The sequence below is a fragment of the Perognathus longimembris genome, chromosome 24, assembly GCF_023159225.1.
Source record: "Perognathus longimembris pacificus isolate PPM17 chromosome 24, ASM2315922v1, whole genome shotgun sequence".
NCBI classification, from domain to species: domain Eukaryota; kingdom Metazoa; phylum Chordata; class Mammalia; order Rodentia; family Heteromyidae; genus Perognathus; species Perognathus longimembris.
The window spans coordinates 17,467,303-17,755,660 of record NC_063184.1 but is presented as its reverse complement, the minus strand read 5'-3'; the positions used below and the strand labels follow the sequence as shown (position 1 = coordinate 17,755,660).

The following is a 288,358-nucleotide window of genomic DNA, read 5'->3' as shown; positions in this document are numbered from 1 at the left end:
ATAGGATGTGTTCAATAAATAATATACAAAAGATGTGTTATTGAATGATGAGTGTTCCCACTGCACAAATGAGGCCCAAGAAATCTAGTGGTATAATTCAATTCCACATAAACATTCTAAGAAACAGGACAACCAATGCTGCAAACCCTAGTTAAAGTCCGAAAGCTGTAGAACTTAGTGTTAATGCCCAAGAATGGAGAAGATGGATGCCTCAGTAGAGGCAATCTACTATTCTTTCCCATTTGTGTTCCACTTAGGCCGTTGAGAGCTTAAATGATGTCTACCCACATTGGTGAGAGTAATCTCCTTTATCCTATCTCATTTCTTCCAGAAAGACTTTCTTTCACACACATTCAGAAACATTTATCCATTCTATATCTGCTGCAAGTTGACATTCATTAGCCATCACCTTGCCCAAACAATTCTATAGAGTATATACATCTTCTATAAAGAACTGTCTTTGGCAAAAAATATATTCAACTAGAGAATGGAAGCATCTGCCTGTAAATAAAAGATGAAATCATCCATAAGCATTTTATAACCAATCTGTATAGCCTATACATCTATACACATACACTTCTATACACCAGTTTTCTTGTGAACATTGAGACTTCGAATATTTTGTGTGTGAGTGTATGTGATAGGAATGTGTGGTTGTAGTTTTCCAACATTGATTTGAAGGCTTCTCTCTGCACACAAAAGTGAATAAAATACTTATTTCAGTTTGACTTAAAGTTTTTCTCAATTGAGTTGGGGAGAAAGCAGGTATTTACAATGAAGCAAGACAAGCCTTAGACTACTACAGACATGACTCAATCTGAACTATTGGTGAGAGCTTTGTGAAAGCAGCCAAGAATTGAATGGATGGAATAATTTAATATTTCAACACAAATGATGGTTTAGGAGTCTTTTCTATTCAAAAGGGGAAATATAGCCTTCTGTCCAGGCTCATAAATAAATCCACTCAACATTTCCCAGCTTGCCTTATCTTTTCTACATTGCTACAGATATATCCTACAGCCTCAGGAGAACCCATGGAGCTTAGGCCTGACAAAGAACATAATCCCTCCCTAACCATTTGAGCAGAATCTGGCATCTCAAAATTGCACTCCTGTTACTGAAGCATTTTTCAAAACACTACTGAGAGTAAGTGGATATTTTATAAGGAACGTAGAAGATAATACTGAGTGAGATATGAGTCCAGAGGGAGTTTCATGTGCCAGGTAGTCTTGAGACAAATAACCCCCTGGTGAACAGAGTCACATCTTTGAATGTCAGGTTATTGGATTCTTCGTGATTCCTAGAGCCCTTTATAATAAGCTAAATCATTAGGGAACTCTACTGTCTTAATAACCTTTAGAATCTTAATGACTTTTAGAGCTGTACTAGTACTTTACCACCAGCATGAAAAAAATCTTACAACCAAAGGTAGGAGAGTGTTTAAAGACAGGGACTTTGGAGTTAGAAACTGAATTCAAACATGGTTGTACTGCTTGCTTGTGGTAAATTTTTAGGTACTTTTGGTAAGTAGGAAATTGTGTATTCCTAGCTTCTTCATGGATAAGGTTTACAATTATATCATTGGCTGTCTGTGTTGGGTTTTCAGGACTGCTTCAATTAATGGATGCAAAGTTCTCAGCACAAGAGCTGCCTGTGTCTAGAAGCATATATATGTAGTTCTTGGCACCTGCCATCCTACTGGCAGGAGACAGAGACTTGGCACTACACTGTTATCAGGTTGTCAAGGCAGTTTTCTTCTCTAGGTTTCATGTTTCTCATCCACATTGCAAAGGGATTAATTCATGATAGCTCACATGTCAAATAATAATTGACATGTTTAATAATTTGTAATATCTGAACTAACATTTAGGGAGGACTCCTTTAAGCACCCAGAGAACCTCAACTCATGTAATCCTTCCAACTACCTTATGTATCAGGTAAGGACTCTTTTACTACTCATTTTGCAGATAAGGAAATTAAGAACAATTAAGAAACTTATCACATTGTTATTAGTGGCATAGCTTGGATTATATGAAGTAAACATATGTATATAGATATGTACATGTGTATATTTATTTATGAATATACATACATATGCCCATGTAGAAAACAATTCCATTTTTTGAAAGAGAAACTATTTTATGTACAATAGCCATTCCTCAGTAATTACAAAGACTGATTTTAGAACACCTCACAAATACTAAAATCAATGGACATCAAGTCCTCTATGTAAACATCATAGAATTTGCATATTAACAATAACTTTCTCGCAAATACTTCAAATCATTTACACATTAGTTATTATCCAAAGGCTATATATGCTTTCTTTCAGAGAAGAATGTCAAGAATTAGAAGGTATAGGTTTTTTCCCAAATATTTCCTACTCATACTTAGCTGAATCTATAGATATGAAGGGCCAACTATAACACACATACATGGACACATAGACACACAGACACATATACAGAGATATAAACCTGCATAAATGGTTGCAAGGATATGTGTGTGTGTGTGTGTGTGTGTGTTTTCTTTATTGTCAACGTACAGAGGGGTTACAGTTTCATATGTAAGGCAAGTACATTTCTTTTTTTAAATTTTTTTTGTCAAACTGATATACAGAGCGGTTACAGTTTCATACTTTAGGCATTGGATACATTTCTTGTACTGTTTGTTACCTCCTCCCTCATTCCCCCCTCCTCCCTCCCCTTTCCCTTCCCCACCCCCCCATGAGTTGTTCAGTAGATTTACACTAAACAGTTTAAGGTAAGTACATTTCTTATCAAACTTGTTACCTCCTCCCTCATTTTTCCCCCATCTCCCCTTCCCCAGTTCCCTCCATTAGATGTACAGTTGGTTTACATCAATTGTTTTTGTAAGTATAGCTGTTGCAATGGTTTGTCTTTTTATCCTTTGTCTCTCAATTTTGGTATTCCCTTTCTGGTCTTTCAGAAGATAGTCATTGGTGATTCTGCATACCAGATAAGTGACGTGCCACAGTGTTTCTCCACAGAAAGGCAAATCTCCTTCCATCTGTCTCTGGGAGATTTCAGGGATAAACTACCCACGAAGAGTCGCTTGTCTGCACTGCTGGCATCCAAACTGCTGATGTGGACAGACTGTGGCTTGCGACTTCAGGGCAACCTAAGGCTTGTGGCCTCGGTGCTGGCTCCCATTGCAGCTGCTCACTGACTGGGATGGGACAAGGAGCAGTTCCCATGGTGTGCTTAAGACTTATTATCTAGGATACAATTCTTGTCCATATGAATAACCAAATATGCTATCAAAGCTCAAGATGAAGCAGATCTTTTGAAGCATACTTCTAAGAACAAAAGAGGATCTTTAGGTTAGAAGGAAAGAGGCTGGACTCAGTTGTCCTGTGTCCTTCGGGGCTAATTTGTGGCAGCCAGAACACAAAGACCAAGACTTCACAGTCAGCCACCCTCTGAAGGGTGAAAGGAGTACGTGCCAGGTGAGACAGGCTTGTTTCTAACCATCTAGAATTTGGACAACCAAGTGAAGCATTGGATGAATGTGTAAGAATTAATAAAGGTAGAAAGAACATTAGTGAACTTTTACTTCTTTCTACCGGTAAATGGTTTGCATAGGTTTCAGAGGAAGACACCACAGTCAGCACTCCCCAGGACTTGCCTGCATTTTCTCATTTCTCTCTCCTCAAAAAAGCCAATGAAGGTCAAATGGTCTTCACTTGTCAACAGTGTTGGTGACTATTTATTTCACAACAGAACTAGGTCCTGGCGTGGCAATACCTGAACACCCGGTTCTTTCCAATAGGAGCTTTGAAGTCTTACCCACAACACACACACATACACACACACACACACACACACACACACAACTATGCATACACATGCATGCACACACAAACACATATAAAATATTTGAAAGGATATCCCCCAAAACCTTATTTCAAAAGACCTCTAATGGATGAATAAAATTCTACTGTGTATTTATACCACATTTTCTTGATCTGTTTCTTCATTTTGAAAAGTGTGTAGGCTGTTTCTATACCTTGGCTAATGGTAAATATACAGCAATGAACATAGTTATATAAATGGCTTTGTTTTTGTCCCAACTTGTAATGGTTTGCATCTGTGTTCAAGCGTGGTATTGCTACATCATTCTCATCCATAGGAAGAATGATATTACATTATTTGCCAAGAAATGGATGCACCTAGAAACAATCATGTTAAGTAAAGTAAGTCAGGTCTAAAAAGGCAAAGAGCACATTTTTTCTCTCATATATGGAAGTTAGATCTAGTTTATGAATATATAAGAAAATAGATACAAGGTCACACTAGGAAAATAAAAGGAACTGGTCAAGTTAGGAGGGATGGAAGAGAATGATGGAAGGGGTGATATTATTGACCAAGATCCATTGTACTCATAAATTGACATGTTGAATTATAGGCCTTTTGTACAACTACTTCAGGTAATTAAAATATATTACAAAAATAGAGAGCTTGCAAAGAGAAGAAGCCTCTAACTTGGTTGCTAGCAATTCTTTGACTTTTCTTAATTGAAAGCACAACTTCTGAATATTTTTGATGAAATACAAACATACTGTTCAGTCACCTAGTAAATATTTACAGTTGCTATAATATCATTTAATTAGTTTACTCTGATAAAGTATAAGAGAAAAATAAGATTGAATCATCTTCAAATAGGGGATATGCAGTCATTCCTCTCTAATTCTGAGGAACATTTCTGATTAAATTTTGATATTTGCAATTGGTTTTTGCCCAACTATATAGAAAAGATAAGACACTTGCCAGGATTTTGTAACACAGGAATCTCTAAATCTCACATTTTTTAAGCATACATTATTGATTGGATATGATTGTGATTTTCTTCCAGAAACCTCTGGGAAATTCACTGAATAAATGGATGTCCCAGAAACAAGATGTTCCTCAGTTGGTGCACAAAGTAAGATGAATGAAACCCTGTTGTTGGTAACAACAAGGCCATGCTGAGTAGTCGCTGGAGATCAGCTGGTGGCCATCTGTTTTCCATGTGATGTCTTAATAAACACCACCACCTACATGGAAGTGCCATTACCGCCGGCTCTTGGAGGGCTGGAGATCAGGGCACTTGGGCACAAGGAGGGAATCATTTATTCCATAGAGGTACCACATGAAATATTTATGGCCTACATTTAAACAGTGGTAGCATTTAATGGTCTTGGTGTGTGTGTGTGTGTGTGTGTGTGTGTGTGTGTGTGTGTGTGTGTGTGTGTGTGTATTTGCAAGGAAGTTTCAGTGAAATAATGCTAAGCATGGAAAAGGTTAGAATCAAGAAGTTAGAAAGGAGGAATGAGAATTTAGAAAAAATAACAGAAGATCTCTGGGTTTTTTTGGTTGTTATTGTTTGTTGGTTGGTTGTGGGGATTGAACTCGAGGCCTGGGGCTGTTCCTGAGCCTCTTTGTGCTCAAGACTAGCACTCAAACTTTTGAGTCACAGTACCACTTCCAAGTTTTGAGTGGTTAATTGGAGATAAGAGTTTCATGGGACTTTTCTGCCTGGGTTGGCTTTGAACTGAGATTCTAGGATTACAGTGTGAGCCAGTGATGCCTAGCTGATCTCTTTGATTTTTGTTAAGAAGACTTTGAGTAGAAAAATTCCTAGCTATGTTTTACACTTAATGAGTACTGTAATACTACTAATATGAAGGAGTTCCTATGATTATGTTGAATATAGAACTTCCCAAACATGGTAAGCCTGAGTGTATATGTGTGTGTATGTGTGTATATATATAAATGCATATGTATGTATACGTACATATAAATTTATATATACATAAATTACCACAATGTTAACATTCAGTAAAATATGGGGTCCTATCTTACAACAAGTATAATTTTTAATAGGTAAAAGATACTTAATCTATGTAGTAAATACTATCAACTTAGGATAGTCCTAGCAGAGAATCACAATAGCTCAATAGCTATGTTCAGATGACCATTTAAAATGATGCTAATTGAAATGAACTTCAAGATATGGAAGCAGGGGTTTTTCTTTTTTAGTGTACTGTTTGCAGTTATTTCTTTTTGCTTGAATTGTTTTCCTTTGGTTTGTTTCCTGTTGTTACTGTTTTTTATTTTGATACCCTTTCTCTTATATATAAATTTATCTGATTTGGGAAAGGGAAGAGGAATCACAGAAATGTGGGACAAAGGAAGAACCAATGCAACAGTGATACTCATTAGACACTATGTTGGAAATGAACTTTACACCTGGGAGGGGGGATTGGGAGTGTGGCTTCGTGGTAGAGAGCTTGCTTAGCATGCATGAAGCCCTAGGTTTGATTCCTCAGCACCACATAAACAGAAAAAGCCGGAAGTGGCTGTGGCTCAAGAGGTAGAGTGCTAGCCTTGAGCAAAAAGAAGCCAGGTACAGTACTCAGGCCCTGAGTTCCAAGCCCCAGTACTCTCAAAAGAAATAAACAAAAACAACTGGGAGTGGGGAGGGGAGTTGATAAGGAGGGAAAGTGGGAAGAAATATACTCTTTACCTTACTTCTATAACTTATATAACCCCTCTTTACATCACTTTTACAATAAAAATAAGTGAGTACTAAGTAAGTGAGAAGGAAAGATACTTCATCTCCCAGTTTTTAAAAAAAATTGTTTTCATTTTTTTTTTCTCAAATTTTTATTATCAAACTGACGTACAGAGAGGTTACAGTATCATACGTTGGGCATTGGATACATTTCTTGTACTGTTTGTTGCCTTGTCCCTCATGCCCCCCCTCCCTCCCCCTCATTTTTTAAATTCACCATTGCTTCTCTTGACTTCTTCACACCTTTCTAGGGCTAGTTTCTCAATATTAGTGTTTTGCACGATGAGTTGGGTTTTTCTTAAGGAACTATATCATTTGAATTTTTCTCTGAAAATATTATATTTTTATTAATACATTTGTGTACACTTGCATATGACCTTAAAATGTTTACTTCTAAACACTAGCTTCCACATATGAGAGAAAGCATTCATCCTTTGTCTTTCTGGGCCCGGCTCTCTTGATTCACTTAGTATGATTGTTTCCAGGACCATCTATTTCTTTCCAAATGAGGTGATATTATTCTTTTTAATGGACCCATACAATTCCATTGTATATTATATTATATATGTAAAGAAAATGTGGTATAAATATATATAGATCAATAGAGAGTTAGAGAGAGAGATAGGTAGAGAGATAGATAGAGAGATAGATAGATATCACATTTTCTTGATCCATTTGTCTATTGTGGGGCATCTGGGGCGGGGGTGATTCCATCCCTTGGCTATGGGCAATAGTGCTACCATCAACATGGCTGTGTAGGTGTTCTTAATGTATTCTAGTTTGAAACCTTTTGATAAATGCTTAAGAGTCATATTGCTGGATCATAGCACAGTTACATGTTTCATTTTTTTGAGGAACCTCCACACTGCATTCTGGAGTGGTTGAACAAATCTATTTTCACAACAGCAATATATTAGGGTTCCTTTTTCCCCACAATCACACCAGCATCTGTTATCATTTCTATTCTTGATGATGGCCATTCTAACTGGGGTGAGATGGAGTGTCTGTGTTGTTTTGATTCTCATTGCCTTTATGACAAGAGATGTTGAGCATTTATTTATGTGTCTATTGGCCATTTTTACTTCTTCTGGGAAGTCCCTATTTAGATTGCTTGACCATTTACTAATTGGGTTGTTGATTCTTTGAGGTTTTAGTTCCCTGAGCTCTTTGTACATTCTGGATATTAAGCCACTGTTTGATATACAGCTGGTAAAGATCTTCTCTCATTCTGTAGACAGATTTGTCAGTCACTGAAAATGCTTAATTCAATTTTGAAATACTGGTATGGCTAGTTGCAATTCCTAAGCAAAGTTTCTGCATCAAAGCTGAAAGACATCCATCATTTCCAAATTCTGGTTTGTAACATCTTTCTTATAATGTGTTCCTTCAGAAGGGAAGCTACACAAGGACAGAAGAAGGGAGGAGTATTATAGAGAAATGATGACTCATTCCCACAACTCCCCACAGCAGAATAATCCATTCACTTGATTCTGTTTTTCTATGCCATCTTGGTAATGAATCATGGCTGTTTACCATCTGGAGAGTAGGACCTTTCAACACCTGTAAGAAAGAAAGGCTGTTTGAGAGTTGGCTTCTTGGGTAACATGCCAAGGGGTTTTGGTGACATGCTGTAGTTCCGAGGCTTCATAGCAGAAAGGATTGCATTCATAGTTCAGACTCACACAGTCTGTGTCCTCACAGGAGGACTGTGCTTCTACTGGAAAGCTCCCACAGGGGTGATGTCTGGACAGGCTTGTGTCACTGTCACCATCAAGCAAAACAGAAGTAATGGGGACTTTGTCCATACTGATTCAGGTTGAGTTAAAATGGACAGGTATATAGAATAAGATGAGACTTGAAAGTCTTTGCATCTTAAGGATGAATTGTGTCTTCCACATCTCTGGCCACAAAAGAAATGCAAATCGAAGTAATATCTCACTCAGTTAGAATGGACATCATCAATAACAGAAACAGCAATAGATGCTGGTGTGAACATGGGGGGAAAAGGAACCCTAGTACACAGTTTGTAGGAATGTAAATTTGTTCAACCACTTTGGAAAGCAGTTTGGAGATTCCTGAACAAACTAAATACATGATCCAGCACCATCACTCTGGGGGCATTTATCCAAAGGATTACAAATCAAGATATAATAAAGTAAAGGGCACTTGCACACACGTACGCATGCACACACATACACACACACAATGAAATTTTAGTCATCCATTAAGAAGCATAATATTGCATAATTTGCAAAGAAAAATTATGTTAAGTGAAGAAAGTCAGACCCAGAGAGACAAAGATCCCATATTTTCTTTCATGTGAAAGCTAGAACTAACTTATACATACACAAAGAAAGACATACAGGGTTGTATAAGAAGTGTAGACAAATATATTAATGTAAGTATGATATTTACAAAGGAGAATTCAAATGGTATAATTCCTTGGAAAAACTGACTCACTGACCAAAAAATGAGTAACAGGAAACTGGTACTTGAAAAGTGATGGGGAAGGTCAAAGGGAGGGGGGCAGATGAATGAAGAGAAGAGAGGGAAGAGCATGCAGCCATAAAATTCAATGCAGATCCCATGAAATTAAGAAAATTGAAGGCAGAGGTGATATGGGGGGAGGTGTTGGGATCCAGCCTTTAGACTTGGGGGGGGGGGGCTTGACGCCCTTCCCCCAGCCCTGGGGAATGCAGAAGCAGGCTACGGTTCTCTGGGTCGGGAACCAGAAGAACTGGCTTTGCACCCAGCCCCCAATTCTCTTGCCTGCCCAGGCGCCTCCCAGTCTCGCCCTGGCTTGGCGCTTTCGAGTGACCTTAGCTCAAGGGGATCATGTGACAGCTTTCAGCCTATTGGCATCCTGGCCGATTGCTTTCTCTCGCTATCAATTCCCCTTACACCCGCCTTAATAAATCAGTTGGCTCTGGAAGCCCTCTCCGAGACTCGCGTATGCCTGACTTTATTTACCGGTAAGGAGGTGGGCTCGCTTTCTTGTCAAGTTGCTCGCGTGAGGTCGGCCCTGACCCCTCCATCCCATCCTGGCTATCTGCCGGCCGGGTGTCCAGGAGAGAGGATGAGAAAAGGGGGTGGCGAGAAACCTAGCTGAGCCTTAAACCCCAAGCCGGGAGAGGTGACCGAGCCCGACAGGGAGGTATGGGTGAAAATGGTGAAAGGGTACCCCAACCAAGACTCAATGTACTTTTAAACTTCTTTGTATCACTACTTAAGATAATAAATATATAACCTAACAAAAGAGAACTTTGTCTTGAATTCATTCTTTTGCTGATATTTGTGCTTTGAACTTTCCAAGAAGTTTTGGGCCCATATCATTTTTACTTCTCTTTCTAATTTGTCTTGGTATGTAAATGCAGTTCTGAAAGTACTTCTAAAATTAGAAAATCTATAAAATAATATAATTTTATCTCTGGGGATATCACATTAAATTAACCTAGCATTATTTCCTTCAGAAATGTTTGGTTCTATCACTTTTTTCCTTCTTTATTTTTTATTTGGCAGCACTGGGGGTCGACTTCCGGGTGTCATATTTATTAGGTAGGTACTCAGCCACTTAGATATCCCCCCAGAACCACTTTTATTTTGCGTTAGTTAGTTTTCAAATAGGGTCTAATGTTTTCTTCCTGGGGCTAGTCTTGGACTCTAATCTTCCTAACATGTTACTTGTATAGCTGGAATTACAAACATACTGATGGAGATATCACACAGACTTTTTGTCCAGGATAACTTTAAACCATGGTCCTCCCAATCTCCACTTCCGAAGAAGCTGGAAATATAGGTATAAGCCATGCCATCTCTGGATCATTTATTTCATATGATTGTATGAGAAGACCTAAAAAGCTCTGTATGTGGCTGAGTGTGATTATACACATTATAATCCCAACACTCTGGTGGTACAGGTAGGAGAATTGGAAAATTTGAGGCTAGTTTGTGTATGTAGTGAGTTCTAGGACCACATATGCTATGTAGTGAGACCCTCTCTCAAAGCAAACCATCATGTGAAATATGTACTCCATGTCAGGTTCTTTGGAAGCGATGTATAGGGTTTTATGCCTTAGTCTTTCAAAGGTTCATCACTATATGGCACCTTTTTTCATGTTTCCCTAATAATACCATACACTACTGTTGCTCTAGTGGACCTCTCTGGCAAGTAACTGGGTTACCACCAGTTAGATATCTGAATCCTCCATTAGAATGAGTATGAATATTGACTTCTTTCCTCAGAATAGAAGAGTACCTGTGAACCCAGACAATCCCTCTTAGGCTTGATGCATTCCTCTTCGGAAGCAACTCATGAAATATGAAATATGAAACGAGTACAAATGCCATTTCTATGCTAATGCTAGGGCAGCCGGGTAGCACCAGAGTCATGACCTCCCTCATTTCACAATCGTCAGAAGCAATTCCACTGCGAAGAAGCACTATTTCCATTTCAACCTGGAAAATAGTATGCAATACAGTGAAATTGTTAGGGATTAAACGTAAGCTCAAATAATCTCTCTCAATGAGTACATTTGTTTTAGAAACAAATGGAAAATGGGCCTTAGAAATATTATTTTAGCTGCTCTCATGTCTTTACTTACAAACCACTTTCAACCCAGCTTTCATTCCACAAATCACTCAATTCACCACAGAGTTAAAGCTAGATATTTTATATGGGAATATTTACCAAGATATTGTTACATTCTGGAGTTGAAAAATGTCTCTGGAGACCTCTAGAAGACCTGACTATGGTACAGTGATACAAGCTGCTGGCATGATTTCATTACACCTTGATAAAAATCAGATATTATTGAATGACGTGAATATGAAAGGCATCAACCAAACCAACATCTGCTCACCGCACAATCCACACAGATTTGATGGTAACATAATAGAGCTTTCATTCATATTTCTTGGGAGAGCCTCATTCTTTTAGTGAGCATTTAAAAATATTTTTATTGTTATTATAAAGGTGATGTACAAAGGGGTTACAATTACATAAATCAAGTAATGACTACATTTCTTTTTGGACAATGTCACCCTTAGAGAGCATTTGTAGCAATGGTGGCAAAAGATTGAAAATATTGACCCACTTTAGGGAAATAGTACTTTTTCATTTATTGTGTGGACTGATACTTCAGGGTTTATGAAAATACATAGATTTTTATGGGTTTTATTTCCTAAAATCAGTGGTAACACAGTGATATTTCTTAAATTATAATATTTTGTCTAACTCTTCCTTTTATGTCTGCACTGGGCTAATATATCTCTCATTGCTTATGATAATTATTTATCATCCCAAGAGATATTAAAACATCTAATGCATTGCCCGTCTGTGGCCATACCACCCTGAAAGTGCCCGATCTCATTTAATGCATTGCCTTTGTGGATGAATTTCAGGCAACACAGAATATTGCTGTGTAGTGTGGTTCTGACTTCACTGACTTTAATACATATTATTTAGCACTACATACATGGAAGATATTTTCTTAGCAACCCTAGTCTCAGTAGATCGGGTAAACTAAAAGCACAAGAGTTTTGGTATCTTCTTAATAGACGTTTTCATGTGAGTTGCAGAAGCTCAAAATTGCTTAAATATGGGTGTCCAGCTAAGACAACCTGGGCTTTGTAAATCAAATATTGTTCTTTCGTCTCCAGAGCACATGTTTATTTGCAAAATGTGTTTACAAGGCAGGTGCTAGTGATTCATGCCGATAATCTTAGGTACTCAAGAGGCAGAGATCTGAGGGGTGAAACCAGCTTGGACAGGAAAGACCATGAAACTCTTATTTTCAATTAACCACCAAAAAGCTGGATGTGGATCTATGGTTCAAGTGGTAGAGCACTAGTCTTGAGCAAAAAGTTCAGAGACAGCACCCAGGCTCTGAGTTCAAGCTCTAGGACTGGCACTAAAAAACAAACAAAAAACATGTCTATATAGAATATACTCGATGCAAAGAGATCTTCACCGAAAGGTATTTATTTCTGTTATCACGCTGATGTTGTTAAGAATACCACAGTCATCTACAAATCATAGGGCTTTATGGAAAATCATCAATGTTTTGGTTTGCTTGAAGTCAGATTCTGAAAGACACCAGCTCAGATCTTTATAAGAAAGGGAAACGAGCATAGAAAGCCTGTTGCACAGAGAAAATACAAAGAGCTATACCTCTCTTTGGAGGGACTAGTGGTGATATCAAATGACCCAGTACTATTTTTTTACTACTTATTTTTTGTTACTAAGGAATTATTATGCATCACTCTTTCATCCTACAAATATATGTTATGAATGCTACCTAGTAGACATTGTTTTCGGTGCTTAAAGAAAGAAAAAGACAAATGATTTTTTAAAAAAATCCTTCATGGAATTTACATGCTTGGAAGGAGAACAATAGACCTAAGACTGTTTAATAGTTACACAGCAAATAATGCAGGAAGTAGGAGGGAAAATGAGGATTGCAAGTTAGAAGAAGACATCTAGGAATAGAGGAAGGGGTGCCGGAGCTGCAGTATTCAGTGGAGTGATCAGGGTAAGCTTTATTCAGAATGTGTCTCCTTTGAGCTGCTATCTGAAAGACCTGAGAGAACTCAGCCAGGAATGACATCAGAGGAAAAATTGCTCTAGACAAAGGAATTGGTCTTGGGACAAAGACCTTGAGATATGAACCTGAAGGTATGTTCCCCTAACAGGGTTGAAGACAGAGAGCCTATAATAGAGGACACAAAAAAAGGAAGAGGACCAGAGATATGGCAGTGAGCTCTAGTCCATAGGATTCCCTAGAGTTTTGTAAGGTCTGGACTTTTACTGTCAAGCATGTGGAGTGACATTTGTGAGCAGATGGACATCGTGTATTGGTGCTTGTTTAGATCCAGTAGTAAGTATTGCAAGGGAATAAACGTTCACAGGATGCACAAGGAAGTTCAGAGAAAACATAGGAAGATGTCTTAGGAAGAAATCATTTCACCTATAGAAGGTTTTATCTACGGAGATGAGCCAGACTCTCTGCATAGACTATCACAAGTCTGCCTGTTCAATGTCAGTGGACAATCGATGCTGCTTGAGCAACAGGATTACAATTGGATTCCCCAGGGCCATCATGTTCAACAGCTTGTAGGGCCATCCTGAGCAACCATGGTGGTGGTGTGTACAGCCACTGTGTAGCCTCTGAGCTGTGTTTGATGAAGGAACTGTGGGCACGGGAAGAGGAAGTTGCTAGGTCTAGCTGCAGAAGCACAAAGCTTAGAACATTGACTGTGGCCTCGGCTCTGAGAAAGCTCAGATTAACATCATGTCTGGATGTATCCGTAGGGATGGTTTTAGAGAAAATGGGAACAGACATTATGGAAAGATGATATTTTGTAATATTAACAAGTAATTTGGGTATCTAGAATGTGCAGCATCTATTGCCTTAGGGAAAGAATGTTACAGCAGATGCTTGATGGAATTTAAAAATTCTTCTACTCAGGAGCACTGGAGGCAGGGAGAACGCTAGATGAGTCAGAATGAGCTTTCTGACTCCTCCAGGCTTCAGGTGTATGGGGGTGAGGAGAAGTGGCAAAGCAACGAGTGTCTTGGCTGTGGGTGTCTGAGAAAGGGAGGCCTTGCCTTGCTTCATGCTAGCTGGATCCACTAGTGATGGCCAGACCCTCGAAAGGGTGGAGTTATGTGATAGCACAGGAAGTGTGTGCCCCTTTTGAGAGATTGAGCACAGAGACATAGCAAGATACCTTGGGGGAGGTCTTGACTTGAGTGGTTTGTCTGGGCAGCTGAGTGTGGCACCATTGCAGATTTCTGCACTACAGCACAAAGCAGAAGCTGAAAGAAAGTCAGAGAGTCTACAGAGTCTACGAGGATGAGAGGTTAAGGAGAAAGATACAGAGGGAGAAGAGAGAGAAAGAGAGAGTGACAGAGACAGAGACAGAGACAGAGATTCTAGAGACACAGAAACACAGGGAGAATCTGCGAACTGATGATTGCTATGATTAGGGATGAGTGAAAAAGGAAAATCTAATTGCAATACAATGAGATTTGGGGCTGAAAATATGGCCTAGTGGTGGAGTGCTTGCCTCACATATAGAAGCCCTGGGTTCAATTCCTCAGTACCACATATATAGAAAGCCAGAAGTGGCACTGTGGCTCAGGTGGTAGAATGCTAGTGTTGAGCAAAAAGAAGCCAGGGACAGTGCTCAGGCCCTGAGTTCAAGCCCTAGGACTGGCAAAAAACATGAGATTTTATTCATCCACACGGAAGATGGGGTTTACAGGTGTATGTTTTCCCTCATATGTGAAAGTTAAATCTGAAACATAAACATACCTTTGTATGTGTTTGTATGACAACACATATACGACCATATACATATATGCACAAACATACTAACTAAAGTATGGTGTATGTAAAGGAAGATTCCCTTTGAACAATTAACAGGCAGTGTAAGCAATTGAATACAAAGATGATGAACCATGCCTTGTCTGATGAAGGTAGAGAAAAGTAGAAGTGGGTGGGTGAATGGAAAGAGGACTAGTGGGCGAATATAGTCTCAATAATCTATGTACATGTGTGAAAATGAAACTAGGAAACTTGAAGGGGTGGTAGATTTGAGATGATGAGGGGGAATCATGGGAGGGTCACCCAGAGGGAGATGCATTGTACACATAAACGGACAAAACCATTCTGTAAAACCATATAAACATGGGTACCAGTGGTTCATGCTTGTAGTTCTAGCTACTCAGGAGGCTGAGATCTGAGGAATGAGGTATGAATCTGGTTTGGGAGACTCTTACCTCCAATTAATCACTAAGAAAATCCAGAAGTGGACCTGGTGGCTCAAATGGTAGGGACAACTTCCAGACCCTGAGTTTAAGCTCCAGGACAAGAAAGAAAGAAAGAAAGAAAGAAAGAAAGAAAGAAAGAAAGAAGAAGAAAGAGAAAGAAAGAAAGAAAGAAAGAAAGAAAGAAAGAAGAAGAAAGAAAGAAAGAAAGAAAGAAAGAAAGAAAGAAAGAAAGAAAGAAAGAAAGAGAGAGAAAGAAAGAGAGAGAAAGAAAGAGAGAGAGAGAAAGAAAGAAAGAGAGAAAGAAAGAAAGAGAGAGAGAAAGAGAGAGAAAGAGAGAGAAAGAAAGAAAGAGAAAGAGAGAGAGAAAGAGAGAGAGAAAGAAAGAAAGAAAGGAAGGAAGAAAGGAAGGAAGGAGAAGGAAGGAAGGGAGAAAGAAAGAAAGAAAGAAAGAAAGAAGAGAAGAGAAAGAAAGAAAGAAAGAAGGAGAGAGAGATAGGGAGGGAGAGAGAAAGGGAGGGATGGAGGGAGGGAGGGAGGGAGAGAGAGACAGAAGGAGGGAGGGAGGGAGGAAGGAAGAAAAATGAAGAAAGAGAGAAAGAGAAGAAAGAAAAGAAGAAAGGAAGGGAGGAAAGAATATTTGAAGATAATAAAAATTTAATATAAAAATTCTAAGTGCAACCCTGTGAATCAATCACTGTGGTTCACAGGAAATGGCAAACGTCTCAGAAAATGGTAATTGATTCCTTTATCTAGTTACTTACAGAATCATTCCCTCCTCAAAGAAAAAGTAATCACTCTGTGCTGAGATGCAAATTTTTCCCCTCTCTATCCATTCTATGGCAAAGGGCTTGAACTAAACTCAGAGCTTCTTATACAATTCAATATTTGACTTGGATTTCATAATAGACTCCTGGAGCCCTGTTGCATTTTAATCCTTGGGGTTGATAAATATGGAAATAGGAAATTTCTTTTTCCCCAGTGGTTCCTATCAACAACACGGAGATCCAAACTCACCACTTCTAAAAATGAACAAACAAAATTGGGTTGCTGCTTTAGGCAAAGATGTCTTAGATTATCATTTTGGCTTTGATATTTTTCCCCCAGCAGTGGGAGAGTGAGTTTGGGTTGTGGGAAGAAAGTGTGAGTCTATTCCAGGCGAAAAGCACATGATAAGGGAAGAAAGATGGGAGGTTGCACTGAGCAAGAGTAAAAGGAGGGCCACGAGAGTCCCAAACTAGGGAGGAATTTGGGGGAGCAGCAGGAAGGTGAGCACAGGAATGAGGTGGTATTGGGTGCACCTTCCTCCTTGCTGAGGTAGGAATTGAGTCAGCTGATCAGAGTGGGGTGACAGAAGCGGACTGGAGGAGGCGAGGGTGATGGGAGTGAGACTTGAGACATACAGAGGACAGAAAAGCGGAACAGCTGCTCAGGAAAGTGAGTTACAAAACCAGCAAGGAAAGAAAATTTGCCAAGAGGCAGTGAAAGCTCCCTTGAAATTAGATAACATGAATTTATAATTTGCCAAGGTAGATGTTTGTCTTGAATTTAATTTTCACTTGATTCTTATTGCAGTTATTTAATCTGACTTTGCCACGTGAAAAAAAATTATTGCCGATTTTCTTCATTTGAGATATACTCTGTAGATATATCTGTAGAAGCTGCAATACCTAATTATCTATTTTAGTTCATTAAAAGAACATTCAGCTGGTCACTAGTGACTCACTCCTGTAATCCTAGCTATTCAGGAGACTGAGATCTGAGGATCACAGTTGAAAGCCAGCCTTGTCAGGAAAGTCCACGAGACTCTTATCTGTAATTAACTACAAAAAGCTGAAAGTTGAGCTGTGGCTTAAGTGGTAGAGTGCTAGTTTTGAGCAGGGAAGCAGGGACAGTACTCAAGCCCAGAATTCAAGCCCCACAAGCAGCAACAAATTATTTTATAAAATATACAAGAGAGGCCGTAGAAATGCCTTTATAGTTATTCCCTTTTGTGTAATAGATTTGTAAAAGTCAAGGTTATCTCTTAAAAAGTACCGGACATAGAGCTTAGAGAGCCTGAGAGGAAAGAAAGAAGAGTATGGAGAGTAGAGGAAAAAAAGAAAAGAAGGTACCAACATGGCCGGGAATATTGAGAACCTGTTCACACATTTTCTTTTGTAAGAGGAAATATGCCTAAGATAGTTTAGATATCTAAGCGTTGTCTGAACAAAGGAGCTTCTTGGATTTCCCAATGACCTGCCTTGAAAAATAATAGTATATGCCTATAGCCTGTAATAGTCTAAGTGGTTCAAAGCAAAGACAGGGCTTTGGGGCATGGAAAGGCTTGAGGCTAGCATGGAGACCCTCTAGGTGAATGACTGTTGCTAGTATTGTTTAGTGGTTTATCAGGTCCTGCATTTGAAGGTCAGTTCTTGCATAGTATGTGTGGAGGCTAAGAGGAGGGCTGAGAAGCAGAGCTTCTATGCTTACTGCCTGGGACACTGCCTTTCACCTATCAGGAACTGGACTGTTACTAGGGATGGACAAAGATGGAGTGTACTAAGAGCAACATGAAGTAAAATGATGAAGAAAGTTGAAATCATCACCAAGGTCCTTTTGTCACAAGAAAATCCCTGTGCAAGAAAAGGAAAAAAGAGAGGAACTCTTTTAGCCTTATACAACTCTTCTATAACTCTTCTCTTTTTCTGTTAATGCCTTACACTTCTCTCTTTCTCTCTCTCTCTACACACACACACACACACACACACACACACACACACACACACCACATCCCCGTTTGTTTCAATTCTTCGCCTTCTTGCCAAACCTATGAATGATGTTGGGATCATAAAATGATGACAATCATGACGTTCATGCCGTGGCAGTATATTGATGGAGAGCCTTGCTGGTGGGTGGGTTTGACTACTTTGCCCACACTGTGCCCTAGCACAGAGCTTTCTCTTCTTGTTTCTAGGACTGACTTAGGAAAATTTAGCTCATCTTGATCGGCATGCTTAGGAATAAAGGGAGAGAGCTTTAATGCCATTTCTCAGGCTGTCTCCTTGAATTGGCTGTGTTTTTGACAGGTAGCGAGACTGCCTGGGAAGAGAACACTTTTTCCTTACTTTGCTCTGGCCTGGACTCTGCTCACTCCACAGTGTCCCCCCGCCACCCATCCTTGCTTTATGCAGCCCACTGGCATTTGAAGTGGGAAGCATCGCAGCACAGCCTTTTGCAGCTGGTGGCTACACAGAGAAAGCCTCTGGCCTAAGAAATCTATCACTTTCATTAGTTTCTAAAACTTACATGAGCTTCAGCAGGAAGACCGGGAAGCCCCCTAGAGCTTGCCTGGAAACAAAACACAGATTCTTGCTAAAGTCTCTGACAGTTTATGTGAAGCGAGAAAAACACATTGTGAGCACATAGTAATATCTAGCATGTAAAGAAACAGCATTGTAGAACTCCTCAGAGGGTTCTGAGCTTCTCTCCAATGCAATAAAAAAAAGAGCTACCTCCTCTTGCACTGTGTACAAATAATGATGTTCTTTGTCTTTTCCCGGCAACATAGTTTGGAGTTGTGGGAAGAACTCTCCTGGCATCAATGTCTTTCGTCAATTTCTGGTATGAGTTATTTCCTTTACCATGGTTAGTTTAATTTTTTCTGAAAAAAATAAAATGTTGACTCTTACAGATATGTTCTATTGGTTCAACTTTGGCCCCAATGAGTCCAATTACTTGGAGAAATTAATAATAATAATGGGGCTGGGGATATAGCCTAGTGGCAAGAGTGCCTGCCTCGGATACACGAGGCCCTAGGTTCGATTCCCCAGCACCACATATACAGAAAACGGCCAGAAGTGGCGCTGTGGCTCAAGTGGCGGAGTGGTAGCCTTGAGCAGGAAGAAGCCAGGGACAGTGCTCAGGCCCTGAGTCCAAGGCCCAGGACTGGCCAAAAAAAAAAATAATAATAATAATGATTATTATGACTATCATAGTGACAAAAATCATGAAATAACTATAATTATTATATAATGATCTGCACATTAGTGTTGGTAATATTATCTGGCAGACATGTGCATTTGGCTTATACCTATAATCCAAGCGGCACAGGGGGTTAGATCTGAGAGCCAGCCTGGGAAATAAAACTTCAAGACTCTTTTATCTCCAATTAACCAGAAAAAAGCTGGAAATGTCTACAAACGAAGGTGTGGTTCAAATTATAGAGTGCCAATTCTGGGGGGGTGGAGGGAACCAAACAACACTGAGCAAGAGCAAAAAGCCCAAAGTTCAAGCCCCAGTATTTACACAACAGAATTGAGGGAAAAGCAATGAGCAACTCTTGTCATTTTTTGTCCTTTTCTGGATATTGTAAAGAGGAGAGCTGCTAGGTTTTGTGAGAGCAGTAGCCTTTCTTACAGCATTGGAAAGCTAGGTGAACTATTATTCATGGATAGTGAGTTGTATGTTGGTTTTATTATCCATTTTATTTATATGCCATTGAAATACTTCAGTAGTGATTTATTTTCTTTGTTGTGGATGATATTGCTTATAAGGGGACATTAATCCACACTAGCTGAGAACATCATCCATAATGTAAGGTTACTTTGTGTGTAGGGGGCGGGTGGATGTAGGTATGGGTGTAGGAATCTTAGAGTTTGAATTCAGAGCCTGGGTACTGTCCTGAGCTTTTTTGCTCAAGGCTGACACTCTACCACTTGAACCATAGCTCCACTTCTGGGTTTTGGTGGTTAATTGGAGATAAATCTCAGACATTCCTTCTTAGGCTGGCTTCAAAATGTGATCCTCACATCTCAGCCTCCTGAGTAACTGGGATTACAGGTGTGAGCCCCCAGTGCCCCATATAAGGCTACTTTTGATAGAAATGTCCCATAGTGGACCTGAAATATGTAAAACATTCCTCTCACAGGCAAAAGGATACCTTGTATGTTAATATAAGGAGATGTGGAAGTATATCTAACAAGTATATCTATCTTAAAATTAGGGTTTGTGTCTACAAATGTGACATTCAGTGAGTACATTTTGTCATTCATTTCCAAACAAATTGTGTGTGTACATGTGTGAAGAACTGCACAAAAGACTGTACCATCAAAATTACCAGTGTGACAGATACACATTGCTTTAGAAGCAATTGCTAATAGTTGAATTGCTCAGGAGAGACCTCAAAGGGGAGAAGGAACCAGACTGGATTTAAAAGGTAGATTTAAAAGTCCAAGGAAGGGGGGCTGGGGATATGGCCTAGTGGCAAGAGTGCCTGCCTCATATACATGAGGCCCTGGGTTCGATTCCCCAGCACCACATATACAGAAAATGGCCAGAAGTGGCGCTGTGGCTCAAGTGGCAGAGTGCTAGCCTTGAGCAAAAGGAAGCCAGGGACAGTGCTCAGGCCCTGAATCCAAGGCCCAGGACTGGCCAAAAAAAAAAAAAAAAAATCCAAGGAAGGGCTGGGAATATGGCCCAGTGGTAAAGGGCTCGACTCGTATACACGAAGCCCTGGGTTCAATTCCTCAGCACCACATACATAGATAAAGCCGGAAGTGGCATTGTGGCTCAAGTGGTAGAGTGCTAGCCTTGAGCAAAAGAGCTCAGGGATAGTGCCCAGGCCCTGAGTTCAATCCCCACAACTGACACACACAAAAAAAAGTCCAAGGAAGTATGTAAACAGGAGAAAGAGAAATCCAATGGATGTAGTGATTTTTCATTAAGAACAGAGGTAAGAAAGTTTTCTTGGAAGTGGAGAGATAAGGTTAATAATAATGAAAAAAAAAACCCACAAAGATTGATCTTAACTGTGGCTGCCCTTAAGTGTCAAATTAACATCCACCTGTAGGAATCACTTTAAATGCTTGCAGAATAGCCTTTCCTGGGGCACAGAAATTAGATAAAGGGATGATCTAGTCTCAAAAGTATTCCACTTACTTGGCCCTCACTTTGTGTGATTTTTTTCACCTTTGTACTAACTTCTTGCCTTGGCCCTTTCATAAACAACATCTTAACTTCAAAGTGTCTACTTTGTTCTAACCTGTGACTTACATATAGTTCTTTAAATTACCTCTGGGCCCCACAAGTTAGTAATGCCGATTCTCCTCATGGCTCAGGACTGTAGATACATAGATACTGCATGCTGGCCAAAGTTTTGTTTTGTCCCAGCCTGTACTTGTCAAAGGAAAGAGATAAGAAAGTATGTCTGTTATTTTTTTGCTATTGAAACTGTTTACTCCCAACGCTTAGCAACTTGAAACAACAGATGTTTATTACATTGCCAATTTATAAGGGTGGTCAGGAATCTGGAAGAAACCTGGCTGGGTGGTTGTGGCTGAGGTCTCTCAACCTGACCAGGACTGGAAGACCTGATTCTAAGATCATTTGAGTGGTTGTTGGCAATGGTTTCCATCCCTTCTTATGGGAGATTCTCCAATGGGAAACTGACATTCGACTCTCCCCAGAGCAAGTGATGGAAGATCAAGAGGAAAAGCACAAAATAATGTCATAAAGATGGAACCCATAGTACACTTTCTTTTCTTCTGTCATATGCAGTGGATCACACAGACCAACATGGACACAGTACAGGATAGAACTGCACCACAGGATGTCTACCAAGAAGCAAGGCATTGAAGTTATCAGCATTTGATGGTGCTTTTGGGAGGTGGGAGTACCTTCAGGAGGAGGGACTAGTACAAGTAAATTAGGTAAACGAGGACATAATATTGGGGCCCTATCCCCACCCCTCCTCTTCTCAACAGCTATCAAGTCAATACGCCGCCATTGCTACACCTCTGTTTTGTTTTTCCCCACCACAGGCTCAAAGCCACAGGGCGAGGCAATATTATACTAAGACCTCTGAAAGTGTGAACCCAAATAAACCTTTCTTCCTTAAGCTGATTTATTTCAAGTACTTTGTAACAGTGACAGTAAGATAACAAACAAAGATCACAAGAGATGATCAAGTGTGGCATGGCTACCCAAAAAATGAGGCAATTTGATTGGAACATACAATTGTGTGTTTGGTCATTTGTAAAGAAGAATTAGACAAGGGCCTGTATTGTATTTCTGTACTGAATGTGATGACATCTTTAAAAAGAGTTATACATCTGAGTTATTTATCTGATCTACTGTGACATTAGTTACACATGCTCATGGACACATGCTACCTTGACATATGGAATGTTTAGAAGAGTAGCACAGTTCTGTGTACCACCAAGCAAAACCTGTCTCACAATATGCACATGAACAGAGCATTCTGCCCTAAATCCTGAGCTCAGACATATTTTGTGGGAATATGATGCTGGCAAAAGTGTGGTTATAGCTCACCACCCATGAGCGTATACTGCACTGAAAAAGAGCTCTGGGAGGAGAGGTGACTCTTGACTGCTATGTAACACTTAGTCACCTAATAAATAACTTGTGTGGGCTGGAGAACATAAAACACTGAAATTCTGTAGCAACTTGGAATCTCCCCCCTTTCTGCATATCTAACAGCTTTTGTAGCAGAATATTAGCCTCTGCAGTTTTGGAGAAAAAGTAGTTAGTACACTCTCCAGGCTGGCTGATGGGGAAATTAGGTTGCCCTGATTGCTTGTTTATTTATTTATATCTATTTATTTGGCTCATGATGTTCATCATGGAGGTGTAAATTAAGAATTGAAATAAGAAATTGCTTCACAAGAAGCTTCAAATACCATCATGTATGAATTTCAAAATTCTAAAAGAATGCAGAACTAGAAATGCCTTATATTTGTAGACATAAATCTGCTTTATGATAACTAAATTGCATGTGATTCCTAGCAAATTGCTTTGAAAGTTTAGCTGGCACATGTGTAAGTGGTGTTTATTTGTGTAGAGAATATTCATTAGAAATCCTGGCTTCAAAATAATTTCTGCCTCACATATGTAACATGTATGTGACAGAGGCCTGTGACTTGGTTGAATGAAGCAATGTGGGTGTTGATTTATTGATTAATAATTGCAACACATGTGATGTATGGTCTTATTCCATATCTCATCGTGAGGCTGCTATCTTTCCTATGATTTGTGAATGTGTTCATGGATTTGTGCACCTCATTCCAATTCCAGAATTCTACCGTAATTAGACTACCATGACCTTTTGTGCCTTGTGTTGCTTAAGATGGTTCAACTTCTCAATTGTCTTTATATTTAGAGTCCAATGCTTGCTTAGCCCTTTAAACTTCCCACCTAGGTAAATATCAAACATATTGACACACTGTGTTTACAACCTGCCTCAAGAGCCCGAACAGCCTGCTCCAAACCTTTTAAGTTCAGTCAAATTGGCCAATTAGATGGATTATCAAATTTATAACATTGTTATAACTTTCCATGCATCTGTGATTCTCTTTTAGATTCATACCAATTATAATTATAATTTTTTCCAATGATTAATTCTATTATGTGTCAGGCTCTAGTTATGGCATTTATCTAAATGTGCAATGTAAGTTTCTGACTCCATCCAACCTCATTTTTCCTTGTACTTGTCTTCTCCATAATAGAACCCAGTACTGATCCAAATGACAAGTTTACCCTACCTTTAGCCAGAAACCGAAAACATGCAAAAGACTTTGCAGACCTTACATTTTCTAATTGCGTATAGCAGGTGTTTCTTCCATTTTATAAATGTCAATTTTGTTACAACAATCATTAACCTAAACTACCTACCATATGCTATTACCAAACATCCATGTTGGATCTCTATTAATTAGATCTGCATTTTAAAACAATTATCTCTTCCAGGAGCATGTCACTAAGAGCTCTGCTCTTAATACTATAGTCTTCAATCCAGCTACAGGGAAGACAATTAACTTTATATCAACACTTACACTTATTTTTTAACTATCCAGAAGTATATACTCTCATTTTCCCAGACTTGGAATTACTTCACATATTTTAGCTACTATTCTGAAACAGAGAAACCATTTTCATTATATATGACCAACAGGAGCTGTAACAGCAGCTGGCTTTCTTGTATGAATCTGCCAATTATTTTCTTGGTGGTTCTGGGATTTAAACTCGGGGCCTTGTGCTGGCTAATCTGGTGCTCCACCATTTAAGCTATGCTTCTAACCCTGCTCATTGCTGGTTAATTTTTGAAATAGAATCTGGTAAAATTTTCAAAGTTCACTAGCCTTGAAACACAATCCCCCATATCTCAGTATCCTACATAGCTAGGATCTCAGGTACATCTGCCATGATTTCATAATAGGAATAAACACTGTATCACATTTCTACTATGCACTATCAATAGGAGCAGTTTTGTGACTTTGATTTTCACAATTTTCAGGTTACACAGAAAGCTCTTAGCTGAGCTAAAATGCACAAATATATTTGTGGGAGACAGCTTTCTTTCCACAACATTAGTTTGTTTCATCCAGTGTGCTGTGACTACACTCTGACTATTCTAATACACACAAACCATGAAGTATCATCATACCTGTGGACTCATTGATTTCACCATCAATGGAAATGCTGATAACCTATATCATATGCAAATTCTTTCTTTAAGTATGAGAAGTCTCACTAGGAACTTCAACCACAAATCTTAAATGGCTTTACTTTTGCTTATAGTATATCCAAAGAACTGACTTACAAAATAGCTTAAATTTAAAAAAAGGACTTAAAATTCCATGCCTCATTTAAACCAGTACCATAACCATTAGACTTTTTATGAAAAATGAAGTCTTAGAAACAATATTGCACAACTTGGTCAAAATTAATTATATGTTTAAATCCTTTTATCTTTATGGGAACATGCATTCCAATTGGAATTTCAAGATGCATTATCACCATAACAGAAAATTTCTTAGACCTTTATGATTACATATTGAGAATTGCAATTTCATTAACTCTTTAATGCTTGATGTTACATTGTCAATATCAACAAATAAATTATCTATACAAATATTATCAATATCTAGGAGATAGAGATGATATAACCTATTTTATCTATTAATTTAATTATTAATTACTTAATTAATTTAATTCTTAATTCCTCTTTTCAAGTCCTATGTGTGTTGGGTGAAATTAGCAATCCTTTCGTAATTGAAATAACAGCAGACTGTCAATGAATATTGATAATGATAGTTATGAATATATAAACCAAAACCCCACATATTGATTTCTGCAAAATTCCTGTAACAGCCCTTTACCCTGTAGAATTATAACTATTCACAGCTTGTAATTAACTGGTGTGACCCATGGGAACCCTAACTCATATTAATTGCATGCAAAGCTGTATTACCCAGGAACTATTTTATCATTAAGCCTAAAAATACATAAATGCACTGAATTCCAGGATGCTTATATTAAGTAACTCTAGTATTCATGTGTCTAACTCTGGAGTACAGACAGAAATTTATGGGTCCCATCACAGATTTACGCATGTTTGACTTAAATTAGTTCCACTCAGATTGAAAATACATTAGCATCTATCTCTGTTGTACCATTCATTGTAAAGCTTAACCTTTGTCTTTTAAGACAGAGAGTAATGAAATGCCACCCCTAGATATGTCGACATGACTTATTACTCTTAGTTCAACAACCCAGAACACTGCTCACCTTATTTCAGTTTAAACTGTCAAAGCATAGCTATTCTTTTATGTTTTTCAACAATGAAGTATTGAAGTACTGAACAACATAAATAAATACCCTGAAGAATAAAAAGGGACCCGAAACCTCATACACCTCTATTTTTAGTTTTATAACAATGGATTATCTTTATTTCATTCCCAAACATTATATTTCAATCCACCATTAATCAATAATTGGATGACCTTTATTAAAACATTAGTGCAACTCCTACTAAAACAAAACAAATAATAATACTAGAAAAAGTAAGATCAAAGGGCAATGTTACTCCCCAGGATTAATTTATTTTATTTGTTGTGTAAACCAATCCACTGTGACTATTGTCTTACTCATTTACATCAACTTCTCAGTTATCAGCTAACTTATGTGTTGCCATTCCACAATGAATAAAGAACAATAATTGTTGATTTCTACCATTAGGTGACTTCCTGTCACAGGAACAGCCCTCTCACTCCTCCTCCTGCTAAGAACTATCTAGAATATTTGCCTTTTAATTCATCCCAGGACCCTAAATTTAAGCTTAGCTGCTAATATTGTAGTTGCTAATATGGCATCTATTTTATACAATTAATTGGTGGAGTCACTTCAGTTTGTACATCTATTAATGGCCTTAATCACATTTATTATTGTATGTCGGGGTCCTTCGCCCCAGCGCTTTCCTGGCCCCCCTTTCCCCGGAGAGTGTCACCCAAGGTCTTGCTTTATTGGAAGGAGCTTTGCCCTTAAAACGGCAGGAGGGGGAGGGGTGTGCACACCTAGCTAGGGGCTATGAGGGGAGGCCTGAGCTGTCCGTCAAGTGTAGAGGGCCGAGGGACCAATCCTAAGAGCCGGCCTAATTCTAGGTCACAGCCCACAAGACCGCTTCCGGGTTCACCTCCAGGCCATCTTGGCCACAAGTACTCCCAAGGCTGGGAGGTGGGACCAGCTAGAACCGCCTTTCCGGTTCCGCATAATCGCCCCACGTGACACTGAGGCGGGGCCAGGCGGGCGTACCCCACAATTGTAGTCTTACCATTCTTGAATTTGTATCTAATTCAAGTTATGTCTTAACAGGTCAATTACCCTTTAGCTACAAGATAATGCTTAATGATCTTCTGACTCCACATCTCACATATGGTTAATCTTAGTCCCTAGCCACTTATAAGATCATTATGAATCCTGCTTGTAGAATCCAGTTTAATTATATGATTCCAGTTTTATTCAATTATTTTAGTATCATTAGGGACACTAGTACATTAAGGATATATCAATGATGACAAGATGGTCTCTATAAAGGATCATTTTATGACCACTACTTGTCGTTGCTAAACAACATAAAAGGATAACCTTTAAAAAAATCAAGGATGTGGACTAATTGCCATTTGGTTATTATTTTTTCTTTACACTCCTTTATCATGCAAACCCAGGCCCCATTCCAGAACTGGTATCCTGCTAGCCTATAACAGTATTTACCTATATAACCCATCACCTACATGATCTATTGGAACCAGTGACCACTGCTCAGGACAACAAGCCACAGGAATACTTAGTAATTTGCATCCACCATAGAAGGTACAGATAAATTCAAGCCCTTTTTATCATAATCTCACTGGGCATTTATTCTAATTACTGCAAGCCTTGAAATGGTTAGAAATAATGCTTACATTTGCAGTGTTTCTATGACTCAACATCCTTTATACCATAAGGCTTTTGTGGATTACATGTAAGCATTCCTTCCTGCCATTTACTTCTTGTTCTAGTCAAAATTCCACTTCCTATCTAAGCACCACTTCAGTCTGGCAGCCACTGCTTGATGTTGACATTTTGTACACATAGTCTGACTTCTCTTTTGTTTTTCTACTGATGTGAGTCTATTCTTTTAGTATTAGTCAGTACAACTGACTCCCAATTGGCTTTTTAATAACCCCCAAAGAGTACTTAACATTCGTGATGAATATCTTACTGATTCCCAGAACTAAATACTTATGCAGCAAAGTCATGTCCACAAGAGTACGGATTTGATCCTATATGATCCACCTGTCTTCCATTCACCATAAAATTTTCCTAGTAATTGTTACCTTCTTGCAATTCAATCTAGAAATTGTCTGCTAGTATCATGCTGATGAACAACTTGAATAAACAAAACTTTCACTTTAGCACTAAATTTAATCTTTGTGTTGGCTCTAGGCCTATAAAATAAATGAGTCTGAAGAGTTTTAGAAGAAACTGAATATGATTAGTTTAAAATTAAAATAAATGATTTAGAGTCATTACATCACAGCTTTTCATAAGTCTCAATGTGTCTTCAACTTATACTAACATCATTCTAGCTTATATGACATTCTTAATGGAATTATTCATACACAAATCACAATATTTTCCTTGCTCTGTTTCAAAGGCATAACATTATAATTATTTATTGTAGGAACCCTTGTAATTGTAAGCATTCATTTTAGCTGCTCTACTACAGTATCAGTATTGTCACCAATATTTGTGCCTGAAGTCTTTGTTCTACTAGTAATGGTATCTAATGCTTATAGGCTAGACTATATGTAAAACCTTCAGCTCGTATAGTGCTAAAATACTGAATCCCAACACTACTTGTGTTTGTAGTATAATATTCTAAAAATTCAATTGTCTGAAAATATACTCAGCTCAATTTGTATACATTGATCTTCTTTAAACTACTGGAGTGAAACAAACTACTACTGTATTAAAATGCCATCAAAATAACATCACATTCCAGCTCAGATGGCCTCCTGTGTTTAGGGGTCATGAGACATTCATAGTAAAAAAAAATGTCTTCTTCGGGCCTCCAGTCCTGATTGCCATAAAACACATATATGTAAATCTCAGATGCTAAATTCATAGTTCCTACAACTGTACTACCAAAATTAGGAGGTTAAAACATGATAGGAGCTTCTCTAACTTAAAATCATGGGCAGATATATAGCCTAACAATTCATTGTTCACATTATCTCTTTGACATATAATTATTGCAAGGTCTATTTACAGCCAAAAGACAAAAATCATTTATTGAATGTTTATCTGTAAGTCATCTAGACCTCATAATTTTTACCCTTCTTATTCAAATACCAGGCAGTTTTATAGCATTCATAATTACTCAGAGTCTAAGATTATTGTTATTTTGTGCTACAAACTGAAACAATAAATGAATGCATAGCCAAATTATATTACTAATGCTTGAAGATAACAAACAATATTTCATTTAATAACATGATAAATACTGGCTAGCTTAACAGACCTAGCCTTACCACCAACCATCAACACAATTGGAGAACTATTTTAAATTCTAGCTTATTTTTATAATCTAGTTCTATTATTCAAATGAGATTAAATAGAGCTAGCATAGCCTTACATTTCCTATAAATAATAGTGATAGCATAAGGAACAACATTAACAATATCAAACCTTCCTTCATGTGTGAAAATAATACTTAAGTGTTTACCGCTATCACATAGCTGCAAAATGATTCTGGGGCTTATATGGTAAATATAGTTTAAATAGAACATTAATGTTATGATTTGAGTAATGAAAATTGCAACTTCTTACTTATTGAGACAGTATTCCAGAACTGTTAACTCATTGCCGTATTTATATATATACGTATATACCAATCCAGCTTTCTTAATTTTCAAAGAATATAAGTAATCTCTTGGTTTTAAGAGCTAAAACACTGATAAAAATAAAAGTAATAAATTTATTTCCTTCCTGTATTATGTTTTCATGAAACATGTCAAAACTAAATTACCATAGCTATTACTAAAATCGCACAGATATCTCGTGCTCCAAATAGGTCCAAACTTTATCTCCCATGCTTTGTTGATAAGCCTAAACGTAGCCAGAATATTTATTTGCACCCAAAAGAATTATTCCAGCAGGGCTCCAGTGACTCATACCTGTAATCCTAGCTATTCAGGAGGTTGAGATCAGAGGATCACAGTTCCAACCCAGCCTGGGCAGGAAAGTCCATGAAACTCTTATATCCCCAATTAACCACCAAAAAAAACCCCAGAAGTGGAGCTGTGAGCCAAGTGGTGGAGCTCTAGCCTTGAGCAAAAGAGATCAGGGACAGTGCTCAGGCCCTGAGTTCAAGCCCCAGGATCAGTACCCCACACCCATACACACACGCACATACACAAAATTCCCCAAACCTCTAAAAATTTAAACTTAGTGTGAATATCCACATCCTCAAAATTTATTAACTTCAGAATTACAAGTAATTCTGTCAATAAAACACCAAATCAGAATATTAGAAACCCATGGCATTATTCACTATTATTATAACATCTCTTTAGATAAATTAAACATACTACTAATTTGGAAGATGAATAAAAACTTACAAAATTAGTAAGTCATTAATAAAATAAATTACAATTTCCTAGCCAACACTTCTAGTGCTCTTAAGCCACCTTAAAGAGTAAAGGCTGTGAAGAAATATCCTGCAAAACCTATAGCAAAAATACCTATTAAAATTTAATCCATTTTATAATTTTCACATGGATTCTATAACTAATAACATGAAAGCCACTGTTGTGTTTTTAAAGTTTTCCACTCTTAGTCAAAACTGTTAATCATTTGTTCATTGATTTATTAGCCTAATAAGACACTTCAGCATGGTAAGAGTTCAGTTCCGCAGAAAGATTTTGCCTGACTGCATAATCCATTATAATACTTTACCAACCCCATACACCAACTACAATGATTGTAGCCTCCTCTTATGTATATCTCGCAAGGCATACATTATTGCTGCTGCATTATCTGATGCATTTGTGTTAACACAGCATCCATAGTCCTCATGTCAATCCATGAAGACTGAAGCCTCTATTTTGAATAATATTTCTTTCTGGAAACTTGAAATACTAGGATTATCTTACTAGCAACAGCATTCATAGATTACATCTTAACAGGACAATTTAGTAATAGTAGTCACAATAGTAAATAGTAATCACACACTTGCTAGCAAGCCTCCTTTGTGTCATTCCATACATCAGCTCCTATGTGGTGGAATGAAACTGAAGGATGGGGTGAGGGAGGATCTCTGATTAATATAGCCACCCTCACATGTTTTTTTTCCTCTCTCCACTTTATTTTATGATTTTATGATTATTTCAGCCTTATTTCTTACACACCTTCTATTTCTCCATGCAATGGGGTCCAGGATCTATCAGACAAAATTCCATTGCAATTTTACTCTACAGTTACAGACATTCTAGTATGTATGTATTTTACCTATTATTTGTCCATTTACTCCAGTTTTATGACATTTTAGGACATACAATTATACTCTATCAAGTCCTCTTAAACACTTCAATGTCTATCAAATCAGAATGAGATTTATTTGTCTACAGTCTTGTGAAGAATTTCTAAAAATTAGGAGTTGCTGAATGTCCTGTCCTGTGCCTTCCATCTTTTTTTTTTTTTTTTTTTGGCCAGTCCTGGGGCTTGGATTGGAGCCTGGGTGCTGTCCCTGAGCCTCTTTTTCCTCAAGGCTGGAGCTCTACCACTTGATCCACAATACCACTTCCAACTTTCTCTGTTTATGTAGTGATGAAGAATCAAACCCAGGGCTTCATGCATGCTAGGCAAGCACTCTACCACTAAGCCACATTCCCTTCCCTGCCTTCCATCTTAACCATAGTGATTCTGTTATTCCAGGATTTCATTTATCAACAAAACACAATAGTCTGATTAATCAATGGTTTTGCTTAATCCGTTTAGCTGACGTTATACTCAAATGAGTTGAAAGTAATCCTCTTATTAATATTAGATGACTATTTTCTCTCTTTTTTATTTATACAAAGAAGAATACAAAACCAATTTGGTTTTTGGTAAGCAGAAACCAGAGAGTACTTGTCTTCAGGGCAGTCAGTGAAGATATCTTTTGCTTCACCAATGGCACTCAGAGCTGAAATTCTACTTAAGTCATTCTTGAGTTTTTCTAATTGAAACAAATCAATTATGCTTAAATATCACATTAGCATTAGGAAAATAAACTTTAAGCACCAGAAATATATGTTGCATTGTCTCTCTCTCCCCGCTTACAATGCATTAAACATGCTTAATTGTAACTGGAACATAAATATTTAATTGTTTATTAAAATATGATTTTCATGCATAAATGTATAAGTATTAACTAATCTCAAGCACATAGTACAGTGAAGTTACTTATTGTGTTAAATAATAAATTAATTAAGCATACAAATATTATTCCATACATTAAGTCTTTCATCTGACTTAAGATGTATAATTATTAATCATGCATAGCAATTAAGCCACATAATCCTTTGCAACATTTTATTCCTCTCCAATATAATGAAGGTTGTTGATTGTTGATTAGCAAACTCAGAAAAATTAGCAACCTCTTCAGGAAACATCCATTTTTTGTCACTTGGCTCTTAAATTTGGAATATTTCACAGTATAACCGTACTGATTCTTACTTCAGGGCATAGCTTTAAGATAGCTCACTTATTTCCATTAAATAAGACATCTTGATGGACTAATGGCTACTCCATTCACAATCATGTCATTCTATTTTGTAAAATTTATTTTTTATTTATATTTTGGGATGATTCTGGGCTCCAACATGACCATAGAGGCCCATGATATAGCTGAGCTATACAAGGTCAGCACAAACATGAGCTACAAGTCAGACTTGAGTTCCACGAAGCACACAGAAGGCACATTATACAGTATAGACTTTTCTGTACATTGTTCATGGGAAAATAGAATCACTGTTCCCAGAGAGATTTTATAGTGTCACATAGCAGAGGAATTTAAGCAGAGAATTTAAGATTTTTCTTAAAAGATGACACAATTTTCTTCTGTTAAATTCTCTGACTATGGTTTCCTACTATGGTATGTACCCTGGTTTCTTTCTGACTATCCTTGCATCTCTCCCTACTATTGTGTTCATAGGATTCTGTTTTCCCCTTAGGATTCTTTATTCTCGTTCTTCTCCTGTATTCATGGTCTTCTTTGTTCTGTTTTTGTTTGTTTGTGTCTTTGGTCGGGTTGTGGTGCTTGAACTCAGGGACAGACCACTTTTGCCCAAGGATAGCACACTACCTCTTTAGCTACAGTACCACTTCCTGTTTTCCTAAGAGTCTTACAGGGACTTTCCTGTCTGGGCTGTCTTTGAACTGTGATCTTAAGTTCTTGGCTTCCTGAGTAGCTAGGAAAACAAGTATGAGCCACCAACGCCAGGCCTGTCTTCTTTAATTTAGAAAATTTATTAAAATGTTTCTTTCATACCCAAAGCAGCCACCAGGGATCATTTTCTAAACAAAAAGACATTTCTTCAACTACATACCATAGAAGGCCAGAGTAGAGTAAAATGCACTGCAATCAAGTCTTACATTATGTTATGAAGCCATTTTGTTCATTCTCAAATGTAACAGAAAATATGAAACTATAAGTAAAAATATAAGATAGCACCTGATTAGGGCTCTATTATTTCTGACACAAGTATTTATTTTGTTTGATTAGTAAGAATGTTTTTAAAGCACTCAAGCTCATTGTAGATATAACATCTTAAAACATTTTCCTTGGTTTGACAGCATTAAGCTTTCCTAACAATTGATTACTCATATAATTACAGCTACAAATAAGTAATTACTTAAGCAATCATGAATTATTCCTTTAAGTCCACTGTGAACTCATAAGGAAAAAGGTAATTGACAGTGAAAGGCTTTTTGTTATTTGTTACAATCATTCTTTTAAATGTGAAATCACTGGTAATGTGTAGCATTCCATAAATTTCATCTTCTTAATACTTCACTTATATGAATTAGTTCACTCCCCTAAACTTCCTAGTGAATCAGAGGAAAATTATTATCTTCTTTTTCAGGTGGGAGTATAAGTAAAAGATAAACTGACTAACATCATACAAAGAGAGAAATAAGACAAAGTATTAGTAAGACTTGATCGTACTCCTAGCTTATTTTATATATGTGCACATACTCATGCACTCACTGTTTGCTCTGATGATTCATTTTTCACAAACATAATGATCTCTCTCTTTTTTTTTTTACAATATTGCTTATCCTTAACCTTTACTTTCCCTTTATTAAAAGAGTGACAGTTTTATTTCTTTATGTCAAGATATTTGTGAAGGTAAACACATTTGAAAAGCCAAATTCAATCAACTTCCGATTTTCAACCTTCCCTAGCAACTCTTCCTTCATCAAGAAACCTACCAAACAGGAAGGACCAAGCAAGACGCAGGAATTCAGCTTGACCTGAGTGTGTAGTCTTCGTGTGTCATAATCATCATGATGATCTCTGAGGAAGGCTGCTTTGTTTGTGCCTGCATGATTTCCTAGTAAACTATAAATTAGGATGACAAGCAGAACTTTATGACCTGGAGACTGGTGATCAGCACCAAAACTGTACCTAAAATCTTTGATACTAGTACCAGATAAAACAAGTAGATACTGGATTGAATGAGTCACATTTTCATAACTACTTATGAGGTCCCTTCTTCTTACCCAAATTATGGGGATTTCACTTGTCTTCAGATCCACTCTTTCTACTTTGTTTTTTGTTCTCATTGCACCTTGCGGCTGGTCTCACATTCTGGGACCAGGCCGACTGAGAACAGATGATCACAATGTCCTAGTTTTGCTATGCTTCTACAGAATTTGTTATCTGTGATTTTAATCCTCTTTTCATTCAAGTTCCAGGAATTCTTCAGATATCCAAGTTTCATTTTGATTACATAAGTGACTTGAATGAGAGGGAAACTTGAGATCAATTTGCTCAGGGAACTATTAATTGATAACTGTTCGGACCACTGCATATATTTTGTACGTTGTATGCTAGATCAACCTAGTTTACTTGAAAGCCTCTGGTGACTTATCATTCTATCCAGAATAAATTCTGTGCTTTCATTGTAGCCTATGAAACCTTCTGTATTTCTCCCTTTGCCTCCTGTATGCCAGTCACACAGGCTTCCTTGCCCTTTCTCAAAGATCGAAAGTACACTTTTCTTCTCAGCCTCCTTCGGGGCCAGTGTTCTTGTTTTTCTCTCTGCTATTTCTCCAGAGACTGTCTGGCCTTGAGATATTTCCAACTTCCAAAAGCAAGCTTGCAGTCAACACATGTTGGAGCTTATTTTGACAATGATAATCACATCTGGCTGTGTACAAAGCCTGTACCCATAAAATGGCATCTCCATCTAGCTCTGAAGATTTTATCCTCCTGCAAAGTGAAAAAGGCCCTAAAATAATGCTACCTATATTTTCTGTTTTAATCCAACTTAATATTCTAGGTACAGAAAATACCAGAAGGGGTTTTATAGTTCCCCATCGGGTTCCATTAAACATTTTGTTCTGGGCCAAATAGTTAACATTCCCCTAACACTTTGTGGTGTTTGTTGAACAGTGATTTGATGTTCAGGGTGAAGATGCAAAGACCAGCAGATTGGTCTTCCGTCTTTACTTCACTTCAAGTTCCTGTCCATTCAAAGGCACAACATCAAAAGTACATAAAAAGAGATCCAGAAGTAACGATAGGTAATGCCCATATTCTTATTTTGTTTTGTAATGTCCAAATATTATTGTTTATTTTATTTATTTATTTTTACTGGTCCTGGAGCTTGAACTCAGAGCCTGGGCAATATCTCTGAACTGCTTTTGTTCAAGGCTAACTCTCTACCGCTTGAGCCATACCTCCACTTTTGGCTTTTGGGTTTTTTCTTTTTAGTAGTTTACTGGAAATAAAAGTCTCATAGACATTCCTGCCTGGGCCATCTTGAACTGAGATCATTCGATCTCAGCCTCCTGAGTAGCTAGCATTAAAACAAGCACCTGACTGTTCAAATATTTTTAAATGATAAATTAATCTCTGAACACCTATGAAAGATAAAATTTACTTAGACATTTATGGGTTTGGAAATAAAACCTCGGGGACATATTTGAAAGCAATATGCTTAATCTAAATGTTTGGTTTCAGACATTGTACTTGTATTCTATTATTATTTTGTTTACATACATTTACAATGTCCTGAGAATGTAAATTTAATGTGGTAAAAATAGTAATATCCATTGCCACAGTATTCTCATTGCACAGCACATGTTATGTGGGCAAATGGACAGTAGAGGTATTTGTAAACCTCAACTCTGTGATAGCGAAGGCTTCTTTCTCTTCCTACAAGTCCCTAGGGAAGAACACCTTAGCTGAAAACCATTCCACATAATGTAATCCTGTTCTGCCCTTTCCTTGAAATGGCTGCTATTACAGACCCATTAGTGCTACAAGTATTTATACTCTGCTTTACAAAGAAGGTTTAGGAGATGTGTGCCAAAAGTTCCTTGAATGAATTCTATCCAGCAGTGTCTTCCAGCATGTTTGGGAATGGCAGGTGCAGTGTGACAGATTTAATTATTTAGCGGAGTAGAACTGTTTGCTTGGTTGATCAAGCCTCTTTAAAGCTGGGTGAGATTTGATGTGGAGCTTTTCTACTGAAGCAGAAAGACACTCTAATGAACCAATTAGTGGAAGGAGGGTGGCTCAGCTTTAATACCTTCAGAAATTAATCCATTGCAGAATAAATGTTCTCAACTTCTGTTTTTCCCATTGGGACCTTAATTATACAATAGATATATCAGTTAACTGGGCTTAAGAAGATGGGTTTAGACAGCTAGACTCAGTGATGACTCTGTTATGACTGTCCCAGAGGAGCCTAAAAAATGGAAATATTAGGGTTTACTAGGTCATTCAGATACAATGCCAGACATCTTTTCTGTAATTCATAAATTGCAGGAAATATAAAATAGCATCTGGGAGAGTATAGCACAATATTTGTAAGGATGGCAACGATAACCAAACTCTTCGTCTCAGGCTTCTCTTTCATGCCAAAGTTTGTCCTCTCTAGGAAAGTTTTACTCTACAACTAAATGAATGCTACTTTTCCTGATAAGTAGTTTTAGTTGATTTTTTAAATAATAATGCCTAATCTACAAAGACATTTGTTTAATAAATCAAAACAAAATGATTAAAGTATGAATTTAGCCCTGGAGACTGCATCTGGTACCATTTATGATAATTTAAAGTACTGTTTGTGAGATTAATACTGACCCTAGGTTGAGAATATTATAAGACTTGAATCTTGCCAATAGCGCATTATGGTGCTCTCTGAATGTCCGTAGAAAAAGATAGAACCACCACATGCTAAATGCATGGTGCGCCTGAGGGGAGGGCCTTTTGCAGCATGGTTTCATCTTCATGACCCTTAATCCTATTGAATGATCTTCCCAATGTGCTGCTAAATTAGGTTTTATAAGGCTAGTCCTCAGCTTAGTGAGAAAGGCAAGAGTCCCTGTTACACATCTCCAGCTTTACATGACAACAAAGCTGACACAAATTCTATGCTTCAGCACTTCACTCTCTCTCCCGGGTAAGTATAAAGCTCAGGTTTTGCCGTGAGTCCATACACATGAAAAATGTTGGTACTTGGTCTTCATTTCTTTCTTTTCTATTGGAAATTCTGGAATTCATTTTCAATTTACTTTCTTTCACGTATCTACAACATCTTACTTAGGCCTTATATCAACATTCATGGCTTATGTTTTTTAGGGTGCCTTTCATTATGGATTTTCTATCTACACTGATGTATTGGAGTTGTATTAGTGACAGTGGGATTTTTATTTGGTTAGGAACCTCAAACCTTCCTGTCAACTTATTAACTATAACAAATGATTCGGATACAATTCAGCAAACCTGTGATTGACTTGGAGCATGCCTACAGTGATTTCCCAGAGAAGAGTAGATAGCTGGGTTTTCCATGTGGATAGCTAAATCCTTTGCCTCTTGCCCCTATGTTCTAAAGTTCACCCAGGTCCTCTGTGTGCACATTGAAAATTTCATTTTATTTTCTATTTTTGCAGGGACTGCTGAGTAGTAGGATATACAGAAAGAAGATATGCTTTAAAATCCCAATCTAATTCCTTTCCTGTGTTCTTCATTTCATGTGGCCCACTTATTCCTGAGGGCTTGGCTGGGAGGTTATTTCCTCCAGAAAACCTTTCCTGATTCACTGGAGCTCTGAACAACTCATCCCTCTTCTAGGCATCTCCAGTGTTTGTTGAAGCATTGGTCATACCATGTTGTGCTTGCCAAGAAACTGTCTTTCCCATCAGCCTGTGAAGTCCCTTAGTACACAGCTTATGTTTTGCTTATTATTGAATCTCTGGAAGCCTGTGTAGCATCCAGTACCTAGAAAGTACTCCAGAAATATTTCTAACAAAGACGGATGACAATATGGACATACTTGAAGTCTGAATGTCTAATAGAGCACAACCTTAATTCAAATTACATTTTGCTGTAAGCTACTCTTCTCTCAGTTGCTTAATCTGTAAATTGAAAAGACAATATGAATACATATGTGTGCATATATGTATATATATATTCCTTACTATCTTTTAGCTTGAATGTTGTGTTACTTTGTAAAGATCCACACTCAGAAATTCCAGATACCAACATCAAAGAAACCCATTCAATATGTGAAAGTATGGCTTCCTATTGGCTCAGTCAACAAATGTTATTTTCCTAGATCCAGTTATAGAATAGCCATTTAATTCCAGAGTCTAGACCACCATTCTAGCCAAGAATCTAAGAATGTGCTCTAAAATAATCCAGATAATTTTTCTTTCATATGCGTTGTACAACAAATGCTATGGTGCTAAGCCAGTATTACAAGGTTTATGTCTTCAGTAAAAAGCTATAAAGAATATGAAACATAGAAGAAATTTAATAGTCACAAGTGCCCAGATACAAAGCACTATTCCTCAAATTACTTGCTGTTATTTGGGACACATTTCAGTTTTCTCACTTCCAAATGGGACTAATGACAGGAACTAATATGGATGATTTATGTTTAGTCATAAATGAAAAATTATTAAGACATATTGAGTATAAAGCACAAAATCAGTAAATATCAGTTACCATTATCTTATTACTGTTTTAATTACTTGATTGTTAGCTGAATTTCAAACAAGGTTTTCAAAATACCCTGTGATCTCTTACTCTCTACATTCACGGAACAACCCCTTCCTGAACCACTAGAGGTCACTATTTCTGAGTTTCCCACTATTTGTGATGTGCTATCTCAAAGGAAAGAAATCTATGGGGTGCTTAGGAGGAAAAAAAAATGTCTTTTGTTTTATTCTGTAGTTATAAAAGTTCTTCTTTACATAGAATAATCATGTACCTATCTTATAGTGATACGCAAAATAATGTCTTCTTCTTATAAAGGTAGCTATCTTTCTGATCCCTGTGAATATTAGCTTTTATTTATTTAAAAATATATTTTATTGTCCTTAAGTAGTGGTATGAAGACTTGCTACTCAACAAAGCAATTTATAATATTTTAAGCCATATCTGTTTAGAAGGCACTTTTGTATTCTGCTCAAGGAGTTTATATTATGTAAAGCCCCTTCTACAATGGCATGGATGATACAAGAGAATGTCAAGATTAACTTCAGAAATGATCATTTGGGGCTTATTCATTAATTGTGCCACTCTGCCATAATGCTTCCATCACTGGTACTTAATGGGAATGTAAACTCAATGAGACCTGGATATGGCCCCTAGTTGAGACTAATCCCAGAGATACAAGAGTCATAAATACTTTAAATCAGCTTGACAGCAGTAGGTGTTATTTAAATAAGAATTATCATGCTGACAGAACTGCAAAGGAAAAGATATTTCTTGATAGGGGGTTAGGTATGGTAATAATGGAGAACAAGTATTTTAGTTCCATTTTAACTAACATTTACTGTTTGAGATGGAAAAATGGAAAGATTAGTGCTGTAAAAGAATCAAATGTAGGAAAGTAAGAAGAATTTGAGTCAAACAATAACAGGTCTCTTTCCTCTTACAAATAACCAAAAAAAAAAAAAAAGAAGCAAAATAATACAAAAAAGGTAAAAAATGTGCAGTGAGAACAGAGTGTAAAAGGCTTTAAATACACAAAACAACTATTTAACCAACAGAGGTCTGAACATATGGACAGCTGTGCCTGAATCTTGGCTTAGTTTCTTACTGTGTAAGCATTGGCCAAACAAATAAGTAAAACAAACAAACAAAAACAACCCCCTCCCCCCGCCCCAATAAAAACAAGAAGCAAAACTTTCTGGAGCAACTGTCAATTTCCTGATTGATAATTATGGACAGACAGCATGGTTAAAAAATGTTGAAGATGTTGTATTTAAAATATACAAGTTAATGTTGTCATGCAAGCCATAGGTGATAATTGTTCAGTTAACAGAAGTTATGGCTCCCTGTTTACCAGAAAAGACAAAAAAACAGAACTAAAGGTACAGATTTTTCTCATCCTCTGAGAACAGTTAGAGCCCCACTTTGAGATCTCCTATCTATGGTTTAAACAAGTATCAAAAACTAAAAAAAGTTAAATAGAAAATGGAGATTCTCTCTATAGAAGCAAGTGAGCCTGTGTCTCCTAAAACCCTCTTAGAAGCCCATAAAGATTTGTTGCTAGGCGTAACAGGTTACCAGACACAGAACCAGAGCAGTTACAGTTTCATATGTTAGGCATTGGATACATTTCTTGTACTATTTGTTACCTCTTCCCTCATTCCTCCCTCCCCCCTCCTCCTTTTCCTTTCCCCCCATGAGTTGTTCAGTAGATTTACACTAATCAGTTTTGTAAGTATTGCTTTTGTAATCGTTTGTCTTTTTTACCCTGTGTCTCTCGATTTTGGTACTCTCTTTCAGTTTCCTAGTTCTAATACCTGTATACACGGTTTCCAATGTACTCAGACAAGATACAGAGATAGTGTAGGTACAACCATAGGAAGGGGATACAAGAGGATCATCAATAATAGAAGCTACGGTTTCACATTGCATGTTGAAAGTAATTACAACAGTGATCTAACAGTCGTTTCCATAGTATGGAGTTCATTTCACTTAGCATCATCTTTTGTGTTTATAAGGGTATAGCTATTGGGCTCTTGTGATGCTCTGCTGTGACTAGCCTAAACCTGTTCTAATTATTCCCTATGAGGGAGACCATAGAGTCCATGTTTCTTTGGGTCTGGCTCACTTCATTTAGTATAATTTTTCCAAGTCCTTCCATTTCCTTACGAATGGGGCAATGGCATTCTTTCTAATAGAAGCATAAAATTCCATTGTGTATATGTACCACATTTTCCTGATCCATTCGTCTACTGAGGGGCATCTGGGTTGGTTCCAAATTCTAGCTATGACAAATTGTGCTGCAATGAACATTGTTGTGCTGGTGGCAGAACCAATTTATCTAGAGAAACACTTCATTCACAAGATAGACAAGCACGATGGGAAAGCAAAGTCCTAAACTTATCTTCCAAGAAGAAAGTTCAGGGAATTTATGGGATAAAGAAGTAGCATTTCGAGCATGATATGAGGCAAAGTAAAGTGACATGCTCATCGGTTATGAATATGTAATTGAACTTCATGATTCGTCCTAGGACTCGTGTGCAGAAAATGAGAGCCGAAGGTCCCCTCCTTCATAAGACACTTGTGAAGGCCCATGTGACCAGCTCGTGCTTTCTAATGGCTTCAGCTATATTAAAATGTCTTCCAAGTTCCTGCAAATCAACTTAAGCCACCATTCCCACTGTGATCTAAACATCAGAGGTGTCATCTACAGAAAAGCTTGACAGGAGTCGATTGCTTAGCTCTATGACCTCTAGAATGGGTGATTTAAAGAAAAAGCCAACTAAAAACAAATGCACTGCTTTATGTTTGAAAGAGTAGTTCAGATTCCCTCTCCGTTTTTAACCTGTACTGGTCAGCCTTGACCTTGTACTGGTAGCTTTGTACTGGTAGCCTTGTACTGGTAGCTTTTACCCAGTTGTTTGTCACATGACAAGAGGCTCCTCAGACTTAAGAAGGAAACACTCTGACCAACACTCAGGCTTGTTAACCCTCTAATAGCTTGGGACAGAGGCCCTCAGAGCACCCAGGAGCTTTTGTTAAGAAAAAAAAAGACAACTCATCTGTTTATTGTTGGCTCTCTCTTCAAGGTAATTTTAGGGACTGTGTTACAATTGCATTAAAAAAATACCTGTTTCTGTGCAAGTGTTTTATTGTAGATCCATCAGTCATAACAATAGGGGTTAGAAAACTGTTCTCCAAGGATATTTTGGAGTTCTATGGCTTGCTGTAAAATGGCCTCTACTGTTATTATTTCTCCCTTGTTGTAGCCCATGGGCTTTGCCGGCCATCTTCCAAATATTATTGGGAATAGAGGGACCCAACAAGAACTCAGTTCTTACCTCTTGGTAGTATTTCTCCTGACATCAGAATTTTCTTCTCTGAATTTCATATCTCGCCCTGTTCCCTTGGAGGAAGCTAAATAATTCATTTCTTCTTTACTTCAGGCTTTCAATAAAACATAACCTGTTATTCTACTCCCCGTTTATTCCACTTTAACCAAACTGTGCATTTAAGGGTGTGAATCTCCCCCCTTCCCATTTTCTTCATCAATTTACTCTTGATTTTGTTACCTGTGCTGCTGCTATTCCTACAGCTTAAAGTGCACAAAGCACTTTCCAAGCTTGAGCTTACTTTTGTAGCCATTTATTGTGCCCTCACAACCTACTTGGACTGTATTTCAGCTTTACTTAGCATATAGAGTCCATTATAGGGTAGAGTTTAAAGAAGCACAGTTACACTTCTTTCTCTTTTCTTTTTCTGTCATTCAGAAAATGGCCTCAGTTCCAAGGAACAAGTTAAGGAAAATAATACTTCCTGAGCACCAACTGAGACTATTCAGCTAAGAGCACAGGAAAGCTAGGCTAAGAGTCTTGCTGGTAAGATATTTGGAATAGGAAATAGGCAACTCATCTCTGTTATTCAATTACATTCACCATCAAATTCTTGAGTTTAATTTCACAATATAACCCTATCTCACTAAACTATATAGCACAAGGGAAAACCATTTCTCTGGAATGACAGGAAAATATACATTTCCTATAGACTCATGCTTACTGTGTTAGCAGTCTCTAGAAAACATTAGACATGAAAATATGTTAGGAGGAAAATACTATGCAATTGTATATTTGCCTGTTTCTATAATCACATTCATTCATTTAAAACTTGCAATCCATTTAACACGTGCTTGATTTCATTCAATTTCGTGAATTTACCAGATAACAAAATGTTTGCTGTCAAACCTTTAAAACACTGGAGCCATTAATGAAGGTATTTCAAACATCTAAAACAGAGAGATAATTGTTGACTACAGTATATTCTTGAAAAACAAATGACTAATTTTAGCCTTTTGCAGCCCAAGATTTTAATCTATCTATCTCTGCCAGTAGCAGACAGGATAAAGCACCAATGAAATTTGACATGTCATCTAAGCTATCACTTAATAGCTTCTCACCATGTTCAGGTGGCGACTTGTAAGTTAGAATTCGATCCCAAGGTCCTGGGATCCTCACTCCTCTTTCTACCCTATCCTCCTGTTCACAGGCATGTGTGCAAAGCCCAGGAAGTGGGGTAGATTTTCTCATTGCATCTATTTGTTTTTGTTCAGATGAACATTTAGATAAACCAGCCTGTCTTTGTTCAAATTGCAATGGGGTTGATGTTTGTTTGTTTTACTTTTGCTTTGATTCACTTACGAAACATCCCTCCACCCTCTTGGGCCACCCACTGCCGACCTACCTGTCCTCATTAAAACAAAAGCATTTACACTGTGTCGTAAATTCGCACCATACAATTTCCTCCCCAGGAATTTCCCTTTGTTTAAATTTGGCAATTTCAGAAGAATTCTGCTTTACTGGCAATTTTGTTATTGGTTCCCTATGGCATGCTTTCATATAATTAATAAAAATTAAATCATACTAAGTGAAGTGAGCCAAACCCAAAGAAGCAATATTTACAAGACAATATGCTGTAAACTAACTGTACATCTCAGGGAAGGGGACGCAGGAGGGGGAAAGTTGGGAGAAAAACGAGGAGGTAAAAAGTTTGATAAGAAATGTACTCATTGCCTTGTGTATGTAACTATAACCCCCTCTGTACATTACTTTGACAATAAAAAATATTTTTCAGAAGGTTGCAAACTATCAACACACAAATAAATATGATTCCATTTCACCTTCTAGCCTTCCTTCTTTTCTTTCTTTCTGAAATTAGAAGATGGAATGTTTGGGTAATTTTTGGGAGAAGATAGCTTCTATTTACTTTTACTTTGTCACTTTGGGTGTTTTTTAACTGCATTATTTTGTCTTTTCTTTTTATGGTACTAGGGATCAAACCCAGAACACTACATTTTCTAGGCAAGAACTTTGCCACTGAGCTCCATCCCGGCTCACCTTAGTCACTTTGAAGCAATGTAAGGGTGAGCAATGTCCTCAGAGTCTCTCTTGACTCCTGATGTAGAAACTTCTTGCCAGGGAATAATAAACCTTACATGTTTACTTATTGCTCATGTCCTGGTAGCTGATGGCCTCACAGGAATATAACTCAAGATCTGTCTTTTAATGCTTTTAAAAGAATTAATTTATTTTTAAAGCTAGAGCATGTTTATTGTCCACAACACTGAGCTTCATTATGACATTTTTATATGTGTGTGCAATGCGCTTTGATCATATTACCTAGATCTTTAAATGTCTTAACTCTAGGATCTTGCTTTAGGCATTGGGTTGAGAATCGGCAGGCATAAGGACAGAAAAGACAAGTTGGCCTGAGCCAGTGTGAAATTGATAGTACAAGTGGGAATGGATGCAATGCAAGTGATGTTCAATGACAGATAACTTCAAAATGTGATGCCAGCCAACATTAAATGAATCATGGAGAATGAGTCAGTGCTAGCTAGGACAATGTGCAGGAGCAGGGAAAGGTTTCTTAGGGACTTAGGAGCAACCCTTGATAATAGGGCTGTAGGATCAAAGGCCTACTGGTGAGCAAACTAGCAAGAGCTGGAGGTATTTTGCTATGATCATGTTTTAGGCTCTAAGGCCAGCAATTGAAGCTTCTCAAGTAAGTAATCAAAGATGGAAGCAGTTGGGCTGGGGATATAGCCTAGTGGCAAGAGTGCCTGCCTCGGATACACGAGGCCCTAGGTTCGATTCCCCAGCACCACATATACAGAAAACGGCCAGAAGCGGCGCTGTGGCTCAAGTGGCAGAGTGCTAGCTAGCCTTGAGCGGGAAGAAGCCAGGGACAGTGCTCAGGCCCTGAGTCCAAGGCCCAGGACTGGCCAAAAAAAAAAAAAAAAAAAAAAAAAAAAACATGGAAGCAGTTGTTCCTTGAAAGAATGTCAATGCCAACATGAGAATAATAAGGTGGTATATAGACACAAAGGAGAATGAAGTGATGTGATTTACAAGAAAGTGGAGGAGATCATGCTGAGTGAAACAAGTACAACTCAAAAAGACAAACATTGTTTTCTGTCCTACATGGAGTCTAGACCTAATAGTAATAATAGAATGATATGAAAATAGAAAAGGACAGTCTGTGGGAGTGTGGAGGGGGAAAGGAGAGAGTGAGAGAGGATGCATGTGATTGAAGTACATTACATGTATATATGAAAATAGCATGATGAAATCCACTAAAATCTAAGCTGAGGGAGAATGGAGAGGAGGCACAATAAAGAGTAATAGAGAAACCTCGGACCTCGGTGGCTCTTGCCTATAAACCAAACTACTCAGGAGGCTGAGATCTAAGGATTGTGGTTTGAAGCAGGAAAAGCCATGAGACAGTTATCTCCAATTAACCCCTAACACAGCCAGAAGTGGAGCTGTGGCTCAAATGGTAGAGTGCTAGCTATGAACAAAAATAGCTCAGGGACAGCACCCAATCATTGAATTCTAGCCTTATGGCCAGTCCGTGCACACACACACACATGCACACACACACACAAGTAATAGAGGAGTGAATGTGTTCAGATTTATATATAGATGTATAACAAAGCAATACTTTCGTGTAGCTAACATATGCTAATCTGTTAATTAATATGAACATGATAACTAAATGGAAAATAGTGAAATGGTGGTGAAAAGAGAAAGGGAGATTTGATTTGCTCAGTATATGCTATAAACATGTGTAAAAATATCACAGTCCTATTAGTATGTCTAATTAATACAAAAAATAAGAAAATTAATACAAAAATAATATAAGGCAAAGATAAGATATAACGGAGTCAAATTTAAATGTTCCTTATTAACGTAGACATATTATAATTTTAATGTAGTCATAAACTAAACATTTATACTTATTTTCCAGAAATGGTGTTATTTATGGAGCACAATTATGTGTCCACTTTAAATTGCTCCACTGCTTCAGTTGAAGCTTTCACTATTGTGAATTTGCTCAGGCTCCTGTGGCTCCCATTTATAATCCTAGCTACTCATAGAAGCTTGGATCTAAGAATTGAGATTCAGTGGTCAGCCCAGGCAGACAGATCTGAAACACTTATCTCCAGTTAATCAGTAAAAAGCCAGAAGTGGAAGCCTGGCTTTAACGGTAGCAGGCCAGATAAGGGTGAAAATGCTTAGTGAGAGCACCAAACCTTGGGTTCAAGCCCCTATTCAGGTAATAATAACCATAAATTGGCTCTAGAGCATATTATATTTTCTGGTAGTGTTCCTTTTATATTTTGGTACAGAGAACATTCACATAATGCATTTCTGAAATCAGTCCATTGCAATCCTTTGCAATAATCAAAGCCAGTGTTTGAATTAAGCATTATTGTTGGCTGAAGTACTGTACTGCACTTCAAGCAGGGCTCATTCTAATTGAGAACAAGACTAACCATTTATTGAAATTGGATGGATATCCCATAGGGAGAAGAAATGGAAATAAGTAGAAACCTCCAGAGAAACCAAATGTCTCTTACACACCAGCCAGTCCCACAGTTGCATTTTTCTTCTTCACAGTTCCCAATTTCAAATGACAAATTATTTTAAGGTAAAGCCTAACCTTTTTTGTATCTGTGTTTTAGAGACTTGAGCTAAGTATCTTACAGTAGTTTTTGGCATTCAAACAGGTTCAGGAAACTGAGCAGTAGAATTAAACTGACACATTGTAAAATTCCATCATTATATCATTATTTCCTGTATTTTTGCTTTTCTGATTTTAATTTCCCGAATTGAGGAAGCAAGGCAAATACTTCTTAATAGAACCACAGACTGCCATTAGTCAACATAGCATATGTACATTCCCAGAACTCTTTTAATTTTCTGGGTGAAAGTAGACTGGAAATTAAGGGAGAGAGAGAGAGAGAGGGAGAGAGAGAGAGGCTTAGAGAGATAGAGACAGAGAGTCAGAGAGAGATTCTGAGATGTAGGCCCTTATCCTTAACCTTCTACATACCATGCTGTACAGTCCAAAGCTGAAGACTGTTCACACAAGACCCAAATAAACAAAAGTAACATTTAACACTTTAACACTCAATGGGACCTTAACCTAAAGCAATTGACTTTCTCAAGAAACTAGAAAGGACACCCCCGAAGCCTCTTTTGGCTTGGATATTGGATAGAAATGCTTTTAACCTAAAACCAATGTCTGCAAATGGACTATTTTTTATCTATCTTTTCCAGTCTCACTCTGGCTCTTCGATCTTCACATTCTAACTGCGAAGAAAAGATGGCCTAGAAAATAAATAGCAAGAAGATGTCCAAAGAAGTATAAAGGAACTAAGGTAAAGACACTGGGATCTGGGTCAAGTGTTATTTCCTTCCAAGGTTCTGAGACCCCATTTTTCTGGAAGGAAGAACATTCAAAGAACATATTTAACATGCTCCTCCTCTGTGCTTCCTTGTATCTCTAGCCCTTAACTATGATTGTTATAAGTATAGGAAGAGAAGATTTCTTGATCTTTCTCCACTGAAGACCATTAGAATTTAAGATATGATCATCAAAATAGGAATCACTAGTTATCAAAATTGCTTAGCTTCAACTTTGTGTTTTTATCATAAACTAGATTTGCATAAACTAGCCCTGGCTAGCATCTGGTGTGCGGGCCGGGCCTGTGGACCAAGCTTTCCCACCCACGTACTTCTGGAATTAGAAGCATAGGTCCACAGTATGTTGAGTTGGAAGAAACCCTAGGCACTAGTCTAATTTATTAAACACTCCAATCCCTTTCATTTCTGGGTTGCATGTTGGTCTTCTCTCCTTGAATTCCTGTTAAGGAATGCATTGAAGGAAAGATGGAAGGAAGAAAGGCTACTCTGTGGCAGACTCTAATTTGAGACCTCATTATCTTAAGCTTCTATCAGTTCTGTGAGTTTCTGTTTTGATTAAGAATCCACAAATAGGGCTGGGGATATGGCCTAGTGGCAAGAGTGCCTGCCTCATATACATGAGGCCCTGGGTTCAATTCCCCAGCACCACATATATAGAAAACGGCCAGAAGGGGCGCTGTGGCTCAAGTGGCAGAGTGCTAGCCTTGAGCAAAAAGAAGCCAGGTACAGTGCTCAGGCTCTGAGTCCAAGCCCCAGGACTGGCCAAAAAAAAAAAAAGAAATCACAAATAAGTAAACTTCAACTTGCAAAGAGGCTCAAATACAAGTAGATGTGCTGGGGTTTGATAGCCCAGTTTTTCTACACCTCAAATCTCATGCCTTCCCGCCCCCCCACCCCCATGGTAACTTTTTAAAAAAGATTTTTAACAATTATTTATTTATTGTCAAAGTGATGTAGAGAGGGGTTACAGTTTCATATAGTAACTTTTTAATCCCAGAAACAATCATAGGATGTTTATGAATGAGGTCAATGAAGTAATTTCTTTGAAATGTACAAATAGGATAGATATGTTTAGATGTATTTGAAATGTGAGTTGGAGTTTAGGAGATTATTTAGCATATAAATGGTGGTAATGACCATGAGTTTTGTTGAAGGAATCAGCACATGTAGGAAGAAGAATGAAGATCAGATCCTAATGGAAATAAATGTATTAATTTGTTCATATAGAACAATTGTCAAGTACTGTATTCAGAAAGTGTGAAATCAAAGAAAGTCTGCAATTCATGCACCATACATATTTTACATAATACTTTTAGGCACAATAAAATATGTAAAGGAAATAAAATACAAGGGATTTTAATCCTTACTGCCAGTAAATCTTGAGTAAAAGCCTACAAAGATAAAACCTCAATATCCTTAATCCCATTCCATCTACATATGCACATGTGTTCAAAATAATACTCAGATCTATTTAACTCAGCCATGAACAGGAAGTGTGTCTTTAAAAAAAGAATTTCCCATCAACATTAGAGTGAGACCAACCAAAAGAAAGAGGAACTCATCATATATTATTTTTAGTTTTCCATGCAAATCATAAAAGAAAAAACACAAGCGGCCTTGATCCAGTCTAGTTCAATCTCAACCCATTGGCCAGAGAGATTCCTTGAAAACTTTTAGCTTCTCTCATTCCTTAAATCACTTAGTGGCTCTTCTGGCATTTCCCTGTGTAAAACTATAAATCATTCCCCTACCTAAAGGTCCCACTGATTGGCATTTCCTTTCTTTTACTCTGGAACAAAAATACTCCAAGTTGCTCAGTTGCCTTCTGTCCAGAAAATTCTAGGTTGACCTTTACCTTAGGGCTTTTCTTCAGCTCCACTCTCCGGCCAACATTCTCTTCCCTGCTAATGTGCATGGCTACCTCCCTCACATCTCCCGGGCCTCAGGAAAATGTAGCTCCTTAAATTAGTCAGAGCAAGGCCTCCTCATCACACTATGTTTAACACTACGACCTGCCTTTTCCCTGTGCCAAGTTCATAATGACAAAAGTCATTCAAATGACAAAAGTCATTCCCCCTCCCCATTGCTACAGTACAAGTTCTTAGAGCAATACTTAGCAAAAATAAGTTCTTAGGTGTGAGTTAGTGGTACTAGGGATTCAAATTCAGAGCCCTTTGATTTACTGGGTAGGCACTCTGCCACTTGAGCAATCCCCCCAACCTTTTTTTCTTCCATTATTTAAAAAAAATGAGGTCTTTTTATATGATTGGGATAGCCTTGGCTATGATACTTCTATGTAAATGGAGTGACAGTAAGGCACTAGTCCTTATGGCTTTTTATTGGATAAGATGAGTTCCCATAAAATTTTTATGTGGGCTGATCTCCAACAATGATCTTCCAATCAGCTTCCCAAGCAGCTAGGATTACAGGTTTGATCTACTCCCCAGCAAATAACAGATTCTCAATAAAGGTTTGCCTAATGAAATTTTAAGTTTACCACTTGGAGAAAAGTCACCTTAATACTAAGAACAAATCAGAAGAATAGATGTCACCCCGTGATCATAAACTACCAAAGTGACTCAAAGATAACATCAAGATTTGGGACAATCACATCCTAAGGCTGTAGACAAGAACCAGACAGTTGTAGATGACACTGGTGGATTATGTCACCAGTTGTCTGTTGCTACATAGCAAATGGCTTCAAAACATGGCTACTTAAAACAACACACATCTCACAGTTTTTGTGAGTTAGGAGTTTGGACTTAGCTTTTTTGAGTCTCAGAGTCTTTCAGTCTGCAATAAAGATATTGACTAGACTTTACTGATTGCGAAGACCAATTTCCAAGCTCCTATGACCCTTGGAAAGACCCTTTTTAAAAATAATTTGAAATAAGTCCCTATATTGATTTTTTCCCACTTTTTTCTTATTTATTGTCAAAGTGATGTACAGAGAGGTTACAGTTTCATACGTTTATTAGGCCTTGGGTACATTTCTTGTACTGTTTGTTACCTCCTCCCTCATTCCCCCCCTGCCCCCTCCCCCTCCCCCTCTCCCCCCATGAGTTGTTCAAGTTGGTTTACACCAAATGGTTTTGCAAGTATTGCTTTTGGAGTCGTTTGTCTTTTTATCCTTTGTCTCTCGATTTTGATATTCCCTTTCACTTTCCTAGTTCTAATACCAGTATATACAGTATCCAGTGTACTCAGATGAGATACAGTGATAGTGTGGGTACAACCACAGGAAGGGGATACAAGAGGATCATCAACAATAGAAGCTTATGGTTTCACATGGCATGTTGAAAGTAATTACAACAGTGATCTAACAGTTGTTTCCATAACATGGAGTTCATTTCACTTAGCATCATCTTATGCATTCTTAAGGGCATAGCTATTAAGCTCTTGTGATCCTCTGCTGTGACTAGCCTAAACCTGTGCTAATTATTCCCTATGAGGGAGACCATAGAGTCCATGTTTGGAAAGACTCTTTCTTAAGGGCCATTGGACTGAATTCCTTTCTAGCTATAAGCAAGAGGCCACTATCAGTTTCCTTCTACTTGAACCTCTCTAATACGGTAGCATTATTCATGGAAGATGGAAGTCCCAATCTTTTGTAATCTCATCACCGACATATGTGATGACGTCATTTTTCATCGTGGCCTATCTATGAGAAGTCAGAAGGATCAAATTATATTTAAGAAGAAAGACCAAGTAAGAACATGAACATCATGAAGTAGGAATACTAGGGACCAACTTGGTGGCTTTGCTCATGTAGAAGGGATCCTAGGAACTATATACACGGGAATGGTGTATGTTTGTGTACAGAAGATCTGGGAAGGTGCTTTAGTTCATGCATTCTTAGTGTATAGTAAATGATGCTCTGCACGAGTCTCCCTCACTTTCTGTGCATACTGGGTTTCTGATAGTGATACCTCCCTGAGAGTGGCTGATTGGATGAGGCCAATTAAGTTCTGCCCCAAATTATTTGTTGGCTGTGCCGTGGCTGACACTCAGACCTTGATTACAATACACAGTAAATACGTGCTCTACCACTGAGCTAGAACCCAAGCTGCCTCATATTTTTCTTTGAAATTTGAGACAGCAACTTGGAGTTCAGTATGGCCCTGAGAGGCATTGTAATTTTGAGAACTTAACAAAAAAAGATTTTCACTTTCTTTCTAACTAAAGTAAGCATGCAATTGTTTGGTATCTTGTAACTATATTCTTCCTAGTCTTCTCTTTATAAAGACTTTCAATACTTTTTTTGTCACTGTTACCATAAGTGTGACACACTTTGGTGACATTCCTTAGCAGGGACATAGAGAAAACATGAAGAGCAGAAGACCTTGCATCTTCAGTACAAATTACAACACAATTTAAAGTCTCAGCAAAGTTGTTATGGTGTCAATACTTTAAGGTTTATTACTTATTGGGATACACTTGAGAGACTCCCTATAAATTGATAAGGTGATTGGGTGGTGGAGTTATTTGAAGGCACATCTAAGGTAAAATCGACTCTCTCGTCATCTCTTATGCATGCAATAATTTATTTACTCCCTAAACTTAAAGCATAAGAAAATATCAAATGATAGTACAGGGCTCTCAGAGATTGACTTAGCCTAAGAAAACTATATCCATATTAGTATTGCTGTTGAATGTAAAAATCGTATCACCATGATCTTTTAAAAGTTCTTCAGGTTTTAGGCAATGATAGTTATCATTATTAGAAGAACCAGGAAATGCTTGGACTACAAGCGGAAGATTAATAGAAGAAGTGGTGTTTGCATCACTATTTTCAACCTCTAGTCTTTGTGAAACACTAAAATATCTACTTGCCTCCGGAGGCAATAAGGAGCCAAAGGTGAATTGGGAGAGTTTATAATAAAGTAGTAATTTGAATTTTTAAAATATCATTTATATTTATATCCCATAGTTTATGCTCACTTTCTCTAATGTGTGGGTATCTGTCATCATACATAGTCAACTTCCAAGTTGTTAGTGTCTCCTTCAGCAATGACAATGCACAGTATTAAATTTACTTTTTACTATTGGTTCAAAGGAGACCTCCACTAAAAGCTGGGGGCTTATGCTTGGATAAAATGAAATATTAAAAAAGGAATAAAACACAGGAAACTTTGAGAACTATGTGCATTATATTAGAGAGAATTTCCTATTGTGCACATTGTCATTTTAAGATAGCAAGGCTCTCTTTGATTTAAACAAAAAATAAATTAACTAAAAAGGAGCTCTTTGAGCCAAGAGCTGAAGTTTCAATTAAAGATCTTGCACTTACTGTGTGTTCCTGAGCAAGTCACTTCAGGACAAAAGTTTCATAAGAGAATTCCCTGGGCTCGATTCATTGACTGACATAATCACATTGTGGGGAAACTTGGCCATCTGTGAGTGGCAGCCGCTGGGAGGCGTAGGTGTGAGCTGGTTGCCCACGAGCCTCCTGGGTAAGTTTCTGTGAGATGTCCTCAGCTTAGAGGCTAATTAAAGAGCAGAAACTGCTATGTGATACTGAAATGGAGCCATGGCAAGACCAGAAAATATTGCTGGTTTCATCATCAATCAACATTGCTGTGGCACATGGCAATATTACTTTACTGCAATAATAGCTGAAAACCTACAAGTAAAGTCTCCAGATGTATCATTTTCTCTCAACTTCAGTGGCATGCACCATTTTAGTTTGGCGTGTGATCATTTCACGTGTAACCTCACTGCAAAGGTCCTAGTGGCTGTGCCTAACTTCTGTCTGTCTGTCCAGTTTTGTAAGGTTTTCTTCCAGCTTATTCCACATTTCTGAGAGCTCTGTTCTCAATATTTTGAGACCACAGTGTTGCTTCCAATAAACTGTTCACCACACAGCAGGGCTCCTCACCGTATTAAAGTCCCTCTCTCACTGACCTCACTTTATGCATCTTCCATTGCCTTTTGTCTTTTTCCCCTCTTCTCCTCATCTTTCTCCTTTTCTTTCTCTGCTCTTATTTGTCTCATTTCTTGCCTTTTTCTTTTCTTTTAAATAACATGGTCTTTTATTTTCTACACATTCATTCCCTTTCTCAAAAGTCCAAAATGAAGAAACTGAAAAATTATTTTCATGAAATAATCTTGGAGCAAAACTAAACTCATTTTCATTTTTATTTACTTCTGGGTAAGTAGTCTCTGATCTATATCTCCTGGTTGGTCTATGTACTTATATATCCACAGGCAAATTCACCTCTGAGACAGAGGCATCCTATTCCATTTATCAAATAAAAATAACTCTAAAGTACATGTAGGTTTAGAGATGAATGACAGTGTTGGAATTGTATACCTTTCACTATGGTTATTCCTTTATGGTGTCCAGCACTTCCCTTTTCCACAAACATATTATATTCTTATCCAAAGTCCCCCTTCAGAACCTTAAACTTTCTTTACAGGAAGTTTTCGTTTTTAAAAATGAGTAACAACTCTCCACAAACATAACATGGAAACCACCTATCCTCTCTGAACAGTTTAGCAAATTAATAAATAAAAGACCAGATGACAATAATATCAATAAAAATAACAAATAATATTAAGGAAATGTGTATGAGAAAGGGTTTGAAAGTGATAAAAGCAGGTTTATGGTGTCCACCAGGATGGTGAATGTTTTTACAATATAGTATCTCTGAACTTATCAAATCACATACATTAAATACGTGCAAATTTCCATACCAATCATAGCTCAATAAAGTGCTTTTCAAAGAAGTTAAAAACACAAAACCTCTTACTTCCCATATCTAGTGCTGATCAAGCAGAGTAATTAAACCATAGATATTTTTAAGGTAGCTCTCAAGTTTCTCCATCGTTACATGCATATATGTCTGTACAACACAGAGTCTAATGCAGATGTGTTATTTATGAAAATAAAAACCTACATCTTAGTGGTTTACCTTTTTGATTCAATATGTCATCACCTTTCCACTTTAGCACCAACAAGTCTATACAATTTCTTTCATAACTACAGATCATTCTAATATTATAGTTGTAGTGTCATTTATTTATCTTTCTTTCAGAGACAAACAAAATATGCTGTGTAACCAGCATTAAATCTGCATCTCTCTCTAATGAGGATACATTGATAGAGGAAAACTGCTTTGTCAAATATAAATTTTAAAAGTCATGAAAATCCAACTAAAATCTACACAAATGATTCTCACAAGTAGTATATTAAGGTCCTAGCCCTGACAGCACTTGATGTTATGAAGCTTTTTATCCCTTGCCAATCTGATAAGTGGGAAGAGGTAACTCATCCTTATTTACATTTGCAATTTCCTGATGACAGGTCTCACGAACCATACTTTGTTTTCTTTTTTCTTTTTTTTTTTTCCTATTCCTGCACCCATCCTTCCTCTCATTCCATTTCTAGAGAAGCTGATTTTGGGCATTCAGAGAGTCCTCCATTGGAGCAGCTTCATAGGAAGCTTGTAATGGTTTGCACCCATCTTAAAACTCGATTAAGTCTTTCAACCATGCAACCACTTCTTCCTTTCCTTTGACATATACACGCCTTCCAGACTTTATGTTGTTCACATAGGATCCGTGAACAGTAAAGATACAGTTTAAACTATATCTAGACTCCAAAACAATCTTTGAAGATGATTTTAATGTTCATATTTGACATTATTTAAATAAGAAAATATGCAAGATGTGATCATTTGGTGTACAATAATCACAGACGGGAGCCCACCTGCTGTTTGTGTTAAATATGAATCGTGTTCAGCAATGCTAAACTTCCCAATCAGCAGGGTGGGCCTGAGCAGGAGTGGCAAAGCTCCAGCTTCACTCATTAGTGAGTCCATTCTGTGCTCTTACTTTGAACTCTGATAATACAGGTACAATTATATATAAATATATAAATTAGCTTTCTATTGTTACAATTGTTTTTCTTAATTGTAGTCATTATCCTTTGGTATATAGTTGCCAATAAAATAATGCCAGTTTAACTTATTTTAAGACAGGTGAAGAAAACGCAACGAGAATAGATTGAACAGGAAAGGTAAATTGAGTGTGGTTTTAGTCGCGTTGCCTGTCGTTTGAAGGCATGTGAGACACCAAAGGGTGATCCTTCTGCCAAGGGAAAAGATGCACAGCTTCACATAACCCAAATGGTATCCAAAACATATGCAAAGTATTACTGTAAAAAGCCTGATTTTACTATGCATGTGTGAAAAGAACTTGAGTCAATTCCAAGAAGTGATGAGAAGTCGGAGCCTGGTAACTACCTATGAGGTCTTCTCCACAGGCAATTACTCACTTAGTATCTCTGACACCTGATTTCTTCTCCGCAAAAACGTGTGGAATCTAGGTAACAGCATTCATTGAATGGCTGAAGGGAGAGCATATCTTTTCCATGGGTAACCATTCAAATATTTGTTCTAAATAGCGACATTATTAAAATAAGAGAATATTTACTTACCACCAACTTTCACAGAAAAAGATTAGACTTTAAAATAATGCATACAATATGAACACAGAGAGTATACAGCAACCAAATGGAGAATTAGCCAAATAAAACCAAAACCCAAGAATAGATAAAGACAAAGACTACATACAATGAAAAGTTTAAAGGCTTATATGCTCCTGAAAATTAAACTCTTAACTTTCTAAAGTGTACATATAAAAAGAGACCTTGTTAGTTTTATAAAGCAGCATTTACTCAGGAGCAACATTGAATATTTGTTCTTCCATCTCAGAGTAGACAAAGATTTCTCTGGAGCTTCTTCATAAGGAGGACATTGTTAGAAGTCATGAACATGAACCTCGATGGTCCACTTAAAACAGATTCAGGGATAAGAGCTGTACAGAACTATTTTTACACTGGATTCTTGCATACTCCAAGGAGTAGCTTGGTAAACACACTTCTGTGGATGGAGAGGTGAGAGTAGTTAAGTTTTCCTCATTTGTTGGAGGTTTTTGTGAAGTGAAGAAGTAGAAGGAACAGTTGCAGTCTACCTACTTGGGTTAGCACTTTGAGATATCTGAAAGAGGGGAAAGATTGTTCCCCTCATGTGATTCATCCCGTGCTTCTTCCACAACAGTAAAGGGACAAATGGATGGTCCAGCAAGATTGGACATGAATGGCCATTATATAGGAGATGGTTTCTTGTTCTTTCCCTCCATGACATTGTCAAAATACACCCCCACCATTCTAGATTATCTCTTTTATTTAAGCATGAGAATTTCTAGCAAGTGATGTTGTCATAAGCGAGGTTTGTTTTTTGAATGATCCTGTAAAACCTTACTTCACTTAGATGTCCAACTTTATAAGACTGGACAGACAAACTATGTGGGTAACAGTGAATTTTATGAAGACCTGTAATGATGTGTTTTGGCAGCATAGGTTGCATGGGTGAGACATTTTGTCTGTCTTTTTTTTTTTTTTTTTTTTTGGTTCCCAAAGCTGAATTTTTGTGGACTTTGTGTGACACAGGGCTGTTGTCCCACTTTTCACTGTTAAAATACAAGTCTGCCTCTAATCCCTAACAGCTGGGAAATCAATGTCTATTTTTCTGAAAACACATAAAATGGCTGAAGAGGATCTGAAGGAAGACAGAAGTAGTTCTCTTCTGTAAACAGGGATTTGGTACACAGATTCAGACCCATCAGTACTGACTGTGCAAGGAAATTCTGTATTTTCTCACTGGACAAACTCTACAGAGAGATACTGAAGAAGAGACCTTTGGATAGATTGTTTTATTATAGTCACAACAGCAATTTTTTTTTAATTTTTTTTTTTTTGGCCAGTCCTGGGCCTTGGACTCAGGGCCTGAGCACTGTCCCTGGCTTCTTCCCGCTCAAGGCTAGCACTCTGCCACTTGAGCCACAGCGCCGCTTCTGGCCGTTTTCTGTATATGTGGTGCTGGGGAATCGAATCTAGGGCCTCGTGTATATGAGGCAGGCACTCTTGCCACTAGGCTATATCCCCAGCCCACAACAGCAATTTTTTTCTATACAAGTTTGGGATTTGCTACTTATATTGACATGGAGTAAGAACAGAACTAGTTTAACCTTTTAGGGAATAGAAGTTATTAAGGTAATAAAATGTTAGGAATTTGATAATGATAGCTAGTCTATCCCTGGCACATTTTGCTATCAAGATTTCATTCAAATGTCTTTAGAATGTTCTCATTGTTAGTTATACTGAGCATGTAATTCTAAGGCACAGTTACTATATAAAATAGTTTTATCACATGCATACACACAGCTTCATTGTATATCATTATCCATATGAAAGAATGAATATAGAATGGCTTCTTCCATTCAATATAATATTGGGACTCATTAGCCTTGCTACATGTTTCAGCAGTTTTATTTAAATCAATGTTCTACAATAAGATTGTGACACAATTTGTTTCTCTTGACAACAGGCATTTAACTTGCATCTAGGTTCAAGCTTCTATGAATAAAACTCTGAGTGTTCTCATACAAATCTTTTTATGAACATATGCATTCATTTCCCTTCTGTTAATACAGTGGAATTGATAGTTCTAGGATAGACATATGTTTCACAACAAACAGGAACTGTTAAAACTTTTCCCAAAGAGGTTGTTCCATTTAACTCTCCTAGCATCACAAGTGGGTTCCAACCATTATATAGCCTCATTAATATTTGCAGCAGATCCTTAATTTTATCCACTCTAGTAAATGTGTATTGTTGCTTTCTTGGGCTTTATGTTCATTTCTTTCCAAAGTTTGGAGTGCTTCCTGGCCCCTGTATGTCTCACTGACTTTATGATATTGTTTTGTGATGCTTTTGCTCAAATATCTTCATACTTTTTTTTGGGGGGGGGGCAGTCCTGGGCCTTAGATACAGGGCCTGAGCACTGTCCTTGGCTTCTTCCCGCTCAAGGCTAGCACTCTGCCACTTGAGCCACAGCGCCACTTCTGGCCGTTTTCTGTATATGTGGTGCTGGGGAATCGAAACCAGGGCCTCATGTATATGAGGCAAGCACTCTTGCCATTAGGCCATATCCCCAGCCCATCTTCATACTTTTAATTGTGCTCACTGTTTCTTTTTGATTATTGAGATATAGGAGGTTTGTTCATGAATGATGTCTTGATTGACAGAAAATTTAATTTTGATAAAATTCATCTTTTCTTTCATGATTACATTTTATATGTCTATTTCAATATGATTTTGCTTACCGCAGGTTGCTAACGCATTTTCAGATTTTTTGGTCATCTATTAAGTTTATACATTATTTTTTAAGTTTGTATCAGCAATCTATTGCAAATTATTTTTGTGTAGTTGTAAGGTCTATATTAAAGTTCACTTTTTATATTTAGGGATGTCCAGCTGTACCAACACTTATTAAAATGATTTTCTATTCATTTTTTTGATTATTTGTCAATAACAATTAACCCTATACATGTGGGACTACCTTTGAGTTTTCTTATCTTATTAATCTATTTTAATTTTCTTATTTAAATACTACATGACTTAGCTTATTGTACATTTTAATTTATGGCACTTTTTTTTACTAGAAGTAAAAGTAGTACTTTGCTTACCTATAACACAGAATGCCATGCAGCTCTGTCTTTTGGATGATTCTCATATATCTTCCATCTTTGTGTTTTAAATGACACAATTTAAAAGACACAGCTGTGTTTTAAAAAAATTCAAGGCCAAAATTTTTGGGTTTATATATTTGTTAATTTTTGTTTTCATTATCTTTATATATTGTTGCACAAAGGGGGTTCATTTCAGTGGGTTAATTTATGAATATAGTGTTTGTTCATCTACGTCATGTTTCCATCATTCTTCCCCTCATCTCTCCTAACCCTACCCATACCTTGTTAGCTGATTTCAACTTCATATATGTACAGTGTGTATTATAATTGTATTCACTCATTCAATTGTTAATGAACAGTAAACAGAAAACAGCATAATTCTCTAATCTGATACTTTTATCTTCTTCCCTATCAAACAAAATTCCATTTTGTAATACAGTTGTAACTACTTTCAACATCCCATGTGTATCTGTAGCTTCTACTATTGATGATGTTCTTGTATCACCATCCTGTGGTTGTACCTACACTATCTCTGTAATCTTATCTGAGTATATTGGAAACCGTGTATACTGGTATTGGAACTAGGAAATTGAAAGGGAATACCAAAATTGAGAGACACAGGGTAAAAGAAGACAAACAACTACAATAGCAATACTTGCAAAACTGTTTGGTGTAAGTGAACTGAACACCTCAGGGGGGGAAAAGGTAAGGGGGAGGGGGAGGGGGTATTAGGGACAAGGTAACAAACAGTACAAGAAATGTATCCAATGCCTAACGTATGAAACTGTAACCTCTCTGTACATCAGTTTGATAATAAAAATTTGAAAAAAAGAATAATTTTCCTTACATTTTTAAATAAAGAAGATCAAATAGTAGTAAATCTTGCAATTTTTATCTAAAATATTTTTGCCATCATTTTTCTTTTTTCTTTTTTTTTTTTTTTTGGCCAGTCCTGGGCCTTGGACTCAGGGCCCGAGCACCATCCCTGGCTTCTTCCCGCTCAAGGCTAGCACTCTGCCACTTGAGCCACAGCGCCGCTTCTGGCCGTTTTCTGTATATGTGGTGCTGGGGAATCGAACCTAGGGCCTCGTGTATCCGAGGCAGGCACTCTTGCCACTAGGCTATATCCCCAGCCCCTTTTGCCATCATTTTTGAAGGTAGTTTTTAAACTGTATAATAACTTTAAATGATTATTTTTCCTTTGAAATAGTCCACCCTTACTACTGTTCCTACTTACTAAATCATGATTTGCTACATACTGTCAAAATGATTTTTATCTGGTTTTTCAGCAATTTCATTGCAACACTTAATGATAACCTGTTTTATTTATCCATCTTGGAATTCATTTGTTTTTTGGTGTTTAAGGTTCTATTTCTTTTGACCAAATCTGGGGGATTTGAGTCATTGTTTTTCAGTATTCTTTTGTGTCACTCTCTAATCTTTTTTCCTGAAATTCCTGTCAGATACATATCTGTGTGTGCATTTACCTTCCCCTAAGGAACACTGGGATTGCTGAAATTTTGCTCATTTAGGCTTTACTACATTTTCTCTCAGTTCTTTAGATTGTATATTTTCTTCTGGTTATTTTTCTCCTAATGATTTTTTTTTGTCACTTCTAATTTTCCAGAAAGTCACCCACTGTATTTTTTAAATTTCTGTTTGGTACTTCATAGTTCTTGGATTCACATTTATTGTATAGTTGACACCATCTGCTGACATTTCTTCCTTGTTCTTTTGAAGATAATAATATGGTCTTCAACATATAGTGGATGTTAATTCCAAGACCTCGATTTTCCCTGGATTGTTTTATTTCTTATGTATGGAGGTTTTTTTTTTATTTTTATTTTTGTTTGAGACAGCCTTATTGTGCAGTCCAGTCTGGCTGTGAGTTCTGGATTGTTTTTAACCTTCTCAGTCTCAGTCTCCTATTTTATTCACATTCCTCAAAATTGTAAGTTCTGTTTTGGAAATTGGGGAGGATATATTTGAGAGATAGTTGATTTGTAGTCTCCTTCTGAAGAATGTTTTTACCCTTACAATTAGTACCTGAGCTGTTCCTAAGCTGTTTTGCTCAAGGCTAGAGCTCTTCCACTTTGAGTCATAGCGCCACTTCCTGGATTCAAGTTCCAAGGCTTGTTGCTCCCATAGAAGAAAAGTCTTTTCTTACTGCTTTCAGTCTTCAAGATGATTCTTATCTGATAGTACCTGGGTACAATCTGTTCTCTTCAGGTACATTTATGTCAATCAAGGATTCTTTCATTTTTGTTTTTTGGGGTGGCATGGATACAACCCAAGGCATTGGGATTGGCCTACGAGTATTAATGAGTGTATGTAATTATTTATTATATGTTATTTTATTATTTATTATATATTTTTTTTTCTCTTTATAAAATATTCATTTATTCTTTAGTTTCTCACTGTCCCTTAACCTGTGCAACTCTAAACTCAGTCTTTTGTGTGTTTGCCTGTTCTAGGCCTTGAACTCAGAGCCTTGCACACTTGCTTGTTGGTTTCTTGGTGTTGTTTTTTGTTCACTCAGAACTGGTTCTCTGCCACTCATGCCACACCTCTAATACGGGCACTTTTCTTGTTAATTGGAGATAAGAGTCTCACTGGTTTTTCTGAATCATGATTCTCAGAACTCAGACTCCTGAGTAGATAAGATCACAGGTGTGAGGCTGGTTGAACTCTGTCTTCTGACTCTTTGAGATGATAAAAGCTAAGAGTTTCTGATCAACTATTTACCACCTGGACTGCTATGCCAGCATAGCAACAGTATTGTCTGTACAAAACATTGCACATTCTGTATGCTATCACATAGGTATATGCATTTCAGCTTACAACTGTTACCTGTGAGATGGCTAGTTCCAAGTGATATTCATGATGTTTCTAGAAGAAGAAATCCTCCTTTTGACTGTTGCCTCTTCATATATCTATCAATTCTTTGTGTATTAGCAGTATATATTTTTCAAAAGTTCATTTTTATAAAGAAAGACCTTTTTAAAATGTCCAGATCACTTTAAAAAACAAAAGCATTTCTAAAATATTTTTAGTTTGATCATATGGTTAAGGCTTTATTTCAATGTGTTCATCTCATAGAAAAAAAGATTTCTATAAAGGAGCCCTAGAATTAGATTTGAGCAATACTATATCCTGCATTGTGAATCAAGAAAACTGTGAATCAGACCTTGAGATAATTAAATGAAAATCTCAGTTATGGAATTTTTCTATTTCTGTTGCTTACTAACATTTTGACCCTAGGCTATTTAATTTCCCTCTATTCCTCAGCTGTTGATTTGAAAAAATGCAATAATAGTGCCCACCTCAGAAACTTATTGTGAAAGTAAAGTAAGCATGTGGAAATGCATGATTTGTGCAGAGTATGGAAAACCTATACATCCTTTCATCTCTCTAGGGATCTTTTCTATAGATTATAAATACTCAGAAAACATTACTTATTGGATTCTGTATGACAATTCACAGCTAAGGATTATTTGAAATCAATTAAATTTTGGGTCTAGTCAAGTAGATTCGTTCCTAGCAGCACCATAGCACCATATATTAGCATTGAGTATGTTCTTATTTATTTCCTTATTTATGTGGTGGTACTTCACTTTGAACTCAGGGCCTCATGCTTACTAGGAAGGTACTCTATCATGTGAGCCTTGGTTTAAGCCCTGTTTTGATTGAGTCATTCTGACAAATAATGTCTACGTTTTTTCCCCTAGATCCAGCCTTATATCAAGTTCACCCTACCTCTGCTTCCTAAGAAGATGGGAATTCAGGTGTGTACCACTACACCCAACTTTGTCACTTATTAATTTTTATCAGCTGCATAGTAAGTGATTTTAAAGAAAATAGTTGGAAATATATGAAAATGAGGACTTGATTGCTTGCATTTAAGGAGGCTGAGCTATCAGTTCTCATTGATTTCACTTATTAGATCTGTGTTTGTATGCAATGACCCTAAATTGACATTTACCACCTCATTAGCTACACTCATCTCACAACAAAGTTTTCCCTTTTACTGGAAATTGAATTCAGATCTTGTACATACTAAGCAGATGTTCTACCACTTGAGCCACACCTCCAACATCTTTTTTGCATTGGTTATTTTTTAGGTAGATTCCTGCTTTATGGCCAGGCCAGTAATTATCCTACCATAGTTCTCTGTGTCATCGTGGTGACAGAAACCTGTCACGGTGCCAACCATTGGTCTAGATGGATTCTCAAGAACACTTTTGGGTGGGTCTGGGTTGATCGTGAATAGTCATCTCATGATCTCAAACACCCTAACTCAAGAAATAAGATTTACAAGCCTAAGTCACCATGCCTGTTCTGTTTTGCTTTTGCTGTAAATGATTTAGAAATAGTTTAAAACAGTTCTTGAAAAGTAAGACATTTTTTCAGTGACATTTGGAACACAAATGAGATTATTTATATATGTGTGTGTATACATAATATATGTATATATAATCAGAAACTTAAAAGTCTAACTTTAAAAACAAGGTGAAGATACAGTAGTTAATAAAACTTATTTCCTTTCAATCACCTAATGTTAATGTTAATTTTCTTCAAATAGTCCCAACTTGAGAACCTTAAATTCTGGGACCAAACAGAGCAATTCAAGAGCAGGAATCTTAATGGAAAACATCTCCCTGTAAGTCATTTTGTTCACACAAATGGGGAAATTGCCCTTTGCCACTTTTTGCACTGTGGAGAATGTCACCCTTTGCACCTTTGGGGCCCATCTTCCTTTCACAGCAATCCCAGTCTTGTTTGTGTAATGGAACTACATGTTACACCATGGGGGTGGGATATGGACTGCTAGTTGTGGTCTGGATCTGAGTGGGTCTAACAACCACAACAATTTCAGGAGTGCAGCTCTGCCTACTCATAAATAAGGATTTAAGAAGGGTCAGGTGTAGTGACTCATGCTTGCCATTTCATTTACTAAAGAGTCCCATGTGAAAACAAAACAAAACTGCAAACCAAAGGATTGGGAATATGATGAAGGAATAGAGTACTTACTTACCAAGGACAAGGCAGAGTCCAATCCCCAATACTGAATAAATGAAGAGAGAGAGAGAGACAGACACACAAACAGACAGAGGGGGAGAGAAAGAGTAAGAGGAGGAGAAAGAGAAAGAAAAAGGAGGGAGAGAAAAGAAGAACAAAAGAGAAAAGGAGAAGAGAGAAAATTATATGAGAGATAAAAGGATAGAAGAGGAAAGGAGAGGAGAGGAGAGAGAAAAGAGAAAAAGACTAAGGAAAATACTTACTACCTCTGGCCTTGAAGAATTCCTATGGGCTAAACAGATGCCTGAGACTACAGCTGCCGTCTTGCAACCACCAACAACTAGTTCAGTTCATAATGGAGAATAGGGAGGTCAAACAGTGCTACTGTGGAGTCATTATGTTAATGAATCTTGTAATTACCTTTCCCTTTGGACTTCTGGTTATGTTTATGTTATATTATACTGTTAGGGTTTTGTTTTAAAGACAGCTGCATTCTACAAAACAGAAATAACAGAAAAATGTGTCTTGTACTATCAGAGGTAAACATCAAACACAAGGTTTGATAGAGTCCCATAAGTGACTGGTCTTGAAAATTAGCATAAACCATACACAAAGGAATTTTCTAAATCTAGCATACTGATATTGAGGCATATAAAAGGATTCTTTTAATAACTATGTAAGCACTAAGTTCATGAAAGAAATTTTGAACTAAGAAGACAGGAAGATTGCATTGCTTATTACATTTATTTATTTGTTTGTTTGTTTATTTATTTTCCAGTCCTAGGGCTTAGACTCTGGGCCTTAGCTCTGTCCCAGGCTTCCTTTTTGCTCAAGGCTAGCACTCTACCATTTGAGCCACAGCAACTCTTGCGGCTTTTTCTGTTTATGTGGTGCTGAGGAATCGAACCCAGGGCTTCATGCATGCTAGGCAAACACTCTACCGCTCAGCCTGCTTATTACATTTTTAAAAAGTTCTTTTGTTGTTTTCATTTTTTGTGTTTTAGTAGGATATATTTATTATTCAAAGCAAGTTCACTATGGCATTTCCACAGATGCAAATAATGTTCTTTGGTCATATTTAGGTCTGTTGCTATTCTTTCTTATGTTCCATTCTTCCCCTTTCCCTTCCATACTCCCACTAGTCAGCCACTCATTTTCTGTCCCATTTCCTTCCCTAGATCTACACATGAGAGAAAACTTGTGACACATCTCTTTGTGAGACTGGCTTAACACCCTTTAACAGAAATTAACAAAACTTGAGATGAAAAGGATGATATTGCAATAGTTTTACCACCAAAATCTAGAGTCATTAGGAACTATTCTGAAAAATTATATCCCATTATACTGGAAAACATAAAAGAAAAAGATGAAATTCTAGATACACGTGACCTACCAAAATCGAAGCAAGACCTAAACAGATTTATAATGAGTATTGGGATTGGAATCGAAACTTAAAGAAAATCTCAGCGAAGAAAAGTCCAGGACAAATTATCTGCTGAATTCTATCAGACCACTAAGAAAGACCTAATATCAATGCTTTTGAAACTATTCCACAGAATACAATTGAAGGCAACATGACAAAACTCAATCTGTGAAGCCAATATTACCCTGATATCCACACTAAATATGAGCATAGAAAAAAATAAAGGAAGAAAGGGAATTGCAGGCTAATTTCCTTGAAGAAAAGACAGGCAAAATTCAGTCAAATACTGAATACTAAGTTGGGCAGCACACTAAAAAGATCACGCATCAAGAGCAAGCTGCATTTGCTTCAGGAATATAAGTAGTTTCTATTCCACTCATGCCCTCAGTTGCATGATTGGATTTTACATATGTATGTTGAAAAAATGATTGTATTACTGCACTCTTCCTCACTCCATTTATCTTCCCCAATCCTTTCCTTAATCACTTATTAATGATAAATTGTGGACCTGACCAGCTATAGGTTTATAGACCAATTTCGTTTCTACTTGAGAAAGGGTCAGACTTCGTTACTTCTTTCATGATTAAACATATTTAAATCTAAGGGAGTAGAATTAAAATAAGTCCTGCCTAATGTAGCACACTCTAGCTCCTTTTTGGAAGAATTTCTGATCCTTTCCAAATCCTGGGGGAAAGAAAAAAGAATAAAACTTTCTTCACGTGTAGCTAACAGCAGCAATATTTCACTTCTTAAGTTGGTAAATATCACAGGAAATTTAAACATCCTACCACCATTTAGAAATAAGGGGCAAATACAATAATTGTACATATATGTAGAAGAAAAACTTCAACACTGAATTTCAGAAACTTAAAGGGCAACCTTTTATTTTAAAGTAGTTTGTAGGACAAATTTAAGAGACATCCACAGTTAAAAGTTGAAAAGACCAAATCCTTTGAGTGTCCTTTTAATCCTAGATCAAATAAGTCTTTCTGGACCAAAAACTAAAATTGATTCCATTACACATATCAGAGGTAGCCTATATTTCATTCCACACTTTACTGAAAGCAGGTGGTATATGTACAGGATAAATATTGTTTGTAATGGTAACTTCATGAAGCTTTGATTCTATCAATGTTTCCAAGAAATTCGATATTTCCTATTCATGTTTTTAAATACCTGCTATTCCCCAAGGATGGAATCACAAGCAGCATGTTATTTTTGTTTTCATAGCAGCAAAGACCCATAGTTTCATAAGACACCATTTCCTTTGGCAAAATTGCTGTTTGTTTATCAGGATAATAAAAACCTGTCGAAATTGTTTTCAGGAGAGTTGCAGAGCGCTGGTGGCTCCCTTCTGCAATCTTAGCTACTCATAAGACTGAAATTTTTTGATCATGGTTCAAAGCCACCCTGAGCAGAAAAGCCTGTGAAACTCTTATTTCTCCAATTAATCATCATTCCGGAAGAAGCACAGACCGTCCAGTCCCCCTGGACTGTCCATGCCCATCTGACAGCCATCCAGCAGGATAATAGGACATGAGAGGTGACACCCTCCTGATCCTTCTAGATATGGATTCTTCCACTCCGATTGCGAGGATGAAAACAGTAAAGATGAAAAGGCTCCTCACCAGCAAGTGGGGTCAGACTGAGCGAACCCCTGACCCACACTTCTTGTGACTTCCACTCCATGATGAAGCCTAGGACTTCTACATGTAGGCAGAGGTTCATTCTATGAACCTGGCCAGCCTAAGTCAGCTGGTTGTCCTTGTGATACTCAATATGCCTTGACTGGACTTGGTAACCCATGTCTACCCTCTTCAGAGGACCCGGAATCCAGTGAGGAAGAACTCAAGGAGGCCTTGGGTAGATGCCTGATGGCCTGTGAGGAAGGGCGAGGGCTGGGCTCCAGGGGGAGGAGACTCAGGAGCCTGCAAGCTGCTTGACTGTCAATCACGGATGGGACACAAGGTGGGAAGATGATGGTTGTTGGGACAGTGTCTGGGGATTCCTTGTTAGCCTGTTCAGTGGCTGTGGAAAGGCTCGTAAAAGGCACTCCAGTGTGGAGAACCCATCTCCTTCTGAAACTGTAAAGTCACCTCATCTGCTAGAGCAGCCTCTATCAACATTCCTCCTCCTCCTCCTCCTCCTCCTCCTCCTCCTCCTCCTCCTCCTCCTCCTCCTCCTCCTCCTCCTCCTCCTCCTCCTCCCCCTCCTCCCCCTCCTCCTCCTGCTCCTCCTCCTCCTCCTCCTCCTCCTCCTCCTTTTGGTCAATTGTAAGGTTTGAACTCAAGGCCTGGGCACTTTCCTTGAACTTTTTTGCTCAAGGATAACACTCTACCAGTTGGAGCCACAGCGCCACTCCAATTTTCTGGTGGTTAGTTGGAGATAAGAGTCTCACGGACTTTCCTGCCTGGGCTGACTTTGAACGTGATCCTCAGATCTCAGTCTCCTGAGTAGCTAGGGTTACAGGAGTGAGCCACCAGCGCCCAACTGGTGCATGTATCCTAAGATCTGGAACTGTACACAGCAGCTTCTGAGCTCAAGGCAAAGGACTCATCCATGGTCATAGCAATGTTAGAGCTAATACAACCTTATTCTCTGCTCTGCTGGGACACCTAGAGTCTGTGCCAGCTGCGTAGCTACAGCATTGGAAGAAACAGAACACTGTCAAGCGTCTGTGGATCCCCGGCTGGCTATTAGCAGAGGAGCCAGCACATATTCCTGCTGCAGTGGGGATTTGCAGCTGGCCCTGCCCACATCAACTGAAACAGATTAAGTTCCAGCTGTTGGCACCAGTGGGGAAAAAATATCCAACACATCTTCCAGCTGCTGTGACTCTCCAGCTGTGTCTTCTCCTCCTAGCAGGGACAGCGCCACTTCGAGCTGTGGCAGATGCAGAGGAGAAGCATGCTTTTCAGCTGCTGTGGCTCTCCAGCTGGCTCTGCTCAGGTCAACTAAGGTGAAACAAGCTCCAGCTGTGGCAGCAAGTGTGGCAGCAAGTCTCACAGCTGCAGGGCATCTTTACCAGGCTCTGGTCACCTCTGCTGACTCTCCACTCCCCTTAGTGGAGAAACCCACTCTAGCAGATGCAATCCATCCTGACGCACCCATTCCAAGTCTGGCAATGCAGCCTCGAGTTGCTGTGGTGGTAGAGGACCCTTCTCTTAGAATCACTTTCTAAGTCTTTCAAGCACCAGCTCTAGCCAACAGACTTGTTCTTCCCTTGCCCTGGGAAAATATCCATTTTGCTTTTGCTTTTTCTTTTAATTTTCAGTGCTTAGTGTTTTATGCACATGTATTGGTTTTGATCATTGCTTTGTTGCTGTTTTAATCATTTTTCAATTGCTCAATTTGTGGGCACTATGTCCACTCCCCATGCTCAATAACCCTTAGAACTGTCTACCTGCAGACAAGCCCCAAGAGAGCAAATGGGCAGGATCAAGTATCCTGTGGGCAGGATACTTGAGAGCCACTGGTTTTGCAGGAGTTGGGGAAAGGTGAGGAAGTAGTTAGAACTAGTCAGTAGGGGAATGCTCTGTTAGATAGACTGGGTGTCCTAGAAAAGCTTCAGGATCTCATCTGTGGCATGGGTTCACTGTCCCCTTCCGGTGTAGGATGACAGCAATGAAATGTAAGGTGATGGAGGAAGAATTAACTGAAAGCATGCACCTTCCCTCTGGACAGCCAGATCCCAGAACTGTCCTTGCTGCTGACCCACTGAATCACCTCGCCTCCCCTTCCCCCTCACCCAACGCACCCAGAAGTATGGAAAGAGAGCCTGAGACCAAGGCCACATCTGGTGCTAACCCCCTGGTGGACACAGACATACTGATGAAACCTTGAAACCTTCCACTCTAGATAAGATGGCTCTCCCACCCCGCCTCCATCTCACCCGCTTCCATCTGCCTCTCCTGCCTTCACTTTTTCTGTCTGATGAAAAAAGACCTAGTTAGAAGGGGTGGGTGCCATTTCCCCTTCACCCAGGATGAAGGAGGCTTGGTTTCCCTTCCCAGGTTTTCTTCCGGAATAAAGTCTGTCTGACTGTCGAGTTCGCCTTTCTGCTCCTTTTCTTTTCTTACATAGTCATGTAGAACTCCAGGGAGACCTGAGCTCAAGCCTGTGTCCACTCATCTTTTATGCTATGTAGTAAAACACAATGCAGAATTTGAAGAGAAGAGAAGTAAATGTTTATTCTGCCATTAAAAGTTTGCTAAGCCTTCCCTGGGGTTGAGGTGGATGATGATTGGTAACAGTGAGCCCATAGGGCATTGGCGTGTCTTTTTGTTTGTGGAAATGGCCTGGACTCACACTTGCTGCCCCTGGTCACCACCACCAAGTCTATCCTGGCACACACAAGGTAGTGTTCACTTAGCAAACGGGGAGGCAGGATGGAAAGGGTTCTTTCAGGACAGTTGGGCAGCTCAGTGTGGCTGCTGAGGGAGGATGAAGACCCTTCCAGAATTTTGCTAGGAAAATATTCTATATATCGGGGCACCTTCAGGACAAATGTCAACACTCAAGATGATCCAACATCACAACACAAGGAGCTGAGCTATGGATTATGTCCAGTCCCGCAGGCAAGAGTCTGATGGGTGGAAGGGTGAGGCCTCCCAATCAACTATGAGTGGAGTCAGGCTTCCCAGTAGAACATGGAGTCGCACAGTGAGTTAGGCCTAGTGACACAGTATTCTCACGGTGTGGGGAGGAAAGTGGAAAGGGAAAGAAAAGAAGCACCTGGCTATTCCATATATACCTTTGCCTCTCTTTTGACCACAGAATTTGCAGCAATGGGCTTGGCTCTTTCCTGCCAGTTTACTTTGTTGCCTATTTTCCTTGCAATTCCTGATTGGGCTCATTGCCTATTCAATTTTCAATAGGGCATACATCATAGCAAAAAAATCTAATTATAAAATGAAGTTATTTAGATTAAATACAAAATTAATTTTGATAAATGACTCTGAGACGTTGGATGCTGCTGCTGGTGGAAATGATAGGTTTTCTTCCCTAACTGAAATGACCAGATTCCTGACAATATCTCATGGTGGGAAAACATATCATTGAAAGATACAAGAATTGTGGGGAGAGAGGAAAAAGCAAACAAGGGATTAGGAATTATAAATGAAAACATAAATGGCATTTCATTCACACCACAAGGTTGTACACTAAATAAATATAAATGTCAGTGACATATAACAGATGACTAGAAGCAAAAATTGCTTTCTGTGTATTATCCTTTGCCTTTTAGAAAATATGGATTTATTCTGAAGTCAACATGTGCACTTCAAAAAATACATTCCTTTTTTCATCTTGTTTTCTTGGGTGCTGGGATGATCCCTTTATATTTGCTTCTATGATTTTACAAATATTCATTCTTAAAGTCTAATCTTCATTAGTGGGCACTTATGGTTTTTCTTTTTTGTATAATCAATACTCCAGTGATTCTGAATTTAAAAAATTATTATTGTATTAACTTTTTTTTTTGCTAGTCCTAGGGCTTGAACTCAGGGCCTGAGCACTGTCCCTGGCTTCTTTTTGCTCAAGACTAGCACTCTACCACTTGAGCCACAGCACCACTTCCAGCCTTTTCTGTATAAGTGGTGCTGAGGAATTGAACCTAAGACTTCATGTATGCAAGGCAAACACTCTACCACTAGGCCATATTCCCAGCCCCTTCACTGACTTATTTTTGGAAGATAAACAGTCTCACCAGTAGCATTTCTGCCTCAATTCCATAATAACAGCTTCAAACAATTTCCTTTCACTGTGCATTGAGTTTCTGACAGATTCTCCATGATCCCAGATTTAATAAGCCACTTTTGTCTTATTATTTTGAAAATATGGTCCCATTTGCCTTCTCCAGTTACTCTTGGAGTTACGTTTTCTCTGCTGTCAAATGTTCTAGAAGTTATTCCCTCCATTATTGCAGAGCTGGTCATGTAGCATCTTCACCATGGCTCCGGAGACCTGTCTCATCACTGCGATCACTTAGCTTAAGGTAAATTCCTTTCCTCCTCTGATAACGCACAGAGTAGTGCTTTCCTTTGTATCACACGGGAGGTAGATCATAAGAGAACACTACTATGAAAATGTGAAGCCTGCCATAATGGCTCATACCAGTAATCCTAGCTACTCAGCAGACTAGGAGTGGGAAGATCATGGTGCAAGGGTAGTTTGCACAAAAAATATTTGAACCCATACCTGAGTGTGAAGATGGTGTGCACCAGTCCTTCAGCCTATGCTAGAGGCTGAGATGGTGAAGACCATAATTATTTTTAATCTTATTTTATAAGGTACATGTTAACAAGTATCATTTATTACTTACAATTTCAAATATATAGCTAAGTAGATGGCTAGACATTTTAAAAAATTGGATATATTTTTCAGTAGATTTAATGCAACCATCCAATTACAGAATTGTTCAGTTGTGTTGTGCTGTATTTTTGTATGTTGTTTGTTAAAGGGCATAAGAAAATGAGCACTGATTTGGAGTCAGGGGAAGAGAATATTCTCTGGAGAAGTAGGCTTCGCTGTGAATCTGTAATGTGATCAATCCATGCCTTTACAGTGTAGAATAAAGAGGGACACACGTGAAAATTTCATTTAGAAGGGAAATAAGCAAAAAACTAAAAGAAGAAATGAAGGGCAGAGTTGACACTTGAGAGGAAAGACTTAGAGTCAGAAACTATAGAGACAAACGAGTTCCTGAAGGGTACATCCATATCCTGAGATTCCTGGGGAAGGAAAGCCATTGATAAAGTGCCCTTCAGGCTCATGGGTGGAGGAGAAGTGCTGTTGCAAGATCAAGCAGCTTCAAGGGGTCAAGGATAATCCCTTTCTTCAGATAGGCAAATTCTTTCATTCAACAGCAAAGTATGTTCTGACTGCTGCTGCTGTTTTTCAGTCAATTTCATAGGTATTTTGGTTTCATAAAACCAGACCTTGAAAAGAGTAATATTTATTTTCCCTAGAAGAAGCTATAAAGGGCTTGTATGGTGTTCATCCTTTTTATTTCTCTTGTAAAGTTATATTTATCATGATCTTTAAGTAGTGTACAAAGGGGTTACTACTCACTCAACTTATCAATTTATAAGTACAACGCATCATGACAGATATCATCCTTTTGTCATTCTCCCCATTCCTTCCAATCTTACCCTTTTCCTTGATATCCTATAACTTAAATCCTGTGGCTTAATTCAGGTCATATTTATTCCAAGTATGTTACCAGAAAGAGAATGTTCTTGGACCAGTCTTTAAAAAGACACATGTACTACATAAGAAGAGTAATGGAATATTCAAAGGCTTTGAGCTGTAGTGAATGTGATAAAGGCGACTTTATGCCTCATAAAATTTAATCCCCCTTGTGAAGGTACATTGAAACTCAGATGCCATGATGTATTTTTCAATGTAGATCTGATCTTTATTTTTTTAATTAATAATACATGGTAGCAATATCTAAGAGCTAATCTATTATTTATATATCTCTTTCAAAGAGTGATTCATGCATTATATATTCAGACAGAAAAATTCATCTTATTTTATTTGAAGTTAGTTTTCAATGGAAAACACATTAAGATGTTATCGTGTAAAGAAAATACATCTGCTGAAATTCACAATTCTCTGTGTACATGTCTGGCATCCTGATAGGTGACAGCAATTAAATGGCCCAGACCAAACTTTCATGGAAACCTTTTGTTAGTGTTAAAATACTTCTACTTGAAGATAAGAAATATTCAATGTGTGTCACGTTGGAGGTAGAAACAAAAATTAGAACAAGGAAGACAGACTTAAAAAATATTTCCATAGCTTGTGTCCCTTTCCAGTGAAGACTAATAGAATTAGCCTAGCACTGTGCATTGTAAGCAAAGTTTTAATAAGTCTATGAGAATTCAATTCAAATTGTGTTCACTGGAATTTCAAATGTAAGACTTCACCCAATCTTTTAATACAGAAATGAACTTGCCAAACTCTCCAATAACATATATCTTTCTTTTAAACAATAGCCATGTGGAATTGTTATTGTGTTTTTTCTCTTTTGTCTTAATGAAACTCCATAGGTATATAAGAAAGGAGAATTGAAATTTGGAGCAAGTATAAAACTGAAACCTGAGGGGATAAAGTGGGGAGAAATGAAGAGAGACAGGGAACAATTTAAGCAGGTATTAATCTACATAGAACTGAAATTACCTCATCTATTCTCCACATATTTAACCCTGTTTGGTCAAGTTAAACCTGTAGGTATTCCAGGAACATCTTTGAAAAAAGAAAATTTGCCTGTCTCAGCATTTTCTAGTTGCAGTATGGTTGATGATTTTAAGATCTTATTAAAAATAAAAGGAAATTCAAGAAATCTTTAGTTTTAAAGTGAGTAGTAGAAAAACATTGACTGTCATCTGAAATTATTATAATATTTTTACAAACTTTATTGAAACAATGATATTCCAGAAAGTCTTATAGTATACACCTTATATCTCCACTACAAAATTAGGAGGAAGCATTACTTGAATTGAGCCACTCCCAAATGATTAAGGAGTTCTTTCACTCTGGCTGTATAATAATTCCATCACCAAATTCAAGATAGAAGCAGTCACACAGTTGTTCATGTTTCTTACAGACTTACATCAAAATACAGTCATGTGCCTTATAATAATACTTCATTCAACAATGATCGTGTAAACCACCGTTCATTTGCTTTGTTTTTGAGGCTAAAAATAAAAAAGAGTATTTCACTGGATACTGGTAGCTCGCCCAAGCTACTCAGGAGGCTTAGATCTGAGGAGGACAGAGGTTCAAAGCTAGCCCAGGCAGAAAAGTCTGTGAGACTCTTTTCTCCTATTAACCACCAAAAAAAGATGGTAGGGTAGAATGCTAGCATTCAACAAAAAATGTCAAAGACAGAGCCTAGGTGCTGAGTTCAAGCCTCAAGACTTGCACACACACACATATATAAAAGGTGCTGCTTTGAATCTCAAGCTGAGCAAAACACACTATACTTCTCAGACTGGCACAGAATTCATGGTGACCTTGCTCAGCTTCCCAAGTTCTTGGATTGCAGTCACATGCACCAACATTTAGCCTTAAAATACCTTTTTTTTCCACCTTGGAAATACCACTGATGAAATGCAAGGCCTCCTGCATACTAATCAAGCTTACTACTACATCTGTCCTAGATGTAGACATCTTTGAGGAGAGAACATTACAGTTAGAATACTATTACAGAACGCAGATGTGTGTGAGGAAGGATAGATACAGAAACAAAGAAAGATCCCCAGTAATGATAGGAAGTCTTATTTAATAGTTGGGAAATTTCTTCAGACTTTTCTGAAATTTGGCCTAAATTTGACCTAGTCAATCAAAAAATAACATCTTATGGGAAGAATATAATTTCATGTCGAAAAATCTATCATGTTCATCTAGAAGAAAATTCTTCAACTAACAAAGGGTGGAGTTGTATTAACTTTGTAATAGGTTGCTGCTTTAGGAAGAACTCAGCTTTGTTTTAAATATATCCAGAACCCCAAAGTAGAAATAAAGCTTACTACATGAACAAAACATGCACTCTGCCAAGCACATAGGGAACCAACCATAGCAACCACAGCAAGACAGCTCAGAACAACTCTAGCTGTCCAATTATTGGAAGGTAGAGTCAGCTTGAAGCTCTTATAATCTCCGCAGAGTGGGCTAGTAATATTGAGGCCATTGATACACTGCTAGAAAACAGAATGGAAGGGAAAGTGGATGGTTCAAGAGCCTGATATATTAAGAAACAAGAAACCAACAGTGGTAGCATTTTTTTTTGTTATTTCTCCAACATAGAAAAACCAAAGTCTTGCAATTGCACACTGCTGGTGGCTTTCTGACTGTAAAAGTCTCTCACTGTGAGAATTACTGAGTACCTTGTTTGTGAGAATAAATGTGAACCAAGAGAAAACTGAACATTTCACACAGTATTTCCACATCTCCTCAGTAGAGTAGGGGGAAGAGCAATAAACTTTTACTAAAAGTTTCCTTGACACTGAAAAAAATAAAAGTAAAATGAGTGAAACCTTTTTTTTTCCAAATATATTAGCATAAATAAAAGAGCAAAGTTAGAATACAGGTAAAAGTCAGTTTATTATCTTCATCATCATTGTCATCCTATCATGATCATCCTTTTCTCTTGCTCTCAATCTCTCTGTGTGTGTATGTATATGTGTAATTGTCTTCATCCTCAACCAAATAGTGTCAGTTACAATGAATATTAGTGCTTCTCATGCAAATTTTCAACCATACAGATATTTAGTTGCATAAGATTCAAGTTCTGTGGAAAAGTGAGTGAGAAAACAAGGGGGGGGGTTCAACACAATACTTTTTCCTTATCCATGGTTTTAGATACCTATGCCCAGCTACAAGTCCAAAACTATCCAATGGAAAATTCCACAAGAGCCCACGAGCCCAAATGCACACTACATTCACATAACTATTACTACCATCTTTTGTTATAGTTCTAGTTTAGTATTATTTACCATGCCTACTTTATGAAATCTACTTTATCATAGAGGTAGGTATTTGGAAAAAGAGAACATTTAGGGCTTAGCACTTTCTGTGGTTTCCACTGGAAGTGTTAGAACTTATCCTCAATGGCCAAGAGGAAATGACTGTAGGTAGTAAGTATTATAACTGTGCTGCAATGAAATCTTTGGCAGTGACCTTAGGAAACCTTAGAAAAGGAGACAAATTACAAAGAGAAGAGTAGCCTTGGAGCCAGTTTTATGTCTGAATTCCAGTTTTATCACTTCAAACTTCTAAAATCCAGATTTCCCATTTGTGAAATGTGGTTAAAAGTACCTTGTTTTAGGAACCAAATGGCTGTAATATTGTGGAACTCTTACATAGTGATTGGCACATGGACTTAGAAAAAACAATAAAAACAAACCAGACTCCCTATTCATAGCAATAGTAATAAAACTAGGGGTAAGCCAATGGATTACTGATCGTGTTATTCCTTTGAATGGGATTGGTCTTTTCCATGCTCAAAACAAATTAAAGATGGAATAATTTTCAAACTCTAAATGGCAGATTTTTAAAAAAAGATTTTCTAACTCAAACTTTAAAAGTGAATAACTAGTTTAAAAAAATCTGCCCACAGTTTCAACCCCATTTTTGCTTGATTCCCTCCCCTTCCATTAGTGACGATCATATTGTCACAAATAGTGAAATGGTCAGATGAAAATGTATTTTATTTACTATGTATTGTAAATATTTTTAGGTATGTTTTATAGGAGCCAATATCATATAATTAACAGAGACTTGAGTGTAACTCTTCCACTTTTCTCATTTAGGTGAGATATATAAGGCATGGAAATGTAAATAATTGCACCAATAGCTCAAATAACAAGCTGCAGAGTTGGCAGGCACCTGTAGCCCCTGACTACCCTGCATTTAGGAAGATAGTTTCATAAATGTGACAGATAAAATTTGCCTTCTGAAACGTCCTCTCCTCTTCCCTTCCTTCCCCTCTCCTCTCCCTTCCCCCCTTCCCTGACCCCTCCCCTCTCCCCTCCTCCTCCCTTCTTCCTTTTCTTCCCTTTCCTTTTGTGCCAAGATGAACTCCTCCACTCCAGCCTTCTTACTTGTTAATTGGAGATAAGACTCTCAGATTCATCCTCTTTGACTTGTTTCAAACCACAATCCTCAGATCTCAGACTCCTGGGTAGTCAGGATGAATCAAGGGGCCCAGGCTCTGCAGATTTTAAATGACAGATTTTGTATGTGTCCATCAATGCCTTTAAAGATTAGGACATTTAATTGAGGACGATAAACTGAAGTTTTATCTTGGTCAAAGTAGCTATTGCTGAGAATATGTACTCTAGGAAATTATTTCAATGAGACATTATTAATTGATTTGTCATTTAAGAAGACTTCATTTAAGAAGACTTATGCTTTCCCAAGAATTGGATTTCTAAAAATACTTTTCCAAAAGTTAATATCTACCATGTAATCCAAACCCTGCCTCTACTTTGTTGCATTAAAGTCTGAATAATGATCACACACAGACCATAACTGGCTTACTAATCTGATTGTCTTCCAGGAAGTAGGTAAAATCTTTGATCCATTATTTCAGATTAAGAAAACTCATTTAAAATTAAGAATGAGGTTGAAGGAACTATTGGCTAAGAGATAACTACACTTTGATGGTTTTCAAATTGTTCTGACATTGCACGTATTTTTCCAAAGCTCTCCACTTTCGTGGAGAAATCTTACACGTTTTTGATGTTTATATAGTAACCCTAATAGAGGGAAACATTTGCTGAATGAGCCTTTCTAGTTCTTTTACAAAAAAGGAATGAGAAATCATGAAAAACTTACGGGGAAGTTAGCACAGCTATCTACCTTGGATAGATAACTTCCAACAAGAGAGTAGTCTGGATAAAATGGGACCAGGATATTTCAGTTGTTGTATTACAAATTGTTAAGTTTGGAAAGAGGAAAAAAGTGAGAGAAAATAGATAGACTTCAACCCCAGCATAAGTTTATTAGAAAAAAGAAAAACAAACAAAAACATCTGGAAGGGAGAGCCTTCTGACAAAGCTTGAAGGCAGCTTGCTTACAACGGAAAGCATTGATAGTGGGTCTGAAGGAATGCTAGAATTCTCTAGTGGGGGTGGCTTAATAGTGGTATAAATGGTGGCAAACAAGGTCACAGCTGGAGGGAGAAAGGGAGCTGAACCTAGATATCTACTCAAGGTCCAATCTGGGAGTAAATTTTGGTCTTGTGCCTGTTGTGAGTTTATCTGGTCTGGGAGAGGTAAAGGTTGGGTGTTAGAGAGTCAAGGAACTGTTTGGGGGGCCTCAAGATAAGGACACATGGCTATGTGGACCTCAGACCCTTCCTTCCTTTCTTCCTTCCTTCCTTCCTTCCTTCCTTCCTTCCTTCCTTCCTTCCTTCCTTCCTTCCTTCCTTCCTTCCTTCCTTCTTTCTTTTCTTCCTTCTGTCTATACATCGATAGATCTGATCTGTCTCTCTCTCTCTCTACATACATATACATATATATGAAATTTGAGTAAAATGAAACATTAACAAACATTATGTCTTTATTTCTCTGTGTGTCTCTTCTGTTTTCTAGTACTCTCCTTTTCCTGAAAACGCCTATTTATTTCCTACAGGAAGTGGGGGAAGCCTGTGTGACCCAGGTACCCATAGTCCTAACACTACCAGGGTTGAAAGCACAAGAAGAGAAACAGGGCCCCAGAGCTTTATGAGAAACCAAGGCAGCTCTTTGGAAAGCATGCAGGAAGCAGCCCCCGAAGAGTTTCACTTCCTCAGGGCGCCCCATCAAACCTAGGCCTGACCTTGTGCCCTGAGCTTGGGGTTGCATTGTTTCCGCAGATCTTGGCCACCGCCCCCATCCCATCTCCCCACCCTCCCGGATGGAAAGCAGGCTGAGGAGTGGGGCGAATACAGAAGAGCTTGCTGCAACTCTCTTTGACCTGGAGTGAACTAGCAGGTTTGGGGGGGCCTATCCCTAGACTTCAGCCACCTGCAATGCTGCCTGCAGAAGCTGGTGCTAGGGGCAGGAGCCTGGGCCTGTCCCCCGGCGGCCCAGCACCTCCAGGTGGGTGGCCGCGCGTCTGGAGGGGCTGGAAGGAGGAGGGAGGCACCTACGGTGACTATGGGGCCTTGAGGAGACTAAGTGCCATCATTACATAATAATTGTCCTGGAACCTCCAAGGTCAAAGAGGTCAGAGGGGAGGTGGGAGAGGGGGTTCCCTCTGTGCCCAGACTGTGTGAGTCCAATCTCTAGTCCACCAGGCACTCAGCAACTTCTGATTAGGAAGTTTCCAGAACTTGGACTAGGGTCCAGTCCTATCAAAAATCACTTTGCAATGTTTTTTTTTTTGTTGTTGTTGTTGTTGTTTTTGCCACTCCTGCGGCTTGAACTGTCCCTGAGCTCTTTTGCTCAAGGCTAGCACTCTACCACTTTGAGCCTCAGCACCACTTTGGCTTTCTGGTGGTTAATTGGAGATGAGAGTCTCACAGACTTTCCTGGCCAAGATGGCTTCCAGCCGTGTTCCTCAGATCTCAGCCTCCTGGGTAGCTAGGATCACCGGCGTGGACCACGGGAGCCCAGCTCTTTATTCTTAAGTAGTTGTACAAAAGAGTTTCAATTCAACATGTCAGTTTGTGAGTGCAGCACAATGTGTTTTAAAGCTATGTGCCATCTTAAAATTGTGTAGAAAGAGTAAAACCTCCCATTTGGTACTTTGACATTTACCTGTCAAGAATGTCAGAGTGGCTTATATTCTCTTTCTCATTCAACGGCTGTACCTGTCCCCTCCATGGGTTACTCAGAAAAATACTCCATTTCAACGACTCTGTAGATGGATGTACATTCTCATGTGGATGGTTGTACTTTGAGATATTTTCAAAGTGCACTTGTTAATTATATAATGAATATAAAAAGAATTCAGTTTTGAAAAGCAAACGCTTCTTTAGGATGTGCTTTGGCGTGACCGGCAGGAAGAGACCTCCTAATTTACAGCACAGAATTAAATTGCTCATGGCTTACTAGCATTTTTAAAGCAACTTTGTTTGGATTTTTGCTTTTGAGACTTCTTTTGGCTAGTGCTTTAAAAATAATAAAGTGGAAATGGAAAGTATTTTTGTGACAATAGAAAACGACAACAAAGCCCATGTTGTCTGAAAGATATGGCTTTTAAATATGCAACTTCCTATGGCTTTGTTGGCTTCCTAAGTCTTAGATGGGCCATAGTTGGGCCATGACATTGGTAACAGAACCTACCACTTGCTTGAACCCTGAGCTGGTTGGTTGCGGGTTTTGTATGTTCAGTTGGGCAATTTGAGCTACATACACTGGAGTACAATTTATTCGTTTGAGCCATTTAGCCTGGACATGGTTTTTATTAAAGTTAATACTCAAGCAAAACTTTGAGGCAGTTTCTGTTGTAAAAATGATAGAGAAATATGACTTACTGTTTAATTTAATTTATTGTATTATATTATACTGTATTGTACCATATTTTATCATTACATCCAACTCATTACTCTTGCTCCCTTATAGATTTTCTCCTTCTTTGATCTTTTCCAATATGATATTGGAATTGGTTACTCCTTATTGGGCTAAGGGTAATGCAACTTTTCTTGTAATAACTTATCTTTGAACATTAAACCTATTTCTATCACATGGATATGAAAAGTTCATCAAAGAGATCTGGTTCTTATTCTTTTTCTTTTGAAAAAAATAATGGAGAATGTTTTGGGTAAGACTCTCTCTGATCAGATTGAACTTTGGTTTAATTCAACTAATTTTAAAGAAAAGAAAATTGAGTCTCATTTTCTCATTCCCCCATATGCAGTATGTACTTGAAGTTAGCCCATTCGTCAAACCACCAGCAACTTTTTAACTTCTCCTAACACTTGCAGAGTGGCAAATATTAAGTGATAAATATGGTTTCATGTCCAGGAAAATGTTATGTTTTCAGCACTGGTGATTAACTTGCAATGATTATATGTACTTCTCTTTGTAACCTCTTGAGGATCTAATTTGTCCTTTACTGGCCCAGTCCATACCAGATCATCTTTTCAAAGTCAGTTGTTTTAGGTAGTGAAAATTACTTTAGATTATATCTTGTAGATTTTATTTAACTGAATACAGTCTCCCAACATCCAAAAGAATATCTTATTCTCTTTCATGAAAAGAACTAACACTGCTTTAAAATTTTGAGTTTTAGCTGCTAACTTTATTTGGAGTTATTTATTAAAGTCTAGATTATTCCCTATCCTGTACCTTTGTCCAGTTTCAGTTATTATTTGGTGCCTTTGGTGAGAGTTAAGAAAATGATTCACTTAAAAACAGAAAGCATGATGGAGTGGAACAAGCATGTAGTCTATCTTGTCATGTGTTGAATGCCTGTACATAGCTTATGACAATTAAGGATTATCAAAGTTTCTTCTGATTTGAAGTCTTTGAAATTTTTGCTCCACTTCCAATCTTCAACACAGCCAACTTATATTTTCCTACTGAGGAAATACCCTTAGTGCCTGGAAACAGTGGCTTTCCTTAGATGAGCCTGGGAACATTGATGATTAGGTCATTTCCACTGGGATCTTAGTGAAAAGGAGCTTTCAAGAAATTGTTTCACTTTAATATGGACCACTGATGTGTAATCGCTAAAGATTTCAAGCTTAGACATCAGCCTATTTGGTGTCCCTACTTGGGATAGCAGAGAGATATTTTCTGCTGTGGTATGTTATAAAGAATGATCCCTCTATTCATGGTGGCCTTTACATAGCCCGCATCAGAACCAGTCTCAGTGTCATCATTTAGCTACTCTATAACTACAGAGGACTTGCTATATCTTACATTTTCTCAGGTGTTTATTAACAAGCAAAATCTGGGGGATTCATAACTTTTACCTGAAAGTTGTCCTTAGGATGAAAACAGAAAATTGTAACCCACAGGTGCCACAGCAAGCAGCCATTGCTTCACACATGGTAGTTACTATGTTGTTCTTAAGTCATTGTTCAATAATATCATATTTACAGATAAGAGATAAACTTTTTATTGAAAAGATGCCTCACATTGGTTTGGGAAACAATGAAATGGATGAAGCAATAACACTGTCTTGTCAAAGAAAAATTAGGGAATCTGGCTTTCTATATGATAATGTAGTCATATCCTTGAGAAAATTGTGTGGTTTAGTAGTTCTGAGAAGAAAAGGAATCCACAAATGCAATGCAATATCCATACCATATCCTAATGTCATTCTTCACAGACATAGAAAAATTAATCCTTACATTCACATAAAAGTATAAGAGACCCCAAATGCCAAAGCATTTTATAGTAAAAAGAACAGTTCTGGAAGTATTCTAATTCCAGACCAGAGTACAACAGAATCATAGTAACAAAAACCAACATGGTAGTTGGAAACTTGTGGCTCATATCTGTAGTCCTAGCTAATCAGGAAGCTGAGATCTGAGGATCTCAGATAATAATCCATTGAGACGCATATCTCAAATTAACTAGGAAAAAGTTGGAAGTGGACGTTTTGCTCAAATGGTAGAGTGCCAGCCTTGACAGTAAAGTGAATGTGTGATGTCTTAAGTTCAAACTTCACAATCAACATAGAAAAACAAACAACAATAACAACAAAATTCATCACGATGCTTGCACAGAAACATACTCAGAGACTAATGGAACAGATTAAAAGACCCAGAAATGAATCTGCCACCCTACAGCCATCGAATTAAAAAGAATTTATTGTAAAGGTCATGTACAAAGGGGTTACAGTTACATAAGTACATAAGTCAGGTAATGAGTATCTTTCCTTTTGAACAGCATCACCTCTTCCCTTGTTTTCTCACAGTTTTTCCCTCCTAAACCCTGCCCCATCTGATTGTTCTTATTAAAGAGCCCAAAATGTGTGTTGGAGAATAGCCTTTACAATGAATAGTGCTGGAAAAAAACTAGATATCTTCACAAAAAAGGCTGAAAATGAGTCCCTTCTCTCTCACCTTTCACTAATATCAATTCAGAGAGGATCTTTGTACAAGGCCAGACATTTTGAAACTATTGCAAAAAAAGAATACGGACAATACTAGAATTTATTGGCATACACAATAACTTCCTAAATTGAAAGCCAGTAGCTCAGCAAATAGGAATGAGGACTGGCATCCAGCTAAAAACCTGCAAACCAGGCGCTGGTGGGTCACACCTGTAATCCTAGCTACTTAAGAGGTTGAGATTTGAAGATTGTAATTCGAATTCAGCCTGGGCAGGAAAATCTCTGAGACTCTCATCTCCAATTAAATCATAGAAAAAACCAGAAGTGGTGCTGTGATCTAAGTGGTAGAGTGCTAGCCTTGAGCAAAAGGAGCTCAAGGACAGTGCTCAAGCTCAGAGTTCAAGCCTCAGGACTGGAATGTGTGTGTGTGTGTGTGTGTGTGTGTGTGTGTGTGTGTGTGTAATGTATATTATATATAATATATAATGTGTTACATAATATATACATTATAATATATATGTACTTATTTTGCAAAGAGTGTAATCACTAGTCTGTACTGACAGACTAATAAGTTTTGTAAGTTGACAAGGGACTAATAACTAAAATGTATAGGGAATTTGGGGTTTTAATACAATTGATATAAGGGGCTGAGAACAAACTCTAAAGGGTAGCTCATGTGAACAGTTTTCCCAACCAGCCCACACAGGGGATCTAAGTAGCTCTACTAATAACAGGGAGTGAGCAAGCCAGAAAAACTCTTAACCAGCTGTGGACACCACAAACATATTGGGGTCAAGATCAAGAATTTCTGGGTCCCAAGCCATCTCTGGTTATCGCAATTAAAAAAATGAGTCATTCTATTCCACTGGAAATGCATATGTTAGTATATTAATTTGGAGAAAATTAACTTTGACATGATTTTGAATATTTCATTGGTTTAATTGGGGTAGAAGAATCTCTCTATGAAAGGTGCTGGATCACAAAAACAACTTAGCAACTTCATCTGTTTATAGAAGATGACAAAGTTGGAAACTGTATCCCCAAAAAAGTCCAAAAAATGTCTTTCCATGTAAAATTTCATTCTCAAATTAATTCTTAACCACTCATTGGAAATTATGTGTTCTGTATTGAAATTCTGAGAAAGAAAATGTCAGCTTTTATTAGCTAATATTAAATATTAGTTAACATTAGTTAATATTAAACTACAAAAGCTGTTAAATAAAACAAAAATGTCTTTTTGAAGTCTTTAAAATAGGCTTATAAAATGCAGTTTCAAATATATCATGATGATTATTTATATTACAAAATAATGAAATTAATCTAGTCTCTTGTGACTCTTCTAGGTATTAAAATATGACTATATTGGTTTTAAAAGACAACTAAAGCTCTAGTACATGTTTCCATAATGGGGATAATTATACTGATTCCTACATTTATGTTATATATATGCATATATTTATTACTTTATGACTGAGCAAATGACATAGCTATTCTAAAATCTAATTTCTGGTTGTTGTTTTTTTTTGGGGGGGGCGTCGGTCATGGGGCTTGAACCTGGGGTCTGGGTGCTATCCTTGACCTATTTTGCTCAAGGCTAGCACTCTTATCACTTGAGCTACCTCATCATATCCATGGCCTAATTTCCTTATATCTGAAATATCTAATATCCATGTTTTATAGGAACATCATAGCAAGTAAATACAGTTCTTTGTGCAAATTGTCTAGACAATTCATAGTAGCTACTTCACAGATGGAAAATATTGCTGCTTTCACCAGGAGTAATATTCAACTCACTTTTAATAGACAATATGTGTTTACATGGTTCATTTTGGATGCATTTGTGTTAATTGAATATGAATTTTAGGACTCAGAACATGTTATAAAAGCCTTCTCATATTCTGCTGATTAATTTTTCCTGTCACTAGATTGAACACAATGATTTCCCAAGCATATCTATCTCAGTTTTACCACAAATCTTACTGGATAAAACCTATGTCATGCTACAAATCACATTGTATGGCATTAATTGTAAATTTATTTGTTGTCCCTAGGGAAAACACTTAATAAGCAAAGAAAAGTTTCTCATTTCAAAAGTGTAATTTTGTTCAGACAGCATTTTTCAATTGATTAAAATGTTTGTCCCCATCTCTTTGAATTCTTCAAGGAGACATAGTCTACAGCTTTATATTTTCCACCTGCATTCCTGCCTGCCAGCACTTATTTCAGCAGGCAGTCGTAAATATAGCCCCCTAATATGGTGCTTTACCAATTTTAGCCCTTCCCCAAAGGCCAAATTTTGGCTATTCTGCTTGTTTCCTTATTTAAGAAAAAAAATGTGTTTTTTAAACTCTCTTCCCACTTAAATATAATATAGCGTATAGGAGCTTTTGCTGCCATTAACTGAGAAGCCATTCCTGCTTGCTGTAAATGGAAAGGGACCACACAACTATACAGACTGAAAATAAAACGGGGTTAAAAAAATTATGTAATCCCCGTGTACATCAGTCTTACAATAAAGAAATGAAACAAAAAGTTATCACTTAGGACGGGCTCACTCTCTGATTGTATTGGAGTTTGTGAAGTCACCCGAGTTCCAAGCTGTGAAATCATCCTTGTAACAATGAGGGAAACAGTACACTAAAAAGACAGTCTCTTTCCATTACGTACTACAGTGGGCCTCCAGGAGCTTGTCCTCTATTTTCTGGCAAATCCTGTCCTCCCAAAAAAGATTTCACTTCCCAGATGTTGAAATGCATTTTCATTTAGCTCTTGCAGGTGTCAAGCACTAAGATGTATGCTCGAATCCTTTATATTCCTTAGTTCTGACAAGAACTAGATTCACAGGTGGTGCTATCCAGTTGTTGCATTGAGGAATCTAAGAACAGAGAGATTAATGGGGCTTCAGGCTAAAAGACTAGGTCATAGAAGAGGAATATTTTGAACCCAGAAAGACTTGAACTCATGTCCCAGGCCTGGTCACCACTGTAGGTCTCGGAAATAAACTTATTTTATTTTGAATTACATATGTATACACACCCTTCTTGGAAGTTATTCTGCTTTAGTGACACTTCCCATTTTTCTTGCTTTAAAAAAGTATTATTATCTTTAATAAGTAGTTGTACAAAGGGGTTTCAGTTTGTCCTGCTCATTCATGAGTTCAGTACATTTTGATCAATGTTACTTCTCCTATCATCCTCCCTCATCGATACCAACACTTCCGGTTTTCTAATAAGAAAAGTAGTAGCTGTATTAGAAAAATATGTAATATAAAGATACAATTAGTCATTAGTAGATTATCACAGAAATGTTGTAAAAACAAGCACACTTTCTAAGTGGTAATTATTTAAAAAAAACTTAGAAAGTTTCGCTATTTCAAGATCCTTGGAGGAAGTGAAATATGGACAGTGCAAAGCTACAAAAAAGTCTCTGATGGCCATTACCGTATGTAAAGTCATCAGACCTATAATATAGCTGTGGTTAAAATAGATGGCAGAAGTTATCCATAAAAAGTACTTTAAGAATACCTTTGCTTAATGTTTAGCATCCTCAAAGGAATTTTTAAGGTCTGTTAATTGTCTCAATAAATTCTTCTAGTGTATCACTTGTTGTGACTCATTGGAAACAAAGATCACTTAAGCCATTTAATTTGGGTTATCCTGAAAACACTGCAGAAGAAGAGAAGCAGCAAGCATCCTGCACATACATCTGTTATACTCAGAAAAAGGCCTTAGGAAAGGGATAGAAGGAACTAGAATTGAAATAAATGGTCAGATGTTGATTCACATCCAAATATCTCCTAAATGTCTCTATCCTAATCTGAGTTGTGAATGTGTGAGGTTATGTAACAAAGGGGAATTAAGGTTACAGGTGGAATGAAGATTGTTCACCAGGTGAATTTGAGATGGGAAGACCTTCATAGATTGTCTGGATGGATCCGTATAATGACCCTGTCCTCAGAAGGAGGAAGAAGTGGGGGATACAGAGAAATGTTGTCCCAGAAGGACTTGGGCCATGTCTCTGGCTTGAACATGGAAGAATGGGGGCCATGAGCCACCAACTGTGGGTGTCCTAGAAAAGTGTCTAGAAAGTGGAAAATCCAGTGAAATCAGTTCTTCCCTAAGGACTCAGGAAGGAAAGCAGCCCTGCCAAGTCTCTTGATTTTAGTCCAGTGAGACTTACGCCATCAGTCTCCAGACTGTGTGGGAGGGGAAACAACAATGTCATGTATGAGAGAGAAAGGAGTTTGTGAATGTAGGTGAATATGATACATTTAGATATAAAAATAGACTAATGAAACACACTAAAAACTACTTAAAAGAAGAGGAAGAGACAAGAGGGTTAAGAGGAGTAATATAGCCTGGATGAATTTGATGAAAGAATATCATATGTATGCATGTATATACCACAATGAGACTTTTGTTAATTAACTAATTGTACTCTTCTGTTTATTCAGTTTCTTAACAGTAGTAAAGTTTAAGAAATATGTGAAGGCATATAAAAAGAAAATTAATTTGTATTTCTTTAAAGCTCCTACATTGCTGGTAATTTTATTTTGTTTCCTTGTAGTGTAAGGATTTGAACAGGCTTGATCAATGAGCTACAGCCTCAGTCTTATTTTCAAGATTTCACAGCAGTAATAGATAATTAATAGAGATTTCTTAACACGTTGGTACTCAGATGAAGAGTAGTATGAACAGTATGGCAGGATCCTGGCCATCAGACACCCTTATAACCTCAGTCTAGTTAAAACAACATGTGAGAACTTTTGCCATAAGTGCCTAATGGGATGGGACAGGGTTGTTACAAGGTTAAAATACATTCATGGTTGCAAAATATCAAGGCAATCTTTGCTTTGCATTAGGCATGTTCTCTATTTTGGTGGGCTTATTATAATGATTACTATCATGATCAACATCATTATTCCTATTTAGATGTATGACTGTAGGTGACAGATATTCATGAAACACATAGGTTTTATATTTTATCTCTAGGAATTATGGATTAGTGTCTCCATTTGTTCAGATAAAGAAAATGAAGCTCATAGGATAGGAAGACACTAAGTCGAGGCAAAAGAGCTTTTACATGATGAACTCAGACATTGTGTGTTTCTGTTACATAAACCCACATTGTGTCCCATCCCTTCAAAGACAAAAATATTTTGAGACAACTGATTAAAATCTGTAAGTATTGTTCCATATTTTCAAAAGTTCAGTAATATTTTATGATATTACTTTGTTTTAATATCTGAGAATGTGGATGATTTTTAAGCTTGGTAGGAAGTTATTTTGAGACTGTTTTCTCCTAATAATAAAATTTCGACTGGACTAGAGCTGCCTTGCAACATATGGAAACATATGGTATAAATCTTGAAATTATTTTCTTTTTAAAGTAACATATGCTCATTAAAGAACCTTGTAGGAATAAAGAATATTTTAAAAACATGCAACATGTCATATTCCTTTACTCAGAAATAAGTATTAATATTTGTCTGGAATTGTATGAGTTTGTGTGAATACACATAAAGGAACATTTCTCTATGATATACTTCAATGCAAATAAACAGATTTGATAAGCAAAGTGATTACTACAGTTATTTAAGAATATTTATTTATACATATGCTTAGAAAACCTTTTGTAAAGCTTTTTTATGGTGCTAAACAAGTTTTAATAGACAAAATTATAGACATTTTATAGGAAAAATTATGAACAACACTAATATTTCTTTTCTGAGTCTTCAGATTCTAAATTCATTTTTCATGTGAAACTCATATAACATTATGCATCGATCTTATTATATTATATATTTTCAAATACAAAATATTAAAGAAAACAGAACACTCAAGAATTTTGATGTCATTTTTTCATTTCAGAAAAAAAATTGCTTTCAATGTTATATAAAATATCAGCCAAAGGCACAAAGTTGCTAATTTTTTCAACTATACTTTTGGTAACCAGGTTAGCACCTCAGTTCTGTGACAACTGAAATAGGGGAAATTAGAATAGTGAAAAGGCAATCTTTGTACAAGTTAGCAAGACCTATAATACCATTAAATTGCTCTTACTTAATCACACAATGTAGCTTTTGATAAATACAGTATTCACTTCAAAATTACAGTTTTAACTTTCCAGATATGGTATTTTTTGTTTGTAAATAGGTTAATTGACTCTCATTTGACAAAATCACTTTGATGAATTCAGGCAGAGTTTAAATAACTTATTTTAGTAAATTAAATAAAACATGCCACCACTTTATTAATATATAATTCTATAAGTTATTTTGATTCCTTTTGTCTCATTTGAAAAGCTAAATCTTCAGTTCCTTTTTTTCCAATCAGCAAAATTTGAGCAATTAATAACTATCCAAATCTACAGTGATTCTCAAACCTAAATGGAGTTGGGAAGGAGCAATGAGAATATTCAAAAGGGTAACTTTGACCAACATTGTTTTCATAAAATGATTTATTGAATGGCAACTCCTTTGTACAACTAAAGACTTAGAGAAAAAAAGAAAGAATTGCCCAGGTGCTTAGTTGCATGATGATTCTTTTTGTGGGTCTTAATAATTCTGGAAAATTCAAATCTTATCAACTTTCCAAAAATGGATCTACAGCAAGTAAGCCCTTGACGTTTTGAGAAGATAATGGAGGGGCTGGGGATATAGCCTAGTGGCAAGAGTGCCTGCCTCGGATACACGAGGCCCTAGGTTCGATTCCCCAGTACCACATATACAGAAAACATACCACATATACAGAAAACGGCCAGAAGTTGCGCTGTGGCTCAAGTGGCAGAGTGCTAGCCTTGAGCAGGAAGAAGCCAGGGACAGTGCTTAGGCCCAGAGTCCAAGGCCCAGGACTGGCCAAAAAAAAAAAAAAAAAAAAAAAAAGAAGAAGATAATGGAGTTATAATGGTAATCAAGTACTTGTTATTAAGTGCTGCCACAAAATCAAGGATCATTCTAGAATGATCTGGTGCTGTTGGCTTGCTGTTTTGTTTTTTGGGTCCAGGTTTCTTGTTTACCATGAGCCCTGGCACTTGGGGAGGAGACATGCTTTGCTAGGTCTGCTATTTCCCTTGGGTCAAGAATGGCTCAACAGTAAGTTGCTGTTCGCTCCTGGGCTTTGCTTGTGTCAAATGCACAGCTTTTATTCTTATGCTTTGTTTCAGTCCCTGTATGTTTTCCTTTTCTTTTTGTGTTTTTGTAGCAATACTGGGTTTTGAACCCAGGACATTGCACTTGTTAGGCAGATGCTCTACCATTCCAATTTCATCTCTAGCTCGTATTTCTAACTGTACAGCTATTTCCAAGGTATTTTATTTTTTTGTGTGTTGATTCTTTTTTTTTAAGTTTTTATTATCAAACTGATGTACAGAGAGGTCACAGTTTCATACGTTAGACATTGGATACATTTCTTGTACTGTTTGTTACCTTGTCCCTCATACCCCCCTCCCCCTTCCCCCTTACCCTTTCCCCCCCTGAGGTGTTCAGCTCACTTACACCAAACAGTTTTGCAAGTTTTGCTTTTGTAGTCGTTTCTCTTTTTTTTACCCTGTGTCTCTCAATTTTGGTATTCCCTCTCAATTTCCTAGTTCTAATACCAGTATACACGGTTTCCAATATACTCAGATAAGATTACAGAGATAGTGTAGATACAATCACAGGAAGGTGATACAAGAACATCATCAATATTAGAAGCTACAGATACACATGGGAAGTTGAAAGTAGTTACAACTGTGATATAACAATCATTTCCATAACATGGAGTTCATTTCACTTAGCATCATCTTATGTCATCATAAGGGTATAGCTATTGGGTTCTTGTGATCCTCTGCTGTGACTTGCCTAAACCTATGTTAATTATTCCCAATAAGGGAGACCATAGAGTCCATGTTTCTTTGGGTCTGGCTCATTTCACTTAGTATAATTTTTTCCAAGTCCTTCCATTTCCTTACAAATGGGGCAATGTCATTCTTTCTGATAGAGGCATAAAATTCCATTGTGTATATGTACCACATTTTCCTGATCCATTCATCTATGGAGGGGCATCTGGGTTGGTTCCAGATTCTTGCTATGACAAATTGTGCTGCAATGAACATTGTTGTGCTGGTGGCTTTACTGTGATTTTGTTTGTGGTTTTTTGGATAGATACCCAAAAGTGGGGCTGCTGGGTCATAGGGGAGTTCTATATTTAGCCTTCTGAGGAATCTCCATACTGCTTGCCAGAGTGGCTGAACCAGTTTACATTCCCACCAACAATGAAGTAGGGTTCCCTTTTGGCCACATCCCCTCTAACAAATGTTATTGTTAGTTTTCTTGACATATGACATTCTTACTGGGGTGAGATGGAATCTCAATGTTCTTTTGATTTGCATTTCTTTTATGGCCAGTGATGTAGAGCACTTTTTCATATGTCTCTTGGCCATTCTCATTTCCTCATTAGAGAAGTCTCTTTGTAAGTCTTTAGCCCACTTGATGAGGGGGCTATTGGTTTTTTGCGGTTTTGTTTTGGAGGAAGGTAATTTTTTTAGTTCTGCATATATTTTAGATATGAGGCCTTTGTCCATTGAATGGCCGGTAAAGATCTTCTCCCAGTCTCTGGGCTTTCTGTTTATCTTGCGAGCATGTCCTTTGCCGTGCAGAAGCTCTGAAGTTTGATGCAGTCCCATTTGTCCAACCTTTCTTTAATTTGTAGCCTGTCTGGGTCTTTGTTAAGGAAGTTCCGTCCTGCGCCAAGGAGCCTAAGTGTTTCTCCTACTCCTTCCTTTAGTGTTTTCAGGGTGTCTGTTTTGATTTCAAGGTCTTTAATTCCAAGGTATTTTATAAACTCCATACTGGGATTCAAACTTGAGGGCCAAATCAGTTCAGAGGGTAAGTCCAGATATATGTTCTTAACCTAGCTTTTTTTTTTTTTAAAGCTCAAAAGAAATATTAGGGCCTAGTACTGGTGGCTCATGCCTGTAATCCTAGAAATTTAGGGGACCGAGATCTGAGGCCTGAGGTTTAAAGCAAGCCTAGGCAGAAAAGTCCATGAGAGTTTTATCTTCTACTAACCAGCAAAAAGCTGGAAGTGCCATTGTAGCTCAAGTGCTAGAGCACTAGTCATGAGCACAGAAGATCAGAGACTGCCCCGGCATGCACCTTCATGCTCCCCCCGCCCCCAAGAGAAAAAAGAAAACACTTGGGAAACTGATTAGCAGCTAATTCTACTTCCCACTTCCATCTTCCAAGTAGCTGGTATTATAGGCAATTACCATAATGTTTGGCTTGTTTTCTGAGATAGGATTTTAGAACTTTTTCCTTTAAGGCTTATCTCCAACCTCAGTCTTCTACCTTTTCCTCCTGAGTAACTGGAAGTACAAATGTATACCACGAGACTCGGCCTGGGTCCCATGGGCCTTTAAACACACTTCAGCCTTAGTGAAAACATGTCAGCTGTAATTTCCTAAAGAGATGGTTTTGATTTTTAAATGTCTACTAAAACATTTCAGCAAGACTTGCTTATCAGATCAGATCTGTACTAAAATTTATGAGTGGCAGATATAATTCTATATCAAATTCCGACTGCATTTGTAGAGTTGAGTAATGCTTTATTAAACACTAATAAAGTTTAAATGGACATGAGTTTTTTTTCAAATTTTGTGTTATTAATTTTTACAGAATCATTTTATAGTAAACATATTAAGGTTCCTTCTCCATAAATAAAATGTGCCCCATTAGCGTAATTTTTGTCAAAGTAATGTACAGAGGGGTTACGGTTACATACGTAAGGCAGTGAGTATATTTCTTATTAAACTTTTACCTCCTCCTTTCTTTTTTCTTCCCCCTTCTCCCTCCCCGGTTCCCTCCACGCCCTCCCAGGAGTTGTACAGTAGGTTTACAGCATATTGCCTTGTAAGTATCTCTGCTGCATTGGTTCAATTTTTACTCTTTGTCTCTCCATTTTAAATTTTAGAAATCACTACTTCTGACAAATCAATATACTCATGTAAATTTAGTCTACTGGCATAATAAGGATAATATCTGTATCTACCAAATATTTACCATAACTTTTATAATTATATATATTATATATTATATATAATTATATATTTATATATTATATAATAATTATATAATATATTATTATATAATTATTATATAAATATTATATAATTATTATATAATATATTATATAATTATATATAATTATATATATAATTATATATTTTTCTTTGACATTCACATTTGGTTGCAGAATGTACTTTACCATAGGACAAAACATTTCCAAGATAAATTTTCCTACAAGCACATAAAACCTACCTATCTTTGATGCTGGGGCACTTGCAGTTTTAACTCTAGTTAATTTTCAGTGAGCATCTGTTGATCATCAATGTGATCAAACAAGAGACAAACTTGTTGTGCAGGTTCAGTTGCTCACAAAGGGAAATTGGGAAACACACAAGTTCAAATCTGTCTTTATTTAAGCCCCAAAGAACATAAGGAAATCATTATAGGGAGAATGTAAAGGGAATGCTCATATTTCTTAGCATTTTTCATGCTTACTAACTTGTTTGGATAGCTAATTCTGAAATGAAATGTGCATATTATTTCCCCTCTTTTGCCTTCTTTTGATCCATATAGACCCATATATCAGGATACATTTTCTTCAAGTGAAAACAAGAATTTAAGCAAATTGCATAAACTTCTGTTGAGCAGAAGGCTTTCCTTTACTCTCTTTCAGTGACAGCTATGAATGGGTTCATAATTTGGCTGTCAATCACTTTGAACTGGGCTTGGATATTTTCAGACTCATCCCGAAACTAGTCTTCCCTCTTTTTCTGTTAACAGGTTAGGTACTTCACCATAAAATGGTAGCTGTATATGGAGGAAAAAGTAATGGAGCAATATGATTTAATATCACTAGTGTATCAACCACACACTCCCGGTAATTTCTAGCCCCAGCTAGACTAACCTGACCTTTACTAATGGAATCAAATTGTTCATAGCCAAATTAATAACTCAATGGGTTTTTACCATTGGCCAGCTAGATTACATAAACACCAAACATCTAATCAGTGTCCAAAATAACTCAAAAGTGAATTTAAAAAAAAATTTTATATTGTCAAACTGATGTACAGAGAGGTTACAGTTTCATACGTTAGGCATTGAATATATTTCTTGTACTGTTTGTTACCTCCCCCCTCCCCCTTTTTCTCCCCCCCCCCCCGCCATGAGTTGTTCAGTTCATTTGCACCAAACAGTTTTGCAAGTATTGCTTTTGTAGTCATTTGTCTTTTTTACCCTGTGTCTCTCAATTTTGGTATTCCCTTTCAGTTTCCTAGTTCTAATACCAGTATACATAGTTTCCAATGTACTTAGATAACTACTTTCAATGTGCTATGTGTAACCGTAGCTTCTATTATTGATGATCTTCTTGTATCCCCTTCCTGTGGTGTGCCTGTACTATCTCTGTATCTTATCAAAAGTGAATTTTTTGAAAAGAGACATCATTGTAAAAATACAGCATGATCTTTCCCCAAACTCTTAGAAGTATGTGTTTAAGAATTCCTAAATGAGGGGCTGGGGATATGGCCTAGTGGCAAGAGAGCTTGCCTCGTATATATGAGGCCCTGGGTTCAATTCCCCAGCACCACATATACAGAAAACGGCCAGAAGTGGCGCTGTGGCTCAAGTGGCAGAGTGCTAGCCTTGAGCGGGAAGAAGCCAGGGACAGTGCTCAGGCCCTGAGTTCAAGGCCCAGGACTGGCCAAAAAAAAAAAAAAAAAAAGAATTCCTAAATGAGAGCTTTTTAAAAAAAAACCCAAACCTTTCATTAGAATAATTGCAAAGCTACAATGACAGTAAAGCAAAACCCTTCTTATTCCAGGTCTTACCTACCAAACTGTTTATCTGCTTACATGATAAATAAGTCAGCGTACCCTAGTGCACATGCTTCCTAGGAAATAGAGAGCTTCCCCTTAAGTGAGGACATCCAGCAACTCATCTCATAGTATGCCAGGGTGTCTGATGCCACCTTATGCTCCTTGATTTCTGGAATGTTCACCAATAGTGCATGCCCCCAAATTTCAATAGGATCTACCTCTATAGTCAAGTGTAAATGTATCCCACTATGTCATCTAGGATATTTACTCTTTCCTTGTGAGCGAGGATACTTAATTTCATCTTATATACTGTACGCAACTATAGGAAGTGACACATGGTACCATTAGGGTATATCAATGTGGTCAGTATATCTACAGATTTATGGTGAGAGGGAACACAGCATATTAAGTAAGGGATGTGTTACTACTATCTTAGCACACTGCTTCTTATTCTCATTATCCATTGTATTCATAAAAGAAAGTGATTGCTTGAGCAGTGTCTGTGTATAGATTCTTTAGGCTGGTCGGTTTGCTCTGGTAATGATTGTCATGTGTAGAATGGCAGTTAATAGCCCTCCATGAATATGTTTATGAAAACCAACTGTTATTTACCAAGGTCCTATAGCTCTGTACTTGCCAAACATGTGCATTTTAAGCAGAGTTGGAAAGAATGGTGCTGGACATGTAGCTCAGTGGCAGAGCACTTGCATAGCCTGCACAAGGCCTGAGGTTTGATGCCCACCATTGCAAATAAATAGCCACAGCTACATCCTTCATGTCTTTGTTGGTGGCATAAATCAGGAATGTGGGAGTTTTGTTTTATTTGGGGCTAATAGACAGTGATCGAGGAGGTGAGTTCAGTTTAATCTGGATACTTGGCGTGCATGTATGGTAATGCTGTCTCCGGAGTTTGGATGAAGGTTTTCCTCAGCTTGTCAGATTCCATGAAAAATCACAGGTAAGCCACTTAGGAAGTACATTTCAGAGTGTCTCACACACAAAAAAGGAATGTCACAAGATGACAACTTTAGCAAGAATTTATTTTAGTATGAAAGAGTTAAATCAGGGAGACAGAGAAACATTTCCTGCTTCCTGTGCAGGAAATGGGAGTTAAAGGCTCAAAACGGTGGCTCCTGTCTATAGCACTGCTTATACTTTCTGAGCTAGCGGGGCACAGGAGTCTTGCTAGTTTGGCTGCTCCTAATTTCTAGGGGGGTGGAGACAATTAGTGAGACCACCCCCAAACCTAGGCAACCTTATTTATCTTACAAAACTTTTTAATGAATTTTTAGAATTTTAAGGGAATTTTTATTCTACAGCATACCTATTTTTGCTTTTATCAGAAAATAGCCTGCATATTATCAAAAGAATGAAACGAATGCTAAGCACAAGTTAAAATCTTTCCCCTATTCCCTAAGCACAGCTCCAAATAGCAGATGTTCTTTTTTTTTTTTTAATGAGATCTCATCTCAAACCGAAGTTTTGATTGTGCATAATGGCAAAAGATTGCATACGGAAAAAATGGAAAAGTGATGCCTATTTTCAATATTACAGTTTTTTCTAACTGGTAAACAAAGTGTAGAAGAAAAGGAAGTAGGAAATTACAATCAAAAAGTTATAGTCCTAATGAAGACAATAGTGAAAACATAAACATTAATCTAAATAGAATCACACCCACCCAAATCATGACTTCTGTCAATTGGGTTTTATATTCCAACTTGATAATGCTATTCCAGTTACTATAGAGGAAGAACAATGGGAATTTTCTAAACGGGTTGAAATAGTAAAACATTGTAACTTATAGTGGAGAAACTTACCCATAATGGAGCAAAGTAGCAAGTGTTTCTTATATTATCTTCCTATGTATGCTGTTTCTATCTGTGTAGTGGGTGCTGCCATGTGCATCTGCTATCTCCCTGAATCCCCTGCTACAGCCTTGTGGTCAGGTACCTCGCCATGCCATTGCTTCTTTCTTATGCTTTCCTGTCCTAGGGGTTCTATGATGCTGAAGGAACTGTGATGTCCCAACAGCCCAGAGATGCTGGAGATCGTCTTAGTTAACTGTGAGATTAGGGATGACCTAGACAATGAACAATATCTACATTTGCTTCGCCACCCTAAGGTGGATAACATAGAGAATGTCACACAGTTCATTCTGCATAGCAACAAGAGAGCCCTAAGTGATACTGAATTGTCATTGTCCATTGCCTTGTTCTGTGGGTTGATACGCACATCATTAGATTTTCTCTGCTTCTTATCTTATATACTGCATTCTCACACTCGTGGACTAGTTCTGCTCTTTATTGGCTGGCTTTTGTTCTGTTATTTAAATTTTGATTGCCATTATATTTTTTCATAAAGAACAGTGATAAGCCATCTATCTAATACTCAACAGTTTTCTTCTCGCCATGAGAACCTTAAGAACCACAATTCTGAAAGAGACAGCTCAACTGGAAGAGCACCAGACTTGAGCAATAAAAGCAACGAGAGTGCAAAGGCCCTAGGTTCAAGACCTAGTATACACACATACACACACATACACACACACCCTGGGTTCAAGACCCAGTATTGGCATACACACACACACACACACACACACACACACACACACACACACACACACACACACCATGCAGGACCATAGTTCTTCCAAAAGTATCTTTTTTTTGTTCTATTCCATATTAACATTACTATTGATTTTACACTTTTAAATTTAAATGTATTTTAACTGCTAAGCAAAAAGATAAATGCTTTGGTATTTGTATTTATAGTTCTGATATTCTGCCTCTTGTAATGATAAATCAGTACTGTTACTTCTGGATTGACTCATTTAGATGCCCTGGGCTCTGTTTACTTTCTTAGGCAAGACCTAGATTTCTCAGCTCATTTGACATATTATCTTGGCAGTTTAAATAGTCATTTGTCTTTACATTATTATGATTATGTACACATTCATATAGGGAGCCAAATAATGTACCAATCCACTTTCTTAGGTAACTTTTGGTTTCCTTTTGTACTTTTTCTCAAATTAATGTATACTCAAATTTTAAATGTTATGTACAAAATGCTATAATATACTTCTCTTTATTTTAAAATGTAGCCGAACCATCAGACTTTAGTTATTAGCATAATTTTCACTGATTTCTGTATATGTGTGATAATATTTTAATTGTTTTACTTACTTCCTGTTAGCCTCTTTCCAAAAATGCTCCATTCCCCTGCTACACGTTTGTTCCCTTTAAGACTCTTTGTCAGTTGACATTTAGAAACTTCTTTTGCTACGTTCCTTTAATTGAGTTAACTTGCTTCTATAAACCATAATAACTTTACATTTCCATACTATGAACAGAGGAGACACACACAGGTTGAATTTCATTGCATCTTAATAATGACTTTTTATCCATTCTGATTTATAACAGGGATGGAATAGTTGGTCTCTGGTATAAGAAAATTCATATATTGCTTCAAAAGCATGTTAAATTTTTAGAGAAATAATTATACTGCCTGCTGTTTAACATGTCAAATATGAGGAAAATAATATGTTTTTTTCTCTCTCTCTTTTCTAGAAACAATAAAAGACATCCTAGTGATACACGAAGATGATGTGGAGGAATGGGCTTTCTATCTGAGGGAAATATTTCTACATGTGGTAAAAAGAGAAGCAATCCTGTTGTATCCCTTGGAGACATGTTCTCTTAGGCCTCTGGAATTGCTAAACTTAAATTCTTACAAGTGTAAACTTTTGATATTATCAAATCGCCTGCTTAAAGACCTAACTCCAAAGAAATGTCAGCTTCTGGAGAAGGTTCTTCACACACCAGAAACAGTAGTGACTTTGCTTTGTGGGGTACAGAGTTCAGATCAGCTGTACAAATTACTAAATATCTCTCGGAGCAGATGGGAGATGTCAACTGAGCAGGAACCCAAGGATTTCATCTCAGTAATCAAGCAAATCATATTCAGAGGTAGTGTTGTGGCATCTTCCCTGTTTTATTTTTATTTGTTCATATGTTTTAATACTTTGACGTTTTTAAGTTCCTTTTCAACCAATACACAGCTGCTAGGAGGAAAACATGGATGCCACGTGTATTTTCCTTCATGTTGTACTTTCCATGAAGCTTGTTAAGGTTTTTTTCTTTTAAAACTTTATTAGAATCAAGGCTTATCAGTTGTTTGATAATGGTTTATAAATAGTTTTCTTAGGGAGAGCATGGCAGAAAAATGTTAGGCCATGTCAATGGGGTTCTGAAAGCTGGTGTCTTAAATACTTGGTGATGTTTATCTATCTCTGTGCTGTTACCAATCAATAGACATTCAAAGTTTGGAGGTCCTAGTTAGAATTAATTATGGAGTGCTGTTGTGTTGTCGATTGTATAACACCTATTATTGTGGAGTGAAATACTGTTGGTTTTAGTCATTTTAAATAGCAAATTTAATGTTAAACATAGAGTCATTATGTACAAGAACAAACCAGAAGGTCTCTTCATCAATAAATTACCTAGAAACTGACAGTGTCAGCGCCCTTTGGTCCTGCAGCTCTGCTGTTGTTGGTTTTTTTTGGGGGGGGGGAGGGGTATCTGTGGTCAGCTGCTCCATGTCCATTGTAAAATAGACATGGTACCTTGATCCCCCAGCCTTCCAGCTATAGTTTCATCCCCTAGTGGGAAAGGAGGGGGTTATTATATTGTTTTATATTTACATACCAGATATTAAAAGTTGTGGTTTAGCTGGGAATGGTCTAAGAAGATTAAGGCCTATAATCCCAGATAATCAGGAGGTAGGAGAGCTATGGTGTGAAGCTGGTCTGGTACGAAGCACAAGACTCTGTTTAAAAATAACAATAATCTAAAGCTAAAGGGCTGAAGACATAGCCCTCATTATGTAAAACTACAGTTGCTCTAGCTCCTCTGTTTTATAAGGAATACCTTTCAGGACAATATCTTTAAATAATATTCCTTTTTTATAATTAATAGTTGAAAAAATATAGAGACTCTGGGCTTGGAATGTGGCTTAGTGGTACAGTGTTTGCTTAGCATGCATGAAGCCCTAGGTTCGATTCCTCAGTACCACATTAACAGAAAAAAGCTGGAAGTGGTAATGTGGCTCAAATGGTAGAGCACTAGTCTTGACAAAAGAAGCTCAGGGACAGTGCACAGGCCCTGAGTTCAAGCCCCAGGATTGGCAAAAAGTAAAAATAAAGTATTTGTGTGCAGCATAGTGGGCTATGGAAGACACTATTTTCTATCATTTTCTGGCTTTTCTAACATTTTCTAGCTTTCTGGCTTTTTAGAAACACTGTACCCAGTGGGGCAAGTGACCACCATAGGTGAAGGGAAAGGTGGTCAAATATGATGAACGTGTCTGAGGTCCAAGAATACAAGCAGAATGTAAGCCTACAGGCAGCTTCTAGGCCATCCATAACTTTTATAATATAAAAATAATAACATAAATATATAATATAAAATATAATTTAACCCATGTCCCTTGACAAAATGGGTTGTAATTGTTAGAGTTGATTCCACAAAAACTTATTTTAATAAATTGCTTAAGCATAGTGCTGTTATTTTTGTTTCATATTATTACCATTCACTTTAAGAACAAAAGTCTGTTTTTCAAACTGGAGAGTTGTGTAGATGGATAAATGGGACACAAGATACAGAATTCCATTCTTTCCTCTCCCTTTTCCACTTCCTCCATTCCACAGAGAAATTATACAAAGAAGAAAAGTGCCCTCTATGCAGAGACACACCATGATAAAGAGAATCATAAGAAGCCCAGGAACATTGTGCAAATAATTAAATGTTTAATATATTCACAAAGACAAAGACAAATCAGAGGGAATTCTGTACTTAATGAAACCGAAGTTTTATAATTAATCAAAGCTCTAGAGCAAAGTTTTCAATATTAAAAAAGTTAAATAGGAATTTATATTTTATCTGAGTATTTTATGTCCTGTTAAGGAATTAAGAAACCTAAATCCTTTATCTCCTTCATTGGCAAATTGGGAATAATACAAGTCCAATATGAATATCCGGCTCTTTGTGTATTTCATCACCACTTGAACAACATTTTCTTCCTTCTCTTTGAGCTTGTATTAATTTGTTGAGGGTTCTTTATTCTAGTCCTTCTATCTTTTTAGGATTCATACAGAATTGAATGTCTAATATAAATAATCTGGTTGCAGAGTTATAGAAAATCAGCTATGTGGTTGATTCCACTATCGTGGACTTTAGTCCTCCTATTGAGGGAAAGGCTTCTCTCTTTAGCTACAATGTTGGCATGATCCCAGCCTTCTTTCTCCTTGCTCTTGGTGCCCTAATGGCTACCTTTTGTTTCTGGATCAATCAACTTGTTCTTTACTTACCTAGACCTACAGCTCTCTCTGTGGTTGATGTTCTTGGATTTTCTTCGATGTCTAATGATAGGGAAAATGTTATTTTTTAATGGAGAAATTAAATTGTGTTTTTATATTAGTCACACTAAAGATGTTTGTTTACTACTTTATTCAATCTAAAAGAAACAGTTGAAAAATAGCCTTCATATGATAACAGACTGACCCAAACACCAGCACCTCTGCAAGCGCTATAGCTTTTCTTCTTTTCTCTTTCTCTGACCTGCGCTAGGAAGCATTCTGGCTGCCAGGCTCTGATCAGAACAGCTCAGAGATGATGACGTCCATCTGGAACTAATCCTATGTGCTATGTGAGGTTGGATGCTGAATTATTTTTCCACCGTGAATTACCTGTATTGGAATGTTCCAGTTGAGTGTATTTGGACATTTTGGAACCATTCACATATTTTTATTTGACTCAACTTTCCTAACTGCTTTTTTGTAGGAATTTGTTAATATTACTTGTTTTCAAACATCTTGGCATACAGTTATTTATATAATATGTCTTTGAAGAGTGTCTACAATGTATGAAATTCTGTCATTTTTTAATCTGTGAGATATTATTTGTCATCTTTTTCTTGGTGATACTGGGATTTGAACTCAAGGCATTATACTTCCCAGGCAACTACTATATCACTTGAGCCATAACTTCAGCTCTTTTTTTTACCTTTATCTAGTAGTACTAGAACTTGAACTAGGGCCTCGTGTTGGCAAGGTTGGTATTATAACACTGAGGCACATGTATAGCTCTGCTGGTTTTTTGTTTGTTTGTTTTACTGGTTATTTTTTAAATTAGGGACTCTTTTCACACCCAGATACACCTGGACTGAGATTCCTATTCTTGCTGGAATCTTAGGGCGCTTTCCCTCCCCTCAGGAAACTGGGATTCCACTTGGGATCACTTGCAGCTACAGTTTGGCTTCGAATTTGGGGCAGTTAGTTTTGGTAGAATCTACCCAGGCACTACAGATTCATTGATACTCTTAATCAGAAAATTTTAAGAGAGAAATTTTCCTACTTTTCATGCCACCAACAGATACCACTGAGGAAAATACTCTTTTGCAAGTGTGAGTATCTCTGGCTGACAGGCTCCGGTGCAGTGAGGATGGGGCTCCCCGCTTCCCTGAACTTCCAGAATTGCCGTTTATCTGAGAGCAAGTATGGGCTCCAGCAGGCTCTCAGAACAACACGAGTCAGTGCCGAGTTCCTGTTTCGACCTTTAAGAAACTTTCTTTCTTTAAGGTCGTTCTTGCATGATCCACTGTGGTTCTTATCAGTTCTATTATTTGTTGTATTTCAGGTTTGATATCAAAGAGCTAGTGCTGAGTCAGTGTTATATTCCTAAAACAGATTATGAGATACTTTGAAACTGAGAAAGAAATTGTGTCATGGGCTTGCCATTTGAATTTTGGACTAATCAAAGTCTCTATGTCCCACCGAGACAGGTCTTTTGTGAACCTTTAAGCCAAATGACAAAACTGTTTTTACGCTTTGTTTTATCGTCATCGGCTTTATTGTCATGGTCATCATCCACTTCTGAAAGAAAACGTCTAAACAAAAATTTAGTGGGTTGATAGTGTAAAATGTGTAGTCATTCAGTTTGAAAAAGAATTTTTAATAAGATTGTATGCCAGTATCAGGGCTTGAATACAGGGCCTCCCTCAGCATTTTGCTTGCAGGGTTTCCATTGCTTCAGCTGTTCCTCCAGACTAGCTTTTCTGTGGTTAACTAGAGATGGACCTCATGGACTTCAACACTTGGGCTGGCCTCAAGCTGTAATCTTCCAGTTCTCAGTCTCCTGAAATGGAGGCTAGGACTACAGGTGTGAGACACTGTGTTCTCCACTGAAAAAAGTTTTTAGGTGATTCTAAAATGCTGCAAGTAAAAATGAGTTAAAAAACTTCCAATGAAACAAGATGATTTCCTTGTACGTAGGTGAGAAAAGGGATTGCTTAGAAACAGTGAGATTTAATCACTCCATAATGACCATGTTTTACTTTTCCTCAAATTTGAGTTAACAAAGATAATAAGTAGGCTCATTTTATTGGAGAAAAGTTGTAATTTAATTAGTTTTCATATTTTGTTGACAGGCATGGCACTGCCTTAGGTAGCTGAGTTCAGAAACATGTCAAAAATAGATTAATTTTTCAGTAGTAAGGCTTAAAGTGTAAGACGACTTCCTGATTTATGTGTGTAATAACAGCAAGTTCGGAATAATTTCAGCATGGCACATTAATTAAATTGCAACCATAGTATTAGGGTTCCACTGCAAATTACCATCTTGGGTTACCTTTTGGCAGATCTTATTATATGTAACCTTCTATGTCTCTAGTGATAAATACTCAGGGACAGGTTGTGTGCTAACTTTCCTTCCTCTGTGCACTGGCCCTTGATCTGTTGTGTCTGGGAGAGAATTATGGCATAAAATCTACTTTGAAAAGTTAGGCTTACTTTTGGCTTCATGCATGATCTTTCTTCTAATGTTCTGTCTTCTGAGTTATGAAAGGGTTGGAGTAAGAGAGGCCATATTAGAAAATGGAAGTATAACCAAGCTGGTATAGCAGCTACATTTATAAATGCCTAGATTATCAATAGATTAAATAAGTGACAACAATGAGTTCATTCCAGGTTTCATTAAATGTCCAGTCAATGGAAATGAGCACAAGGTAAATATCTTTCAAAAAGCTAACATAAAATACATGATTTTTTTCCAGCCACTTGAAAGAAACATTGGTTTGAACATTTCTAGCCAGCTCAATTATTCCATAACTGTTTACCCAGCCAGAAGGAAAACTTTGAGTAACTATTGTTTAGTCACGCCATTTTCATAAAGATAGGATAAATAAAAATTTCCCTGGAAAGGCTCAGTTGTTCTTATTTACATGCTAAATCACTCAATCTTTGGAGAATGTGACAACAAAACAAATATAATACTAGGCAAAATAATTTATTGTAAAAAAATAGCTTTACCTTTGGGTGCACTTTCTTTGCATAAAATGTTTGGGGCTATTCCACTTGATATGATTATCTGTAGTTCCATCTTTTTTTTTCTGCAAATGACATGATTTCTTCCATCTTTTACTAGTACTGCAAAAATAGATCTGATGTACATTTTCTTTACCCATTCATCCCTCAGTAGGTTCCCAGGCTGATTCCAAGAGGGAAAAAGAGAGACAGTTTGGGATTAGGTAATGGGAGGAGAAGGAAGAAGGACAAGAGGATATCAAGAGAGAATGAACACTCAAAAAACATAGCATGTATGTATAAAATGTCATAAACCTCTTACTGTGTACAAATAAAGAAGGAAGAAAGAATAAAATAAGCTAAAGGGAGGGAGGAGATGACAAAGGGAGAAAGAGAAGAAAGGAGAGAGGGAAGGAAGGAGGGAAGAAGGGAGAGAGAGCTAATGTAGTAAAAAGAATAATGCAGAAATGGTAGTTTGAGTTATATAGGACCTAGTTTTTGTTTTTGTTTTTGTTTTTGGGTTGGTTGGGTTTTTTTGTTTGTTTGTTTGTTTGTTTTTGCTAGTCCTGGGCTTGGACTCGGGGTCTGAGCACTGTCCCTGGCTTCTTTTTGCTCAAGGCTAGCACTCTTCCACTTGAGCCACAGCACCACTTCTGGCTGTGTTCTATATATGTGGTGCTGGGGAATTGAACCCAGGGCTTCATGTATAGGAGGCAAGCACTCTTGCCACTGGGCCATATTCCCAGCCCCTCTAACTAAGTTTTATGGGACCAATTTTACCCCAAATACATCTGACCAAAGGCCAGTCCTAAGGGTGAAGAAAAGCAGCAGATGCACTATCCAAGGGTGCTTATTTCTGGGAATACAGAACCCGAAATGCTTTTCCTTGATTCTAGGGAGGTAGAATTTTAACCACATGGAACTGGTTTCAAAGCTCTTCAGTGAGAATAAGATACAAGTAGACAAATGCTTTAGTTGATCACTCTGGTGTTGGGGCACTGAGGTAATGGCTATGATGGGGATTGGATGAGATGCTGCAGGGCATAGGAGAGACATGGAGAAGGTCTGTCTGAATGAAGAAATTAAAACCAAGATCAATCATGAAGAACAATTTTTTTTATGAAGAACAATTTTTTAAATGCCAGTAGGATAAAACAAATAGATCACAAATACAGATTACATGTGAGGGGTTGAAAGACAAATAGAGAAAGAGGATCTCTTTAATTCCTACCTTTGACTCTCTTGTTCACAACTGGGTGTCACTATTGTAGTCAAGATTGCTTTGGAACTCATTTATTGCCCAGTCTGGACTAGAACTTGTGGCCCTGAGGACATGCAACACTATACACCAATAGATTGATGCAGTGGTACATGCCTGGCACACTAGCTACTTAGGAGGTGAACGTCAAGAGGATCACAGTTTCAGGCCAGCCTGGGAAGATAAGTCTGCAAATCTATTTTCAAGCTAGTGTTGGTGGTCCATGCCTGATATCCTACCTAGAATAGGAAGCCAAAATAGGTGGTTCGCATTCTATGGCATTCCATGCTGAGGTGACACTTTTTTCTCCATTACTTTTGTACCATATAAATCAGCTGTTCTATTTTGCAGTTTTGTTGCAAAAATTGTATTAAAAGCATGCAATTCCACCAATCACTCCCTGATACTCCCTGAGACTTCATTATTTCTACATTCTGATTGACAAAAATCATTATTGTTTCCTCCCACCTTGGCCCCATAGCCCTATTTACCAGTCTGTATTTTCATAAAAGGCATCACTACTCCCACTGGTCCAGGGATAGCACAGAATTCTTCTCCTAATTCAATTAATTTCTCTGCTTTAGAAAGGTCTCTATATTTTCCATCTATTAACCTAGGTCTTTATCTGTTCTTTCAGAGTCTACTCCCAAAATCTCCCAGATAGTGGCCAGTGTCTTTCCTCCCTTCTCTAAAACACACATGATGTTAAAAGATTCTGTCTTCCCCCAGGCTACAATCAAAATACCTAGAGCAGCAGATAAGACCTGTCATAATCAAATCTTATATGAAAGACTTTTTAAATTAGCAGTAGGATTCAAAGCCCTTGCATTGATTGTTCACCAATTTAGACAATAATTAACCAGTTCTAACCATAAAAGTGTGATGATGACTTAGTATATACAGGACAAAGGCCAATAGAGCTGTTTTTGTACTTCTGGAAATTATTAAAGTTTGAAAAATTATTAGCTGCCAACTTTAACATTCAAGGATTAAATATCTGCTTTTCTTTTTCTTTCTCCCAGAAACGAATAGTTCATTATAACTTCAGAATTCCAATTAAAATGATGGATTGTTTGAAAAGTGTAGCACTCAGAAAGTTTGAATTATGAATGTGAGTTCAGGTATGTGATACTTTTCACAAGGGCTTTATTTTGTCCCCCAAGACCTTCTCTGGTTTGCATAATTTAATAAAATAGCTCAAATTAGTTTTGCAACCATAAACACTAAGGCTTCAAGGTCTGACCTTCAATCTTATGACACAAGTTTCCAACTTCTTTTGAATAACTTTTTTTTTCAAATGTAACTGCTGAAATCTATTTTTCTTTATTTTTGTTTTATTTCGTTCCATTTTACACATGTCATGGAGTGGTGAGAGAATTATTCTTATACAACTGAGAATGGAATTCAAACACCAAAATCCTTAGTAGGAATTTATTAGTCCTAGACATAGGGATAGGACTCTGATTTGTTTATTGCGAATAAAGTGAAATGATGGGGTGTGTCCAGGAAGGTTTTGAAGCAGGGCTGGCAATGGTGTTCTCTGCATTACTCTGTATAACTTCTCACTACATTTGAATGGTGAACTCAAGTTTCCACATTCATGGAACTCAGGCTCGTTGTGCTCAGAAGCATTTTCTAGCTTCAAGCTGTCGTCGCAGTTTGAAAATCCTCCCTCCTCTGAGTTGAGTTTCTCCTTCTGCCAAAGGCCTGGTTTTTGTCTTCATGTCTGAATTTCATGTGGAGGAAGGGTGACCCCTGCATTCATCCTGTTCCTTCTGAATGGGAACTCTGGCACGGAAGGGAAGTAATGATGTAGACATCCCTTGGTATTCACCGGAGCCTGTTCCAGGACCCCTAAGGATAAAGAATCTGAAGATGCTCATGTTCTCTATGAAAAAATTCCATAACACTTTGCATATGACTCCAGACATCCTTCTATAGTGTGTGTGTGTGTGTCTGTGTGTGTGTGTGTGTGTGTGTGCGCGCGCGCGCCAGTAGCAGAGCTAGAACTCAGGTCCTGAGTACTGTCCATTAGCTTTTTGCTCAAGGTTGATGCTCTACTACTTTAACCACAGCTCTACTGATGACTTTTTTCTGGTTACTTGGAGATAAAAGTCTTCCAGGCTTGTCTGCCCAGGATGGTGCCAATCCTGGATTCTCACATCTCAGCCTCCTGAGTAGCTATGATTACAGACATGGGCCACTGGCGCCTAGCTGGGACGTATATGTTTAATCTGGAATCATCATGAACTATTTCAGATTACTTTTATTAGGGTCTCAGTACTCCTATATATTGGGAAAGCTGATAATTTTTTTAAAAAAATTCTCATTTACAAAATACATATTACGTTACAATTGCAGAAGAGACATTAAATATTTTCCCAGGAACTGTACTCGCTCATTTTTTAGTGATTATTTTTCTTTCACTATTCCTTGTACACTCTAATAGAAATGTTGAGAGATGAATTTCAATACCAATCCTCCTGATAAACTCATCTGTATTTGTTTGTTTTTCACTTTTAATCGCATCCTAATGTTATAAAATGTGCAAGTAGGGACTCAAGTAGTGTTCATCTGTCTTTTCAATGGCTCCCCATATAAGGAAGCTTAACTTAACATTTCTTTGTTACTCAAGAACTTTACTTTGGCAGGAATTCAACTTGACTAACATTATGGAGAAGGAGAGAATCTATTTTTTCAGTTCTACCTGTATATCAGCTGATTCCCTAACAAATGCTCTATCATTCCTTTCCCTAGTCTAGAAACTTCTTAAGCAAGGAGATTTTTCTCAACCATTGCTCCATCAATCCTAGTGACTAAACCACCATAGACAGTGATTTTTCAACTTTCCAATTTCTTTACAACTTGATGGCAGTTCATATCCAAATCTTTCTAGAAATTAAGAAAAACAAGTCATAGAGTTGCATTTTGTCTACCCTTCCTCTAAGTAGACACAGAGCTATATAATTTCTAATATTTAACTTTTTTGTTTTGTTTTGGTGCTGGTCCAGGGGCTTGAACTCAGTGTCTGGGTGCTGTCCCTGAGTTTTTGTGCTCAAAGCTCATCTTCTACCACTTTGAAACGTAGTTCCATTTCTGGCTTTTTGTTAGTTAATTGGAGGTAAGAGTTTCATGGACTTTTCTTCCCGGGCTTGCTTCCAACTATGATCCTCTGATCTCAGTCTCCTGAGTAGCTGGGATTACAGGTGTGAGCCACTGACACCTGGCTTTAATATTTAACTTTATAGTATATTTATCTCAACAAAGATGACTCCAGGTTTGAGAAATAAACACTTTTAAAGACCCAAATGCAATATATGAAGGCTTTTTATGTCTTTCTAGCCTTTCTAATTATAAAACAAGATGTATGCTTATGCTTTAAGAACTATCTGAATTCAGGAAATAGGAAAGAATCAGGAAAAAATGTCAACTAGAATACCAATAGCTAAGGCAATCACTGTTGATAGTTGGCACATTTCCTTCCACAGAGAAATCCTTATGATGTAGAATATAAGTTCTATGAGAGTTCAGAGCATTTGCCAAATCCGTGCGTAGAGTCATCTCAAAGCAGAATAATCATGAATGTTAGAGGAAAAAGCAGAGATGGCAAATATGATATTATATTTCAACAAAATATGGCAGTGGTTTTTTGGCAACATTTAAAATACATCTGAAATGATAGGCCAAGATGTCAAAATTTGCTTTTGGCTCAGGAATAGCATATCAACAACTGTTCTATGAGAAAGAGAAAATCTCAACCAAATCAACATTGCCTGCTAATAAAAGATTTCAGTTTGGAACACACAGTTCAAAATAATGAAACAAAACATCAACATATGGAAGCAGAGACTCATATGGTAATGTAACCTTAATTATATGGGTCTATGCAACGCACTAATGTAGGGAAATAAAAATTATGTATTTCAGAGATGAGCTACAGACAGATAAATGTTTTTGAAAAACAGAAGTCATAAAGTTATATGAAGATGTTTCTAATACTTCATCTGAAAGAGTTAAAAAAAATCTAATAGACTAAGTAGAGACTGGAGTAAAAAAAAATGTTCTGGAATAACATCTTCTCAAACATCTTTATTTGACAGATGGTAGAAATGAAGCCTCCCCCAAGATGGATTACATTCTTTTTTTTACTAAAAAAAAACAAAAAAACTTCAAATAGTTGTACAAAGGGTTCCAATTCAACATGTCAGTTTATGAGTACAATGTTTCTTGACCATTCTCCCCCATCTCTCTTACACCTGCCCATTCGCTGAAGTTACCTAGTTCCATTTTCACATATGTACATTGAATCTGTTGACTGTATACACTCACAGGCCCCTGGTCCACAAGAAGGAAAGAGTATAGGTAAATCCATTTGATTCTGTTAACTAGCTTCTCCTTTGCCAACTTCAGCTCTCAAATGGCACTGGAACTTACCCAAGAGAGTATGCCACTTGCCCCCATTGTTTGTACGTGATTGAGACATTCTTTTATTCTCACATTTTGAAAAACATATTTTCCAGCACTCGTTCATGAATTTCAATGAGCCAACCACTGTTAGAAGAACTTGAGAAGATCATTTTTACTTATTGATAGTGATTCCATACTTGTTAAGATAAAAAGTCATTTTCTCTAGCAGTAAGAGTCACCCCATCCAACCAAATCCCCCCCTGGGATTCTTTGTAAAATAAAGCATTCTGGTGATATAATTCAGTGCTCAACAAGACCTGATAAACATAGTCACTTGCATATAAACTATCATTTATATGTAAATTAGCAATCTTAACTAGAGCATCCATTTAATGTCAAATAGGATATAATCTTGTGCTATAGCAATAATTGATGCCTTAGACATTTTCTCTGGAGGTTTGGGCCATATGTTGTTTTTAACAGCTCTAAAGTGTTTGTGCCTTTGATTCAATCAGATTATTCTTGAAATAAATGGATTGTTAAATGCCTGGTTACAACTGAGGCTCCAGAACCACGTAGTGTGGTCACCAAATTTCTCTCAAGTCTGCCTAGCTGGGTCTCCTGACTCCAGAGATCACCAGCCATGTGGTCTTACTATTGAGTTAATTTGTTGCTCAGAGATGTACTTTTGTCTTTAAAAACCACAACTTCCTTTGGCCCTTACTACTGAGTAGCTTCCTAGCTTTCATTCTCTTCCTGTGACTACCAGTATCAGCTACGTCCATATTTCACTCATATATGCTTTGCTCCCCACATCTGGTGCTAATCTTTTGAAGGCAGACACTGCAGCCTCCTTAGCATCCTAAATAACACCTGGAACTAAGTCAGATAATGAATATTTGCTCAAAGAACAAATGAATTTATATATATATATATATATATATATATATATATAACACAAGGATGTTATTACCTATTTCATAGAGTTGCTAGAATATTAAGTGCATTAAGCCATAGGAATCAGCAAGAATAGGATTTGTCATATAATAAATGTTCAATAATTGTTAGCTGTTACTAGTCTTCCTGAGGATATTTGTGTATAAACTCATGATTATTGCCTATTTAGAATTCTTTTCCTTTTTAGTTGCTGAATTGGTTATGTATGAGTCAATAATATGATCAATTGACTATGCACTTAATGTACCTACTCTAATATTTTATATTAGTCTATAGTTGGGCCTTATACAGCCTTATTTATAATACTGACATGAATATACATGTATCCAAAACACATTGTTTTTAAGAGATATTGAGTGGTACTGTGACTGACACAGTGGGGAGCTGAGACTTTCTGCCCTGCCCAGCATCATAAAAATATGGCATGAAATATGGCTAGCCCAGGAAAAGCTCAAAATATTCTTTTGACCGAATGTGTATCACAACTGTATTATTTAAAAAACTGAAAAATCTTAAATTGAAAATTCTAAATTAAGAGTCCTCCATAGTCAAAAATGATCCAATGAGGAAGATATTTATCCCCCATAAGATTTAAACTTTTCTCAAAGAGACTTGTTGTTTGTTTGTTTTCTTGCTATGACTGTTGTTCTTGGTTTTAGCAATAGGTATATTTCTTGTAGAATGAAGCACTTCTATCTACCTGAAGCCAATTCTTGAAATCAAAACTTTTATTTTTATGAACGACTATTAGATTTTAAGTTATTGGACAAGAAGAATAGTGTCTCTATTTTTTCATATAATACCACTAAAACAAAATTCATCCAAATAAGATTTTACTTTTTAATATTCATCTACTGGGTCAACAATCAGAAAAAGCGATCCTTATTTTAATGGGGATTTAATCAATCATCAAATAATATATTTAAAATATATATGGGAAAAAGCAGGACATATTAAAAAGGATCTGTTTTCGAAGTAAAAAAGGAAACTTTAAAAATCTCAATGTGTCACAGTTTCTTTTAATTCATAGAGTAAATTTCATTTCCTATTGCTTTGTGATTTAATAATGTTTTGCTGTTTGTACTAGAGTTTATAAGCAGTGCAAAAATGGCACAAATTGTCTTGCTTTAGGATACTTTTTAGATTTTCCTAATATATTCAGTTTAAATTGGACATGCATTTGTTCTTTCCAATATTATCGTTTAGAAATGCTTAGATTACTTTTCTAGACTAGATTTGTGATCGTGTGGTTCATTTCACATGCTACCCATAGACATGCTTCTGAATTGCTTTTGTGTTGTAACCCACAAAGATCAGTATTTGTAATGCAAACTAGATGTGCAGTCAGAGGTCTCCAAACTGAGAAGACCCAGACACTCCCCTCTTCCCTTCATTTCACCCTGAGAACACAAGTAGGGAAGTAACCTGCACATGTGGATTCAGACACTAAGCTAAAGCACCTATCCTTTTCTACCATCTTCTCCTGTGTTATTTTCCTCGTACTTCATCATAATAACCTATTTCTTTTTAGTTAGGATAGCTATTATTCTTTGGACCTGGAATGCCCAACAGAGATTCATGCTTTTATTTTTAAATAATTGTATTATAATGTTTCATTTATAGGTTGTATAGAGGTATTGGTACATGTGTTCAGTCTATAGTCTTTTTTTTTTTGCCAGTCTTGGGCCTTGAACTCAGGGCCTGAGCACTGTCCCTAGCTTCTCTTTGCTCAAGGCCAGCACTCTGCCACTTGAGCCACAACGCCACTTCTGGCCATTTTCTATATATGTGGTGCTGGAGAATCGAACCCAGGGCTTCATGCAGATGAGTCAAGCATTCTTGCCACTAGGCCATATTCCCAGCCCAGTCTATCATCTTAATTGATGCCTTCACTTGAAATAAATATGGATATTTTACTTTGTAAAGTAAGTGAAATTTCACTGTGGAAGAGTCAGAATGCATTTTATCTATTCTATATTATTTGGTATTATTAATATTCTACACATATTTCACAAAATTATCCATAATTCAGAAGCTGAAATAATGTCTTTATAATAATGTCTTTAAAAGCTGATAAATATGTGGTAGCATATTCTTATTCATTCAAGAATGCAGCCTAAATTTTTAGCACAGAGTTGTATGTGTGTGCATATTTATTAAAGCAGAAACTCATTGAATTGACAGTTTTTTAAACTAGAATTTTATCATCTATATTATGAATTAGTTCCTTATTGTTAAATATTCTCTGATGGAACTTTTATTAGCAGATTCTTTATCTATTTCTTTATTGCTAAGATTGCTTCTAGTTTTCTGCGTTATAAATGGTGCCTCTCTAAACATGCATACATTTTTGCACAACCATTATTATGTCCCCAGGGTAAATAAAATAGCTTTTCTAAACCTAATATTACAGAAAAATTAGCAGAAAGTCTTCCATACAGCTATGGTGGAAAGACTTTCTCCTTTTTAAGGAATACCAAATAAAAACAATTTCTTAATTCTTTCATGGGCCTACAAATGATGAAGTCACTTTGGTATGGGCTTTCACCCTGGACTCATTTATGTGAATAAGTGGAAAAGAGAGACGAGAGTCAGAGCCAGACTGAGACATAGACAGAATGAGGCTGCTCACGAAAGAGTTTTAAATTGTTAGAGACACAGAGGATGATTTTCATTTCTTTTCAAATAAGACAAATTCTCGGAGATGTGTGAAACTCCTAAGTCCTTTTTTGCCTTAATTCTTCAACTTTTTTTTTAACATAGAAACTTTTTTCAAAAACAATACCAAAAGATACTGCAGAAAGCTCTATCAAGCACACATCACTTGTTACTCTGTTGTCTGATAGGCTTATCTATGTGGAACTGGAAATTTCCTTGTCTGGATATGATGCACCCGGACCAGTCTGTCTAGCTATATTACTTTTGATTCTTCTCTCTTCCTTTCCTGTCACTGTGGTTGGACAAGGACCACATGAACACATCTACTGTTGAACTATTTGGATTTTTTTGTTTGTTGCTATGAAGATAATTCACACCATCGAGACCCATGGAATGTCTCAGTAAAAGAGTATTTGACCATATTTTAGGATTTAGCCCCGGGGTTATGGGAGTTGAAGGACAGTTCAAGGGAGACAAGGACTCACTATATATTTTGTTTGTTGTTGTCAGGAAATGTCACAAAGACCTGGATGGGGGTTCTTTTACTCCATCTGTACAAAAATTGCACATTCAAGAAGGAAGATATTCCCGTAGCACTGGCGGCCCTCAGTTCCAGATACTCATAAGCTAAGCTTTCAAAGCCAGAAGCTTATAACTCTAAGCCTTAGAACTAGAGGCTTATGGCTCTCAAAAGCTTTCAGGACTGGAGATTGATTGCTGTAGATGCACAAGGCAGCAGAAGTTCATTGAGGCTCTTATATTAATAGTGAAGCACTCTCCTTACCTAGCTATAAGAGGGGACTCTACACCTGCGCTCAAGTTGTAATTCTACCAATCACAGCATGGCTTCCAGTTCCACCAATCATGGGCCTCTCATAAGTACCAATCACAGGTCTTGCACAAACACAGCCTCTTTTCAGTCAATTATAAGCTTTTTGCTGGGTTTCTAGGGGGCATTCTCTTCTGCTGCCTGACCTAATTGCGGTCTACTATTACAAGGTTTGAGCAGCCAGAGATTGGTGTTTGTGAGGCTGCTGCAGACGTCATCTGGAGGCTGTGTATGTGTGTGGTGCAGGCAGGAGCAGTTGTGACCGGAACAAGGCAAAGTTGGCCACTGAAGTTTGACATTGTAATAGTGTTCCTTGCAGCTGGAATGTTAGAATGTGCTTTGTAAAGGTGAAGATGGTTTGTAACGCAGCAACACTTTCTACTTGTAGGTACATGAATAGCTCCTCCTGCCTTTCTTATATCTTAGGAGGCTATTTTCTAATTGTTTTTATCTGTTATTTTTACTATAATTCTGTTAATTGAGGATTTGAGGCCTACTGCTAGGTAGCTTAAGATATTACAAGTGTGATGTTGTTCTTAGGTTTTTGTTGTGTTGGTTTTGGTGGTAGTGGAATTGGAACACAAAGCCTCTCACCCATTAGTTAGGTACTCTACTACTTGAGCTATATCCTCCAGAGTTTTTTTGTTTTTTTTTTTAAGTTACCTTTTGGATAGTGTCTCTTGTTTTTACATGGTACTGGCCCCAATCCAAGATCATCCTACCTATGCATTCCTTGTCACTGAGATTAAAGTTGTGTGCCACCATGCTCAAACTTTCTTTTGAAAAATCCAAATTTCACCCACATTGTTTTTGCTCCCTAGTGAAACACTTCGGGTTTTGAGACGTTGAATAATGAAAAAGTGTCCATTACTTAGTACGTTTTTAACAGAGGAAAATATTTTACTGGATAAATGCTAAATTTCTAAATATCAAACAATGTAACCAGATACTTACTCTTTAGCTATATCCTGCTAATACTATTACAAATGAAGCCAACTTATTTAATATAGAATATGTCTGTAGAATACATTAGCATTTTTATAAACACTATCATTTCACAATTCAAATAGTATTTCTATGACATTTAATGTCAATTCCACAGCTATGTTTTCAAAAATTCGAAGTGTATGCAAAAGGTAATAATTGCTCTGATTTAACTGTTCAGGTTTATATTAAACTAATGTTTCTTTATAATTCCCATGGCTTAGAAAAGACATTGTTTTATGTTACAGATTTATTGTTTTAGAAAACATAAATGATGATTGGAATTATTTGAAAACATTTAAGTTGTCGCTGAATGGTTTTATATAATTTTTGTATTTGAGTTATAAATGTTACAATACTAGTTAAACAGAAACCTTATTTTAATCATTAAACTTTAATTACTAACATATGTTCACTTATTTCAGCTGTCCTAAACTTAGTTCATAGTGTTCCATTTGTACTGGAATCTATTGATTACAATTTATATTTATATAATTGTGAAGGAAATAATGGATTCTAAGCTGTATTTGCATTTCTCTAGATTCTGAAGACTACCTTGAGGTCAACACTCAAACACACCTAAGAGTGAAACATCCTGGGGGAAATGATGAGAAAAAGGAAATTAAAGCTGCAGAGGTTTCAACCGGTACCAGTCCTCTGGCAATGGTGCTTCCTGCTGAAATTCCATGTGAGGTTGGTGTTGACAGCTTGTTGTGTAAGTTGCCCTGCTGTACTGGTGGACACTGTATTGAAATGTGTTCAAACATGCCTGGTACTTGGTGGTTTTTGCTTATGGCTTTGTCTTCAGGATCTAGACCAATACCTGGCAATTAGTAGGCATTTAGTTCATCTTTATTGGCTAATTAAATATTGAAAATGATATAAAAGATTAAGCTTATCAAATATTATTAGGCATTTTTCAAAACATAATATAATAATATTATATTATAAATTATAATATTATATTATAATATTATATTATAAATAATATAATAATAATATAATAATATATAACCCTATCTGTATATTTTATACAGATATTGTATATATCTGTATATATAATAGCTGTTTTGAAAGTTACCACTTGACATTTTGTTATTTGACATTTTACAAAACAGATAGCATATAAATCATATACATGCTGCATAACGCTACCTAAAAGAAAGTTAACTTCATATTAAGTCAATGAAGAACTTTCTTTTCCTAAAGGGAAGCATATCACTGAAGAGAATTTTTTAAATGCTTATTTTCATGTCCACCAATTTTTCAATCATAAACATATATTAAAGATTGACATCATTAGGGTAGAAACATCCTAAGAATGATAGACATTGTCCTACAGGGGATAAGAATAAAATTGGAGAAGGATTTCTTTCTAGTAAAGTGATTTTACAAAAACATATTCTCAATATTTCTTCCTACTAAACTTTCCTTGTAATGAACCAGTAAAATAAGCAGCTGGGAGAGCTTTAACCTGAATCTCTGGCTGGGTAATCTTCTGCCAAACAAAAAGATGATGAGCATTTTTTGTGTGGTCCTTGAGGGGAAACAGCCAAAGATATAGCAGCCTTATGGGAGATGCCTGAATGAGTTCATCTTAGAAGCAGGTGTGCGCACTTGACCTCATAGCAGGAGCGAGCTGATGGCTTTGGTGCTCTGGCCAGGTAATGAACAAAGCTGACATCTGTTCTTTGTAAAACATTTTTATTAGCATTAATTGTACAAAGAGGTTTTATTGTAGTATTTATGACATGCACACAATATACTCTGATAAATTCACCCTACCCATATCAATCCTCTCTTTTTTTTCTTATTCTTTTTTTAAATTGTTTTTGTGTAGTTGATATACAGAGGGGTTGCAGTTACATGAATCAAGTAGCACCAGTATAGTTGTTTTGAATGATTTTTACCCTTCCATTGTTGTCTTACAATCTTTCCCTCCTGTCTCCATCCATAGATGTCCAGTTCATTTTCTATATCGTGTCTTGTGAATATCACTGTTGTATTTGTTCATCCTTGCTTCCACCTTCTATGTGACCTCTGTCACCCTCCCAAATACAAAGTCACAAACAATACAAAAGGACAAGAGATAAGATACAGTGATAGTGCAAGTACAACCACAAGAAGGGGATACAAGAGGATCCACAACAATAGAAGCTACAGTTTCACATGGCATGTTGAAAGTAATTACAACAGTGATATAACTGTTGTTTCCATAACATGGAGTTCATTTCACTTAGCATTATCTTATGTGTTCATAAGGGCATAGCTATTGGGCTCTTGTGATCCTCTGCTGTGACAGCCTAAACCTGTACCTGCACTATCACTGTATCTTATCTGAGTACATTGGAAACCATGTATACTGGTATTAGAACTAGGAAAGTGAAAGGGAATTCCAAAATCGAGAGACACAGGATAAAAAGACAAATGACTACAAAAGCAATACTTGCAAAACTGTTTGGTGTACATTTTGGCAAAGTAGCAGGCTACAAAATCAATCTACAAAAGTCAGCAGCTGTTCTGTACACCAGCAATATACAAGCAGAAAAGGAAATTATGGAAATAATTCCTTTTACAGTAGCCAAAAAAAAAGAATAAAGTACTTAGGGATCAACCTAACCAAAGACGTGATGAACCTATTTAATGAGAACTATAAAAATCTAATAAAGGAAATCAAAGAAGACACAAGGAGATGGAAAGACCTCCCATGCTCATGGGTAGGCTGAATCAATATAGTGAAAATGGCCATATTGCCCAAATTGTTATACAAATTCAATGCAATCTCCATCAAAATCCCAGCTACATTCTTCACTGAAATAGAGAAAGCAATCCATAAATTCATATGGAACAGCAAAAGACCTAGAATAGCCAAAGCAATTCTAGGCAAAAATAAGCAGTGCAGGATGTATCACAATACCAGACTTCAAGCTCTGCTATAGAGCCATCATAACAAAAACAGCCTGGTACTGGTATAAAAACAGACCTGAAGACCAGTGGAATAGAATTGAAGACCCAGAAATAAAACCGCACTCTTACAGTCAGCTGATATTCGACAAAGGAGCTAAAGACATACAATGAAATAAACATAGCCTCTTCAACTACTGGTGCTGGGAGAACTGGGCAGCCATATGCAGAAAACTCAAAGTAGACCCAAGCCTATCACCATGCACCAAGATCAACTCAAAATGGATTAAGGACCTCAATATAAGGCCTGAATCCTTGAAACTACTGAAGGACAGAGTAGGAAAGACGCTAGAACTTATAGGCACAGGAAGGAACTTCCTGAATAGAGTCCCAGGGGCACAACAAATAGGGGAGAGACTCGACAAATGGGACTACTACAAATTAAAAAGTTTCTGCACAGCTAAGGAAATAGCCACCAAACTAGAAAGACAGCCAGCCATATGGGAAAGGATCTTCACCAGCACAGCAACAGACAAAGGCCTAATATCTGTCATCTACAGAGAACTCAAAATACTAAGCCCCTCCAAGTCCAGTAAACCAATTAGGAAATGGGCAAAGGAGCTAAAGAGAGACTTCACAAAAGAAGAGACAAAAATGGCAAAGAAACATGAGGAAATGTTCAACATCCCTGGAAGTAAAGGAAATGCAAATAAAAGCAACCCTGAGATACCACCTCACTCCAGTTAGAATGGCCTATACTCTGAACTCCGGCAACAACAAATGCTGGAGGGGGTGCGGAGAAAGAGGAACCCTCCTCCATTGTTGGCGGGAGTGCAAATTAGTACAACCACTTTGGAGAACAGTATGGAGGTTTCTCAAAAAGCTCAACATAGACCTACCCTATGACCCAGCCATACCACTCCTAGGCATCTATCCTGAACAACAGGTCCCAAGATATCAAAAAGACATTTGTACTTCCATGTTTATCGTGGCACAATTCACAATAGCCAAAATATGGAAACAACCCAGATGCCCCTCCACAGATGAATGGATCCAAAAAATATGGTACCTATACACAATGGAATACTACATAGCGATTAGGAATGGTGAAATATTGGCATTCTCAGGGAAATGGTCAGAACTTGAACAAATAATGTTGAGCGAGACAAGCCTAGAACCCAGAAAACAAAGGGGCATGATCTCCCTGATATATGACTGTTAAGGTGGGGGGAGGGGGAGACAGTAGAGACCAGGTCTGTGAAACCAAAAACTTCTTGTGAAATGGTATTTCCCACAGGTTTGGGTCAGCGACTCTACACTATGTAACTAAAACCAAACAACTACTCAACATATAAAGGTCAAAAATTGGCCTCTTAGTGGATCACAATAGCTCAAAACCTATGTATGTACGTTTATATAAGACTATTGTCGACATATTGTCTATTGTCGACACTACATTTAAAGCCCTAGGCGAAATTTCTTCGGCATAGGCCACATGGCTACTGTATATGTTCTTGGTACATTGTATATTGTATATATGTCTACCAACATAGGGAAGGGAAAGAAAAACAGGATGTAAGAGATCACAAGTAATGTACACACTGCCCTACTATGTAACTGTACCCTTTTTGCACAACACCTTGTCAAAAAAAACTTTTCTTTAATTAGTAAATAAATAACACACACAAAAAAACTGTTTGGTGTAAACCAACTCAACAACTCATGGGTGAGAGGGAAAAGGGGAGGGGGAGGGGGGAATGAGGGAGGAGGTAACAAACAGTACAAGAAATGTATCCAATGCCTAACGTATGAAACTGTAAACTCTCTGTACATCAGTTTGACAAAAAAAATTTAAAACTAAAATATGAGGAATCAACACAAAAAAGGAAAAGAAAACTACAACAGAAAGTATTATTGAAGAATAAAATAGCCTAAATTACAAAAAAAAAAAAAGGACAAGAGAACAAAAACAGGCAACTAAAGAGTGTCTCTTGGTTCCTTTTCCAGGAGTGCATTCATAGAAAATTATTTTATTTGATCATCTTTCCATAGCTATTGAGCCTTTGCCTCCTTTCCCATACTTCCGCCTCCTTTGGCCTCTGTATGTTAGTGACGAGGGTCCTATATAATTTATCATGTCCTGGTTTTATTTATTTGTTTTGGTGTTCAGTGTGTTTACTTGTAGATTTATAGACATATTGTAGTTTGGAATTGGGTAAAATTTAATTCCTTCACCTCCACTGAACCCACATACCAGAACAGAGGAATTTCTGAAGTAAGCAACTTGGGTCCCAGTGCTAAAAGCACAAACACTAATTAAACATATCCTCCGAAACCCCAAGAGCTTGAACTATGCAGTGTGAGGAATGTGACAGATGATCAGGCAAAGAAAAGGCATGACATGCTGAAAAACCCAGGGAACTTAAAGAAGAAGAGGAAGCTAAACCACCAAAGCCAGTCATATCGGTGGAGCCAGAAATAAGGTAAGAAACAGAAAAGAACTCTAATAGAATAAATGGGATCTGCTCTTCAGTAGTTGAAATCAAAGCAGAGGAAAAAGAAGAACTCTGAAACTAAAAATAGCTCATAGGAGTTAGGCAGTAAGTCTAAATAGCTGCTTTTAAAAGAATCCATGACAGTAAATTTTGAGCACTATAAAACCCTTCACACAAAGAAATCAAGGCCCCCAAATGATGACTCTCTGTCCTTTATCTTATGTAGCTGGCTACATAATGATAGGGCTATAATTCTTTCAGGCTTCATAAAGTGAAATGATTTCAATATTAAATCTCACTTGAATTTCACACTTTAAAAAAAATCTTAAAAGTTGAAAGATCTTGCAAGATTTTTTTTTTCAAGCTTTTGAACCCAAAGGCAGAATCTTGTACTCTCAGTAAGTTGACGTATCTGAAGCCCTAGGATTGCCAAACAACACAGAAAAGAACATTTCTTTCCATCTGTGTGAAAACTACCAGGTTTACCTGGATCCGGCCTGTTTAGTGCACCCCACTGACTTTGAACTTGAACTCATTTCTCAGAAGTCTTCCAGCTAGTGGGTGAACAGAGACAACTTAAGACTCCTGAGTCCTCTCTTAGGAAGGAATCATCAAAGCTTCCTAGAACAATACTTGCTTCTGCCAATCAGAAGATCTGATCTGAAGTAGGCATCCTCCAAACCTACTCATTTCCCTGTTTAGTCCTACATTCCCAGCATGCTGACTTGACTGTGAGTTTTTCATAGGGGATAAGGTGTCCTCTTCATTCCTCAGCTGTTCAGGGAATGACTTTAATTCCCTCTGGCTCCCTCTTCCTGCTTTGCAGTTGCTGGGTGTGGGGATCTGCAGTCTACTTCTAGTCCCCTCCAGTACTACCCAAGCAGCTTTGGTACATTACCAAGTGAGATAGTGTGTGTCCTTGTCATAACCCTAGAGCTGGAGATTATTGCTGTCTCTTCCTTATACCCTTTCCCAGTAGGCTTCCCTTCCAACAGAGTTTCCATTTCTTAGATCCTGAAAATCTTGGGCCATGTTAAAAAGAAACATAATTTTTTTTCCCTCTCAATGTTTTTTCCATGCACAGTGAAGAGAGGCTTCCAGTTCTCTATGTAAAGTTATTTTGTGTCTCTTTGAGAAATATCTAGGTGAATTTTAAACTCAAATCTACTTCTTAAGATGGCTTTTCCTGATTAATGTTCTTGGTACACGTGCATCTAGTATTGATCACACAATCTTTGTTTATTAGCCAGGAACCTATTTGTTTTGCTAACATATTTCTTTTGATTTTATACCATAGGGAAATGATGAGTTAAATAAATATATATGTATATATATATATATTTGGAATGAAGATCACAATGGTCAAGACTGCCTCCCCACCAATAAAGAAACTTTCAACGTAGTTGGGCACTATTAGAGACAACAGAGCAATTTAAAAAAAAAAAACAAAACAAAACCATAGTGACTGTTTCTTACCTCCAGAAGTTCAGATATAAAAAGTCTATTGTATCCTGAGCAAAGCTTTCCAAGTGATTCTAAAATTATGAACTGGCAGAAAAAATCTGTATCCAAAATGGCAAACACTTGCTCTGCTGTCATGAGCTAGATCAAAATAAACTGTTGGAACCTGGTTGCTAAGTCCCATGTACCCAGGCTTGTAAAGACACTGCCTGTTAAAGCAGCATCAAACATATGAATAAAAGCAATTGATCCCTGTACAGAAGCGATAAGTAAGTCCATCCACAGGATTGACATCCCCTTCCACCTCTTCTTGCATTTAGGCCTTAAGACACCAATCTTGACAGAACCTAAAACTTCCCACTTTGCATATTATATTACATCCAATTTTAGCCTTTTAGTTTAAATTTCAAGGTCCATGACCAATGTGATATATTTTTAGTGTTCTGAAATGATCATTATCATAGTGCAGTCTTGGTCTGAATTTTCAGACCCAAATATGGGACACAGAGAGAAGTAAAAAAGACTGGGTGAAATAAAATACAGCTTCACAACTAATCTTATGAAATGTATGAGCATCTGAATGGCCTAGTACGTCTGCCTTGAGTTAAATTTAGCCAAATAATTTAAAACGAGTCTTCCCAATAGAGCAAGAGGCTTCACGCAAGGAGATGTAGGGAGTCAGTGAAGCTATGGGAACATTAGAGAGAGAGACACAGCATCTCTCATGGGAATAAACACCTTCAGGATATTAAAAAATCTAGTTGGAAAGGCAAGGCACAGACAAGAAAAACCAACAGAGTAAAGTGAATTAGTAAGAGTTTGATGAAGGGTCTTAATTTAAAGATACATGGAACCAAGGAATTCTGTGTTGGAGTTAGATGAAGAGCCTAAGCATGGACAGGTAGAGAGAGAAAAGAAATGTAATAGAATAGCAATATTATATACAAACAGAATCAGCTACCAACTTGGACGAGCCAAAAAGAATGCAAGGCCTTATGTTTGAATAATTTAGCAATTCTTGGCACTGATCACTGAATATTAAACCAAGGGTAGAGCTTTCTAAATGAGTCTTGTGTGATGGAGGTCATAGGCCATAGAGCCAGCCCTGCATACAAATGGAGATATAAATGTGTCATTTGAGGCAGCCAGTAGACTTATCTTTTGTCTAGAACTTTTCTCTGGAAATGGTTGATAGGTAAAGTCCTGTCCTCTATTAAGGAGGGAATCAGATGCATAAAAAGTAACCCAGGTGAACACTCATGAATGAAAATGAATCGGTTGTGAATAAAACATTTGGAAAGAACACCTGTGCTAGCCGACTTTGGAAAGAGCTAAGTCAAAGTTAAATAATGCATGATGTAAGTGCGGAAAAGAACTCTAAAGAATGTTGAAGGGGAGATTTGGAAGGAATTTAGCCCAAAGAGAAGTGGGAAGTTATAATTTGGCAGCTAATGATTCAAAATGAGATGACAGAGAAACCACAAAACTCAAAAGCTCTGGGCTAGAAGGGAGGTCCTGAGAAAAGGAAGCTGCAGGTGTAAGGCACAGAAGATCCTCATGTCCCCACCTTCTAACATCTATGTGTGGCTGAGGGCTATAACAGAATGCTGGCAGTTCCTTGGAGATAGGATGTTTTCTTGGTGTGTCCTTTGACTGGTTAAGAGAAAGTTCCAAGCCTGTCGACAAATGTTGAGAAATAGAATATTGGTTAGAACATTGGTAGATTTGTGTGTCAGCTAAAAAGATTTAGTAACTTTGACCTATGATTTGTAGAAACAATTTGGTACAAAGCACTAAGAGTTGAGTTTTATTGGTGTGTGACTTATGTTTAGAGAGAGCATTTAAATAGGAGATTTTTGAAATTAATGACTTTGATAAACATGATTTTATGAGAGCGTATAAATCAGGTTACTGTTTATTTAGTGTGAGCCTAAAATTTAGCATGACTGGAAAATGCCTTTGAGAGATAATCTGTCCCAGATCAGAGGCAATCATAAAAATGTCATTCCACTCAAAAAAAACTTGAATAGCATGATGTAAAGAATCGTGTAGATCTGAAGCTAGATAGTTATGAGCACTCTTCGGATTGTATTTCTAAGTGTTGATTATCCTACCCCTAAAAAAATAAAAGTAACAACTTTCTCTATTTTGGTTTAGGGCACTTGAGTGTATGTTGATGTGTGTGGTGTGTGAGTGTGTGTGTGGGGGGGGTGGGGGGTTGAGTGGGTGGGAGTAGAGATAGGGGAGTGGGTGTACCTTTCACCTCAGATGAAAGGAAATACATATATAGAAGTGCTTTACCATAATTCCTATAAAACAGACACTTGATAAATACTTACTCTTCTCTCTTCTCTATATTACTCCAAACTTCTTTGTTTCCCCTATTTTTTTCTGACAGTTTCCTTTTTTGTCCTCCTCAAATGAGGCCTTCAATTAGCCTTTTATGTTAAGTACATAGATTTAACTTTTTCAACTGAACTAAATCTTTTTAAAAAAATTTTATTGTCAAACTGATGTACAGAGAGGTTACAGTTTCATACGTTAGGCATTGGATACATTTCTTGTGCTGTTTGTTACCTTGTCCCTCATTCCCCCCTCCTCCCCCTTCCCCCTGTCCATTCCCCCACCCCATGAGTTGTTCAGTTCATTTACACCAAACAGTTTTGCAAGTATTGCTTTTGTAGTCGTTTGTCTTTTTTTACCCTGTGTCTCTCGATTTTGGTATTCCCTCTCAGTACACATAAGATGATGCTAAGTGAAATGAACTCCATGTTATGGAAATGATTGTTATATCACTGTTGTAACTACTTTCAACGTGCTATGTGTAACCATAGCTTCTATTATTGATGATCTTCTTGTATCCCCTTCCTGTGGTTGTACCTGCACTATCTCTGTATCTTATCTGAGTACATTGGAAACCATGTATACTGGTAATAGAACTAGGAAACTGAATTAAATCTGGAAAGTTTTATATTTATAACCTTTAGTCAGTTCGAAAATCCTTCGCATAGGCACTCATATATAAATGACAAGACAATGTCTATCACATAAAAAAAACTATTTGACATTTTAAAATTTTATTATTTTTGAGCTATAAGAGATCTTAATGTCATTAAGTCTTCTCAAAGAAACCAAAGTCTATAAAAGTGAAAGTTAAGATTTGGGGACTCTAATGGTTTAATTCTGATGTTCTGCCAATCTGGGAGGAAAAAAAAAAATCTTTCACTGTAGGATATCAAGGCCCATAAAGGAAAAGGAAGAGGAGGGGCTACCTTCTCACTGCTTTTTGTTTTGCAAAACATGGTTTTGGAGAAAAAGAAACATTTATGTATAAAATATAGTGAGAATCACATTTAAATATTTCATTTCTGGTTATGGTTGAAATACAAAAAATATTTAGTGCTAGTACATTAGCTTAATCACTAATAGATGGAAAGAGTTCTTCATTTGAGTCATATTTTTTCAGTGCTTGCATTTTCACCTTACAGAATCCTGGTGAGATATTCATTCTGCTGAGAGACGAAGTAATTGGTGAAACTCTGGAAGTTGAATTTGTATCAGCTTATAAGCACATTATAAAACGGCCAACTCTTTGGAATAAAAAAGTTTGGAGTATGAAAGCTTTGGGTAAGGATTTTTATGCCTTAATAAGTACACAACCTCATTCTAGCAGGTTCCTTTCATTAAATTTATGATAAATACTTTCACTTCCTAACAGAAACTAATATTGTTCTGCAGGTGTTTCCTGTGTGAATTTTCACACGCTCAACTTTGTTATTATTAATGCAGGTTTTCAAAACAAAACTAGCTTGTTTAAGTTATATAAAACTAGTTTGTATACTCTGTAGTAAAATGACAATGGATAGCAACAAGCATTTGAAAAATGTCTGTAGAGAGCACTTCAATACACATTAGCTATCAAATATTAAATTAAATTTATTTCGTTCACTTTAACATTAGGATTGGCAAATTTAAACTTGAATTTCTATCAAAGACCTTTCTGTTATCCTTCCCTTTTCCTTCTCAAGCCTCTGAATACATTTTACTTGTTCTGAAAAACATAACTCATTCTGATCATAGTGTCATTTCTACATATGATTTTTCTATCATTTCCTTGTTTCATTTGTGAAACGAATCATTTGATTATTCAATGTGATAAATTGTATTAGATGCTAAATTCCAGATTAAATAGGTACACTTGCTGCAATAATTGTACTAAGATAAAAAAATTCAATGTATCAAATTCTAAAACTGATTTTAATAAAAATTTTGGGCTACTTGTTTTCTTATGCTATCCTTTCATAATCAGAGAAAGATTACCTTATGAAACTTCATAGATGTGAGCTTCCTATAATATTTTGAAATCAAAAGATATTCAACCTTACTATGAATTTGAAAATGAAAACTATTTAAAACTGGAGAGTATATTAGGAACACCCTGAGTTCTCATTTATTATATAAGGTATTATACATTCCCTATTGAAAGAGCCTTTGCAGACCTTTGTTTGTGTTATACAGAGCATGTGTTCTCTCTAGCAATTTCCTTGTATATCTTAGGCTACCATTGGATGTAAGAAGAAAAGACATGCTATTCAAAGATTTAAAAACATTTCAGATACTGCTTTTTGTCATGGACAAGCATATGCAGAAATAAGGTGATAGAAAACACTTTCTCTTTTTTCTTCTCCCTTGCCTGCAGAATCCTGTTCTCATGTCATATTCTTAAATGATTTAAAGAATAATAATTTCCCACTAGTCCCAACTAGTTTAAACTAAATTTAGTTAGAATAATTCGCTACAGAAGAACCAATATAGCAAATTAAGACGTACTTAAAAATAATACTTCTCAAGTAATGGATAAAGATGTCAAATAAAATTATTCACACGACTTAAAATATGTAGCTCAGCATCCCTAATGGGTTAGAGTGATACAAGAATAAAACATGCCAATGTCCGTGCTACCACAAAACTTCTAGAAGAAAAAATTGGAAACAATACTAGACAAAGATTTCCTGAGTAAGATCCCCAAAACACAGGCAACAAGGGCGAAAACCAACCAGTGGGATTACAGTAAGCTATAACACAAAGAGAATATCCAACAGACTGAATAGACACCCTATGAAATGGGAGAAACTGTTTGCAAACTCTGCATCCTAGAGCAGATTAATACAGAGATATGATTCAAAAACTCAACAACAACAACAAAGCCACAAGTGGATTGCAGGTAAGATATTCCTGGGGATGGGAGGGTTAAGAAGCCCCTAGATTTTTTTGGAAGACTTGCTTTTAGGAATCGCACACAGTGGAAATGTGAACAGTCTCAGCACATTCCACATAACAAAGACCTGGGAAAGATACTTATGACAGCTCTACTTCAGGGGGAAGGGCACCCTTTCCCTTAGACTCCCACAGCCTTCCTGACTCACTTGGAGGGGGAGTAGTAGAAGCAATGTCTCAGCAACAATGCTTGTGGTATCACAGCCAGGCGATACTAAACACTGAGAAAGAATTCCAAATCTACAGACTGCTTCCCATCTCCATGCATTACGGTTACCTCATGGTTACACTGGTGTGGCCCTATTCTCCTGTACTAATAGTGGATTGCAGCTAAAATAACTGCAAAATTTGGGTGTGAGAACATTACAAACTTAAGAGCATCAGAAATGGAAAGAAAATCCGATGGGCTCATTAGTATACTAGACATGGGTGAGAAGAGAACTACTGGATTTGAAGATAGGCCAATAAAATTTCCCCAAATTCTGATGCAAAAAGAATACATATTTCAGCTGGGAATGTGGCTTAGTGGTAGAGGGCTTTCCTAGCATGCATGAAAACCTGGGTTGGATTACTCAGTACCACATAAACAGGAAAAGCTGGAAGTGGTGCTGTGGATTAAGTGGTAGAATACTAGTCTTGAGCAAAAGAAGCTCAGGGCAGCGCCCCAGCCCTGAGTTCAAGCCCCAGAACTGGAAAAAAACTAAGTATTTCTTTGTATGAAAGGGACAGAATACTCATAAAATGTTGCACAATTTCCAAAGGCATAACAGCACATGAATACAGGAAGGATGGAAATACAAAGTCCAAGAAATATGCAAATATTAATGATAGACACTAAAGTATAAATTCATTTTTGCTATAGTATAGTGATATAAATATTAAAAAATAACTTCTATCTACTATTTTCAAAGTATAGCATATTAAAATCAAAGAGAAAAACTTATTAGGCAGAGAAAACAGACATTACCTGATGACTTGAATTATCATATATTGTAAAAATTGACTCATTAAGCTAGACTTTTTCATTTAAAAAAAACTCACAATGCTAGATGTTTCCAACTGGAAACAAAGCAAGGAAAATATTTTTTTCAAGTACAGTCAGGCTGACCAGACAGGAAGCCCTACAATGCTCTTTATCCAGGTACCCTCTCTCCCTTCTGCCTTACTTCTATGTCTTCTCCTGTGATTTTTGCTTGAGAAAGTATCCTTTAGTTTGATTATCTCCTCTTTCTTTCAGCTCAGTAACCATATACACTGTAATGACCTCCCTTTCTAGGAACCACACCTCTTAATGACATCCACAGGTTTGTATTTAACAAGGACTTGGGCCTATGGAAATTTCAAGCTACTCTACTTCCCCTTATTGCTAAGCCAATAAATACATATGTGAAGTCTTCATCTAGAAATATTAATCTCTAGGTGGAAAGAAGAGGGTAATTCCTCTGGTACTTGTAGCACAGCCAGAGAACAAACAACCCAGCAGGGGAGCAGCCAATTAAAAGTTGAAAGCAATTCGTAATGAATCAACAGAAACACAGAATCTTTATTAATTAAGAAATCACACTCTTGTTTGATGTAAGTGTAACTTCAGACTTCATGAAAGCAGCATGAAAGATGCTTCCGGATATTCCAGATATTATGCTAAACCTGTTTAGGATAGAAAATGGAGAAACAGATTTCTGTTACCAGTTTGTGATTCTAGGTATCATAATTAAAGTATGTCCTACTGAGATTCATTTTTAGGCATGACTACAAGTTTGAAGCTGCATACCTTTAATTGTGGTGCTGTCATTGAAACAGAATCATTGTTGCTGGGCATAGTGATATATGCCTGTAATCCCAGGTACTGGGAGGCTGAGACAGGATGGAGAGTTTGTCACCCAAAACAGCAGCAACCAAAACAAAAACAGAGAGTCATTCTCAGACTCTACAAATACACATAACAAACAGTCTCTTAAATGAGTGGATTTGTGGATTATCTTCTTTTGTAGACTTAGTTAAATGTCCTTACTTCTTATAAATATTTTTGGATGATATTTTCCACCAATTACTTATGTTTACACATCATCTGGAAGGGCAAAACAATTACTTTATGAGGAAAAGGGGAAACTTGACATAAATAGCACAGATTAGGATGAAAGGACATAATTATCACCTTGACATATTGTCTTATCCATTTGAGATTTGAAATTTAAGCAGGATTTCTGTGCCATTGCTTTTCTTTAAATGTGTACTCATGGTTTCTGATGATGACAAGGCACCATGTTTCTCTCCCTATCCTATGTGTGTCATTCATTGTCTTCATGGCTGACTCTCACTCTGGCTTGTGATATGTATCAATCTACAGGCAAACAGCAGAAGTTGATTTTTCTATTTGTATTTGAGCCTTTAAATTAATTGGCTTCCATTTTTACTGAAAAGATATGACCTACAGTCATAGTGACCCCATGTGAAAATAGAATTACATTACAGAAGTTCAAGGACATCCCGACTCAATGGTTCCTACAACATCTTTCTCTTGTATTCGTGAGAGCAGTAATTAAGCTTTGGTTTAATAACTGCCACTCAACAAATATGAAAATACACAAAGCAAATACTTCAAAGACATCCCTTTGGGAGAATTTCTCTAAAAGCATCAGTGTTAGCTTGGTAAAGATTCAATGCAATTAGTGAGTCAATACTTGGGAAATAAATTAGTTCCTTTTTATATTAAAGCTTAAAGAAATTAAAGTAGTTTTAAGTATTTTATGCCAAGAATTGCCAAACCAATCTTCTCACCAATGTCTCTTAAGATTCACGGCTTGACTCTTTTAGAAGGCTAACTATGGTAAAACTGCTAATATTTTTATAATAAACAACATCACTATTTTCTTTTGAAATCTCTTTTTGATTTACCACAATAAAATTTACATTAAACATCATATTTTCCGGGCACCAGTGGCTCACTCCTGTAGTCCAAGATACCCAGGTGGCTGAGATCTGAGGATCATGGTTCGGAAGTCAGCACAGGGAGAAACATGTGAGACATCTCCAATTTACAAAAAAAAAAAAAAGAAAGAAAAGAAAAGAAAAGAAAAAGGCAGAAGTGGAGGTGTGGCTCAAGTGGTAGAGCTCAAGCCTTGCACAAAAATACCTAAGAGACAGTGCCCAGGCCCTGAGTTCAAGTCCCAGTACTGGTGCACATGCACACATGCGCGCACACACACACACACACACACACACACACACACACACACACACACACACACACACCTTTCTGAATTCAATTATATGGCTGCAATGAATCCAGGTCCTGAATACCATGTGCATATAGATTTAGTTCACAGCTCTGAGTTTTTGTCCAGGTCTCTTATTCTCTATTGGGCAATACTCTTTTGGGAGGATAAACATTTTACTTTTCTACATAGTTCTTTTGTCATAATACAAGACCAGGTATTGGTGGCTCATGCCAATAATCCTACCCACTCAGAATACTGAGGTGTGGAAGATTGTGGTTCAAAGCCAGCTAGGGTAGGAAACTCAATGAGACTACATCTTCAATTAACCACTGAAAGGCTGGCTGGAAGCATGGCTTAAGGAGTTGAGGGCAAGTCAAATCAATGTGAACCCCATGATCAAGCCCTAGTAATTGGCAAAATAATAATAATAATAATAATAATAATAATAATAAATAATTGGGGAGGATGTTATGTTGCCTTTTTGATCTGGTTCAACTTGAGATGGATTTTGTTGTTTTAAAATTTTCATGAGCAAAGTTATTAGGGGTCGATTTACTATTTTGTGAGATAAAGTAAAACTAATGCTTAGACTACATGTAATTTTAAATAGTCAAGACTGCCAGACTCACTCTAAATCTCAGCTGCTTGAGAAACAGTTTTATAGAAGAAATTGGAAATATCTCTGTGACAGAGTTGTTTTGTTTTTGTTTGTTTAATGTTTCCAAGATATTCCTTCAAAGTGTGGTTCAATTTTAGGGCCTCGGCTGGCAATATGGCCTATTGGCAAGAGTGCTTGCTTTGTATACATGAAGCCCTGGGTTCGACTCCCCAGCACCACATATATAGAAAAGGGCCAGAAGTGGCGCTGTGGCTCAGGTGGCAGAGTGCTAGCCTTGAGCAAAAAGAAGCCAGGGACAGTGCTCAGGCCCTGAGTCCAAGGCCCAGGATTGGCCAAAAAAAAAAAAAAAGATTCAATTTTAGGGCCTCTAGATTGGCACTTGAGCCTCACCTTTTTATTGTGGTTTGTTTCAGGTACAGTTCTATGGTTTTTCTTCTTGGGTAGGCCTGGGACGGTGATTTACCTATTTTCACCTTACATAAGATAGGGGTTTGCCCCTATCTTACAGGGGGTTTGCCCATGCTTAGCAGATCAAGATTTTGCAGCAAAAGCTGCTCTACAACATAAATGTTTTATTGAAATGATTATATGTTGTTATTCTTTTTTTTCAAATTTTTATTATCAAACTGATTTACAGAGAGGTTACAGTTTCATACATTAGACATTGGATACATTTCTTGTACTGTTTGTTACCTCGTCCCTCATACCCCCTCCCTCCTCCCCCTTTCCCTTTCCCCCCATGAGTTGTTCAGTTCACTTACACCAAACAGTTTTGCAAGTATTACTTTTGTAGTTATTTGTCTTTTTTTACCCTGTGTCTCTCAATTTTAGTATTCCCTTTCAATTTCCTCAGTTCTAATATCAGTATACATGGTTTCCAATATACTCAGATAAGATACAGAGATAGTGTAGGTACAACTACAGGAAGCGGATACAAGAACATCATCAATAATAGAAGCTTACAGATACACATGGGACGTTGAAAGTAGTTACAACTGTGATATAACAATCATTTCCTTAACATGGAGTTCATTTCACTTAGCATCATCTTATGTGTTCATAAGGGTATAGATATTGGGCTCTTGTGATCCTCTGCTGTGACTTGCCTAAGCCTGTACTAATTATTCCCAATAACTGTTCATATGTTATGGCAGAATTCACAATGTAGTTTTCACTTTGAACAATTTGCTTACAGAAAGGTTTGCTCTAAATGTATATTAAGCCAATGCTCAGTTCCTTGTGCTGGCTTATCATGGTTGGTGCTCTACCACTTGAGCCCCACCTCCAGTTCCAGCTGTTTTGTCCCTTAAGTAGCAATGAGAGTCTCTGATTTTTCTGTCTCAGCTTTGGATGGAAAAACTCAGATCTCAGCCTCCTGAGTAGCTAAGATTTCAGAAGTGACCCAAAGACACTTGGCTTATACAATTCTTAAGATTTAGAGCATTAAATTCTACTTTTCTTCAGATTTCTATTCTAGCCAATTGAATACAAGTTTGAAGATTTCAGGCAGCTCTATTCTTTAAAATTATGATTTTGAGAAAGTTGCCTATAATTAATCAGAATTCATTTCAAAGGATTGAAACAAATACCCAACTTTAATAAATGACTGTACTTTTCTAAATTCTAGAACATGTAAAGATTATTTATAGATCACTACAGAAAAAACATACTCAATGCACAACTAATTTTGTACTTCTATTGTAATTTCAACATGACTTTTATCTTTTAACTTTTTAATTAAGTCTAAATTTTTATATTCCATTTTGTAGTTTCTAAGTATTAAGATCACCAAAACCCAAAACATTTTAAATGCTATGAATTATTAAATATGTTATGAATTCTTAAAAAGGCTTCTTTGCAACTTCTCTGAAGTTATATGTGCATTACATCCTCAGCTTCTAATTTGTGTGTGTGTGTGTGTTTTATAAGATTTCCCAGCTGGTTCAGTCATTGTCAAAGTCTATTGTGATGGGAACATAAAGGCCACGACAGAAATTAAATACTACATAACAGCAAAGGTGAAGGAATGCCCATCGCCAGTGGCCAGTTTAGGGGAGAGCTCGTGCCAGGTAAGTTGATCTTCCCATAACGTTAACCATAATGTAAGCTGAAGTGCTAAAGCTAGATAAGTGAATTTCTCCTTTTGTGTAAAGCTTGAATGCTAATTGAATAAGACAAATTAGTATTAATCAATGGGAAAGGAAAAAGCCAACATTAAGTAAACAAACTGCTTTGCCTAGGTGAAGTCATTGCACATGATATCAGCAGGAAACATCTTGTCCTTACAGCATGACTGTCAGAATAGGCTCATTTTAAAGCTATTACTGAATGCCTAGCAGAAGAGAGAGGAATCAATGAGAGCTGCAGGCAGATGAATTTCATCTTAATTTAGATATGGACAACAACGAAAATCACATCATCAGATTGTCTTTCTGATGCTTTGAGGTTCAGAAGTCAGGCAAACCAAACTCTGATCTAACAGAAGCGTGTGGTATTAGTCTAGCAATTGTCGTTTCCATGGGTATTTTTCCAAGCTCAGTGAATGCTTATTTTTCCTTACTTTCAGTTATCAGAGCTGACAGTGCACAATAGTATTGTTGTGGGTAGCAGTATGTATTAGGAAATCTAGAAAGACTGAAACTTCATGAGAGATATGCAAAGGAGACCATGCCCAACTCTATTTTGTTCCTCTCATGTGACCAAGTCTTGTTCCACAATGATGGCTTTGTGAAGCACTTCTGATCTGAAATCTCCTGTTTGGCACTTTTTTTTAATGAGAATGTCCTGATTTTAGCATGTAATTGTTACATCTTGTGGATTTATAAACTATTATTTCACTTCTGCATTCTGTTTCATTGCTATTGATCCAGTGTTGAGGGAGAAGGTTTGTAAAATGGGAATTTGTCTTTCATTTATTTATTCCATCAATTTTTCAGAATAAAATAAGTATTTTTTCTTTGACTCTGTGCCAATACTGGAGCTTGAACTCAAGGCTTCCTCACTTAAAACTGAAGATCTACCACTTGAACCACAACTGCATGTTTTTGACTCTTGTTAATTATAATTACTCAGTTAGCAAGAGATTAGAAGGGAAAGAAAAAAGGAAGGAAGGTGGAAAGGAAGGAAGACAGAGAATGGGGTGTGAGAAAGGGAGAGAGAGAGGGAAGGAAGGCACTAAGGAAAGAGGGAGGGAGGGGAGAAAGGAAGGAGGGAGGGAGGGGAGAAAGGAAGGAAGGAGGGAGGGGAGGAAGGAAGGAGGGAGGGAGGGGAGAGAGGAAGGAAGAAAGGAAGGAAGGAAGGAAGGAAGGAAGGAAGGAAGGAAGGAAGGAAGGAAGGAAGGAAGGAAGGAAAGAAGGAACTGATTTTTAGATTTACCATAAAATTCTCCACAAGATTTGAAAAAAGTTTATCACAGAGAAATTAGTTTTTCATGAACCTAATATATTTAAACTAGTTTGGAACTGGAGGTTTGTTATTTATTTCTTGTGATATGATCTCTGTCTCCTGAGTAGCTGGGATTATAGTCATCAACCAATGTTCCTGTACTATTGTGATACATTTTTATGTTAACATTCTCTTTTATGAAAATATATTTAAACCAAAAAGAAAACAAAGAAATGGACAGATAACAAAATCCTATTTTTCAAACTGGAGAATTCAGAGGACAGAAAACAAATGTCTACATTGTAAAAGTGAAGCAAATACAAAAGAAATAGCTAAATTACAGATTACTTCATTTTCTTTCAACAACTCTACCATGTCTTCTCTTTTAAAATTCTATTATTGAATGTATTATACTGTATTATAGATTCCATCAGAGCAGAAGTCAAGTATTCCCCAAGCAATTTTTTTCTGTGTTAAACGTTTCTCTTGCGGAGAGCTTTATTTATAATGAAAATTAAATTTAATGCATGAGTCCTGGACAAAGTTTCAGAAGGCAATAAAATGCAAGTCATAATTTCTTCTACAGCTTTTGGTGGATAAAAATTGCCTGCATAGATTTCAGTTAACTAGCACATTTTCATCATCTGAAATGGGAGGTGAAGAGGAGCTGTGGTTGCATTCTAGAAGGGATGTTCATCTTTCCAGTCAGCTCTGGAGGCCTGGGAAGAGATTATTGACAACCCACACTTGACGAGGGTTTTACTATCAGCATAGAGCTATAGGAAGCTTGAGGTCTGAATCTTGAGGGGTAGAATTATTTGAAAATCCAGCACCCAAAGGTGGAAAGGAGAAATGTTAGAGTTTAGATATAATGCATGTAATTTAACATGGATGTAGAGGTTTTATTGTTGTCATTGTGATCCTGGAAATGCGAGGGGTAATTAAAACAAATGGACTCTGATACAGCTCTGAGACTGACCAAGTTCTTCACCATAGACTGGGGAGGACCGCATCAGTCTATCTGCCCAAGTGAACTTATATTATTATCCAAGTTATCATCTAAATCTCCTGGCATCTGGAACTACCACAAGTTAACTGGCAGCTCTGGGGCTTGAACTCAGGCACTGGACACTGTCTTTGAGCTTTTGTGCTCATGGCAGGTGCTCTACCACTTGAACTACAGCTCCACTTCCATATTTTTTCAAAGTTAGTTGGAGATGATTCCACAGATTTTCATGCACAGGCTTTTTTGTTTGTTTGTTGTTGTTGTTGTTTTATTGTGATCTCCAGATCTCAGCCTCTTGAGTAGCTAGGATTATAGATGTGAACCACTAGCACCCAGCTTATCTGTGAATCTTTTTTTTTTATGTTATTTGATTCTGATATTTGCTTTTCACTTTATTTTTGCATCAGTCAAAGTGTGGTGAAAAATTGGTGTGCATTTCCACTTCAGAACACAAAAAGCAAGATTAAGTCTTTCTTCCACAACCTACTCTACCATTAAACTGGAAACATTGGCTATTGTGCAATTGGTCAAACTTTATTCTATACTATCCTGTATTGTCACTTCATTTGCCATATTCTTGTGCGTTTGTAGAAACACATACCCACGTACCTGAAGGTGTGAATGTTTGCATTTTCCTTATTTAGCTGAAATGGTACACTATAAAAATTATATGATAAACTGGTTATTGATGGCTCACACCTACAATTGTAGATATTCAGAATCACGGAGTCCAGCCCAGCAGAAAAGTCTGTGAGATTCTTATCTCCAATTCGCCACCAAAAAGCCAGAAGTGAAGCTGTGGCTCAAGTAGTATATCCCTATCTTTGAGTGAGACAGCTAAAGGAGAGCACCCAAGCCCTGAGATCAAGCTCCAGTAGCACAAAACAAACAAACAAACAAAAAAAGCAAACAAAACCATGCTGTCTTGCAGCAAGTTTTTTTTTTTTTTGGCCAGTCCTGGGCCTTGGACTCAGGGCCTGAGCACTGTCCCTGGCTTCTTCCCGCTCAAGGCTAGCACTCTGCCACTTGAGCCACAGCGCCGCTTCTGGCCGTTTTCTGTATATGTGGTGCTGGGGAATCGAACCTAGGGCCTCGTGTATCCGAGGCAGGCATTCTTGCCACTAGGCTATATCCCCAGCCCTTGCAGCAAGTTTTAATTGTAGATACTAACTCAGCAGTCCCAAATTAGTAATAGAATCACTTTTAGTAATCACTTAAAATTTATTGCACAGGTAATAGCATGAACATAGTACAAATTTGAGGAAAGAATTGATGAGAAATTTATGCGCTTTATTTGCAGTATTCTTAAACCTATCATAAGAGATGTTCTATTATCATTTAAAAGCTATTGAGCATAAAGCAAATGTGGCTGTCCTATAAATTTGAACAAAAAATGATAATGAGAAACTGGATCTTATTTTGTTTTTTAATGATGGCCATTAGATTTTAGAATACTTTACCTCAACTAGCTTAATTATCTAACTACTTTCTACATCATTTCATGCTTCTGGATAAATATGAAATTCCCCAAACACAGCTTTATGAAGGTACAATTTTTAAAGCATCACTTAAAGTAAAGAGTATAAGAAGGATTTATCATTGCAAAACCTGGTATGGAATGATAATTAAAATTCAAGTAGCACAGTTAGAAATACTAGTAATTCCTGTGCAACTGAGATCATTAAAACCTTTGAGACTGCCATCTGTTTACCGAAGTGTAATGGGATAACAATAAAGTTAACTTTCTATAGGAACAACTATATGCAGTACAGAGCAAATTAGGTCAAGATGATTAAACAATATTGCAATTACTAAAGAATTAATTGACATAGTTTTTGAGAAAAAGAAAAGAAATAAAATAGTTCTTGAAATATGTCAAATAGTTCTTTCTCATTTTCTTTCTTATTAGTTAAAAAGTTACTAGGGACAAGAAGGAAAAGTTGGGAGAGAATGATAAAAGAGGTAACATTGTCCAAAAAGAAATATACTCATTGCCTGACTTATGTAACTGTAACCCTTCTGTACATCACCTTTGTAATAACAATAAAAAATTTAACACACTAAGTTATTCATGTTATCAATTATCAATTTACATGTTACTTTAAATGTATTGAGATGTTATTTTGATCTTCAAGTTAGATACACATTTTGTTTTATTTCATCTTTGATTTACTGCCTGTGAAGTCAAATAAAGTTGGAGTAAAGAAAGGCACCAACTTTGGAATCTCTCATTGAGGGAAATTTCTGAGCTTGCTTGTTTCCTTTATTGTACACAAGCTTTTTAGCTTGCTGCGGTGCTGAATTTGCTGTGATTGGTCGGGGGGGGGGGGGACGGGGGGAAGAGGTTATCCTCCAAAAATCATATGCTTACATCAGTGTCTTGAAGCATTTCTGTGTTCTGCTCTGAGAGTTTCATGCTGTGTGGTCTTAGGTTTTGTTTTTCCATTTTGAGTTGATTTCTGCAAATGGCAGATAAGGGTCTAGTTATCTAGATGTAGATACCCAGCCTTCCCAACACTGTGTGCTGAAGAGGATATCCTTTCTCCCATGTACTTTTGGGGCTTGTTTCTCTCCAAGACTCGGTTGTGTGTGCATGAGTGCATTTCTGGGATCTCAATTGTGTTCTCTCTGAGTATATTCAACTTTCATGCTGGCAAGTGGTATCTGGGCTACTACAGCTCTGTTTCCATGTACCCCTTTGTTTTCACTTTTATTTGTACTTTTTCTAACTTCATATGTAGAGAACACAAAATCATTTGCATTTCATCAGTTCAGTGAACAGTTTCATATCTCTGCCCAAAGATTTGAAAGAAGCACGGCACCATTAAAACACAAAGAACAAGAAATTTGGAAGTCTTTTTCTTAGATCATTTTCTACATTGTTAGTGGAATTTATTGGTATGGATCAAAAAGAATAAGGCATATCTATTGCAGACTGTTTTCTGACAGTGGATAAGAATAGTTCAAGATGACTGATGAGAATGGTTCAAGGAGAGTGATTACTCTCAACTGGTAAAAGTAATTGGATCACACAGGAGCGTGCCATCTAGTACACAATGATGTAACAGCTAATAGCTCCTTGGAATGAGGAGGAGATATTTATGACTGTAGCTGCGTAGCCATGAACACACCCATACAATTGGTTTTCTACAGTTTTCACCTTGTAAACCATCTCAGTTTTGTTTAGTGCTGCTACTTGCCCCATATATTTTATTAATGACTTCTTTTTTATTTAATTTTAATGTCAAGGTGATGTACAGAGGGATTACAGTTACATAATAAGGCAGTGAGTACATTTCTTGTCAAACTTGTTACCTCCTCCCTCATTTTTCTCCTACCTTCCCTCCTCCCCAATTCCCCCCCACCGACGAGTTGTACAGTTAGTTTACAAAGTATTGTCTTGTAAGTATTTCTGTTCTATTAGTTCACCTTTTATCCTTTGTCTCATCATTTTGGTGTTCCCCTTCCATTTCCTAATTATTCATGATTTCTTAATGTATAGCTTCTTCTTGCTCATTGGAAATAAATACTACCTCCATTTAAAAAAATCCCAACCTAAACTCTTTCCTTGCTTCTTACATGCTTGCCTTTCTCCTCTGCTGGGTTGACTTTGACCATCCTTTCAGAGGATGATCAGGTGTCAGGTGTCGTTGTGAATACTATTTTAACTGATCTCACTTGAGAGGAGGTTCTGACTAGGCATGGATGATGATGCATACCTATAATGCCAGCTAATCAAGAGGTAGGTGTAAAAGTATTGTGGTCCTGGTCAAAAGCATGAGACTCTGTCCTGAAAAACAAACTGAAACAAGCTGGGCTTTAGTGGTTTATGCCTATAATTCCAGCTACTCAGGATTGCAGTTCAAAGCCAGCCCAGAAATGAAAGCCCATGAGACTCTAATCTCCAGTTAACCAGCGAAAACAGGAAGTGGAGCTATGGTTCAGGCAGTAGAGCACTAGCCATGAGCACAAAAGCTCTGAGTACAAGCCCTAGGATGGGCACAAAAAGAAAAGAAGAACCCCCACCCCCACCAAAAAAAAGGACTGGGGTGTTGCTCAGGTGGTAGAGCAGTAATAGGCTTTTTAAAAACTCTAATAAATGAATAAATAAGGCTGTGTTTTTAGTCACTAGTTCTCTAGAGCGTCCAGATCCCTATTGTAAGAAACATTTCGAAACAACACATAAAAACAAAGCATAAGCCAAATATAATTGAAGTTGTTTCATTAAGTTCGTTATTAGAACTATGATAGAGAAAATCAGAGAATCTATTTCAGATAGGAACAAGCTCCAAGTCATCAATAACTCTTTGGAAAGCCATGTAGCCAATGTATATTTATTTATGCTTCAATGCAATCTTGTGGGCTCTGTAATAAGAACAGTTATAAGATTGATAACAAAATAAGGAAACAAAATACATGTAATTGGGAACACTAAATTTTTTTAAATAATTTATGAATGATCCTCAGATGAACACATGCAGAATATAAAAAATCTTTGAAAAGTATTGTATAATGTTCTTTTCTGTCTCCTGCAATTTTCCTTGCTATGATGTCTACCTGATTTCATACTAATAAAGCAGCTATCGCTTTCATTGGTAGTCACTAAGTTTACATATATCTAAAGAGATATTGAAAGAAAAAGAATCATATAATGCTTACTGCTTTGCTTATGTGAAGAGTATTTCTTTTTTTTTTTTTTTTTTTTTTTTTTTTTTTGGCCAGTCCTGGGCCTTGGACTCAGGGCCTGAGCACTGTCCCTGGCTTCTTCCCGCTCAAGGCTAGCACTCTGCCACTTGAGCCACAGCGCCGCTTCTGGCCGTTTTCTGTATATGTGGTGCTGGGGAATCGAACCTAGGGCCTCGTGTATATGAGGCAGGCACTCTTGCCACTAGGCTATATCCCCAGCCCAAGAGTATTTCTTAAAAACAGCATACCACACGGCTTCACACCTTTGACATGTAATGTTATTAATGATACAATGGGGTTCCTGTCACTGTTTTCTTGTGTATATCTTTCCCTCTGTATGAATTTCTCTCTTTCATATGGCCTTGTAGGTTGGACTTTTTTTGGGTTTTTTTTGGTCCTGGGACTTGAAATCAGAGCCTGGCCTCTGTCCCTGAGCCTCTCTCAAGGCTAGTTCTCCATAGCCACTTACCCCACAGCACCATTTCCAGCTTTCTCTAAGTATTTTATTGGAGAAAAGAGTCTTACATACTTGTCTGCCTGGGCTGGCTTTGCACCATAATCCTCAGATCTCAGCCTCCTGAATAGCTAGGATTGCAGGGGTGAGCCACCAGTGCCCAACTGTTTGCTGAACTATTGAAGAACCCTGTTTCAAATCATCACTGGTATTTTAGATTCATCTCTTCATGCATCATTTTTACTGGTTACTCTAAGTATTATATTTATGCAGGAAAAGCAAACAATTGATAGTCTTATTTTACAGGTTTTAGTGATACATAGAAATCTAAATTCCCTTTTAAACGTCCATTTATCTACTCCCTTATTTATTATATAAAGATTTCAGCATTTCACCTGCATTTATGACACAATGCAAGTTTAGAAGAATGCTCTTCTTTGTAACAGGCTATTTCACTGTCAGTAGAACATTTGATTTCTGTGTGGCATCTACCGAATGTCTCAGATTAAGGAAACAATTACTATTTAATAATGCTGTATCTGTAGGGAGGAAAAGGGCTAAGAGGAATGTTCTTCCTTATTTAGATAAAGAAATAATATAATCTGTTTAGACAATCATTTTTCTGACTCTTAAGTTGAAGAACCAGATCCATCTTATAATTTCGTTTATGAAATTACAATGTGCATTTCACCATAATTTATTATTGAAAAACTTCAATGCTCCTCATTTGGCCTGTTTACACTGTTATCTCAAAAATTTTTAAGTATAAAATAAAGTTACCATTACCTATTTGAAAGCAACCACTTTCATTTCTACATCAAGTTTTCTGTTACCTGAATAATGGGGCTTTTAGGTTAAGTATTTAATGTGCATTATTTATTTTCAAAAAAGGTAGCAGTATTACTAACAATTGCCCAGCACTTATTCTTTCCTTGCCCTAATGTGTTTCTATATCTAAACTAATGAAGAATTTTCTTTGTGTATAAAAACAGAGTAGCATGGAAGACCTGGATGGTATTCTTGCAGCCATATTCAAACATGAGATACCCTATTATGAGTTTCAGTCCCTTCCAGCTGGAATTGACTCTCAAAAAGAATGTGAGTATTCTTAAGTTGCACCAATTATTCATTGTATCATACTCTACTTGATGATCTGAACTCCACTGGGTAATTTTTTTTAAGTTATGGCCTGCCAAAATGTGGATAAGTATAATTTTGCTGTTGTTGTTGTCGGTCATGAGGCTTGAACTCTGGTCTTGAGTGCTTTCTCCAAATCCTTCAGCTCAAGGCTAGCACTCTACCACTTGAGCCACAGTACCACTTGTGGTTTGCTGGTGGTTTAATGGAAATAAGACTTTCATGGTCTTTCCTTCCCACGCTGTTTTTGAACTGCAATCCTCAGATCTCAACTTCCTGAGTAGCTAGGATTACAGTCATGAGCCACCAGCACCTGGCTACAATTTTTATATTATATATATAATATATATATATACCAAGAATTGAAAGTTCAATATAATAAGATAATTCAGCCAGAAGCCGTGTTTCTTTGTATTTAGCTCTAAATTTTTACTTGAAATACAGAAAAAGAATGTGTTTGATAAGCACAAATATGACTTGATCACGTTTAAATTACTTCTTTGACCTTTTAGTCTTGGATCAATGAAAACTGAAGAATATCTGATCTTTAAAATCTATATAATCATATCTCATCATGATTAGGTTGAGTTAACTGAACATAGGCTCTAGGATTTTTGTTTTAAAGTTGTCCACATGACTGGATTTCAGATATGCTTATCTTATTATTACTCCATCATACCTTCTTTTTAATTTGTTATAGAAAGTTCCGATTAGTTCTCTGTCACTATATTTTTAATAAATAAGATAATGTTTCACCAGTAATATGTCTTAGTCACTTTCACTCCGGTTTAGAAATAAACCTCTTCATTTGATGTTAGGTTTGAGTTTTACTCTTGGCAGACAGAGATGGGGATAAGCTGAGATTAAACAGGAAATTTGTAAGAAGAAAATAAAACTATGATTTTATGTTCTCTTTGAAATACCCTATTATTGGTTTCAAAGTCCCATTTTCCATGAACAATAATTTTCCATGGGAAAAACTTTCCCTCCCTATAAAATTTAGGAATGAATTTTGGTATGCTAGTGTAATATAAGGCTTTTAAATCATTCATGGTTGAACTTCTAGTGTGTAAATCATTGGAGACTGTGATATTAACACAAGGGATTGTGACAGGCAGATTTTCACCAATGGGTAAGATATTGGAATAAAGAATATCAAAGTGTATAAGCAAAAGTCCTTATCACTTTAAGTAACTACTATTTTAGATGTAGATTTAAACATGAACACACGTGGTTTGGGTCATCATCCCAAGGTGTGAATATATCTAGCCCAACACTATTTTTCATAATTGAAAAAAAAGTCTGAGGTCCCGGAAAGTGAAGGAAGATTCTTAAGGGCCATGGCTTTGGTGGCTGAACTGAGATTAAAAATCAGATCTTCTGACTTTTAATCTTCTCTTTATTGTGTGCTTTATTTTTCTGCCCTGAAGTGATCACTTGGTCATCCTATTCTGAGTGAATAAATATTTAATATTCTAGATAGTAATTTGTGAGAACAAATGGATTATGTGTTTATGCACTTTCATCTCACTGTCAAATTTTTATTTAATTCTCATACTTAGAAACTGGGAATATTCCTCTTATCATTCTACTAAACCAGGTTAATCTTTTGAAAGCTTTGGTTTGATTATCTCAGTTGGTCATTGTCCATCTTTTATAAGGATTACCCTGGAACGTTTATAGACAAGTATGTGATTCAATTTCCTTAATATATGCCAACTCATGTGTCTACTTTTATTTCTCAAAGCCATAAATCGAACTTGCATTAAGAAAAGGCTCCACAGATATTTATTCTGCTCTCCTGTACTTTTAAGTTGAAAAATGTGGTCAGAAAAAAAGTAAAAGCTGAGAAGTTATCATATTGAAGTGTGAATTATGGCTTTTCTATGTACACACTGATAATAAAAACAAGTACACTGAGTCTTGATTATTAAGTGAAAATTACCATGAAATGAAACATATATGTTTCAGGCTGATCACATTTTAAGAGGGTTTCCTAGCTTTTAAATAAATCTATTAATTTTCTGTAATGAATAAAATTATAACGTGTGTATAAATTCTGTGAGTTCAAGGAAATAACTAAATACAGTAAGAACTATGATTGACAGAAACTCTTTGTATTAAGATGTACATAATGACAAGAGATTATTGTTTCTACTGTAATAGGAACAAGTAAGATGATCTCCAAAATCAGTTCCTTTTTTAAGTCAAGCAGCAAATTGAGCACAAAGAAAGAAAATAAAATAAATTCCAGAAACTGGCAATCCTTCATAAGAGAGAAAAAAAAATCTCAACTGTATTTATCCTTCATGGAAGACAACAAGAGCTCACTACAGATGAAAAGCAAAGAGAAATCATTTTAACACTTAGCAAACTTTTAGTTGCTATATTTAATTTATTGTGCAATGAGCAAGAATCCCAGAGATTCCCCAGTATAGAACAGTGCTGGACTACTCCACAGCAACTCTCTTCTTTAAAGTGTTGTGAATGAAGAGCTGGCTTACCAGTAGCTAAAATTGCTAATGATTTCATGTATGCAAATATATACTAAAAAGCTGCCCTGCTTAGTTGGCATTACTTGTAGGAATAGAATATGTTTGGTTTCTCTATATGATGACACATATTATATATATATATATATATATATATATACACATATATATAGATAGATAGATATCCTAGTATTTCCTATGCTTTCAGATACTCATGTCAGAGAACTTCCAACTCTTCTCCACTCTGGAGCCAAATTTGGCTTAAAGAACCTAGCTACTCATTTACTTCAATGTCCAGGAGCAAGGTGGGCATCTCAGATAAAAAACACAGATGGTTTAGATCCGGCGCATATTGCTGAAAGGCATGGTCACAAAGAACTCAAGAAAATATTTGAAGATTTTGCAGTAAGTATTTTTTAATTATACCTCCAAACCTGTTGTGTACATTAAGTATGTATATGTATATGAGATGCACATGTGCACTGTCTTTTTGGAAATGATACTGTTGCACGGTTCTTAAGTACTGTCTAGCAATAATAGCACGTGTTGATCTCCAGTCATGCATCACCTTCAAAAAGTATATTTCAAGATTCTTGGACTGGTTCTGGTATTTCCACAAGCTGATTCTGATTCTTGCTTCTAAACATCTGTTTTTGTAACAAATCTGGTCCTTTTGAATTTTTATATCATGTTGGGTGATGGGAAATCAATGAGCCTATATTATTATTATTATTATTATTTCTGTTTAAGATATTACATGATTATTAGGAACAGGATTGGTAAGAATTGGGTTAAAAGGGAATATAGTTTGATAATCATTCAGAAACTCTACACAATTAAATTTATGTTGCTTAACTTTGTTTTGCTTAGGTGATTATTTTTTTTACTCTCCCTGTTAAAAATCTCAATGCTCCTCACTCATGGAGTGATGTCAGTTTTGCAAAATGCAATCAAAGATGATTATAGAAGGAGAGGATACTATCTTAGTAAATAAAACACTCTTTGTGTTCTTGTAGTTAAATTTAGAAAAGCTCTTCTTTTCTGTTTGTAACAAAAGGATACACATTTTTATCCAGGGAATTAATTTTACTTCTGATGGCCCTTAGTAAAGTATAACAGGACAATGGTTATGCTGATGAACACTTTAAAATCTGTCTTTGGATTCTCAGAACAGATATAATTTTATTCCTATTAAACCATTAATATAGAACATTCAAGTATTATTAAGCAGCTTCTGGTTATTTTTGCATTTATTCTGATTAGCAGACTATGTCATTCAAATAACTTTAATATTTGTAATTTCCATAGAGTAAAAGGACAACTAATGAAACTTTTTCCATTTATAAAAAATAGCAGAAATTTATCAAGAGGACATGATAACATCCCTTCTCTTGAATTAGAATAGCTTTTGCCCAGATTTAAAATAAATGCATTAGAAGCCGGGCACTAGTGGCTCATGCCGATAATCCCAGCTACTCAGTAGTCTAAGGATCACCATTCAAAGCCAGCCCGGGTGGGAAAGTCTGTGAGACTCTTATTTCCAATTAACCATCAAAAAGCTAGAAGTAGAACTGTGGCTCAAGCATTATAGTGCTAATCTGAAGTGTATAAAGCTCAGCAACAGCACTCAGGCCCTGAGTTCAAGCCCTAGGACCAAAACAACAGCAACAGCAACAACAATAACAATGAAAAACGAAAACAACAAAACATGTAGTCTTGCAATAAAATTAATTAGGTATTGCCTTTTAGTCTAGGTCCTTCTATTTAGAAGTGAGCAGTATTTTTCTTCCTAGAAGGATTTTAAATAGTGATTCTCACATATGCTGACATTTATCTAGTCATTTTGGTTTGGCTAATGAACACATTCATCCTAACAACTGCCCACTGTTTGAGGTCTCCAATTGGAGCAACGTGGCTTCTCTGTCACCAATGAGTCAAATCAGCCTTGAATATTTTCCCATAACACAGTAGACGTGTACACACAAGTGTGCGGTTCCAAGGATACCACCACTAAGAAAAATCACAACTGCTCAGGATATCCAGTGTTGGGAGCTATACTGTACCTACACGATTCCTTTTTCTTACAATGCAGCCCAACTTCCACTACAGACATGATACCTTTTGGCAACTCTAAAATTTATACAGTGTCATTTCCATTAAGCACAATCACTTTCATCTTGCTCTGGGCACACCATTTGCTTTCTGCGAGGCATATTTTCACAAAATTTGGAGTCAAGGAACCACTCAGCCGGTCACAAACCAATCTAAACACAACTGACAAGAGTACAGCACTGAATGAGAGCTTCCAGCATTCCGTGAGTTATATTCCCGTGCATGCATGGAAATTTAATACTTTGCTTTTGAAATATCTTTCGACTGGTTGACTGATGTCACTTGATCAAAGCCACGTGTAATAAATGTGCACAAAAGGCAGGCCCACTGTTCTGCTGTTCTCAGTATTCTTGTTTCCAACTTTTGCTACTCTGTCCTCCAGTTTGGGGCCACTGGTGGGTTTAGGTTAAACATTTCTCTAGTTTCCAGACATAATTATTTTCTAAGGTAAATCCCAGTTTTCAGAGTGTTTTGCTTCTTTCTCTCCAGTGATGACTTAGATTTTTGACAGATACAACTCCAAGCAAAGTGTCTGTTCCACTTAAGTAGCACAATGGCACATAACAATGGCAAGAGCAATAAAAGGAAGCATGTAGGGATGAGACTTATGGATGTTGGACATCATTATTCACTTACATGTGTATCTCCTTTCCTGTATATAAACACTGACTAAGTTGACTGCTTTCACTGTCTCGAGGTAACTCTTTCTTTTATAGTAGCTCCATCCTCACTTTACCAAGTTCTACTTGATCACTATTTTATGGAAGTTGTTAAATAATTTTGCATATTCCGTCTGTAAGCTGGTGCATTTTGCCAGCATGTTTACAGTCCTCATTGATGTTATCATTGGGCAGATACTAATCTGTGCTTGTTTTGCTGTTACTGAGGAATCCATTGTGGCAGCTTTATGGGGCACCAGATCTGAAAATCTACACTTTGATGACAACAGATAATATTAGGTAGGGTACTGTTGAAAGCTATCAAATGTCTTTGTAGAAAATGTGTAGTTATAAGAAATGATAATAGACACACTAGAATGTGATCCCCACAGGAAAGTATTACTTTTTGACTTATCTACAACATGAATTATTTTTCAGATTACCAGTTTCATTCAACATAAATCTTGTAGCCAAATCTTTGTGGCAAAGGTATGCCAGATATTGACATGCTGCCAATAGCTATGCTCAGCTATAGGAGTGAAGTCTTCTAAAGTGTGTGCCTAAATCTAAGAAATAGAAACTGTGCCATCTCATTGTGTCACTAAACAATTTTGCTTCTTGAATAATAGTTGTAGTGTTATAGTTACACTCTTTCAGAATATGAGAATGAAGCAGATATATTTTGGATTTGAAATTTACGATCTACCAATGAATCATTCCTCTTTTGTTTTGTTTCTTGTTGATGTTTTTGAGGAAATATTTACTTTCTGGCAAATTTCTCCTGACTGATTTTCAGATTTGGGCAATTCTTGATTCTCTTCTGTCAATGAAAGGCTGTTTATGTGGGGAATCTCATAAGGAATTACAAAAAGCTGAAGTGGTCAAGTGAATGGAAATAATTCTATAAAAATACCAAAAAAAAGGCATTATACAGTAATAAGCTGATCTGGACCCATGTTAGTGTTAGCTCTATAGAGAAAGACATTTTTCCTTTGATAAGTTAGCAATTTATACAGAATTTATTAACTGAAACTCTTCACTATGAATTGCTCTTATGTTTTAATAGTTATTTACTCCACACCTATAATTCTTTTGTGTGTTAGAACTGTTACCAGATGATAATCCATACCTTTTATAATCTATAGAATCAGCGTTTACTCATTTTTCAGTTGCTGGACATTGTCTCCTTTGAGAATTAATATGAAAAGTAGACAGACAAAGGACAAGATTTAGCATTAAAATTTACAACTTAATATGAACCACAATTTACTTAATGAAATTCTTGAAGGCACCTCAGGCGATTTCCCATAGTAAAGACTGATATTGATTATTTTGGTACCTTAAAATTTATTCTTATATTAAAAACACATTAAAAATAGAAAGCTAACTGGAACTAGTGCCAGAGCAAACAGTACTTTGATATGTAAGATAAAGCATGCAACAGACAATATTACTTGTTTCAAACAAAAGCATAAGTATTCATTAGCTTCTTTGTATTAATTCAAGTTGTCCCACAATCTATTTCTATCAGTTTAAAATCTTTAACAAAGTGATATGGAAATAGGAAAATTTAATCACTGGTTGACTGGCTATGGAACTGGAGAAGTAACAGGTAGCTACTCACTTTAGGAAGAACATTCATAAGTTTTTCTTCCAGCACAATATTCACTTATATTATTTGGTATAATATTAATAGAGTTTTAATTGTAAATATTCTTCAAAAATGAAGAAACAGGAAAAGCAGATTTCTATGTACTTCCACTGGGACCACTGATGGAAATCTTTATTTTTTTATTTCAAATTTTTATTATCAAACTGATGTACAGAGAGGTTACAGTTTCATACGTTAGGCATTGGATACATTTCTTGTACTGTTTGTTACCTAGTCCCTCATACCCCCTCCCACCTCCCACTTTCCCTTTCCCCCCATGAGGTGTTCCATTCACTAAGACCATACAGTTTTGCAAGTATTGCTTTTGTAGTTGTTTTTCTTTTTTTACCCTGAGTCTCTCAATTTTGGTATTCCCTTTCAATTTCCTAGTTCTAGTACCAGTATACATGGTTTCCAATATACTCAGATAATGTTACAGAGATAGTGTAGGTACAACCACAGGAAGGTGATACAAGAACATCATCAATAATAGAAGCTACAGATACACATGGTACGTTGAAGGTAGTTACAACTGTGTTATAACAATCGTTTCTATAACATGGAAGTCATTTCACTTAGCATCATCTTATGTGTTCATAAGGGTATAGCTATTGGGCTTTTGTGATCCTCTGCTGTAACTTGCCTAAACCTGTACTAATTACTCCCAATAAGGGAGACCATAGAGTCCATGTTCTTTGGGTCTGGCTCACTTCGCTTAGTATAATTTTTTCCAAGTCCTTCCATTTCCTTACAAATGGGGCAATGTCATTCTTTCTGAAATCTTTCAAATGCTCCCATTTCTAATGAGATTCTTGTGACATTGTGTTGTCCTTGCCTGTGCCTACATTTCTCCTTGTCCTTGTGGATAATGACTTCAACTGTGTGTGTGTGTGTGTGTGTGTGTGTGTGTGTGTGTGTGACATGATAGAGAGGAGAGGTGGGGATAGGAAAGAGACAGTAAGAGAGAATCAATAATGCTGAATTAAATGAAACCATCCACTTGAGAGGAAAACATTCTTACATAAATTACTGAGTAATGTTAAAAATGAGAGAGATAAAAGGTGAAGAATTGTGCAAGTTTATTATTCACTAAGCACAGAGCCCAAGATGTGAGTAAAAGATTCTCTCTGAGGTCTTTCAGCTAGACACTAAAGGGTAACTGAATCTCTCTCTCTCTCTTTCTCTCTCTCTTTCTGTCCCTCTCTGATCTCTTACTTATAAATGTGCTTATAAATGTCAAGACACAGTGCCTTGCTCAGGAACAGGACTGCTCTCGACTGAATTCAAGTCTCGGGCTTGCTTGTGAAGCTCCTACGCAATCTCTTTCTAACATCCCATTAAATGCCCCCAATGAGGCTATTACAGAAAATGTTCTCTTCTCTGTGTTTTTAAACCAAATATTGATGCCCTTACTGTACTGCTCTAAAAGTCATTTTTTCCTCTGTCAAATTTTCTACCTACTCTTTCCTGTACTCTGAGAATCTTCAGACCTAGCCAGGTCGGAATTTTTAAGCCAAGCTTCATTAAAAAAGTAAGTTTGCAAAAATCTTGACAGAAATAAAGAATTGTTTTCAAAATGGTGTTTTAGCATTAGATTAAATTAATGGGGAAGTCATCAATATATAGTAGAAGGGTCACAAAAATGTCACAGTGCATTCATCTTATGTTCTTTTGGATATACTGTTATTTTTTATTGAGTTTAGATTGCATTCTCTCTCTTTAGTATCATTGATCTCATCTAATATACTTCTCTTCCTCCCTGAATAAACATGTTCAAAGTGTGTGTGTGTTAGTGCATGTGTATACTTTATATGTATGTATGTTATATTGTTTTTGGTAAGTACTTTCACATTAGATTCTTATTCTGTGTGAATTATGTATTTTTACTTCCATTTTTCAGATTAGGAAATTAGACTTTAAAGTCAACATTTTTCCTCAGGGCATAGATGGATGTGGGAGAACCAAATTTCTCATCTAAATCCAACTCTTTCCACATAATGATGTTTAAAACTATTGCATAGCTTAGTTTTTCTTGAACTTGAATACCATTAACTTATTTTAGTACTCAGCTTCCACATTTACATTCTGTAATAACAAAATGTATTTATGGACCAATTGAATTTTACAATATATGAAAACATATGATCATAAACATCAACAAAAGCTAAGGGACCAAAAAGAGAAAAGAAAATCAAAACTATCCCTGGATGTATGGAAGGGCTTACATTAAGTTGAGAAAAGTGCTTACATCATATTATATATTATTTCACTATCTTCATTTGTGTAACAAATATGCCAGAGAAGAAAATTAGGAGTAAAAATAATAATATAAAGAAACAAAAACTATCCCTAGATGCATCAAAGGGCTTAAATTAAATTGAGAAATATGCTTACATTGTATTTTTTAGGTATATTTGAGCTATCTTACTCTAAAAAATGACTTGTGGTAACAAGTATGTAAGTATGCATGTAAACTGGCGTGTTTTCTAGATGACATTATATAACATGTATCACATTATATTTAGAAGAGAAAATGTCTAATGGAGAAACATCTAGTCTTTTCTGGTAGAAGTTAGAAGACTTTTCTGGAAAGTAAAAATAAGTTGTAGAGTGCTATAGAAAAACAAGTAGATTCCATTTCTGGCCATAACCCCATTTGCATCCAAAAGGAAAGTGCTATTTCAATGTAAAAGGAGAAAATGAAAATCTCTGTCCCTATATCATGAGGGTTGAAGCCTGGTGGTGACTGAGTCCTCAAGCAGCCAAGCACCACAGGCGGTAGTAGCAAGTCTCACCAGTGCTGAACTTGTTCTGGTCAAGGGCTAACAGCTGAGGATCCAGCAGGAGAGGGGACAGACAAACAAAAGGTATCCCAAACTTCTGCATGAGCTTTAGAATTCCCTGACATGGAAGGCAGTGTCAATAGAACAAGGACCACTGTGAAGAATGTGTGTGACACAGAAGATAATTGGCAAAATAGGATTCTCAGTAAGAAGAATTTAATGGGGAAATGTGAATACCACATCTGGGTGTGAAGGACACAAAGGGAAATCGCAGAAAGAAGGCCAAAACACAGGTCAGCATTGACTTCTTAGCCCCCCAAAAATCTTCATGTGGTAATTAATTTATTCATAGAATGCATGTGATCCATCAGCTTGTTTACAATAGTGACCTAGGGAGAATAATGTAGCTATTTCACCAATTTTTGCCATTTATCACAAAACTTTATCAAGCAATGTTTCTAGAACCTACTGTAATAGGAGGTATTTATGTATTAATTTACTTGTTTATTATGATTTTTATTATTTTTTGTGTGTATCAGTCCTGGAGATTTAATTCAGGGTCTTAAACCCTTGCTTGGCTTTTTCATTTAAAGCGGGGCGGGGGGGTGCTCTATCATGTGAGCCACACATACCTCCATTTTGGGCTTCTTGCTGATGAGTTAATGATAAGTAGCTCATGGATTTACCTTCCCAATATTGCTTTCAACCTTAATTCTCAGATCTCAACCTAGGAGCAACCTCAGATCTCAATAGCTAGGATTGCAGGCATGAGTCACCAGTGAATGGCTAGGGAGGATCTATTTATCTATCTATCTATCTATCTATCTATCTATCTATCTATCTATCTATCTGTTCATTTATTTAGGTTGTGGTTGTGGGGCTTGAACTCTGGACCTGGGCACTGTCCCAGAGCTCTTCAGCCCAAGGCTAGAGCTCTACCTCTTGAGCCACAGCACCACCACCAGTTTTCTGGTGATTAATTGGAGATAAGAGTCTCATGGACTTTCCTGCCTGGGTTGGCTTTGAACTGCGATCCTCAGATCTCAGCCTCCTGAGTAGCTAGGATTACAGGTATGAGCCACTGGCACTCTGCTTTTTTAAATCCAGGCATTTGTAGTATTTCTACCTTCTCCATTCACTGTGAAAAACACTTTATTTTCCAATTATTTCCTTATACATGTGCACACAGGTTAGTGCCCCATTTGTGAGCCAGGCCAATTCAAATCAGAGAAAATGTAATGGTGACTTTTTGTTTTTCAAAATGTATTTTATTAGCTGCAAGATCATATATTAATTCAGAAAGCAGTAGTGGTCCATGCCTGAAATCTCAACACTCAGGAGCAGCAGAAGATAGGCTATAGAAAACGAGACAGACTGGGAGAGGAAAGAGGAGAGGAGAGAAGTGAGAGGGAAATTGTTTTTAGATTGTACATTCTCAGAATGACTACGAGGAAAAACATTTCTCATGGCCTTTATGCCTAGTGTGTGAAATACTTTAAAACAATCTCACATTCTTTATGATAGTGTTAGTTTGGTTTCCGGGAGTCAAGCAAAAAAAATCTCATTTGTAATTCTCAATACAAACCATGCACAAATGTCACAGCTGTTGTTTTCCCAATGTGTTGGTATATAATAAATGATTCATATTTTCATAGTGTTTGTAGAATGGCTACTCTGCCTGTATATGCTGCTTTTTACCTATGCAGAGGAGAGAGTCTTTTAAAAAGGTTCCCTTATTTGGTACTCACAACTCTGCTTCCACAGAGGACGAAAAAGAAGTAACATGGAGTAGGACAATATAGAATCTGCACAATGGTGCAGGTCCCTGGGAACCAAGAGACATGAGCACCACTGGGGAAAACAAGGTGAGGGAAGGATCTAAAGGCCTCTCAAGTTTTTCTCAGCTTAGCCATGTAAACATAGCCTGCCACTGGTGGCCACACCTCTAACCCTCACTACTCAGGAGCTCTACAAACTGAAAGTACAGCTGTGGCTCAAGTGGTAGTAGTGCTAGCCTTGAGTGAAATACCCAAGGGACAGTGCCCAGTACTGGCACATGCGCACATGCATGCATCTGTGGGCATGCGTGCACATGTACATGTGTGTGTGCACACGCACGCACACACACACACAGAGACCTCAAAAGCCCCTGATGTTGCATTGTCTGTTTAAATCTCCATAGATGAAACTAGTCCCTATATGCAGCAAAGCAAAAGCTTTGTCATACGAACACAGTATCTGTTTCAGGTTCTTAATTTTTTTTAATAGATATAGTGAATTTTCTCCATGATTTAGGGTTATATGTATTTTTTAAAAATCAGAAGTACTATCTGATTTTTTTTAAAAAAAAAGAATATACACTGTCATACTGTTGGTATTATCTTTCTTATCCCCTAATTATGTAATCTGTATTTCTAAATTACTTTGTTTAAAAACAATTTTAAGGAAATCACTGGCACTTTGCCTATGCCACAACTGCATGCTGAGATGTCCCACATTTCATTACAATATCCCAGGCAGAGGGAAATGTCCATCTTCAGGAGATATAATGACATTCCACATTGAGGTTTTACCTGGCAATATTTACTTAAACCTCTGTTTATGCTCACTTTGGGGAAAATGTTCCATGATCTGGGCACATACTCAATTTTAAGGCCATTTCCTCCCTCTCCTCATGCACAGGATGTACCAGACAGCTGGGGTGATAGCCTCAGCCATCCATGGCCAATGCTATTTTGGAAGAATTTGTCACATGTCCTTCGTATCATCATTGTGTAAAAGGCCATAGCTGCTGACTGTGGCTGCTTCATGAGAGAGGCTCTGATTGCCTACGATTGGCTCAGTAGGTAGTGACTTCATACTAATACATTAAAATTAATTAAATACCAGCAAGGAACAAAGTCACTCATGACACTAATAGTGGGAAATAATATACATGTACTTGCAGGTCTTTTTCAATCCAGACCATTAACACATCATTAAATTTTTTTATTCAAGGTGGAAACATTCTAAAGAGGCGATTCATCCATTGTCTTTAATGTATTTGCTTAGATCTTGGTCCTCTCCAGGATCATATTTTTTAAATATATTTTTATTATCTTTAGGTAGCTGTACAAAAGAGTCACCATTCAAAAAAGTCATTTAGAAAAAAAAAGTCATTTAGGAATACAGTGTGTCGTGATCAGTATCACCCCTTCCAGAGATCTCACCATTTCTCTTATTGGAGGTATATTGTTGGGTTTACTTAGATGCAATGTGAAAATCCTCTGCATTTTAATTTGTATGTTTATAAGTTATATTTGACTCGGGGGTGACACTGCTTCCTGCCTACAGTCATTAAAGCCTCCTGAGAGCCCCACATTTTTCTCCTTAGATTTCTAACTTCTGAAAATCCTTCTCAACTTGAGGTCTTTTTTTCCTGGTTTCTTCCTGACTACTTATGTAGCGCTGATAGTCTGGAGGTGAACCTGTGGGCCACATCATCAAAAGACAATGCCATTTCAGGGTGTAAACATCGTCACTAATGGTCATTAAGGCATGGTTGTTGACATCACGGCTTTCGAGAGGGTACCTCATGAAATGAACACAGTGGCAGTAACCTTTCAGAAGGAAAGTATGCATTAGCAAGTCATTAAAATTTCATTGGGACAATGTGTTTCTTGGAATTCCTTCTTTTTGATTTCAGTTATTCTTAATGCATGAGGATAAAAGAGGGGCATTTCACATAACCCAAGGAAGACTGAAGGGACACTTTCCTCCTGCTACTGTGGCATGGTTCCTATGTTAAATCTCTAGTATCTAGTTGTTTATCATTAAAAAAACGCATACCTGTATAACAAAAACCAAATTAATATTCATCAAGTAGTGTACATTTGAGCCTGCACAAGAGGATTTTTTTCATCTCTTTATATACAGCAATATTTTCTTTGTGGCAATATTTTCTTTCTGTATAAGAAAAGCAGTACAAAAAGAATAATATCAGAAATTGCTCAAATCAGGGCTTGTGTTATGTAAATTAATCAATTCTATTTGAATATGAAGACCAAGTCTCCATAATTTTAGTTCAGCCAATAAATTAGTCTAGCCAATAAATTTAGTTTAACCAATACATTCACTAATTTGTCCAACAAGTATTTACGGAGTGCCTATTAGGTACAGTTTTTTTAAATAACGTAAACTTTGTTTCTTATTCATTTTTTATTAGCTTTTACTGGTTGTACAAAGGAAATACCATTTAACAAAGCAGTTTATGAATTCAATGCATCTTGAACAGTGTTTCCCCCTTCAACATTCTCACTGCCTTCAGCTCCTTTTCAACCCACCCCTCCCTTTTCTTAATTTTGTGATACATACCATGAAATCTTGACTGCATTTTTTTCAACTCTAGAAATGAAAAACTTTCCAGAATATGTACATGAATCGGGAAAAGACTATAAACAAGTAAATAAGACTATAATGTATTTAGATGGACACCTTCATTTAAGGCTAGGAAGAAAGAAAAACTGCCACCTTGGATAGAATGCTATGTGGCAGAAAGTGAGCTGAGCACAGGAATTTTGAAGTGAGGAGTCAGAGGAAGAGGCCTCTTCAATATCAGCCTAAAAGCTAGAAAGTATAAAATCATGCAGATGTATGTGTGTGTGTGTGGTATTCTAATAACACAAACATCAAGTACAAAGGCCTTAAGGCAGAATGTACAAGTGTCTAAGAAAAAACAGGCAACCAGGTGAAACAGTTCAAGCCAATAATCCTAGTTACTGAGGAAGCAGAGATTGGAGATGGTGGATAGAGTATTGGGGTTGGAATCTAACCTGGGCACAAAGAAGTTTGCAAGACTCCATCTCAACCAATGATGAACACGGTGATGCATGTCTGTTATCCCAGTTATGGGGGAGGGGAACACAATGTCTACTCAAAGTGGCATGCACCTACCATCTGCAGAGACACAGCAAAGAACAAGTAGGAGGATTGAAATGCAGGCTATCCCAGGAATAAAGTGACACTCTGCCTCAAAAACAAGCAATATAAAAAAGCACTAGAGGTGTGGCTGAAGTGGTAGAGCACCTACCTAGCAAGTGGGAGATCTTGATTTCAATCTCCATGGCTATGGAAAAAGAAAAGAGCAAGCACATAAGCCAGTGTCATTGAAGATGGAGTTAATGAAAAGAGAATATAGTAGTGAAAGTTTAAAAAAAATTAACCCATTACAGTATCTATAAAACTTCAAAGACAATGGGAAGCATTTGAGATTTTAGAGAAGAAAAGCCATTAGAAAATTGTGAGGGGAAGAATGCTATATTCTGACAAACTAAACTGGAGATCGTGTGTTTTGAAACTGTAGAAGGCAAAGTCGGGAGAAATGAGGCCTGATTGCAGACCACCCCAATAATCCAAAGACTGATCATAAAGTAGTGGTGTCTTAGATTAATATAACAGCCAGTAAAGAGCATTTCCATGTTGTTGCCCTAGAGTTGAGAGAGTTGAGGGATCATTTTTGGCTCTGCAGAGTTGAGGAAAGTGAGTTGTTCCTGACATCTCCAAGGATGTTGGTAGAAAATGTCATCAAGTAATGACCATTTATTGAAAAGATGAAGACTGTAGGGAGAACCAATCTAATGGAGGATTTCCAGCAGCTATATACATTAGTACATGTTAAATCTGAAATAAAATTATATTTTTTATCTTAAGGTTCCAGAGTTGAGGCAGTAAAAGAAATTCATAGAATAGCCTTTGAAGTAGGAAGAGGTTCAGGGTAGCTACTGACATGGAAACCAAGTGAAAAATGAAAAATTCACAAAGGAGCCAGTGTAGTGATCAGCTGACTGTGGCAAATGCTAATGAGAACAAATATTTACAAATACTTAACAATAAGACAGAGAATCCGCTTTTGGATTTTAGCGAAGTGTATATAGTTGTATGTGCATTTTATGTGAAGCTTCTTAAAATTAATCATAATAAGCCTAGCTAGCTATCAGGGAGCTGAAGCAGCCATTAAGTAGGCAATGAGAGAGATTAAGGGAATATTTTTAAAGGAAACACGATGCTTTGGGGGAGAATTCTGTTGAATATTTTGCTCTAAATAGTTTGCCCCAAATCTGTCTTCTGAGCTTGTTTGTGGAAACAGAAGGGATGCACTTTAGACACACTTCCTGAGATCAAGCTTGGAATTCTTTTTTTTTTTTTTTTTTTTTGGCCAGTCCTGGGCCGTGGACTCAGGGCCTGAGCACTGTCCCTGGCTTCTTCCCGCTCAAGGCTAGCACTCTGCCACTTGAGCCACAGTGCCGCTTCTGGCCGTTTTCTGTATATGTGGTGCTGGGGAATTGAACCTAGGGCCTCGTGTATCTGAGGCAGGCACTCTTGCCACTAGGCTATATCCCCAGCCCAAGCTTGGAATTCTTGAAAACTGAATAGAGGAAGAGACAAGTGCTAGAAGTGCCTTTGAGGAAAAAGAGCTCTGTCAGGAGCAAGAAAGCATTTTTATCTGTCAGACACGAATGTCCATTCTCATTTGACAAATTTGAAGCTGAGATTCTTGCTTTGAGCCTGTGGCTGAGGTTTCAGCCCAAGCAAGCACATTTCTCCCTTTATTCTTGTTTAATTTTCTTTCCTCAGAACTGCCGAGTCCACTTATTCAAATCTGCCTCTCGGTAAAATGTCAGTAAGCCAATTAATCCATTTCCTTAATGAGAATGCTCTATTACAAGAATGGGCAACTTCATAGACTTATATTGAACCTATCAATCTTGCAGGCGGAGGAGAACATGCCAATTATCCAAGCAATCTGGTTCATTACTGCAGTACTGGCTACATTGCTACACAAGCCTACAGCATAATTCAACTGCTCTGTAAGAGTGAAGAACTTGGGCATGAGAACTGGTGGAGAGAGTTGTATGTTAGGCTAGGTCAGGAGCTTGACATCCGACCCCTTACTCCACTTTCTCCACTAGGCCCTAAGGAATGTTGACTTGATTTACATTGTAGGAAAATGAACCATGCAAGTTGAGTAGTCATTAAACAGCGAAGCCATCCACTGGCCTCCAAAAGATAGTTACCCATAAGCAATAACAACCTACTGGTTTTAGATCACCTTATGAATCGTTTAATGAGTAGAATGCTTCTTTCCAATTTTAGCATAAAGAGAATGGAATTTGTATCAGGACAAAACAGCCAAAGTGGCCTAAATTTAATAAATACTACATGAACAAGCTCTTTGCTTTCTTGTTCTTTCCTTGACGTTACAATTGGGTGTACATGAGAAACCACTGAGTAGAATGTCAGCATCACCTTTCTGTGGTCGTAATCACTCTGAATGCTAAGTTGAGCATACTCTGTTTCAGTGTGCAGTTGAGCCATCGCTTGGAGAGAGGGTTGGCCTGTTACAGATGATGGGAGCAAAGCACAGAGCTCCAGAAGGCTGAAAGACAGAACCAGAGAGATGAAGGGGAAGCAATAAAAAAATCTAGAGCAATTCAGGATTCCTTACCCCACACTGTTCTAGGAAAATAGTATGAAAGAATTTATTTCAATGTTTTCTTTGCAAGAAAATACAGTTTTAAGTAGCTCTTAGGGTATTTAAACTAAAGAAGACTATTTTAATATCTGAAGATGTCTTCTGCCTGTCAGTATGTGGATGCTAAATATTTTGTACTGTGAGAGATAATACACCCGAGAAAATGGGCCTGTCCAGACCACTAATTTCACCTGTTTATACCATAACTTCAGTAAACCCTTTTGCATATTCTCTTCAGTTTCCTTACTCTTCTGGGAGGTACATGCATTAAGTACTATCACAATAATATCTTTATATGTGTGTGTATAAGGATTTATCTGTTTTTTGTGTGCTCATAAAATTCCTCATATTCATCAATGGATTCTGGTTTGGACTTTTCTACAGGTTTATAAACAGTTTCCCATTACTTTTTGGTTGTGATTACATTTTGTTAAAAGAGAGAGAGAGAGAGTGTGTGTGTGTGCGCGCGCTCATATGTGTGTGTGTGCTTAATAACTTGCATCAGAAAATGAAGGCCTTCAATTTTTCTAGACACAGCTATCACCATCATTAACAGAGTGCAGCTGCAGTAGTTTCTAAAAGTAAAACTACAGATGAAATTACAGCTGATGCATTAGGTGCCATCCACAAAATGTCTCTTTCCCAATTTAATGAGATGTCTCATTTTCTTGTGACATTTGTACATTTCTCAGAGAGGAAATGGCATAGGATCATGTATCATTGAGGGAAAACATGCATTTATGCTATAGAAAACTAGAACACAGAGGTATTCTTTCTGAGTAGAATTCAGTCAAGTACTCAAAGGTAGACAGAATATATGGATGGGTAAAATTTACCAGATAGTCCTAAAAATAAAGCTAAGCCATGAAATAAAACAGATCTGGGGCTGGGGATATAGCCTAGTGGCAAGAGTGCCTGCCTCGGATACACGAGGCCCTAGGTTCGATTCCCCAGCACCACATATACAGAAAACGGCCAGAAGCGGCGCTGTGGCTCAAGTGGCAGAGTGCTAGCCTTGAGCGGGAAGAAGCCAGGGACAGTGCTCAGGCCCTGAGTCCAAGGCCCAGGACTGGCCAAAAAAAAAAAAAAAAAAAAAAAACAGATCTGGTGAAAGGTGTTGATGTTGGGCTATTTCTGATTCTTTTGTGTGGTTTTGCAATGGCTTACATTGTGAAGGTGTCATGGTATCCTATGGAAAGTGTGCCTTGAGAAATGTTTTTGCCTCCCTCCAATACTTATGGCGCAAATTTGTAACACATCTCTCTTTCAAATAAAGTATGAGTGTTAAGTCAATTAAGGCAATGAGTAACAGGTAAGTGGATATTGTTTCCAAAAAATAACATACAATATCCCATGATGAATAAAGAGCTATGACAAGAGAGAATATGTTGGTATAACTATATTCATGACCAGAGAAGAGTTAGGCAGGTCAAACAAACAAACAACTAAGGTTAAACAAGTGTACCGGGGCTGGGAATATGGCCTAGTGGCAAGAGTGCTTGCCTCGTATTCATGAGGCCCTGGGTTTGATTCCTCAGCACCACATACACAGAAAATGGCCAGAAGTGGCACTGTGGCTCAAGTGGCAGAGTGCTAGCCTTGAACAAAAAAGAAGTGCACCGGCCCTGAGTTCACGGCCTAGGACTGGCCAAAACAAAACAAAACAAAAAAACAAGTGTACCCACTGTGGATAATTTCTTCTGCAGGGAAACAAGTTAGAGGGAAAAAGGATATGAAAGGCACGTGTGGTTTTACATGGATGTTCCACTGTTACTTCTGCCTAATACTAGGCTACAATCTGTAGCCTTGTAAGAAAGAGGAGGGTTTTCCAAGACACTAATCATCACTACTTCACCAGTATACCACCAATTTTTCATCCATATGTACTGTAAATCCAATTGAGCATTATATTGAGTATTATATTACAGTCATGACTACAAATAAGAGTGTTAAGCCAGTATATGGACAGGAGCAACTTACGGCAAATACAAGAAATTAAGAAAGTAGCATCAAGTACGATGAAAAAAGAGAAAGATATAACACTGAAGAGTGAGATCTTGACTCAAAGTCAGGTGGAGGGTGGTCAAAGAAGTAATGAGCTCTATTCAGAAATCATCTGAAAGGCCAGCCAACTGACATTGCTATGATGATAGACAACTTCACATACTTGCCAAAACATTGTCATTCAGTAATCAGGGTCCCTTATAATATTATTGGCTTATGTAAACTAATATGAGTCTTTTTATCTGTTCATGTTTGCTGCTCAAAAGACTAGGACTCAGTATAGCTCTCAGAAAGATTGTGATCCTTGCCTAGGGCCCGGATACTGCTTAGCAACCTGTTCACTGTGAAAAACTATCAAGCACGTGTACAGACATAAGTACATGAGGTAGGGGCAGACAGTGTTTATGTTGGTCTTTCATTAAGAGATGGATGGAAAGCTTTGCTTCCAATGATTCTGGCCATCATTTCCCCTTCTCCCAATTGTCCATGTCCCTCTATAGCCACTTGGTATATCAGATACACAAATCCATCTACTCAATCATCTAATTCACTTAGGAGTGAAGATATTTGAAGAGCCATTTCATACTAATAGGATGCAGGCTCATACTCTTCTCTTTTGACTACTAAACTGTTTAAAGAGGTTCATCATACCCCTAGGCTGCTAATGAATATTTTAATAATCTACTCGCAATGTTTCATCACAGCTAGTGTTAATGCATTTTGGTCTTTCAATTTCTCTTGCTCAACTCTAAAAAAATGTTATTGCATGTATCACTTTTTGGAATGTGTATGGTGTGTGTGTGTGTGTGTGTGTGTGTGTGTGTGTGTGTGTGTACGTGCTCTTTCATGCTACCTATTCCAACACCAGAATGTAAGTACCTTAAGGGTAGGGATCTTTGTTTTGTTTCATTGAATTCAAAGTCTAAGATTGAAGAAAGCAAAAATACTACATTAGTTTAGTCAAATTGAACACCCACATTGTAGTTCTAAAAGAGCACAATGAAAAAGTTAGGAAGAAAGTTCTCCTGATTGACCAATTAGGAAAACAGCTGTGTCAGAAAATTGCATTGTGGTTGTACAGTAAAACATAAATCTTTCAGTGGGCGTCAATTTTCTGAAAAATATATTTGCCTCATTAGTGGGCAATGGGACTACCCATTAGTTGAGTAGAGAGAAGCCATTAACAACTTAACCCAAGACCATAATCTATTTTTTTGCAGAAGGTATTTATCATAGTTTTTAAATTGCTTGTGCAGTTTGAAAACTGAGAGGGAAATATTCCTTGAATTCAACACAGTTACCCAATTTATCATCAAATGCCATACAAAATCTTATTTATATGTAACATTGTAATTGATAGGACCTATCAGCTTCTCCTCAAGTAATTAGTTTTGGGAGGGCTCTAAGGAATCTATGAGTTATGGGGAAAAAATCCAAACCTCTAACTACATCCATATGAAGGTTAATTACCAAGAATAAAAAATCAGGCATCACATACATCAGCCATGATTACCCAAATGGCAGCTAGCTCTTGGGGAATCTCAGTCCATAAAATCCATTAATTGTAATGATAATGACTAATGATTGTGCATGCAGGTCATGAATGTATCCTTTGCTCACCCTCCAATTTTTATAAAAATTATAATGTGTGTCTCCCAATTACTCTAAACCATAGCCAACACCCATCCCTCTTTACCTGTAGCCATAATATGACCCATTTTGAAAAGCCCTGTTTTCAGTTGTTAGGCATTGAAGCAGTCAAGCAATTGCTACACTGTTACCAGCTTCTCTACTGAGATGTGGTTCTTCCTGAAATAGTAACCAATGAAATCTTCATCTTCTACCCCTCTCCCCATTCTTTCAATATTTTGGATTTATTTCATTTTCTTCCTGGCTTGTATGAATCATCTTTCTTCTGAAATGGGTTCTTTACAAGCATGTATTCTCATTCAGAGCTTGTCCCAGCTCAGAAACCTTGGCTAGAGCAAGCTTTGCATCTTGACACACCTCCTGCAAATGTCAGCTTATGGGGCCATGGAAGGGAAGCTCCTCTCATAAATCATGATCTAAACCAATCTCGCTACAAAGAATTCTGAGAGATGTTATGGAGTGCATGGAAGAATTCTGAGATGTTGCAGAGTGCATGGGATATCTGGTGAGCACCATCTTGGGCCCCGCTGATCTATGAGCTGTGAACACTGAGTGCCAACATGATAAATCCAACTCCAGAGTTGACCAATTTGTTTCCTGACTCCCCTACTGATGCATCTATAAACCTACATACCAAGAGCTCCTGTATCTGTTGTCAACTCACTGTCATCAATATTTTTAACTGTTGTTCTTAACAGGCATGTTGTCTCTTTTAGGTTTCCTTTCCCTAGATGTGATTCTAAGATGTTTACTTACCTCTCAATAAAGTTAAATGTAATTAGAGTATTAGAATTATTAGAATATTAGAATTAAGTATAATATAAATATTCTCAATATTTAATACTTTAATGTCAGGGACTTTTTAGTTCTCTTTCCCAGCAGAGATAAAATCTGGAAAAACCATTGTATTAAGATTTCATTTAATAAAACAACATTTTACAACAATTCTTTATTTAAAGAATAATTATAAAGATAGTACATAGTTATCAGACATTTCTCGTCCATTTTTTCCTATTAACCTATTTGCTAACATCTTATATTATTATAGTACATTTGCTCCATTAATGAATCAATGTTGATACATTGCCTTCATTTTTAATTAATATCCTTTTTTTTCCATTCCAAGGTTCTATCCAAGGTACTACATTGTACTTAGTTGTATTGTCCTTAAGCATCTCTTGACTGTGAGAGTTCTTCAAACTCTTTGTCATTGTTCACTTGGAAGAATGAAGGAATATTTTGTAGAATGTTCACCAAGAGGGAGCTGTGCACTGCTTTTCTTCTGATTAGACTGGAGAATGGGTTTGATAATGAAAAAGCACGCAGGTGAAGCCCATTCCCATCCCACCCCATTCAACCCTACCCTATCCCACTTCATCCACCTCATCCCTCCACATCACCATCCCATCCCATCAGCGCTGCATCCAGTCAATATGACTACTACTCATGCAACTCTTAATCACCAGTTTGATGTAGCAACGGTCAGATTTCTTCTGTGTATTCCATCCTTTGTAACACTGTCACACTGTATTCTTTGAAGGGAATTTCCTGTGCTTCACTCAGCCTTTTATGCACCAGTTTTTTTGAGGTTAAGGAGTGAAAATATGCAAACATTTTACATGAGCACTTTGCCTAGTCCTCACACTCCTGATTATTTATTTATTTATGCAATAACTTACTTATACTAGTATGAATTTATGGATGCTTATTTTATTCTCTGGCTTATATTCCAAGACTATCCTTTTGCTCAAATTCTTCCAGATTTAGCTATTGAAAAATGGTTTTCATTTATTCCTTTGTCCTTGTTGTGATTGGGGAAAAGTTTGAATAATTGTACTTTTCTAGCACCATATTTTATATATTCATCTAATGTACTTCCTACTCCTGTTCTAAAAACAACTATTTCTCAAAGAGCTCTGCTTCCATTTACTGGAAAATGATATTAGAATTCAATCTTGGGTGATAGAGTGTCATTTCTTTTGGACAAGCATTGCTTCTTGATCTTTTCTGACAAACCAAAGAATGATACGTGTTTTCTCCACTGAGAAAATATTTGACTGAGGTCACCACAGTTTTTCTGGCATCTCAACATTTCTAGACCATTTCTTTCTCATCTGAGTTGTCTCAGCACTAGTCAAAATCTGCAAAAGGATAAAGAAGAAGCAAATGAATTTAAATGAATGTGAGAGTCTTGGTCCTAGAAGACAACATTCTTCCTTCACTTGGTGGCACACTAATCAGTCATCTTTCAAAGGGTTAAGTGTCACAACCTTCCTTCTGTCTTTCTGTCTCTCTGTCTCTCTCTCCCCCCATATATGTGTATATGTATAAAGTCATGTATCACTTAAAAATGGTGACATATTCCATCATTATGTGAACATTTAATTTATTAAAACAAGCTAAAATGCAAACATTCTGAATTAAAAATGTATTAAATTTATGGACAAATCTCTTAGCATGAATGCAAAAAGTCATCAAAACTTGGAAATTTGACTTTACCATTAGGAAGTTTAAATCATACCCAATGAAATATTTACTCAATTGTCTAATTTGATGCAACAAATCATTGAGTTGGTATAACTGCTATTTCTCCAATTGTGTGTGTGTGTGTGTGTGTGTGTGTGTGTGTGTGTGTGTGTGTGTGTGTGTGTGTGCTGGTCCTGGGACTTGAGTTCAGGGCATAGGTGCTGTCCCTGAGCTTTAGTGCTCAAGGATTGTGCTCTACCACTTTGAGCCACAGTTCTGCTTTTGAGCTGTTTTGAGCTGTTTTGTTCCCTTCTTTTTCTGTGTTATGTTGTTGTTACTGGCCTTCCTTCTGGCGCATGAATATGAGATAATGGAGATGCCTCAGCCATGAAAGGAATAGTAGAATCTGTTTTCAAATGTGCTATTTTGAGTCCCTCCAGTTTTGAGGCTGTGGGAGAGAGTGAGAACAATAGTTATTTATATTGGGAGGTAAGCCCCAGAACCACACAGAGAGCCAGAATGAACACTAATGTGCTAGTCAGCAGGGCTCCAACATCTGGGTGACTACCAGACTCAGCATTTTCATTTTTTTCTGCTATTACTAAAATCAGCAGCCAGGGACTCTATTCAACCTTAATTGATTCTGCAGCTGCCTCATCCAAAGTCATCCCATAAAATTTCTCTCATCCCACAGTCTCAGAGCCGGCTTTTAATGAATGTAGACAGTCTTGTCCATCTGACAGACATTTTCGTCACTGAAGAAGAAAACATCTTTAATAATGTTGGCATCTTGAACACAAGCTTTTCTCAGAGTTTATAAGGCTCAAATATCTCTGTAGGTGGCTAAGGATTAAACTCAAAATTTGGAACTGAGAAAATGACATCATTAAGTGAAACAGCCGTTAGCACAGCTTAGCATGGGTCTCTTATGGAAAGTAAATAAGCAAGTGAAAAGGATTTCTGAAAGTATGCTTTAAAAATAAATAAGTTTTGTCACTGCTTAGAGAAGAATAAAGCTCTGTCTCTTGCAAAGGCTTAAGTAGTTAGTAAATAGTGTCACCTACTATAAGGATACAAATATTAATAAAATTGGCAGGCTTGAATGATAGAATGCATGGTGTAGTTATAAGGATAAGAATTACTAAGAAGAATGTCACCCAACTACTCACAAATACCAACAACTTCTAAACTGAGTTCTGCTGCACGTGGAGTTGACCAAGAGAACAGGGGAAAAAGAGAAATTATGGTTGCAAGGCATTAGAGTCACAGAGACCAACTCAAGTGACTTAAATAACATGAAATACTTGATGTGTGATGGGAGAATACACATATATATGGCCAGAAGAGTAAGCCTGAAGTGGTATTAACAAGTCATTATTTTATCCTCAGAGAATGGAGAAGAGTAATTCAGTTTTAACAGAAATATTGTAAGAAGTCTTCAAAATAACATTCACTATCTTATTTTCAATAGTAATGTTTCCCAAGGACTAGAGCTATCTCATACATGAATGGGTTCTCTGTTCTAAATAAGAACTAAAACGTTAGCAGAAGAACATTTATTTTTAATAGTCCTATACAGAAGTTATGGTCATCATCCTAAAAATAATAAAACAATGAAATGATAAAAAAATAAATAAGAGAAATAGTGAAGGTTAGGTAAATGCAATTGTAATTTGATAAACTATCCATTATATTGTAAACTCCTTAAAGACAGAAGTTTGACCTAAAACATTAGCACATAATAGACATACAGTGCGTATTTGTAGATACATGAGTTCCCAGCCTCAGTTGCAGAAAATCTGAGTCTGGAGTTAGCAAAAGAGGAATAAGAGCTTCTGGTAAACTTATTCACAGCTACGAAATGTTAAAGACAAATTTCAAGGCTTTGATAACTCTGCATTAATATTAAGAGATTTCTCCATAAATTTACTACATTTAATCCAGAATGCTTGCCTATTAGCTTGTTTCAATAAAGGAAATAACAAATACTTCAAAAGAACACAAATCATTACACTTAAGTTTAGTGAGAGTAATGGAGAGGGATTTTTTTTTACACACAGTTGCACCAACAGAGGGCACTCTACATCTATTTAAACAGGTGGAGTGGAGAGGTTGGAGGTGAGGCGAGGTTAATTCTTAAACCAAGGCTCCGATGATGGAAATGAAATGAAACAAGGTATATCACCCAAAGCTTTGCTGTGTTTGAGAGCCCTGTGGGTAATACAATAGTGCTCTCACATCCATAAACTTGATGTGATTCAGCCGAGAGCAAAGGTAGCATAAATAATCGGTAAGTAGAGACTGAAATGTTGCCATCTGTCTTTTTCCGTCTCTTGTCATATTTATAGGTAATTCATTGTGCAGAACATTTCCTCTTGAAGCAGTAAGCAGAGAATAACTATCCCCAAATGGAGACAAGTTTGTCCTTGCTCAGCCCATATCAAAATCACAAGATGGTGTCAGCAAGTGAAGGCAACAAACTGGTTAGAAAAGATTTGTAAAACAAATGATTATTTAAAATTCAACAGCAGCATTGTTAGTAGGCGTTATGCCTTGTTGTTGGTTCCATGTAGCAAAATGAACCAAAGATTCTAAAATCAAATGTACCAAACATGCCATTGATTTACTTTTCTCCTGCAGCCAACCTTTCTCCCTGTGGCTACCTACTTATCTGATAGTTCAAGCTGCGTATGATTTTCTTAGTTGTGAAACTTTTCAAAAATAATGTTATCGTTTCTCCCTGGAAATCTCATAAGTGCAGTGATCATTTAAATAATTCTTCACAGAATCATGAGATTATACTTTATTGCTGTTTGATATGCCCGGTGAACATTGAAGATGTTATGTATAGTGTATCTAATGTGTTCATGTACCTCTTGTCTACTGTATTTGTTTCTTATGGAAGTCACAGCAAATTACCCCAAAGAAAACAGAGTCAGATGGCAGACATTTGTTTTCTCCCAGTCCTGGAGGCTGCAAGTCTGAAGTTAAGGTGCCAGCAGGGTTTGTTCTTGCTGAAGGATCTGAAGGGGAATGTGTTCCTGATTGCCTCTATTTCTGCCAGGTACCAGTGGTGCTTTACATTCTCGGCTCTCAGCTCCAGTGTCTTGGTTGTCACATGGTATACTCTCTGTGTGTCTCTCTGTTTTCATAAGGCCTTCTGAAGTCAATGCACTTTGAGCACATTCTCACCCAGAAGGAAGTTTTCTTTGCATATGTCTGCAATGATCCCAGGTCTACGTAAGGTCACATTCACAGTTACCAGGAAATAGAGCTTCGGCTTACCTTTGGGGGCCATGCTGGTCCAGTCACAACATGTTCCTCATGGAACTTCCCTTAAAGGAAATAATTGAAGAGCTTTTGAATTCTGGTGAGCTTGGTGTTCCTTTGTAGGGTCTTGCTCTTCCAAATGACACACAGAGAGACAAAGGGGCCACCCAAACACTGGATCCACATCATTCTGTCTGAAAGAGGTGATGGCACGCTTCTATGAAGAAGACGTGCACTGAGGTGACTAGATTAAGGGTAAGAATAGATATGATTGGTGCCTGGTAGGCTGCCAAGATAACAGATGAAAGACCAGTACAATACAAATGCCAATCCATGCAGTTTTTGGAATTTCCATGAACTCATTATCATCCCAGGTCACCAAACACAGAATCAGGTTTTCGAATAGAAGTACTACAAATCACTTGCATTCATTTGAAATAGGATAGAAACATTTTTGTTCTTGTTGTCTGTCATGGGGCTTGAAGTCATAGCCTGGGTGCTGTCCCTGAGTTTTTCTGCCCAAGGCTAGTGCTCTACCACTTTGAGCCACAGCACCACTTCCAGTTTTCTGGTGGTTAAATGGAGTTAAGAGTCTCACAGACTTTTCTGCCTGGGCTGGCTTTGGACTACAATCCTCAGATCTCAGCCTCCTGAGCAGCAAGGACTACAAGCATGAGTCACCAGCACCTGGCCTTAGACACATTTTCTTCAATACTATACACACATTGAAATCAGGAGGGTACCAAAAATGAATCTCCCACTGTAATTTGCATACCAGAGGAACCTTTCCTAATTTTAATTTTTTACGAATAGCAATATGCATTTTATAGAACTGAACATCAGAAATATGAAGGTCAATGAGTCAATGATAGGTAGGCATGAGTTGAATTAATCAGCACAAATACAAAATCGAATTTTTATCTTGAGGAAAGATTATGTTAATATTCTAGGGGTGTGGGTATACAATGTTTAGCCCTCATTTACAACTAGTAAAAGGGATAGTGGCAGGTGCTGCTGCAGGCAAAATGAGGGATGAGTTATTCCACGGTAATGATGCAGCAAGGGAGAATCCATTAGAGCAAACAAACAGCCAGCAACAGTGATGAAATGGTTACTAAGAGAAACAGTATAGTCAGTACAGGAATGAATATCTTTCTGGCAAGGCCATTGTATTTACTAGTGCATCTCCCATTTGGATATGTTGTTCAAAAGACTTGCATTGGACTTAGATCAAGAAAAAAAGAAGAGGAAATGTGTCAGGTCTCAGCCTTGATCTCTTCTTGTTTCTCAGTGTTGCTGACATAAACTTGATTTGCATTTCTTAATGCAAGTTAGGTGCCTTTCTTTCAATCTTTAATTCCTTCCCACAACTGGAGCAATTGCTTTTCTTTCCTTTCATGCCATGCAATTGACCACTTATGCTGTTATTCCATCCTATGAAGTAATATAATGTACTCTGTGTATTATTCTACCATAGACTTCTCAAAAGATAATGTAGAACACTTATGTAATAGGAATTTGAAGCTCAGTGTCTTGTTCAGGAGAAAATTATCTCTGCCCTGGTCTTCCCTTTCATTAAAGTTATATAAGACCATTGACATTTTTCAGTTATAAAATGTCCCCCCTTTAAATGTGACATTTTAAGAGTCTGTAAAGAGAAATAAACTAGGAAACAGTTTCATAATGGTTTTATGATTACAAGTCTCTGTTTATATCCCAGTTCTATCAATCAACCAAAGGTGTTACTTCAGGTAAAGAACTCACCTGTAAAATGAACATAATAACACAGGCCTCATAGTGTTTGGTGAAGATTAGATAAAATAATTAATGTAAAATATTGAGCACAATATTTGTACAGTGAGTACTCTGTAACTGTCAAACCAAAGAAAAATAAAATACCCCAAATAAACATTTCCAGAATAAGTCTATGGAATTTAAAAATACCACTTAAAAACACAATTTCCTATGTGAGTTTTTGAAATATAACAAAACAAAACTTGAAACTCAAAACAAAAAGTCAAATACATCATTTTCACTGAAGTGTTCAAGCCAAGGCAGGGTGTAGGATCCCACCATGGAAGATGAGACTGAAAAACTATATTTCTCCTCACAGCCGTGCCTATATTTCTGTAGAAACCAGGTCTCTCATTCTGTTTCTGGCCATCATCTCTGCCTTAATTTTTTTTTATCTATTTTGGCCAACTGTAAAACTATTTCATCTTCTGTTTTTTGTTATTTCTTTAAGTTATAGTTCAAAAACTGAAGTCTGTCTAGAAGTCTGACATAAATGATCTCCATTCCCTCAGAAATCTTAGAAACCAACAATTTTGGGTAGGTGAGACAAACCTTTGTGTGTGTGTGTGTGTGTGTGTGTGTGTGTGTGTGTGTCCGTGTGTGTATCTTCTTAAAGAGGGCGTGACTTTGATAAACTAACCACTGTAAGCTGTATCTCAGCACTGTACTTTTTTATTGGTGAGGTAATACAACTTCCTTGATCACACCTGTTCACCTTTTCCCTCCGTCAGTCCATAGTTCCTCTTTGGAGATTGCATTGGCTGGGAGGATTACTGTATTGAAATAGCTGTATCTCTGTAAGCCCTAGGTCCTGTAACCCTATGTTGAGACAAGTTTTGTTTTTGTTTTTCTAAGAAATAAGCTGCATCACTGTGATTAGCTAGGGCCTAACAAATGCTGTCCTGTCTCTGAGGAACCCACTCCGTGCAATGCACAGCCTTTTCTTACCTGAGTTTTGGTCTGAGTCAACCATGACTCATTGCTTGGAGGCAGTTTATAAAAGAGCAGGCACACACTGGTTGGACTCACCCTGGAGACAGAAAGGAGAAGTAGTGGACACCTTCCTTCCACTTTCTGAGCATTTCAAGATTATGTGGAAATCGTGAAAGTTTACATTTTTTCTTTAGATGGAGAATAACATCTTTGCATTTCACCCTAAAAAAATTGTTTTGTGTGTAGACTTTTTTTTTGCAAGCCAAAGTGGAAACACAAACTTGGAACACAATTCTTTCTCTCCTCTGCACCCATGAAATCTGTCTTTAGATTCATTGCCTAGGTGTCAGTGTTTGTTTATTCTTGACTGTTGACTTGTTGCCTGGCATGCACTGGGAATAAGGCAAGTTGCTTGACTCGTTGTATCCTTCTACATAATTTTAGAAGCAAAAAGCATTTGCTAGACTTTTAAAAAATTGAGACTCCAAGTGGCTCAGTACTTTCACGAAATATGCTAGTAAATTGAATAGCTGGAATTTAAAGTGAGTCTGACATTTAAAATCCATACCCTTTTAACTCGATTCCATGATTTGATAATTCCCTACAAACTCATGGTGAAGTTTAATTGCCATCATTACAGGATTAATAGCTAGGATATTTAAGAGGTGGTTCGGCCACAGGGCCTCAGCCCTGATGCATACATTAATGATATCATTGCAGGGGTGAGTCCCAAATCAAAACAGTGAGGTCGGCCCGATTTCCTGTCTTGCGCATGCTCACTTGCTGCCCTGTGCTATTTATTGTATCATGCAGCACAAAGGTTTCTGCTAGCTTCTGTCACTGGACTCTTGGACTTGCCAATCCTCATAACTGTGGGCTGAATAAAAGTCTATTGTTTATACATTACCCAGTCTGTAGCATTCTGTTACAGCAGCAGGAAATGGACAAAAACACTAAACCATGTTAGAAAACATGTATTGCCTTTTTATTTTCTCCTTTTGCGGACTGTCCCAATACTTTTCACTTAAAATATTTCTTGCTGTTTCTGGGAGTTCTTGCCAGGCTGGCCCATCTGGTGTTATTTTCCTTTTCTCTAGAATTTCACAGCATTGCTTTCCTATTCAAAGACAAACTTTAACATTTCCTCGAAGAATTGCTTTTCCTCCACCTGACAGTGGTCACTCCACTAGGGCTGCCATCCTTCACCCTGAATTCTGATGAGCTGAGGGTGTGGGGTTGAAGATGTCTGCAGGATCTCAATTGGTTGTGCAGATAACCCATGCTGACATCAACCCTCCGCGCATGCTCAGCTAGGCAGCCTGCTCCCAGCAGTAAATGCTTGTGCAGTCTGTGTAGAACAATGCTTGCATTACCAAACTCTGGTGGTGGTAGACTGAATGATAGTGCCGGTATTTTGGGAAACTGACTTCTTACTAACTGACAATATACACAATCAAATGTCCTTGAGGGGATTTTTTATATTGGTAATTTCACTTGGATAAATAAAACTCACAGATTATCTCTTAAACCAGTTTTTCAGTAAGGATTCATAACCATAGCACACACCAAAAGTGGAAAGCAGATGCTGTACAGCAAGGAAACCTTATGCCCAGCTAGGGATGTGTGTGCTCAAGACAAAAAGCTACTATTCTGTGTCCTAGAGAATAGATGTCTGATTTCAGATTTGTACAGACAGGGAAATTCAGATTGGGTATCTTAAAAATTTGGAAAAATATATCAAGCATATCATTAAAGTGTTAGCAATGTAATGAATAGTGACAATAGCCATTTAGATGACTAAAATATCTTATGGTGACTGTTCAATATTTCCTGGTTATTTGCAAGAATTCTTAGCATTGATGGAAAGGCCATTTCATTGGCTAATCAGATGTGGTCCTCTGGTTCAGAACGGAAATGATGCTTGTCTTGCATGGTGGTGGTGGTGTGTGTTGTTTTTTTTTTTTATCAAAATGGTGTGAAAACTGTCTACCATGAACCAAATAGACAAACAGAAAAGTATATGGTTAAACTGATGTGCAATTTTGAAAAATAAATTGCCAAAGAATACTCAGTATCCTTCTTCCCATGGGAGCACTCAGTGTCATTTATAGACAGTATCCTCACTACTTTCTCCCAACTCAAACCTCAGAGTGAGAATTCTGACACAGAAGAGTAGAGAGGAACCTTGGACATGGGTTAGCATCCGCCTTCAATCATTCCTTCTGTAAAAGAAAATTGGAAGATATTTTCATTGGTGATCACCATAGTCTTAACTAAGCAACCTGAATTCATTTATGAATGAGGTCTCTGGGTGCAGTACAGTACAGTACCAACTGTACTGTAAAGAAATGGATGAAAAAGTTAGGCTACCCTCTGTTACTGATCTTATTTTCTTCCTAAGGAGGCATATCAATTATTTGCAAAGCCAGATACATGGGAGAACAAATGGATAAGACAAGGTAGAAGAGCCTGGACAGTAAGAACTGATATTCACCCAGAGCTGTCCTCCCATTGAGAATGCTGGAATTCACACTGAGTCATGTTGACATGAGATTCCAATTCACAAGTGTAGTGTGTGACAATTGTACAGATGACTATTTAGTGGGCAATGGAGAATCAGCAAGGTCCAAGGAGGCTGCAGGTTGAGATGAGACACAATGGAGGCATGAATAGTGGTCCAGCAGAGGAAGAATCATTTCTACTAGTGATAAAGAAAAATGGAGATAGCTCAGTTTGTCTTTCTCATCAGGATTCTAAGCTTTGCTTTACTGTTCTGCCTAGCTTTGCTCAACCAAACCCAAACTTTATGAATAGTTGGCAATTTTAAAGCATGTTGACATGGTATTAAAGCATCAACATGCTAATAACTATCCAGCTCATCACATATGCCCAAAGCAAGGACTTGGAGGGAAGAGAAAAGAAATTAGCTCAACTTCTTCCCCTAACAAGTTACTTGGTTGAGCACTGAGACACTCAGTTTCTTCTTTATCTACTAGATGGAAGGAATTAACTAAATACCATTACTGCTTTGTTTTGAAATTTCTTATTTCTTTTTTACTAAAGAACAAAAAGAAAGTAAATACTGAGCAGAAACTAAAAGTACATGAAGAGGAAATAATTATATTCCTTCTAAAGTCCCTTTCTCTAGTTTTATTTATCACTTTTTACTGTTTTTTCTTGGAAGAAATAACATTGATTAAGATGTATTGAACTTATAAACCGACATCTTGAATTGAAACCCTTTTGTATAACTACTTAAAGATTTTTTTTTTAATATAAAGCTAATTGTGGCCAAATAATTACTGGCCAGCAAAGACAAATAAAAAGTCTAACTGAAAGCTGAAAGACACCCAAAAATGAAAAAGTAAAAGCTTTCATTTATTCACAGGATTATATTCCGCATTTGAATTATCAACATAAAATTTTAGATGAAGTTCTGATTAGGAAGAAACACACATGTGATAAAAATAGCAGTGACAGTTCTGTTAAATGAAAGAAAAAGTAATCAATCACATTCAGATTCTCTTTTTTTTTTTTGTGGAGGTGCTGGGGCTTGAACTCAGGGCCTCACACAGTCACTTGGCTTTGTTGTTCAAGGCTGGTACTCTTATCGCTTGAGCCGCAGCTCCACTTCGGGCTTTTTCTTCCATAATTCAAGATAAGAGTCTTGTGGATTTTTCTGCCCCAGCTTGTTTCAAGCCATAATCCTCACATCTCAGCCTCCCAAGTAGCTAGAAGTACAGGCATGAGCCATCAGTCTAGTCATCCTGATTTCTTGTGATCATATTGTATGTTGCATCAAACAGCTATTTTTTAAGTAGTTCATTGTGAAGAAAATAGAAAGCAAATAAATATTCTTTTAAAAGTTAGCTTGTTTTAGGTGAAACAGGAAATGAAGGCTGAAGATAGATTAGGGAAATGTGAATCATTCATTCATTTATGTTCCTTACTAAAGGGAGTAAATACAGACCCTGCTGTGCTTATTTAAAATATCATTATCTCCTACCTTACCCTCCACCTCTCAGCTCTATCCAACTGGGTCCCTTAAGAATGAGAAGCAATTTGCCCTGCTAAATGTTGAAAATTCTGTAGGCTTGCCCAGAAGTGCCTGCTTATGTGAATTTAGTCACTAGGAGTAATTTTACTGTTATTACTATTTTATTCTCTTTGTTCCTGCTCATTTCTTGATTCCTGTTGGAAGAAATAATTAGAAAGCTAACAAAGCAAGTGGAGGGCTAAGTCAAATATATGATTGGAGGCCTAGAACCTACTTTCTTACAATCTAATCTGTCTTCTCTATGGCATGTTCTCCTAGATTGTTCTCACAAATGTCATCAGTAACTTCCCGGTCAATCTCTATGGCTCAGATTTCCTCTGGGGATCTTTCCATGGTATATGACATGGTTCACCCTTCTTGGCCCTGTTACATTGCACAAGTTGCGTTTTCCACCAGTGTCTATAGTTCTCTTACCCTGAATTCTTTCCTGACACACTCACCTTACCTTGCCTAAAGAGGCACTGAACTTTTGGCCTAAACTCTTAGTTAGGGTGTTCTCTTTTCTATTTATCTCATTGTGCTACCATTAATCCTAGATGAGCTAAATACTGGTTGGCTATTTATCACTGAAAAAGTAATTAGATGACAACAGCAACATAACCTAGGGAGGGGATTCCTAGGTATTTACAAACAATGTTTAATTTCTTTCATTGAAATACTTTTTTAAAAGACAAACGTCATCACATGGCTTTGTAGAAACAATGAAATTCTGAAAAATCTTAATTGCTTTCTCTTCTTACTGTTAGAATGTTCTAACAGGAAAATGTTGGGGAAAATGTGTCCATTTGTATCATTTAATTTTCTATTTCATAGGTACATAATGTTATTTTGTATTGTACTTCTAACTAGTATGTACCTTGGAGTTCAATTTTGAAACTTAAAAAGCCCATTTATATTAAGAGCTATAACAGGGTATCATTTTTCATGCAGCTTCCATATTAAATCATTTCTTTATTAAAACATTTGGTTCCTTTTCCTTAGGAATAGGAAGCTCAGGATTTTTTTCCCTTTGAAATGAGATTAAATTAAAATAAATGAAAGACAAGAATCTTAATGAAGGAAGAGATACCCAAAGTACTAACTATTCCTAGGTATGTTATTTGAATGCCATCTACTTTCTTATTCTGTACTTTTACTTAAAAACAGAAAAGGAATATCTTTTCAACCTAAAATGATGGGCTGTTTGAAACTCAGGAGAAATCAATTCATATGGGCGAGTCCCTGCTGCAATATTTCCACATTCATAACCTCCTAAGAAAGAAGGAAAGACCTCCAGCATTATAAACTACTGGATTTCAAGGGAAGCAAATGTAGCAAGCAGTGCTGCGAGCCTCAGGTGACAACCCCTGAGTGTTCTTAATGGAAGGGTACAATACTGCCAGAATAGAGGAGATTTTATTTTGGAGATCTAAAAATGACTGCGAATTAGTTTTATTTGTGCTAACCTATCCTTTATTGAAAACAGCCTCCTGGCTAACACATGGGAAACATTAGGCTTATTTTTTCTACAAAGCTAGATCCAAAGCCTGTGAAGTCACAATGTTATGGTCTGTGACCTCCACATGCATCCAAGCTCTTCCTGCGGTGCTGTATTGTGGTGGGTCTTCTCTGCAAAACCAACAGCTCCTTGAATCATTTGGACACCCACTCGGGTAGACCTGGATGACAGAACACCACTGAGCTTTCTGGTTATGTGCCAGTATGTCACGTCAGTTCCAGTCATTCTTGCTTTTTACAGGGATATGGTCTACCTTTAATTGTTTTATTTATTTTTTTAAAGTTAGTCTGGTGCGTGCTGATGAATACCCTCTGAAGTGATCCAGAACCTTAGGATATTCAGGATGGTTGGAAATGCTATTGTCTCTAGTCATGGTCTTCTCACTTTGCGCATGGCAGCCTCTTCTGACCCACATGAAGTTATCGACACAAAATACAGTGAGGGTTGCTTTACCAAATGTTTTCCAGCCACAATCTATTTTCCTAGCCCACTTACATTTTTTTATTAGAATAACAACAAATTCATACTTCCCAACAAGTTATAAAATGCCAATGCAGAAGCAAATTATTTTCATTAAGCCATACTAAGAAAGATGGGCAAATACAGAACCTGTAATTATTTCCCAAAGATACTATTTTCCCCTCTTCTAACAGTCATTGTATTCTTTGTGCCTTCCTCTTTAAGGAGTTGTACAAAGGAGTTGCCATTTAAGAAAGCTGTTTATGAATATATCTCAATCAATACCACCCCTTTCAACATTCTCACTTATCCCTCCCCTAACACCCTTTTCCTCCCTCTTCTTTTTTGTAATTAATTAAATTTTGTTGACAAGGTGTTGTGCAAAAGGGGTACAGTTACATAATAGGGCAGTGAGTACATTTCTTGTGATATCTTACACCCTCGTTTTTCTTTCCCTTCCCTAGTTCAGGTAGGCACATATATACAATACCCAGTGTACCAAAAACATATACAGTAGCCACATGGCATAGGCCAAAGAAAATTCACCTACAACTTTTTTTTTTTGGCCAGTCCTGGGCCTTGGACTCAGGGCCTGAGCACCCTCCCTGGCTTCTTCCCACTCAAGGATAGCTAGCACTCTGCCACCTGAGCCACAGCGCCCCTTCTGGCCATTTTCCATATATGTGGTGCTGGGGAATCAAACCCAGAGCTTCATGTGTAGGAGGCAAGCACTCTTGCCACTAGGCCATATTCCCAGCCCTTCACCTACAACTTTAAATATAATGTTAACAATAGAGTTTGCTTATCCTTGCTTTATATGATCATACATACATAGCTTTTAAGCTATTGTGATCCACTGAGAGGTCTAATTTAGACCTTTTTATGTTTAGTAGTTGTTTGGTTTTAGTTATATAGTGTAAGGTCGCTGGCCCACACCTGTGGGAAATACCATTTGACAAGAAGTTTTTTTGTTTCGCAGACCTGGTCTCTAGTGTCCACCACCCCACCAACCTTAACAGTCATATATCAAGGAGATCATGCCCCTTTGTTTTCTGTGTTCTAGGCTTGTCTCCGCTCAACATTATTTGTTCAAGGTCTGACTATTTCCCTGCGAATACCAATATTTTATCATTTCCAATTGCTATATAGTATTCCATTGTGTATAGGTACCACATTTTTTGGATCCATTCATCTGTAGAGGGGCATCTGGGTTGTTTCCATATTTTGGCTATTGTGAATTGTGCAGCAATAAACAAGGATGTGCAGATGTCTTTTTGGTATCCTGAGACCTGTTGTTCAGGATAGATGCCTAGGAGTGGTATGGCTGGGTCATAGGGTAGGTCTATGTTGAGTTTTTTGAGGAACCTCCATACTATTCTCCAAAGTGTTTGTACTAATTTGCACTCCCACCAACAGTGGAGAAGGGTTCCTCTTTCCCCGTATCCCATTTGTTGTTGCCTGAGTTCAGAGTATAGGCCATTCTAACAGGAGTGAGGTGGTATCTCAGGGTTGTTTTTATTTGCATTTCCTTTACTGTCAGGGATGTTGAACATTTCCTCATATGTTTCTTTGCCATTTTTATCTCTTCTCCTATGAAGTATCTCTTTAGCTCCTTTGCCCATTTCTTAATTGGTTTACTGGGCTTGGAGGGGCTTAGTTTTTTGAGTTCTCTGTAGATGACAGATATTAGGCTTTTGTCTGTTGCTGTGCTGGTGAAGATCCTTTCCCATATGGTTGACTGTCTTTCTAGTTTGGTGGCTATGTCTTTAGCTGTGCAGAAACTTTTTATTTTGTAGTAGTCCCATTTGTCGAGTCTCTCCCCTATTTGTTGTGCCCCTGGGACTCTGTTCAGGAAGTTCCTTCCTGTGCCTATAAGTTCTAGCGTCTTTCCTACTCTGTCCTTCAGTAGTTTCAAAGATTGAGGTCTGATATTGAGGTCCTTGATCCATTTTGAGTTGATCTTGGTGCATAGTGATAGGCTTGGGTCTACTTTGAGTTTTCTACATATGGCTGCCCAGTTTTCCCAGCACCAGTAGTTGAAGGGGCTATGTTTTTTTTCCATTGTATGTCTTTAGCTCTTTTGTCAAATACCAGCTGACTGTAAGAATGCAGCTTTATTTCTGGGTCTTCTATTCTATTCCATTGGTCTCCAGGTCTGTTTTTATACCAATACCAGGCTTTTTTTTTGTTATGATGGCTCTATAATAGAGCTTGAAATCTGGTATTGTGATACCTCCTGTCCTGCTTTTTTTTTGCCTAGAATTGCTTTGGCTAATCTAGGTCTTTTGCTGTTCCATATTAATTTATGGGTTGCTTTCTCTTTCAGTGAAGAATGTAGCTGGGATCTTGTTGGGGATTGCATTGAATTTGTATAACAATTTGGGCAATATGGCCATTTTCACTATATTGATTCTGCCTACCCATGAGCATGGGAGGTCTTTCCATCTCCTTGTGTCCTCTTTGATTTCCCTTTTTAGATTTTTATAGTTCTCATTAAATAGGTCATTCACGTCTTTAGTAGGTTGATCCCTAGGTAATTTATTCTTTTAGCTATTGTAAATGGTATTATTTCCGTAATTTCTTTTTCTGCTTGTACATTGCTGGTGTACAGAAAAGCTGCTGACTTTTGTGGGTTGATTTTGTATCCTGCTACTTTGCCAAAATGGTTTATTAGGTGTGGAGTTTCGGGACTGAGTTTTTTGGGTCCTTCAGATATAAGATCATGTCATCTGTGAATAGGGATAGTTTGATTTCTTCTTTGCCAATGTGGATCCCTTTGATGTCCTCCTCTTGCCTTATTTCTATGGTTAGGGATTCCAGCACTATGTTGAAAAGAAGTCGGGACAGTGGGCATCCTTGTCTTGTTCCTGAGTTTAGGGGGAATGGTTTTAGTTTCTCTCCATTTAATATGATATTAGAAGTTGGTCTGTTGTATACGGCTTTTATTGCTTTAAAGAATGTTCCACCTATTCCTGTTCTCTCCAGGGCTTTTAACACGTGTGGATGTTGTATTTTGTCAAAAGCTTTTTGGGCATCGACTGAGATGACAATGTGATTCTTGGTCTTAGCTCTGTTTATGTGGTGAATTACATTTATCGATTTACGGATGTTGAACCATCCTTGTGACTGTGGGATGAAGCCTACTTGATCATGACGTATAATTTTCTTGATCCGTTTCCGGATCCTGTTAGCAAATATTTTGTTGAGGAGCTTTACGTCTGTGTTCATTAGTGATACTGGTCTGCAGTTCTCTTTTTTTGTTGGGTCTTTGCCTGGTTTGGGGATCAGTATAATATTAGCTTCATAGAATGAGTTTGGGATTTCTCCCTCTGTTTCTATTTTTCAGAAGAGTTTGAGGAGTATTGGTATTAGCTCCTCACTAAAGGTTTTATAGAATTCGTTGGTGAATCCATCTGGGCCTGTCCTTTTCTTTGTTGGGAGGCTCTTGATTAACCCCTGTTTCTCACTGTAAGTTATTGGTTTATTTAGTTGATTTATTTCTGCTTGATTCAGTTTGGGCAGTTTATACTTCTCTAAGAATTGATCCATTTCTGTATAATTATTGTTCTTTAGTGAGTAGTGGTTCTGGAAATAGCTCCTTATGATTGTTTGAATATCATGTGTATTTGTTGTAATTTTTCCGGTGGAGTCCCAGATCTTACGGATATGAGTCTCTTCTCTTCTTTTTGTAAGTCTTGCAAGGGGTCTGTCAATTTTATTTATTTTCTCAAAGAACCAGCTTTTGGTTTTATTTATTTGTTGAATGGTCTTTCTATTTTCAATCAGACTTATCTCTTCTTTAATCTTTGTGATCTCTCTCCTCCTAGACATTTTAGATTCAATTATTTCTTGTTTCTCCAAATGTTTTAGTTTCATCATGAGGTTATTCACCTGCTCTGATTCCATTTTTTTAATGTGTGTGCTGAGGGCAACGATCTTGCTCCTCAGCACTGCCTTAGCTGTATCCCATAGGTTTCTTTGTGATGTATTTTCATTGTCATTGTGGCTTATGAATTTGTTAATTTCATCCTTAATTTGCTCTGTGACCCATGTGTTAGATAACAGTGAGGGGTTTAGCCTCCAAGTATTTGTGTAGCCTCTGTGGTATCCTTTGTTATTGAGGATTATCTTTTTATATATATATATATATATTTTTTTATTATTAATTGAACATAAATTTTTTTTACAAGGTGTTGTGCAAAGAGGGTGCAGTTACATAGTAGGGCAGTGTGTACATTTCTTGTGATATCTTACAACCTGTTTTTCCATCCCTTGTCTAGGTCAGGTAGACCCATATGCAATATACAATGTATCAAGCACATATACAGTGTTCACAGACTTGGTCTCTACTGTCTCTCCATCTCCCTTTGTTAACAGTCATATATCAGGGAGATCATGCCCCTTTGTTTTCTGTGTTCTAGGCTTGTCTCACTCAACATTATTAGTTCGAGTTCTGACCATTTCCCTGCGAATAACAATATTTCACCATTCCTAATCGCTATGTAGTATTCCATTGTGTATAAGTACCATATTTTTTGGATCCATTCGTCTGTGGAGGGGCATCTGGGTTGTTTCCATATTTTGGCTATTGTGAATTGTGCCACGATAAACATGGAAGTACAAATGTCCTTTTGATATCTTGGGTTTTGCTGTTTAGGATAGATGCCTAGGAGTGGTATGGCTGGGTCATAGGGTAGGTCTATATTGAGCTTTTTGAGAAACCTCCATACTGTTCTCCAAAGTGGTTGTACTAATTTGCACTCCCACCAACAATGGAGGAGGGTTCCTATTTCCCCACAGCCTCTCCAGCATTTGTTGTTTCCTGAGTTCAGAGTATAGGCCATTCTAACTGGGGTGAGGTGGTATCTCAGGGTTGTTTTTATTTGCATTTCCTTTACTAGCAGGGATGTTGAGCATTTCCTCATGTGTTTCTTTGCCATTTTTATATCTTCTCTTGTGAAGTCTCTCTTTAGCTCTCTTGCCCATTTCCTAATAGGTTTATTGGGCTTGGAGGGGCTTAGTTTTTTTAGTTCTCTGTAGGTGACAGATATCAGGCCTTTGTCTGTTGCTGTGCTGGTAAATATCCTTTCCCATATGGTTGGCTGTCTTTCTATTTTGGTGGCTATGACCTTAGCTGTGCAGAAACTTTTTAATTTGTAGTAGTCCCATTTGTTGAGTCTTTCCCCTATTTGTTGTGCCCTTGGGACTCTATTCAGGAAGTTCCTTCCTGTGCCTATAAGTTCTAGTGTCTTTCCTACTCTGTCCTTCAGTAGTTTCAAGGATTCAGGTCTGATATTGAGGTCCTTGATCCATTTTGAGTTGATCTTGGTGCATGGTGATAGGCCTGGGTCTACTTTGAGTTTTCTGCATATGGCTGCCCAGTTCTCCCAGCACCAGTAGTTGAAGAGGCTATGTTTATTCCATTGTTTGTCTTTAGCTCCTTTGTCGAATATCAGTTGGCTGTAAGAGTGCGGTTTTATTTCTGGGTCTTCAATTCTAATCCACTGGTCTTCCGATCTGTTTTTATACCAATACCATGCTGTTTTTGTTATGATGGCCTTGTAGTAGAGCTTGAAGTCTGGTATGGTGATACCTCCTGCACTATTTTTTTTTGCCTAGAATTGCTTTGGCTATTCTAGGTTTTTTGCTGTTCCATATGAATTTATGGATTGGTTTCTCTATTTCAGTGAAGAATGTGGCTGGGATTTTGATAGGTATTGCATTGAATGTGTATAACAATTTGGGCAATATGGCAATTTTTACTATATTAATTCTGCCTACCCATGAGCATGGGAGGTCTTTCCATCTCCTTGTGTCTTCTTTGATTTCCCTTATTAGATTTTTGTAGTTTTCATTGAATAGGTCCGTCACATCCTTGGTTAAGTTGATCCCTAGGTACTTTATTCTTTTTTTGGCTACTGTAAATGGAATTGTTTCCATAATTTCCTTTTCTGTTTGTCTATTGCTGGTGTACAGAAAAGCTGCTGACTTTTGTGGATTGATTTTGTATCCTGCTACTTTGCCAAATTGGTTTATTAGGTGTAGGAGTTTGGGTACTGAGTTTTTTGGGTCCTTCAGATATAAGATCATGTCGTCTGTGAATAGGGATAACTTGATTTCTTCCTTGCCGATGTGGATCCCTTTGATGTCCTCCTCTTGCCTTATTGCTATGGCTAGGGATTCCAGCACTATGTTGAACAGAAGTGGGGAGAGTGGGCATCCCTGTCTTGTTCCTGAGTTTAGGGGGAATGATTTAAGTTTCTCTCCATTTAATATGATATTAGCAGTTGGTCTGTTGTATATGGCTTTTATTGTTTTGAGGAATGTTCCATCCATTCCTGTTCTCTCCAAGCTTTTAATAGGTATGGATGTTGTATTTTGTCAAAGGCTTTTTGGGCATCGACTGAGATAACAATGTAATTCTTAATTTTAGATCTGTTTATGTGGTGAATTACGTTGATTGATTTACGGATGTTGAACCATCCTTGTGACTGAGGGATGAAGCCTACTTGGTCATGATGTATGATTTTCTTGATCAGTTTCTGGATCCTGTTAGCTAATATTTTATTGAGGAGCTTTGCATCTGTGTTCATTAGTGATATTGGTCTGTAGTTCTCTTTTTTTGTTGGGTCTTTGCCTGGTTTGGGAATGAGTATGATATTAGCTTCGTAGAATGAGTTTGGGATTTCTCCCTCTGTTTCTATTTCACGGAAGAGTTTGAGGAGTATTGGTATTAGCTCCTCACTAAAGGTTTTGTAGAATTCGTTGGTGAATCCATCTGGGCCTGGGCTTTTCTTAGTAGGGAGGTTCTTGATTACCTCCTGTATCTCACCGTAAGTTATTGGTTTATTTAGTTGATTTATTTCTTCTTGGTTCAGATTGGGCAGTTTATACTTCTGTAAGAATTGATCCATTTCTGTAAAATTATTGTTTTTTGCTGAGTAGAGGTTTTGGAAATAGCTCCTTATGATTGTTTGAATATCGTGTGTACTCGTTGTAATTTTTCCAGTGGAGTCCCTGATTTTACGTATATGAGTCTCTTCTCTTCTTTTTTTTGTGAGTCTTGCAAGGGGTCTGTCAATTTTGTTTATTTTCTCAAAGAACCAGCTTTTAGTCTTATTTATTTGTTGAATGGTCTTTCTATTTTCAATCAGATTTATCTCTTCTTTAATCTTTGTGATCTCTCCTCTCCTAGTCGTTTTAGATTCTGTCATTTCTTGTTTCTCCAGTTGTTTTAGTTTCATTGTGAGGGTATTCACCTGCGCTGCTTCCATTCTTTTAATGTGGGTGCTGAGTGCAATGATCTTTCCACTCAGTACTGCCTTAGCTGTGTCCCATAGGTTTCTTTGTGATGTGTTTTCTTTGTCATTGTGGCTTATGAATTCGTTGATTTCATCTTTAATTTGGTCTGTGGCCCAAGTGTTGGATAGCAGCATGGGGTTTAGCCTCCAAGAGTGTGTATAGTGTCTGTGGTTTCCTTTGTTGTTGAGGGTTACCTTTAATCCACTGTGATCAGATATAATACATGGGATGACGTCAATAGTTTTGTATTTGCTGAGGTTCTTTGTGTGGGCTATGACATGGTCTATTTTGGAATATGATCCATGGGCTGCTGAAAAGAAGGTGTATTGGGTCTCTGTAGGGTGAAAGGTTCTATATAGGTCTGTTAGATCCATTTGGGAAATGGTGTTATTTAGGTCCTCAGCTCCCTTACTAATCCTCTGAGTGCTGGATCTGTCTCTTGGAGAGAGAGGAGTATTAAAGTCACCCACTATGATTGTGTTTGCATCTATCTTGCTCTGTAATTCTGTGAGAATTTGCTTGACATATGTCGGGCCTCTTTTGTTCGGTGAGTATACATTTATCACCGTGATGTCTTGATTCTGGATTTTTCCTTGTATTAATATGTAGTGTCCTTCTTTGCCTTTTTGAGTGGACTTTAAAGAGAGGTCCAGCTTGTCTGAGATCAGAATGGCTACACCTGCCGTTTTGGTGGGTGCATTTGCTTGGTAGATCTTGCTCCATCCTTTCATTCGAAGCCTGTTTTTGTCCCTTGCTGTAAGGTGGGTCTCTTGTAGACAGCAGATGTCAACTTTTTGTTTGCGAATCCATTCTGCCAGTCTGCTCCTCTTAATCGGGGAGTTTAAGCCATTTATATTTAAAGAGATCAAGGATAAGGGTGTTTTTTCTCCTTCCATTTTCTTGTTGGGCTGTTTTTTCGTCTTTTTTTTTCTTGTTGTCTTTAGTGAGCTGGTCTTTCTGCTGGACTTTGGCTATTGATGTTTCTTTCTGATTCTGTCTGTGTGTCTTTTACAATCTCTGTTGGGTGGGGTTCCCCTCTTAATATTCGCTGTAGGGCTGGTTTTTTATTCACATACTCCTTTAGCTCCTCTTTGGTGTGGAAAGATCTGGTTCTCCCTTCGAATGTGAACTCCAATTTCGCTGGATATTTGATCTGAGGTTGTAAATTGTTATTCTGGAGTACTTGGATGGTGTTCTTCCACTCACTTCGAGCTTGGTAAGTTTGTGTGGATAAGTCGGATGTTATTCGAATCCTCTTCCCATTGAAAAAAGTTTCCTTCTTCGCTTTGGCTGAATTCAGAATTTGCTCTTTAATCTTGAGGTCTGTAGTCTTGAATATTATGTGCCTTGAGGTGGTTTTCCTGGAGTCTGGCCTGCCAGGTGTCCTATAGGCTTCGGTTACCTGGATGGGGTCCCCTGTGAGATTGGGGAAGTTTTCTGCAATAACTTTATTGAGAACATGATTAAGCCCTCTGTTCTGACATTCGCCTCCTTCTTCTATTCCAATTATGTGCAGATTATATCTCTTGTCTTTGTCCATTAGTTCCTGGATTAATCTTCCCTGAAGCTTCACCTTTTCTTGGAGTGTGGTCATTTTCTGGTTGTTGTCAGCTGCTTCATCATCCAGGCGAGAGATTCTGGATTCTATATGGTCCACTCTTTGTGTTATGGTTTCAATTGCGGAGTTTATGGATGTCAGAGAGCTATTCATGGTTGTCATATCAGCTCTGATCGTGGAAATTTCTTCCTTTAAAGAGTTGTATTTTAAATCTATTTTTTCATGCATTTCAATTCTCAGGATGTGGAGATTTTCTTTAAAGGCGGCTTGCATTGTATCCATTTTTGCTTCCATTTCTTTCTTGGCTTCCTGGGTGTCCTTCCAGATTTCCGCTCTAAACTCCTGGAATTGTTTTCTGATTTCATTTCTGACGCTTTCGATCATTCCTGTTAACATGGCCTCATTTACTTTTTTAGTCTCCATCTCCTCTTCAGTTGTGCTGCTTTTTGGAGCTGGCGAGTTGGCTTGTCCTTTGATGAACTGAGTTATGTTTCTTTGTGATTTGCGCATCTGGAAATCTGGGTGGCTTCTCAGGTTTGGTTTGTAGCTCTTTCCTCCCTCCTGTGTAGGCGTATCTACGGCAGCAGGTGCTGCCGCTGTGGCCCCGCCCACCAGTGCAGAGTACACACCTACCAGAGCGGGCGCTGTCTCCGGGGCCCCCCGCCCTCCTGTGCGCTGTTGTCCACTACAACATGCACTTTAGCGGGTCCTGGGTTGTTGGGTTGTGCTTGCACCCTCCCGTGAGCCCGTTGGGGGGGGGCGGTATGTGTGGGGCCCAGTGGGATAGACTGTCCGGGTGTGGCTTGGCACCCTCAGACCTCGCCTCCGCTGCGAGGGGGGGACGTGATCAGGCTCAGGTGACCCTGCTGGGCTGGTATTGCCCACCAGCGCCTGTGATTTTAGTTGTAAGAGTCCGCAAGGTCCAGGCGCCTCGGGTGGGGCTTGCCCTGCCGGCCGTCCCCCGGCCCCTGTTGGGAAGGGGACGGGGCCGGTTCTGCCAGTTCAGGAACCTTTGGGGGCTTGGGGCTGTTCCGCCCTTCCCCTGCTAAACTGGCTTCCCAGCGCCTGATGGGAGCTTCCCGCCTGATTTGGGGGTTCTTTGTTCCCACGGGAGTGGGGAGGGGGAGGGAGGGAGATCTAGCTTCTTTGTCGAGCTTGGGTCTCTGATAGCTGGTCTCCCGTTGGGGGAAGGGATTATGGGGGACTCACTTTTGCTGCTTTGTGTGTGTGTCCCGCGCAGCAGCCGTTGGCCCTTCAGGGGTTGGCGAAGTGTCGTGGTGGCTTCCCCCGTTCCCTCTTTCTGCCGTGCTGGGTTCCCTTGTCCGAACCCGGTGTGGACCCGACCTTCTCGTCGCTGCCGGTGTGTGTCTTGGTCCGCACCCTGCCTTGTGGCCGTGGGGTCTCCCTCTATATGAATTCTGCGCTCCTGGCAGCCTGTCTGCCGATCGCCGGGTTCCCCTTTCCCAGCCTGACCCTGTTTGGGCCAGGGTCGGCTGGTGGGGGGAGGGTGCCCCGGTGAATCTCCAGCTCCGTGTAGTTTTTCGGTTCTTCTTTTTTGCTCCTTTTTGTTTTCCTGCGTTTCTCCACTGCTTCTGGATGCTGGTTTTGCTGGGTTCTTGATGGGGTGTTGGGTGTTGGAGTTCCCAGCTCGCTATTCAGTTGGTGCGAGTCGGGGTGCCTCCCTATTCTTTCGGCGCCATCTTTCTCCCCTTCTTGAGGATTATCTTGATTCCACTGTGATCAGATATAATACATAGGATGACATCAATACTCTTGTATTTGCTGAGGTTCTTTGTGTGAACTATGACATGACCTATTTTGGAGTATGTTCCAATAGCTGCTGAGAAGAATGTGTATTGAGGCTCTGTGGGGTGAAAAACTCTGTACAGATCTGTCAGATCCATTTGAGATATGGTATTACTTAGGTCTTCAGCTCCCTTGCTAATCCTCTGGGTGTTGGATCTGTCTCTTGGAGAGAGTGGAGTATTAAAGTCTCCCATTATGATTGTGCTTGGGTCTATCTTGTTCTGTAGTTCTGTGAGAATGTGTTTGACATATTTAGGGCCTCTTTTGTTCAGTGAGTATACATTTATCACCGTGATGTCTTGATTCTGGATTTTTCCTTGTATTAAAATGTAGTGCCCTTCTTTATCTTTTTGAGCTGATTTTAATGAGAAGTCTAGCTTGTCTGAAATCACGATGGCTACCCCTGCCATTTTGGTAGGTGCGTTTACTTGGAAGATCTTGCTCCATCCTATCATTCAGAGCCTGTTTTTTTTTCCCTTGCTGTAAGATGAGTCTCTTGAAGACAACAGATAGCAACTTTTTGTTTACGGATCCACTCTGTCAGTCTGCTCCTCTTTATCGGAGAGTTTATACCACTTATATTCAAAGAGATCATGGATAAGTGTGTTTTTTTCCCTTCCATTTTCCTGGTAGGCTGTTTTTGCTCTCTCTTCTTTCTAGTCTTTATTGAGCTGCTCTTCCTGTTGGGCTCTGGCTATTGTAGTTTCTTTCTGTTTCTGTCTGGGGGTCCTGTACGTTTTCTGTTGGGTGGTGTTCCCCTCTTAGAATTCCCTGTAAGGCTGGTTTTTTATTCACATAATCCTTTAGATCCTCTTTGCTATGGATAGTTCTGGGTTTTCCTTCGAAGGTGACTTCCAATTTTGCTGGGTATCTCATTCTGGGTTGGCAGTTGTTGGTCTGGAGGATTTGGATTGTGTTCTTCCAGTCTCTTTGTGTGTTGTAAGTTTGTGTGGAGAGGTCTGCCGTGATTCTGATCTTTTTTCCTTGTAATATAGCTCTTTCTTTGTTTTGGCTGCATTCAAAATTTGCTCTTTATTCTTGAGATCTGAGGTATTGATAATTATGTGCCTAGGAGAGGATTTTCTAGGGTCTGGTCTCCCAGGTATCCTAGAAGCTTCCATTATTTGGGTGAGGTTATCCCTTGTGAGATTGGGGAAGTTTTCTGCAATAACTCTATTGAATATGTGTTGTATACCTCTGCTCTGGTACTCCTTTCCTTCATCTATTCTGATTATACGCAGATTATAGTTCTTCTCCCTGTCCATTATCTCCTGGATTAGTCTGCCCTAGAGTTTGACAGTTTCTTGGAGTGTGGTAATCTTCTGGTCCTTATCAGCTGCATCATCGTCCAAAAGAGAGATTTGAGATTCAATATGATCAATTCTTTGTGATGTGGCTTCGAGTGTGGTTTTTGCATTGTGGCAAGTGAAATGTGTATGGTTGCCAGATAAGCTCTCATTGTGGTAATTTCTTCTTTTAATGAGTTGTGTTTTGAATCTATTTTTTCATGCATTTCGATTCTCAGGATGTTAAGGTCTTCTTTAATGGAGGAGTAGACTGTATCCATTTTTGCTTCCATTTCTTTCTTGACTTCCTGAAGGTCCTTCGAGACTTCCATTCTAAACTCCTAGAACTGTTTTCTGAATTCGGTCCTGAGGCTTTTGATCATTTCTTCTATCTTAGCCTCAGTTGTTTTTTTATTCTCCATCTCCTCCTCGGTCGTACTACTTTTTGGAGCTGTGAGTTGGCTTGACCTTTCATGAAATTTGTAATATTTCTTTGTGATTTACGCATCTGGAGATCTGTACCTGTAGGTGGAGACCTTGGCTTGGTTTTGTGCTGATTCCCTCTGGTCTCTCAGTGGGGACTTGTTTGTGTCCTGGCTCTGGGTTTGAGTTTACTGCCCTATGGGTGAGCGTGACCGTCTCGGTTGTTGCCAAGGCGGTCACCCTCACCGCAGTTAGGGGTGGGTAGGTTCTGTATCTTTCTCTGCAGGACTGTGCTCTGCCCCTGTGTTGTGCTGACCCTTGTGGGCCCCTTTTGGGGATTCGTGGGTCGCTGGTTCAGTGTGGCGTGGAGACTTTTGTCTTCTTTGATTCTTTCCCCGCTAGTTGCTGTGTGTCAAGAGGGCTCACCTCTCAGATAGAGAATTGCCATTGAGGGGTGGCTTGCCCACCTGTGTGGAGTGCGCCTGTCAGAACGGGCATTGCTGCTGAGGGGGCAGCTTGTCCACTTGTGCGCTCCCGCGGGGGGTTGGGAACGAGATCCTCCTGCTGGAGGGCTAGCACGCTGACCCACGCGGGCCCTCTGTGGGGCATGTGCGTGTGCGCTCTTGTGCTTCTTTTGGGGATGCACTGCCCCGGATTGTTAGAGGGTGCTTGTGCCTTCTCGCGAATCTACTGTGGGGGCAGTATGCATGGTCCCCAGCAGGTTCTAGTGTCTGGGCGTGGGTTGGTGCCCACAGACTCACTGCACCTCCGCTGTGATGGGGGGGTTGTGCTAGGTCCCAGGTGTCCCTGCTGGGTTGGTATTGCACCCCAGCAAGCCTGTGACTGTTGTTCAAAAAGTCCGCATGGACCAGAGCACCTCAGGTGGCATGCAAATGCCTATCAGTCCCTGGGCCCCTGCTGGGGAGGGGGCTGGTGCAGACAGATTCAGGCTCCCCAGCTGGGGCTTTGGGGGACACTGGCCTAAGGTGTCTCCCAGTCACCTTGTTGGGTGCTGCTCCACCTGTTGCTAGCTCCTGTGTCCTCCCAGAGGCTGTAGGGTCCTAGAGTCGCCAGATATGGGGCTCTTTTGTTCCCTCGGGGTAGGGAGGGGGAGTTCTCTCTCTTCTGAATTTTGTAGGATATACATTAGGTTCTTGTCTGCATTTTCCTCTTCTTTTCTTCTTCATTCCTCTACTCCTTTTCCCTCAACCTGACTACTGGCCTTTCAAATACCTACTTCCTGCTGCTTTATCTTGCTGAACTTTGATTTTTGCCCTTCTAAGGAATGATACTATTTGAGATCGCTGTTGAATCTACTGGATTTCAGATAATCCATTTGTATACCCTTCCAAACCAACCAACATATTTATATATGAGTTCATAAGCTAAACCTAGTTTCCACATATAAGGGAAAATATAGATGCTTTGTCTCTTTGGGCCTGACTTAATTCACTTAACATAATTTTTCTGTCTTTCCATTTTCTTACAATGGTACAAAGCTATTCTTTGTGATGCATGAGTAAAATTCCACTGTGTCTGTAGACCACATTTTCTAGATCCATTCATAAAACAGACTCCAAGAGTATAAAAGCTTCTTAAACAAATGCTTGATTTTCATTTATTTAAAAATAAATTAAATTTATCTTAAATGTAAGTCTATTTAAAAACTAGACATGCTTTTAATGCCAGGAAATAAAGCAAGAATGTGTTATCTAGAAGAGTAATCACTGGACCATAAAGTGCATAATTTGATGGTTATCAATAGTGATAATAAATGATGGACTCTGGTGGCCACAGACATAATGGAAGAAGGTTAATGCAGTTCTTTGAGTTTTTCTAAGCTTCTAAATAGATGGAAAAGAAGAAAAGTTAATTGTTTTCCATTTGTATAGCAAGGGCTGTGTCTTTCTTTTAATTCAAAGACATTCATTTAGTCTTTGGTTTACAATTAGATTGGAACCTTTTATTTTCAGATTGTTCTCAGGTTGACTGAACCCCTAACCACAACCCTCCTCATTCTTTGGCTCCTAAACTAGAATATACCAGAATACATCATCGGTGGCCTTAAGACACAGCCTGTGCTCTAGCAGGAATGTAGCTGAAGCTAACTCTGGGGACACATAGTCTACAGTCCACCCAACTCCAATCAATGGGACTCCTGAATGCACACAGCTTTTCTGTGACAACTTTTTTCTCCACAGTAGGATAACAGTGTTCATTCATCCTGCAGAAAAGTTATTAAAACATGTTACAAGGACAAGAAACATTTGTCAAGTGCCTTACATGAACCAGAAAGCATTCTAGGTATTTTATGCTTAGGTTAGTCTAACTCATTAAACATTAATGTGGTAGAGTACCTGCTTTGCATGTTTGAAGTCCTGGGTTCAGTTCCCAGCATCTCTACTTTCTTATTGAGAGGGATAGATGACTGACAAGAAGGAGGATAGCAATGCAGTGAAAAACGTCAATGTGTGTCCTATAAAATTAGGGAAATTGAGGGAAGTGATGGGGTTGGGAAGGACGGAAGAGAATGATGAAAGGGGTGGCATTGATCAGATGCATTATATTTATAAACTGCTTTGTTGAATGGTAACAGCTTTGCACAACTACTTTAAGTTAATTTTTAAAAAATGTATGAAAGTGAAATGTTGCCATAAAGGAGTCATAAATTCACTAAGCAGGTCCTATGTGCCTAACGCTATTTTAACAACTTCATTGGTATTAATTAATTATCTTAGCAGTTGTGTGATGCTGACACTGTCTTCATTCTCCTGTGATAGGTGAGGAAACTGAGAGGAAAAAAGTTGAAGGAAATTGCAAATTTTATCATACCACTTAGAGCCAGGAATCTCACCCAGGTTTATGTCTCCAGGTATTCACAGCACAATCTGTTTTGTCACTGAGGAAACAATTTCAACACACTGGCATCTGGTTGCAGTGACTACGGAACACTTGAGAGGCAGAGATAAAAGAGTGCAGTTGTCATAGGATGCAGAGGAGGTATTCAGAGAAAATAAACACAAGGGATATTTAGTAGAAATCACATTCAATTCCATAGACTTATAAGATCTCTGTAATTATCTGATTGTCATTGTTATTTCATAGAAAAAGATGTTTTTGCTTTGGAAGCTTTACAGTCACACACACAATCTATATACACATACATATACATACCCATATATGTAGATATACCCATGCATTGTATATACATAGTATGAGTATACACACACATACATACACACAGATATACATATGAGTGTATATGTGTATATGAGTATGTATATATGTGTATGTATGTATATCATATCACACTGAGCTTTCATATGCAATACTGAATCTACTCTATGTGCTGGTGTTTGGGGATTAAACCTTAACTCAAGGCTTGCTCTAGGGAAAGCACTAAGCTGAGGAAGTAAATAAGAATGGTAACTTGGACAGGAAAAGTGACGTTAAAAATGTAACAAAGTGTGGAAACAAAGGCCTTCTAAGGTGACTCAGGATGAAATTCAAGTGCAGAAAACTGATTTAAAGCAACCAACTACAGGGTGAGGGCATTTGGAGAAAGAAAGAAATGAAAGAAAACTGGCTCTAACTTGGCATAAGGAAGCCTCTAGTAAGCAAGGACAAGCATTTAAGTCCCTGACAGAGGAAATGAAAAGCATGCACACCAAGTGAAATAATGATTTCTTGTCAGTGCAAGGTCTGAAGTTGATAAAAGAAAAGCTTGCACAAAGGGGAAGGCTGTGGAGATGTCAATAATGCATTTGGTATTCTGTCACAATGTATGTACAACAACTCAAAACATGAGCAAGAAATAATTTGACTTAACCTTCAGAGGTAGAATGATACCTGACAAACACCACAATAAGTGTATGGGGGATGTCACAGCTCTGCTAGAAGGCATTTAAGCAAAAATAGTTAAACAGCCAAAGGATGAAAACCTATTGGTTCTGTCCAGGCACAATATATAGAGAACATTGCAAAGGGTCTACCAAAATGGCATTCTGCACACTCTCCAAGCAAGATTTGGGGTAAATCCCTGGGAGAAATAGAATTGTGCAACCAATTTGCTTTATGTGTGTCTCCAAGGTCAATGGTCTCCAAGGTCAAATATGGTCTCCAAGGTCAATGTCAGAGTGTCAAAGGGACTGAAGAGAGCCTTGAGCCTGGCAGGTGTCAGAAGCAGGGAGGTCTGTGATAGGATGGCTGCCGACCACAAGAATAAGTTAGTAGGAAGGAGATGGGAAGGGGGCTTTCCTGGGAGACCAAATTTCCTCAGCCCTGCAGAAGAAGAAAATGAGAACAGTTCAAATGTGAAATGGAAATTAAAAGGGACTCTGGAGAAAAAAGAAATATTAGTTAGACTGCTCCCTTCATGTTATTAAACAGATATTAGAAAATCCGTTATGTAAGAGGCAAACATGGAGGAATTCAGATTGTTATCTCATTTACAAAGTGTCACGACGCTGAAATTTTCTTGAGAACAGGCGATGGTGGTAATTCAGCCTAGATGAGAACCAGTGCCTCTTTCCCAGTCTTCTGTGAATGTCCCAAGCTTCTGAAAGCAGATGTTAAGATAATGTCTGAGAACTGAGCTCATTAGAAAGAAAGCTGCTAAACGTATGTACAATACCCAAGGTAAAATCAAATACAGTGTCAATGGGATAAGCCATAGGGGGGAAAAATAAAAGAAACATAATTAAAAACAACAAAGAAAAACCTCTTGTTTCTGTATCTTGGAGTTCATTTCATTTAGCATCATCTTATATGGTCATATGTACAGAGCTATTGAACTATTGTGTTCCTCTGCTAGAACTATCCTAGACATACACTAATTATTACAAATGAGGGAAACCATGGAATCTATGTTTCCTTGGGTCTGGCTTACTTAATTTAATATGATTATTTTCCAAGTATTTCCTTTTCCTTATGAATGGTGAGAGAAAGGATAAAGGACAAACCAAGCCAACAGTGATACTCACAAGAAAATATGTTGGAAATTAACTGTATAGCTGGGAGGGGGAGGATTGGGGTAGAGTGAAGATGGGAGACAAATCAGAGAAGGGGTAAAGAGTATGACAAGAAATGTACTCATTACCTTACATATGTACCTGTAACCCTATAACCCCTCTGCATATCACCTTGACAATAAAATTAAATTTTATAAAAAGAGAGAGAGCTGCCTCTACCAGACTGTTCTCAGCATACTTAGGTATGCCTTGGAGCTTCTTGTATTTGATAAGATTGGTGGTGCCTTCTCCTGTGAGACTCAGATCAAAATATAGAGAACAGGGTCAGAGCAGAGTCCTGGCCTATTCTCTAAACTTGATCTTGAAGAAATGGAGATACAAACATCATTTAGCAACTACAAAGTGAAATAATCTGACATATATATATATATATATACACACACATATATATACATATATGCATACACATGTACATATATATGCACATATATGTATATGTGTGTATGTATACATACACACATATATGGGGTTTGTAGCATAGCACTTCCTAATGTTAGGGAAATTGTATCTCTGAGTGATGAAAATTTCCAGACAACTAATGAATTTGTTTAAAATTTGGCATAATAAGTAGTGGGTTGATACAGCTGAACTTTCACATAGAATTAGATCAGTGCTCGGAGGTATCTTGATACATGTTATGCGAACTAAATAAAATTTAAATTAGTAGCTAAAAGTTACCAATTTTTATAAAAACACGTTCTTTGTGAATACTATAAAACGTCTGGAATTGTCTACAATTTTTCCTCCTAAAAGTAGTTCACTGGAGATTTGAATATTAAATGGCCTCTCTTGCTAAGTTTTTTGTCCAGACTTATTTTGTGGGTCATATACAAAGTGTAGATAAAATCTGGAAAACTACATTATTCCATGAAAAACACACCCTCATGTAGGACTCTGAATGGACTGAAAAACAATCATCCTTAGCCCTGTGTAATAGGGAGAGATTAGAGGTGTTCTCCCTATACAGCAAGGTTGTGGGTAGAAGACCATTTCATAATTCCCCTTATGCTAATTCTTTTCTTTTTGTGTGTGATGGTACTAGGGCTTGAACACAGGACTTTGGGCCCTTGCTTGGCTGTTTGGCTCAAGGCTGGTGCTCTACCACTTGAACCACACACCTACATCCATGTTTTGCCCATTTTCTTTTAAAAATATAGCAGAGATCATAAAATTCTATGTCATTTCTCCAAGTAAGTCTTCCTGTAGAAAATGTCTACCTACGGCTGGCTATTTGTCCAAAATGGCTTCATATGCTCAAAGAGGATTCATTTGTTGTTCATGACTATAGGTCTGGTAGAGGATCAGGTAGAATGATTTTGAATAATAGTGCTCAGGAATATATTACTATGTAATAAAAAAGAACAGTGAGCCCAGTCTTCTGTCTTGAGCTAGGTGATGTTGGGCAGGCTATTTCATCTCTCGAAATCTCCATTTGAAATATCTCAATGCCAGATCTAAGTTGAAGTGATGGAATTCCTGCTGTGTGCTATGTTAGAGGACAGTCATGAGGATGTGAACTGCTGATGGATCCTAAGACTTTAGCAAGAAGCCTTCAGAGGCATCAGAACTCTGCTAACAACTGAGTTCTAGGGCTATGGAGTTTTTGAGTCAGGGAAAGATGGATTTTCCACAATTTGGGGAAAGAAAGTTGGTGGTTCAGATACTCAAAAATTACCTCTGCGAATGAGAAATGGGAAAATGAAAAATAAGTTGGCAGTGGAAAGGTTTTCAGAAATGAACAATCTTCCATTTTAAATCTTTGCCCTATTACCACCACTGCCCTGGAGGAAAGAGAAACAACCAACAGACCTGAAAGAAACACTGCTAGTCAACCTCATTTCAAACCAGCTCTAAGAAAACCATGCTGATCTATATGCTGGCATGTTAATTAGAAAATGAGAGAGGAAAGGTGATGGTGAGCTAGCTCAATCACTAGTCTCCTGGCCTTTCCAAACCCTAATTGACTCATGATTCTGTTGTATTCCTCAGATAGGCCAGGTTTCTTTAGAAAACCAAACAGCTGGTAGGGAAAAAGAATAGCAGAATTTGGCTTTTCCCCCTTTAAAGGTTTAACTCAGAGTGAGACAGGAAAAAAAATACAGTTTTCCTAGACTTTTGTCTGTGGTCATTTAAGTTTCCATTGAGTAGCACTGAACATTCAGCTTCATATGATTATCCAACGTTTGTAAGCAGCCATGCCACGAGACTCCACCCGTTTGCTGCTGGCCAATCAATGCCCAGAGGCAGTGTGCCCACTAGTAGCATCAAAGCCTTAAAAGTAAAAACTTGGTCCTTTAATTGTCTAACCTAAAACAGAGTAGAGGCTGGGAAATAGGCTTTATTCTAATCTAACTTTGTCGCATGTCAAAGGAAAAACTCTCCAAAATGCTTGTAAGTAAATGTGGACATCAGGAGAGTTGCTTCTATAATGACAGGAAAGTACCACAGAGATGGATTTACACACACTATGACAGTACTTCAGGAGGTGAGATTTAGATAATCACCACGTGTATTTAGCTAATGATTCCCTTCTATTCAGATTGAGAGCAAGTGATAGGAAGCATTTAATTCCATCACAACCCAGATTAAAGATGAGTTTCTACTTAAGGTCTAGGCTGTGATCCCCATCATGAAAGCATGCTTCTTCCTGTGTTTCCTCTGAGTAGAGCTCAGTGGAAAGCCTCAGCCACAGGGACCGAAGCATACGATGTGTAGGAAGACATATTATGTTCATTTCCTTCTTTGCCTCTTGCCCTCTTATTTGCCAAGTACAATTCTCTCTGTGTCTCAGTTTCCTCGTTCAAACAATAATGCTAACAGCAGATACCTGCTCTAGAAGATGATTTTAATAACTAAATAAGCTAATCCATTAAATGTGCTTTTATTAAAGGCTGTCAACTGCACACCAAATTAGCTATAATTATTCCTATTCATCTCTTTCTGGGGCCTTCTGATGGCTATATGGCTTTTCGCCTTTGTGTCCTTCATTCTTAGTAAGGAGTAAAAGCCGTGGACCCAACAAATGATTAATCACTGTCTGCACAAATGAATAAATAAATGCCTTATCCTTGCTGTAATAAGGATGGAATCAGCAAAACTTTAAGCACTAGTAATATTTAAGAACTTCAATGATTTCCTTTTCTGCCAATTCCTTTCTTCATGTAGGTATGGCATTTTTTCCTCTTAGATCTTTTTCTATAAGGTCTTTTCCCGAAGACCTTTTGGCATAATATTTTCTCTCTAGACAAAGCAAGAAACTACATAGGCATTAATGTATTCAATAAATAATTTTCAGCACCTGATATGTACATAAACTAGTATTCCTCGCATTTAGAAGAACGTTTCAGTTTCACAGTTTGTTCAAATGTCTAAACCATCTATAGTCATAAACAGTGAATTAGAGATATTGCTCTTGGCTGCCTCTTCTCAGCATTGCAAATACAGCAGGGCTCTGTGGATCTATACTTGCATGCCACAGGGAAAATCAATAGTAATAATACAAGATGCTGGAAGAAAGGCTTTGGTTTCTCCATTTTCTAAACTAATCTTCTAAGTCTCAGATATTTCTGTGAACTGGAAAAATATCGAAGTATCCAGTATTTGGACTGATGTCAGCAAAGAATGTAGAAAAGAATGCACAAAAGATAACTGAAGTTTTTTCTTTTAGTCATTTTAATGAATATTCAATTTAGTCAGTATCTATGGATTTGGCATCTGAACATTTCCTTCAATTTTCTAGCCAGAGTACACTGTTGATTTGGCAATGTTCTGCTTTTAGCATGTGTATATATAAAATGGAAAGTTCGGGTAACAAAATGCTCAGGTTTGCTCTTTTCACATACCAAAGAGACATCATGTTCAAGTTGTCAATTATAAATTTAATTTGATTCTCCATAGAATTTCATAGGCTTTGTAGGAATATTATAGAATTTCACTGAGCTCTACTCAGGATTGTAGATTTTGAAAAGTTTATTCTTCATGGGGAGGGTATTAATAAAACAAATTAAGTTTTAAGTTTTAAGTGTGTCATAGGTACATTGCACATTGGAACATCCAGGGTAGGATTATTTTACAGGATATGGTATGTGTATTACAACAAAGCTAAATATTATGAATAAGAGAGTACCCTTGCCTCAGTGTTGTGAAAATGATCAGGATTTTATGCATTTGTTAAGAATTACCAGACACTGGTGGCTCATACATACCTTTAATACTAGCTACTTTGGAGGCTGAGATCTGAGGACTGAGGTTAGAAACTAGCCTGAGCAGAAGAGTCCATGACCCCAACTAAACAGCAAAAAGCTGGAAGTGGAGTTGTGGCTTAAGTGGTGGAGCAGCAGCCTTGAGCAAAAAAATCAAGCGAAAGTTGCCGGCTCTGAGTTCAAATCCCAGTATCAGTGCAAGACAAAAACCAAAGACTGTTGCATATAGTTAAGGAAGAATGCATGTGAATTCCAAGAAATCGTGTTTGAGTCAGAATTGGCCAGATGCACTGAGAACAGCCTGGAACTCTCAGCCTGGCATAAAGCCACACTAAATGCAGTTCAGCCTTGGGACTTCATTCGCCAGTCACCGCAATCCAGGCTGGCAGCCTCAGCCCTATCTCCTATTTTCCCACTTTGTTCAGTGATGAGAAGGGAATGTGGGGGAGCCACCCACCCCGGCTCTTCTGGCTCATCAAGCATGTAGGTAAAGCTAAGCCAATAGCCAAGCCAAACCAAAGGAATACAGTCTCGCCTTAGGAAGGATGGTTATGCTTAAAGGGGAACCAGCCAAGTACTTTTTAACAATCCTTGTGACACAAAGCAGCCCCAAAATAGTATTGTCACTGTGGTCACTTCGTGTTACTATTTTGTACCTTTTACATTCCTTTAGTCATAAACTCCATTTCTGCTTATACAATCAGGGCTTTTCTGCGATGTGGCCCATTCTCCCCCTGTTGGTTATTACAATACACTGAGAAGCCGATGGAAGTTCAAAAGACTTCACCTATTTCCAGACACAGGAAACTGCCAGCTTCCTCTTTTTTCTTTCTTTCAGGTATTTCCTGACCTTTTCTGAATAGGATCACATGAATTACCATACTGAGTCAGACCTCTGGTCATTCCAGCCAAAACTCTTATCCTTGGCAAAAAAAGAAGTCATTTCTATTACTTATCCATTGTTCTCAGGGAACAATGACAGAACTATTATAAGAATTGCTATTTAAAAAATAGATTAGTGTGCATACTGATGAGAAGGCACACCCCTAAATTATGTATTTCTTTCTTGATTTTAAACAAATCTCAGTGAGCAATGTATTAATAGTCAGCTTTAAAGTAACACTTCTAAAATACTTTGAAAGTAGTGATGAAAATTAGACAGTTTTGAACAAAAGTAAGACAAGGAAACTCTACATCTATTTATTCAGTTTTGTAATTCCAGGTCAGAAAATAGTGGCCTTTAATTTTAGCATCACAGCATTTTAAAACAGCTATCCTAGGACCAAAAATTCAACCTAGTCCTTGCACAGATGAGGAAACTAAGAATTGAGAATACAGGGGAGAACAGGGAAAACAAAATCTATGTCTTCATAATCTTTAAGCATGTGGGTAACAAGGCAAGGTGTGCCTTCTCATTAATTGTTTAATGACCATAATATACATTATGTGTCTGCAATGTAGCAAGTACTCAATAATAAATAGGTATTATCTTCTTGCTATCTTAAAAAGATAGTCCTTTATTCAAATATTCTCCCAACATTGAATTCTCAAAATACTCTTGGTGTAGACACTTAGCTCATGATCAAATACTTCCAAGTCTATAGAACTTTTCAAAGTTGTTAAAAAAAAAACAAACACCTTCTTGGTTATACTTTTGAAATATGCTGAAAAGGCATATATAATAGGGACCATCATTTGAGACTACAGTTTACCTTCTTTCCAACTTAAAAAAAAGGAAATTGACTTGAGCATGATAAAAATACTATTTTAAGTTCCTTATCTTAAATGTCTTCTTTAAAATATCATTCTCATTGACATATAAACTTGGGTGCAATAAATTTCTTTGGGTACACCAAATTTGTTACACTTAACTAATATCACTAAATATCAAAACTTGAGACTGGGTAACATCTTTTATTGTTTTTGTTTTCTAGTCAATGGTGTATGCTTTAAAATTTAGTTTTCTTATTTAACTAAAAAAAATTGGTTAATGTCATGTGGCTGACAGACTGGCTGAAAACGAAGTCATATGTGTTTTTGTAACTTATTATCTTTTTAACAAGTTCCCTTCAAATTTAGGATATGTAATAGAAACAGTAATGAAAATATTAGACCACACTTACTTTTATAAAATAGAGGTTCACTATACATGTGAAATACAAGGAAGAAAAGAAAAAATAAAATTAAGAACATGTTTGAAGTCAAAGTTCAGCAAACAAAAACACCAGGAAGCAGGTGTTCAAAAGGGGTGGGTAGGGTCCAGGGGAAAAGAGGGGACAAATGAAGAGAAGAGGGAGAGAATGCAGTAAAAAATTCAATATGTAGCCTACAAAATTAAGAAGGAGGGAAGAGGTTGGCAGATCAAGGATGGGTGAGAATGTTGAAGGGGTGACATTGATATATATAATATATATAATATATTATATAATATATATATTACATTCATAAACTGCTTTGTTAAATGGTAATTCCCTAAAGATAATTTAAAAATAAACATGTACAAAAAGAACATGTTTACAAGGTGAGAGCAGTGTTTCTATTTTTTTTAAGTGTGCTAGCTTTGTTTCATCTCACTATAGCACAACTTTTTTGACAACAAGCACAGAAAGAACTGTGTAATCATTTAAAATTGCACAGTGCTACATTTTTTACCACATAATGTTAATGTGTATAAATGATTTTATGGGTATATTATATGGGTACAATCCAGAAAAGAAAAGAACAGTAAATAACCAATTATTTTTTAGAATAGGAAAATACCTGGCTCTTACCAAGATGTTTCAGGTGACTCATACAGCTATTAAATATTTCCTTTTCATAGTCAGTTATACTAAGTTGAGAGAACATTGTTATTCATAAGTTGTATATGTCTCCATGTGTATTTCCATACTAATTTCTATATGCATATTCATAATATGTGTATGGAAATGTACATAAATGGAAAGAGACATGCATAATTTGATAATTTGATTGCCCCTTCTGAGGAACTTCCATTTCATAAATTATATATGTATGAAATAACAATAACTCACTTATACATACTTTTACAATTTAATGAGTAATGGCAAATCGATCTCTGTGAGTAGTGAACATGTTTACATCTTTGAAAGATAGTGGGGGCTGGAGCTTGATTTCCTTCTTGTGAATTACTGAATGTTTAGGATTTTTCCATTTTTAGGTGGAGGAAAAACTGTACTCTATTTTTCTCATGAGATTAACCATCTTTCCTTATGCTTTCAAAGTAACTGACAACTTCAGTAAATGCTCCACTCCATAGTGTTTTTGGTCATTGTTTTCCTTGAGTTATTCAAGAAATTGAATGATTAGTCTTTCCATACTTGCTTTAAGAAGTCTTCCAGATTTTTTTAATGTTTATCAAGAGCCATCTATTACTCAACTTAATTTATTCTTTTTTCATTTCTTAAATGTCAAAGTGATGTACAGAGAGGTTACAGTTTCATATGTAAGGCAGTGCATACATTTCTTATCCAACTTGTTACCTCCTCCCTCATTCCCCTACCTCCCACCTTCCCCCCTCCTCATCTCCCTCTCCCCGCCATGAGTTGTACAGTTTGTTTACATCATATAGTTTTGTAAATATTGCTGTTGCATTGGTTTGTCTTTTTATTCTTTGTCTCTCTATTTTGGTATTTTCTTTCCCTTCCCTAGTTCCAATACACATATATACAATATCCAGGGTACCACAATCAGTTACAGTGATATCAGGGGTAAACCATGGGAAAGAAAGACATAAGAAAAAGGGCATAATTTCACATGGTATGTCGAAAATAACAACAATGATAAACCAATTATTTCCTTAACTTGGAGTTCATTTCACTTAGCATCATGTGTTCATTTGCACATAGCTATTGAGCTATTGCGATCCTCTGCTAGGATTATCCTAAATGTATACTAATTATTCCCAATGAGGGAAACCATAGAGTCTATGTTTCTTTGGTCTGGCTCATATCACTTGGTATGATTTTTTTTCCAAGCCCTTCCATTTCCTTGGGAATGGGGCAATGTCATTCTTTCTAATAGAAGCATAGAATTCCATTGTGTATATGTACCACATTTTCTTGATCCAGTCATCTACTGAGGGGCATCTGGGTTGGTTCCATATTTTAGCAATGACAAATTGTGCTGCAATGAACATAAAAAGGTTACCTCTTTGTCTACAATGCCATATGCATTGCAAATGTAGTTTTCCCCTAGTTAGTTTCTATTTGTTTCTTAAAGTCCAAAGTTTGTCTTTTAAATTTAAACTGACCTCACCTTCCAAAGAGTAAACATCGGATATAACAACATTACCATTTTCAAAGCCAGGAGGGTAACATTGATACAATAAAGTTCATGAATCTAAGTAGCTTAAGATAATTTTATCAGTTCCTGCTTAAAAAAATATTTTCTTAGCCAGGAGTCATCCATGAATAGAGCACATTTAGTGCTCAAGCCTTCTGTGTCTTCTTGAACCTGAGATGTTTGTTTCTGTCTTTTATCATGGACATTTTTGAAAATAAAGTTATGTTCTATATGTTTTATCCACTTGTACTTATCTTATTTTCTCCTCATTATTAAATCCAGGTTATATTTCTGGTACAGATACCAAAAAATGGATGCACCTTTCTTAGTTTAGCAAACCAAGAGGCATGATATCATCACTACATCACATTATTGTTGATGTGATGTAACTTGGTCAGCTGAACAATATTATCTTTCCTGACTCCATTCCATAATATGGTTTTATTTTTAGGATGTGTGCAGTCCTGGGGCTTGAGATCTCAAGGCCTGGACACTGTGAAGCCTAGCTCTCTGCCACTTGAGCCACAGCTCTACATCTAGCTTTTGCTGGTTAATAGGATATAAGAGTCTCATAGACTTTGCTGCCTTGGGCTACCTTTCAACCATGGTCCTCAGATCTCAGCCTCCTGAGCAGCTAGGATTGTGGGTATGAGCCATTGGCATCGTGCCTTAAGTGTTACTTTTAAACAGTTGTACATTCTCTCTCTCCTCCCTCTCGTTCACTTTCCATTCTCTCCCTCTCCTTCTTCCCTTCTCTATCTCCCTCTGTCTTTCTCCTTTACCTTTGCTCCTCCTTTTTCCTTCTCTATCTCTTATTTTCCTCTTTCCAAATAGGACAAATATTAAAAAGAAGTTGGAGAACTACTAATCAAGCTAGTGGATTTCAGTATCATTTTTTCAGAATAGATTTCAGTCCTAATAATTGACTCCATGTTATAGAAAGCTCTTTGTGTATATGATCTAAACATTTTGTAGGTCATTTGGCATCAAAATTAAGTTCCTTCTTAAAATTCTAGTTTTATGGTAACCCTTCTATACATCACCTTTACAATAACAAAATATTCTAGCTTTAAATAAGCTCTAATTTCAACAGTAGTAAAGAGTGAAAATTTCATCCTGCTCAATTCTGGAACTTAAAGCTCTCAGAATAAAATTGGAATTTTATCTCCTCATTAACAAAACAAAATTAAGTGAAGAAAACTACATGCTGAGCAAACATTGAGCTTTTTTGTAAATTTCTTCTATTTAAATATCTCTTTCCCTTGGTTTTCTTTTTCTACTGGAACAGCCTCATTCCAGTCTTCAATTCCTGAATAATTTAAGGAAAGTACCTTGAAAGCGGAACCACTTAGAATGCAATATCCATTTGGCAGCGTGAAATAAAGGGTTCAGATTTTATACTTGGATAAGTTGAGAGTGACTGAGCTTGATCCAAGGTTCGCAGAGGCCACAGTAGTGATCTCACACCTCTTAGAAAATGGGCAATTAATGCCTCTTAGGCCAACTGCAGCCCGAATGTCATCTGACAAGAGGAAAGCCATGTGCTTTGCAGCTAGGAGGCAAGTGCCTACAGGGACCACAGAGGCTGGACCACTGTTGTGCTCAGCAGTATGAGCAAGAAGTGTGAAGTGGACTAAGGAGTTAGATGCTACATCAGACAGTCATCACAGGACAGGCTGAAAACTGAGGTTCAATCTAGTTGATGAGTAAAACTAATGGGTGGATTGTATTACAAAAGCTCCCTCCTCTCTTCCTATAAATAATTCCATTGAAACAAATCATATCTTACTATAATAATTTATATATAAAAGTTGCAACATTTGGGAGCTTTAATTTAGCATTTTGAATGAATGAGAATGAATTACATTTACTTCATTCTTAGTGCTTTACACAACAGTGTCACACTGAAAATCTTGCTTAATCCTTCCAGCTTCCAGGTGAGTTAACGCCCCCCCACACATCCCAGCTGAAAGATAAGGGATATGAGTCTTAGAATATAAGTGGATTGTAGTAGATTAACCAAAAAGAACCCTAACATGAGTTTGGTTTTTATTCATCCAGACTATTAATGAGGTAGGATTATGAGAGTGCTAACAGTATGTGCTGGAATAAAGAACCAATAATTGGTGAAGAAACAAATGTTCCAAAGCCCTGAGCTACTGAGCTAAATCCAAAAATACATTGTGTGCTTGTTACAGAATAGAACAGTGATGTGACAGAAAAACATCAGAAGAAATAATTAAGAGCAATTGTTTCTAAAGTAGATATGGAAACCTTACCATTAGCCACTATGGGATGGTACCCAGCTCCCACATTCCCATAAGAACAGAGATTGCTGATACTATTAACCCAGCCTGAGGATCTACACCTCAAAGAACATCTTATCCACATTTACTGTGGGGTTTAAATGGCCTCTAGCTCTGTCCTTCATCTAATTGCTATTGAACTACCATTGGGAAGCCATTTGAAAGATCACATTTCTGCATATCCAGTAGGTATAGATAACAACTTTGGTGATTTAAGTTTTAAATCATAAGATTATTGGGTGAATGATAGGTCAGTCTCCTAGGCACATCTTTCTTTGGCAAACTGAGGCTTTGGGCCTACTCTAGTTTCATCTTATGTATATGACACTGATTCTCCTGGCAATTCAAATTAGAGTACCAATCAATCTGCATAAGACTGTCCTATTTCAGATTAGTCAGGGAAGGATGATGTTAGGCTGTAAGTCAAGATGAGAAGGCAAAAGATAGATGGATTAAAGTGTGTCTGAGAGTCCAGGGTAAGAAGTGGAAATCTAACCAGTGAAACAAAAATAGAGTTGACAGAGGTGCCTCAACAAAGAAGGAAGAGGAAGAGAAGAAAGAAGAATAAATGAAGGCTGGGAATGTGGCATAGTGGTACAGTGCTTGCCTAGCATGCATGAAGCCCTGGGTTTCATTTCTTAGTACTACAGATGCTGTGGCTCAGATGGTAGAGTTCCAGCCTCGAGCAAAAGAAGCCAGGGACCGTGCCCAGACCCCAAGTTCAAGCCCTTGGACTGGCAAAAAAAAAAAAAAAAAAAAAAAGAATGAAGAAAGAGGAGTCAGGAGAGGAGGAAGAGAAGGAGACCTAGAAGGAGTGGAATTATTTCTATTTTGCTATCCTAAGTGCTTTAAACTCTATGGTGTTCTGTGAGTCTGCTATAGATGTCATCTTTCCTCCATGACTTCCCAGAGATCCTTTCATCTTCACCACATTTACCTAAAACTTTCTGGACTGTAACCCTCACAAGAAGAAGGACTGGGGCTGGGAATATGGTGTAGTGGTAGAGTGCTTGCCTCTCATACATGAAGCTCTGGGTTCTATTCTCCAACACCACATATATAGAAAATGGCCAGCGGTGTGCTGTGGCTCAAGTGGCAGAGTGCTAACCTTGATCCAAAAGAAGCTAGGGACAGTGCTCAGGCCCTGAGTTCAAGGCCCAGGACTGGCAAAAAAGGGAGAAGGAGGAGGAGGAGGAGGAGGTATGGCCTAATGGTAGAGTGCTTGCCTCACATACATGAAGCCCTAGGTTCGATTCCCCAGCACCACATATATAGAAAAAGCCAGAAGTGGTACTGTGGCTTAAAAGCTAGGGTGCTATCCTTAAGGAAAAAGAAGCCAGGGACAGTGCTCAGGCCCTGAGTCTGAAGCATCAGGACTGGCAAAAACAAAACAAAACAACAAAAAAAAAAACAGAAGGACTGACATTTGCCAACTTTCCAGAAAAGGAATTGTCTTTTACATACTGTTGCGATATGAGAAAGATGAAATGCATTTTTCCAGACAACTTTTGTTCTTAAGAGAACAGTAGGAACTACAGAAATGGCATACATGCAGACAAGAATGGCTCATTCCAAACATCCCAAGTCAAATGCTGGCCTCATCCTTTATACACTGTTGTCACGCCTCTAATCATATTCATGAAACACTTGATTACAGGGTGAAATCTATTTGGAAACATTTAGGAATGTCAAAGACAAATGATTGAATTTGTCTTTGCTTCTATCTTAGCATGCATGAAATCATTATAATAATTATATTAAATGCAAGTTGTTCTGATGAGAATATGGAGGGCAATCATGTAAAGTTTTATGAACCATGCTTGGCATGTGGAAGTATTTGAAGAAGTTACCTAAAATTCATTCTCTATTAATAACTTCTAAATATTGAACACTTAAGGCAAGGCATCATGCTGCGAGTATTTTTATATACTTATTAATTATTACTAGAAACATTATGTAAATAATATTTTTTCCCTGTTTAGTGTTTGAGTCAACATAGCTGGTGGGGATCTGAGCGGAGACTTGAATCCTGAGCCACAAATGGAGCAGTGAGAGCTCTTCTTATGGGCTTTCCCTGGACAATCTAATCTAGACTTCATTGAAACAGAGTTTACGATGGTGGTGACTTGCAAGTTGAAATATGTGAATGGCTTGTAGTACACATGCAGTATTAGCAATGGTCATGACTATGTTCACTGTCCCAAAATACTTCTTTTTATTTTTATGGATGGATAATTTTTTTTATTTCTGCTTTGTTTGTTCCTCACCTAGTACCTCTGTTATTCTATTCGTCAAAATGTTAAAGAAACAACAAAGAGCTTAAAATCTCTTATGATACATTCCAGAGGATTATGATAGTTTTGCTACTTTGACTTGTAAAATGACAGAAAAATGGCACTTTGGAGCTTATTAAAAAATTGTATACAGTTAACGAATTGCTAGGGATTAAACTCAAGTTTTTATCATTCTAATCACAAGCTATATTTTCCTAAACTATTGCTAGTTCCCCAATTAGTTTAATAGTAGAACCAAACAGCTAATGGAATTGTTGTAGGTCTATCTTATTGTGCTTTATTTTTATAGTATGCATTTAGGCAGGTGCATGGGATGAGCCAGCAATTCATAGAACCTGTGTTAGAACAGCACAGTAGTGTTAGTCTTGTTGTTTTCTTTTTTCCATCTCTTCCAAGGATTGATGACTCACTCCGCACATCACACCTCCCCACCTATTTCTGGAGAACCATTTAAATTTCAAGTAAATAAAAAGTCCAAAATACACACAAGGTGAATTACTACGTATCAAATGTTTATGGAAGTAAACATCTGTTACTTAAGATGTGAGTGTGTGTTTTTATTTTATGTCAAAATACAGTCTTAGGATTTTCCTGGGAAAATCTTGTCTTAGTGAAAACAACTACACTATAATAGGGAAAACAACTTGTTTTCCAAGACCCAAGGAATCTCCTAACTTTCAAGACTTCCATGGCTAAACCTGAAGTCTCAGCCATCTCCCAATAGGAAACCCACATTGGTATAGATATATAGGTTCAAAACCCGGTCCCTGGCAGCTAATCTGGACTGCTCTTTGTGGTCCAGTCAGTTCTCATACAGTCTTTACACTATTTTTTAAAAAAATCTTTTAGGACTGGGGATATAGCCTAGTGGCAAGAGTGCCTGCCTCGGATACACGAGGCCCTAGGTTCGATTCCCCAGCACCACATATACAGAAAACGGCCAGAAGCGGCGCTGTGGCTCAAGTGGCAGAGTGCTAGCCTTGAGTGGGAAGAAGCCAGGGACCGTGCTCAAGCCCTGAGTCCAAGGCCCAGGACTGGCCAAAAAAAAAAAAAAATCTTTTAGATCATAGTATTGTGGATCTACTAACCAATGATTTCCGTGAAAATCCTGCCCAATGAAGTAGTTCCAAGTATGGATGTTTGTAGTGTATTGGTTTTAAAAGAATGAGGGAACATTTTTTTCAAAATAAGGAATGTTCTAGATTGGACTGACAAGAACCTTAAAAACATCCAGGAAAAGAAACACACAGTTTTCTTATAGTTTTTTGTTAGGCTTACATCAGCAGTACAAATTGTAATTACTTTTGGGCAATTTACTTTATTCTCTCTTAAGTTACTGCCTTACAAATCCTTATACAACATACTGGTTCCCTCCCTCCCTCCCTCCTTCCCTCCCTCCCTCCCTTCCTCCCTCCCTCCCTGTGCTGGGCCCGGGGCTTGAACTCTGGTCCTAGATGCTATCCCTGAGCTTTCTTTACTCAAGGCTACCTGCTGTACCACTTAAGCCATAGATCCACTTCTGCATTCTGGTGGTTAATTGGAGATAAGAGTCTCAAGGACTTTCCTGCCCAGGCTGGCTTTAAATCTTGATTCTTAGATCTCAGCTTCCTGAGTTGCCACCAGTATCCAGATCCTTCTACTTTTCTTATTCTACAATTCTCTCACAGCAGAAAGTGATAGAAAGAGGGTAATTGAAGCCGAGGCAATTCAAGTGGTAAATTGGAACATGAGGTTGTCGAGACTTTAAGGGCCCGAGCTTTTAAACCACATTGCCAAAGCTGACCAAGCATATCTGTTTTGCAGCATTAATAATTACTTGGCAATAAAGAAGCACTTGCTGATAGTGCATTTTTATGGTATGGTATTTTATTATCTCTGTCTTAGAAAATGGTAGCCACTGATATTCTAATAGAGAAGAGAGACTCTTAATTTATGATAGCCTAGCTTAGGATGGGTGTTTGATTACAGGGACCTCTTTTATTTCTGGCAAATTAAAAAGCTCGCACAACACAGTGAGATGCCTTCTGCCTTCTGGGTTTGGTGTTTGTTTGTTTGTTTTAAAGATCTACCAATAACTTGCAGTTTAAATGTTTCCTATTATTTTTATTTTGCTTGGTTTCTCCTGATTTACTTTGCTGGCTATATTGGGAGGCAAGCACTCTTGCCACTAGGCCATATTCCCAGCCTTGCTGGCTATATTGGGTAATGTTTAGCCACAATGGTGCCATAAAGTTCACGTCCGGGTCTTAATTCGGGCAGCTCTACTAATTCCTGTGTTTATGACCTTGAGCCTGACCTTCATGTCATTAGGCTGGGAAAAGTTTAAACCAAGGTCTCCATCAGCTTTAGTACGTTAAAGTTCATGTTGCATTAAAAGATGACCATAAGCAACTATGAAAGCAAATGTCTTTTTGAACAACTCATGGGGGGAGAGAGAAAGAGGGAGGGGGGGGGGAGGGGGAAAATGAGGGAGGAGGCAACAAATTGTACAAGAAATATACCCACTACCTTATGTATGAAACTGTAACCCCTCTGTATATCACTTTGATAATAAATAATTATTAAAAATAGGGAATAGATTTAAGTTCTGTAAATTCTGATGAAAGAATACATTCCTTAATTTCATCACTTAGTTTGCTTTCCAGAATACATAGAACAGAGACGTTGCTGAGATATATGCAACAACAGTGACTTTGCAATGCATCAGCTCTAAGTAGAGAGAAGTATGTGGAGCATTTCTGCCCAAACTCAGATTCTCCCAATCAAAGTTGTGCTTTAGACAGGGTTGTGTAGTATCCTGCCTGCTCTGCTTTGTGAGAGTTTTTTGTTATTTTTAACCATCTGTCTGATGCTGGCAAGTATGTGTGTTCCTAATTAATTTACAGAATCTACCAATTTAAGGGCTTTACATAGTTTCAAAATGTAAAAGGCTACAAGCTACAAATTATTATACAAAGTCATGACAGTTGAAGCAGTAGAACTGAAAGTGAGAGCTGACAGGGCCTTGGAGAGTAATTAATACAACCTCTCATCTTGTAGATGAATAAAAATGCCAGCAAAAAAGTCATATGTCTATTTCTCTTTGATTTAATGATCTTGCTAGCAAATTGTATACTTTTCATTAACAGAAGTACATTTCTTCTGCTATTTTTAAATTCCTTTGATTTCAAAACTGATAATGGAGCTAAAAGAAACAGATTATTTTTATCACTTATTTTATTTTATTATTATTTATTGTGCAATTAAAAATAAATGATCCTTATCGATTCAGTTGAGGAATCAGATATCAACAACACAAAAAGTGGTATCTTCCCTGCTTACTTAGCATCATGTCTTTTAGTGTCTTCCATGTTGTCACAAATGACATTTTAGAAAATATTTCCCTCTTTTCAAAATTACTCACATTCCATTGTATATGTGATTTCCATTTATTGCCTACAGTAAAAAAAATGCTATAGACAACATAAGAGTTTAGCTATCTCTTCTAGATATCTACTGAAATTCTTTTGGATCTATATCTACTAGTAAGATTTCTGAGTCATCTAATAGTTTTATGTTTAATTATTTGGGGAGGTGGGACTTCCATATGTTTTCCATTGTGTCTGTTTCATTCCACCTTCTCAACAATATACAATGCTCCAGTTTCCTACATTCCACCTCATGCTTACCTTTAAAAAATACCCATTACTTTCAGTGAGATCTGTTGTGATTTTGATCGACATTTCCCTGATGATTGATAGAGTCCTTTAATATACTCATTGTCTATTTTTATTCCTTCTCTTGAGAAATGTCAAGAAAAAAAACTGCTTTACAACATAATATCTATAGTTAACAATATGATGTTGAGTTCTTTAATGCAGGTTAAGAAAGATATCTCACAAGGAAGTTTTTGAGGGTGGTGGATACGTTTAATAATGTGGCTGTTCTGATGGTTTCTGGGTGAGTGCACATGTTCAAACTTATCAGAGTATGCATAGATGCTAAGGGGGTCCAATTTTTAGATAGGAGATATGTTTCCATAAAGTTGCATTTAAAAATATGTGAGCAGTGCTGGGTGTTTTCTTATTTTATTTTTATTTTCTGGAGGCTTGAGAAGAGAATCTGTTTCCTTGCCTTTTCCAGCTTTTAAAGGTGCCTGCATAAACTCTTCCATTTCTTGGCTCAGAGCTCCTTTCTCCACCTCCAGAGCCTGAAGTGTAGGGTTTTCCAATCTCTGCTTCTGTCCTTGAATAGCTTAGAGATCATAATCTCTGATAATTCATGATAATCTCCCTGTCCCACTGCTCTTAAGTTAATCACATCTACAATGTTCATGTTGCCAAATAAGGTACTATGCAAGAGTCCTGCATACTCAGATGTGGGGATCATTGGAAAGCCATTATTTAACCTACTACAAACATTTGCGACCACAAAATGATATCCCTGTACTCGGTAATAGCCAGCAGTAGTAACCACTCTATTATAATAGAAAGGAATTGCAAAACAATATTTCAAAAAGGCATCAGCATATTACAGGTTTAAAATAAAACTAAGGCCCCGAGTGTAATTAATCAATCACATATATGAATGTCTGCATTATTTATTTGGTCATTCATTCATTTTGACAGTACTGGGGTTTGAAGTAAAGGTTTCATATTTGCTAGGTACTTGCTCTTCCACTTGAGCCATGCCTCTAGCCATTTTTATACTGGTTAATTTTGAGATAGAGCTCACTTTTTGCTCTGAATGGCCTAGATCACAGCCCTCCTGTCTTAAATTTCTCACTATACTTGAGAAGACAGGAGTCTTGCAATCTGCCCAGTCCTTGGGCTGGAACTCTCATCCTTCTATTTCAGTCTCCCCAGCAGCTGAGAAGATTGGCATGGTACACCACTACACCTAGCTATCGGTTGAGATGGAGATCTTGTGAATCTTTTGCCTAGCATAGCCTTGAACTCCCAATCTTCATCTCCTGAGTAGCCAGGATTACTGAAGTGAATTACCAGTGCCCAGTAAGGATGTTATTTATTTATATATTTTTTCACAATACAACAATTTATTTAGATGCTTAAAATGGAAATTATGTATTTTATAGTATCTTTAAAATATCTTTGAAACATCTTTTAAGCTATATGCCAGTGGCACATGTCTGTAGCCCTAGCTACTCAGGAGGCTGAGATTTGAGGATTATGGTTTGAAGCCAGTCCAAGCAGGAAAGATTGTGAGTCTTCTACTCTTAATTAACCACCAACAAGCCAGAGTAGGGCTGTGGTTAAAAGCTCAGTGACAGTTCCCATGCCCTGAGCACAGGACTGGCACACACATACAAAAAAGAAATCCTTTAAAATATCTTTCAAACATTGTTAGATACTTTATAGTATCTTTCAGTAAAGAGTTGCAAGTTTACCACAAATTCTGAATATGTTTTGTTTCATTTGTTCCTAAATACTCAATATTTGGATTCTATGTAATTGATATATTTAATTTTTTCACTTTCTAATGTTTCATCAATGACATTGGAGTTATTGCATCAGTTTTTTTTTGTTTTGTTTTGTTTTGTTTTGTTTTTGCCAGTCCTTGGGCTTGGACTCAGGGCCTGAGCCCTGTCCCTGGCTTCTTTTTGCTCAAGGCGAGCACTCTGCCACTTGAGCCACAGCGCCCCTTCTGGCCATTTTCTGTATATGTGGTGCTGGGGAATTGAACCCAGGGCCTCATGTATACGAGGCAAGCACTCTTGCCACTAGGCCATATCCCCAGCCCTGCATCAGTTTTATATCCAGCAATAATTGTAAAAGAATCTTATTAATCCAAATAGTTTATTTCTTTTTCTGGCTTTATTTTTCTGAGATCACCAGAATAATCTCAACAGAAGTGAGGACATAAGAAGCCTTGTTTTGTGCTGTTGTGTTTCAACAATAGCTCTGTCCCATAGGGCTCGTGTGAGTGTTGGGACCTTTATCAGGTTGTGATCATTTTTTCTATTCTTCATTTGCTCAGCAAAACTGTCTGTTTCAGAGCAGATTCCCTTGAGACAGAGAAACAGAACTTCCTCTTTTGATATGTACATTTATCTGATGGCAAAACTCTCTTTCTACAAAATGTGCAGGCTCTTTGATGTTTTACTAAACCACACATCTCATGCAGTTTATATCATTTTTTTTTTTTTTTTTTTTTTTTTTTTGGCCAGTCCTGGGCCTTGGACTCAGGGCCTGAGCATGGACCATCCCTGGCTTCTTCCAGCTCAAGGCTAGCACTCTGCCACCTGAGCCACAGCGCCCCTTCTGGCCGTTTTCCATATATGTGGTGCTGGGGAATCGAACCAAGAGCTTCATGTGTAGGAGGCAAGCACTCTTGCCACTAGGCCATATTCCCAGCCCTATATGATATTTTTCTAAATCACAACCTTTCAAGAATTTATCTGAATCACCACTAAAAGTTCTCCATAACCAAAGTGAGGCTCAAAACAGATTGACTTCGTCTACCTCTAGCACCTAGACCAGAACTATTTCTAACTTACTTGTTGACTCAAAAGGACTACATGAATGAGTATAGCCTAGATTTCTCTGTTACCTACATGGGATATTCATGGACATGAACTGCTAGGATAGTTTCCTAAGTGAATAAAATTGATGCAAGATACTTTGAGTACATTGTATTAAAATTTCAGAGAACAAAATCTTATATAACTGAAGTGAGCAGTCCTCTTTCAAAAAGGTTGGATATCAACATATCATTGAATAATCAGCAGTTTTAACCCACATATATGTATTTATACACACAAATATCTTAGAAGAGTATATATATATACATATACATATATACAGGGAGAGTGAATATATATGAACATATATACATATATATGTACATATATGTATGTATGTAAATTGCCAAATAAGGTAACATACAGGAGTGCTGCATACTCAGATGTGTGGTCCATTGGAAAGCCATTAGAAAACCTACTACAACACTTCTGACCACTATATGACATCCCTGTACTCAATGATAACCACCAGTGGAATAGTCTATTATAATAGAGAGGAACTGCAAAGTAAAGTCTCAAAAGGGCATGAGCATAGTATGGGATATGTGTATGTGTGTGTGTACACATATATATGTATACATACATATTCATGTATATATACACACTCTTCTCAAATGTTTGTCTGTATGTGAATTTAGCATATTATTTATCATTCAGTAAATTATGAAATATTTTCCAGGAATATATTAAGTGTCTTAGGAACTGTATAAGGCATTAAGATACAGTAGTAAGTATGATATTATCTGAACTTTAAGTAACTTAGAGATGAAAACATATAAAAAGAATTGTCTCCCTAGCCAGGCACCAGTGGCTCATGCCTGTACCCTAGCATTTCAGGAGGCTGAGATCTGAGGACCATGGTTCAAAGACAGCCCAGGCAGGAAGTCTGTGAGACTCTTATCTCCAATAAACTACTCAGAAAAGGCCAGAAGTGGAGCTATGGCTCAGGTGGTAGAGCATTAGCCTTATACACAAAGAGGCTCTAGGACAGCCCAAACCCTGAGTTTAAGACCCAGGATTGGAAAAAAAAAAAAAAAAAGAAAAAAGAATTGTCCTACACAACCAACGTTTCTGTAGAGCTCATCATGGAATGCAGTGAGGAGTAAATATCTCAGTCTTGATGAAAGAAGAAAAAGGATTTTGAAGTCTCCTGGTATGCCTGAAGAATAGGTAGGAGAAAGGGCCGTAAAAGTCATAGGCACAAGTGGAATGGAATTTGCAAAGTCCCTGAAATGAAAGAAGCAGGAGTATTTTCATTTATTCATATAAGCTGAGGGCTGGAAATATAATAACAAATACAAGCCTGGAGAGATAAACCAATGAAATATCCCAGAAACTTAGTGACAATAAATGTGCTATCTAAACGTGCATATTTGTGATAATAAAAAAGATTAAATAAATATATTTGGGGATCACAACATAAATATAAATTAAATAATTTTAAATAAACATATTTCGATTAAATTAAATGAAAATATATAAATATAAATTAAATAAATATATATTACTTATAAATTAAATAACATAAATTAAATAAATATAAATTAAACAAACATACTTGGGAATCTAAACTTTTCTAGACAAGCCAAGGCACCCCACTTATAAACTTCTAAGTGGTCTGCTTTATCCTATTGAAGGTATTGAGGAAGCACTGACATGTCTAAAGTAAAATGATAGAATGATGATATAAATATTAGTCTATGTGATAATATGTGGATTAGGGAAATAGATAACTGAGGTAATTTATGAAATTGCCTCAGATTCTCCATGTTGTAGCAAGAAAGAAAGTTGATGAGTTCTACGCTATTTAGGAAGAAAAAGCAACAGGACATCGTTGCAAACAATCAGCACCAGGTCTGGTTTTTTTGCCTTGTACAAACTGATTGTTGTGTAGGCTCACATCAACAAGGGAGCACGTACCAGAGGCGCTGCCTAGAAGCCAGCTGCATTGTGTTTGCTTATGAGGGCAACAGCAGTTAGAAGTTTTGCTAAGTGTCAAACTAAGCCCTTAGGGATCTCCGTTTTCACTGTGAACAATTGCAGTCTATGCTATAACAGAAAAAACAAGGACCGGAACTAAGGGGTACACTGCAAATGCCACGGAAAACTATTTTTAAAAAATTAAGGCATGCAGCAAGAACAAATGCTATGTGACTGATTTCTAGCATAATAAGGAACAACACTAAAGTCCCTCTGATTAAGAACAACACATCCATGGGCAAAGCTGAATTCTCACAATCGGAGCAAATCTTAAGATAATATGTGCTGACAAGTCCTTGAAGACAGCCCAAGCTGGTTGTTTTGAACCTGGTGTTTTTAGAGGTGTTCTTTCCCATCACTTCTTCTCTCAGAGCACCTAGTAATACAGAGGTGCAAGATGGAAGAAGAGGTTTCTAGAAACCATACCAACAAGTGAGAATCAGAGATCAAACCGAACAAGGGTGACCGTCAACCTCAGAAAATCATCTGACTCCAGTGTGGCCACAAAACCTCAGGGGTTAAAAAATAAATAAATAAAACTCATAAACAAAAGAATGTAGAATGTGGGTAGAGTAGATCCAAAGGCAGGACATATAAGGGTGGAAGAGAAGTATGAATGAAAATGGGGAAGCACTTTGAAATGTGATTGACAGGTGACCACAAGCTGCATCCAGCCTGAAGCTCTGGCAACAAAATCTAGACGTTTCTACACATTATTGTTATTGTTACTATTATGAAACCTTACTGTTGCTACCATACCCTATGTGATAGAAAATATTAACACAAAGACTCTCAGGCACATATGTGTACACACCGGATCTATGCAGAGAAAGGCTTAAGTAGCTAAATGGCCCGATAAAAGTTAGACCTCCAACATCAGTGTCTCACTGGACAGACTTGAATGTAGAATACAGAGACAGGCACAGATAATATTCAGGATTGATAGGGCATAGTCATCCAAGAGTGGGGTCCTACTAAAATGAAGCACACTAAAGCCCTTGGCACTTATGAGTTGGTACTGTAGTCTCACTTTCAAAGCATACATACAAGTCAGCTTCACATTGTTTCATTTGCCATCTCATTCTGACACATGGAAGAAATACACTCTTCAGAGCTTAACCCAGATCAGTTATGGTTGCATGTATGTGTTTTGTTCTCTGCACGCTCTTCTGTAAAAAGCCATCATAAAGCTCAGGAGATTGAAACAACAAAATGATGGATTTGGTTCACAAGCCTGAAGTTTGAGCAGACCTCAGTCGGGGAAGATAATCTTTGACTTTAGTTGGGGCAGTTCAAAGGATGATTCGTAATATTGTGTTCCATTTCTGGCAAGTGACACAGAACAGAGAAAGAATACCATGGAAGCTCCTAACACTTGGGCTTCTAATTCAATGGAAAAATAAGACTTCTCTTTCTTTGACCAGCCATTGCTAGAAGCTTCAGGAAAGGTAATTTTTGGATAGCAGCTGTGAAGTATTAAGACTAAAGCAGGGCCAGATGTAAAGATTTTATTTGCCTTCCACAAGATGGAATTCATGAAGCCTCATAAAGTCGCAGTTAATAAGTTGCCTGCTTTGCCTTGAGGTATTTTCAGTAGCTCATAATAGCATTGATTTCAGGATACATGGGAGCTGTTACTTAACAATACCTTATGGCATGTAAAGGGTCAAGTAAAAATGATGAGGAAAGATCTTGTTTGGCTTAAGAAAATTAAAGCCCTGCAAGCACAAAAAGTAATAAAAGGTTAGTATGTGCCTTTTGTCAGATATGTGATATGTTTAAATGAACCCTTATTACAAATACCTCCACTATTTTAGTTGTAAACACCTTCTACTGAATGCTAAGTAGAAAATCCAAGTTGGCCCTTCATGCTATCATGTGTTGAAATGCTACCTAATATCTAGTGGGAAGAAATGACTAGAAAATTCTTGAACTTTACAATTGCTGTGTTTAGGGTTTGGCTGGTCTTTTTAAAGTCAGTAGTTTGGGTTATAGTTGCTGAAAGACTAATATTAAGCATTACAGTGTAATACTTAACACAATCCTGGAAAAAATTAAGCATCTCTATATGCAACATGTCATCAAATATTTTTATTAAGGCTCAGAAAAGCTCTCACAAAGAGCTTCAAAATAGCAATACACATTTATGAATTCAATTTTTTTCTTGAGACATCGACCTTGATCTGTGATAACAGATAAACATATGATATATATATATATAATTTTTAAAAATAAATGAAGGATAAAGATACTAGTTGTTAATCCTCATCAGGACATGATCTTCCAGATTGTGTTTAAAAAGTAATGATTTCGTTTGAATTACTAGTTCTAAAACATCTGGAATGTCAGAGAAGCAAGAAAGATGTGAACCTTTCTTTTGAAAAAAACACATTTTCACATTAGTTCCAGTGTGTGTGATAGGAAGGACAGCTAAGAAGAAAGGTCAGGTCTGGTTGGTTCAATGTTTCCATCAATACACAATAGACATGCTCAGTTGAAAGATCAGTACAAGAGTTCAGTGCCACAATCATAATTTTTATCATTATAACTATCATGAAAGAAAACATATATCAGGAATTTTAGAATGTGCCAGAGACAGTCTAAATTCATATACATACTTACATTCTCCTATTTCGCTAAACATATAAATGGAGTCCATATTAATGGATTTACTCATCAGATATTCTTTTGATACAAGTATTGTTTACTATCCCATTTTACAGATAAGCAAACTGGTGAATAGAAAAGCTAAGTGTTTGTTCGGCACTGCCAGAGATCTCATAGATGGTGGAGTCAGGATTGAAGCTTGAATATGAACTCCAGAGTTCATGCTCTAAACTATACCGCTATGGTTCTTTAAGAAAGCAAAACAAGGTCTATAAGAAAAGTGTGAAGTCATGGTGTAGTGAAATCTGCATGTGAACATCCTGTGGTCTCATTTTCAAGATACCCAAGCAGGCTTCAAAGTGTTTCATTTGCCATCACTTCCTGACAAATGGAAGACATACACTCTATAGAGCTCAGCCATGGTTGTGTGCATGTGTTGTCTTGTCCACACACTGCTGTGTCACAAGCCATCCAAAGTGTAAGAACTAACTGTGCAACTTTAGAGACACATACCCCAGGCTGCACCCGCGGGTGAAGTAACACCTCCCCATCCATCACAGTAGCAGAACCAAAGCTATGCTGAGAAATGCCTTGCCTCATCCTTGAAACAAGCCCAAGAAGGAGGTAGGATTTACAGCTGAAAATCAGTTCTGAGAAAAATTAGGTGACTTATTTATTATATCAATAGTTCGAAGCTACTTTGAAGCCATTTGACTCCAAATCTTGTGATCACTCTCCTCATTCTCTTGAATGTCCTGGACAGTGGCCAGCAGAACCATTAATAAGTACCAGGATCTGAGTCCCACTCTAAGGAATCTAATTTAATCATCTTGGGTAGGTCCTGGGAATAGGTAATACATAAAGCCCTGCCTATGGACTTAATGGAGAGTCAAGACAAAGAAACTCCCACTCCTCTAATACTGTTTCCTATCTTGAAATGATCTTTGGTTTCAGCCTCCTGAGATGCAATGGTCCCCATGATTCTCACCAGCAAGGAAAATTGAAGTGATTGGAAACTTTAAGTGCTTTGTTTCATGGGTTTTAAAACACAAGACATAGATATTAGATGTAAAATGGATTTGCTTTCATATTCACAGATAATTAGATAGTTGTGGATAGAGTGTCAAATTTTTTAATTCATTTTTTCTGATCTTTATGACAGGTAACCTTTCTATAATATAATAACCTTTCATTTAATTTCCCACACTCACTGTACTTCTACCCTTTTAGCTAGTGCATCTGTGATCGACAACGCCATAACACAGCAGTCACGTGACTCGTGACACTGGAATCTCATTATTGGATCACAAAGCTCACCTTTCTTTTGTCTGTATTCCCTTATTATTATTATTTTTATTTTTGAAGCACCATCCATTTGTAGTCTTAGGTATTTCATGGTGTTATTTCTATGCATGCACACAGTGTCCTCTGAACAAATTCACCTCCACCACAATATTTGTATTATTTCCATCATTGTTCTCCACTCTCCAACTTTGCCTAAGCTGAGTTGATGTGGCTTTTTTTTAAACAAAAGCATTTTAATATTTTAGTGAGGCATACATTTTACTAAAACTTCAAAATGTCTTCAACACAGGATGTACTATTCAGTTGTTATTCGTTCACTTAGCTTGAATATTAATAAAATGGAAATCACAGATGAGGTAATATCTTGCTGTTTTAATTATATGAACTATAAAAAAATAATAAAATGTTTGAATAACTGGACTAAATGTTAATTGGAACATTAGAAAACCAGATGAGTCATTTTTTCCCAATGTTATCTTTGGATGTGATAAGCCTTCGCTGATTTCTACAGAGCTTCACACATTTCAGTTTCAGACAAAATGAGTAATATTAAATCTTCCATCTACGTGTGTATGATTTTTTGTTTTTACTTAAAGGGACTGTTTTAAACATGACACGTCTTCTGTTGGGAAGTCATCCTTTCCATCAACTGCATGGTATTACCTTTTGGAAATGAATGGCTATTAAAACAAGAGTAATGCTTCTTGAAATTATATGAAGCTCAAGCTGAAGAGTGACTACACCAAGCAAGTTCACTTAATCTTCCTACAAGTATCTGAATTCATGGGGTTGCCGCCAGATTAACATAGATATTCTACACCCCTGGTTCCAATAGACCAATCCTGGTTTCCTTTAGGCTACAACCATGAAGATTAGGAATTATTTTCACCAGTGGCTGAAGTACAAATGGTAAATCATCTGAAAATTTAAAGAGCTAAGATGCCACTAGGGGCAGGGTGACATATCATGAGGCACATTGTCCAATATTTATTTTTTAAAAAATATATATATATATAGCCATGCCCTGGGTGGCTCAGGTATGGACCCCACAAAATGAAATTTATTTCATTATTACAAGTTTAAAACTTTCAGATGTCAGGGATAAAGAAAATTTGGTGGGGTTTTTTCTCCAAAGTGGAGTTAATGTTCTTATTGATTCTCTTCTATTTTTATTTTCTATTCAGATGTGGGAAATACATTCCTTTAATAACAATGTGGTTTTTCCTGCTAGAAAAGCTTTCCCTTTTGTTACCTTAAATGCACTGCAAATATGCTTTGTACAAGTGGGTCCTATTAGCTACTTGTCAAATAATTCCACCATAATGTTTCGTTCATTTTGGTGCCTTCCATGCATTTCTTGACCTGCAATTATGTTTATTAAACAAGCATGTATTCAGTGACCTCAACAGAGGTTGATGGGGTAATATCAGTTATCTGATAACTGACCTGAATAGAAGTTGACAATTGAGATTGGTGAAAATGGTGGCTTTTAATAAGAAAATCATTCATTAAACTTGTGTATTGCTTAGGGATTTTTTCTTTCTTTTTAAATGAGACATCTCTCTGCTCTTTTATGATAGCAATATCCACAATAGAGTTAAATTCCAAAACTTAATGAGAAATTGTAAAAGAAATGAAGAACTTAGGGTATTGCGGTGTGATGTATTAATAGTAATGTGATATCAAAGCATCTCATATAAAAGTGCATTTGTAGCTGGGTGCCAATGCCTCACATCTGTAATCCTTGCTACCCAGGAGGCTGAAATCTGAGGATCATGATTAGAATGTCCAGTCTGGACAGGAAGGATCTTCAGACTCTTATCTCCAATTAAAGAGCAAAGAGCTGGAAATGGTGCTGTTGCTTAAGTGATAGAGTGCTGGCCTTGAGGGAAAAAAAGCTAAAGGACAGCACCCAGGTCCCGAGTTCAAGGCCGGATACTGGTACAAAAATGAATGTGTATTTGTATATGTTTACCTATTGTGACTTTCCTCATAGGAATAACTCCTGAACTCAACCTACTTTCAAACTGGAGCTTTGAGGCCAAAAATATTACTCTTCTACTCTGTCTTCATTGAAGGCATGGCTCACTGTATCTGCTTTTTTTTTTTTTTTTTTTTTTTTTTGGCCAGTCCTGGGCCTTGGACTCAGGGCCTGAGCACTGTCCCTGGCTTCTTCCCGCTCAAGGCTAGCACTCTGCCACTTGAGCCACAGCGCCACTTCTGGCCGTTTTCTGTATATGTGGTGCTGGGAAATCGAACCTAGGGCCTCGTGTATCGGAGGCAGGCACTCTTGCCACTAGGCTATATCCCCAGCCCCTGTATCTGCTTATTAATCTTTCATGTTTTCAGTACTTTGAGCAATAAGAACCAACTCTTCTAATTCTGTATTGTACATCAGGGATTATCTCATCTACATCAAGGGACAACATCTAGGGGGTTTTCTGTTTCATTTATCAAATAACGAGTATTTGCTGATACTGATAGTATCAACCAAAAAGGTTTGTCTTTGTTTTCATTTGCCAAATATGGTTTGTTATCTACCAACAGAAGGGTATAATTTCTGTAGGAAATTGCTAGGTCTGTAAGTGTTATTTTATGATTGCTTCTGACTTAGATTTCAAGAACCACTTGCCCCTCTACTCTGATTTGAGATCAATGAGATGGCCTAGTCCTGTGAGGATTACAAAGCTATGCTTTGGTTGTTCAGCCTGCTTTTTTTCCTCACATCTCCTCTTTGACCCACACTAAAATAGTTAAAGCCTCAGACAAAAAAGTAAGGAAGCAATGGCCTCTTGGGTATAGTCAACGGAAATGTATATACCTGACTCTTTGTCTTCACTAACTTCAATTTGTGAAGTTGGAAACATGAGTTACATAGTTCATTAGCTTCTATTTAGGCTTCCTCCAATTGGACATATATTTGGGAATTTGATTTGATTGAATATTTAATACTGAATAATGATTAAGAGTGGTATGTTGATGTAGTGGTATTTTGTATTTACAAGCCTTTATTAATTTATAACTTCATTTCAAATCACAAATTGATGTGATATTCTTCCTGTTAGAAGAATAGGATAGGAAAACACATGTATATACACACCCACATACACATATGTACATATGTATATGCTCAGATACACCCATACATACACATGAGTACATGGTTAATACAAGTGTAATGTACATGCAGACATACACACACAATTGCAATTTATATACACACATACATTCCTATATATTATATGTATACATACATTCATAAAATAGAACTGATTTCAAAAAGACACAGAAATAAGTTAAGATTGTTTTCTTTCTTTCTCTCAAAAAAAGGAAAACAAACTTACAATTCCTTTGTGTTTTTACTGTATTATAATTCTTGATGTAATTAAGAATATAAAAGCTATGAAATTGTTAAAAGGAAGTAAAGCTCAGTTTCTGCAAGAAACAGTAGTATTCAATTGTATTTCAAAATTGTTTATTACACCTAAGTTTCCTGATGATTTCCGTTCATTTTTAAATCAAATCATTGTTTATTATAGTTATTCTGTTTCTCACTTGTAGTCTTTTTATTGTACACCATTGATTACTTGTAGACAACATAAACTTATTAACCAACATCTGTCATATAATATAGGTAAAGCATTTGATAAAACTACTTATCTCTGCAGGCATCAAAATGGAGATTTAGTGACTTTAATGCACACTAATAAAAGTTATATTCATTTTTCACAGATCCAAGAAGTTTATTGTAATGATGACCAAGAAAATGACTATGAAGAGGGTTTTATCTCATTTTCTACATATTCACCCTGTAAGTATTCCTATATGTTACATTTATATGCAGCTTTGTTTTTTTCTTCTTTATCGTCATAGTGAAGTATAGAGGAGTTACAGTTTTATATGTAAGGCAAGTACATTTCTTAGCTTTTATATTATGGAATATAACGCAAAATATATGTGTGTAATTAGAAAACTATGAACATACAACTGCAGAAGTATGAGTAAAGAAAATGTAAAAAAGTAATTAATGGAATGAATTTATACTTTGGTAGAAATACTTTTACAATTGGTAGTTTAAGCGCTCTTGATAGGTTCAGGATTTAATAACCAAACACATGTTTTCTTATCCTAAAATTGATGGAGGCCACACTGATATCTTTTCTACTTGATGACTGTATTTTTTAAGTTTGTTTATGAAAATACAATCATGTTAATTCTAATCCTTACCTTTCAAAGCTATGAGGGAGAAGGTGGACTAGATGCTTTAAGAGCTTCCCTGTTCCATGTAGTATCTATAATTCTATATTCTCATGTCTGACAACAAATTCAGCATGCATTAGGCCTCATAACATGCAATGGTGTGTTCAATATCTTCACACAGCATTTCTGATAGACATCTCATACTCTCTATTTTTTAATTGTTCTTGTAATGGGGATTACAGAGGAGTTAGAGTTATATAAGTCAGGTAATCAGTACATTTCTCTTTGAACAGTTCACCTCTTCCCTCTTTTTCTCCAGGTTTTTCTCTCCCTACCCTCATTCTCCACAGAGTGTATAGTTCAATTCCAACATAGTGTCTATCAGTGAGAATCACTGATGCATCTGTTCACCCTCTGTCCCACCATCTCTGTGTTCCTGCATACCCTCCCTGAAACAGATAAACTTACATACAAAACAAAAGGTACAGAAATCAAAAACAGTGACAAAGAAGAAGAGAAAAGAAAAAACAAAAAACCCACTTTTCATTTCTAGGAGTTTATTTCAATAAACATCATTTTATATGCTCATATGCATACAGCTCTACCACTACCACCTGCTGATTTTCAGTCTTCGCAGGTGAAAATTCCTGTATTTCTTTGTTAAAGTCAATCAGAAAATTATTGTAGCCACCTTTCTCCTTTCTACTTTCTCTCGCATGCCATAACTAGTCTATCATATAATACTGTCCACTCTATCTTTGACATTTGCCAACCTTCCACCATTTCTCAAGGGCTGGGAATATGGCCTAGTGGCAAGAGTGCTTGCTTCATATACATGAAGCCCTGGGTTCGATTCCCAAGTACCACATATATAGAAAATGGCCAGAAGTGGCGCTGTAGCTCAAGTGGCAGAGTACTAGCCTTGAGCAAAAGGAAGCCAGGGACAGTGCTCAGGCCCTGAGTCCAAGGGCCAGGACTGGCAAAAACAAAACAAAACAAAAACCCACCATTTCTCATTCATTTTTTTGCTGTTTAGCTCTAAAGAGGTTTATTCCAATTGTACAGTAGTTCTCAGTGGAAGCCTATTCATTTCCAGCTTGGCAATGAACAAAGATTTTCTGTCATTATGACCTGGAGAGAGAGGTTCACTACTGGTCTTTATTAAATAGAGACACCGAGAATGCTACCAAACATCCTACAATATAACAGACAGTTCCTCAGTCCAAAATGCCAGTAGTAAAGAGCTATTAAGAAAGCCTAGGATAGTAGTTGCCATTCTATCATGAAGGAAGTAATCACTCTTCTTTAGATCACCCAATAGGTTCTCAATTTTACTTTGTATATTCCATACGTTGGCACAATCAATCAACTCCTTCAAACATTACAGCACATGAACTAAATAATAAATTCACAACTTTCAAGCTTACATATTTGAACACTATAATGATATTAAAGGTAATAATCAAGGCCCCCAAATGATACTTACCTTATATTTGTCATGATATCTAATCTCCAGAAGAACTTTGTATAATAGGAGAATTTATCTCATTTATTTCCAAAGCTAATTCTCTTGCCTGCAGTTTGAAATTGAGAACTCTCACAATGATAAAACTACATTTGGGCTGGGGATATAGCCTAGTGGCAAGAGTGCCTGCCTCGGATACACGAGGCCCTAGGTTCGATTCCCCAGCACCACATATACAGAAAATGGCCAGAAGTGGCGCTGTGGCTCAAGTGGCAGAGTGCTAGCCTTGAGCAGGAAGAAGCCAGGGACAGTGCTCAGGCCCTGAGTCCAAGGCCCAGGACTGGCCAAAAAAAAAAAAAAAAAAAAGAAAAAAAAAAAGGCAAAACTACATTTCCAGGCTCAGCCTTCAGACTTCCGTGGGAGACATGGTCAAGAATGGAGGCTCCTAAGTGAGAAGATTCCCACTGGCTTCACTCTTACTAATGAAGCATGAGCTTACTAAATCCAATTTTCCAGAGCTGAACTCCAGGTGTAGGCACATTTGACATATACCAGGGAAACATTGTTGCCTCATTAGTGTCAAGAAACAGTGGATGTATAAGCAAAAGTGTGGCTCTGAGTAATTTACTGTAGCATAAATGTAATTCTGAGTTGATGACTGATTTGCCCAGACAAAAAGAGTGAATTTCCTTTACTTGCCCAAGCATCCATTTCTTTCTAGTCATTTCATCATCTCAGTTAATGTTTCTAGGGAATACATTGTTTCAGGCTTAGTGTTCTGGTGCTAGGAAAGGAAAAATGAATGAAATCTGCATGGAGATATCACTCAAAAATGAGCTTCTTGTAAAGACTCTTCATTCACATCTGGTACTGAATTAAAATTTTTCTCCTAGTGCTGAAAAATTTCTACAATACAACCCTACATTAAAAAAATCCTTTTTCTCTCTACTCTGCTATTTGGTTTTTTAAACTATGCTTTTTACCTAAAACAAGTATTTAAAACAATAATTCTCATATTCCATTATGGAGGTTCCAAACTTGGCTTGAAGGTCCAAAAGTCTACCTTATTTTTTTTTAACATATTCACTTATTTTTAAAGGTCATTATAAAGTGATGTGCAAAGTGGTAACAGTTACATAAGTTAAGTAATGAGTTCATCCGTTTCTTTTTAACAGTGTTGCCTCTTCCCTTTTCTCCTAGTTTCTCCCTCCTGAACCCCCCCCACAGTTGTATAGTTCATTTTCAACATATTGTCTAGTGAGTACCACTGCTGCATTTATTCACCCTTTATCCAACCATTTCTGTTCTCCTCCCTACCCTCCCCCAAAGAGATAAACTTATAAGCAAGGCAAAAGGTACAGAACACAAAAACAGTGACAAAGGAGAAAAAATAACAGAAAACCTCCTGTTTCCATTTCTTGGAGTTCACGTTGATAAATACCATTGTATATGATCATATGCATGTAGCAATGGAGCCCTTGTGATCTTCTCCTAAGAATATTTTCCTCTGGTCTCATTGTGTGAATGTCTACAGTCCTGTAAAATGTATTATATTCAAGTACATTTTTGTCTTTTATCATCAAGTGTGTTTACATGTAGATTTCTAGGCACATTCTAGTTACCAGAAAATTTTTTTATCCTTCTTTTAGAGAAAAATTCTTTTAAAGAAGAAATGTCCTCCCTGCCTTATGTATGAAACTGTAACCCCTCTGTACATTACTTTGACAATAAAGAAATGAGAAAAAAAATTATGCACAGAAAAAATAATATTTGGTAAATATTTGCAGATTTCAAATTGTCATATTCGGAAGCTTTTGTTTTCTCCTGAGAAAAGGGCATTTTGTATATAATATTAAAATAAATTGCAGCATGGTTCTATGGGTGGAGGGTATTTGATCAAATTTCAGGATAGTATGCATTTTATTTGAATGCCCTCTCATCAAAAATATTAATTATTGACTAATATTTTCAAATTAGTAATAAAATATCTTAACAACTTATAGTAAATTATAAAAAGTATACAATTATAATAAAAATTAATATGATAGAAATAATCAATATATTAAGTTAACTAAGGTCAAAGATTTATTTGTATTTATTATTCATAAGCCAGTTGAGACTTCTCCCTTTTTTTAACCTTTCAATCACTTACTTATTTCAACAAGTTAATTACAGTATAGTGTTTTTAAATAAAAATTGATAAATCTGTCAAGAATATTCATCTGCTCAATGATAAACTCTACCAAATCAAAATATCATTATATCTGTGTGTATCATCTACTGATATAACAAGACTACAATAAAGCTCATTGGGTAAATGCTTTAAATTTCCAAAAAGGAAGTCAGTAAAAGTTATGTTGTTGACAGTTTTCCTCTACATTGAGCCATAGCAGCATTAGCTGGACTATTAGCTCTGTAAAAAAAAAATTATAAAATATGAAATGCCTATGGATGGGGTGCTCCGATGAAACAGTACAATCTTCATTCTTTATAGCCACACAGAATCCAGCATTGCATCATGAGAGCAGGAAGGCCCATAGGCCAACTGCATCTGAGAGGGCCAGGGACGGGAAGGAGAAGGAATCAGCTGCAGAAACAAAGCACAACCTGCCAGAGGTGGACACCCAAAGTTCTGAGAACCAGTATGATGACTTATATGTGTTCATTCCTGGAATTGATCTAGAGAAAAACCCTCAACAGTCACTCACCTGCTGCAGACCACCTCCACCCCCACCAAGACTTCTATCTCCTGCCACCCAACTAGAAAGACCTCACTTCAAGATACAGGGTATGTGTAATGCCAAAAGAACAAAAACAGGAAGGGGGGGTGGAAATGCAGTCATAACATTCAATATTTAAACTAAGAAACTAGGAAAATTGAATGAGGGCTTGATTGGGTTGGGAGGGATAGGAAAGAATAATGAAAAGGTTGATATCAGTCATGATACATTGTGCTTACAAACTGACATGGCAAATGGTAACCCTTTTTAACAACTAAAGATAAATATATAATTCATAAAACAGGATTTGATGGGCTTGCATTGCATACAGTGTGGTACTGAATCCATGAAAAGATTAGCTTCTCAAACCAAGGTTGATTTTCCTGTTTATTATCCAGTCTAAGGAAAAAAAGAGATGCCTACCATCTTCCCTCCTCCATCCCCCCTTCCTTTCTTCCTCCCTCTCTCCTTTCCTCCTTCTTTCCTTTCTTGTTTCCTTCTTTCCTTCCAGCCTTTCTTTTCTTCCTTTCTTCTTTCTTTCTATCCTCTCCCTCTTTTCTTTCCTTCTTCCCTCCGTTCCTTCTATTTTTCATCCTTCCTGTTTTCTTTCCTTCATTTCACCCTTCATTCATTTCTCCCTTGTTTCTTTTTTCCACTTCCTCCTCATCCATTTTTCCCTCCTCTGCCCCCCCCCTCTTCTTTTTTCCTTCCTTCTGGAACAGTCTCACTACAAATGTCAGGCATCTTGTAGTAAACAGCATCAGATTTCAAAGATCATAGTAGTCTTCTGGCAAAGGGGAAAGGCCAATGGTTTACAATGATTTACAGATGATTTGCAAAGAATCTTAGGCCTTCTTTTTACATAGTAACTGTAGGAAATGGTAGTGGGCTTATCATGGAGTGCCCTGAGATCAAAGTCTAAAGTCTGCCAAAGTGGCAGAACGGTTAACTTCACTGTTATGGAATTTGTTCTCAGATGCAGAACTGGGATGGGAGAGCGGGGGTTGGGGACATTCTCTTTCCTCCTTTGGGAGATCATAAAGAGCAGAACCCCTGTAGGACTTTTCTGCTTGGAGTATTCCGCAGCCTGAAAACTTCCAGCACCAGCTTCAGTCTTAAGTCACCAATTCTCTTCTACTGCATTCAACATTATTTTATACTTACTTTCCAATGTTCTTACAAAAAATTGATAATAGAAAAACACCCATCATCAGTGCACACTTTATCGCTGTAGTTTAGTTGCAGGATCCCAGACAGCTATAACGTATGCAAACACTGTTGCTGAGGGGAATTTTGAAGCCGTGTCATTTAGCATTGATGTCCTTCAATGCTCTATCTTGGGAACTGCTCGAGTTGATCAGCATAACCTTTGTATATACAAGTTCTGAAGTTCTGCACCTGTGATATGTTATTAATTGGGAAGTGCCAAAGCCTGGTGGACTCTGCTCTGATTCACTCACCAGCAGGCATTCCTTGCTTACCTACTATGTGTCATGTGTCAAGCTCTCATGGACCTTTGAGTGGCAGTCATGAAGAGGACACAGGAAAATCTGTGTGAGAAAGGAAACATAGGTTAGCAGTAAAAGGACAATAAAATGGCATATTTTTCTAATTTTATATGTTTAAATAATGTTGCTCAATTATCAAAAATAACTTTTGGAAAAGGCAATGAAGTCTATTTTTAAGTGAACTCTCTCAGAGTAGATAGCATCAAGTTGTATTTCCTTAATGTAAATTCATATACATTATTTGTTGCTTAGGTAATTTAGAACTTCTTTCTCCCTAGATCTCACCAGGTGCCTATGATCAGAAATGTAAGCTGAGGGCTGGGAATATGGCCTAGTGGCAAGAGTGCTTGCCTCCTACACATAAAGCTCTCAGTTCGATTCCCCAGCACCACATATATGGAAAATGGCCAGAGGAGGCGCTGTGGCTCAAGTGGCAGAGTGCTAGCCTTGAGCAAGAAGAGGCCAGGGACAGCGCTCAGGCCCTGAGTCCAAGGCCCAGGACTGGCCAAAAAAAAAAAAAAAAAAAAGAAAGAAATGTAAGCTGGCTACTCTATCTCCTACCAAACAGAAAATAGAAAATAAAATGAAGGACTCATAGCTTTTATTTAAAGACTATAGTTATGCACTTTATATGTGGTGGTGTTTTCTTTTTTTCTTTTTTGTTTTTTGTTATTTTTTTTTTTGGCCAGTCCTGGGCCTTGGACTCAGGGCCTGAGCACTGTCCCTGGCTTCTTCCCGCTCAAGGCTAGCACTCTGCCACTTGAGCCACAGCGCCGCTTCTGGCCGTTTTCTGTATATGTGGTGCTGGGGAATCGAACCTAGGGCCTCGTGTATCCGAGGCAGGCACTCTTGCCACTAGGCTATATCCCCAGCCCTGTGGTGGTGTTTTCAACACAGCTTTTCATAGAGCTGCTATTGGAAGTAAATGGGAAAGAAAGCATCCATCTTTAAGCTGGCAGCTGCCATTAATTTTTTTTGCCAGGGACTTTGTATGGGTTCTTTTGCTTGGACGTGTCATTGCTTTAAGAATTGCTTCTTCAGAGTACATTCTGTCTGCCCCCAAATACTGAAAAGAGAGGCCATCTACCCTTTTCCTTGGGTGTAGCATTCCTAAAGATAAACACATAGACATAATTATTAGAGAAATTACTAATGGGGATCCCAAGAGCATATGCAAAACTTTATAAAAAAGGACACATTATCTTTCAATTTTCACAACATCTTTGTGATCATAACTCAAAGAACTTAGTTCACTGAGACTGAGACTTTGGTTCAGACCCCTGACCCTATAGGTTGTAATTCGAAGGTGAAAAATACACCTAGGATGAACTTTTCTACAGTTTTGCTGTTTGTCTCTTTTCTGCTAATTCTTTCCTCTGTTGTTTCAAAAGGTGGAATTAACAGAATTTAATTGTTTTATTGAATTGTTTAAATGGTATAGCTCATTTCTTTTTACTGTTCAATGAAAAGTATCATCAGATACTTTGGAAAATAAAAAGTAAAATGTACGATTTTTGGTGCCACGACTTTGGAAAGAGTTGGGAAGAGTGGTGGGTGGGAATGGAGAGAGAGCTAACAGCTCAGGAAATGGGCTCATAAAAGTGAGGTGGTTGACACATTTTGCTAAAAATGAAGCACTGTGAAAGCATTTCCCACACACTTAATCGAGTTTCACCCAGGAGGCTGTCAGAGAAACAGAAGTCACGAAGCCAAAGTCTCAAAGCCACATGATACATGGGGCAAGGCAAGTCATGTTGATTTTGAAGTTCATGCTAGGTACAAACATAATTAATGCTTCTTGGGTTCAACTGCCTGAAAGAATATTGGAAGATTACCTTTCCTCGTAGGCTTACCCAAAACAATCGTTAAATCTTCTTATAAAAATATTCTTTTACTCTGCCTTATTATTTGTATTTCTCTTAGCTTATAAGGTTTTCCACTGAAATCTCATCTGCAAACAGAGTGAGTATTATTTTTTTTAAGATTCTAACTAGTCAAATAAAGGCAAATTGGAAATAAATGAGAAGCAAACAAAAATCTCTGTCATGGATGATCAGTGATCTTTCTAATTCACTCATTATTCAAAACATTTCATATATTTTGTCTTCTACACACTATTAAAATATTTTAAAAAGTATATATTAAATACATATTACTATAAAAACATGTAGAGATTTTACCACATGTGAAAGCATAAAAGACAGCGAAGGCTGAAATTGTATTTTTTCAAATGAATTAATCTTCAAGCCAGTGTTATATGCTGTCTTTTACATCAGGAACCTCACTTTCAGTATCCTTGAAAGTTCTCATTGGCATTTATTGAAGGTCAGTTTGTCATAGCCAGAAAACAGCTGCTAGGAAAGCAAATAATAGTACCTTTGGCTATTCAACCTGTCATCTGAAGAGAAATTGATTCTTAGGCCAACAACACTATAAGAAATATGAAAGTTAAAATGATTTTGAATAAATAAAACGTCTAAAAGTATTATGTTTGAAAACAACTCCAATGCATTTGAAGTTTGGATTAAATTTATAATTCAATTTCCTGATATTAAATATGTACATAATGTGGAAAATACTAATGTTGTCAAAGAAATCCATGCCTGAATGTTTGTTAAGCAAATAACCATTATAAACTATAGAAAATGAAGTTAGCACATTACACAGATCATTTTTCTATTTGGAATTGTGGGTAGTTTATAAGTATTCTTCCAGAGATAAGACCTCTTACATTACTTCCTAGGATGTTTGTTTAAGTTACTTTGGGGAACTCACAAGAAAGACAAGTAGACACCAAGAATATTACATTTTAAGAGAAAAGTAAGTACAATCTAAATATTTCATAAGCAGGGAAAATGGTGGAAGACCAAATGGAAAGAAGTGAAATTTGGAGTGATCCATTCAACCTAAGACAAGACCCAAGCGATGAGCCAAAAGGAGAAGAAAAGGAAGAGGATGAAAAGGAGCAGGAGGAGCATGAAGATCCATACACATTTGCTGAGATTGATGACAATGAGTATGACATGATATTGGCCAATATGAGTATAAAAAAGAAAACTGCAAGTCGGTCTTTCATTAGGAACAGACCTCCTGCTCCCACACCCCGACCTATAAATATCCTTCCGAAAGAAGAGAAAACACCTTACATCGCTCAAGGTAATATTCTTAATTCAATATTTTTATTGTTATTGTAAAGTTGATGTACAGAGGGGTTACCATTTTATAAATCAGGCAATGAGTACATTTCTTTTTAGAAAATGTCTCCCTTTCCTTCACTGTCTTCTAGTTCAAGGTAATATTATATTGCTGTTTGTGGATTATTATTATTATTATTACTGGTCCTTTTGTGGAGGCAGAAGTGGGGAGATGTGGTAGTGCTCTAAAATTCCAGAAACTAAAAATGTCTTTTCAAATTACACTGGAACTTTTTAAAAATTTTAGAACATGTTAAATAAAGAAATAAAATTAAAGATTGGGTTATACTATATTTTTTTAATTTAAAAGAATATTTTTAAACTATCTAAGGAACATGACCAGGGCATACATACCTAAAATCTATTTCAACGAATTCCATACTTCTACAAAAAGGAAGGTGAACATGATCATTTAAATATGAACTACGAATTAACCTGAGAGACTTTACACTCCTCTGTGCTTATAGTGCTCAAGGGAAGCCATTGTCTTCTCTAAGCAGAACGTATTCAGAGTATCTATATATTCTGCTTATCAATGAACAACATATTTACTCAGCAGTGTTCTACTAGGATGATGGTAAATGATAACAAACTCATAAATGTTTCTACAAAAATAAAATGTGAATGAGAACTCTTCTCTAGATCATGAAGCTAAGCAATAAATTTAATTGAGAAATTCTAGAATAAAAATCACTGGGATTTCTAGGCCCTTACTAGATTACCAGATTCATTCCATCTCGTCAAATGAAGCTGCTAAATTCAAAATACTCATAGACAGAAAGTAGGCATAACTCAATGTGCAAACTTGGTGATAGTCTAGTCATTTTTTAATAGATGCATCACTGTCTGTACTCCAGTCCCCAATGAGATTCTTGATTCCACAACTTCCATATTATGTTATCAATTCCCATATCGTGTTATTTTGCTTTAGGGTTTTATCTTCCCATCTTCTTATTGAAAGTGTGACCTTTGGGGGTTTCCCCCCAAGATTTCTTTCTTGTTCTTTGTGTTTGTTTGTTTTTATAAGGTATGTTTCTCTTTGGGAGGATGGAGAAAAGGATCATTCAAAAATTTTATCACTGTTTCTGTTTCACTTTGTTTTTGTTTCTGGTTTTGTGTTTTTGGTTTGGGGTTTTGTTTGTTTGTTTGTTTGCTTGTTTGTTTTGCCTAGATCTTGCTTTGCTGCTAAGCTCTTGCTAATGTGGTCAATCTTTGTTGTTATTTGTTTGTTCTGACTGTAAGGCTTGACATATCCATCAACTAGGCTTTTCTTGGCTTTCATGTGGAAGAATGAAGCTCCAAAATTCCCAGTGGAATCCCTATTTGCTAGTGCCACATGGTAGTCTGCCTGGAATGAACCAGCTTTGTCAGCATGGGACTCCAAAATGCTAGCTATGTTGCCTCAGCCTGCTATGCATCTCAATTTTTCTGGAATTTGATCCACATACAGTTCTACACTTATACAACTAGTTTCCCGCACTCTTAGATGAAGAGTAAAAGAAAATGGAAATGTAATCTTTCAGAAGGAACAGATTCATCTCATTCCTCCTATTTCCTGTCCAGTGTGTCACTCCTGCAAACCATAGCAACTTGGCTCTTATGTCTTACCCCTTCTGCCTTTACTTTGATGCATTCTAATTTGCTCACATGCCTTTTGTTTTACTGGAAATGGAAATCAGTGAAAAATATTATTACCATTAAATAAATAAAATAATTATGCTATTTGTTACTCACCCTCAATTGGTAGTGAGACTTGGAATATATGAGGTGACCAAGAGCCTTTTCCTTTTCTCTTTCACTGAGATCTAAGTTCTGGCCTACATTTTTGCATTGTTTGGCACTAGAAGGAGATGGCCCACATCAGGCAATTCTTTACTGATGTTCTTTCCTTTTGTCTCCCAGCCCACAGCTCAGCTATTAAACAGAATTGCAAACATTTCCCAGGAATCCACTGAATTAGAAGAAGATCAGTTTGCCCTGATTCTTGCTAGAACACAGAAGGGTAGCAAAATGTTGGCAAATTCATAGTATAACATAGCCAGGAGAGAAAGATGCCTCATTGGGGTGGGAGAAGACTACAAGGTACAGAATCTCAGTTTACCACTTCAGAGACTAAAAAAACAAACAAACTACTGGCAAGAAACCAGGCAAAAGGGGACCAAAGAGACAGACGAATAGTATCAGCTTTACAGAAAGATTTATATTGAAGTCCAGCTGATAACACCTGAGCAAAATAACTTCATACAGCTGAGATTTTATTTCCTAATAGGAAACTATGCATAGAGTTACAATATCTACCTTATAGATTTATAGCCTTTAAATGAGGTCACAATAGCAAATGCTCATTGCAGTGTTTAGTGTTTAGTTTGTGTTCATTACATTAAATTAGTGACAATTCCAATTAGTCCCTTCTCAGTATATAGACAAAGCTTGACTTCAACAAACTAACTATTATAGATAAAATACCTGGGAAGTAGCATGTTTCTTGAACTCCAATTTGGTGAGAAATTTAGGAAAATAGATAATAGAACTAAAGTGAAGCAGAGATAGAAGATGGGTCCTCCAATAGGACAAGTTAGCTAAAACCACTCTTCTTATCAGGCAGCTTTTGTGATCATTTCTAATTTGTGCCACAATCATGGATGGCTGACATTGAGGGTGTCATTTCAGAGATAGGGAACTGATGATTAGTGAGTTTCAGAGAGAGAAAGAAGCCGACTTTGGGTCCAAATCAGTCTGTCCCCAAGGCCTGTGCCCATGATACCAAAAGCAGCAGTATTTATTTCCTTCTTCTAATCCTTACAAATCATGAAGACAACAGAAAAGTCTGAGAGTGGTGTTGTATGCCTGTCCTTCCAGCTATTGTAAGAAGCATAAGTAGGCAGATTATGGTCTAGGCCAGCCCTGGTACAAAGTAAGTTCTTAGATAAAAAGCAATAGAGAGCAACATGAGCTGGAGGCATGAGATCAAACAGTAGAGTACCCGCTGATCAAGTATGAACCTCTGCGTGCAAACTCCAGGAATAGCCCCCTCCCCATAAAAAAAAAAAAAACAACGGTAAAGGAAAAGACCACCTTCATGTGTTCCCATCAGTATTCTTTGGTGCCAAGCTAAGTGTGCTGAATTATAGTAGGAACAATGAATATTTCATGAGTCCTAACTAGAAGAGCAAATAACAGAAGTCCCACCACAACAGGGCTAAAAGAGAGGACTTCGAGATCACACTGGAGAATGAGCAGAAGCATACATCAACCTATTATTGCCAACATCCCTCCAGTTGCAAACACTGGAAACATTGTTCATTTGAAGGACAGCGCTCAAACAGAATAGAACAAAACCATAAGAAACTCACACATAGCTAGGTTTTTCTAACTGTTCTTACAAAGTATGATATATGAGAGAGAAGGTCCCCACTGAAATGGAACTAATGTAAAGCCAATACATGTTGGTCTGCTGTATTAAAAAGATCTGTATCTGATTCGTTATCCCATTTCAGTTGTATGAAACCTGATCTTACATTGACCATCACAAGAAGAATAATTCGTTTGGGTTAAAAGAAAAGTTTTGGAATTTTCTCCTTACTTTCCTCTCCCTGTTGCATCGGAAAAGATCAGATTCATTAAGCAGCAAAACTATAGTTAAATTAACATGGATGTACAGTTTGCTTTAGTGACAGAGTTCTTGATTTAAGACAATTCAAGGAAAGAAAATGGGCACTTGTCATAGTATAGATAGATGATGAGTGAAATTATATCCATAAATCATGCAAAGAGCTGAATGCCTGTTGGGGAAAATCTTTCAATATCAGTGAATAATTTTCCACTTCATCTTCATACAATTAATTGAACAAAGATACTTCCTCAGAGTCCATGTGGCTGATTAGGGGTAAAATATAATTTCTCTTTCCATTTACAATTGCTACTGAGTTGCCCTTGGCATTTTGCAATGCAGCCAAGTTGTATATGACATTTTGAAGAGCTACTTCATGTCCAGGACCCCAGAATGTCAAGTATAACTCTCGGTATCAGAACATTTCTCACTCTCAATTCACCTGTACTTGAAACGGACCACACACAAGGCAATTGAAATACCAACAGATAATTTAAAAAGGGGGAAGACCTTGTAGACATTCTTGGGAAAATTAATCCACTTCATTGTAAATGTGACTGCATAGAATGGTCTCTGCCCTCATTAGTAAACTCATATAGTCAAGTGGATTAAAGGAGGTCTTAGATCAAATGCCATAGGTCCAACTTGAACCTCGGCGACCTTATTCAAGCCATTTATCTGCAGGATATAGTATGTATATCGTAGGTGCTTTCAGAACAGAGTGACATGTATATTTTGTATTTGTAAACCTAAAGTTCCTCCCTTCCCTGGTGACTCTTTGCCTCTCCTTTCCTGGATACAGTGCTGGCACAACTGTGCAAAGAAACCATCACCAGCTGTGCCTGCACAGTTTACTGGTCATGGTAGGGGAGCACTGATTGTTGAACTCACATGTTCTGAATTTCTCTTTCTTCCCTTCTCACAGAACATGGTGATGCCCTGGTTTAGTCATAGACACTCTAAATGCAGCCCCTGAAGGACTGTCAGAGCATCTGGTAAAATGGTGGCAAAATAATGACAAACTTAATCAGTTTCATCTTCTAAGGAGTCAATGGCTTGATATTAAAGTAGGAAACAATCAGTAAACTACGGCGGGAATCAGTGTCAAAGGACAGGTTATGTGAGAAAAATGAGTGCAAATATTATCAAGCACTCAGATTTTTTCACTCATCTGTGTAGTGTATTTGCTCCCTCCCCTCCTCTTCAATATTTTATATTGTTGAACACTCTGTAAAATACTTTTTTCCCGGTCCTGGGGCTTAAACTCTGGGCCTGGGTGCTTTCCTTGAGGTTTTTTGCTCAAGGCTCACACTCTACCACTTGGAGCCATGGCACCACTTCTGGTTTTCTGGTGGTTAATTGGAGATAAATCTCACCATGGACTTTCCTGCCCAGCTGGCTTCAAATCACAATCTTCAGAACTCAGCCTCCTCATAGGACTACAGGCAAGAGCCACAGTGCCTGGCTTGTAAAAGACTTCTTTAATGAGCAATTATATTGACCTAAAGCAGTCGTTCAAGGTAGTGGGACTATAACTCTGAAAAGACATGGTAATATCTAGAGATATTTTAACTGTTACAATTAGGGAAATGTTAGTGACACCTAATAGATAGAAGTCAAGAACACAGCTAAATATCATACAACTTACGAGCCAGGATTTCAAAATTATCCACTCAGTACCAGGTATCATGACTCACACCTACAACTGCAGCTAGTGTGTAGTGGTACACACTTTTCCAGAGCAACATTAGAATGTGGTAGGTAGGAGGATTGGGCCCAACACCCCCACCCCCTAAAATATCTAAAGCTAAAATGAAGGGCGACATTGTTCAAGTGTTAAAGCACCTGCCTTGAAAGTACAAAGAAAAAGCCCTGGATTCAAACCTCAGTACCACCAACTCCTCCCCCTGAAAAAAGAAAAGAAAAGAAAAGAAACCTACCCAGACTCACATATCATTAGGATCTCTGTTATTCTCTTATGTAGATTATTTCCAAATCAACATTTGAATTCTTTAGAGAAGGTATTTCTCAGGCAGCCAACCCATGCTCTCTTTATTTATTTTCTCATTTTAGATTTCTTAAATTCACAATATTTTCTACCAGATCTTTTAATGTGTGTGTGTGTGTGTGTGTGTGTGTGTGTGTGTGTGTGTGTGTGTGTGTGTTTAAATTCTAAGACAACTAAGATGCTGGGCTGGGAATGTGGCTTAGTGGTAGAGTGTTTGCCTAGAACGCACAGAGCCCTGGGTTCGATTCCTCAGTACATAAACAGAAAAAGCCAGAAGTGGCACTTTGGCTCAAGAGGTAGAGTGGTAGCCTTGAGCAAATAAGAAGCCAGGGGCAGTGCTCAGGCCCTGAGTTCAAGCCCCAGGACTGGGGGGTGGGGAGGGGGGAAATAAGAAGACAACTAAGAACTAAGATGCTCTGTGGAGTCAGGGCAATGAGAGGTGTCTCCTACCAAGGAGAGCCACAGATGTAGTGAAATTCCTAAAGATGAAGACAGATGGAACTGAATTTGACTTATGGCTTTGTCACTGAAGGTGGTGTCGTGTGTGCAAGCCATATGATCTCGGTTCACTTTGGTTTTTTGTACTATTTGAAGCTTGTCAATAACTGCTTCATTGGGGTTTCATAAGATTACATATGCTCATTGGCCAGCATAACATACTATCCAGGGGATGATAGGTACCAGGACAGAAAGTATCCCAAGGCAAAGAGTTAAGGTACACCTGTGTTATCTCCCCAGTTAGTCTTCCTCTTGCCATGTGGCCATATGCAAATATAGCATACTGCATGATTTTCTCAAAGTATTTCCTAGCTACCAGTACTAACAACTATCTAGAAAAAAAAATGGCATCTTCCTGTCCTTTTGGAGTTTTTAATCTGCCTCACTATGGGTTGAATCTTATTGAGTCTTAATATCAACACTGGTTTGTTGGGTTTGGGAAGAGTGGAGCAGTGAGCTAATATCAGGTATTGAACTCAAGGCCTTGCTCTCTCCTTGGCTTGCTGGTATGTGACAGGAGCTCTACCATTTGAGACACACCTCCATTCCAAAGTTTTGCTGGTTAGTTGGAGATGGATGAAGTCTGATAGATTTTTTTTTTCCTGGGCTGCCTGTGAATCACAATCCTTCAGTCTTAGTCTCCCGAGCAGCTAGGATTCTAGGCATGAACTCACCACTTTCACCCAGCTAAGAATTCATTTGTAGATCCAGGTGTCAATGGCCCATGCCTATAATCCTAGCTACTTAGGAGGCTGAGATCTGAGGATTGTGATTCAAAGCCAGCCCGGGCAGGAAAGTCCATGAGACTCTTATGTCTGATTAACCACCAGAAAATTGGAAATGGCTCTGTGGTACAAAGTGGTAGCTCGTTAGCCTTGGGCTGAAGAGCTCAGCAATAGCTCCCAGGCCCTGAGTTCAAGCCCCACAACTGACAAAAAAAAAAAAAAGAATTTATTTGTAGTGGTTGTCCAAAGTGATTATAATCAGAAAGCAGATCTTTTAATGTGTGAAACACATCCGAATACAAATCAAGGTCTCATTGCTATGCTTTAGAAGATCGTTTCCTGGTTACAAAGGGGAAAAATGGTTGGAAAGTTCTTTGTGGAAAACATGAAGTATGAGACCAGAAGTTAAATTCAGTATTACAGTGTCTCAGCTTATTTCCCAACTTATCTGTCTTTGAAAAACAAAATGAAAATGACTCGAGATGTTACTAGAGCAATGTCTACACATGTAGCACATGTATCCTATTGAATACAAGTGGATGAAAACAAAAATGAACCATATTACCATATAAACAGTTGATGCTTAATATATGCTACTTGCCTGGTAACAAGAGGAAAACGCACCTGGCCACAGGTGAATAAAAGTTTGACTAATAAACTCAGCCAATAACCTCAAGCTATCAATAGATAGAATTCTACCTGCTAACTGCCTTCCTTCAGAATGTACCAACTTCCTGGATAAGAAACAGATCTAAAATAGAAATGTACTTATCCACATGAAAAAGAGCATATATGCAAATAAAAAGAGTTTTTTTTCCTATTTTGGCAAAAAAAAGAAGTTGCTTAGATGTAGAGAAAATAATTAATAGTGAGATTTCCTGTTTGAGCAGAATATCTTTGATTGGCACATGTCTATTAAATCAATATGTCTGTTCAGAATGGGAAAGAAAATTAATGTTTTTCTTCTCAGGAAACAAGCATTTGGGGGATACCATCATTGTAGTGAATGTCCCCCACGAAGAGATGTGCTTTCCTCCTCTGGGAAACTGGCTGTTGTCCATGTCCAGAGAATAAAATGCTACCACTCTTGTCTATATGTCACATGACTACACACACACACACACACACACACACACACACGCACACAGAGTAAATGACTGTGTGTGCAGTAGCTTCTGTGACAGTCTACTCCACGCCACACCTTCAGTGTTACTGTTCACATAGGGTAACCTCTATTTAATAAATGGGCTTAAATGAGTCGTCTATAACTACTGCTGGCACAATGGAATGGTGGTTTTTGAGCTGAGTTGAGCATCCATCTCTCTTGAGCAATTTTTAAAGGAGTTTCCAATTCATCAGTAGGGTGAGTTTCAGGATCGGAACATTCTGTTCCCTGCATCTGTGGTTAGACAAAGTGCTCATTTGTCCTGTTTTTGTTTCTAACCTCATTTTGTCTTTTCCTAGTTGTCTTTTACTGGGTAGGTATAAGAGATAGATTGGGAAGAACAGAGCCACAGTGAATCAACTTGGACCATTCCTCTTCCTGATGAACTCTCGTCTCTATCTGCTTTCATCCATAGGCCCTAGTGGGATGCTGTACTCTTATTTAAGTGAATACACCAAGCTGGAAGATGATATGGAACCTAGTACGGCACTGGCTTATATAGTTAACAATCTCATGAACGGTTGCCACATGTGTATGAGTAAGGCACACTGCTATCACTCAATCTATCACTAGATCTATCTATCCACATAGCTATCATTTCCTGAATGCTCAGAACACAACTTTAATATACATATTTTCCTTTGTCTTGGACCTCTTGTTCCAAGAATAATCACCAGTTGTAGGTAGGCAGTTCTAAACATTTCATCCTTCATCTCTGCTAGGCATGGAATATCAAGGGGATGGTGGCTTATAATCTACATCTTACAAGGTTTATTTGAAACCTCAAGCCTGCTATTACAGCCAGGCATTGGTGGCTCACACCTGTAATCATAGCTACTCAGGAGGCTGAGATCTGAGTATATTGGTTCAAAGCCAGCCAGGCAGGAAAAATCTGTCAGCTTTCAATTAACCACCAGAAAATGGGAAGTAGCACTGTGGCTCAAGTGGCAGAGCACTATCCTTGAGCTAAAGAGCTCAGGGACAGCACCCAGGCCCAGAGTTCAAGCCTTACGACTAACCAAAAAAAAAAAAAAAGGAAGGAAGGAAGGAAGGAAGGAAGGAAAGAAAGAAAGAAAGAAAGAAAGAAAGAAAGAAAGAAAGAAAGAAAGAAAGAAAGAAAGAAAGAAAGAAAGTGCTATTACACAGGCAATCATCTTGGCAGCTCATAAAATAATCCAAAGTAAGCTTTCTCAGATCTCCTAAGGAAGACCATTTTGGCTTGTAGTAGATCACAAATAAGACTTACATGATGAATGTTCTTGCAAAAGCAGCCTGGAAAGACAAATTGTGCAAGGGATTTTGTTCTATTTAGCCTTCTCCTTTGCTCTTCTGCTAGTTCTGTGTTGCTTAATGTTTTGAATATTTAACACTATGCTAATTTTTCTCATTCAATGTCATTTCTATTCCAGAGAAACTTTTAACAGAAGTCATCCTACCAATATTTAAAATGAATGGGGGTACTATTTGGGACATTTGTATCTTACAGGGTTTATTTGAAGCCTCAAAATTTGTTTATCTTTCTCTATGGAATTTTTTTATGTTTAAAAGCAATGACAGCAACAAGTAATATATTCACGTTCCTTTCGCCTCAAATTCCAATTTCAAGTAGCAACAGAAAAATAAGATTTCACAAGGCAGAAGGTCATCAACATGGACACTTGTCATAATTGCCTTGGAATCGTGTTCTGAACACTGATGAAGAGAAAGTGTCTATACATGAAATCCTCCAACTATTCAAATATATAAAGATAGTCATCACAATATATTACCAAGGAGTTAGCACTGGCTTGTGCACTAATGTTTTCTGAAATTTTTTGTTACACTAAGACCTCAGATTGCAAATAACATCTCAAAAGACAACATTCTACTTAAATGCATACTTACTTAGAAATCTGTTACAGCACCATGGACCTGGAATGACTACAGAAAATAAGATGTTGGTCCCATCTTAGACTATCAACTGTGTGAGACATTTGAATCCCCCTGTGTAATCTCTAACTTAACTGGCAAGCAAAGAATGTTCTGGGAGGAGAAATCCTATTTCCCTATCATGCATGTGGCTGGCTTTAAACCATGATCCTTATATCTCAGTTTTCTGAGTAGGGAGGACTACAAGTGCCTGGCTTTCTCCTTCTGGTAAAAAGGAAATTCATACTCAAAGGGAAGTTGCAACAGTGATGTAAAGAAGTAAGCTACCTACTGAAGCTTGAGACTAGAGGGTTAAATCACTTCTCTGCTAACAACAGCTCTGGGATCATTGCAAAATTACTTAGCCATTTTACAAGCTAGTTACTTCCACCTCCTTAATCCATAAACATATGGGGTTGGCCTAAATCTCCCAGGCCTATTCCAATTCCCAAACCCCATAATTCAGGCTGCCCATAAAAACAAAAATCAATGTAACTCTGGGATGTTCATGTTCCAAAGTAGGGTAGTAGAGAGGCTCTGGGCTTTTTCATTAACAAATGCCAGAAGCTATAGGGAACTTTGTGGGTACTCAACAAATATTAAACAATTGATTTTACTTTTCATCTGCAAAATGGGGTGAGTAATGCTAACTTCCCCTCCAAAATTTTGTGAGAAAGATAGTAAATGAGAACACTCTTCAGATAGTGAAGTAATTTGAATAAGTAGCTTTAATAAGTCTGAGGTCTGGAGACATGATGTAAGAGTAAAATACCTTTTTATTATTACGTCTGTGAAATACAACCATCTTTTCATCTATTTAAGCTGAAACAGTTATTATCCTTGCTTAGCCCCAGAAAGTCAGCTTGAGTAATTTCTGTACAAATGGAACTTTTTCCTGTAAGTTTTTGCAGTCATTACTTTTAACAAAATGCAGCTTTTATCATTACCTGATATCAAAGTGGAAGCCTATCTCAGTTCAACTGGTTTAATGAGCCATTCTGTCACCATTGTACTACACTGCCCAAAGAAAATGCTTTCTGAAAGGATTGGTAAGCTGCTCACTTGAGAACATTGAAAATGTAATAATCCTCCTACTCCAAAATCATACAATTCAGGAATTGTTGCTAAGGAAAATTGTATGCTACACTTTAACTTCATGGAAATTTCCACATTTATTTGTTTAATATTTATACTTAATGAAGATTATATGCTATTTTTTTCTTTGCAGTGTTCCAGCAAAAGGCAGCCCGAAGACAATCTGACAGTGACAAGTTCCGTGATGTTCCTAAGAAACCAGGTCCTGACTAACTAATCTTTTGAATATTTTAAAAGTCATATTTAAAGAAATATTAGATGAGGGGCGGGGAGGCATGGTTGAAAACAACTGTACCCATTACCTGACTCATGTAACTGTACCTCCTCTGTATATCACCTCTACAATAACAATTTTTTTATGTTTTTTTTTCTCAAATTTTTATTATCAAACTGATGTACAGAGAGGTTACAGTATCATACGTTGGGCATTGGATACATTTCTTGTACTGTTTGTTGCCTTGTCCCTCATGCCCCCCTCCCTCCCCCCCTTTCTCTCCCCCCCCCAGGTGTTCAGTTCACTTACACCAAACAGTTTTGCAAGTATTGCTTTTGTAGTTATTTCTCTTTTTTTACCCTGTGTCTCTCAATACAATAACAATTTAAAAAAGAAAGAAAGGGGGAAAAAGGGACTGGGAATGTGGCTAAGTAGTAGAGTGCCTAGCATGAAGCCCTGGGTTCAATTCCTCAGTACCACATAAACAGAAAAAGCTGGAAGTAGCACTGTGGCTCAAGTGGTAGAGTGTTAGCCTTGAGCAAAAGTAGCTCAAGGACAGTGCCCAGGCCCTGAGTTCAAGCCCCAGGACTGAGGGGGGAAAAAAGAAAAAGAAAACAAATTTTGCTTAAGTAAAGAGAGGGAAACAAGCAGATGAATCTAATAAATATATGAAATAGTCCAAAATTAAATGAACTCAAGAACAAAAAGAAATTTTCAAAACCAGAAAGGTAAGTGTTATTGTCTAATAGCAATTTATCCTTTGTTCATACATGTTATTGAGTGTATGTCAGGACGTGGACTAGTAAACTTACATGCATTATTGACCAAAGGGAAGGGAAAAGAAATATTAGGAACACTAAATAAAAGCCACTAGGTCAGAAGTTAATAATTGTGAGTTTGATCAACTTGAGTATGAAGTTGGTATCTTATCCACATATAATTTTGGCACAACATCAATTATAGAAAAAAATGATTTCAATTCACAAAGCCAGGAAATGGCCTTGTCATACTGACTGTGGTGATGGGTGAATGTTGTTTTCAGGGCTTCAGGAAGGTCAAATAAGATGAATTGTGTAACATGAATCTGAGAGCACAGTTTGATAGATCTGCAGATGAAAGCCTCTTTCTAGAAGCATCTGTTGGTGGGAGAGGCTGATGACTAATTCCCTAATAGATAAGACTAACATGGGGATATTTTTTCCTATACTCTACACTGGATGTCAACCAAATGACTGTACCCTCTTCCCACAATTGTCTTGCCTGTGGCACTTGCTGCAACATCTTTTGAGCAATTATTTGTCACACAGAGGCAGAGCTGGAAACTAAAGCCAATGGGACATCTCACAGAATTGGAATCTATCCTGCCTCCCTGAAACATTTGTCTACTTTTGTAAAGAAGAACTCTAACAGGCTGTTTATTATCATCTTTGCTGACAATCAGGACTGAACTATTGTTCAAGTATAAAAAAATACATAAATGGTGGAAGATATTGAAAAAAAACATTAAGCTGGCTCTGTTAGTCAGCAAGCATCTAACACCCACATTAAAAATAGCATTTGTTAAAAAAAAAAAAAGTATCTCAATTGTGGCCGCAAGAAATGGCTGAAAGTGACATTAAAATAAATCCAGGAAATTATTTCATGACAGCCACTATCCACTCCTATGGTCCTTCTTTTGTGACATTGTGGCTATGGTGACATAAAGAATGCACCAGCTTCTAACACCCACTGGAAGGGACTACTATGGATCTTCCTCCAAAGAAATCTATGTCCTCACCTGGGGAAATCCTCTGGTCCATCAAGAATTTCTCAAAGGACTACACAGGTCGCCTAAAAATATGTAATGATTTAATTCCTCTACTGAATGCTGGAAGGAAAGGAATTATAAGAGCGAGCTCTTTTTCCACTGTCAGTACAGGCATTTCAGATACCCCCAAGTTCAAAATTGTCTAGTGATTGCCAGGAAGCTACATTATTGCTAAGCCAAGGAATTTTCCTGAGGAACAGAAGAGGGCAAAAAAAATTAATTGGTTCATTTCTATGGAAACTCAACAGAATACTTCAACTCAATTTTTACATCTTGGAAAAAAAGTACATAAGGGAAAGTACTCAGACTACAAATCACAGACTAAAATGTTTTTCATCAAAAGACAATGTTAAAAATCAATTTGCCCAGGTTCATTTTCAAATTAGGTAATGCCAAAGAGTGCTATCAGAGATGGTGGTGTGGCTACTGCCCTGCTTCCTACCACGGAGCCTCGAAAGGCCAGCAGGAATGGCTTCTTCAGAGTGACAAGGCAAAGAACTAGATCCTGTCACTGCATTTGGAGTTGATCACAGTTTTGAAACCTGGGTTATGTTAACCAAGCCCTCGGGAAGGTGATTTATAGCCCAATCTATTAATCCTATAATAGAGGAAGAGTCCTTTCTAGAGACTAGTGTCTGCATTCATTTGATCCTTGTCAAATAACCAAGTATCTGTAAAACACACACACACACACACACACACACACACACACACACACAATTTGTGGTTAGAAAGTTATCAGGTGAACATGACAAGTTCATGTTAAAGAACACTAGAGGAATGTGAAAACCCCTTCAAGGGCTTGGAAATACCTAGCTACTTCTATCTCAGGAAAGCATAGAATCTTTTACAGATTGCTTGAATTTGTCTAGACCTAGTAAATGATTTCCTTCACCTGTGAAGAAGGACTTTTTCTACCCCACACCAGAAGCAGACCTATTTTACTGAGTTTCTCTTATTCAGTGATGGCAAAAGACACAGATTAGCTTCAAGCATTTATAACTTCCTCTCTGTGATCATAAAGCAGATCTACAAATCTCCTTAGCCACACAATTAAATCATGACCCTCATCAAGGATGTGTCGTTCTTATCACTGTGAGGGCTAAATCATGTCTATAGAGGGAAAGGGTAACTCCCTTTATCCTAACCAACTGTTGATATCAAGTGCCCCCAATTCCGAAGGAACATAAGAATGATTTGTAAAGCATGAAGCAGGTGCCTGTGGCTCACACTTGTAACCCTACCTACTCAGGAGGCTGAGATCTGAAGATCAAAGTTAAAAGCCAGTTTGGGAAGGAAAGTATATGAGACTCCTATCTCCCATTAACAAGCATAAGCTACAAGTGGAGCTGTGGCTCAAGTGAAAGAGCAATATGCTTGAGTGAAAAAGCTAAGAGACAGCACCCAGGCCCTGAATTCAAATCCCAGTATTGGAATAACAATGGAAAAAAATTGTAAAATTCCTTAAACTTGCTTATCTAAACCCTACCATAGACATGGAGTGTAAGTATAACCAATAAAATATTAATTAGCAATATTCCCAAAATGGACACACAAAGCACAAAATCCAACCAGAAGAAGCAATATTTTGGTCAAATTTGACCTCCAGCTACAATACATTTCAAAAATAACCTATACAATATAATTTGTTGTGCCCGCATTTAAGACCATGATTCATATAAAAACTCAAATGTCTAATTGTGCCTTATCATAAAAATGTGTCATTGGCCACATGTAACTTCTCATATTTTCCTTCTTTTCTTGTCACTTTTTAATATTTGATATACATTTCTCTGACACTAACATTCAATCTAAAGTGTGCAGATAAAAGCTATTTCAAGAGAGTCATATAATCAAGAAGAAAAGGAAAGACCATTTATTTGTAACAATGAAGATTATTCTGATGAATTTCATAAGCACCAACTAAGTCTTCTTTCCTTAGTGATTCTATCTGGTTACTCTTGTAGACTTGTTAATTTGTATCCTTTATTATTGTTGATCCTACCCATGGGGAAAATATAGTTAGGGAACATATTTTTATGCATTCTCTATGTGTCCATTTCTGTCCAGTTTGATAAATGTGACATAATAAAATTATCTGTAAGCAAGAGACCAAGCGACATGCAGGTGGTATTGGTCTTATGTGGAGAAAAAAGAATAGTGATGTGTGGGCTATTTTCATCAAGTTGTTTTGGCCAGCAGTGGATATATTAAATAGGAAAAAAGGAAAATTGTCGAAATGTGGTCATTTATAATCCATAAAAGAATAATAATGTTCACTCCTTTTCCCAGTATGACATATTTCCATTTGTCATATTGTTTCACAAAAGTTTGGGGATTTAAGAAAAAATTCTGTTAAAGTCATACTGGGAAAAAAAATCTGTGTGATAGCTGGGTTCTTGCCTGAAATGGTGATGTATTAAGAGCTCACAAGGTGGCCACTCTCAGAAAGGAAGGCAAAGCTCGAGAACCACAAAACACTTAATACCCAAATGGGAAATTTGGTTTGCTAGAGTGTGGAGCAAACTGCATTTGATTCTAAGCTCTTCATATATTTGTACATGTATAAAAATAAAATAATGAAATGCATAAATATTATTTAAGATGAGAAAAGGAGGAAGCTGGACATGGTGGTATATGCATATCATCCTACCTACTGGGTCAAGCAATAAATAGAAGGACAGCAGTCCAGGCATGGTCTGGGAAGAAAGAAAGGTCCTATTTTGAAAATAATCCATGCATAAAAGAGCTGCGAGCATGGTTTAGCATAGTGTATCTGCCTAGCAAATGGGAAGCTGTGAGTTAATGCCTTACTGCTCCTGAAGAGTTGGGGGAAGGGATAAGGAAGAGTAATAGAAGGAATAAATTGAATCAGAGCACATTATATGCAGAGTACATAATGTGGCAATGTCACAATAAGACCCCATGTACAAATAATATACATTAATTGAGACTATCTCAAAGGTGATTAAGATTTTTTTTAAAACGTCATGATAGGAAGCAGTCCTTTCTGCTAAGAGAAGGTAGAAAGATCTGTACCAACTCACCCACTGCAAGTATGTTTCACTAAGTGGGTTCTGGTGGCTCATACCTGTAATCCTAGTTACTCAGGAGACTGATGTGGGTTGCAGCAGACCAAACCAGTGCAATTCATATCTCCAGTTAACAAACCCAAAGCCAGAAGTGCAGGTGTGGCTCAAGTTGCAGAGTGCTAACCAAGAGTGCAAGCGCAAAGGATGAGGAGAGTGAGCTGATGACACATGGCAGGGCTGCGAATCGATGGCGCTCAGGACCCCCACTCGGGCAGGCATGCTGTATGCACCATGCTACATCCATAAGCTGCAGCTCATTCATTGAACACGAGAGTGGAAACCCATGTTTTTAAAAGCACAAGGTGTAGGAAGCAGGATCTCAATCGTTATCTGCACTTTTTGATGCTGAACTTGTTAGTCCTCCGGCTGACATATACTTCCCCGGCTCCGGAGGCCATACTTTGTCATCACCGAAGGAAGAGTTGGACAATAGACTCTGTTGACACCTTGTTAGTGCTGAGGGACAGATTTGGAAGAGAAAAAGACAAGTCCAGAAAATCCCCAGGGGATCAGAATGATGGGTCATAGAGCAGTTATATGTACACATAGTAAATCCTCCAGGAAAGATAACCCATCTGAGCCCTGGTTCCATAAGGCATTGTTAGATATTTGGGCTTTGCAGGAGACTCGAGTCTCCTTCAAATACATAAATCCAGCTATCAAATACTTGAGACTGCCTTTGTCCAGAATAATCCATCCCAAGTCTATTAATGAGTCCATCGTGCTCTAGCTTCAGTGTTTTCCCCCACTCCTCAAATCCTTGCTAATAGCATCTAGCTACAGTCCCATTTGTCTCTCTCTTGAAGAAGGCTTTCCAGTAACAAGCAGTTTTCTCCAGGAAAGGTTTACTGAAATACAGCTGGGTGAGACTGTATTATTTCATACACACTCTGGGCCACTCTGGGACAGTGCATTCAGATATGTGCTGTGGCTCTGTTACCTATCTCTCCTGAAGTATGCTGGAGTTAAAGAAAATATATAAATGAGAAAGTATAGACTCATATGAGTCCTGTGGCCAGACTACTGGGTTGCTGTTTAGTGACTATAATGACTGCCAGGTTTTAACTTCCCCAAAGATATTCAGGTCCACTAAGTCTTTCAGAATCATGTTAACTAATGAAATGCTGAGTTTGTCCACGGTCTATCAACCTACTACTTCTATCTCACAGGCCACTTGAAGTACTTCATACATATTTCTCAATAGACAACTTGGTTTGCATGTCTTATTCTGAGAAGTTACATTTGTATCCTTTGACTAACTTTAGGTTTGACTTGTCTCTTGTTTTTCTAAATCCTTGTGATGCATTTTTTAGGTTTTTTGTTAATTTGATAACTCTCTCATTCTCTGTCTCTTTCTCTCTGTCTCTCTGTCTCTGCCTCTATCTATGTATCTCTCTCTCCTATGTAGTAACAATTTTCTGCAAACTTTCCTCATAGTACCTCTTTTAGTATTTCTGTGTACCATAGACTTTTATTTGTTGTATTTCCATTATCACTTGCTGTCAGCTGTTTTCAAAATCTCCTTGTTAATTTCTTCAACAACTCTTTTTCACTCAGACCTAACATGTTAGGTCTTCATGAATTTGTAAAATCTCTCTGAAATAACTTTTTTGTCTGTTTCTAGTTTTTTTTCCCTTAGAGTCAAAAGAAGATACAAAGAATGATTTTTTTAAATGTTGACATCTGTTTCTAAAGGATGTTCCATATGCTAATTAAAAGAACATGTGGGGGGCTGGGGATATAGCCTAGTGGCAAGAGTGCCTGCCTCGGATACACCAGGCCCTAGGTTCGATTCCCCAGCACCACATATACAGAAAACGGCCAGAAGCGGCGCTGTGGCTCAAGTGGCGGAGTGCTAGCCTTGAGCGGGAAGAAGCCAGGGACAGTGCTCAGGCCCGGAGTCCAAGGCCCAGGACTGGCCAAAAAAAAAAAAAAAAAAAAAGAACATGTGGATTAGGCATCTGGTGGCTCACACCTGTAATTTTAACTATTCAAGAGGCTGAGATTTGAGGATCATGGTTCAAAGCCGGCCAGAGCAGGAAAGTCCATGAGACACTTGTCTCCAATTTAACACCAAAAACCAGAAGTGGAGCTAAAGCTCAAATAGTGGAGTGCTATCCCTGAGCAAAAAAGCTCAGACAGCTCCTAGACCCTGAAAGAAAAGAAAGGAAGAGAGAGAGAGAGAGAGAGAGAGAGAGAGAGAGAGAGAGAGAGAGAGAGAGAGAGAGAGAGAGAGAGAAGAAAGAGTAGTGTGCACAGATTTGGATAAAATACTCTGTATTTTTTTGTCTTCTTTTTTGGTACTGGGATGGAACCCAAGACGTTGCACTTGCTACGCAAGTGCTTTGCCACTGAGCAACATCCCAGCCTGGATAAAATATTCTGTAACAATGCTTGAGATCCAATAGCAGAATCGAGCTGTGGTTTCTTTGTTGTTTACGTTCTGGGGGAATCTAGACAATTGATTCACTGATGACAATGGAATGGTTAAGTCTCGTGTGATTATTGTATTGGATCCTATCTCTCTTCTTGAATTCAACAATGTTATTTACAGAATTTAGTCTCTAGCATAGCTGCATGCATGCTTTAAACTTTTATTGTTTCTTGTTGAGTTGATCCCTTGATCATTCATAGTAACCTTCTTTTATCTCTTTTTTTCAGATTGTGTTTGTAAGACTGATTTTTCTGATAAAACAATAGCTTAAAATTGCTGGCAGTTTCCATTTGTGTGTGGTAGCTCTTTCTTTTATTCCATTTTTCAGTTATGAGTTTCAGGTAGGCAGAATATCCTTGGGCCCTGTTTTTTATCTCCATTTAGCCAATCTGTAATTTATATTTTTAAAAGTTAGTCAACTTTTATTCTGGCTTATTATTATTCAGTAAAGAACTTAACTCTTGTCATTTTGTAAAATTAGTTGTTTGTTCTAAATAGGTTTCTTTTACTCTTGTCTCTGTGTTGCTGATCACTTAACTTGGTGGATTTTCCTTAACATAGTACTCTTGGTTTGGCTTTTTTTTTTTCATTTTTTGTGTACCTTCTTTTCCAGTATGTGTTGTACTTTCATATGTTTTCATGATTGTCATTTGCTTCTGGATATAGGATTCCCTAAAAGCATTTATTGAAAAAATAGTCTCATAGTCACTAATTTCCATTTTAAAAGTTATTAATTCTCCTGTATTTATGAAGGATAGTCATGCTGGATATAATACTTTTCATTGATATTTTCATTCAGATTATGAAATATTTTCTTTCATTCCTTCCTGGTCTATGAGGCTTCCTCTGAGAAATCTGCTGTTACTCTATTAACAATTCTCTTAAGTGTGATTGAGCACTTCCTCAGTTGTTAGACCTCCTATTTTCTTGTTCATTTCTTGGTTTGTTTAGGTTTGGGTTAGCTTTTTATAGTATTACTAGATGAGTCCAATTCCTTGGATGCTAGGCAATCATTTTTCTACTGATTTATTCTGTAACTTTTCATACACAGTCAAAAACGAAAAAGTCCTGTAACTTAGCCTTTAAATTTTTGTCTCAGTCTTCTATATATTAACTCCCTCTTAAAGTTTGTCCTTTCATATTCTAGACAAAGTTCGGATGGAGAGCCCAGCCTTTCCTATTCCAAGGGACTGTCTGACTGCTAGACAGAAGGAACTCATCTGCCTTCAGGAAAAAGTTAAGAATGGAAGAATGTCTGTGGATGAAGCCCTGGAGAAATTTAAACAGTGGCAGATGGAAAAAAGTGGCCTGGAAATGATTCAGCAGGTAATACTGACCCCAGTATCTTCTGGAACATTTCCTCACTTGTGGAACTGTAAACATGTAGTCTTCTCAAAAAAATATAGTCAGCTGTTCTTTTGGTTTTAAGTAACTACTTAAAAGATACTATAAATGACCAATTTAAAACTTATGAATAATATCTACACTTTATATTTACCATTTTATTCATGCTAACTTAATCCTGACATCCAGTGTATCAATGTTTATACCTCCTTAGTTTATAAGGCCTGTCCTCAGTACAGTAAAGATTTTTCAGCCTAACTGCTGAAATTATGAAGACACATCTTTGTACTAATATGCTCAGCATTTGAAAGTTTATAATATAAAGTAGGCTTGTGGAAACAAAAAATGATTAAAATTGAATCAAGCAATACTCCTTATTGTAACCAATTTTATCTTCTTTCTCTCTATTCTTTGGTATGTAGAAGATAGATAGGTAGATAGATAGATAGATAGATAGATAGATAGATAGATAGATAGATAAGTAGATAGAGTGACAGACTTATACAGGCAAGGAGAAATGTCAAGAATATAAGCTTCGTGGGCTGGGAATATGGCCTAGTGGCAAGAGTGCTTGCCTCCTACACATGAAGCTCTTGGTTCGATTCCCCAGCACCACATATATGGAAAACGGCTGTGGCTCAGGTGGCAGAGTGCTAGCCTTGAGCGGGAAGAAGCCAGGGATGGTGCTCAGGCCCTGAGTCCAAGGCCCCAGGACTGGCCAAAAAAAAAAAGAATATAAGCTTCAGATAATCTTGTCTGATGTAAATATAATTTATATTCAGAGAAAGAGTTGGATGAAATGATTGTACTTGATATATCCATTGACATTGTTCAGTGAAGGTTGTTGGGACTGACTTCTCACTCCTGAAATCTTTTAACTACCTTTTTTCTTCACATTGCAGAAAACCTCATTATCTCAGAACACAGCTCTTTGGTAGTTGCTTTATTAAAAACATGTAATAAACTCATTTTGAGCCAAAAATATAAATAATTAATGTTAGCCTAATAATCTATCTTCCTGAGACCATTTTTATTGGAAGGATAATACTGAGAAAACCCATTTTTTAAAACAATAGAAAAATGAGTCACAGTGATGAATTGTTAAACAAGAGCACACAGGCCAGAGTCAGTATAGGCAAGGGTACTTTCCAAATACATCCAAAACCATGCGTTAGTCAGAAGCCACCGCCTCTAAGAGCAGTTCTAGTTGTGCGTTGGTGTCTGAACCTAGTCCAAATTTTACAATACAAAGTATAGGGAGGTACTTTGCCAAAATAATAAGAAAATCCTGCAACAAAAACTGATTGCTCATGATTATAATTACAACACTGCTCCTCTACTTTTGCCAGGATCACCATCAGTTTTCATTTCTCTTATCCTGGAATGGAGACAATGTGCTTAGATGCAAATTTGAAAATCCTCCTCCTCACAGTGCTACAGTACAAAGGCTTTTATTGAAGGAAATATTTATCCTCCACAAACCGTTAAATAAAAAGAAATAACAATGTTTTCAACTTGATTTTGAGTAAAACCCAGCTTCTTAGAAATGACTTTATTAGTGGTTCTATTAAACCCAAGGTTGTTTCAGTTTTGTTTGCATATTTACATTTAATGTTGGTTGTTTAGGAAGAATTTAAAGTAACACTCATTACGGAAAGATATCTGAGTTGCTTAAAGTACATAGATAAAGAATATAGTGAGTGCCAACCTTAAAATGCCCACTGGTAGACACTTAAGACAAACTTTTATATGAGATGAAAGTTTAGTAAATCCTGTTTGGTTAGTGTTATAGGAATAATTCATTAGTTCTTAATGTAGGAAGCTGAAGAAAAGTCCAAACAGGGAAAAATAATCATTCTCCAAGTTTGTTCAACACACACATGCACACACACACACACACACACAGAGTTTTAATGCTTTTTAATATTTTTCTATGGTTGTAGAAGTGTTCATTTTTACTCTGAGGATGAATTTATCAAAAATCATTAACAGAGAAATTATTCTAGGGAAAAAGACACAGACGTAAAGCTAATTATCAAAGCATTTCTAGAATACTGCACATACAGTGGAGAACTCTTGGCACTGATGATGAGCTGCTAGAGAAGGCAGAAGCCTGGCTGTTCCCTGTCTTCAAGCCTATTCACACAGTGGTGTGCCTGAAGGGCAGGGCTCTACTTAAAGAGGATGACCTGAAAAGCAAGAGAAACAACTCCACAGAAAAGTAGTGTCTACGTTTCTAAGGAGGAAAGCCTGCTACTCCTGTTGTACCATAAATCAGATACAAAACTACTCAGGAGAAAATAGAAAAGCCACATTTTGAGAGGTTGAATCTTGGAATCTTTATTGGAGCGATAGTGGTCTGCAAGTGGCCAATTGTCACAAAAACCCGCAGCCAGAAAATACACAACACTGTTAGGAAAGTGGTCTATGAAGGCTGGAGAGGAAAGAAAGAACCAAAAACAATACCAATAAACTAATTCAGCTCCAGGGGAGAGCTGAATGGGGAGGTTATGGTGACCAGAGAAGAGACAGGAGACAGGACCCAAATACAGACACATTTGACATGGTATAATGGCGCCAGAGGTGGTCTGGCCTACATGGGGTCAGGTCAGGGGGCAGGGTCACACGAAACTCCCAGTCCCAGGCACTGGATTGACAGGTTTGGTAACCTATCAGGCAAGTACCCACCGCTGCCTCCAGGGATTCAGGCATGCCCATCACCTGGAAGGCAGGTGACACCTCCATGAAGATAAGATACCAGACCCAGGGTATGGCCAAGATGGCGCTGGCCAGATGCGATCTCCCCACTTTACTCCTACTTAGATTGTTTTGTACAAAGAGCTTTATTGAATGCTAGGTATTTTTTTTCTTTTTTGATAGAAAAGATAGTACATACCCACATTTACACCATTTGAAAACTACACGGTCATAAATGTTCTGGGAAGGGGAATCTGCTTCTGCATCTCTTAATTGTTAGAATTCGAATTTAGGAAAGAGCGTGTCCTTCAGAGGCTGGAGATGGGCAGAGGCAGTAGCAAACCCTCCGGATACCAAAGGATCAAGGGAAAATAAACATTAGGACAGAAAAGCAGCTCCTAAAAGGAATTGGACTCGGGTTCCGATTCTGATTCTAATCACTTATAACCATTTAACATGTGTAAGTTCCTCCATGAACCTCATTTCCTGTATCTGTACTATAGAATGATGACATTTTATATCTGCTAGGCTAAGTTGCAAAGACTGAGATAATACACATAAAGCACCAAGAATGACTCGGATCTCACAAATGGCAAAATAGTATGTCATACAGGCATTGATCCATGAAAAAAATTAAGTATTAATTTCTGTTTCCTGGTCCTATGTTCTGTCTTCTGTATCCCAATTAAGGAAAAACTACGCCAACTACGAGATAGCATTATTGGGAAAAGACCGGAAGAAGAAAATGCATACAGTAAGTAAAATGTGCCAATCACTCAAAAATGATAATGTAACTAAGTGCAAAATACAGGGACTGAGAGTTGAGCAGGAATGAATTCAAATTGACATTGCATCACTCACGAGCTAGCTGACCTTGGAGAGAGTCACAGAACTACCCAGCTTCCTTGTCTGCAAAACAGAACAGATCTATATAGATCTAGAGAGCCGCGAATGACCATATAGAATGCTTCTATTCTCTGACCCATAATGGCCCCCATCATTCATGCTCACTGCTTACTTTGGATTTTTGTGTAAGATATAAATGAAAACATTCTCCAAGTTTTATTAGACATTGTTTAGAGAATCAAAGAACTAAGGAGTCATACGTTTCTAGTAAGGGAGACTTTTCTCCATATAGCCAATTCCCAAGTTGTCTGCAAGTAGATCCTTGTAAATTACAGATCTCAGGTCCGCTTGCCTTGACTTCACATGCTTCCTGGCCAAGCAGCTTCCTCTTAGCAATAATTAACAGTTGCTGTCACAGCGGAGAAGATACTGGTTGTTAACAAAAACAGACATCATTATGTTGGTCAATCCTCTTCAGGGATGAAACACAAACTCCAAAATTCATAGTAAATTATGTTGTCACTGTCTGACCACTCTTTTCTCAAGTCTCAACTCCCGCATACATAAATTTAAAACAACCAGCCACCAATAGGAAAACATTTTATGTGCACATTTACTGGGTGGAAATTTATTTCTCTTCATAATACTGAACTGTTATCTCCTTTCCCATAGAGAACTATTTAACATCTCTTAGAGATATGTTCTAAAAGCAGAAACATAATTTCTCAAACAAGGGCATAAAATTCAGTAAATCATGAAAAGCACACATTTTATTTTACTATGAAAATCTTGTAGTAACAATTCATATTTATAAACCATATACTATACACTATTATTTCATATAATAATTCTACTAGTAGACCTATTTCTTTTGTTTTTTACTGTTTCCATCTTCATATCATTGGTTTCAGGTGGTTTATTTGCCTCTTATATTATTTTATGTATTTATTTATATACTTTTATTGTAAAGGTGATGTACAAAAGAGCTACAGTTACATAACTCAGGTAATGGGTACCGTGCTTCTGAACAGCGTCATTTCTTCCCTAATTTTCACCCAGTTTTTCCCTCCAAAACCTTGTTCCTCACACATTGAATAGTTCATTTTCCACAAAGGCCTTATTTCTGATGTGCATATAGTAAAGCACATTTTGAGAAAGTGAAGAAATAAGGATATACAGAAACTATCACCCATTTCTGTTTGAATTGGAAATCAATATCCATTTTTAAAAATTATTGTTTTAAAATAGTTGTATATAGGGTTATAATCTAATAATATCCATTCATGTTTGAAATGTATGTTGAGCAGAGTGACTCCTTCCATTTTTCCATCTCCCACCTGTCCCTTTCCCTAACAGTTTTCTTTTCTAGTTCTATGTCCACACACTCATACTGAGTATAAGAATGTATTTGCCACATTACATTCATCTACCACCATCCCACCTCTCCCCATGGTGAAGATGTGTTTCAGTCTTCTCACCTTCATTTTGTTAAATTTCATTCTTTAATCAGTTTGCACATTTATAAACACATTCAACCTTGTATGTATTTACATATATGTCTATGATTTATGTCTAAGATGTACATATGACAGGAAACCTGTAACTTTTGTCTTTCAGAGACTTGCTTACTTCCCTCAATCATAATTTTTCCAGACCCATTCATTTGCCTGCAAATCACATAATATTAATCTTTCTGTTCGGTGATGAATTTTGATTTACATGTCCATATCAATCTGTATCTATATCTATACAAATTTACATTTCCAACATCTTAGAATGAATAATTTCAGAAGAGAAAGGAATACCTCAAACAAAATAAATACCTTTGTGGTATAGAAAGCTTTTACCAATAGTCAAACATTTCTAAAATCTACATGCTATTGTTGGAAGAAACAAAAGTAATAGTAGATGAGTAGGGTTAGTATTTTTAGATGAGACTGTGAAATTTCAAAGACCTCTCGTACAAAGTATATAAATGATTAAAAAGGAGAGAGTTTAGGGGAACTACTGAACAAAGCTCAGTAAAATTTGCTTTTCTTTAATCTTCCAGATAAACTCACCATTGTGCACCATCCAAGTGGTAAGTATTCAGTATTAAATGGAGGGTTTAAGACAAACACAAAATTTATAGAAGCCAGTATCAATATTCTTATCAATTGAATATTTTGTAAAAAAAAAAATTCATGTCAACTTTGTACTCATGTTTTGTATTCATGTGCAAACTTGAGATGTAAAACCAGCATTGGGTGGTTTGAGGAGCAAAAGCTCCTGCTGATTCTTGTAAGTTACCTATGAACACTGGTTTGTGACTGAAGCTCTCGATACCTATTTTCCTGTATGTCAAATGTAAGAACTGTCCCCTGGGACTTACTATAAAAATCGGTAATGACTTATGGAGTGATAGTTGATACATCAAAGTTATTGAAAGAACAAATGAAATTTGAAAAACACTTGAGTGGTTCACTTGAATGTGATGGGGAAGGAATGAGAACCCAGTGTTGGGGAAGAAAAGTAAGGCTGGAGGCCTGCTTGAGAGCTATTGAATAATCCAGGAGAAATTGTCTACAGCTGGGGGCACAGTACTGCTAGGAAGGTGGACACATAACAGAAATGAGCCCTAGGGCTGGGATGGTAACTTGTTGTTATGATAGAAAAATAATAGGCCAACAATGAATAGAGGAGTACAGAAGAATGTGCTTCCCAACTACCCAGTCCTGGTGAATCCTGAGAGGAGGAAGAAAGTTTAATCAAGTGTTGGCTCTTAAAGAGGTTGGAGAGACTATCTCAAAACTAAAAGGACTTCTCAGCATCCTGCCCTTCCTTGTCCATTCATCTAAGTAGCATATGTATCAATAGTACTTTTTAAATATGCTTTTTACCTGTTTAGTAATTTTTCTCTTTACCCTCATTTTAATATTTGTATGCATCACTATTAAAGTGCTGAATAAATGAAGCATTCCATATGTAAATGACAAAGATAGTAACATAATTCATTTATATTTCTAGGCAACACTGCCCATGATGAAAATACATTCTATGGAATTCCCTTCAGTAATGAGGTAAGTTGTGTTTATTTTAATTTTTCAAACAAAGAATTTTTCTGTTGAAAAAGAGCATGCCTATCCTGTCTGTACTTTAAAACAAATATGAATCAAATAGATTGGAGGAGCATTTGTTTGCCAAGTCCATGAGCAGTAATTTAAGGAAATTAACTCTTTAGAAAAAAATGAAAGAAGGAATATAAAAGGGAAAAAAACATGTGAGTAGACGTAATATGTACACAGTAGAAAACTTATGAGTACATGTTTTAATAAGAGGAATGTGGTGAGCCTATTGAATAACAATGTATAGGTCCTTAGAAGTCTACTTGTAGGGAAAATGCAAACTCAAAATATTGTTAATTCAAATTGACATTTACTTCACATCATAGACTTAGCAGAAAAGAAATTGCTTACACTAAGGTAAAAATAATGGCAGGCTAAGTGAGCAGCATTTGAAAACCAAGAAAAAATCAAGAAAACGCTGATAATATGTTGATGACAAAATTGTCTTCATGAAAATCATGTTTTCTCAACTATTTGCATATGTGATGTAGGAAATTGGCATAGTTACTAAAGAGCAGGGGCCCTTGGATTTCTTGCTAAAAATCAGGATTAAGTGTTCTTGGTAAGCAAATTTAGTTTTATAAAATTTTACTCTTTCAATCTATCTTGTTTCAAGGAAATCTTCATTCAGCAAAGAATCAATTGAAATACTTCTGTTACTAGATTATTCCATAGCTCCCCACCCCCACAAAAGAAAGCTATAGAGCTACCTACTGTAGGCACTTTGAGTGTTGCACCAAAGCCCATATATTTATGAATGTCTTTGTCAAACAAAAAAATCTTCCGCAGAATCAGAAGGGCTACAGAATTATAGCATATTTTTTAGAGATAGGACTGTGAATAACAGGAAAGGATTACAAACCCCCACAAGTTAAGTTGTTTTCCATCAAAAATCAAAGTAAGATTCAATCTTGGTATAGTAGTTTGATGTCTACATTCCCACCACTGAGAAGTCAGGGAGACTGGAAATCTGAAGGGCCCACTGGGCTACCAAATGAGATCCAATCTCAGAAAGCAAACACAAAAACACATTTGAAAAGTGAATGAATGAATGAATGAATGAAGTGAAATTTGAATGCAAAGATTTCCATAGAGTTAAACTTTGTAATGATAGAGGCATGTATTTCCATTTGCCTTACAAAGCTGATTTTTCATAGTGGTAAAAGACTTCTGTGTCTTTGTCATGTTTCTTTGTTCAGCTTTAAAATGGAGAAATCCTAGCTCTGTATTTTTTTAAATTATTTTTTAGCTTCCTGCTCGACTCCAAGTTGAAAAGGAATTTGGATTCCTAAGCAGTAAAGATCATTAAAGAAGGTAAAATATTAGGCTTTCTTTTAACCCTGAAGCAGACTTTCTACAGACTTGAATTATTTGTCTAAGACACAAAAGTCTTAAATATTTCATTGACTTCTGAAAGAATAAACATGTGTATTTTTCAAGCTAACAGTGATTGTTTCTTGGAAAGATTAATGCGTAGGGGCAATTTTATCCTAGCTAATACATTTCAATGGATGAGCCATTAGTCACTAAAACATTTCCTGTGATCTCATTTGCAGATTATTATAATGCAACTCAAGGACCTACAGGCATTTTTGCTTTCCGGGAGAAGCAAGCTTGCGTTTGGATTGCCTGCTCTGAGAGACAGAGTTATACAATGAAAGAAAGCAGAAACTAGCATCTGGATTTGTTACACCTGCTTCAAATGAGACTGTCTATCAATGTTAAGTCAAAGACCACTAACAGTCTCTGAAAATTCTTGCATTTTTCACCACACTTTGCCACTGAAACCACTCTCAGTTCTCATTTTGAATTTTAAACAAAAACAAGAGCAAAGAAGTGAAATGTGGTGTCTCACAGACACACAGCCTGTTTAAGGCACTAACCTTTATTTCTCCTCTCAGAATAGCTATAAAAATATAAACTTACTTAGAACCTATTTGCCCTTTAAGTGAGAGGTTTGCTGTCTACCTTTCTCACATTCAGATGTTTGCATAATCTTGTATTATGCTTTGCAGAAACCTTCCTTTATTTAGTGCCTCTTTGCATGGAACCCTGAGAACATTGTAATTTTGAGGCAACTTTACATTTTTCTTTTCTCTTTTGTTGGTATTGTTAGTGTTGGGGAATCAAACCCATGGCCTCACACATGATGGTCAGTCATCCTACCACTAAGCCACATCCCTGCACCCAGTACTTTCTTCTTTATATATAATCACTTTTCATTTTAATGAGCTTCTCTGTGAGATTACCACATATGCATAATCACTGATCACACCCATTCTACCTTCTGCTGAAGAGCCCCCTCCCACAACCCACTCAGGGGCCTTCTCAGCTTAGAAGTCTTCCTTCATTTCTTTCACTGGAATGATTATGTATTTCCACAACCTTACTTTCTCATTAGAAGTATTGCAGTTTCATCAACCTGCTTCTTAGAAACCATTTACCAGCTTAGAATGCAATACAGTTTTATCATACTATGATTTGCATGTACAAATGATACAAATAAAAAATTTTACAACTGTCTGACTTTTCAAAATAAATTAATAAGAATTAACTACTGACTGTTCTAATTATCATCTTGAAGAAAGAGGCCCACTAATTTTTTTAAAAAAGCTGATTTAATCTCACTAAATCAGGACCCCATCCTAGAATAAACACGTGATTTTTTCTAGTTTCTAATCAGTGGCATAAATATCTATTTAAGTTTATTGTGCAAAATTTTTGCTGTAAGTGACTGTAGGTTACTGTTTCACATATATACTAACATTTTCACATAAGCTCAAGTTTAAAAAATACAGGAAAATATAATAATGCAATAGTATGATGAAGCCCTAAAAGAAAATACTTTGTGGGCTGGGAATCTGGCTTAGTGGTAGAATGCTTGCCTAGCATGCATGAAGCCCTGGGTTCAATTCCTCAGTACCACATAAACAACAACAACAAAAATACTTTGTATAATGATACTTGCAAATTCAATCCATAGTTTTAAGTCCCACATTTCAACGAATAGCCTACATTTCTATGCATGGAGCCCCCATTTCTGTGGGCTGTCTCACCAAGAGGTAGGCAAAGCAATAGTCCATTTTCTAGATTTATAAATTCAAAGGAATGTCTTCTTCCTAAAGTTCTTCCATGTTGACCTGTGGCAAGCGCTGACAATGAAACCATTCATTCTATTCTTTTCCTTAATATAAAAATAGTATTTTATTGTTATTATTAAGGAGTTGTACAGAGGGATTACATTTCCCTAAGTCAGGTAGTTCTTTTTAGACAGTGTTGCCCTTTCCTTTGCTTTTCCTCATTTCCCCTCTTCTGTCCTGGCTCACATATTGCATGGTTCATTTTAGTTTTATTCTTACTAAAAACGTGAAGTTCAATGAAAAGTGAAATACTACCTTTGCCTATTAGAGCACAATTATTTCACTTTTACCTTGAGATTCAATTAAGAGTGGAAGTGAGAGATAAGACCTAGGTGTTCTTCAGATCTTTAAGGTAGAAATCAAAAATCAAGGTCTTAAAACTCATATCTTATGACATAGATTATGCCCTTTCAAATGACCAAAACCCATTCTGTGGCATCTTTCTCTAGCCACTCTGCCTTTGAACTACTACTACTGCTGCTGCTGCTCCTACTGCTACTGTTACTGCTCCTACTGCTGTACTCCTGCTACTACTACCTACTTTGTCCACACGAAGAAACATTTAAAATGCAACCTAGAATAAACTTCCTTTGCTATGACTCTTATACTTTGCCTACTGTGTTTTGCCAGACCTAGAATAATGGATAAAGGAGTATGGAAATACAGAGTCAGGAGGAGTCTTCTCCTACCTGTCAGAGGCAAGTAAGAGAAGAAAAATAAATAAATGGATAGAGGAGGAAAAATAATCCAAATGAAGGAACGCCCATGAAGAAGTAGTGGTTTCAGTTCTGGAATGATAATGAGCATGTTAGAATGCTGACATTCAATTTAATCACATAAGAGATGTTCTTCTTGATTTAAGGGCAGCAAAAGAAGAAAAGAGACAAGGAAAAAAAATGTGGACACTTGAAGTAATTCTGAAAGATCCCTGGCAGAAGCGGAAGTACTAAGTGAGGGATCTTCTAAAGCCTTCTTACTGAACATGTGGCCAGGTGCTAGAGGACCTTAACATTCCCGTCAGCCATTCTTCAGGTCAGCTCTGTTCTCAAGCCATTCACTTCAGAGCCATCCTCGTCTTCAGATCTTTATAATTGTTGTTATATCACTTTCTCAGTGTTCTCAAGTGTTATACTGTTTGTTATAAATAATGTCATGTATTCAAGTGGGCAGTGCATACTGCATTCCAGAGCTTCAGCTATGAGATAAGACCAACCTAATTTGAACCTTGACTCAACTATGTCCTGTCAGTATGAACAAAGTCAGATTTTTCATCTCTAAAATCCTACGGATAATGCAAGGATAATAGCATCAGGGTTATCATGTGTTCAGTGTAAATTAATTCCTCATCCAAAAGGACATTTGATAAAATAAATAGAATCTCTTAATGATGAACATAGAAATGAGGCCCAAATGAACAATCTTAGAGATAAATGGAGATACATGGTTATTTTACTGAAATGAGACATATGTGTTGAAACATTTTCACTCAAAATAAATAGTTAATATGGACAATATGCAAGAAAAAATAACTTTAGAAATGTAGATGCTATGTGATCCTTTAGCTGGCCTCATTTTCTAGTCGACTCGAGGCACGTACTGAGTATGTGATCCAAATCTATAACATTCTATAATGTGTTTGTTGTCCACTGATTTCTGGAAAGAATAGAATCCTCAGCATTTGTCTTCATGGTCTGTCATTTTCCTCTCTATCTCTCCCTTTGTTTCCTGGGTTTTGTCTAAACAGATACTATGAAAGCTCGCATGCCATCTTGATATCTTTCTATGAAGGCCTTTGAACTTGCTTGTTTTCTGTCCGGAAACATTTTTCTTATCCCCTCTTCCACCTAATTTTCACTGCTTCTTCCCATTCTTTCGTCAAATCTCATTCCCATTGCCATTTCTGCCCCTTCGCCACCCACCCCCCCCCCAAAGTATACAGCTTGGAGAAGATTGCTAAGGGGTGATAGAAAGAAGGTAGATTTTTTTTTACCATGGTGATAAAATCAGTAGTACTTGCTAATGGTTTTGATGTGGCATAGGAAAAAAATAACGTAGATAATGCCCTAACTTATCAACCTTATTGGTTTTATGATGATGTACCACTGACTAAGATGGAGAAATGAGGGAGATCAGTTTTACTAAACTCAGTGAAATGGACTGGGTCACTTGACCTAAACTATCTTTTTCCTCCTGGGTAAAATTAGAGCTAAGAACAGCAGCACTTCATTGGATTGCTGTGAAGATATATTTTAAGTGAGGCTCATGAAGCACTTGAAACTAAGTTAAAGCTTGATGATTCCTGAGTTAACACCATGGTCAGCACTACCATCAATCAGTTATCATCTTCAACTACAATAGATAATTAAGCAAAGCTGGTTTCAGGGTCATTGAGAACTTACAACTGTGTTGATATATTTCTCTTTGTGCTAGACATAGAAATGAGAAACGTACTTAAAAATCAATTTTAGACACAGGTCCAAACTCTTTAATCCATCGGAAACAGTCTTAGATTCTGACAGTTGAGCGCAAAGTTTATGAAGTTGACTGTGAATATAAAGTAGTTTGAGAGAAGATTCCTATCATTATATCCTTGTCCCCTTCTCCCCCCTAAAAAAATACAGGGGGTTATTATAGATCTCCATGACTTAGTATTTTAATCACCTTTTATGAGGCCTCTTGAAATCAAGGGGCTAGGCAGTAAGGCAGCAGCTTATTGGCTCCCCAGCAATAGGGGCCTGAGGCTGGGTTCATCCCAGGAGTGAGACAGATTGCAGGCAGGTATGAAGGACAGGGGTAGGCAGAGAGCACTTCCCAGCGCAGATGGACAGATGACTCTGTTGATGTCTGTGGCTGTTGGGGTCCACATTCAAGCATCTCCTCACTAGCATCCTAGATTTGAGGCAGGTGCTGTGGTATCAATGGTGGCATTACTGGCATACTGATGCCTCCTGATGTCCATGTTCTACTGGCTGTAATAGTAACTTGAACCATCCCTAGATCTCTAAAAGATTTGTAAGCTCTTTATTCCTGATATTAAATCCATTATGTATTAAAATAGCTAGAGTGTTTTCAGTTTTCCTAAGTACAGCTATAACTTGACACACTAAGTCATCTCAAAATTATAAATGTAACTCAGGTTTTAATTAGTTGGAACTTTATCTCATTGACATTTGGGGTAACTAAAATTTCTAATCTATTTACCTGCTATTCAGTTCCCATTTCAAGCATTCTCGTGGAAGTAGGAGATAATGTTTGTTAAATGAACAAACATGATCAGCTATCTTCTAGGTTCAGCTGATTCATAAAATAATAACTCCATAACTCATTCATCCTAGCATCACACCAACTTCCAAATCAATTGGATACCATGTTCATCAGATTACTCTAATATTTACAATCAATTTGAAATTCTTCCTTAACCTTGTATAATTAAGTATATCGTAGCTTACAAATGGAACTTTTTAAATAAAAACTTTAATGCCAGTATTACCACAGAGACAGTCAAATGACCTACCTGTGGCATCTGGATTCTATGTTGTTTCCAATGATATTTAATTAAATCAAACAAGTTCCATGAAATTAATTTCATCACCAAAATCTAAAATAGAAACAAAAATTCAGCAAGAACTTTGCTTATATTTGTAATTAAGGCATCAATATTATTCACTGACTTATTAAACTATTCTCTTGTTAGTTAAAAGAAACTATCACTAAAATCTTCTCTTGTTTGTCCCTCCTCCTCATAAACACTTTAGATTGTGTTCAGTATGACTATTTCCTCCTCACTCAATATGTGTAGACACTTATTATTAGTAACCCAATAATATGACTTCAGCCATACTTTGGAAGTCCACATAGCAGAAGAATAAGCTTTAGTAAATCGGGCACTATATGAAACATTTATGAGACCTGTGGCTGAATTGTAGCTTTCTGGGTTTCGAAACACAGTGAATGTTGCAGAGAAAATGAGTGAGTAGAATACTAATGGATGGCCACAGTTAGTCTCGAAATCCCAATGTCATTTGCTCAGCTCTGTTTTCTTTTCTAGATTGTAAGGCTGAACAGAAAAGCATGCCTGCAACTAACACTTCAAGCAAAATCTCATCTATCAGACAGTGAACAAGAAAAAAATTATGGTCTTCTAATCTATATTATTCACCTTAAAACTAGATACCACATTTTTCTTAAGGGCAGGAGCCATTACAGGTTTGATGAAGAAACAATTGACCAGTGGCATTAAACTCTTTCTGGAATGAAGCTAGTTACTTGACAATCAGTGAGCACCTTGGTTCAGTGTCTCCAGAGAGTAGGCCATGACCTTGGTGTTACAAAAAAAAAAAAATTAGACACAGTTTTTACATCTTTGTCCTCTGCTTCTTGTGGTTACATGGTTGGTTGCTTTGTTTTGTGGCAGTCCTGGGGCTTGAGTCCAGGGCCTACATGCTATTCTTGAGCTTTTGTGCTCAAAGCTAACTACCACTTGAGCCATAGTTCCGCTTCTGGCTTTTTTGGTGGTTAATTGGAAATAAGAGAGTCTCACAGACTTTTCTGCTTGTGCTGGCTTTGAGCCACAATCCTCAGATCTTGACCTGTTGGGTGTCTAGGATTCCACCAATAGATAAACTCTAGGGCCTCATACATCCTAGGCAAGTGCTTTACCATTTAGCTAAATCTCCAGCCTCTCTATTCTTATGTGCAGGTGGCAATATCCACTCTCATACAGATTTAGAAATCAGTGGGACCTTGTGGAACTGTGAAAGATGAGGCATGGTTGAAGGCAGTGAGACATTGGGGGTGTGCCTTTGAAGGCCATATCCTGGGCCTGACCCCTTCCTGTTATTCTTTGCTTCCTTAATGTTATGAGGTGAATGATTTTGCTCCTCATGCCTGTTTGCTGTGATATTCTGCCTTATCACCTGGCCTCCTCCATGCTACCTCACCTACATAGCATTCTGTTCCACCAAGGGCCAAAAATCACCAGAGCCAAGAACTATGGATCAGAATCCCAGAAAGTTGGAAATGTTCCTCTCCTGATTTGTTCTCTTGGTATTCTGCCACAATGACAACAAAACTGATCACCACAACATTCACCCATCTTGTAGGTTAGCAGATTATCAATCAGTCCAAATAAAGCAAGCAATGATTTTTCCCCATCTGCTTTAAGTTTTTGTTATGTTTTACTTAACAAAGGCAAATTTGCACTGCAGAAATTTGAGGGGGAAAGCGTAACAGGTATTATGCTGGTATTTTAGTTTTCTACTGGGACATTATATGTTAGTTCTTCAGTCATTTTACGATTCTTAAAATTTCTTTCTGGTATTGTCATTTGATTTAGCAACTGGAAAGAAACAGCTGAAAGTATTTCTTGATCTCAGATTAGAATTGGCCATGACAACTGTTCCTTCAAGAATGTAGGATGAATCCCGCACATTTATCATAGTGTCTGGGCAATGCTTGTTCCTATAGGACACAAGAAGGGAGAGGAAGAATTCCTGTGTTGGTAAACTGGAAGTCTAAGAACTACACTCGCCATCTGGGATTGCTTTTATGGGAAGACTGGCCTGTCCTTCCAAGTTAATTATCAAAATGAAATATTCTCATGCAAAGCCCACAATCTTGGTGATCTGGACTTAAGCAAAACCAGTAGGAATAAACACTTCCATTTAAATGAGGCTGTGTTTATTTTCTATGACATTCAGCAAGCTTCTAGAGTTTGAAGAAGAAAATACATGCATGCTAAATGCCCATATAACCACAAAGAAGTTACATAAACCCAACATAATTAAAGCAATTTATATAGGGCATAAACTTCATGACATTTATAGTCCACTTGCAAGTAAAGAAAGCAACTCTACAGAAATAACTTCTACTAGGAAAACACTTATGTGGTTTGCACAGCTCCAAAATACCGGTCTTTAAATATGTACCATTCCACCCAAGTGCCAAAAGGAGACTAGCAAACTCAACAGAGAAAACATGGCCTCAATTTAGAGGTTTGGTAAGAAAGTAAAATGAAGACCTACTTTTACAGGTATTGCAATAAAGAATCACTTCCACTTCTCTAGCATTATTCATTTCATTAACTCCACTAGGGAACAGAATTTTTAATAAATCATTAAGTTTACCTAGATCTATCTGTCAATCAACACAATGGCAATACTTGTGATGTGTGAAAGCTACCGAGTTCTAGAAAGGCTCAAACTTTTCCACTGCAGAATCTCATGTGTTAAATAATAGACATGGTATATTTTTAATGCCAGATGAGCAAGGAAGAAGTAAGGTCAGTGTTTGCCTGAGGTCATAATCAGAACAGGGACTCCTCAAGTGCTGCTTCTTATGGAAATAGCACTAATCCAGATTTTTTCTTAATATTCTAGTGTGGGAGCAAACCCAAATTTCAGCCCACTATTGAGCAGATGTCCACTAGCAAGTTTCCCTTGCCTGTGCAGTCAAGCTCCAAGCTTGCTTTCGACAGAATTGTTACATCAGAAAATGTTGGCCCTAGGCACTAACCTGACACAATTATTTGACAAGTGGTTTTCCTCACATTGTGGAGGAACCCAAAGGTATGAGTCCTGCTTCGTAAACTTTATGCTTGCCTAAGGTAGGAATGATGTAGATAAACACTGGTAGTAGCAGTAACTAAGCTTATGGTTTTTGCATTGCAAAACAGAATTACCATCTGTCTTTTTCCCAATGCCAATTTTAAGGACACTAATCATCCTACAGCTAAGAGTGAATTGATTTTTAACTCCAGAATTTTCATTTTGTGGAAGTACCCTGAACTCTGTAGGCAATCCTTAGCAGAGGAGCTACACAAATAAATTTGCCTGTATTGGATTTCGGAACAAAGGATAAAAGTCCTGGCTAAATTGTAAGCACTTAAATGGTTAGAAGTATTCAAACTGTCATCTTAAAATTAATTTCCTGAATGCCTTTACTCTAAACTGTTCATAATATGCATTTTTAGTCCATAGCAGGGTGGCATGTCGATGTTAAAAATAACCTTCCGTATACTTTCTCATAATTTCTGTCTTCTAGAGTACAATACTCAGTCCTGATGCAAAAGTAAGTACCATACAGGAGTCACTTCAGGGCAACTTATTTCTGCCTTTCTATTCAGGTTTAGTGATCCGCCATTTTTCAGCAGCAGATGAAACTCTGTGGGTGTCTGCAAGCTGAACATCCTTTTCAGCAAATGGGCCTGGGGGTGTGTTCAGATCTCAAGCGAGTCTGTGAGGTTTCAGTTTTTCCCTCCAGATGGGATTATATTAGAGATGAAACATTCTGTTCACCTCTTGAGAAGAAAACTGGGCTTGTGGGTTAAAAAAACCACCAACCTTCTTTCCACTCATACCTAATATGCTTCTCTTGACCAGCACATGTCTTTCCAAATAGGCAATCAAGTAGGGCTACACATATGACTTCACACTGTATAACACATGTTGAGGGGAAAAAATTCAAAATAACTTTTTTTCAGAGGGAAAATATCAGAACTAGCACATACTTTGCAAAATCTCAGCTGTGGGGCAGTTACCAGTCACGATTCACACACAAATTTCTTTAAATCATGTATTGCATAAGAACAAACTGCCTAAATAGACCAAACAATGTGAGTATATATACCATGCAGACAGAAGTAGATGGATGAGGCTTAATGAAGTATTTACTAATATTCTCAGAGCTCAAGTGTTGGAACACAAAATCTGAGATCTGGGAATATGTAGCTCAGAGGTAAAGAGCTTGCCTAGCATGCACAAGGCCCTGATTTCAATCCCTGCACTAATTTTTTTTTTAATCTGTTAGCTACAAAAGTGCATAAGACAGGAAAAAATTGCTGCAACCCAAATAATAGTTACTGTGATCAAATGTTTGTGCTACCCCACTCCCTGCATGTTCAAACTTGATGAGTTTTGGAATTCCTAGCCACCACGGTTAGAATGAGATGGGGGTTTTCAGTGGTGATTAGGTCATGAAAACGATCTAGAATGGAATCAATGTCCTTAGAAAGCCAGGTGATGGTGGCTCTTGCCTAAAACCCTAGCTGTTCAGGAGGCTCAGAACTGAGGATCACAATTCAAAGCAAAGGCCTCCCAGGTAAATGAGACTCTAATCTCTAATTAAGCATCACAAAGGCCAGAGATGGAAGTGTAACTTAGTGGTGAAATGCTAGCATTGAGCAAAAGAAGCTAAAGGACAGTGCCCAGGCCTTGAAGTGAAGCCCCAGAATCAACCAACCAAATAAATATAGAAATAAATAAAACATAAGCGACCCCTCATCCTTTCAATTATGTGAGGACATAAATATGAGCCAAAAACAAGACTTTACCAGACACTAAACCTGTCTTTATCTCGGACTTCTCAACCTCCAAAAGTATTAGAAAGAAAATATGTTGATCATAACCTACCTCTGTTATGGAATTTTGTTGTAGCAGCCTAACAGAATAGCCCATTCTCACCTCACACCATGCACAAATATCATATATAATAACTTTCAGAAATCTTCCAAATATAGTTAACCTGTTAGATTTTGCAAATTAACAGTTTGGATTTTCAAAAAGGGAAAGATGTTTAAAAACCATGCTGTCAAGCTTTTAATTTATAAAAAGATAATCGAACATGTCAAAAGTAAAAGTAAAAATCTTCTACAAAAAAGTTAAACTATAGATAACAAAATTGATTTCTAAAAAGTGGCAGAGTTAACATTAAAATACAAATTTGATAGGGAGTAGGAAATTTGACAATAAAATACATTAAAACATTGACAGAAATTTGATATGAGATGGAATTTCATGGATACCATACCTAATAAGAAGAGAAAGCCAAGATATACTAAAAGTTAAAATAAAGATATCCAAGTTAAGTGCTTCATAGTTTTACATAAGAATACACATACAGGGCTTGGATCTGGGTACAAGTAGTAGAGTGCATGAGGCCCTGGTGCTGGTCCTACTAATGAAAAAAAACACATTAAAATACACAGAAAATATATGTAAAGATATTAATTAATTACATTGGAGTAATCATTTTAGCATTGGGATTTTGTGTATATGCATTTCTAACTGTCCACAGAGCAGAACAAGAAATGGACTTTTAAACTAACATTAAACACATATCTGTGATAATCATTGCTTTCCACTGATTCACATTCTGACAACTATGGAACTAGTGTAAAAAAAAAGCTGGCTTGTAATTTCTAAACATAATGCTATTAACACATCCATCTACTCCTTTACCTATCTGTTGCAAACAGCTTCCACACCAACATTAAATGCATACCTTACCAGTGACTGAGGAGTCTTGTTTGCAAACTGCTAAAATATAGTCTCTAAACAAGGAAAAAATCAGTGATTGTTCTGTATATCATGCACTCACTCCTGTGTTTTGAAACTGAAGGAGAAACCTGAGGCCACCAATTTGCTCATCTGATTCTGAAAGCAAATGAATCAGCTAAAAAGTGACTTTGATCTGCCAACAATGAGTGCCTGCCAATTATCCAATATGAATATGTAACTGCTTTAATACTGTGTTTTTGTTTGGACAGTAATCTGCCTAAGCTAAGTTCTTGGAGAAGAAATGAGAGCAAAAGGTAATGAAAACAGCACCTCTACTGTGGATATGTTGAGAAGTATTAATGTCAGATTGACTGGGGACTAGTTACACTCACAGGCAGTATTGTCAGCTTTACTTATGCTGTAAAGTTCTTCCAGTCCACACCTTTTTTCTTTAAATGTTACTTTTTCACAGACATTGAGTGCTTAATTATCTATGTTTTATAATACCTGACTTTGCCTCATCCTTGGTCATATTTTGCTGGATCAAGCCATAACCTTACTCCAAACAGATGGTTTATTGTGTTGTCAGAACATAGCATCTGCTTAGAACCTTGAGCACTAGAAAGAAAGCCCAAGAGCCTTCTTAAACTACCTGTAGTTCTTCCTGTGGCTTTATAACTCATATTTCCTTAAATCCCATAAACTAATGAAGGAGTCTTGTTTAGTTTTGTTTATCTAGATTCAAGGGAACCATTCAAGGGAACAAAATTGTGACAGATGATATCACCAGGTTAAAAAGTATAGAATTTTTTTTTTACATTTTTTATTATAAAGGTACAGAGGGGTGACAGTTACATAAGTGTGGTGTTGAGCATATTTCTTTTTGAACAGTGTCACCTCTTCCTTCACTTTCTTCCAGTTTTCCCCTCCCAACTCTCTAAGCCTGCAAGGTACAGAAATCAAAGAGACAAAAGAAAAAAAACTACAAAAAGTACAATATAAAACCTCTTGTTTCCATTTCTTAGAGTTCATTTCAATAAGCAGCATTTTCTATGACTATATGCACACAGATATTGAGGCCTTGGGATCCTTTCCTAAGAACATCCTCCTTTGTTCTCACTGTGTGAATGTTTAGACTGCTGTTTAATTAACCATGCCCAGATGTAATTGTTTGTCTTTTACTATCCATTTGGTTTACATGTAGATTTATAGGCACATTCTAATTATTACAAATGAGGAAAATCATGCTTTCTTTGCTTATTTGGGTCTGGCTTACTTCACTTAATATAACTTTATCCAAGTCTTTCCATTTCCTTACAAATGGGGCACTGTCATTCTTTCTGATGGAACTATAGAATCCCACTATGTATATATACCACACTTTCTTGATCCATTCATACACTGAGGGGCATCTGGGTTGATTCTATATCTTAGCTATGGTATACAATGCTGCAATGAAGATGCTTGTACAGAAGGCTTTAGTGTGGCCTGATTTGTGGAAACGCTACAGAAATCTTGCCCTACATCACTCACTGTCTGAATTAAGTACAATTTCATGAACTAAGGGTGAAGACAAAAACCAGACCAGAGACTTGTATTTTCAGTCCTGCATGGAAGATGCCAAAAACATGTAAAACAAACAAACAAAAACTAAGCATACTGGAAAGTCAATAGCATAGTATACAGAACAAACCATTGCCCCTAGACTGGAAAGACAGACAGGCCTACACAGACACTAAACTACTGTGACTTAAAACAAGCATACTCAGGCCACTCTCAAGATTAAAGAGAGGGACTCAGCATAAATGGATTCCCACTCAGTGGAAAGTGCTCAGAACTGCCCCTTAGCTATTTGGCATAGCTCGGAGAATATTCCGATATTTCAATAAAGGAACTTTTTTCTTTTTCTTTTTACAAATCAGTTTTATTGTATTATGGAAAACACCAAAATTACCAAAGCACTTAAAAATCCTTTTGTTGATTGAAGGAGTGACTTGCTTTGCCAAGGGAGGCTACAATTGCTGACAGAAGGATGAAATGGTTGATAGACTTGTGCCCTCTGTAGCAGCTGATGCTGTACCTCAGAGGTGGCATCATTCACTCAGGCTTCAGTTCATATAGACCTTGATCTCTTTTACTGACAGACTGCATGGATTTAAATACAGTTTTAATCCAGCTGAATTTACCTTAAAAAAAAAAGAATTCATAAGGACTCCTTCGTTTAAAATAGGTTGTTCGCGTCATCCTGAGAGTAGCCAGCATACTTCTTAGCTGTCAGAAGAAGTGAAAGGGTGATGCAGTCACCCACCCAGGTCTCCAGGTTCCTGATGGAGTTTAACATATTCCAACCATGTCAGAATCACTTTGAGTTCCCTTCCAATGGCAAGCTTTCCAGCTAAGCTTTCTGGGGCTGCCTGCCAGAGTCAATCTCAGCTAACATGCTCAGGATGTGCACAGATATCTTAATAATGCAGCCTCTGAGGAGGGGAAAGCACCATGGTCTGCCAGAATTCAGGGGAGCAATGCCTCACCTTCCCATGCTGTCATACCTAGCCAGGCAAGCAGCCAAAGCTTTCTCAAATTGTGTTCTGAAATCTACAGTTATTCCTTAGATTTTTTTCTTGTAAAGCTTTGCAGCCTGACAAACTCCTTCCATTGCATAGACTCCTATTTTCTTCTAAAATGAAGGGAAACATCTCTTCAGATTTTTGTCTGGGGTCCCAACAATGCTAACTCAGGACATTGGGTACCACAGGTAGAATGGCAGGGCACTCATGTTCTTTTTCTTAAGTGCCATGGTGCTAATTTTTGTTTGGATTTTCTTTTTCATCTGACTAGCCAATTGGGAAAAAATCCCAACAAAAATCTTATTATTACTAAAGACAAAAGATGTTCATGAGTTAGTGTGGAAGGATAAATTAAACAATAAACACTTGACTTCTATTTTAATATATCTAATCATGAGTAGCTGAGCATTTTCTCCTATAAGATCAGCAACAAATCATCATTCTATAGTACAAAAATATTTCTTTTCCCCAGCATCATAAAGCTAGCTATAAAGATTAAGTAAATTAGTTACTTCACATAACTTTAAAAAGCTACCATCACAAATGATTTTTTAAAGAACAATTGACAAATTAGTAACGTTGGAGTTATGGCTTTCTTCTGCAGTGCAATTATCTAAGTGTGACAAAATATTGGGGGTAAAAAACTTGAAAGGAGGGAAAATTCACATTGGCTCACTGTTTTGAAAGCTCCAGCCCACGATTGCTTGACCCCATCACTCTGGCCCTCTAGCAAGGTAATAAATACATCATGGCAGGGAGCACGTGACAGAATAGAGTTACTCTCCACATGGTGGACAACAAGCAAAATGAGATCTTGCTTTTACAAAACAAACCAAAAAAAAAATCTCCTTTCTTGAAGCCTATTCAGCTCTGAAGCCATAGATTTATCCATTCATGAGGTCAGAATTCTCGTGATTCAATCAGTTCCCAAATGCCGTAGCTCTGAACATTTCTACATTAGGCACCAAGTCTTCAACACATTACCTTTTAGGGGAAATATTTATGATGCAAACTATAACAGTAAGGAAAGCCAATGTTTTCCCAGTCTTGACAGTTGGTTCAGGATTACTAGAGACTATATCAGAACAACACAACTTATTTTTTTATCATTGCAGGCTGCCTCAGGCCACACTTCTTGGCAAAGGTTACATCGTCCAACTCTAAGAACATAACTATGAGTACTTATTCCTCTCACGTCTGTTTGTTGTGCTCATGCAATGGAGATTAGAAGTCATGACTAATTCACATTGATCAGATGCTCTTGTTCTGGGCTGGAACGACAGGTTCCAGCTTAATAAAAGCTTGTCCAGATCAAAGCAGCTCTGAGTCTGTGGCATAGACAGAAAAGATCACCCTCTCAAACAAGAAGAAAGCTAAATTTTAAATTCAATGGTGACTGACATGTATAGGGAATGCTCTATGAATTTTACCCCATTTAGCAATCTTTTGATAGGTGAATGTATGGAGATTGCAACCAGCGGCAGTACAACAAAACTAGGCTGATGATGTGACAAGGGAAAATAGAATCACCATAGAGGCCTGGAAATGAGCATAAAGAAACTGTGTCTGTCTATGCAAAGCCTGTTTTATTATCTCATAAAAATAAAGTCACATATATGTTCATATCAAACTTTGTTAAATAATTTTTATCATAATTAAAAAAACTCTTGCCTATCCAGGATAAATGAGGACCAGATGCTGGCATGTGATTGGGTACAAAACACATTCTCCATTATCTATGGAAAAACCACCAGAGTCCATGCATAGAGAGAGACAACCATGCCAAGACTTAGCTACCACAAATATCGTCCACAGAGCAACAGCAAAAAAAAAAAAAAATCATTCTAATTTGAGGTCACTTACACAACACATGCTGTTAGTTAGCTTTTTGCAAAATAATAATGTGAAAGATTAGCTACTATCAAACAAAGGGTTTAACATCGGAAAAAGAAATGCCAACTAAATGTTCAACTGTCTTCTCCAGAATCAACTGATGATTGCATACCCATATCTTACAAAGTTTGTCCACCCCCAAAGTTGGGAGCGGGGAATCACCTTACTAGTTGAAACTCTACTGTAACCCATTCTCTATTTATATACAACATGCTTACAAGATATGAAAAAGCATAGCAGCACCAAATTTTGTTGTCACTCAAAACATTGGTTTATTTTCTTATAGTTGTAAAATGGTTCTCCTCCTGCCTGTCTCTCATAATCCTAAAGATGGAAGCTTGTTTAAACATTTTCCCAAGTGTCTCTAATTTTATTCCTAACAAGCTCTAGAAAAGAAAATAAATTTAAATGCTGTGAGGAAAAAAGAAACACAGTTTTCAAATCCTCCTCCAATGAGAAGCAGCCCAGTGATTCCCCTCGGACTTCACGGTCACCCACTCCAAATCAAAGTCAGCTGAACTTGACAGTGCTACTAAGTGCAAGCATCTGATTCTTTTCCCACTGACAGGTGGCTTCCGGCGTGGAATCCGGTCAATTGTCATGTCTTCTACATTGAAACAGTGCAGCAAACTGGTTCCTAAGAAAATCGCTATTCCACTTTTACTGCTCAAATACCTACCATGTTCAAGAACCTACAAATTCATCTTATTTTCTTGGCTATTGGGTTGCAATCTTGAATACATAGTCCTTAAGCTCCCAAGAGATGATTGCCATCCTATGATATTCCAGCATACAGGCCTGAGTACCTCATGGTCAAATAGAAAAGAAGGAATTACAGAGTCACTTGATCTCTAGTATTCCATAACTCAGGCTATGTCACCCAGCATGCTCTGTATAGCAATCACTCAATCTGTCCTCTTTATGCCCGGCAGAAATTTATGCAATGAGAAAAATACTTCTTGGGTTCACTGTCTAATGTAGCAATCACTTGGCACATGTGGATATTAAGCAATGAGGATGGGGAAAGTGTGATAAGCAAATGACTTTTGTAATTTTATTTTACTTTAATTAATGTAAATGTAAATCTCCTCCTGGGACAAGTAAGTCTTGGGCAGTTACTAGCTGATTCAGCTATGAATTAACTTTTAGTCTATACAATTAATTAGGATAGGCACCAGGTAATGCCGGGGGAGAAAATGCATGGATGACTCATTGGATGAAAGGCAGCCTCATACCCAAATCCATACATCCAATCTATACAGCATCTTCTATCAATCCATCAGTGAGCTCAACAGTATCAAAGGCTTAACTTTCTTTGCTAGATTCAGCTGTGTCAAGGAAAAAGAACATGAAGTGTTCAAGCTAATCTCTACCAATTCACCTCCAATCAAATAATAAATAGATACAAGTCTGAAGTCATTCAAGGTTATTGAAAAGTGAAATGTTGATTGGTAAAGATGTTCTGTAAAGAGGTTTGAGTCTTGGTATTTGAACATTTCAATTACTCAAAACCAAAGCACTAATAACATGATATCAAAAAATATCCAAAAAATAAGAAATAACAAGGAGGGATTCTTTTGAGCAGTGAGGTGACAAAGTGGCGGTGGGGTGAGAGGCAGTGGCCTGGAGGGAAAGCAACACAAGGACAGTATCTACCCATTCAAGGTATTGTAAGAGCCATAAATGTGCTCCAAATTCCAACCATATTTAGTGATCAGTAATTAATATCACCGTAACAAGTATAAATGAAACAGCTCCACTCACAGAAGCCAGTATTGTGGAAATGCCACCAAGGAGAAGTCCTTTTCACAACTATTATCACATTTAAGTTCTGCCTCAAATCCTAAGAAGTTTCACAAATGAAAGAGTCCAATGGGGGGTTGGGAATATGGCTTAGTGGTAGAGTGCTTGCCTTGCATGCATGAAGCCCTGAGTTTGATTCCTTAGCACCACATAAATAGAAAAAACAGAAGTGGAGCTGTGGCTCAAGTGGTAGAGTGTTAACCTTGAGCAAAAAGAAGCCAGGAATAGTGTTCAGGCCCTGAGTTCAAGCCCAGGACTGAAAAAAAAAAAAAAAGAAAAAAAGAGTCACATGGAGTACAGAAAAAAATGGCTCCGTTGTTCACAAGTTGAAATTCTTTTTGTCTGCATTAACCACCTCTATAGTTTATATAGAATTAAGAATCTGTTAAGGAGAAATAAAGAATGCTATTGACTGTTCAATAATGAATGTAATACAGCACTCTTGCTGGATGTCCAAATCACATATATGCTATGCAGAGTGGAATTTGATCTCAGACAAAACATGTAGGAAGACAATGATTCTCAAATAGGTTGAACTTCTTCCCACCGCTACTCTAGCAGTTTTACATAATTTAAAATATTTGATTCTGCTACGATAGTCTGCTTTCCTAACTTGGTTTCAGAAGCAGGTTTTGGGAAAAGGCATTTGAAAAAACAGTAACTGGAAGTATGGTTAAAAAATACACACTCCTATTGACAGAAACAAAGTTTGGAAACCCTGCTTGTGGCTCCTACTTAGCATAATTCCTTCTGAATGTGGTCTTATGTTTATCTTAATAATCACACAATTGTTTCAGCAGAAACCATGGGATGATAGCTTGCAGGCAACAAGAAGAACGAGTAAATATGCCTCTGAACAATTTCCTTTGACAGCTATTCAGTCTCTAATAGACATTGCTATCACCATAATTACACCAAATTATCTGAGTATTCTTCAAGTAATTTCTTTCTCTCCTCACATGTAAATGCCAATAATTATGTGATTTTTTTAATTGATATAAAATCCCTTTCTAAACCACAAATTATTAGACTAAGGTATGTATGCTTAGAAAACTCATTAGGTGAACAAATTTGTCATAACCTACATATGACTAGACATGCAAGGCAGAAGGGAAGTTTTTGAGAAAGAGCTTCATGAAAACAACCTGGCGAGGGCTGGGATGTAGCTCAGTGTCAAAGCACTTGCCTAGCAAATGCAACGTCCTGGGTTCGATCCCCAGTACCAAAAAAAAAAAAAAAAAAAAAAAAAAAGACAAAAAAGAAAAGAACCTAGCTTTAGATCGTGTCTCAGCTCTACCATTTATTAGGTAAGTGATCTGAAGAAAGTTGTCCACATGTTTTAAAATTCAACTCACTCATATCCTACAACATAGGGGAAATCATCAAATTTATTTATAAAGTGGTTAAGGATGTTAAAGAAACAATGCACTGGGCTGAATGTGGTGGTATTACAGAATGTCAGCTATGCAGGCAGCAGAGATGGGAGGATCACGGTTTTAAGCCAAAAATTAGTGAGACTCTACCTCAAAAAAAAAAAAAAAGGCAGACATGATGGTACATGCTTGTGTTGCGCACTATAGGGAGATGTTGAGAGAACAGCTGAAGTCTCTGCCCAGACCTAGGCAGGCACACAAAACCTCATTTGGAAAATAACCAAAAAAGCAAAAAAGGCTTGAGACTCGAGTGGGAGGGCATTTTCCTATCAAGTGTGAGGCTCTGCGTTCCAACTCCCAGATGGCCAAAATAATAATAAGCAATGCACACAGAACTGAAAATAATAAACATTATTACTAATGTGAAAAATATTACTTCCATCATGATAAATAGGTAAAATATTATTAAAACATCACTTGAGCAGGTTAGTGAATCTGTCATTATGATTACGTAGACAATTCACATCTTGTATTTTTCTACTTTCTAAAATAGAGATTCAAACAAAATGAATAAGAAAATGTCCACATCTAAATACATTAAGATCAGCCAACAGCTGGAGGCTCACACCTGTAAGCCTAGCTACTCAGGAGGCTGCTATCTGAGGATTGCAGTTCAAAGACAACCCAGGCAGAAAAGTCCGTGAGACTTCAGAAAAAGCCAGAAGTGGTGCTGTTGCTCAGGTGATAGAGTGCTAGCCTTGAGCACAAAAAGACACAGGGACAGTGCTCAGGCCATGAATTGAAGCCCCAGGATTGGCAATAAATAAATAAATAAATAAATAAGCATTAATTTCAAGAGCATCAAAAAAGACAAAATTTTCATAGGCTATCTCACAGAACAAACACCTAAAAAATAATTAAATTGATGTGGCATGTTGCCACAGGGACTTTGAAAACAAGAAGACAATGAAGTAATATTTTTTCCTGTTGTCACTTCTTTCATTTTGATACCATGTGTCTTGTGTGTACCTTTATCTGATTGGGGAAGGGAAGGGAATGGTAACAAAATAGTAAGAAAAAGCACCAAGAGTGAACCAATGCAACAGTGTTACTCACAAGACACTATGTTGGAAATGAACTTTATAACTTGGGAGAGGTTGAGGGACATAGGAGGAAGGGGAAGTGGGAGAAAAATGAGGGGGATAACAGTGTTCAAAGAGAAATATACCATTGCCCTACATATGTAACTGTAACTCCTCTGTACATCACCCTTATAATAAAACAAAATAAAAATTTTGAAAAAAAAAAACAACAAAATTTAAATAAAGACCCCGAAGCCCTGGGAACTGTACTATACAAGGACTCATGTTTCAAACATTCTTTGTGCGTATGCTGGTACTGAAGCTTGAGCTTGGTGCCTTGCGCTCTCCTTTTGTTTGCTCACTGAAGAATGATGCTCTATCACTTGAACCACAACCCTTCTCTGAATTTTTGGTGGCTAATTAAGCATATAAGTACAGGTCTATTGTGGGCAAAATCAGCAAAGCAGTAACAGGTAGAATTACGTGAAGGGAGAAATTAACTGCTATCACTTGAGTAATAGTCCTTCTGTCAAACTAAATCATTCCCATCAGTTAGAAATATTCTAGATGTTTCCTCTGGCTTCTTCTCCTCTTGGATCCTACTTACAAGAAAACTCCTCCTCTATAATTTTTGCCTCCAGTCTCCTTTCCACCTCTCTTGAGCTCCCTCCATCAGCCGTGTGTGTGTGTGTGTGTGTGTGTGTGTGTGTGTGTGTGTGTGTGTGTGTGGTTGGTCCTGGGTCTTGAACTCAGGGCTTTGGGTTCTGTCCTTCCGCTTTTTAGCTCAAGGTTAGTGCTCTACCCCATGTGCCACAACTCCACTGTGGCTGTCTTTTTGGTGGTTAATTAGAGATAAGGGGCTTACGGGCTTTCCTTACTAGGCTGGCTTTAATCCACAATCCTCAGACCTCAGCCTCTTGAGTGCGAGTCAGCCTCCAGATGCAATCGCTTGAATATCTAAGTGACAGCATATCCATCTTGTCTTGAAATATCTAAGTGAGAGCATATCCATCTTGTCTTGAAACTTTCCCAATAGGTTCCTGAGTGCTAGCAGTCCACTCCAACATCCTCCTGACTGCCTCTGTGATTCGGGTCTTTCGTTTCTGGCTTTGCTATTGACTTTGCCCACCCTGGAACTCTGCTGTTCCGTACACTTACCATCTGTCTTGGGGCCTTTTCACCTGTTGTTCCCTCTTCCTGTAATGATTTTTTTTATGTGTATATAGCTTTGTTTTCTTCTGTTCTTTGCTCAACCACCATCTTTGCACAGGGCACAGTGTGCTTCATGAAGTTCCTGCAGATCTGTTTATTGGAGGACATGGTTTTCTCACCTGAGTCAACAGCTTGCTCATCAAACAAAAGCAGTTAACTTACCACAAAGCACACTAGAACCCTTACCTTGCTGTAGCTTCCAGGCCTAAACCACACGATAAGTTTGCTCAAAGTCAACTCTTGGGAGAACAACCTTAACCTATTGCTTCCCACTCCCTGGAGCCCTGTAAATATCCCACTTTTGACCTTTCCTTCTGTGCTCAAAGCCAGCACACTACCACTTTGAGCCACAGTACTACTCGGTTAATTGGAGATAAGAGTCTCACAGAGACTTTACTGCCAGGGCGGCTCTGAACCGCAACCCTCAGATCTTAGCCTCCCGAGTAGCTAGGATTACTGGTATGAGCCACTGGTACCCAGCTTAAAAGTTGTTATATTTAAGTAGTGATACAAAGGAGTTTCAATTCAACATATTAATTTATGAATAGAGTACATCATCATTACTGTCACTTTGCCACTGAATTTTTCTATATTAACAAGTTGTCTGGTGATATTCTGGAAAGTTAAGCAAATGACTAGAAAATCCTTATCCTGGCTCCCAAATTATCCCAAAAAGCAAGAAAAGATGGAAACTGGAAAGCTCATGTAAGAGTTAGCCTGGGTGTTACAACCAAATGAGAGTCTATATAAGAAGATAAATATAAAGCTGGTGGCTCATGCCTGTAATCCTAACTACTCAGGAGGCTGAGATCTGAGGATCATCGTTCGAGGCCAGACCAGGCAGGAAAGTCTATGAGCCTTTCTTACCTCCAATTAACCACTAGAAAACCAGAAGTGATGCTGTGGCTTAAAGTTCTAGAACACTAAACTTGAACGAAAAAGCACAGGGAGAGCATACAGGCTCTGAATTCAAACCCCGAAACTGACAAGAAGAGGAGGAGATGGAGGAGGAGGAGATGGAGGAGGAGGAGGAGGAGGAGGAGGGGGAGGGGGAGGGGGAGGGGGAGGGGGAAGGGAGGGGAGGGGGAGGGGGAGGGGAGGGGGAGGAGGAGGAGGAGGAGGAGGAGGAGGAGGAGGAGGAGGAGGAGGAGAAGATGGAGGAGGAGGAGGAAGAGGAGGAGGAGGAGGAGGAGGAGGAGGAGGAGGAGGAGGAGGAGGAGAAATATAAATTCAAAGAACTTTAAAACATTGCTACATAGAATTCCATCATGTATACATACCACATCTTCTTGAAATTCTATGCTTCCATCAGAAAGAATGACATTGCTCCATTTGTAAGAAAATGGAAGGACTTGGAAAAAAACCATACTAAGTGAAGTGAGCCAGACCCAAAGAAACATAGACTCTATGGTTTCCCTCCCAGGAGAAGATCACAATAGTTCAATAGCTATGTCTATATGAACACATAAGATGATGCTAAATGAAATGAACTCCAAGTTATGTAAATAAGTGGTGTACCATTTTCATTATTATTTTCAACATACCTTGTGAAATTCTACCTTTTTCTTTTGTCTTTCTTCCCCAGTTATACCCCTGATGTCACTGTAACTGATTTTGGTACTCTGGGTATTGTACATACATTTATTGGAACTAGGAAGGGGAAGGGGACCATCAAAATGGAGAGACAAATGATAAAAGGTGAACCAATGCAACAGTAACACAAGACAATATGCTGTAACCCAACTCTACAACTCAGGGGAAGAGGGAATTGGGGAGGGGGGAAGGTGTGAGAAAAATGAGGGAAGAGGTAACAAGTTTGATAAGAAAGGTACTCGCTGTCTTATGTATGAAACTGTAACCCCTCTGTACATAATGTTGACAACAAATTAATAAGTAAATTTTTAGGAAACATTGCTACCCCATTTTTAGATAAAGTATTATCTAGGCATAGCTATATTTAAGAAAAGGAAAATATTATATCAAATATAGTTCATCTGAAATCCCTTCAATTGCTATCTATTTATTAATCATCTAAAAATATATTTTTTTTATTTTTTTATTTTTGGTCAGTCCTGGGCCTTGGACTTAGGGCCTGAGTACTGTCCCTGGCTTCTTTTTGCTCAAGGCTAGCACTCTGCCACTTGAGCCACAGCGCACTTCTAGCCGTTTTCTATATATGTGGTGCTGGGGAATTGAACCCAGGGCTTCATGTATATGAGGCAAGCACTCTTGCCACTAGGCCATATTCCCAGCCCCTAGAAATATAATTTAACAACAAAAAGCCTACCAATACAGTCATCCCATTTCCAAAGCAAGAAACACTGAGTAATGAGCTTAATTGATCTAAAAGCTATTATGATTTCAAAGGAAAACAAAGAACTATAGCTCAGTGGTAGAGGTTCTGGATTCAATTCCCCCACAATTCAAAGCAAAAGAGAAAACAATACAAAATCCTAGAAGAAGATCCTTAATTTTATTAGTCCTGTTGCAAAAAAAATAAATCATATAAAATCTCTTCGAGAATTCTCTTTTCAAGAAATAAATTTTATTTTATTTTTTTATTTTAAGTTTTTATTATCAAACTGAATTACAGAGAGGTTACATTGTTACCTCCTCCCTCATTCTCCCTTCCCTCCTCCCCCTTTCCCTTCCACCCCCATGAGTTGTTCAGTTTATTTACACCAAACAGTTTTGCAAGTATTGCTTTTGTAGTTGTTTGTCTTTTTTTTAACCCTGTGTCTCTCGATTTTGGTATTCCCTTTCAATTTCCTAGTTCTAATACCAGTATACACGGTTTCCAATATACTCAGATAAGATACAGAGATAGTGGAGGTACAACCACAGGAAGGTGATACCAGAAGATCATCAATAATAGAAGCTACAGTTACACATGGCATGTTGAAAGTAGTTACAACTGTGATATAACAATCGTTTCCATAACATGGAGTACATTTCACTTAGCATCATCTTATGTGTTCATGAGGGTATAGCTATTGGGCTCTTGTGACCCTCTGCTGTGACTTGCCTAAACCTGTGCTAATTATTCCTTATAAGGGAGACCATAGAGTCCATGTTTCTTTGGGTCTGGCTCACTTCACTTAGTATAACTTTTTCCAAGTCCTTCCATTTCCTTACAAATGGGGCAATGTCATTCTTTCTGATAGAGGCATAAAATTCCATTTTCCTGATCCATAAATTTTTTTTGAAATGAGAAGTTATGAGTGTTTCCTCTCACTGTTACAGGCCTATTACTGGCCTGGGAGGAAAAGAAAAATGAGTATTATGATGTGAAACCAAGTTCATTGTTTACTATACAAAGAGGCCAGTGACATGAGGACAGGTTGTTGAAATGAAGGAAAAGCTGTATTTGAAAGTTAGCAACCTAGGGAAAACAGAAGCTATCACCAGCACAGATCATTTTGCTGAGAGGTTGGTTACAAACTCCAGGCTTATGTACAGAGTTATGGGAGGTAGCTATGATAGGTGATAGACCACTCAGCCATGTGACTTCCAAAATTGATGATTTTTTAAAAATCAACTTTAAAAAGTTACAGGGCTCATTAGATTTCCTTCAGTAACAATATGACCATTGGACAGGTAGAGACAAAATTGTCATTATTTGCAGACATGATCATCTATATAGTCAAGAAAATGGTCCAAAATTACTAGAGGTAATTAAGATTAAGATAGAGCAAAGAAGTTATTAGGTACAAGATCAGCTTTTTAAATTAAAAAAAGTTAATGTTTCTTTACAGCACCAATAATAAAACAGGAAACAAAATCAGAACCTAGTGACTTTCAAATACAAGAACAATAAATATACCAAGAAAGTACAGTTTTATAAAGAAAAAGTAAATGTGTATTTATTAAATATATAACAGAACATCTGAGTAAATGATAACCTTTCCTATGTAAATGAAATAACTCAGTATTCTTTCAATGCTGTATTACTTGAATTAATCTTCAAAGACATTATGGTTCAAGATTCCATCAGATATTTATTGTTTTAATGACAAGTTGAAGAGCAGGACACAGGGGTGTCTCCTATAATCTCAGCTCTCTGGCTTGAGGCAGGAGGGTCACACATTTCAAATCAGCTTGGGATATGTAAGGACCTTTCTCAACACAACAACATGAAAACAATTTGATTCTATATATGACTTGGAATGAAAAAGGTCTATGAGAATTTTTTCCTTTTTGAAAAAGAAAGCCAAGGAAGTGGACTTAGGGTTTGGGAATTGAACCGTATGATCTTGAGAGCTACTTGTAGTTTGTTTTTCTAACGCATGAGAGAGAAGGGAAAGGAAGACTTCTCTTCCATAAATATAAGGAAAGTCCTGTCAGAACATACTGTGCTCATTCGGCATTAGAAGGTAATCTCCAAAAGACCAGAGAAAACAGAACATGCAAATACAGGGCTTCGCTAAGATTGGGTGATAGATGCCAAAAATAATTGAACTAATACACCCAAAACTGCTCCTCTTAGAATTGCATATGCTTATTTAGAAAGAGACAGTGCAACTCGGTCAACAGGAAAATTCAATAAGCCCAGCAACAAGCTGGAAACCTTAAGGGCTAAATAACTTGCTAACATATTTAAACCAAGTTATTTCTCTCCTTTCCTTTTCCCTTTCCATAGAGTGAGAATAACAACTTCACCTTCCTGGCACAACGTAAAAGCAGATTTTTAAAACGCAGATAAATAAATGGTGGTGGAACAATACTCTGGCAGCATTCCCAGGACTCTCTGGGGATAAATGGATTATGTATCGAAAAGCCATCTTCTGTCTTGCAAAGAATACCATCACAAGCAGTCAGCATGGAAAAATAGTGTTTTCTTTTTTCTCCTCTCATTGGTAAACTTGATCGTTTCTACCTATAGCCTCATGTGGTTCATACTTCAAGTTGTAACTTCTCCCTTCTTACAAAGTTTGTTTCCCAGGAGAAAATTGAGCTTGCCCTCCTTGAAAACAGAAATTATATTGTAACTAGTGGATCCCATCTGCTAAAAACTAAACATTGTGAAGAAAATTGTACTCATTTAAATTACCACCAGGTCTCATGCAAATTAAGCAGTATAATCCAGCTTGAGGGCTGGGGATAAGGCCTAGTGGCAAGAGTGCTTGTCTCGCATACGAAGCCCTGGGTTCAATTCCCCAGCACCACATATACAGAAAACGGCCAGAAGTAGCATTGTGGCTCAAGTGGCAGAGTGCTAGCCTTGAACAAAAAAAAAAAAAAAAGAAACCAGGAACAGTGCTCAGGCCCTGAGTCCAAGCCCCAGGACTGGCCAAAAATAAATAAATAAATAAATAAATAAATAAATAAATAAATAAATAGTCCAGCTTGATTTCACTCAATGATATCTGTCATTGGTCTATTTCTTGAAGTTCCTTGCATTTCTGTAAAGTAAACAATTAGACAACATGGGGCTAGAAAATACCACTGAAGAGGCCAAGATTCCACATCAGCACTGACACTGATTTTTGACATTGAAGAAACACTAATATTAGACCCTCGGGGTTCTCAGGGACAACTGTTCCAATTATGTTTGTGTGACTAAGGTAAATAACCAAGAAAAGAATGTGACTGCCCAGAATAGAACAAGTCTGGCAGAAATAGAGAGCAACAATGGAGAGAAAAAGCTTTCCTAGGAGGATGGAGTATTGTCCTCCACCTGGACAATTCGAGTAAGTACCAGTATGAGGGGCTCAAAAAATCCCATAAACTGCACACATGAAGACTGCTTCATAGCTGGACAAAACTTCCTTGAAGTCAAGGTTGCTCTAAATCCTCTTTGGGAGAGCAAGTAAAATAAAATCTTCCTAGCGGGGCATGGGTGGCTCACACCCATAATTCTAGCTATTCAGCAGACTGAGATCTGAGGATCACAGATCAAAGCCAGCCCAGGCAGCAAAGTCCTTGACAGTGTTATCTCCAAATTAACCACCAAAAAGCCAAAAGTAGAGCTGTGGCTCATGTGGTAAAGTGTTGTCCTTGAACAGAACAGTTTCCAAGCCCTGAGATCAAGCCTCAGTACAGAAGGAAA

The 288,358-nt window shown here is 37.5% G+C and overlaps 1 protein-coding gene across 4 annotated transcripts; it reads left to right on the top strand.

The window, feature by feature from the left end:
- Positions 1-79,029: 79,029 nt before the first annotated feature.
- Bank1 (B cell scaffold protein with ankyrin repeats 1) lies at positions 79,030-264,183 on the top strand. Of its 4 annotated transcripts, none has more exons than XM_048333516.1 (17): positions 79,030-79,213; positions 98,549-98,947; positions 115,972-116,123; positions 125,779-125,917; positions 133,334-133,473; positions 141,927-142,032; positions 144,772-144,968; positions 224,063-224,141; positions 228,490-228,783; positions 233,071-233,379; positions 244,560-244,628; positions 253,121-253,299; positions 256,705-256,768; positions 258,911-258,940; positions 259,867-259,919; positions 261,214-261,278; positions 263,735-264,183. In XM_048333516.1, the coding sequence occupies exons 1-16, from the start codon at positions 79,144-79,146 to the stop codon at positions 261,271-261,273; spliced, it is 2,340 nt and encodes a 779-aa protein (XP_048189473.1). In that variant the 5' UTR covers positions 79,030-79,143; the 3' UTR covers positions 261,274-261,278; positions 263,735-264,183. The 4 variants fall into 4 exon arrangements, with proteins under 4 accessions (XP_048189473.1, XP_048189475.1, XP_048189474.1 ...); XM_048333518.1 differs by lacking the exon at positions 263,735-264,183 and adding an exon at positions 261,521-262,484 and having other exon boundaries at positions 98,549-98,716; XM_048333517.1 differs by lacking the exon at positions 263,735-264,183 and adding an exon at positions 261,521-262,484 and having other exon boundaries at positions 233,074-233,379.
- Positions 264,184-288,358: the final 24,175 nt, after the last annotated feature.

Excerpts from the sequence above, each read along its gene's own strand:
- Bank1 (XM_048333516.1), top strand. The coding sequence starts at position 79,144 with ATGCTGCCTGCAGAAGCTGGTGCTAGGGGCAGGAGCCTGGGCCTGTCC. Across the intron at positions 116,124-125,778 it reads CTGCTGAAATTCCATGTGAG|AATCCTGGTGAGATATTCAT; the intron begins GTTGGTGTTGAC and ends TTCACCTTACAG. Across the intron at positions 258,941-259,866 it reads CATTGTGCACCATCCAAGTG|GCAACACTGCCCATGATGAA; the intron begins GTAAGTATTCAG and ends TTATATTTCTAG.